General features: G+C 46.7%; 2 protein-coding genes, 1 long non-coding RNA gene and 1 pseudogene across 8 annotated transcripts; 1 reads left to right on the top strand and 3 right to left on the bottom strand.

Moving 5' to 3' along the window:
* Positions 1-36,744: 36,744 nt before the first annotated feature.
* LOC146334050 (SWI/SNF-related matrix-associated actin-dependent regulator of chromatin subfamily E member 1-related-like) lies at positions 36,745-44,025 on the bottom strand. Its single transcript, XM_084824907.1, has 4 exons — positions 43,743-44,025; positions 38,928-39,060; positions 37,007-37,063; positions 36,745-36,865 (listed from the first exon to the last, which is right to left on the bottom strand). Exons 1-4 carry the CDS (start codon positions 44,023-44,025, stop codon positions 36,745-36,747), a joined length of 594 nt encoding a protein of 197 aa, XP_084681033.1.
* A 59,439-nt stretch (positions 44,026-103,464) lies between these two features.
* Positions 103,465-161,015, bottom strand: LOC146334049 (polypyrimidine tract-binding protein 1-like). 6 transcript variants are annotated; one of them, XM_084825103.1, is made up of 16 exons: positions 160,907-161,009; positions 149,552-149,887; positions 147,636-147,666; positions 138,074-138,149; positions 135,430-135,602; positions 133,246-133,392; positions 132,581-132,751; positions 130,661-130,771; positions 128,968-129,142; positions 119,490-119,567; positions 117,405-117,553; positions 113,285-113,318; positions 112,383-112,475; positions 109,889-110,105; positions 108,230-108,307; positions 103,465-107,506 (listed from the first exon to the last, which is right to left on the bottom strand). In XM_084825103.1, exons 4-16 carry the CDS (start codon positions 138,096-138,098, stop codon positions 107,374-107,376), a joined length of 1,584 nt encoding a protein of 527 aa, XP_084681229.1. In that variant the 5' UTR covers positions 138,099-138,149; positions 147,636-147,666; positions 149,552-149,887; positions 160,907-161,009; the 3' UTR covers positions 103,465-107,373. The 6 variants fall into 6 exon arrangements, with proteins under 6 accessions (XP_084681229.1, XP_084681228.1, XP_084681230.1 ...); XM_084825102.1 differs by lacking the exon at positions 149,552-149,887 and having other exon boundaries at positions 160,907-161,015; XM_084825104.1 differs by lacking the exons at positions 147,636-147,666; positions 149,552-149,887 and having other exon boundaries at positions 160,907-161,012.
* On the top strand, positions 160,456-234,669 carry LOC146334047 (uncharacterized). The gene is made up of 4 exons (XR_014786418.1): positions 160,456-160,828; positions 230,187-230,248; positions 231,238-231,308; positions 232,118-234,669. It is a non-coding gene; the product is annotated as an uncharacterized LOC146334047 (long non-coding RNA).
* On the bottom strand, positions 199,192-222,038 carry LOC146334048 (uncharacterized; annotated as a pseudogene).
* Positions 234,670-267,709: the final 33,040 nt, after the last annotated feature.

Raw genomic sequence — 267,709 nt, 5'->3', positions numbered from 1 at the left:
AACGACTGAACAACATTATACTTGAATTATGTAACTCTCATGTCTGTGGTAGATTAGACATGTTTTCCTCATAAGCCTAATTTCTTAGCAGTGGTAGTGTGACTGCTTCTATCCAGGGATGTGAGGTTTCCAGAAAATTTGAACTGGAAGTTTTTCCAGAAAGTTTTCCAATGAAAATGAGGTTTATTTGTATAGGAAAATTTTCAGTTTGCATCGGAAAATGTTCTGATGCCCTAGAGCAGGGGTAGGCAACTTGTGGCCCTCCAGAGGTTTTGTTCTACAACTCCCATCATCCTTCACCATTGGCTGGCTAGAGTTGATGAGGGCCATAGGAGAGCCACAAGTTACCCATCCGTGCCCTAGTGAGATCTAATTTAACATGTTTATTTCACTTACATTTAGTAAACAAAGCTTAAAAACAGGTAAGATGGAGAGGCAAAAATTGCCTCTAACACTACTCCAGCCTGGCTGGCAGAGGAAGCCTCCGGGATCACAGGCATCCGTCTAGTGGGCGGCAGGCCCATAGAACTGTGCCTAATTTTAGCTACCCAAACAAATACACATAATATGCTGACAACTGCTCATCAATTTCAACAGAGTTCCACTCTCTTCCACTAAGGTTGTTGGGACACCTTCAGTTTTGCCATCACTATTAGTTCCATTTTACTCTGAGACATATATCAATTTCAGTCGGGCTTCAGGCCTGGGCATGGGACAGAAACGGTCTTGGTCGCCTTGGTGGATGATGTGAGGAGGGCTCTGGATAGGGGCGAATGCTACTTCCTTGTTCTCCTTGACCTCTCAGGGGCTTTTGATACCATTGACCACAGTATCCTCCTGGACCGCCTGGAGGGGTTGGGCATTGGAGACACCGTAATGCTTCCTCTCCGGCAGGCATCAGAGGGTAGCACTGGGAGGAGGCGGTTTCGGACCCGTGGCCACTCACTTGTGGGGTGCCACAGGGTTCCATCCTCTCCCCGATGCTATTTAACATCTATGTGAAGCTGCTGGGGGCTATCATCAGGAGGTTTGGGGTGCGGTGTCATCAATATGCGGGTGACACGCAGCTCTACCTCTCGCTCAAATCTTCACCAAGGTTGGCCGTAGAATCCCTGTCCAAATGTCTGGAGACAGTGAGTGGTTGGATGGGGAGGAATAAGCTGAAGCTGAACCCTGACAATACCGAGGTACTTTTGGTGGGAGACAAGAAGAGGTTGGGGGATGTCAACCTGGTGTTGAATGGGATACAGCTACCCTTGAAAGACCAGGTCCGCAACCTGGGGGTCATTTTAGTCTCCCAGCTGTCCATGGAGGCTCAGGTGTCAGCTGTGACCTGGACAGCACTGTACCAACTCCACCTGATACGGCGGTTGCGCCCCTTCCTTCCCATCTGCTCCCATTGGTAGTACATGCCCGAGTCTCCTCTCTTTTAGACTACTGTAATGTGCTCTACGTGGGGTTACCCTTGAAGACGGTTCGGAAGCTGCAGCTGGTACAGAACACAGCGACTCATCTGAGTAAAGGCAGCTGCCAGCGAGATCACACCACTCCAGTGCTGAAGGAGTTGCACTGGTTACCAGTTGTTTTCCGGGCCAAATTCAAGGTGTTGGTTTTGACCTTTAAAACCCTATATGGGTCCGGCCCATCCTATCTCAAGGAGCACCTCCAGCAACAACAGACAGGCCACTTAACAAGATCAGCCTTGGATGGCCTTCTCTCTGTCCCATCAGCCAGGACAGCTAGGCTGGTGAGGACGAGGGAGAGGGCCTTTTCTGTGGTGGCCCACACTCTGTGGAACTTCCTCCCTAGGGAACTCCACCATGCCCCCTCTTTAATGAGCTTCCGCCACGCATTAAAAACGTGGTTGTTCAGGCAGGCATTTGGGGTGGGTTAGGGTATTTTTAGAAAAGGATGTTTTTAATGTAGAATGTTATTGTTTTAAACTGTTTTTATTATTGTACATCGCCCAGAGTGGCTGGGTGACCAGCCAGATGGGCGATTAATAAATTTAATAAATAAATAAATGTGTGTATTTCAATGACATATATGTATTATCTCACATACATGCTAAGGATAATCACCTGAAAAGACATTAACTGCAACTTTGAAACAGCCAAGCTTGCCTAATATTGTATTTTCAATTGGCACACATTCATTGTTATGAATGAACTTATGAAATGGAACATTTTCCGCAGAAATATGAAGCACTAGAAAATGTTCTGCCCCACATCACTGACTATGGTATCATTTTTGAGATGGGCTACCAGAACAGTGGTGATTCCACCTGGCCCTTTGTAAAGCAATCATACATCCGACCCCAAGTTGCTAGTTTGCTTGCTCCCTCAGTTGTCTCTTCCTTCTGTATCATGCTCCTCTTTTAAGGTTGTAAACCATTCTAGAAGGTCAGTCTTATTTTATTCCTTGTGCAGCACTGCGTAAGATTTCAAAGGCATAACAACAACAACAACAACAACACAACAACAACAGACTTACAGAAGGCATCATGTTTTCATTCTGGATATTGATTTGGCAGAGAAGGCGTCTTTCGTAATCTTGATCCATGGCAGATACACAGGGACAAGGGGGGCTAAAGCCAAGGTGTCTTATAAGTTTCAGGACCTTCTGTTTAGAGACGAGGCCGTAACCAGTGTGCTACAACAACAAGGAAGAACCAACACATCAAGTACCAAGCGGCTACTTTTGAAAGACTAAAACCACCACAGGTAATTATTGTGCATTCTCCATCTAACTCTTCTTTAAGAGTTAGGTGACAATCTTCATAAATTGCCCAGAGAGCCTTGGCTATGGGGCGGTACAGAAATGTAATAAATAAATAACCATCCTCCTTCGCTCTAGAACAGGGGTAGGCAACCGGGTACCTCCAGATGTTTTCAACTACAACTCCCATAATTAATAATTTTATTTATTCAAAGTGTTTATATCACACTTGTCAGTCAAAAGACTCTGAGTGACTCCCAAGAATCAGTCATTCCTTCCCTACGGCTCACAATCTAAAAAAAAAAAAAGGGGAGGGATTTTTTTTTTTTAAAGCAGGATGGTGATGTTTTATTCAGTTACCCAGTTGGATAGGAATATATCAAATGACCTCAGGCTTGCACTGCAGCAACTGTCCATCTAGACTAACCTGTTCCTCTTCTTTCTTCTCTTCTGTGGTTTCTTTTGAGTTCAAGCCTAATCCGTTTCTTCTCCCACCTCCTCAGGCAAGATGTTCCTCAGAAGCCCTTTCAGGGGAACTCATAGTCTTGGTGAGGTGCTTAATAGAAACTGGTGCGTGCCTTCATAGCTCCACCTCAACTGGAGACTCTCTGACCATTGGCCATATGTGATGTCACATGTATGTTATGAATCTGTGGTTACATATGTGTATCAATGTTATGATTCTATATTTTATGGTAAGTAGATCTAGAGTGAGAGTGGGATGAGTGACAGGAGGTATGATGTATCTGCATATGTGAGAGGATTGCTGAGTGGGGTGGGGGTGTGAAATGAGGTGTGATATATAAACAGGGAGCTGTACTTATGTAGTTTAGATAGAGATAAGGAATGGATAGGGTTTAGAGAGGGTCTGTGAAGAGATTGATTGTGAAGAGATTGTGACTAGGATGTGTGTATAGGATTAAAGTGGTAATTAAGTGTGCATGTGTGGGAGAGGTTATATATAAGCTTTTAAAGTGACTTATTTACTGTTTAACATCTTAATGCTATAAATAATAAATATTCCTTTGCTTTATAGAATCCTACACCTATGGCTTTTTATTACATTACAAAAGGGTAAAGTAATAAAGAGAATATAGGACAGAATAAAAGCCAGTGCGTCCTCACATCTCACGGAGTAAAGGTGTTGAACCTGAGCTAAAGGTCATAGAATCAAAGAATAGTAGGGTTGGAAAGGGCCTACAAGACCCTCAAGTCCAACCCCCTGCTCAATGCAGGAATCCAATTTAAAGCATCCCTGACAGATGGCTGCCCAGCCTCTTCTTCTTCTTCTTGACAAATCCATGTTGGCTTTGAGTAATCACTGCATTGTTTTCAAGGTGCTTACCTTTCAAGGTACTTGATCATCTGCTCCAGAATTTTCCAAGGGATTGATGTCAGACTGACTGGTCTGTAGTTCCCAGGTTCCTCCTTTTTACCCTTTTTGAAGATAGGGACAACATTAGCCCACCGCCAGTCATCTGGCACTTCCCCCATCCTCCATGATTTCTCACAGAGAATAGACAGTGGCTCTGAGAGTTCTTCTGCCAGTTCCTTTATTAATCTAGGATGCGGTTCATCTGACCCTGTAGATTTTGAGCTCATTCAAAGTAATTCAGTGTTCCTTGACCATGTGCCTATCCATCTCAAGCTGCAATCCTGCCCCTTCAGCCTGTACTTCGCCTTTTCCAGGGGGGTCATAGACCCTCTTTTGGGAGAAGACTGAGCCAAAGGAGGAATTGAGCACCTCTGCCTTTTCTTTGTCATCTGTTGTCATTTTGCCATCCTTATTTAATAGCTGAACCACCATTTCTTTCCTCTGTCTTTTACTATGCATGTAGCTGAAGAAAGCCTTTTTGTTGCTTTTAGCCTCCCTCGCTAACCTCAGCTCGTTCTCTGCTTTAGCCTTCCTGACGCCATCCCTGCAACTCTGTGCTACCTGCCTGTACTCTTCCTTTGTTGCTTGGCCTTCTCTCTCTGCTTCATATATGTGTACTTTTGTTTTCAGGTCATCGCTAAGCTTTTTGTGAAGCCACATTGGCTTCTTCCGTTGTCTTCCACCTTTTCTTCTTGTTGGAATTGTTTGTAATTGCGCACGACTGAACGACTGAACAACAACAACAACAACCCATCTTGAACTCCTTTTCTCATTAGAGTTGTTTGCCATGGGACCTTACTTATCACTGTTCTGAGTTTATTAAAATCAGCTTTCCTAAAATCCAGGGTATGTGTTTGGCTACACTCGGCTTTTGCTTCCTTTAGAACCATGAACACAAGTATAACATGGTCGCTTTCCCCCAGAGTTCCTGTAACTGCTACTTTACCCACCAAGTCATCTCTGTTGGTTAGGATCAAGTCAAGGATAGCCGATCCTCTAGTTCCTTCCTCTGCTTTCTGTAGGCGGAAGTTATCCGCCACACAAGTCAGGAATTTCCTGGAGGGGCCATGTTTTGCAGGATTTGTCTCCCAACAAATATCAGGGAAATTGAAGTCCCCCATCACTAATACATCATGCTTCCTTAAAACACTGGCTATTTGCTTTTCAAAAGTTTCATCCTCGTCTTCTCCTTGATTGAGTGGCCGGTAGTAGACTCTGACCACCAGGTTCCTTTTATTCTTTGCTCCATTTATTTTGATCCAGATGCTCTCGATGGGGCTACCAAGTGCATCCTCCTGTATTTCTGTGCAGAGATATGTATTTTTCACATACAGGGCAACCCCACCTCCCTTTCTGTTCCTCCTGTTCTTTTTGGACAAGCTATATCCTTCAGTTGCTGTATTCCAGTCATGAGAGTCATCCCACCAAGTCTCAGTTACACCTATCAGGTCATAATTTCCCTCCTGTATTAAGAGTTCAAGTTCGTTCTGTCTGTTTCCCATACTCTGGGCATTAGTATATAGACATCGAAGACCATGTGCTTCATAGTCCGGCTTTCTTCCTACATGTGTCTGAAGACTATCACTGGGCGTTATTAGAGCTGTTCCCTCCGTTGCAGTGCGTGCGCCTTCGTCCATTGTTACCAACTTTACATCTCCCTTCCCCGTAGCATTCAGTTTAAAGCCCTCCTGATGAAGTTCTTCATGCTGTGGCCAAACATTCTTCCCAGCCTTTGTGAGGTGCAGCCCGTCCCTTGCCAACCGCCCATCTTCCAGGAAGTATAGCCCGTGGTCCCAGAATCCAAATCTCTCTCATCGGCCCCACTTTCGTAGCTAGTCATTCACCCGGAGTATTTTTCGTTCCCTTTCTAGCCTTCTTCTAGCTACTGGAAGGATGGATGAGAAGACTATCTGGGCCCCAAAGTTCTGGAATTTCCTTCCCTAAACATCAAATTCTGACGTGATTTCTTCGTAGCTCCGCTTGGCGGTATCAATTTTTCCCACATGGATGAGAAGAAAGGGATACCTGTCGGTGGGCTTTATGAGTGCAGGCAACCCTTCCGTCATGTCTCTAATCTGTCATCCCGGAAGACTGCATACCTGGCGAGTCCACTACTACTCTTCTTGTAGCTGTAGGCCTTGGTTTCATCGCCTCTGCTTGGCTGACCTTCTTGCTCGCTCTCCTGCAGGTTCCCCTGTGATTCTTCCTCTACAGGCTGTCCTCCAGTCTCATCCTCAGGTACCTGGGAACAGTTTCATAGGTCCACTGCTTCCACTGGTGCCGAGTGTCTTCTAGTTCTTCTGCTCCTAACTGTCACCCTTTTCCAAGGAGTATCCTCTACTGCATTTTTCCTCACCTCAGCATTTTCCTCTTCTGCCTCAGCTTGCTGTTACTCTTCTAGCTCCTGTACTTCGCTTTGCTGCTGTAGTTCCACCATTCTGTGCAAGAACTCTTCGTATTCTCTTATTGCCTGGAGGGTCGACACTCGCCGCTCCAGTCCTCTTACTGGTGGCAGCGCTACTTTGTGTGGTGGAAGGTGTTGCCTGCTGCTGGAAAGGCCTTATTGAAAAGGTATTCTCACTGGTAAATAGGTAGGTATGTGTGGTGGAAGGTGTTGCCTGCTGCTGGAAAGGCCTTATTGAAAAGGTATTCTCACTGGTAAATAGGCAGGTATGTGTGGTGGAAGGTGTTGCCTGCTGCTGGAAAGGCCTTATTGAAAAGGTATTCTCACTGGTAAATAGGCAGGTATGCCACACTAGCTGAGGTTATGGGAGTCTTAGTACAAAACATACCTAACCCTGCTCTGGAAGTGGATTTAGGCAATGTGCAAACTGCAGTTTTATATAAGTGCTTAGCGCTGGAGGCCTAGTTATCCTGATGTCTAGCCAACAATCTAAGAGACGACTTTATACATGGACTTCACCAGATGGTCGACACCAAAATCAGATTGACTACATCCTTTGCAGCCAAAGGTGGCGGACATCTATGCAGTCGGTAAAAACAAGACCTGGAGCTAATTGTAGTTCAGATCATGAACTTCTTATTGCACAATTTAGAATCAGACTAAAGAGAATAGGGAAGACCCACAGAGCAGTTAGATATGAGCTCACGAATATTCCTAATGAATATGCAGTGGAGGTGAAGAATAGATTTAAGGGACTAGATTTAGTAGATAGGGTCCCGGAAGAACAATGGACAGAAGTTCGCAACATTGTTCAGGAGGAAGCAACAAAAAAAGTCCCAAAGAAAAAGAAAACCAAGAAGGCAAGATGGCTGTCTGCTGAGACACTGGAAGCAGCCCAAGAAAGAAGGAAAGCAAAAGGCAACAGTGATCGGGGGAGATATGCCCAATTAAATGCAAAATTCCAGAGGTTAGCCAGAAGAGATAAGGAATTATTTTTAAACAAGCAATGCGCAGAAGCAGAAGAAGATAATAGAATAGGAAGGACAAGAGACCTCTTCCAGAAAATCAGAAACATCAGAGGTAAATTCCAGGCAAAAATGGGTATGATCAAAAACAAAGATGGCAAGGACCTAACAGAAGCAGAAGAGAGCAAGAAAAGGTGGCAAGAATATACGGAAGATCTGTATAGGAAGGATAATAATATTGGGGATAGATTTGACAGTGTGGTTAGTGAGCTAGAGCCAGACATCCTGAAGAGTGAGGTAGAATGGGCCTTAAGAAGCATTGCTAATAACAAGGCAGCAGGAGATGACGGTATCCCAGCTGAACTGCTTAAAATCTTGCAAGATGATGCTGTCAAGGTGATGCATGCCATATGCCAGCAAATTTGGAAAACACAAGAATGGCCAACAGATTGGAAAAAATCAACTTATATCCCCATACCAAAAAAGGGAAGCACCAAAGAATGTTCAAACTATCGAACAGTGGCACTTATTTCACATGCCCGTAAGGTAATGCTCAAGATCTTGCAAGGTAGACTCCAGCAATTCATGGAACAAGAATTGCCAGATGTACAAGCTGGGTTTAGAAAAGGCCTAGAGACCAAATTAGACCAAATTGCCAATATCCGCTGGATAATGGAGAAAGCCAGGGAGTTTCAGAAAAACATCTATTTCTGTTTCATTGACTATTCTAAAGCATTTGACTGTGTGGATCATAACAAATTGTGGCAAGTTCTTGGTGGTATGGGGATACCAAGTCATCTTGTCTGCCTCCTGAGGAATCTGTATAACGACCAAGTAGCAACGGTAAGAACAGACCACGGATCAACGGACTGGTTTAAGATTGGGAAAGGAGTACGGCAGGGTTGTATACTCTCACCCTACCTATTCAACCTGTACGCAGAACACATCATGCGACGTGCTGGGCTTGGTGAAGCCAAGGGTGGAGTTAAAATCGCTGGAAGAAACATTAACAATCTCCGATATGCAGATGATACCACTTTGATGGCTGAAAGCAAGGAGGAGCTGAGGAACCTCATGACAAGGGTGAAAGAAGGAAGTGCACAAGCTGGGCTGCACTTAAACCTCAAAAAAACCAAGATTATGGCAACCAGCTGGATTGAGAACTGGCAAATAGAGGGAGAAAACGTGGAGGCAGTGACAGACTTTGTCTTGCTAGGCGCAAAGATTACTGCAGACGCTGACTGCAGCCAGGAAATCAGAAGACGTTTACTTCTTGGGAGGAGAGCAATGACAAATCTTGATAAAATAGTGAAGAGCAGAGACATCACACTGACAACAAAGGTCCGCATAGTTAAAGCAATGGTATTCCCCGTAGTAACCTATGGCTGCGAGAGCTGGACCATAAGGAAGGCTGAGCGAAGGAATATAGATGCTTTTGAACTGTGGTGCTGGAGGAAAATTCTGAGAGTGCCTTGGACTGCAAGAAGATCAAACCAGTCCATACTCCAGGAAATAAAGCCAGACTGCTCACTTGAGGGAATGATATTAAAGGCAAAACTGAAGTACTTTGGCCACATAATGAGAAGACAGGACACCCTGGAGAAGGTGCTGATGCTAGGGAAGTGGAAGGCAAAAGGAAGAGGGGCTGACCAAGGGCAAGATGGATGGATGATATTCTGGAGGTGATGGACTCGACCTTGGGGGAGCTGGGGGTGGCAACGGCTGACAGAAAGCTCTGGCGTGGGCTGGTCCACGAAGTCACGAAGAGTCGGAAGCAACTGAACGAATAAACAACAACTAGGAATTGGATTTTTTTTTTTTTTTACAGGGCTGATGTGCAATCAAAATCCTTTGCGAATTAGAGCTGGATCCTGTAGCCCAGGAATGGGCAGAAAGTAGATCTCCAGACATTTTGATCTTTGACTCCCAGAAGCCCCTGCCAGCATGGCCAATGGTCAGAAATGCTGGGCACTCAAGTCCAAAACATCTGGAGATGGACTTTCTGCCCACTCTTGATGTAGCCTGTATACATGGCTTCTTAAAACAAAACTTACTTTGCATCATTTATTCCTTTTCTGCTAGATGTGGGGAGGAGCAAGGAGCTAGGACCGAAAGTCCCTGAAAATCTTCAGCAACCCCTTTCGTGTTTCTGAAAGGTCAACTTGCCACTAAGGCTATGCCTACATACATTTAATGAAGCAGTTGCATATCCACTCCACGTTTACCTGTCTCCACTTCCCTTCCTTTGTTGTTTTTCCAATGTTGAATTTTAGACTGCAAGTCCAGCAGGGCAAGGATCTGTACTTGTATTTTGTAAAGCACCATGCACATTGACGGTGCCATAACAACCAACAACATTTCAAGCATTTCCTTACAGCCACAAGAGCTACACACTTGGTGTTTCTTTTTAAAAACGAGAACTAAGATTTCTTAAGCTGAGTTCAGCACCCAAACCAGATTCTGTGGCTGTGCAGAACTGTAGCATATACACAGCCCTCAACACAATCTGCCCTTCAGCGCGCATGTACAGTCAGGGCCAGAAATATTGGAACAAGGATAACTGTTTTGGCAGTTGGCCTCTGCACACCACCACATTGAAGTTGAAAGGAAACACACCCAGATGGGAGCGAAGTCAGGACTTTCAGCTGTAATTCAAGGGGCTTGACAAAAGTGGGGCACTAACCATTCAGGAAGGACGGCCAGTGGCATACACACACACCCATCGTTGGTGGCTCATAAGTAATGCAATGAATGGCTGACAAGCAGCTGCACGGCCAGGTGTGGCCTGTTTCCTGGGTACCCCATGACCAATCAAGCAGATGAAAGGCCTGGAGGTGGTTCTGAGTGTTACATCTGCATTTGGTGGCTGTTCACTGGAACTCTCAACATGAGGTCCAAAGAGCTGTCCATGCAAGTGAAGGAGGCCATCATTAGGCTGAGGAAACAACATAAACCCATCAGAGAGATAGCAAAAACAGTGGGAGCAGTCAATGCAACAGTTCGGAACATCCTGAAAAAGGAGGAATTAACTGGCAAGCTCAGCAACAGCAACAGGCCTGGAAGACCACGGAAGACAACTAAAGTGGATGACCGCAGAATGCTGCTCATGGTGAAGAGGAGCCCTTTCACAACATCTAGCCAGGTCAAGAATGCTCTTGCGGAGGTAGGCATGTCATGGTCAACATCTACAGTCAAGAGACGGCTTTATGAATGTAAATACAGAGGCTTCACAACAAGGTACAAACCACTGGTAACTCTCAAGAACAGACAGGCCAGATTAGCCTTTGCCAGCAAACACCTAAGAAAGCCTGCCCAGTTCTGGAATAAGATTCTTTGGACTGATGAAACCAAGATCAACTTGTACCAGAATGATGGGAAGAGAAAAGTATGGAGAAGGAAAGGAACAGCTCATGATCCAAAGCATACCACAACATCTGCCAAACATGGTGGAGGCAGTGTTACAGCCTGGGCATGTATGGCTGCCAATGGAACTGGGTCACTGGTGTTTATTGATGACCTGACTGCTGATCAAAGCAGCAGGATGCATTCTGAAGTGTATAGGGCGATACTTTCTGCTCAGATTCAGCCGAATGCTGCCAAACTGATAGGATGCCGCTTCATATTGCAGATGGATAATGACCCAAAACATACAGCAAAAGCTACCGAAGCGTTTCTCAAGGCAAAGAAGTGGGATGTTCTTCAACGGCCAAATCAGTCACCTGATCTCCACCCAATACAGCATGCTTTTCACTTACTGAAGACAAGACTGAAGGCAGAAAGACCCACAAACAAGCAGCAGCTGAAGGCAGCTGCAGTAAAGGCCTGGCAAAGCATCTCAAGGGAGGAAACGCAGCATTTGGTCATGTCCATGGGTTCCAGACTTCAGGCAGTCATCGACTCCAAAGGATTTTCATCCAGGTATTAAAGGCGCCCCTTAAGTTTTGAAATGATGTTTGTTTGTTCCATTACTTATGAGCCACCAATGATGGGTGTGTGCGTATGCCACTGGCTGTACTTCCTGAATGGTCAGTGCCCCACTTTTGTTAAGCCCCTTGAATTACAGCTGAAAGTCCTGACTTCGCTCCCATCTGGGTGTGTTTCCTTTCAACTTCAATGTGGTGGTGTGCAGAGGCCAACTGCCAAAACAATTATCCTTGTTCCAATATTTCTGGCCCTGACTGTATCCATTTGTGAATTCACTAAGTTACCATAGACCAGCTTGGAAAGTGAGGGAATAAAACACGTCTTTTTCCTATTACCTCCCACCCCACACCCTGGAGGACTTTTTCATTTTTTCCAATGGAAAGTCTAGAAGTTTGGGGAAACACTCAAATACTCCTACGAATACTTCTTCTTTCAGAACGAGTAAAGCACTTTTTCTCACTCAATACATGTAGTATGAATATTTTTTTATGCAAGACAATCCACAGCATTAGAGAATAATAATTCCTTTGTATACTGTAGGCCAGCCTTCCTCAGGCATGTGCTTTCCAGATGTGCTGGACTACAACCCCCAGCATCCTCCAGTCAGCAACTGATTGAGTGTTGTATATGTCTCAAATTCAAGACACATTTCTGCACCTCGAGGGTGCTACCAACTCCACATGAGTGGCATGTGACATGAACTGATGACATCTGATCTAGTTTAGAGACGCTAAAGAAGACGATGACACACTATGCATGCTTACCTGGGAGCAGTGATGTGGGCTTTCTGGAAAATTTTGAATTGGAAAAGTCAATTCAATTCTGGAAAAAAATTCCGGAAAAATTTCTCAATGCAAATTATGTTGATTTGCTTAGGGTCATTTTCATAGAGAAATTTTCAGTTTGTATCTGAAAATTTTCCATTCCTAAGCAGGGTCCTCTGCATAGGAAAATGCCCATCTGAGATCTGCCCTAGAGAGATCTAATTCAGTATGTTGTATTTAGTAAACTCAACTCTCTTCCACTAAGGTTGTTGGGGCACCTTCAGTTTCACTGCCACTATTTTAGTTCCATTTCACTCCGAGACATATATGTATTTCAATGACATATCTGTATTCTCTCAAATGTGTGCTGAGGATAACCACCTGAAAAACATCAATTGCAACTTTGAAAGGGCCTAGCTTGCCTGATATTGTACTTGCAATTGACATCCATTCATTTTTATTAATGAACTTATGAAATGGAAAATTTTCCCTGGAAAAATCAAGCACTGAAAAAATTTCCCGGAAAATTTTCCACCCCACACCACAACCTGGAAGTAAGCTCCACTAACCAGAGTGTTTTACTTCTGAGTAAACATGCATAGAATTGCTCTTCATAAATTTGCCAAATAATACAATTTTATACAGTAAGTTATAAACGTTATTAAAGCTTTTAGGTTTGATAAGAACTTAAGTACTGCATGGGTTGGATCCAGCATCTGCCTCCTTGAGAGGAAGGGCTCTGTTCAGAGAAGGTCTCTTTGCCTGAATTTCGGGGAATCCAGCCCCCCTCACACCACAACTTACCCCATTCAGCAGGGTCTCCTGACTGTGTAGCATTTCCAGGGGGCTTTCATGGGAAGGAAGGGGTGAGGAAGTCCTACCAACACAGCTGATCCAACTTAAATCTGGATCTAACCCCATATCTTTCCATTTCCCTCAAATTCTCATTTTTTTTCTGAAAAAAGCTGGATAAGAAAAATCCCGCTCCGCCGCCATCATGGCTTCAAAATTCCCAGAAATACGACATCTCTATCCTGAGCACCCTAATCACCCATCCTTGAAATACACCGCAAGCCACAGGAATGATCTCCCCTCTTAATACTTCACATCTTCAGTTGCAGCAATGCCTCACCATCCCCTGCTCCAGCCATCCCCTTTCAAATATTGTTCACACGAAATTAGACATTTCCCAACTGTATAAAACCCCGAGAACAGAAAAATGTAATTCATAAATGGGAACTACATCCTATAATCTACCTCTGAAAACAAACACCCACAGAAGACTGCCTACCCATGAAAAGACCCCACAAAAATGCAGCATACGGTTCCCCCAAGCCACCCTAAAAAATTCCACACCCACACTCTACACTCTTCAAATGTATCAGAGATCCTACCCATTAATCAATATCCCCAAGCTTATCTTTGCCAACTCAGGTAGCCACCCCTGAAGTATCAACCTTTCCACATCTATTCAGTTGTAAATACCGCCCCCCCATAACCCACCTTTCCAGTAGTGCACTTCTTCAATTTGACTACCCCCCCTACCCCCCTACCCCCCCCAATTTGACTACCCCCTTCATGGATCACTGCCTTGTTGTGGCGAAGGGGCTTGCGTAACTCAGTGAAGCCATAAGCTATGCCGTGCAGGGCCACCCAAGACGGACAGGTCATGGCAGAGAGTTCTGACAAAATGTGGTCCACTGGAGAAGGAAATGGCAACCCACTTCAGTATTCTTGCCAAGAAAACCCCATGGAACGTATCACAAGGCTACCCCCCCTAACTACCCACTTATTCAATTGGAACACACACACCCCACATACAAATGTTCACTCTTATAACCAAGGAACTACTTTGCTCTGTATAAGCAGCCACTCCTCATAACTGGCTCTCCCCTCAAAAAAACAAACAAAAAAACCCAGAATCCATGCCTCCAAATTAAGGTCTCCCCCATGCTCCATCTATCCCAATTGCCCAGCCCTGCAAATTTAGGGTCCCATAACCTATCCCTTCCCACCTAAAGTTCCCCTTCTATAAGCTTAAGACCACACTGGCTCCCTGCCAATACCTGCCTCTGCTAATACATACCTGCCTCCTGCAATGTGCTTCTCCCTGATCCCTCATTCAGACAGCTGTTAACTTAGCTGACCCAGGGCAAAAAAAGAAAAACCACCTCCATAACGTGCCCCCAATAACTAAGATCTCAAAATGAGAAACACTGCTCCCTTTTCATTACAATGACTCACCCAACAGCAGTATAATTTCACATCCCAAAATGTCACCCCAGTAGTCCTCACTGCATTAAAGCAACGCTACATACCCCCCCTCCCCAGTTGTAAGGAATTTGATTTTCTCAAATTTATGAAAGGGTCCCCTCCTAGGCACCCCCTCCCAGAATTCCCACTTTCACCTGGACTAGGAGGAGAATAAATGGGGGCACCAACCTCTTACCCACACAAGTACTGTTTACCTGTTCTATTGCCTCCAAATATTGTCTCCTCTCCAATGAGCATGTTAATAATTCAAACACCAATTGCTTCCTCCCCACAGCATCCCTCCCTTGGAGTTTCCCCCAAAAGGGAGGATGCCCCCTCCCAGCCTCCTCTAAAGCCCAAACCCCACCTTCACCTGGATGGGGGGAGAAAGAGAGGGGGGTCATATCCTACCTCCCTCTCAACCATCCAATTCGGTCCTGCATCAGCCACCCTCCCTCCTTCCCACTGCATTAAAGCAAAGGTCTCTCTCCACAGCCCCTCTGTTACAGGAAAGGAAGGACCCCTCAACCCCACCCCCCACTTCCTCCTTCTCTCTCCTTCTCCTAATTTGGTCCCCCTCCAAATGAACACCTCCAGAGAACTCCCTCCCATTGTATTAAAGCAGGGATGGGGAATGTGCAGTCCTCCTCCAGATGTTCCTGGACTGCAACTCCCATCATGCCTCACCATTGTAGTAAAAATGTAACCTAAAAGCCATTGTATGTGTCTTAAGCAGCACATAGTACTGTAAGAGCTGCGCATGCCTGGAATGAGCAGACAGTAACCCTCAGATAAGGTTGCTAAGCAAACCGCTGGCAACCAATCAAAAGTAACACGCTGGCTGAGGAATGCAAGCTAAGTGATAAAACTGTAGCGCGGAGGTTGCCCAGGGTCGACTCTGCTTTGAGCGTGAGCTCCTTTGTCGAACTGTTTGCAAACAAAATCGAGTTGGACCCAGCCTGAAGTTGACTCTCCTCTTTGGGGCAAATTGGACTAGCCTCCAGGGGGCGAAACTAGCATTTTGTGCAACAAACTGGCGAGCAGTCAGGAGTCCCTTGGACCACCCTGGGGTCAAACGACAGAACCGGCAAAGGTGCCTGTGGGGCGCGCCGGACCGCCTTTGAGGTCTGCCACGGCACCAGAGAACGGGGGTCGGGACACCCAGGAGGTTAAAGGCGTGGACTCCATTGATTGAGTCAACCAGGCTGAATGGGTCTGAAGAGACGGCACTAGGGTGCTGGGCAGAGTAAGTACTTGATTTCCCTTCTGTCTTTCTGTTTGAGTTGCCTTCGGAGCGTCTGAGGTTTGTCAGGCTCCGTGTCAGTGTCGGAGGTTTGTCAGGCTCCGTGTTTGGTTTCAAACAGAGGTAGGCACAATGGAGGCGGGTAGCTCCCGTTTAGAAAGCTCTGCCACTCCCTTGGGATGCATGCTAAAGAACTTTAGCAAAGTCAAGCGTCTGAGGTTTGTCAGACTCCGTGTACTAAGATGTCGAAAGGCAAGCTGGTTACACTGTCAATTGGACTGGCCAGCATTTGGAATTAGTTGGCCAGACATAGGATCCTTTGGTGTAAATCTTGTAAATGCTGTATATAAAAATGTGGTGAATAATGGGCAATGGGATCAATTCGCCTATATTGATGGGTGGTTGAATTGGTGCGGAAAGAATCCCCCTTAGTTACAGAAGTGTAAATGTGTAAATGTGTTACTGGCAAAGGACCACAGGGGCAAGAGACCCCGGGTGGTGTCTGAATCAAGTAGTGAGAGATAAATTTGCCTCAGGGAAGGTGAGGTTATCAGCATTTGGATGAGTGCCAACCAAAATCCACTGAAGGCGAGAAAAGGTTGAATATAAAGTTCAATATTGTAAAGTCATGATGGTATGCTCCGAGGTGAAGCCCAAAGCCCCTGTTCCCCCCGATTCAAGCCCCACGGAAGGAGCTTGAAGACTGGGAGACCCTGCCCAAGGTGCCCTGAGCTCCCCCCGGTCTGATTCGGTCTGTTAGGTTGGGAGGAGAGGTTGTCGGGGGAGGGAGGGGGCCCGCCAGAGACAGTTTGTCTGCCACCGTATCCAAGTTTGTTAGAAGAAGCAAAAGCAGTTGAAAAAGTTGCAACTTCTGAAGAAAGAGATTTGTTTGATGACTTAAAGACTGTGGCAAAATCAAGAAACAAAGACAGAGCACGTTCTTGAAATATCAGGGTCTGTGTGAGCTTCTCTCTGTCAGCCTGCTCAGAGCAGAGCCAAGGGGGACTTGCCTAACCCCCCTTCGCCGTGGCTGGTTTAGCCTTAGCAAGCAGAGAGGCTGGAAGGTGTCTGTGAGGACCTGACAAAAGAGTGAGATTTGCAAAAAAAAAAAAAAAAACAAGAAAAGCATCACAGCTGGAAAGCTGAGCAGCACTGCTCTGTTCTTATCTGTGGAGGAATCTAGAAGAGGTGTAAGGTTACACCTTCCCCATTCGAACTGATGAAGAGACACAGAGCTTTTGTTAAAAACATCCCTTCTTTATGGCCCAAAGCCTTCTTTGTTAGAGGCACTCTGCACATGGACTGGAACTTTGGCCAGTTAAAGACTTGCCGTAAAAAGTACTGTGAGGCTTGTCATAGCCTTAAACTCCCGTTGTTGTAGATTGTGTGTTTGTTTGTGATCAGCTCAGTGTACAGTTTGATTTGTGATTTCAACACTCAGATAAAAAGCTGCATTTGACTGAAAGAACTGGGCATATTTAGCCTTGAGAAGAGAAGACTGAAGAGGAGATCTGATAGCACTCTTCAAGTACTTAAAAGGTTGTCCCAGAGAGGAAGGCCAGGATCTCTTCTCAATCATCCCAGAGTGCAGGACACGGAATAATGGGCTCAAGTGACAGGAAGCTGGATTCCAGCTGAACATCAGGAGAAACGTCCTAACTGTTAGAGCAATACGACAATGGAACCAATTACCTGGGGAGGTGGTGGGCTCTCCCACCCTGGAGGCATTCAAGATGAGGCTGGACAGCCATCTGTCAGGGATGCTCTGATTTAGATTCCTGCAGTGAGCAGGGGGTTGGACTCGATGGCCTTGTAAGCCCCTTCCAACCCTACTATTCTATGATTCTATGATTTCCAAGGCTTTGATTTCATTTACCCTAATGAAGCATACAGATACAAATTTCTAGAGATTCATAGACTACAAAGGAAACAGCCTTCAAAAAGTTCAAAGAGAAACTACGAAAGTTAGTTTCCCTTTAAAAAGGGGGCAGCAAATTCTCTTAACTTAAGAGGTGAGAGAGAGAGAGTCCCCCACTCTCCCGTGATACTTCTAAGCCCAGCTGTGTTTCTGAAGCCTAAGAAAGTTCCTGCCCCATGTGTTCCAGCTCTTTCTCAAAATCTGAACTGTTCTGACGTTCCATTTGCTCAGAGGCAAACCTGACACTCTGCCAAAACTCATGCAGTGTGGAGTTGCCGATGCAAAAATGGTGGCTTGGAACTCTTTCCACATATGAGAACGCCCTTCCCTTAATTTTGATGGGCCCTGACCATGCAGTCAGAGGAGCAGTATAATGGTTAGATCTGCTCCACCATGCCCTACTATACAAAACAAATGTTTTCCAGTCATGGTGTTAGATTTTAATGATATGAAAAAGGTATAAAAGAAGGCAGAAGAAAGTAGCAGACAAAAAGGCTTAAAAAAGAAAGAAAGCTTATCCCAAATGTGTGTCGTTGAAGATCTAAGCAAGCGAGTCTCTGTCGAAGCAATGGCAAACAGCCTAACTTGCAGAGAAAACAAAGAGTTAAAACTGGTGCATGGCACAGAGAATTTGAAACATGATTTGCAGAACAGGCAAGCCAAAAGATAAGTGTGCCTGTTACAAGAGGGAGGCTATAGTAGCCATAAAAAGGGGTGAAGCCCCCGTATGAAGCTTTAACAAAAATATTACCCACTAGAAGTGGACAATTAAAATAAAAAAGGCTTTTCTTAAATTGAAGCAAGCCTTAATATCACCGCCTGCTTTAGCCTTATCAGACCCCAGATCATGAAGTTTTTAGAGCTATGGTGCACATGAGAGCACATAAAAAAGTGCCATTCCTGGAAAAAGGAAAAGGCAATGCTGGCAGCCACCATGGGCAGAGATATAAACAGCAGCTTGAGAGCACAGAAGTGACCAGAGGAGGGGGGCAGAAAAGGAAAGGGCCAACCGGGGCTCAATAAATGTGCGTATTGCCGAGAGAAGAGACATTGGAAGAAAGATTGTCCAGAGCTGAAAGAAAAGAGAAAAGAGACTCACCCTGAAGGCTGCCAAATGTTGGCAGGGTCCTCCAGTGGGGGGGAGTCTAGCTGAAGGGCCACCACCCTACGAACAAACGCTCGGGAGAATCCCAAGGTAAAAGTAAGGGTTGGTGGCGAGGACTGTAAAGCCCTAGTAGATACTGGAGCCACATTTTCTATGATCCCTGTGAAGCCCCCCGGCAAGAGAAAGTGGAAAGCATGTAACTATAGAAGAAATTAAAGGGGAAAAAAACCAAACTAAATTGCCCCTGTGTAAGCCCCTCCTCACGAAGACTGGAAATAACATACTGGAACATGCCTTTGTAGTTTCATCTGCATACCTGGTTGCCCTCTTGGGGTGGGACTTGTTAACAAAACTGCAAGCTAAAATCTTCTTCCGTGATAATCAGATTGTAGTACAGCTGCCAGCAATGCAGGGCTCAAATTATCGAATGGCCCTTCAAGCAATCAAGATTGTGTCAGAGGCCAAAGGGACTGAGATTTTAGAGAATGTTAATCCATGTGTGTGGGCAGACAGAACCCCTGCCCGACCAAATGCATAACACAAATTAAAATCTTCTTTAAAAAGGGAGAGCCCTGTGTGCGTGAGGCAGTATCCTCTGAAAAAAGCCACCTGTGCAGGCTTGAAGCCGCTCATTGAGAAGTTCAAAAATTATGGTTAGCTAATAAAGGGATCATCCCCCTTTAGCACCCCGATTTTGAGTGCGCCCGAGGCAGATAGCACCTCCTTCAGGTTGGACCAAGACCTGAGAACAGTGGCTGACTGCCCTTTGTGCCTCAAAAATGATTCAAAGATGCTTGAGCCCCCAGCTCAAATGAGAAGTCGCCCATGCGCTTACTATCCTTTTCAGAGATTTCAAATTGACTTTTCAGAGTTGCCCCAGACTCATGGCTATCGGTACCTGCTAGTAATGATAAAAGCAATTGACTGCACCGCTCAGACAGTAGCCAAGATCCTGTTAAAAAGTAATCCCTAAGCTCTTGTTACCTAAAGAGAGTGAATCAAATCAGGGGCCCCATTTTGTTGGACAAGTGACGCAAGTAGTGGCCCAGGCATAACAAACTAACTAGAAGCTACACCCCCCTTGGAAACCTCAATCTACAAGTCAAGTTGAGAAGATGAACCGCACCTTAAAGACAATGCTCATTAGAATTTGTTTAAAGATTAAGTTGAAAGGCCACAGGCCTTGCCAATCACCTTGACTCGAGTACGGTGCACCCCCAAGGGAAGTATTAAATTGACACCTTTTAAATGTTCCATAAGCGCCCACCTCGGATATTACCTATGGCTGACAGCTTAAATGTGAATTTAAAAGTAAAAGTTTTAAGATTCAAGGTTATGTTACTGCTTTGCAGTCTGTTTTGTTTTCACAGGTTTGCGACACCGCACCAGTCCTGGCCTTTAGATGCTCCAGTGCATAATCTCAATCCCAGCGATTGGGTGCTAATCCAGTCCTAGAAAGATGAACCACCTACCAAGAAGCAGAAGGGTCTGTTTCAGATCCTACTTACCACTCCCATTGCTATGAAAGTCGCCAAAGAAAAGAAGTGGATTCATCACACTGAATAAAGGCATCACCTGCACCAGAGAGGGTCACACCGGAAGCTGACCCACCTGAAGGTCACCGTTGGAATAATGAACCCCTGAAAGGACTCAAGTAGCTCTACAGAAAGAGGGTGCTCTCGTCTCAAGGGTTCCTGATGAACGGAACAAAACTGAGTTCCAAAAGTTCAAAAAAAAAGTGTTTTTGTTGTCAACATTCTAGTAGCTAGAAGAAGGGCGTCCCAGGCCTCACTTGCTGTTTAGAGAAAACCGTCAATGCCACAGCGATAATAGTTTGCGCCTTTAAGTGCGTAGTCCACCGCTGGACCAAAGAGAGTATAAATTTGAGAAAAGCCTTTTGAGGGGGGAATTGTAGTAAAAATGTAACCTAAAAGCCATTGTATGTGTCTTAAGCAGCACGTAGTATTGTAAGAGCTGCGCATGCCTGGAATGAGCAGACAGTAACCCTCAGATAAGGTTGCTAAGCAAACCGCTGGCAACCAATCAAAAGTAACACGCTGGCTGAGGAATGCAAGCTAAGTGATAAAACTGTAGCGCGGAGGTTGCCCAGGGTCGACTCTGCTTTGAGCGTGAGCTCCTTTGTCGAACTGTTTGCAAACAATAAAATCGAGTTGGACCCAGCCTGAAGTTGACTCTCCTCTTTGGGGCAAATTGGACTAGCCTCCAGGGGGCGAAACTAGCATTTTGTGCAACACCATGGGCTATACTGACTAGGCCTGATAGGAGTTGCAGTCCAACAACATCTGGAGGAGGGCCACACGTCCCCCATCCCTGCATGAAAGCATAGATACCCCTGCCCTGTTACAGCATGGGCATGGGGCTCCTTCAACCCTCCCCTATGCCAAAAATAGGGGCCCTGCATCCTATACCCCTGTAACTGGACTATGATATTTATTTATTTATTTATTCATTCATTTCATTTCTATACCGCCCAATAGCCGAAGCTCTCTATAGATTTGATAGAGGAAATAAATTGGAAAAGGGCATTTCCTTCTTTCCCTCTCTCTTCTTCTCTCCAGTTTCCAATTATGTCCCGCATCAACTTCCCTCCAATAATATGACCCCTTCCCACTACATTTAAGCAAGCCCCCACCCCTGAAATAGCAAACAGGGTCTTCCAACCCACCCCTCCTCTGTTGCCGGGAAAGGGGGTGTTCCAAGAAGCCCCCCTCTCCCGTCCTAAAAAACAAAAAGGGCGGGGGAGAGAAGAAAAATGCTCCTTTTCTCTCACCTCCTCTGAGCCACAGCCATCCAATATGGCTACAGCCTTACAGCTCCCACCCCACATATACACACACACACCCCACCCGCGCGCAGGGCATCACGGGAGGAGCCGCCGCGGTCCCTCCCTCCTCACGTTCTGACTCCTCTCGTTCGAAACAATACAACCTGAGGGAGAGAGCGTGGGCGCTACCCCTAGCAACCACCGGAGGCCTAGCAGCGCCTGTGAAGCCTGCCACAGAAACAAAACGAATAAAAATAAACACAAACAGAAACAAGGAAAGTGGGAGGAGGATGCAGGTAATGGAGGCGAAGAGCTCCTCCTTCCAGAAGCCCAGCCTTCATAAATAGAAATAAATACATGGGGAGACGGAGATAGCTTGTAACATTGGATGTTGTTGGAAAAAGAACTGGAAAAATATTTATTTTTATCCAGCTTTTCAGACGATGATTGTCTTCAAAATCAGTAAAAAGAGAGGCCAGCTCTGACACCAAGCTTACAGATTAAAAGGAACTACATACAAGGAAAGGGGACTGAAGGAGAAACAACGAAAAATAATAAAAATTAAAATAATAGCAAGGAAGGGGTTGTTTTGCTCCTTTGTATATTGCATTTGTTTAAGTGCATGCAAAAATGCAAACTTAGCCATTGAGAAATATAATTAAATGAAATGAAAATGTTTAAATTGTTTTAGATATGTTGTTGTTGTGCATGCTATTTGTTCTGTCATTATGTAAATGGTTTTATACTTTATATAATGTATTTTAATGGTTTAAAAAAAAAACATTTGTAAACCTCCCAGAGAGCTTTGGCTATGGGGCGGTATAAAATGAAATAAATAGCAATCATAATCGATATATGTTCATGTCACATTACAAAGACGGAGAGGGTAAATCCTGGGACAGAACAGAACACAACAGAGTGAAATGGGCCCTTTATATAGACAAGAAAAGCCAAGGTCCCAAACAACTGCAAGTGATTTTATCCTCAAAATGTCAAGTAAATAGATAGCAGCAGGCTGAGGGTTCAAGCACCTCTTTTGGGCCAGTGTGCCCTTCACTGCAATAGCCCAAGGGATACATCTCAAGAGACATACAGGTGGCTCCCTCTGTGGGTGCTTTTTAGATCATAGAATCATAGAACAGTAGGGTCGGAAGGGGCCTACAAGGCCATCCAGTCCAACCCCCTGCTCAATGCAGGAATCCAAGTCAGACCATCCCTGACAGGTGGCTGTCTAGCCTCACCTTGAATGCCTCCAGTGTGGGAGAGCCCACCACCTCCCTAGGTAATGGGTTCCATTATCGTATTGCTCTGACAGTCAGGAAGTTTGTCCTGATGTTCAGCTGGAACCTGGCTTCCTGTCACTTGAGCCCATTATTCCATGTCCTGCACTCTGGGATGATCAAGAAGAGATCCTGGCCTTCCTTTCTGTGACAGCCTTTCAAGGACTTGAAGAACGCTATCCTATCTCCCCTCAGTCTTCTCTTCTCAAGGCTAAACATACCCAGTTCTTTCAGTCTCTCCTCATACGGCTTTGTTTCCAGTCCCCTGATCGTCTTGGTTGCCCTCCTCTGAACCCTCTCCAGTTTGTCTGCATCCTTCTTAAAGTGTGGAGCCCAGAACTGGACACAGTACTCCAGATGAGGCCTAACCAGTGCCGACTAGAGGGGAACTAGTACTTCCTGGGATTTGGAAGCACTGCTTCTATTAATGCAGACCAAAAGAGCATTTGCCTTTTTTGCAGCCATATCACAATGTTGGCACATATTCAGCTTGTGATCGGCAACAGTTCCAAGATCCTTCTCGCTTGTAGTGTTGTTGAGCCACGTATCCCCCATCTTGTAACTGCATTTGGTTTCTTTTTCCTAGGTGCAGAACTTGGCATTTATCCCTATTAAATGTCATTCTGTTGTTTTCCGCTCAGCGCTCCAGTCTATCAAGATCACTTTGAATTCTGTTTCTGTCTTCCAAAGTATTAGCTATCCTGCCCAATTTTGTGTCATCTGCAAATTGGATCAGCATTCCCTGCGCCTCCTCCTCCAAGTCATTAATAACAATGTGGAAGAGCACTGGGCCCAGGACTGAGCCCTGTGGTACCCTGCTTGTTCCCTCTCCCCAGTTTGAGAAGATCCCATTGATAAGCACTCTTTGAGTCCCATTCTGTAGCCAACTCTGGATCCACCTGATCATTGTTTCATCTAGCCCACTTTGAGCTAGTTTGCTCATCAGGATATCATGGGGCACTTTGTTGAAAGCTTTGCTGAAGTCGAGGTATATGATGTCCACAGCATTCCCACAGTCCACAAGGGAGGTGACTTGATCCAAAAATGAGATCAGATTCGTCTGGCAGGATTTGTTCTTGACAAATCCATGTTGGCTTCGAGTAATCACTGCATTGTTTTCAATGTGCTTACAGATGGATTGCTTTATAATCTGCTCCAGAATTTTCCCAGGGATTGATGTCAGACTGACTGGTCTATAGTTCCCAGGTTCCTCTTTTTTACCCTTTTGGAAGATAGGGACAACATTCGCCCTCCTCCAGTCATCTGGCACTTCACCCGTCCTCCATGATTTCTCAAAGAGAATAGACAGTGGCTCTGAGAGTTCTTCTGCCAGTTCCTTTATTAATCTAGGGTGCAGTTCATCTGGCCCTGGAGATTTGAACTCATTCCAAGTAATGAGGTGTTCCTTGACCATGTGCCCATCGATCTCAAGCTGCAATCCTGCCCCTTCAGCCTGTACTTCGCCTTTTCCAGGGGGGTCACAGACCCTCTTTTGGGAGAAAACTGAGCCAAAGTAGGAATTGAGCATTTCTGCCTTTTCTTTGTCATCTGTGATCATTTTGCCATCCTTATTTAATAGCTGAACCACCATTATCCTATGTACACTAACTTGGGAGTAAACCCCATTTCCCGCAGGGGAATTCGCTCCTGAGTAAACACATTAGTTTCAGTCTGCAAGAGATTTCATTTATCATACTGCCCCATAGCCAAAGCTCTCTTAAAAGTAAAGGGACTCTACACTTGCATATTTAAGTGATTGGGGGGCGGGGGGTCCTTAAAAAAACCAACAAAAAGAACAAGATCCACATAGCTGTTCCTAATTTACATGCTTGGTCTTTTAAAAATGGATGCAAATTTCAAAAAGTGTTCATTGACAGACAAATTGAGGATAAAACACCATTCTTGCAAAATGCAAAATGCACATTGCTTATTTGCATATTTATTCTGTCTTGTATAACTAGCAATCTAAATAGGACAGGGGGAAATCTGTTTCAGAGATATGGAGTTTGTCTTACAACTCCACCCTTCCAACATTACTATGCTTGTTTTGCACTATTGCCTTCATATATCTGGAAAGGACTCTGCATAAGCCCAAAGGAACATTTACTTTTCAATCTAATGATGTTTTACCATGCAATCCTATACATGTCTACTGTCCTAGCCCAACAACTGAAGACACTTTCAGGTACAACACACCTTTATTGAGAAAGAGAAAACAACTTTGCAGCAGAAGGAGTTCTCTCTCTGTAAAGTGAAATCAACTCCTCCTCGCATGCTAGATGCAGCTAGCTTTTTATTAGGAAATTGGTTACAGCAACTTGATCATGTGCAGAATGCTTGATTACTAAAAAGGAAGTCTAGTTTAACCACAAGTTCTTAAACCATTGGCTGGTCTGTCTGGGAGGGTGGCAACATATAGGCAACTCTGTCTGCATTACTCATTTAGGGCGCTATCCTATGGCTGCTAGTCAGAAGCTAGGGGGTCATAGGTGTGGAAAATAACTCAGGCAAAGCCATGTCGTCTCGGCTTCTTCATGCCTACGTGGCAGATTCTTCAAAAGCCTAAAACTGTTAGTTTCTTTGAACTGATGGACAATTTGGCTTTAGTAGATGTATGGAGAGATAAAAATGGAAACTCAAAAGAATATACATATTTTTCAGAAAGACATAAATCTTTTTCAAGGATTGATATGATTTTGACAACCAAAGAGCTTACTACGGATATTGGCAAAATAGAAGTTCTACCAAGATCATTTGGTACCAAATGATCAACTACCAAGAAGTTCTACCAAGACCATAACCCTATATCTATGTCATAGGTGAAAAGAAGCACTACTTTTAGATGGAGCTTGAATGAAATGATATTTCAAAATAAAAGTATTGTGGATGACACTAAAAAGAAATTGAGATAATTTTTTGAACTGAATCTGGACAAGGGAACAAATATCCAAACAGTATGGGATGCAAGTAAGGACTATATGAGAGGTTATTTTATACAACAAAACATACAACTGAAAAAGAAAAGAGAAGAGAAGGTACAAAATATTCTAAAACAGATAAAGGAGAAAGAAGAATTCCTAAAGAAAAAACCAGGAAAGGCAAGTGTCCTCCGACAGATTAAATTACTCCAACAACAATTGTCGATGTTAACAGTTCAGGATATGCAAAAAAAATTAAACTTTGTAAAACAAAGAAATTTTGAATTTGCTAATAAACCAGGAAGATGGTTGGCCTATAAACTTAGAAAGGAAAAAGAAAAGAAAACAATTGTGAAAATAAGGGAAAGTGGATTAGAATTAACCGATAATGTGGCAATTCAGAAAGCCTTTGATCAATATTATTCAAATTTGTATAAAGGACAGGATATCTCCCCAGAATTAATGGATAAATATATTCATAAACAAAATTTACCAAAAATTACTAAGGAACAAAAACAAATGATGAATGGCCCAATAACAGTAAATGAAATAGTGGAAGCAATAAAAAAAATTAAATTGGACCAGATGGAATATCAGGATTATATTATAAGACGTGTGAATAAGAAATTTTACAACCGTTGAAAAATATGATGAACAGTATTTTAGAAAAGGGGGAGATACCGGAAACATGGAAAACAGCATATATACTGTAACATTTATACCTAAAGAAGGACAGGATTTAACCTCGACAAAAAACTACAGACCAATCTCATTATTAAACAATGACTATAAGATATCTGCAACAATTTTGGCAGAAAGGCTCAAGCAAATATTGCAGGAGTTTGTATATGAGGACCAAAGTGGTTTCTTACCAGGGAGACAGATGAGAGATAATGTAAGAATGATCTTGAATGTGGTGGAATATTTGGAAAAACACCCAGAAAAACAAGCAGCTCTGATCTTTTTAGATGCAGAGAAAGCATTTGATAATCTCAACTGGAAATTTTTAATTAAAACTTTAGAAGGACTGGACTTCGGAGAAAACTTTATAAAATGGGTGAAATCGGTATATACCGATCAAAAGGCTCAAATAATTATAAATGGGGATCTGACTAAACCTTGTGAGATACAAAGAGGAACAAGACAAGGTTACCCATTGTCACCACTACTGTTTATATTGGTTCTAGAACTATTGAAAGGAGATATAGGACAAGATGATCAAATTACAGGAATAAAGATTAAAAAGGAGAAATATAAGCTGATGGCCATTGCAGATGACTTGGTGTTTATGTTGGAAGAACCTTTAAAGGGAATTGAAATTTTAATGAAAAATTAAAAGAATTTGGAGCAGTGGCAGGGTTCCAAGTTAATAAACAGAAAACAAAAATTGTAACAAAGAATATGAACGTTCAAGAAAAAAAAAGTTGATGGATAAGACTGGATTCCAAATTGAAAAGAAAGTAAAATATTTGGGAGTCCTTTTGACAAATATGAATTGTATGCTTTTTCAAAATAACTATGTTAAAGTGTGGAATAAAATTAAACAAGACCTATTAAAATGGGAAAAATTACAACTATCACTTTTGGGAAGAATTGCAATGATCAAAATGAATATATTACCTAGAATGTTATTTTTGTTTCAAATGATACCCATTATTACATCGGATTTACCTTTTAAGCAGTGGCAGAGAGATATAACGAAGTTTATATGGCAAGCAAAAACCCAAGAGTTAAAATAAAAATTTTACAAGTTGCAAAGGAAAGAGGTGTCTTGGGATTACCAGATTTTAAAACCTATTTTTCTGCCAGCTGCTTGATGTGGATGAAGGAATGGGTGATGTTGAAAAATAGAAGACTTTTAGAACTAGAAGGACATGAATTGAGATACGGGTGGCATGGTTATTTGCGGTACGATAAAACAAAAGTGAATGTAGATTTTAATAATCACTATATAAGAAGGGCTGTATTAAGAATTTGGAATAAATATAAATTAAGGTTCTATCAAAAAATACCACGTTGGATATCTTCACAAGAAGCAATGCATAGAAGAGAATTTGATAGCACACATAAATGGATAAGATACAACGATTTAATGGAACTGTCACAAGGGGAATCTAAGTTAAAATCGAGGGAAAGCTTATTGGAAGAAGGTCATGTCTGTCAGTGGTTTTCATATTAGCAACTTAAAGAAAGGCTTAAAATAGATGAGAAAAATGGTGGATTTGAACAAACAGAATCTGAGTTTGAAACAGCACTGTGTACAAATGATGAACACGTTATTGCTAAACTGTATACATTACTGTTAAGATATGAGACAGAGGATGAACAAGTAAAAGATTGTATGATAAAAGGGGCACAAAATGTTGGTCATAATATATCAATGGAAGAGTGGGAAAGTATGTGGGGGAAAAGATTTAAAATTTACTTTATGTCCAAGTCTTAAAGAGAATTTTTATAAGATGATGTATAGATGGTATATGTCACCATTTAAATTGTCAAAAATGTATAAAGGTGTTTCTGGAAAATGTTGGAAATGTGAAAACCAAGAGGGAACATTTTATCATTTATGGTGGACTTGTAAAAAAAGCTAAAACATTTTGGAAATGAATACAGTCTTTAGCTCAAAGAATATTAAAGACTACTATAGAATTAAAGCCAGAAACTTTTTTATTGGGACTAACAGATAAACACGTAAAAGAGAAGGGGGGAACCCTCTTTCTCTACATGACAACGGCTGCAAGGTTACTGCATGCACAAAAGTGGAAGACTGAAACCATACCAACTGTGAGCGAGTGGATCATGACAATGATGGAGCTGGCAGAGATGGCAAAACTTACTATTATAATTCAAGAAGGGTCAACAACTAAATTTATGTTAGATTGGAAACCTTTTATAGAATTTGTGCAAGAAATAGAGAAAAATGATATCTATGTATGTGGATTTTGAACTCTGAGATGTTCTCTTTTGTTGTTGTTGTTGTTAAAATTAGGAGAGAAAGGAGATAATGTCTGTGAACTCAATGTATGATATACAACTAAGATAAGAACTAGAGAATAATAATAAGCATCTGTTGTGTAAGGGGAGCCAAAGGTGGATATCTTCCAATCTGAAGATATATTTTAGTGTATGTGTGTTGTGTGTTTATGTTTATGTTGTTGTTGTGTTTTGTTTTTCTTTTTTAAAAAATAAAAATTATTAGATAAAAAAGAGAATAGTTTACAACACAGATTATAATATCTTGTGGAAAGCTTGTTTCTAACCTTCTGGGTCCTAGTGCCTGATCAGCTCTTTCAAGCTTGTCCACCTGTATTTTACATGCAGGCAATAGTTCTGTGAGCCATTTAACTATAAATTCTTTAACAGATTATTGTTCTGTAGTCTCCATAATTCCACGAATTTGTATATTTTTCCTACGATTTCTGATGGACAAATCTGAATATTTTAAACTATTCTCTTCAATTAGCTTTCTTAAAAATTTAATTTGCACCTCATGTGCATCGAGCCTGTCTGTGTTCTGTGACACTGCAGGTTCTGTTTCTTTCATTCTCTCTTGGAATTGCCCCAATTTATCTTCCAGGATTTCCTTCCAGGCGGGCAATAAATCTTGTTTGAGTGGTGTTAGTTACTCAGTCAGTTCTTCTTTTGATACAGCTATCTCTCCAGTCCCAATGATTCCAAGCGTTGGTTGGAGCCTCTGTTTCTCCATGGCTTCTTTTCCCACCTCTTTATTTAGAACCATAGAACCATAGAAAAGTTGGGTTCAAAGGGGCCTACAAGACCATCGAGTCCAACCCCCTGCTCAATGCAGGAATCCAAGTCAAAGCATCCCTGACAGGTGGCTGTCTAGCCTCACCTTGAATGCCTCCGGTGTGGGAGAGCCCACCACCTCCCTAGGTAACTGTTTCCATTGCTGTATTGCCCTGACAGTCAGGAAGTTTTTCCTGATGTTCAGCCAGAATCTGGCTTCCTGGAACTGGAGCCCATTCCTTCCATGTCCTGCACTCCGGGATGATCGAGAAGAGATCATGGAATTTGGAAGCTATGCTTCTGGATTTGGAAGCTATGCTTCTATTAATGAAGCCCAAAACAGGATTGGCCCTTTTTGCAGCCAAATCACATTGTTGGCTCATATTCAGCTTGTGATCGACAACAATTCCAAGATCCTTCTTGCCTGTAGTGTGGTTGAGCCATGTATCCCCCATCTTGTAACTGTGCATTTGGTTTCTTTTTCCTAGGTGCAGAACTTGGCATTTATCTGTATTAAATTTAATTCAGTTGTTTTCTGCCCAGTGCTCCAGTCTATCAAGATCACTTTGAATATTGTTTCTGTCTTCCAAAGTATTAGCTATCCCGCCCAATTTGGTGTCATCTGCAAATTTGATCAGCATTCCCTGCACCTCCTCCTCCAAGTCATTAATAAAAATGTGGAAGAGTACTGGGCCCAGGACTGAGCCCTGCGGTACCCCGCTCGTTCCCTCTCCCCAGTTTGAGAAGATCCCACTGATAAGCACTCCCTGAAACCGATTCTGTAGCCAACTCTGGATCCACCTGATCATTGTTTCATCTAGCCCACTTTGAGCTAGTTTGCTCATCAGGATATCATGGGGCACTTTGTCGAAGGCTTTGCTGAAGTCGAGGTATATGATGTCCACAGCATTCCCACATTCCACAAGGGAGGTGACCTGATCAAAAAATGAGATCAGATTTGTCTGGCAGGATTTGTTCTTGACAAATCAATGTTGGCTTTGAGTAATCACTGCATTGTTTTCAAGGTGCTTACAGATGGATTGCTTTATCATCAGCTTCAGAATTTTCCCAGGGATTGATGTCAGACTGACTGGTTTGTAGTTCCCAGGTTCCTCCTTTTTACCCTTTTTGAAGATAGGGACCACATTAGCCCTCCTCCAGTCATCTGGTACTTCACCCGTCCTCCATGATTTCTCACAGAGAGTAGACAGTGGCTCTGAGAGTTCTTCTGCCAGTTCCTTTATTACTCTAGGATGCGGTTCATCTGACCCTGTAGATTTTGAGCTCATTCAAAGTAATTCAGTGTTCCTTGACCATATGCCTATCCATCTCAAGCTGCAATCCTGCCCCTTCAGCCTGTACTTCACCTTTGCCAGGGGGGTCACAGACCCTCTTTTGGGAGAAGACTGAGCCAAAGGAGGAATTGAGCACCTCTGCCTTTTCTTTGTCATCTGTTGTCATTTTGCCATCCTTATTTAATAGCTGAACCACCATTTCTTTCCTCTGTCTTTTACTATGCATGTAGCTGAAGAAAGCCTTTTTGTTGCTTTTAGCCTCCCTCGCTAACCTCAGCTCGTTCTCTGCTTTAGCCTTCCTGACACCATCCCTGCAACTCTGTGCTACCTGCCTGTACTATTCCTTTGTTGCTTGGCCTTCTCTCTCTGCTTCATATATGTGTACTTTTGTTTTCAGGTCATCGCTAAGCTTTTTGTGAAGCCACATGGGCTTCTTCTGTTGTCTTCCACCTTTTCTTCTTGTTGGAATTGTTTGTAATTGCGCCTTGAGAATTTCCTTGTTTAAAAGCTCCCACCCATCTTGGACTCCTTTTCTCATTAGAGTCGCTTGCCTTGGGACCTTCCTTCTCATTGTTCTGAGTTTATTAAAATCAGCTTTCCTAAAATCCAGGGTATGTGTTTGGCTACACTCGGCTTTTGCTTCCTTTAGAAACAAGAACTCAAGTATAACATGGTCGCTTTCCCCCAGAGTTCCTGTAACTGCTACTTTATCCACTAAGTCATCTCTGTTGGTTAGGATCAAGTCAAGGATAGCCGATCCTCTAGTTCCTTCCTCTACTTTCTGTAGGAGGAAGTTATCCGCCACACAAGTCAGGAATTTCCTGGAGGGGCCATGTTTTGCAGGATTTGTCTCCCAACAAATATCGGGGAAATTGAAGTCCCCCATTACAACTACATCATGCTTCCTTAAAACATTGGCTATTGGCTTTTCAAAAGTTTCATCCTCGTCTTCTCCTTGATTGGGTGGCCGTTAGTAGACTCTGACCACCAGGTTCCTTTTATTCTTTGCCCCATTTATTTTAACCCGGATGCTCTCGATGGGGCTACCAAGCTCATCCTCCTGTACTGCCGTGCAGAGATATGTATTTTTCACATACAGTGCAACCCCACCTACCTTTCTGCTCCTCCTGTTCTTTTTGAACAAGTGATATCCTTCAATCGCTGTATTCCAGTCATGAGAGTCATCCCACCAAGTCTCAGTTATACCTATGAAGTCATAATTTCCCTCCTGTATTAAGAGTTCAAGTTCGTTCTGTTTGTTTCCCATACTCTGGGCATTAGTATATAGACATCGAAGACCATGTGCTTCATAGTCTGGCTTTCTTCCTACATGTGTCTGAAGACTATTATTGGGTGCTATCAGAGCTGTTCTCTCTGTTGCGGTGCATGAGCCTTCGTCCATTGCTACCCCCAACTTTACCTCTCCCTTCCCCGTAGGGTTCAGTTTAAAGCCCTCCTGATGAAGTTCTTCCTGCTGTGGCCAAACACATTCTTCCCAGCCCTTGTGAGGTGCAACCCATCCCTTGCCAACAGCCCATCTTCCAGGAAGTATAGGCCGTGGTCCCAGAATCCAAATCTCTCTTGTCGGCACCACCTTCGTAGCCAGTCATTCACCTGGAGTATTTTTCGTTCCCTTTCTATCCCTCTTCTGACTACTGGAAGGATGGATGAGAAAACTATCTGGCCCCCAAAGTTCTGGAGTTTCCTTCCCAAAGCTTCAAAGTCTGACGTGATGTTTTCGTAGCTCCGCTTGGCAGTATCATTTGTTCCCACATGGCTGAGAAGACAGGGATACCTGTCGGTGGGCTTTATGAGTGCAGGCAACCTTTCAGTCATGTCTCTAATCTGTCCTCCCGGGAGACAATTCAGTTGTTACTTCACCAGCACTGCTAAATTTTGGATGCTTTATCAACAAAATTTTTAGTTCATCCACAGTCTTCCCCTCAGAGGGGATTCCCAGTAACTGGCAGTGTTCCACTAAAGCCTCTTTCCTCATAGCAAGGACTTCCATCTTTATGAGGCAACTTTGTAACACCTCTACCTGGGCTACAGAACAAAATGTCAGATGTCAATCTGCTCACAACACACACTCAAAGAATTTCTCTATTGAGTTTTCTTTTATTCTTGTTTATTTTGTTTAGCTGTCTGTTACTGCAACTCCCACTGTTTCAGTCACACACCCTGCACTTTTAGGCACACCCCCCACCACTGAGGGCAGAAGCCGAAACGTTTAGCTTAAATATATTTTTGAATACTCTGTTGTTAGTCTTTCTATCTTTCTTATATGTTTTACCATAAGACTGCCCGCGTCCACTGTGGATCCAGAGCCTCCGTGTTGCTTTGCTGTTGTGCCTTTTTGCACCAACCTCTCTCTCTTGGGAGGGAGGGAATTAGCCTTAAAAGGGGTGGGCATGTAGATCAGTGCAAGGCATAGAGATTGCCTTTGCATGCAGAAGGTCCCTGCTTCAATTCTTGGCATTTCCAGTTAAAATGATGTAAAGCAGCAGTGCTGGGTCCCTCCACCTGGGACTCTGGAGAGCCACCACCTACTACTCCAACAGTTCTTGACTGAATGGACCAATGGTCTGACTCAATATAAAACAGATTCCTGCATAAAGCGGAGGGCCTATTCAGCTTTGCAAGCGGGTCCCAGATCTAACCTAGGCATCTCCAGTTAAAAAGGAAACTTCTCTGGCCTGCAGACTTGGGGCACCCACCACCAGTTCTGAGCTAGCTGGACCATCAAAATGACTTGCTGTAAAACAGCTTGCTAGGGATGCTCAAGGAATTCTTTACAGATTCTGATGCAAAATCACTTGATCCACATCTCCCAGAGTAGTGTATAGATTGGGACATAATTATCCTTTGGACTTTGCACTTCTCCCAATTTTCTGACGCAGTTTTCAGCTGAAATAACACCAAAGTGCATTTAAAAATGCATATTTTGGGGTAAAATACATTTCGATATGCGTACTTAAATAAGTTTGGGAATGCATTTTTTGTGAGAATATGCATTCAAAAATACAGATTCTAAGTGAGGTTTTTGTGCAGATTTTTTTTAAAATTGCAAGTTAATGTGGAAATGGGACAGAACAGACTTATGAATGGACACAAATGGACACACATGAAATTGATACAGACCGAAAATAAGACAAATCCAGCCATCCCTACTCCCAAAGATATTCTTGTGTGATCTGGTTGATTAAAAGACAGCACTCCATCCCTCCAGCAGTGGCTAGCCACATATGCAGTGGTAGCGCTACCCATTTGGTGGCAAAGGAATCCACTCTCTCCTCAATTAGGCTGTTGGGCTACCACAGCTAATAGCCACTGACGCCCTGTTATTTATAGGCAGCTGCTCCCCTCCCCTTGCAAACATTTTCAGTGGCAAAATTGGATCCCCCACCCCAGTTCTCCAGAATCCAGCAACCATAGAAGAAGCACATTGATTTTGTAGCGTTGTACTATCTACTGTCCTACCAGGCAACTTTGGGGTGCAGGGTAGGGAACAGAGAAGGGAAAGGAGAGAGTTGTTCCTACAAGTTGCAGGAACACAGGAGGTAAGGTTCCTTGAATAGAAGCACAGAGAGAAGATCTGGAGATGAAGGCAGCTGCGTGAGGAAGAGCATCCAGTGACACAGTAGATTGTAGTGGAGACATTTTCAAGTTATGTCAGGGGATCCACAGCTACTCACAAGCATTCACTAAATATGAGGGAGAGCGAGAGTAGAATCAACCCATTGTGTGCTTAATTGTCATGCTAAGATTTCTAATGCCCTGGGTGTGACACATTGAAAGACCTCCTCTTCCCCTAAACACCAGTGCGATCCCTCACTCTGCATTTACATACACACACACACACACACACAGCTGGCTATGCTTCGTTTCTGTTCTGTTTGCACACACACTAAGCCTTAGTGCATGTGTGTAAACAGAACAGAAGCTAAGCGTAGCCAGATAACAAGGGAATTCCCTTTTGTACCGCTCTTGCATGTGCAGGGGAATCGCCTTGTTATCTCTGATCAGAGATAACATGTTGTTGTTGTTCAGTCGTGTCCGACTCCTCGTGACCCTGTGGACCATAGCACGCCAGGCCTTCCTGTCCTCCGCTCTCTCCCGGAGCGTGCTCAAGTCCATACTCATTGCATCGGTGATGCTATCTAGCCATCTCATCCTCTGCCGCCCCCTTCTCCTTTTGCCTTCAATCTTTCTCAGCATCAGGGCCTTTTCCAGTGAGTTTTCTCTTCGCATTATTTAAAATGTTCCTTGGCCACCTTTCAGGGCACAAGCCCTCCCAAGGTGGCTTACAGCAATAAAATGCATAAAAACAGTTAAAATATTAAAAGCGATAAAATCATAAAAACAATAAAAGCCAACAATAAAACCAGCAACAATGACTACAGCAATAACAGCAACAACAGCATTCACATCAAGAGAAGGCCATGGTAAAATAATATGTTTTCAAGGCATTCTTAAAAGCCTGCAATGACGGAGAATGGCAGACCTCTGATGGCAGCTTGTTCCAAAGCCGTGGGGCCACTGCAGAGAAGGCCCTCTCACGTGTGTTCACCCACCAACTCCGGCCCAAGCCCCCAGGAGCATCCAGGCCAGGGGACAAGGTGAGGGGGTGGGGCCCGGGGAGGGAGCCCAACACTCCACAAGCTAGATTGGGAACCTCCATGGGTTAGATTAGGCCTGTGGGTCAAAGGTTTCCTGCCACTGCACCAAGGACTACACCCCATTGAACACGGTGAGATTTTCCTCCAAGTAAGCATGCATAAGATTGCCCTGCAAAAGTGCAAGCCAGGAAGCCCTAGGTTCAAATGTCTCATCTCAGCCTAGAGGTCATTGCAGGGGAGGGGTTGTAATTCAGCAGCAGAGTACCTACTTTGAATGCAGGAGGTGGTAGGTTCAATCCCTGGCATCTCCAGCTTAAACAAAGAAGTATGCGAGGTCTGCCTGAGACAACACTGGAGTGCTGCTGCCAGTCAGAGTAGACAGTACTGGGCCAGATGGAAAAATAGTCTGACCTGGTCTAAGGCAGCTTCCTAGGTCCCTTTGTTGCACAGGTTAATCTTAGGCCAGGTACTATTCTCTTAGCTCCACCTCACTCCCCATAGGTTAGAATTATCATTTTACCAATCTTATGCACAGCCGCATCACACAAATCAGTCTGACCTGGTGTATCTAGCCCGGTACTGGCAGCAGCCCTCTGGGGTCCAGGAAGAGAAAGGTCTTGTTCTTTTTAACTGGAGTTGCCAGGAACTGAACCTGGGACCTTCTGCACACAAAGCAGGTGCTCTGCCACTCAGCTATGGGCTTTACCTTACAAGACTGGGGTAAGGCTTTGATATAAGCTAGATACACTTATGTGCATATTCATTATCACCAGAAAAATGCAAATTTGTTGTAGAACATGGATGGTGTTTGTGTGCGTACACACTATATCCAGTCATGTTATGGAAGCATATCCCAGAATTCTCTAGAGCAGGAAGAACCTTCCTCTTTAACATAAGCAGGAGGAGTCTGAGAGGTTCATGTAATTCAAGGATACCTGAACTTTTTATAACTGCTCCCAGTTCACTTTCACTCCTTTCTCAAGTGGATTCACCATTATCACCACCTCTGCATCAGGGCTATCATCCGTGAGCCAGATGTGGTGGAGGTGTGGGGAGAGAAATGCTCTCTGCCAAACTAGTGCTAGTGCCAGGATTGATCCTGAGCGCAGGGAGATAGTTAGCAGCTCAGATTCAGAAGAGGAGCAGCCAGAACTAGGGGAGGCATTTTCACAGGCCAGTTCAGATATGGGTAGGTGCGCTGCTCAGGTTACCAGCTCCCAGATGGCCGGGCCTAAAGCTCCCTCCTCACCCCCCTCTGTGAGAAGCAGCAGGAGGGGGGGCTTGGGGACTGTGACCTAAGAGACGCGAGGCGGCGTCGCAGAGCTAAGAGGGAAACGTCAGGGGCGGCGCCCAGACGGCCGACCCGGTGAGCGCTGCGTGAGAAGCTACGCAGGGAAGCATCGTGCGAGGGGCGGGACCCCCCTCCCCACGTTAGCCTAGCCAGACAGCCGCCCTCTCAAACCGCGGGCAACGTTCGGTGATCCCATTTGGATACCCTGGAGGCATGCCTTTGCAGCCAGGGAGTCTTCGAGGATCCGCATCTGTAATGAACCTGCGAACAATGCATTACGGGCGTGAGACTGAAGCCTCTCCTTTTTTGTGTTTGTGAGAGCTTGAGGAAGGAGGGACCCAAGGGAAACGTCACAGCTAGTAGAAATTGCTGCTGCACAGTTTTGTATCCCTGTGCAATCACAGTGTGCAAGGCCTCAAGTGCTCATGAGTAACCAAGGTCCCTGCCTGAATCAGCTCCCTGTGACAATTAAACCAACATCAGAGAACATAGGTTATCGGGCAGATTAAAAATATAATTAATAAATAACAACCAAACCTGCAGATTTGCTGTTATCAGCAATGATCAAATTAACAAATTACATGAGAAAAGAGTAAAAAATAGGAACATTTTATTGGCACCTTTTAATGGATTTTCTAGATCCAATTCATTATTGCCTAGTCTACACTTTTGTTTTAAGATGAATTAAAGGATAATATTGTTTAGAATAATGAAATTAATAATAGTTGTTCAGTATTTTTCAAGAAATCATAGAATTTCAGAGTTGGAAGAGGTTGGGGGGGGTCATCTAGTCAGTGTAGCAATCTACAAGCATCCTTGCCAAATGGCCACCTAGCCTCTGCTTAAGTACTTCAAGGGAAAGCTCCCCAGCTCCTGAGGCAGACTGTTATTCTGCCAAACAGCTTGTAGCATTAGGAAAATTCTCCTCATGTTTATCCAAAATCAACTTCCCTGCAATTTCCACATGTTGGTTCTAGTTCTGCCCTTGGGAACAACAGAGAACAAGTCTGCTCCATCTTCTGCATGACAGCCCTTTAGGTAACTGAAGACCACTATTATGTCTGCCATTAATTTTCTCTTCTCCAGGCTCTTTCAACTGTACCTCAGAGGACTTGTTTGTTTTGAAACAAATTTATGTCATTAATGTAGATCTGTCATGTGTGTGTGTGTGTGTGTGTGTGTGCGCGGGGGGGGGGGTATTTTAAAGCATTCTTTGCTTGAACAGCTGAAACAATGGGTTTCACAATAGTATGGGGCTTAAGTTAGTTCTGACTAGCAAGCCCCATTAATTTCAATGAGTCTACTCTAAGTGGGATTAATATTGGATACTACTCAATGTACTAAGGAAAAATGATAATCTCTATGTATAAATCTTGATTATAATTAGAATCATAGAATAGTAGGGTTGGAAGGGGCCTACAAGGCCATCGAGTCCAACCCCCTGCTCAGTGCAGGATCCCAGTCAGAGCATCCCTGACAGGTGGCTGTCCAGCCTCATCTTGAAGGCCTCCAGTGTGGGGGAGCCCACCGCCTCCCTAGGGAATCAGTTCCATTGTCGTATTGCTCTAACAGTCAGGACGTTTTTCCTGATGTTCAGCCGGAATCTGGCTTCCTGTCACTGGAGCCCATGATTCCGTGTCCTGCACTCTGGGATGATCGAGAAGAGATCCTGGCCTTCCTCTCTGGGACGGCCTTCCAAGTACTTGAAGAGTGCTATCATATCTCCCCTCAGTCTTCTCTTCTCAAGGCTAAACATGCCCAGTTCTTTCAGTCTCTCCTCATACGGCTTTGTTTCCAGTCCCCTGATCATCTTTGTTGCCCTCCTCTGAACCCTCTCCAGCTTGTCTGCATCCTTCTTAAAGTGTGATGCCTGGACACAGGACTCCAGATGAGGCCTAACCAGTGCTGACTAGAGGGGAACTAGGACTTCCCAGGATTTGGAAGCGATGCTTCTATTAATGCAGCCCAAAACAGCATTTGCCTTTTTTGCAGCCACATCACATTGTTGGCTCATATTCAGCTTGTGATCGACAACAATTCCAAGATCTTTCTTGCTTGTGGTGTTGTTGAGCCACATATTCCCCATCTTGGAGGGGGATTCAACAATTATTTGTTGAACTATTATTAAAGGAATATTTAAAATGCTATTATCGCTCCACATGCTTTGCAGAAACAGTGGATCTCACCTGACCCATGGAGGAAACATGGGCACAGGGGAGCCACCACCCCTCGACACAACAGCCCTACTTTGCAAAAGTCCCACCTCCCAGGGCCACAGCAGCTCCCTCCCCTGTTTCGTCATGGGACACATGCTCACGCTCACCTAGCAATGCGGGACAGGATCTCCTTGACACAGATAACCAGCCTCTCATGTTGCACAGGTTTGCTCTCGATGGTGCTGTGTAGTTTTGCCATGTAAAAATCCAGGGTGCTCAGCATGGGAGTTTCACCTGTGCCTGCCAGAGAGATACCCATTAGCTACCCACCTGTCTCCATCATGCTCTGCAAATTTCACAGCTCTGCTGATTTTGCATGTCTTGGATTTGGTTTCGGAAGAACGGTGGGCAGTTAGGTGTGAATTTGCCCAGAGTCATATGCAGTATTTAATGCAGCATTTAATAGTACAAGTACACCTATTTACTAGCGCCGCTGGCAATTTTCATGATTTTAGAGCGGGTTCTCATAGCTGTATTCACATACAGCGAAGGGCACGCTCTTTGCCACTAACAGAAGCTAAAACAATGCATAGTAGCTGTACGGTTTGTAGCTTCTAGCTGATAAGGATGTGCTTTCTGTACTACAAGAAACTTATTTTGCTGCCAAGAGAGAAAGCCCCCCCTGCCCCTTTCTCCTTTTGGGTGAAGGGAGGGGTGAGTGTGTGTGTTTTCTGACAGTTGAACTAAGTGATGAGACCAAGCCCTATAAAATCCTGAGCAGGTTGGCCTGCTACCTGCTCTTGTCTGAGAGGGAGAAGGTGTGCCACCTGCTCAGATAACCAGCCCCTTGGGACAATGCCTGTTACTTTCAAGGGAACCGGAGTAACTGCAGCTGAGAGGGTGGTGGTGGTGTAAGCTTATATCTTATTATTTGCATCCTTTTTCCAACAATAAACTATAACATCCTTTCACACAAGTGGACTTGAGTCATATTGGTACCTTCAAATCTGGTTAGCATGTGGGTCCTGAGCATGCCAGGCCCCAGTTTAAGACGGCATAATTTATGCTACTTCCAGGAGTGACAAAGAACGAATCCTCACCCTCTGGCAGCCTGGAAATCTTCTGCCACACAGTTTCAAGCTTGTCTTAAGGGCTAGAAACTTGCTTCTTTTAAAAAAAGAAAAAGTTGAGACGCAGAATTCTGTCCCAAACAGCGAATTCTGTATTCACACAGTACAGATACAGAACATGCACAGACACACACACACACACACACACACACACACACACACTGGGTTCTGGAATATGTGGATAGATGTACGAGGCTGTTCTAAATTTTTATTTTTAGGTTTGCAATTTATAACCTGACATGGGACAATATCTAGGTTTATCTTTGCTGCTCTTCAATTAGACAAGTGTTTTAAGCATTTTTATTATGTTAGTTACTCTGAGAACAGTGTTTCTATTACAGGACAGGGCAGGGGCAGCCAGCCCGATTACCTTTTGGGATGGCTCACTTAACTCCTATTTTTAAAAGGCTATGGAAGGGCATGAATTGGCTAAAATTGAAGGGAATAAAGATGGGGCTTGGGGGCTTCATTTAAGGCCTCTTCCCTTTTTACCCCTCCTCCATAATCTGAGCACAGTCTAAGAGACCTCAGGCTGAAGAGCAAGGTAAACACAAACAAACTAATAATACTGCAAATAATACATACTCCTACTACTAGCGAGGTCAAACAGTTTTGGCCAGAACTGTCTAGTCCAACAGGCAGCAACTGCAGATTGAACCTAGGATCTTCTGCACTGGCAGCCAGTCCATTTCTGGGCCCAGTTCAAAGTGGTGGTATTAACTTCCAAAGGTCTCAGCGGCTTAGGGCCAAGTCATCTGAAGGATCACCCTTTTCCATATATACTTGCCTGCACCCTACGATCATCTTCAGAGGCCATTCTCTGGGTGGCCCCGCCAAATAAGGTGAAGTGGGTGACTACTAAGAGGGCCTTTTCAGTGATGGCACCTCAGCTGTGGAAGGCACAGAGCACCTCGCCTGGCGCCTACATTGTGGTCTTTTTTGGCAGCAGGCAAAGACCTTATTTCTAGTCCTTCAGTTTTCAAAATTGTGTCAATGCATTTTTAGATCTTTTTGCGGCTGCTGGCTTTTACTTTGGTTTTATTCTGCTTTAAACTTAGGGGTTTTAGATTATGTTTTACTATGTAATTGCGTTGTATGGTTTTTAACCTTTGTTTTGTGAACCGACTACTGGGCAGTATAAAATGTAATCTATAATGATAAAAGAGGATGTGTCTGCCTGTCCATCCATTAGCACCATAGCACCAAGACCATGGAATGTAGACACCTGAAACTTGGCATGCATATTAAGGGATCACTGCCTTGTTGTGGCGAAGGGGCTTGCATAACTCAGTGAAGCCATAAGCTATGCCGTGCAGGGCCACCCAAGACGGACAGGTCATGGCAGAGAGTTCTGACAAAATGTGGTCCACTGGAGAAGGAAATGGCAACCCACTCCAGTATTCTTGCCAAGAAAACCCCCTGGAACATATCACAAGGCTAAAAGAGATGACGCCGGAAGATGAGCCCCTCAGGTCGGAAGGTGTCCAATATACTACTGGGGAAGAGCAGAGGGAATTTCCAAGTAGCGCCAGAAAGAGTGAAGCGGCTGGGCCAAAGCCGAAAGGACACTCAGCTGTGGATGTGTCTGGTGGTGAAAAGAAAGTCCGACGCTGTAAAGAACAATATTGTTTAGGCACCTGGAATGTACAATCAATGAGTCAAGGTAGGTGGTCAAGCATGAGATGGCAAGATTGAACATCGACATCTTGGGAATCAGCGAACTAAAATGGACAGGCATGGGCGAATTTAATTCAGGTGACCCTCATATCTACTACTGTGGGCAAGAATCCCTTAGAAGAAATGGAGTAGCACTCATAGTCAACAAAAGGGTGGGAAAAGCAGTAGGAAGCATTACTAACAACAAAGCTAGTGGAGATGACAGTATTCCAGCTGAGCTATTTAAAATCCTAAAAGATGATGCTGTTAAAGTGCTGCACGCAATATGCCAACAAATTTGGAACACTCAACAGTGGCCACAAGACTGGAAAAGGTCAGTTTACATTCCAATTCCAAAGAAAGGCAATGCCAAAGAGTGCTCAAACTACCGTACAATTGCGCTCATTTCACATGCCAGCAAGGTGATGCTCAAAATCCTACAAGCTAGGCTTCAGCAGTACATGAACCGAGAACTGCCGGAAGTACAAGCTGGGTTTCGAAGACGCAGAGGAACTGGAGATCAAATCGCCAACGTTCGCTGGATCATGGAGAAAGCAAGAGAATTCCAGAAAAATGTCTATTTCTGCTTCATTGACTATGTTAAAGCATTTGATTGTGTGGATCGCAACAAACTGTGGCAAATTCTTAAAGAGATGGAGGTACCAGACCACCTTACCTGTCTCCTGAGAAGCCTGTACGAGGGTCAAGAAGCAACAGTAAGAACCAGACATGGAACAACCGATTGGTTCCAAATTGGGAAAGGAGTACGACAAGGCTGCATATTGTCACCCTGCTTATTTAATTTATATGCAGAGTACATCATGAGAAACGCCTGAATCACAGGTCGGAATTAAGATTGCCGGGAGAATTATCAACAACCTCAGATACGCAGATCATACCACCCTAATGGCAGAAAGCGAAGAGGATCTCAAGAGCCTCTTGTTGAGGGTGAAAGCGGAGAGTGCAAAAGCTGGCTTGAAACGCAACATTAAAAAAACGAAGATCATGGCATCTGGCCCCATCACTTCCTGGCATATAGAAGGGGAAGAAATATGACAGATTTTATTTTCTTGGGCTCCAAGATCACCGCAGACGGTGACTGTAGCCATGAAATTAAAAGACGCTTGCTCCTTGGGAGGAAAGCTATGGCAAATCTAGACAGCACAGTAAGAAGCAGAGACATCACCTTGCCGACAAAGGTCCGTCTAATCAAAGCTATGTTTTCCCCAGTAGCAACGTATGGCTGTGAGAACTGGACTATAAGGAAGGCTGAGCGCTGAAGAATCGATGCTTTTGAACTGTGGTGCTGGAAAAGACTCTTACGAGTCCCCTGGACTGCAAGGAGGTCAAATCAGTCCATCCTAAAGGAAATCAACCCTGACTGCTCACTGGAAGGACAGATGCTGAAGCTCAAATATTTTGGCCACCTAATGCGAAGAGAAGACTCCCTGGAAAAGACCCTGATGCTGGGAAAGACTGAAGGCAAAAGGAGAAGGGGATGGCAGAGGATGAGATGGCTAGATAGCATCACCGATGCAATGAACATGAACTTGAGCACACTCCGGGAGAGATCGCAGGACAGGAAGGCCATGGGGTCACGAAGAGTCGGACACGACTTAATGACTGAACAACAAAGGGGTGTCCACCTTGGGGTAATTTTTTTTTAAGTATTAATTTTAATGTGTCCATGTGTCTGAAGCCATCTTCAGTCACTAAGCAGGAGGCTTCCCTAACCAGCACACAGCTTTGCAGTCAATACAGTTTGAAGCCAGGAGGGAGCGTTCCGAGTTATATGGCTTCCCCCTCTCCTGTGCTGTGGGGGCAGCCCCCCCCCCAAGGAGAATGGAGTGGACAGACCCCTTGCTCTGGGAGCTATAGGGGTACACCATAGCAGGGGCTGTGCCTAGGGGTGCCAGCAGGCATGGCTTCACTCCGGTGGGGCAGGAACAGCTCTGATAGCTACATAACTTTGCTGGAAGGCTTCAGTGTGTGAAACTAATGGCTATTCCAAACTGTGCAAAGCCAGGTCAAGTCACTAGTAAATAAATGAAATAAATGTAAATTAAAAATCTCCAAGCAAAGCACACACACCCCCAGTGAGCGACAGCCCCTCTGAGATTAAAGGCCACATTGCCAAGGGTTGCTCTGCCACCACAGCTCGGCCAAGGTCCTCCACTCTCTGCCTCCTTATTGTACCTGGAATGGGGAGGCTGGCGAAACTGGCCATGAGGGCCTGGTGCATGGTCCGGAGCTGCTGCTGGAGCGCCATTGTCTGCCTCTCCTCCAGTGCAAGCTCCTGCTCCAAGCGCTCCTTGGCACAGCTCATGCTCTCCACATGCTTCTGCAAGATGGCGTTCTGCTCCTCGAACTCCATGTTCACCTTCCGCAGGCACTGTAGCTCAGTTTCCCATGCTACTCCAGGGAAAAAAGAAGAGGGCAGGATGAAAGCAAAGCGTAGGGCCGGCGGTGTGTCATCCATGCTGTCCTGCCCAGTGGTGTAGCAGAGCCACGGCTTGCAGGGTCAAAGCACCAGCACATTTCCATTAGCAGAGACGCTGCCGTCTTGTGCCCCCCGACCCTGGATTCCCTGTTCCCTCTGAGCTTAGCTATAATCCTCACAATACCTGAGGGGAAATGTATTGTCCCAGCAACAATATATCATTCCTTGTTGTAATGTAAAGTATTTTGGGGTGGCTTGGTCCCATTAGCTTTACAAGAGACCTGATTCTGGTGGAGATCCACAGTGCAGAGTTAAAAATGGAACTCACTACCACAGGACGTAGTGATGGCCACCAACTTGGATGGCTTTAGAAGGGGGCTGGACAAATTCCTGGAGGAGAAGGCTGTCCACTGCTGCTAGTCCTGATGGCTCTGTGCCACCTCCAGTACCATAGGCAGTGAGCCTCTGTACACCAGTTGCTGGGGAACATGGGCAGGAGGGTGCTCCTGCGCTCATGTCCTGCTTGTGGGTTTCCCGTGGGCAGCTGGTTGGCCGCTGCATGAACAGAATGATTGGTGTGATCCAGCAGGGCTCTTCTTATGAAATGAAAACTACTACAACTGATTTGTTGACAAGGACCAGCACACCTGCCTGCAACTTTGGACTCTCCTTGCAGGCAAGGCTATCGGGACTACTCTTCAACATTTTTATTAATGACTATTGAGGAGGTGCAGGGAATGCTGATCAAATTTGCAGATGCCACAAAATTGGGCGGGATAGCTAATACCCTGGAAGATGGACACAAAACTCAAAGTGATCTGGATAGACTGGAGCGCTGGGCAGAAAACAACAGAATGGAATTTTATAGGGATAAATGCCAAGTTCTGCACTTCGGGCTGCATTAATAGAAGCATAGCTTCCAAATCCTGGGAAGTACTAGTCCCCCTCTACTCAGCACTGGTTAGGCCTCATCTGGAGTAGTGTGTCCAGTTCTGGGCTTGCAGTTCAAAAGGCTGGTTTTGCATTTCAGAGCTCAAACCTCACCTCTGCCTTTTACCTAGGATTTGGAAGCTATGCTTCTATTAATGCAGCCCAAAAGAGCATTGGCCTTTTTTGCAGCCAATGAATTTTTTGGATTCTTTCTGGATCTCCCTCTCTTGCAGATCCGCATCTTGCCCCTGCTCTCCAGCCCTCCACTTCTCGTCCCTCCCCAATACCAGAGCAACCCATCCAGAATCCTCTCCAAAACTTTCCAGCTCTTTTTCTTTGGCTCTTTTCTTTCCTGTCTCTCTCGCCAGCAGAAGCGCCTTCCCCTTTCCCCCCTCCCAGCTGCATCATTATACTAATGATCAAGGTGTCTCCCCTGCCAAGTAAGTATACAAATATATGTATATATGATACAAAAGAAAAAAAAGGCTTGGAAGGAGAACTCTGCGAAACTGATTCAAGCAGCCAAATCTAAGGATCCAACCATGTTCTGGTGGTTGGTAAAGATCTTGCCAATTTGTGGACCACCATTGCCAGACTGCTATATTCATCTAAGGGCTTGGGAGAAGCATTTCCATCAATTATACAAGGATTCTGACGCTGCCCATGTGGCCTGGAATATTGCGCTTGAAGATGCTCCGCCTTGGCCCCCAGTCTTGGCTTCAGAAATTTATGATCTAGCTGCCCAGATGAAAACAGGCAAAGTGAAGATCTGATCCTTCCAGAGGTGGTCAAAAATAACTTAGAATGGTGGGCCCCGGCTCTAGCATCGCTATTCTCCTGCACTGACATGACTGGGCAGACACCAGAAGATTGGGGCTCTGCCATTATTGTTCCTATATTCAAGAAGGGAAAGAGAGACGACCCTGCAAATTACAGGCCCGTCAGTTTATTAAGTACTATCGGTCAATTATACGCCAGGCACTTATATAGGAAGCTGAAAGACTGGCTGGAACAGGATATGATATTGGCGGAGGAGCAGGCAGGCTTCAGGGAGGGTCGCTCTACCATAGATCAATGCTTGGTACTACAGCATCTCATCGAGAAATACAGCTCAAACAAGGTCACCTCGCTTTATGTAGCCTTTATAGACCTTAAGGCAGCTTTTGACTCTGTCTCGAGGGTCAAACTATGGAAGAATGCCTCCAACATTGATAGGTGCCTGCTCCTACTCATTCAGACTCTATATAGGGACACCTCCCTTAAGGTCAGATGTAGTGCTCACGGCCACCTTACAAAGGCTGTTCCAACAAAAAAAGGGGTCAAGCAAGGCTGCATTCTCACCCCACTTTTGTTCAACTTCTACATCAATTCAATAGTAGACCAGCTAAACCATACCAACTTTCATCCCCCCAAAATTGCGGGGAGGTATATAACTACTATATGCAGATGATGCCGCTATTATCTCAAGGACTCCAATTGGGCTTACAAGAGCATTGCGGAAGTTGACTGAATACTGCGAGGAAGAAGATCTGATGATCAACTATCAAAAAACAAAAATCATGACTTTTGCAAAAAGACCAAAAATCAGGTCATCGATGATAAACCAGCATAAGATTGAGCAGGTCTCCCAATTCAAATATTTAGGGGTAGTCTTCCAAGCAAATGGTTCCAGGAAGGCTCACGGTGAATATGTGGCATTAAACGCACAGAGAAGCTCGTCAGCAATAGCACAATTTATGAGAACGAAAGGCGACCACTATATCCCTTTAGCCCTCCAATTATACCGAGCAAAAGTACTAGCGCAATTATTGTACAGCTCTCAAATGGGGCCTTTCCCCAATACCCAAACATTAGAACGTGTACAATCAAAATTTTTGAGGGCACTATTGGGTGTTCCTAGGGATGTCTCCAATGCAAAGATAAGATTATTATCTTATAATAATAAGATATCCAGTTCTGGGCACCACACATTAAGAAGGATGCAGACAAACTGGAGAGGGTTCAGAGGAGGGCAACAAAGATGATCAGGGGACTGGAAACAAAGCCCTATGAGGAGAGACCGAAAGAACTGGGCAGGTTTAGCCTTGAGAAGAGAAGACTGAGGGGAGATAGGATAGTGCTCTTCAAGGACTTGAAAGGTCGCCCCAGAGAGGAAGGCCAGGATCTCTTCTCGATCATCCCAGAGTGCAGGACACGGAATAATGGGCTCAAGTTGCAGGAAGCCAGATTCCTGCTGAACATCAGGAAAACTTCCTGACTGTTAGAGCAATACGACAATGGAACCAATTACATAGGGAGGTGGTGGGCTCTCCCACGCTGGAGGCATTCAAGACGAGGCTGGACAGCCATCTGTCAGGGCTGCTCTGACCTGGATTCCTGCACTGAGCAGGGGGTTGGACTCGATGGCCTTGTAGGCCCCTTCCAACCCTACTATTCTATGATTCTATGATTCTATGATTAGAGACTGGCCAGATCAAAATTGAAGCTAGGGTCTGGGTGGCTATTCTTGTGTCATATTTAGACTGTCATATTTTCCTACTGGCCTTGCCCCACTAATTTTGCAAGACAATTTTAAATCCAATTGGATTCAGTCAAATGAACAGAAAATAGCTTTCTTGGGGCTTCCCTTGCGGACTTTATTAAATATGGGCTTTGAACAGGCAATGGAGACTATCAAGCTGCGCATCGCAGATATTTAGAGACAAAGTGACCTCAATAGTGCCCCAGAATTCTATCTCAGGGAGGACTATAGATACATCGTAACAGCTGCACCCTATCTTGAACAACTGGAACTGCATAAACATAGAAGGGCATTTACCTTGGCCCACCTAAATGGACTCCCCTCGGCAGTTTTGGAGGGACGGTACAAAAAGATCCCCTGGTCAGACCGCCTCTGCCCCGTGGCATGCAACATATAGAAACTACAGAGCATGTTTTACTGTGGTTTATATCTTATAGAGATATTCGTGCCGCACTCATCTCCCCACTGATGAATCGCTTTCCGGGATGTACAGGACAACAATATGCCTCCATATTGCTGTTTGACACTAATTCGACATTTACATATAGTGTTGCCAATTTTTTTGCGGCCGCGATAGGTGTTCGAAGAAGGATGCTGAGGGAGCTCGGACTTACCTAGCTGGATGAAAGAAAGTCTGGGGAGTAATGCCATCCACCCAGTATGGCTGATATGCGTTACATTGGTACTACACTGTGTTGAAGTGTCTATTAACTTGATTGGGGATATATGGCAGATAATTTTAATGTAGTTCCTTTTTTGAGCTAGTCTTTGACCATAATAAAGTTTTATTCTATTCTGCTAATGAGCTCCCTCTCTCAAGGCACTGATTGGATGAGAGCTGCCCCTGTGGGCAGCACCCCCGCCCCACCTACATCCCTACCACTGCGGGTAATGGCTCATCACAGCTCGGAAGCGTGTGGGTTGGTTGGAGGTGCGATGAATCAGCGGCAGAGGTTGAGGCTGTTGGGTTTTTTGTTTTTAATAGGGTTAATGCAAAGGGACTTGGAACAAACTTCTTGGCTGTCTCCACATGGAAGACCAGGATTGATTGTATTGTCTTAAGTACTGGCCTGTCCAGTGTCGCAAATGTGTCTGAAGAGAAATTAGTGGATTGTGTTGTGCGGAATTCAGCCGGGGACTCCAGAAGATCAATAGCAAGTGTGGAAAGGAGGGTGGGCCCTTTTTTAAGAAAAGCCTTTTGAGGGGGGAGTGTTATAGAAATGTCAGTTGTAATATGTCTGTTATCCCATGGTTTTATAAGCTAGGCTATGTCTATTCTACCTCTGTGTGAGATTGCCATGCTGACAAAGACACAGCGCCTTATCAGAGACTCAGGAATGCCGAGAACGTGTTTACGTTAGAGTACAAGACTACCTCTCTGCGCATGCCTAGATACGTGAAAGGCGCTGCCTGCTTTCTGTTTCCCTCTCAGCTAGACAAAGAGATTAGCACAACGCAGCCCCCAAAGGTCTTGCCGATATAAACGTTTGGATCACATCACTTGAGTGTGACCTTTGTTGGAGCGTTCGCCCCGAGGGTTGCCTTATTCTGCAGAATAAAAACATGCTGGACCAGATCTCTGCCTCCTCTCGTTCTTGGTAAACAAATTGGGAAGTCCACCAGGGAAAAGAACACAATTTTTGTAACACTTTCACCAATATCTTTTTTTTGCAATAAGCACATTATCTTTCTGACTTGCCTGTTCTGCAGATCACGTTTCAAACTCTTTGTGCCATGCACCAGCTTTAACGCTTTACTTGTCTTCTCTGCAAGTTAGGCTGTTTGCCATTGTCTCAACAGAAACTTACTTAAACCTTCTTATTAATCTCAAGGACGCATATTTGGGATAAGCTCTCTTTTCTTTCTAGTCACATTTTCTCATCTTAAAAAAAAACTCTTACATTATTGTGGCTACTTCACTTCGAAGTGATGGGCTCTAGGCATCAGCTGCTTCCAATTCACCCTGGAGGCAATTCATCCTGGGGGCAACTACGGCCATGTTTTTTCTCTACAAATGTTTTTTCTCTGAGTTCTAAAATCCTTCTTCAAGCCTTTATCTACCTAATCAGGGGCTTGCCCTGTGACTGCCACTGCAATCAAAGCTGCATTCTGTCTAGCCTTTTTATCTGCTTCCTTCTTCTGCCTTGTCTGCTTCACATCATTGAAATCAAACACCATGACTGGAAAACATTTCTTGCATGGTAAGGCATGATGGAGCAGATCATACTGCTCCGCCGGCTGCATGGTCAGGGCCCATCAATATCAAGGGAAGGACATTCTCATGCATGCAAAGAGTTCTAAGTCACCATTTTTGCATCGGCAACTCCACACTGCATGAGTTCTGGAAGAGTGTCAGGGTTGCCTCTGAGCATATAGTGTCAGAACAGTTCAGATTTTGAGGAAGAGCTGGAACACGTGGGGCAGGAACTTTCTCAGGCTTCAGAGGCACAGCTGGACAGAGAGGCCCTCTCTTTACACAGCTCTGTGAGTGATGGCGGACAGGGGGAGGCAAGGGAAAGACAACCTGAACTCTTTAGACGCGAGGCGCAGACGCAGGCACAAGCGAGAATTCGCAGGGGCTGAGCTTCCACGCTCTGCCCAGTTGGCTCGGTGTCAACAGCTTCGCCTAGAGGTGTCACGGGAGGGGGGGGGATCTTCCCCTCTCACCTCTTAAGTTAAGAGAATTTGCGGCCCTTTTTTTTCTAAACAGAAACCAACTTTCGTAGTTTCTCTTTGAACGTTTTGAAGGCTGTTTCCTTTGTCATCTGTGAATCTATAGCAATTTGCATCTGTATGCTTCATTAGGTTTCCCGCCTCGCAGCTGAGCAGAGCAGAGCAGACCAAGCTGCTCCAGCTGGTCCAGGGACTACAGAGGCAAGCAAGCGACCAGAGAGCGAGCGACCAGAGCGAGCGAGCAGACAGGGGGAGCAAACAGAAGTTGGCCAGGGGAGTTGCAGTGGTTGAAGAGACAAAGGAGACAAAGGAGACAGAGGCTAAGAGGTAAGTGGGCTGCAGGAAGCCCGGGGGCTGCCCTTTATCCGTCTGAGTGGCTGTGAGCTCACCAGGTGCTTCTGAGAGCTCCAACTGAATTGGGGGTGGGTGGCCTGAGTACTCCCAGCAGCTGAGTGGGCGGGAAGCTTCAGGCTGTTTCCCGCCTCCCAGCTGAGCAGAGCAGAGCACAGCAAGCTGCTCCAGCTGGTCCAGGGACTACAGAAGCAAGCAAGCTCCCAGAGAGCGAGCGAACAGAGCGAGCGCACAGGGGGAGCAAACAGGAGCTGGCCAGGGGAGTTCGGCAGGGGAGGTCAAGGGGGAGGCCCCTAACATACCTTTTTTCTTTTTTAACAAACCCTTTTTTTTCATTTATTTGTCTTGTAACACACTTCCACACCAGTAGGACTCTGCTTCTAACCTCTACCGAGTAGAGGAGCAGGCACAGGCTAGTCTAGAACACTCACAAAGCTAGACACAAAAAGGGAAAAGAGGCAATGGAAGGACAAGACTCTCCAGTGGTGGTGACCTGCAAGGTGTGTGCACGGTTTGTTTTCTTGCCTGAGAACAACATGGCCTACACCTGCAACAGGTGCAAGCTGATCACGCTGCTGGAAGAGAAAGTAAGTGGACTGGAGCGGCGACTGTCGGCCCTCCGGGGAATAAGAGAAGACGAAGAGTTCTTGGACAGAACGGGGGAACTGCAGCAGCAAAGGGAAGACCAGAAGCTTGAAGAGCAACAACAAGCTGAAGCAGAAGTGGGAAATGCTGAGGTGAGGAAAAATGGAGCAGAGGATACTCCCTGGAAAAGGGTGACAGTTAGGAGCAGAAGAACTAGACTCCACTTGGCACCCGTGGAAGCACTGGAGCTGTGGAACCGATTCCAGGTACTCGAGGATGAGACTGGAGGACAGCCTGCAGGGGTCCTCCATGAGAGTGAGCAAGAGGCTGAAGGTCAGTCAAACAGAGGCGATGAAACCCAGGCCTACAACAAGAAGAAGAGAAGAGTAGTAGTAGTGGGAGACTCCTTGCTGCGTGGGATCGAAACCCAAATATGTCACGAAGACCTGTGGACTCGCCAGGTATGTTGTCTCCCGAGAGGATGGATTAGAGACGTGACTGAAAGGTTGCCTGCACTCATAAAGCCCACTGACAGGTATCCCTTTCTTCTCATCCATGTGGGAACAAATGATACCGCCAAGCGGAGCTACGAAGAAATCACGTCAGACTCTGAAGCTTTGGGAAGGAAACTCCAGAACTTTGGGGCCCAGATAGTTTTCTCATCCATCCTTCCAGTAGTTAGAAGAGGGATAGAAAGGGAACGAAAAATACTCCGGATGAATGACTGGCTATGAAGGTGGTGCCGACGAGAGAGATTTGGATTCTGGGACCACGGGCTATACTTCCTGGAAGATGGGCTTTTGGCAAGGGATGGGTTGCACCTCACAAGGGCTGGGAAGAATGTGTTTGGCCACAGCATGAAGAACTTCATCAGGAGGGCTTTAAACTGAATGCTACAGGGAAGGGAGACGTAAAGTTGGGGGTAACAATGGACAAAGGCTCATGCACCGCAACGGAGAGAACAGCTCTGATAGCACCCAATAATAGTCTTCAGGCAAATGTAGGAAGAAAGCCAGACCATGAAGCACATGGCCTTCGATGTCCATGTACTAATGCCCAGAGTACGGGAAACAAACAGAACGAGCTTGAACTCTTAATACAGGAGGGAAATTATGACTTGATAGGTGTAACTGAGACTTGGTGGGATGACTCTCATGACTGGAATACAGCAATTGAAGGATATAACTTGTTCAAAAAGAACAGGAGGAACAGAAAGGGAGGTGGGGTTGCACACTGTATGTGAAAAATAAATATCTCTGCACAGAAATACAAGAGGATGAGCTTGGTAGCCCCATCGAGAGCATCTGGGTTGAAATAAATGGAGCAAAGAATAAAAGGAACCTGTTGGTTGGAGTCTACTACCGGCCACCCAATCAAGGAGAAGACGAGGATGAAACTTTTGAAAAGCAAATAGCCAATGTTTCAAGGAAGCATGATGTAGTAGTGATGGGGGACTTCCATTTCCCCGATATTTGTTGGGAGACAAATTCTGCAAAACATGGCCCCTCCAGGAAATTCCTGACTTGTGTGGCGGATAACTTCCTCCTACAGAAAGTAGAGGAAGGAACTAGAAGATTGGCTATCCTTGACTTGATCCTAACCAACAGAGATGACTTGGTGGATAAAGTAGAAGTCACAGGAACTCTGGGGGAAAGCGACCATGTTGTACTTGAGTTCTTGGTTCTAAGGGAAGCAAAAGCCGAGTGTAGTCAAACGCGCACCCTGGATTTTAGGAAAGCTGATTTTAATAAACTCAGAACAATGATCAGTAAGGTCCCATGGCAAGCGACTCTAACGAGAAAAGGAGTCCAAGATGGGTGGGAGCTTTTAAAAAAGGAATAGAATCATAGAATAGTAGGGTTGGAAGGGGCCTACAAGGCCATCGAGTCCAACCCCCTGCTCAATGCAGGAATCCAAGTCAGAGCATCCCTGACAGATGGCTGTCCAGCCTCGTCTTGAACACCTCCAGTGTGGGAGAGCCCACCACCTCCCCAGGTAATTGGCTCCATTGTTGTATTGCTCTGACTGTCAGGACGTTTTTCCTGATGTTCAGCCAGAATCTGACTTCCTGGAACTGGAGCCCATTGTTCCATGTCCTGCATTCTGAGATGTCTGAGAAGAGATCCGGGCCTTGCTCTCTGTGACAACCTTTCAAGTACTTGAAGAGCGCTATCCTATCTCCTCTCAGTCTTCTCAAGGCTAAACAAGCCCAGTTCTTTCAGTCTCTCCTCATAGGGCTTTGTTTCCAGTCCCCTGATCATCTTTGTTGCCCTCCTCTGAACCCTCTCCAGTTTGTCTGCATCCTTCTTCAAGTGTGGTGCCCAGAACTAGACACAGTACTCCAGATGAGGCCGAACCAGTGCTGAGTAGAGGGGAACTAGTACTTCCCGGGATTTGGAAGCTATGCTTCTATGAATGCAGCCCAAAAGAGCATTTGCCTTTTTTGCAGCCACATCACATTGTTGGCTCATATTCAGCTTGTGATCAACAACAATTCCAAGATCCTTCTCGCTTGTCGTGTTGTTGAGCCACGTATCCCCCATCTTGTAACTGTGCATTTGGTTTCTTTTTCCTAGGTGCAGAACTTGGCATTGATCCCTATTAAATGTCATTCTGTTGTTTTCTGCCCAGCGCTCCAGTCTATCCAGATCACTTTGAATTTTGTTTCTGTCTTCCAAAGTATTAGCTATCCCGTCCAATTTTGTGTCATCTGCAAATGTGATCAGCATTCCCCGTGCCTCCTCCTCCAAGTCATTAATAACAATGTGGAAGAGCACTGGGCCCAGGACTGAGCCCTGCGGTACCCCGCTCATTACTTCTCCACAGTTTGAGAAGGTCCCATTGATAAGCACTCTTTGAGTCCGATTCTGTAGCCAACTGTGGATCCACCGGATCTGGGCGCCGCCATTTACATACGCGCTTTTTTTTTTTTTCCAAAGTCACCCGTGATAGGCTATGTAACGATTTACGTAGCCTATCACGGCTGACTTTGGAAATCTAGCCGTGATAGGCTACGTTAATCGTTACGTAGCCTATCACGGGGTTTGTTTGTTTTTTTACACTGCCGCCCCCGCCCCCGACGAAAGGCCGACAAACCGCCGCCGGAACCCGCCGCCGGGAGGGACATTCGCCAAAGGTAAGTCCCATCCCGGGGGGGGGCGGGGGGGCGGAGAATTTCACTGCTGATTTCGGGGGGCCGAATACGTTGGCGCTCGGTCCCCCGAAGATTCGGGGAAAAATTCTCCACCATCCCTATCTGTGGATGGCACTGTTGTTGGTGTTGTTGATGGCGCTGACCAGTGCTTGGCAGGGGACGTTTGTTCCTGAGGTTTGGGATTGGTCCCGCAGAACGCAGAAGGCTGGAAGTGGAGAACAGAGTCAGACCCAGTCTCAGCAGGGACATCATTGATATAGAAGGGCTCATCATCATCTTCGCTGTCCGCATCACTGATGACACTAAGTCCTCCGGCCTTTTTTTCCAAATCACATGAGCCGCTGCCCACGAGGTGATTATCAGCAGGTAGCTGTGGACCTGGTTCACCTGTCCCACTTCCGCTGTCTGATGCAGGGAGGACAGTTGTGGGCATCTCTGTAAAGATTCAAAATAGATAAAGCAGAGTTTCATGAGAAATGCAACTTTTACACATGAGTAATAGCCAAGAGAATAAAACTGTGTAGTTGTAGAAATCTATGAAACATAGCTTGGAGTTGTGATCAATCAACATGACACAGATGTAAGCTACTACTGCACTAGCTAGCACTGCGAAAACACATGACACAAGGTGCAAAAAAATGTACCGTACAGACTTCGAAACTCCACGAGAGTTATCTAAACGTGTCCTCACGGGTGAAAGTCTGAAAAGCATGGGGAGGAGATATCTGGCTCCCTTGCAAGGTCCACTCCTTTGCATCAGCTCTATTATACCACTGTGTGGGACTCAGCACCCACAGGGCTGGCCCAAAGCGTTTTGCTTCCTGAGGCAAAGGATAAAATGGCAACCCTCCATCCCACATAGAGCGATAGCTGAATCTTACTTGAACAGTGACAATGGGAGAGCCTCTTCCACCACACCAGAGGAAAACAAGCTGGCTGAGGAGGTACAAGGCAGTCTGAGGAGCACCCCCAGTTCTGTGCCACAACACCTCGCTGCTACCTAATGATAGGGCTGGTCCTGAGCACATACTTGGCAAATCCCACCGCCTTTTTCCGGGGTGCATTTGTGGTCCCCTGGGAGCAGTGCCTGATTAGTCAGGCCCTCTTTTAAAAACCATCCTCAGAAATGTAATTGCTTAATCAATTCACACTGCAGCTCTAGTTAAAAGAGATCAAGGCCAAACAAGACAGCAAACTATGATGAATGGCTTTGGAAACAAAGCAAGAACAGAACACTGAAGTGTTTTCCCACCGAAAAGGTGCATCGTTTGAGAAATTATTGCAGTTCTTTTAAAGAGTTGGAGTTTTCTTTAGTACTGGAGTACCATATAACATTTTAATAATATGAAATATGTTCACAGCAATGAATATGAATGAATGTAAAACAGTTGTGTATGTTTTGTCATGTTGAAGAAGAAGATCCCGTGGGGTACGCTTCCCCAAATGGTTCCCTCCAAAGGTTTTGGACTTCAACTCCCATCAGCCCCAGCTGGCATGACCAATGGTCGAAGACGCTGGGAGTTGTAGCCCAAAACATCTGGAAGGCTGCAGGTTACAGAAGGCTAATGTAGGGACTATTCAAATATTCGAAGATATTTATTTGTATCCAGATATTTACAAGCACCTGTGATGACAGAGTCTTACCAGATTCATCCTTTGGAATGACGTAGACATCTTGACTTTCATTCCGCCGCTGTACAGTTTCCTCGGGAACATTTTCATCCACTTTGGAGACACTGCCCGCCCGCTCACCATCCATGAACTTTCTTCCTCTTCCTCTGGAGTTGTGGCCGGCTGTGCCTGTGCCACTTTCTGTAGTGGAAATTGGTGGTGTGCGCTGCTTACGGGTGCAGGGTGGACTGGGGCTGGGGCTGCTGTCGCTGCTGGTCACACCTTGGGCTTCCTCCTCTTCCATCTCATTCTTAAAATACCGCTGAAATGCAACCTCAGCGGTGTACGTTCTCGCCGGGCGTCCACACCTCTTTTGAGTGCTGGATTGACCACGGGTTCCTCTTTTCTCCATGTTCATGTCTCTGGGCAGAAGGAGACATAAATGCATGTGGCAAAGCTGAAATCATGTGAACAGCCTACAATCGCAGATATAGTACAGTGTAGAAGTAGTTCCCCACCAATCCAGCCATCCAATGCTAACTAAATAGGGGCATATTGTACAGCAGATTAGGCTGAAAAGCCCAGGATGGAGGATGTAGTCCATCCATGCGGCCTGAAAAACACAACCCTACAGTACACACAGGATGCTGGAGGATGGAGTCCTACTCGGCAGGCCTAAACAAAGGCTGCTGGCCTGGCCTGGCCGCCCAGGCAAGCCCTCCCCACAACCACTCAGAAACACTAAGTACATAGGGGCACATGGAGTTGAAAAGCACATTGATTAATCCTGGAAAGCCCAGGAGGAAGGAGGATGGAGTCCTTCTCGGCAGGCCTAAACAAAGGCTGCTGGCCTGGCCTGGTCTGGCCGCCCAGGCAAGCCCTCCCCACAACCACTCAGAAACACTAAGTACATAGGGGCACATGGACTTGAAAAGCACATTGATTAATCCTGGAAAGCCCAGGAGGATGGAGGATGGAGTCCTTCCTGGCAGGCCTAAACAAAGGCTGCTGGAGGATGCCTTCCCAGTTCCCCCTGCCCCGACCCACCCAAAAATCACTAAGCATAGGGGCACATTCAGGTAAAGTAAACATATGAAAGAACATACCTTCACTGTAATAAAGGTTGAACTGCAGTGCCGTAGAACGGGGACACACAGAAACACACTCCTTGCAGCTGCTGGAGATGGACACTCTGTCTGCAGCAGTGGTGCCTCTGGTCTCTAGTCTGGACTGGAGCAACTGAGGCTCCTGGACACTCACACATGTGTGAAGGCGGGAAAAATGGTTGATGAGTTCCCTCCCCTCAATGACGATATCTTCCTGGGGGGGTGGGGGGGTGGCCTGGAGGGATCTTGCTCACCTGACCTCACCTGAACCTGACCTCACCTTCACAGACAATTAAAAAAAAAAGATGAGCCTATGTGCACTTCGTGACTCAGCCTCAGGCAGGCTACGTGCACTTCGTGACCCCGTCCCTCCCAGCGAAAGAAAGCCGCATCGTCGCAGGAAACTGTGTATTTATTAAATAGTTCCATAAAATCCCTTTTGCCGTCTATGTCTATTTCTTTCGTCCCAATTTGCGAATTTTCCTTCATAAATACTGTCATAAAGTTTTCGGCGGAGAAAAAAAAAAGGGTCCGGGTGAACTCCAGTCCGAGTAGACTGGGGCGCCCCGTTCTGGGGAGGGTTCTGCGGACTGGATGTGTCTGAATTTGATCCCATTTAACTTTCGGACGGATTTCTCTGACATCCCTAGTCAGTGGGCTTTATGAGTGCAGGCAACCTTTCAGTCACATCTCTAATCCATCCTCCCGGGAGACAACATACCTGGCGAGTCCACAGGTCTTCGCGACATACTTGGGTCTTGATCCCACACAGCAAGGAGTCTCCCACTACTACCACTCTTCTTCTTGTTGTAGGCCTGTGTTTCATCGCCTCTGCTTGACTGACCTTCAGCCTCTTGCTCGCTCTCCTGAGGGGTCCCCTGTGATTCTTCCTCTGCAGGCTGCCCTCCAGTCTCACCCTGAAGTACATGGAGACGGTCCCCTAGTTCCACTGCCTCCACTGGTGCCGAGTGGCGTCTAGTTCGTCTGCTCCTGTCACCCTTTTCCAAGGAGTATCCTCTGCTTCATTTTTCTTCACCTCAGCATTTCCCACTGCCTCAGCTTGCTGTTGCTCTTCAAGCGTCTGATCTTCCCTTTGCTGCTGCAGTTCCCCCATTCTGTCCAAGAACTCTTCATCTTCTCTTATTCCCTGGAGGGTCAGCACTCGCCACTCCAGTCCTCTTACTTTTTCTTCCAGCATCATGATCAACTTGCATGTGTAGGCCATGTTGATCTCAGGCAAGAAAACAAACATGGCACAAATGTTGCAGGTCACCACCACTGGAGAGTCTTGTCCTTCCATTGCCTCTTTTCCCTTTTTGTGTCGAGCTTTGTGATTGTTCTAGACTAGCCTGTGCCTGCTCCTCTACTCAGCAGAGGTTAAAAGCAGAGTCCCACTGGTGTGGAAGTGTGTGTCACAAGACAAATAAATAAAAAAAAGTGTTTGTTAAAAAAGAAAAAAGAAATGTTAGGGGCCTCCCCCTCGACTTCCCCTGCCGAACTCCCCTGGCCAACTCCTGTTTGCTCCCTCTGTTCACTCGCTCTGGCCACTCGCTCTCTGGGAGCTTGCTTGCTTCTGTAGTCCCTGGACCAGCTGGAGCAGCTTGCTCTGCTCTGCTCAGCTGGGAGGTGGGAAACAAGTTCTCAAGGTACAATTCCAAACAATTCCAACATGAAGAAAAGGTGGAAGACAACAGAAGAAGCCAATGTGGCTTCACAAAAAGCTTAGAGATGACCTGAAAACAAAAAAGGACAAATATAGGAAGTGGAAGGAAGGCCAAGTAACAAAGGAAGAGTACAGGCAGGTAGCACAGAATTGCAGGGATGGTGTCAGGAAGGCTAAAGCTGAGAATGAGCTGAGGTTAGCCAGGGATGCTAAAAGCAACAAAAAGGCTTTCTTCAGCTATATGCATAGTAAAAGGCAGAGGAAAGAAATGGTGGTTCATCCTTAAATAAGGATGGCAAAATGATAACAGAGGACAAAGAAAAGGCAGAGCTGCTCAATTCCTCCTTTGGCTCAGTCTTTTCCCAAAAGAGGGTCTATGACCCCCCTGGCAAAGGTGAAGTACAGGCTGGAGGGGCAGGATTGCAGCTTGAGATCGATAGGCATACGGTCAAGGAACACCTACTTACTTTGAATGAGTTCAAATCTCCAGGGCCAGATGAACTGCATCCTAGAGTAATAAAGGAACTGGCAGAAGAACTCTCAGAACCGCTGTCTATTCTCTTTGAGAAATCATGGAGGACGGGGGAAGTGCCAGATGACTGGAGGAGGGCGAATGTGGTCCCTATCTTCAAAAGGGCAAAAAGGAGGAACCTGGGAACTACAGAGCAATCAGTCTGACATCAATCCCTGGGAAAATTCTGGAGTAGATGATAAAGCAATCCATCTGGAAGCACCTTGAAAACAATGCCGTGATTACTTGAAGCCAACATGGATTTGTCAAGAACAAGTCCTGCCAGACAAATCTGCTCTCATTTGTGGATCAAGTCACCTCCCTTGTGGACCATGGGAATGCTGTAGACATAATATACCTTGACTTCAGCAATGCTTTCGACAAAGTGCCCCATGATATCCTGATGAGCAAACTAGCTCAACGTGGGCTAGATGAAACAACGATCCGGTGGATCCACAGTTCAATGCCTAACAGTGCCTACCTTTCATGCCTGATAAGACCTATCAATAGCCACAATACCTCAGTGGAGCCTCCATGTTCAGAGGATGTCTATCTTTGAAGACCTGATGCTGGGGGAAAAGAAAATAAGACTATAAACTTCTTGCCTGCACGAGAGGTTCCCTGGGGCATCTGGCTTTAATTCAGCCAGATCAGACATTTCATCTGATCTAGGAAGGTCTACCAACAGCTATTAACCCTAATAGCTCAGTAGAACCCCCTTGTTCACAGGCAGTCTGTCTCTGAATACAAGATGCTCCTTGGGGAATGAGTTTGTGGGGAAGAGTGTTCACTGCTGTACAGTGGTACAGCTAGGTAATTTTAGACCCTGGACTTATGCTGCTGGGGCTGGGGGGGCTTTAGGCAGCCATGTGTATTAGTTCAGTTGTGACATGCTCAACTAACATTTCTCTCCCCCCTCCTCAGCTTTCCATGCTTTACAACTGCTTCTACATTCCTGATATGCCACAGGGAAAAAACCCACAAAGAGCCTGTGCAGCAATCTTGATTAAAAAACAAAACAAAACTCTGAGCATGTGCAGTTTCACATTTTAAACTCATTTAAATCATAGCGCCATCATGACTGCATGTATAAAATGGAGTTGTACATGTACATCTCCAGCCGGCAGAAAGGGTACAGACTCAGAAGTTACCTGGAGTTCCACTGGCTCTCAAAGAGACAGTGTTGGCAGTTCTGCATCCACACTCAGCATCCAACCTGGGAGGAGGAAACAGCGACAAAGTTCAGCACCAGAAATAGCAACTGAACCGTCTGCAACTGTGGCTCTGGACGTACCCGCAAAAGATGGACTCAGTCCTGGGCCCAGTGCTCTTCAATATTTTTATTAATGACTTGGAGGAGGAGGTGCAGGGAATGCTGATCAAATTTGCAGATGACACAAAATTGGGCGGAGAGCTAATACTTTGGAAGACAGAAACAAAATTCAAAGTGATCTGGATAGACTGGAGCGCTGGGCAGAAAACAACAGAATGACACTGAATAGGGATAAATGCCAAGTTCTGCACCTAGGAAAATGAAACCAACTTAAGCTGTTCTATGTAGTCAGATTTTTTGTGTGTGTTCTGCCTCCGTATGAAACTGCTATGCTAGCAAAGACACGGTGCCTTATCAGAGACTCAAGAAAGTCAAGACTGTAGTATGCAAGAGTACATGATGACTACCTCTCCGCTACCTCTCTCTGCGCATGCCTGAGTATGTGAAAGGCATTGCCTGTGTCCTGTCTCCTTCTCAGCTAGAAAAAGAGATTAATAGGACTTCCGGTCGGTGCCAATGTCACCCTCGCAGCATTCCGCGGAGCCTCCACAGGACGCTATCTCAAACTGGAGCAGATGATAAAGCAATCCATCTGTAAGTACCTTGAAAACAATGCAGTGATTACTCGAAGCCAACATGGGTTTGTCAAGAACAAGTCCTGCCAAATGAATCTGCTCTCATTTGTGGATCAAGTCACCTCCCTTGTGGACCGTGGGAATGCTGTAGACATCATATACCTCTCGTTACCTCAAACTGGGGAGAGGGAACGAGTGGGGTACCGCAGGGCTCAGTCCTGGGCCCAGTGCTCTTCAACACTTTTATTAGTGACTTGGAGGAGGTGGTGCAGGGAATGCTGATCACATTTGCAGATGACACAAAATTGCGTGGGATAGCTAATACTTTGGAAGACAGAAACAAAATTCAAAGTGATCTGGATAGACTGGAGCGCTGGGCAGAAAACAGAATGACATTGAATAGGGATAAATGCCAAGTTCTGCACCTAGGAAAAAGAAACCAAATGCACAGTTACAAGATGGGGGATACGTGGCTCAACAACACTACAAGCGAGAAAGATCTTGGAATTGTTGTCGATCACCAGCTGAAAATGAGCCAACCATGTGATGTGGCTGCAAAAAAGGCCAATGCTCTTTTGGGCTGCATTCATAGAAGCATCGCTTCCAAATCCCAGGAAGTCCTGGTTCCCCTCTAGTCAGCACTGGTCAGGCCTCATCTGGAGTACTGTGTCCAGTTCTGGGCACCACACTTTAAGAAGGATGCAGACAAACTGGAGAGGGTTCAGAGGAGGGCAACAAAGATGATCAGAGGACTGGAAACAAAGCCCTATTGTAGCAGCCATATCGGGGGTCAGACTAAGTAGCCTCTTGCAGTCTCATGCTTCATGTTCTTGCTGAGCTCTTTCTCCATTAAATATATTGTTGTAAGCTGACGAGACACAGGAATTCCTTATTCTGTCAAAGGTCATACAATTGTATATCTTGTTCTCTGCTGTTCTCTTCTGTTCTCTCCTTATCATGGCTACCCTATAACCCAGTTCTTGTATTATAAACAATAGTGCTAAGAGAAGAAATGTTGAGGATTGCAACCCCATGCGGGAGGGGAAGGAGGAGCCGTTTCATATGTGTCACAATGTCTATAAAACCAATGTGCTAATGTAAATCGGGGCTTCTGGCTCTTTGGAAATGATTCCAGCCTTAAGCCCGCACGTTAAATAAAGAATCTCTTTTTCCTTCACTCCGTGGTCTCTCTGACTCTGGGTTCTGCAACATAAATGGTGCCGTGACTCGGATGTGGCAGGCTCTGAGCCAGACAGGTGGCAGTTGCCTGCTCTTGATCGCCGCATCGGGAAGACGAGCTCGGCGCATGCCTCCCTTTCTTGGCGCCACCGACCTTTTTGTCGAGTGAATGGGAGAAAGCCTGCACCGGGATCGCCCAAACGGCAGCGAGCGGCAAGAGAACCTTGGGAAGCGGAGGAAGGAACTTGAGCCCTGCCTGTATCGCAGCTGCAATTGAGTTGAAACCCACATTGGAAGCCTTCAGGAGAAAGGCAAGTATATGGGAAAAAGAGGGCCCCGCCTTTAGGGAGAAAGGTCAGTGTTGGTGGTATACGTATACAAAAGAACCTACTCCTTGCGGGTAGAAGGGGGGCCTGATCACACCCCCGAGTGGGCGCCAGTACCCAGCACGCCAGTACTCAGTAGGAAGCTGGGGAAGCCGTTTTCCGCTCTGGTAAAAAGTGGGAAAAGTGGGTGGCAGGGACATATGGATGTAGTGGAGAGATTGATGATTGTGTGAGTGGCTACTGCGGTTTCTGAAGCATACCGTTGACCATCCGGGTGCCCAGGCCAGTAGCAAAGTGCGTAGTGTGAAAAATCCTCTTGTGTCGGCCAGTGAGACCCCTTACTCACTGACCAATCCCCATTCCCTAATTGTGTCTGTCTTCAATTTAGGAGGGAGGCTATGGGTGGTGGGGGAAGCAAACCTTGCACCCCCTTGAGATGTATGTCAAACAAAGAAAGAAAAAGGTTTTTTAAAAAAGATTCAGAATAGAGAGAGAAAACAGCAAAAAGCTCAAGGTCGAGCTGAGAGGAAAAAAAGAACAAGATCTGAGGCTGTTAATTAGAAAAATGTTGCAGGACAGTCTGGCTTTTAACAAAGCGTGGGAGCGTGAGAGTGTAAGGCCAAAGAAGTAGCCGTTAGCCTGGCGCGCCGAGAGGGGGGGCAGGAAAATTGCCCACAACGTTCTGAGTTGTGCAACATCATCACCTCGCCTAATTGAGATGAAATCCCTAAGAAATGGAAACTGAAAATGAAGACCCAGAAGATGAAGGCAAAATAGAAAATAAAGGTGAAGAATCAGCCCCCAGAGCACAGGCTAGACCCCTCTTCGAGTGAAAAGTGTGCCATAAGACTGGCCCAAAGCAGAATGAAGCGGAGAGACCACGTTGAAGATCTCTGTCAAGGTAGCCGTGTTTAGCTTTGAACTGTGTTAGAATTGCATAGAGCCTGTAGCTACTGACCATCAGCTATATGATTTCTGAAGAGCGTAACCATTAAGCTTTTGCCGTGGGATTCCCTGCAATGAAGAAATCTCACTGATTTGAGTGTCCAGTGTTACACTGCCTAAGTGTGTGTGCTGAAGAAACCAAGAAACCAGACGGCACGTTCCTGGCCAAGCCAAAATCACGCTACTGCCATGCTCCTGAAAGCTGCAATAAACTGTGTAAGCTGGGAGACCCAACCTGATTGAGAAGAAAAAAAGATATTGGAGCAACTGTCTTAAAAAAACAATGAGATCTGTGTAGCTGGCTGGCTGACGCTGTCAGTGATGTTACAACTTTAAATTAAGACTGTTTTCCTGTTTGAGACCCCAGCGAAGAAAGCTGACCCGAGTTATTTGTTGCCCGTGCCAAAGCAAGAATTTGGCTGCCCTGTACCTCATCGTGTCCTGTTTTGAGCTTGGGATTTACAAATACAAACAAACTGAGAAGCTTGCCTTTGAAGTCCTGCAAATCACCCCACCACCTCCCCGAAGATTAATGGCTGCTTGAAAAATGCAAGTATAAGGCGATGCCCATCACCCCCCAGCGTCCTGAGTTTCGGCACTCAGTGTTTCAGTGCTTTCGTGTACCAGGTTAGAAGGGAAAAAAAAAAGAGTAAGTTTTTAAAATGTCTGTGAGAGAACCTGACAGAAGTAAAATAAAATTTACAGAGGAGTTGCCCAAGTTAAAGTGTCATGGCTAGAGAGCTGAGCTGTGCCGCTCTGTTTAGACAGAGGCCTTGCTAAAAAATTAAAGGCCCTTGTCTGTCAGAAGGGGTGTAGGGCCACACTTCCCCTTTTTAAACTGATGCAAAAGTGGAGAGCCTTTGCTGGAAACATCACATCTTCATTGCCCAGAGCCTTCACTGTTTGCCTCCATCATCATCTGAGCTTTTTAGAGACACTCTGCACATGAACTAAAATTTTAAATTGTCAAAGACTTGCCATGGACAGTGCTGTGAAGCTTTTGATAAACTTGAACTCTCATCGCTGTGGACCGTGTGTCTGTGTTTGTAGTCAGCTCAGTGTACAGCAGGCTGAGTTTGATCTGTGACTTTTAGATTTCCTTTTGCCAGAACTCATGCAGCATAGAGTTGCTGATGCAAAAATGGTGACCTAGAACTCTTTGCGTGTGTGGGTATGCCCGTCCCTTGATTTTAATGAGCCCTGAGCTTTCAGCCAGAAGAGCAGTATAATTGCTGGATCTGCTCCATCATGCCTTACCATGCAAAAAGTGCTTTCCATTCATTGTGTTAAATTGCAGAAAAAGTTTGTTGTGTATATTTTATGATTTCTTAGATATCATAAAATATATGTGATATTTGCAGATTAGTGTTAGTTGCAACTCCAAATGATACTAAGTGTGGTTCCCAATAGATGACAAGGAAAGAAAGACAAAAGCAAGTAAAAAAGAAGGAATAGAGAAAGTAGCAGACAGATAGAGAAGAGGGAGGAAAAAAAGAAGAAAGAAAAGGCAAGAGGCAAAGAAAAAAAACATTTATAAAAAAGAAGCGTGGCCATAGTTGCCCCCAGGGTAAATTAAAAGCAGCTGATTGTGCCTGGAGCTTATTACCTGGGGTAAAGTAGCCACAATAATGTAATAGTTCTTTAAGATGAAGAAAATGTAACTAGAAAGAAAAGAAGAGCCTATCCCAAATGTGTGTCATTGGGACTAGTGTAAGGCAGAAAAGTTTAAGTAAGTGAGTTTAACTTGAAAAAGACAAATAAAGAGACAAGGCTGGTGCATGGAGCAGAAAGTTTTATATAAAAAGTTTGAAACATGATCTGCAATACAGGCAGATCAGCAAAGAAAAAGAAAGCAAAAGAAAGAGAAAAAAATTGTCTTCCCATACTAATAAATAAAAGTGTTATCAAGCACTTTGGGAAGCGAAGTTGTTTACAGGAAGCTGTGCCTGAGAACCAAACACTTCTAGCCTATGCTGAAAATGCTTGCTAGTGTTGTGCTGCCTCATGGGTAACATGTATGGTATAAAACCCATTTAGCCCAATAGCTCGTGGTTCAGAGAAGCTGTCTGATCCAACCATTAGGTACGCCTGTGTGCTGTAAGTTACCCAATAAAGTCTCCTTGTAAGTAACCCCCCCTCCCCCGCTGGAATCCCAAAACACAAGTGGGGCTAGAGCGCCTCACCCAGTATCAAACCCTGCTGTTAGAAGCCATGAAAGCAGGTATGAAAAAGTCAGTTAATATGACCAAAGTGTCTAAAGTGCTGCAAGGTGCCACCGAGGCCCCAGAGCGTACTTGGAGCGTCTTTCAAATGCCTATCGCCAGTACACGCCCCTCGACCCAGAGGCCCAAGAAGACGTAAACGAAAAAAGAAAAGAAGAAGACCCGGCAGAGGCAGAAGATTCTTAAAAAAGAACCAGCGTGCCCAGTGTGGACAAGATAGACATTAGTGGCATGAATGCCCAAATAAAATAAATCAAATACACAAAGAAGAAAACCAAAGAGGCCAGTATAGGCGAAGAGGGAAACAGCTTGAGAGGGGCCGTGACATTGACTGTGAGGGGCCGTGACATTGACTTCATAATTGACACTGGAGCAGCATCAAAAGCAAGCAAACGTTAGCCTTAAACAAGAAGTTCAAACACTGAGCAAAGGTCTTCAAGCCCAGCGTGGCTTTGTCTTAAAAAAATAAGGCATTCCCATCACAGAAGCTCATCCTTTCCAACCAAGAGTTAAAGTATGAGTTAAAGAGGGAAAAATAACCCTTTGACTCCCAGATGGAGAGAACTGAAAACTGTCATACTTTCCACCCCCGCAGCTATGAAAGCAGCTGGAGTTAAACCCTGGATACATTGGACACGAGTCAAGAGAGCGAGAGGGGGAGAGTAGACTGTAAACAGAAATCCTGAAAATCCTTTAAAAATCATTCTGAAAAAGCAGTAAGAAGACTCAGGCTCGACCTTACTGTGGACACACCGGGAGACTGTCCCCCTGCGTACGGTCAGACCTGCAACTGGAGAATTGAAGAAGGGGACTAGACCCTACTGCAGCTTGCCAGGTGAATAGCTGCCCAGCGTACGGTCAGATCCCAAAGAAGATCAAACATGTGTGTTGTAGTGTTAGTAGTGTTGCATTGTGTCTCCTTAATAAGGTGCAAAAAGGAGGGCCAGCCCCTGAAAGAGAAAGTTTGTCCCAGGGATTTGCTGATAATTACTGGCTTCACCTGGCTAACATCACGAAAGTAAAACATTTTTGTTTGCCAAGAGGTATACCTGCAAACAGGCTTATTAGCTCTTGCCTAATACCTGTCTGTAGACATCCTGGGAAAATTCAAAAAGATAGCATGTTAAGAGTTTATGGTGTAAGTTTAACTTATTCCCAAAATGCTAATTGGGGCATGGTTGCAAAGATCCTACCCCCTACAGAGTTCACTCTACGCACCCCCATCGTTGCTGAAACAAATGCTATGTGTGCACGAATGCTTAATTGTCAAAAATTTTTCCAGAAAATATAAAGCTATCCCTGGCCCCCTTCCACTGTAATAAAATTCAAAACATATCTTTTAATGATGCCCACATACTTTTGCCTCATAGTTTTAAACATGTAGTTCCCACACTTGGTCATTCATTCCTGCCAACTTGTCTAATAACCACCCATGTTGCCTCAGCCACCAATTGAACTGGTGCCAATTCTTCCCCTGTAGCCCGAGAAAATCCGTCGACGGCAGCCTCGAGCACTCCAACTAACTAAAAATTGTAATAGTCATGTGCAGTTATATTCTGACTCAGAAAAATTGGCCTTAGCAATGTCACTAGTTGGGGTTCCAGGTTTAGCCTTGGCTAATAGTCTGGAGATCAACCGGTTAGCTTGCAGCTTAGCCAAAAGCATAAATGCCACCTCACGAGCATTGTCATTATTAAATAAAGAGTTGCGTGATCTAAAAAGTGCAGTTCTAGAAAATAGAGCTGGTATAGATTACCTCTTCCTTCTTCATCATTTAAGTTGTGAGACACACCAAAAGCTCTGTTGTTTTAACCTAACTGATAATGGCAATGCTGTAGATGAACAGATCAACAAGCTGCACAATATAGTAGCTAACAAAACAATAAAACAAAACAATTAGCTAAATTAGTTAACCCCTTGGCTTCCAGATCTTAGCTGGCTTGAAAGCATTGTTCATCCTAATTCTACCAGTGTTGTTCATAGAGATACTGTTATGTCTCTGCGTTCCTTGTCTTATAAGCTGTTTAACCAATCTGTTTTATGTCTCAGCTAGTAAAACTGCTGCCCTCTATGCTCTAATAGCCCAACAAAAGGCTAAGTAATATGTATGTCACAAAAAGCTTTGTATGGTTATCAAAAATGCTATAATTGTAATGAAATTATGCATTTAAGGGGGGAATGTAGCAGCCATATCGGGGGTCAGACTAAGTAGCCTCTTGCAGTCTCATGCTTCATGTTCTTGCTGAGCTCTTTCTCCCTTAAATATATTGTTGTAAGCTGACGAGACACAGGAATTCCTTATCTTGTCAAAGGTCATACAATTGTATATCTTGTTCTCTGCTGTTCTCTGCTGTTCTCTCCTTATCATGGCTACCCTATAACCCAGTTCTTGTATTATAAACAATAGTGCTAAGAGAAGAAATGTTGAGGACTGCAACCCCATGCGGGAGGGGGAGGAGGAGCCGTTTCATATGTGTCACAATGTCTATAAAACCAATGTGCTAATGTAAATCGGGGCTTCTGGCTCTTTGGAAATGATTCCAGCCTTAAGCCCACGCGTTAAATAAAGAATCTCTTTTTCCTTCACTCCGTGGTCTCTCTGACTCTGGGTTCTGCAACACTATGAAGAGAGACTGAAAGAACTGGGCATGTTTAGCCTTGAGAAGAGAAGACTGAGGGGAGATATGATAGCGCTCTTCAAATACTTGAAAGGTTGTCACAGAGAGGAAGGCCAGGATCTCTTCTCGATCATCCCAGAGTGTAGGACACGGAATAATGGGCTCAAGTTGCAGGAAGCCAGATTCTGGCTGAACATCAGGAGAAACTTCCTGACTGTTAGAGCAATACGACAATGGAACCCATGACCTAGGGAGGCGGTGGGCTCTCCCACACTGGAGGCCTTCAAGACGAGGCTGGACAGCCATCTGTCGGGGGTGCTCTGACTTGGATTCCTGCATTGGGCAGCGGGTTGGACTGGATGGCCTTGTAGGCCCCTTCCAACCCTACTATTCTATGATTCTATGATACCTTCACTTCAGCAAAGCTAATTGTAATTACACCCCCAAATCTTGGAAGCCCACAGCTGGGGCATACACCTCCTTCTGTTGAAATCCAAGTGGATGGTGCAAAATGAGTTACAGGGAATAATACGATTTGTGGCTTACAGAATATAAAGTGATTAAGAACAGTGTGCCTTTGACCACATGGTCAAACTAAGCAATCACAACTGGTCCCTTACGCATCCAGGATTGTGGAGGACATGAGTTCCAGACCTTTGATTCATTTTAGAAACTGTAGTGCAATTGTTGGCTTCTCTCACTTGTAGCTATTTGGTTCTGTTTCTAGTCTCCTTTGAATGCCACGCCCAGGGTGGTCTACAGGAGGGTTTCCTGTTCATTGTGCCTCCCTTCTGTATACACATACAGACTTTTGCACATTGAGTGACAGATTTGTGTATGAGAGGTGAGAAGCAGGAATGGACCCATCCCATGTGAACAGGACTTCAGTGCCCTGTCCAGCCTGTTTTTATCTGTAAACATTTCCTCCCTTTCTTTTAAGCGACTAGCTTCATTCATTGATTTGTGAAGCGACCTAGAAATTCAGCACCTTTGGAAGCAGATCTTTATTTCCTGAGGTCTGTCTCTTACACAAAAATGTAAGCCTTGCAGTGATTCTCTTTCATGGGGGAAACAGACAGATTCAGTTTGTGCTACAGCACAAATCCAGAAACCTATGAATAGATGGAAGTGCCTCTGAGTGAGTGCAGAGTACATTTCTGTCCCTGAACATTAAGAATTCCGTGGAAAATAAGCTTAGCAGAGGGGTTTGTGTTTCCCAGACACACTTAAAGCCCTGGCGTGTCTTTCCTTAGAAAGGAAGGCTGCGATCCTATGCACACTTACCAGAGAGCAAGCCCCATTGACCTTGATCAAGCTTACTTCTGAGTAGACATGCATTGGATTGTGCTGCACATCTTGGCGAGATGCTGCAGCTTGTGAGGCATTCAGGTAGAACTATGCAAAAGAGCAGCAGGGCTTCAGCTTCATGTGGCATTCAGATATGCCTGAAACTTTTATGTAGCAGGCAGGCTGTTAAAACGTTTTTGTGCCATGCTCTGCTCTTTGTTTTAAGATACTTTTTTCCTGTTCTGCATTGAGTTGTGTGTTATGTTTTTATGTTTCTAACATATTTTAAAATGTAGGTTGCCTTGGGGGCCCTTTTGGGGTCAAAAGGTGACTCAGAATTTATTTTAGGAATACATTTTATGTATAAATGTAATTTATACATATGTATTTATGTATTATGTATGTTGGGGTTTCTTCCCCCAACCTGATGGTTCCTGGCAGCCTTACCAGTCTGCCCTCGGGTCTGGTGGTGCTGCTGCTGAATGCCAGGTCGGCCCAAAATAAGACCTCCCTCATCCATGATTTGATTGTGGATGAGGGGGCTGACCTGGCATGTATTACTGAGACCTGGGTGGGGGAACTGGGAGGGGTCACTCTCTCCCAGCTGTGCCCCCCTGGGTACTTGGTGCAGCACCAACACCGACTTGAGGGTCGGGGAGGGGGGGTTGCCGTGGTCTATAGGAATTCAATCTCCCTCTCCAGGCTTCCTGCTCATTTGAGTGCAGATCTTGAGTGTCTGTACCTTGTGTTGGGTACCCGGGACAGATTAGGGATTCTGTTGGTGTACCGCCCACCCCGCTGCCCATCGGACTCCCTGTCTGAGCTGACGGAGGTGGTCTCGGACTTGGTGTTGAGGACCCCCAGGATGATGGTCCTGGGGGATCTCAACTTCCATGCCGAGGCCGCTGTATCCGGGGCGGCTCAGGACTTCATGGCCGCCATGACAACCATGGGGCTGTCCCAACATGTCATCGGCCCAACGCATATAAAAGGACACACGCTTGATCTGGTTTTCTCGACTGGGCAGGAGGATGGTGATCTGAAAGTGGAGGAATTAACATCTGTCCCTTTGTCATGGTCAGATCACTTCCTGCTGAGGTTTAGACTCCTGGCGGCCTTTCCCCTCTGCAAGGGTGGGGGACCTATTAAAATGGTCCGCCCCTGGAGATTAATGGATTCCAGAGGGCTCTGGGGGATTTTCCTGCTGGTATGGCTGGTGCTCCTGTCGAAGCCCAGGTCGCTCTGTGGAATGCAGAGATGACTCGGGCGGTTGACACGATCGCGCCCAAGCGCCCTCTCCCTCTGAGCAGAGCCCGGCCAGCTCTTTGGTATACACTGAGCTGAGGGCAATGAAGCAAGAGGGGAGACGGCTAGAACGCAGGTGGAGGAAAACTTGTGCTGAGTCTGACCGAACACAGGTAAGAGCCCACTATCGAGCCTACTCTGTGGCGGTGAGGGTGGCAAAGAGGCAGTTCTTTTCCACCAGCATTGCATCTTCTCAGTGTCGCCCGGCGGAGCTTTTCCGAGTGGTTCGCGGCCTGTTACATTCTGGGCCAGGGAGAGAGACGGTGGAACCCTCGGTAGCACGCTGTGACGGGTTTGCGCGGCACTTTGAGGATAAAGTCACTCAGATTCGTCATGAATTGGACACCACAATTAATGCAGTTCCATTGGTAGAGGCGTTCAGAGCACCGTCTGGTCCAGTTTTATTGGATGAGTTTCAGTTACTGAGGCCTGAGGATGCTGACAAGGTGCTTGGCCAAGTCCGATCGACCACTTGTGTGCTTGACCCTTGCCCTTCATGGCTTATTAAATCAAACAAGGAGGGGTTGTCCGGCTGGGTCCAGGAGGTTGTAAATTCCTCCTTGAGAGAGGGAGTGGTGCCGGCCGCTTTAAAAGAGGCAGTAATTAGACCACTCCTGAAAAAGCCTAACCTGGACCCAGAGGATGTTAACAATTATAGGCCAGTGGCCAACATCCCCTTCCTGGGCAAGGTGCTGGAGCGGGTGGTTGTAGGACAGCTCCAGGCACTCTTGAATGAAACGGATTATCTAGATCCATTTCAATCGGGCTTCAGGCCTGGTTTTGGAACGGAAACTGCCTTGGTCGCCCTGTGGGATGACCTCTGCCGGGAGAGGGACAGGGGGAGTGCGACCCTGTTGATTCTCCTGGACCTCTCAGCGGCTTTCGATACCATCGACCATGGTATCCTTCTGGATAGGTTGTCTGGGTTGGGAGTTGGAGGCACTGCACTACAGTGGTTCCGCTCCTACTTGGATGGCCGATTCCAGAAGGTGGTGCTGGGGGATTATTGCTCTGTGCCATGGCAATTGTGCCATGGGGTTCCACAGGGCTCTATTTTATCCCCCATGCTGTTTAACATCTACATGAAACCACTGGGGGAGGTTATCCGGAGGTGTGGGCTGAGGTGCCATCAATATGCGGATGACCCCCAGCTCTACCTCTCTTTCTCATCAAAACCAGGTGAGGCAGTGGCTGTTCTGAACCAGTGCCTGGGCACGGTAATGGACTGGATGAGGGCCAATAAACTGAAACTCAATCCAGACAAGACGGAGGTACTGTTAGTGGGTGGTTCGTCTGCCCGGCTAGGTGATAATCAACCTGTTCTGGAGGGGGTTGCACTCCCCCTAAAGGATCAGGTTCGTAGTTTGGGGGTGCTCTTGGATCCAGAACTGTCACTTGAGGCACAGGTGAACTCAGTGGCACGGAGCACTTTTTATCAGCTTAGGCTGGTATACCAACTACGCCCTTATCTGGACAGAGATAGCCTAGCTACAGTTATCCATGCTCTGATAACTTCTCGTCTGGATTACTGCAATGCGTTATACGTGGGGCTGCCTTTGAAAACGGTCCGGAAACTTCAGCTGGTCCAAAATAGGGCAGCAAGATTGTTAACAGGGACTGGCCTGCGAGCTCATATTACGCCAGTACTTTTCCAGCTGCACTGGCTGCCAGTCCATTTCCGGGCCCGATTCAAAGTGCTGGTGTTAACATTCAAAGCCCTTAACGGCTTGGGGCCAGGTTACCTGAAGGATCGCCTCCTCCCATATGTGCCTGCCCGGACCTTAAGATCATCATCAGCGGCCCTTCTCCGTGAGCCCCTGCCAAAGGAAGTGAGGCGGGTGGCTACTAGGAGGAGGGCTTTTTCTGTTGTGGCACCCCGGCTCTGGAATGAGCTCCCTAGTGAGGTTCGCCTGGCGCCTACATTGTACTCCTTTCGGCGCCAGGTGAAGACCTTTTTATTTTCCCAGGCATTTTAGCTTTCTAAATTTTTATCTTTGCTGTTTTAAATCTGTATTTTACTGCTGTTTTAAATCTGTACTGCTGCTAGGTTTTATTGTGGTTGTATTGTTATATTGTGGTTTTAATGTTCTATATATTTTAAATTGTTTTATTGTGTGTTGTTTGGTTTTAGTTTTTGTGAACCGCCCAGAGAGCTTCGGCTATTGGGCGGTATAGAAATGAAATAAATAAATAAATAAATAAATATATTTATTTTTAAAAAATTATACAGACACTTGTTGAGAGAGATCCCACAGCAGTCTACAGTAAAAACAAAGTCATAGCAACTGCCAAAATAGTAAACAATCAGATGCATGTGCTCCTGCACACACACAAACATACACAAACCAAGTAAACAATGCTTTGAGCAGGAGAGAAAGCATTTAAGCATAACGTAAAAGGAACTGGGTTTTACTGATAGCTCCAGAACTTGTTTTTGGTTCCAACTGTGCTTGAACATGCACCACAGCAATAACAGTGTGCCTCTGAGCAGACACAGAGTGCATTCAGTTCTTAAACATGCAGCATTGCAATGAGACTTGCCTCTGAGCATATCCAGAGTGCATTTATTCCCTCCCCCAGCCTAAAGAGGCAAGGCTTGTGGATTAGGAGCATGAGCTCTAGTACCCATTCTCCATTAAAAGAGATGTAACAATGTGGTCCTATGCATGTCTATTCAAATGTACATTTTAATGAGTTCAGTAAGACCTGTTCTCAGGTAATTGTGCCTAAGACTGCAGTCCTGTAGCAACTCCCTTGAAAAATATCCATATTGTCATCATCCAGTCCCCCCACCCCCCTCCCACCATTTCCCTCATCCTCAGATCTGTGTTTTTCCTTCCATCCCCTTCTGTTTATCAATCTCTGATTTTGATTCATTCAAAAAAAGTAAGTTACAAAAGAAAAAAATATCCAATCAAATCCCAAGAGGGGGGGAAAGTAAAGTGCAAATTCAATCAAGATTAAGTAGATTTCATCTTTCATTTTTAAACAGAAGTTATCCATTTATTATTTCTCTTTTTCTAATCAAATCATGCTAATGTTTACATTTTGTCTTCCTTCCTATAATTAATCATCCCTTGATCCTTCTGAAACATATCTCCTTACCCTTCACTCCACATGCTTGACTTCACTCTTTCTGTTCCTGTAATTAGTTCTTTATATTTATTATTGATAAATATTGAATAAATTTATCCCATTGTTCTAAAGCGACTTTTTTATATAACCTGGCCCTCCCAAATTTTCTACTAGTTTGAAATCTTGTGCATTAATACACTGTGCCATAATGTATTATTTCCCCATTATCTTAGAGATGGCTGTTCTGATCTTGATTCTTGAAGACCATTTTCCATTTTCCCCCTCCCAGCCAAAAAATAAATCTCTCTCCATCCATACAGCTTTTGACCCTCCAAATATTTGGGAGGCCCTTAACCACTGAACATTCCTTTGAAAAAATAAAAATAAATCTCCCCACATCCATCAGCCCATTCAATTGATTTGTTTCCCACCTCCCAGCTGTTTCCCGCCTCCCAGCTGAGCAGGGCAGAGCAGAGCAGAGCAAGCTGCTCCAGCTGGTCCAGGGACTACAGAAGCAGGCAAGCTCCCAGAGAGCGAGCGAACAGAGCGAGCGCACAGGGGGAGCAAACAGGAGTTGGCCAGGGGAGTTGCAGTGGTTGAAGAGACAAAGGAGACAAAGGAGACAGAGGCTAAGAGGTAAGTGGGCTGCAGGAAGCCCGGGGGCTGCCCTTTATCCTTCTGAGTGGCTGTGAGCTCACCAGGTGCTTCTGAGAGCTCCAACTGAATTGGGTGTGTGTGCCTGAGTACTCCCAGCAGCTGAGTGGGCGGGAAGCTTCAGTCTGTTTCCCGCCTCCCAGCTGAGCAGAGCAGAGCAGAGCAAGCTACTCCAGCTGGTCCAGGGATGACAGAAGCAAGCAAGTTCCCAGAGAGAGAGCGACCAGAACAAGTGAACATGGGGAGCAAACAGGAGTTGGCCAGGAGAGTTGGCCAGGGGAGGTCAAGGGGGAGGCCCCTAACATATTCTTAAAATTATTTTTCTTGTAACACACACTTCCACACCAGTGGGACTCTGCTTTTAACCTCTAGTGAGTAGAGGAGCAGGCACAGGCTAGTCTAGAACAATCTGTAAGCACCTTGAAAACAATGCAGCGATTACTCAAAGCCAACATGGATTTGTCAAGAACAAGGACAGCCTGGACCTTTGCAGGATCCATCCTGATACCGTCAGCTGAGATAATGTAGCCAAGAGAGTCCAAAGAGGTTAGGTCAAACGCACATTTCACCAGCTTGGCATAAAGATGGTGCTCATGGAGGCGCTAGAGGATGGCGGGGACATGGTGCTGATGGGCCTGGGGGTCCTCAGAAAATATAAGTAAATCATCGAGATACATAATGAGGAAAGTGTCCAAATAGTCCCAGAAGATGGCATTCATAAAATGTGAAAACGTGGGGAGGGGGCGCAGGCGAGCCCAAACGGCATCACTAGGTATTCATACGCTCTGTACTGGGTGCCGAAACAGGTCTTCCACTCATCCCCCTCCCGGATGTGAATCAGATTGTAGGCGCCACGCAGGTCCAACTTCGTGAAAATCTTGGCTCTCCCCAGGTGCTCCAGCATCTCAGGGATCAGGGGGAGGGGGTACTTGTCAGGGATTGAGATCGAATTGAGGGCTCTGTAGTCATGCACCGGGCGGAGTTCTCCAGATTTCTTGGTCACAAAGATGGTAGGGGCGCAGGTGGGGGAGGAGGAAGGGCAAATGAAGCCACAGCTGAGGTTTGTGTCCAAAAACTCCCGCAGAGCTCCAAGTTCCGCCTCCGACATCAAATACAGCCAGCTGGCGGGGATGGTCACCCCAGGAATGAGGTTAATGGCACAGTCAAATGGGCGGTGGGGGGGAGCTGGTCGGCCTCCTTTTTGTCGAAAACATCCTGAAAAGCTGCATACTTCTCTGGGAGGATCACGGTAGCTGAAGAACTGCCAGAAGCAGACAAGGAGGGGGAGGAAAGGGTTAAGGCCTGGGCTGGGACCGGCGCCTCGGTCGGGAGGCAATGCTCCCGGCAGTAGGGAGATGCGAACTCCACTTGCCGAAGCCCCCAAGAAATCTGAGGATCATGTTTAGAGAGCCAGGAAACACCCAGCACGAGTGGGTACTGGGGAACCTTGGCCAAGTGAAACTGAATCTGCTCAACGTGGGACTGGGCGCGCAGAGTGAGCAGAGCTGTAAGCTGGGTCACTGCGCCCGAAGAAAGAGGACGCCCATCGATGGTCTCCACTGCCAAGGGGGCAGGAAGAGGCAGGGTAGGAATCTTGTGGAAGATGGCGAAGGTTTCATCCATGAAACTGGTCGTAGCCCTCAAGTCCACTAAAGCCAGGGCCTCCACCCCACCCCACTGGGAGGAGCGGAGGTGAAGATGCAATAGCAGATGGGAGGGCGGGGGGGTTGCAGAAGGCACCCTCCTGGTGTGAAACCGACCCCCACACTGGAGACCCCCAACAGGCTTGGGGGGCAGCCTAGTCAGGCCTGGGGGCGAGGAGGAGGAGGAAGGAGAGGAGGGGGAGGCAGAGGAGCTGCAGGTCTAGCGTGGCAGGTTTTGGCGAGATGTCCCAGTTTTCCACACCGAAACCATCGGCGCTCAGCACACCGCTGCTCTAGTTCCTCCGGTAGCAGTGAGGCTCGGGTAGCTCCCAGCTGCATCGGGGTCTCCTCCGCCCCCACCACAGGGGCAGGGGGTGGGGGAGGGGGCATGAAACAGGAGGGAATGGGAGGAGGGAAATCTCGGCTCCCGGTGCCTCGCCGGGTCTGCCGGCGCCCCTCCAGCCGACTATCTGGAGGCAGGTCTGGATGAGGTCCTCCAAAGTAGGTGGGCTAGGTGTGCGTGCCAATTCGTCCAAGATCTCGTTGTTCAAACCGTCCAAAAACTGAGCCACCAGCGCGGCATCATTCCACTGTAAATCCTGCATCAGCAAGCGAAAAGTTGTCGCATAGCTGGAAACTGAGTCCTTGCCCTGCCGGAGGTGACAATTCTCCCGAGAAGCCATCTGCGTGTGCAGGGGGTCATCGAAAAATCTGGCCATCGCTGTCATGAAACCTTTACAGTCCCCGAGCAGGGGGTCATTAGCAAGAAGGAGTCCCGAAGCCCATTTAGCGGCCACGCCTGAAAGTAGGTTAATGAGGAAGCCCACACAAACCTCTTCCATCAGGAAATCCTCAGGTCATAGGCGCATGTACAGCTCCAATTGGGCCTGGAAAATCTGAAAATGTCCTTTCTCCCCAGAAAACTCCTCTGGCAAAGCCACTGGGCACTTGTGGCGGGGGGGAATTGGAGGTGGTGGGGGTTGAACCGCAGCTTGCAGACTCTGTATGGCAGTCGTCAGTTGAGCCACTTGATCACGGAGAATCTGGTTATCTTGCGCCAGAGCTTGCACTGCCGGGTCCCTGGCACCCTCCATTCAGCAGTGGGAGAAGAGAGAGAGAGAGAGAGAAAAGAGGAATGGGGATCAAGCTGTCAGGAGTGCCTTAGCGGCCTCTTTCAGTAGACTCCAATAGCCAACTCAAGACACAGATGTAAGGATTATTTTCAAGGCTTTAATCCTTTTACAACTTAATGACTCTTTTAGATGCTAATCACCAGCGACTAAGCAAGGAACAGCAGAGTAGCCTATGCTCCAGGTAGGCAGTTGGTCCCTGTTTGAAGGAGAATCGCTTGCAGACCCTGAACTTATGGGCTAGGGAGAGATCCTCCCTCTTTCTCTTGGGTCCATGGGACTCAGCCATTGCTTGCGTGCCAAACGGGCGCTATGCCTCCTTTCCGCGCCCTCCATCGCTTGTCGCTCCCTGTGACTGCGTCAAGCATCTAGGAAGCCCCCCTCCTGCACTTTCTCACTTCTAGGATCACTATCTCAGGAACACCGGCAGGAAGACTCTCTGCCAGCCGCTGTGGTTGTGAGAGATGAGTGAGCTCCTCTCCCACGGATTGCTGATCCTCCTCAGAATCAGAACTGCTCTGGGGCTCTATGGGCTCAGTCTCCACCCTGACAGCTGCATTAATAGAAGCATAGCTTCCAAATCCCGGGAAATACTAGTCCCCCTCTACTCAGCACTGGTTAGGCCTCATCTGGAGTACTGTGTGCAGTTCTGGGCACCACACTTTAAGAAGGATGCAGGTAAGCTGGTGAGGGTTCAGAGGAGAGCAGCAAAGATGATCGGGGGACTGGAAACAAAGCCCTGTGAAGAGAGACTGAAAGAACTGGGCATGTTCAGCCTTCAGAAGAGACGACTGAGGGGAGATATGATAGTGCTCTTCAAGTACTTGAAAGGTTGTCCCAGAGAGGAAGGCCAGGCTCTCTTCTTGCCCATCCCAGAGTGCAGGACACGGAGTAATGGGCTCCAGTGACAGGAAGCCAGATTCCGGCTGAACATCAGGAAAAACCTCCTGACTGTCAGAGCAATACGACAATGGAACCCATTGCCCAGGGAGGTGGCGGGCTCTCCCACACTGGAGGCATTCAAGACGAGCCATCTGTCAGTGATGCCATCTGTCAGGGATGCTCTGACTTGGATTCCTGCATTGAGCAGGGGGTTGGACTTGATGGCCTTGTAGGCCCCTTCCAACCGTACTATTCTATGATTCTATGATTCTATGATTCTATGATTTATTTAAAGCATTTTTATCCTGTTCCTCAGGCAAAAAGGACTCCCAGAGCAGTTTACATTGAGTAAAATGGTAAAACAAGACAGTCCCTGCCCGCAGGCCTGAAATCTAAAATGGCATGACATACAAGGAAGAAGGAATGGGAAAGGAAGAGGGGAGAAAACCAAGCTTTTCAGCAGAACTGGCAGAATGGCCCTGCTTCCCACTCTAAATTTTTTGGGCATTTTGTCAGGATTGATTCTGAGCATATGGCGATAGTTGGCAGTTCAGATTCAGAAGGGGAACAGCCAGAACTGGGGGAGGCATCTTCCCGAGTGAGTTCAGATATGGATAGGCGTGCTTCTCAGGATGCTAACACCCAGATGGCTGGGCCTGAAGCCCCCCCCCCTGCTCCGTAAGAACCCAGGAGGAGGAGGAGGAGGAGGAGGAGGAGGAGGAGAGTGCGGGGTGTGACCTGAGGGATGCTAGACTGCGGCACAGAGGGAAGCGGGGAAAAGTCAGAGCTGGAGCTCAGGAGGTCAACCTGGTTGACGATGTGTGAGGGTCGATGTAGGGAAGCGTCACTGGGAGGGAGGGGCTTCCCTCCTTAAGTTAGTCTAGCCAGCAAGTTCTTGTTTCAAACTGCTGGCTACTGTTGTAGGACTTGTAGCTCCCATTTGGATCCCCTGTAGCCATTCGTAAATGCATGAAGCAGCTGTATTCCTTTGTAGCCTGAGAGTCTTTGAGGATTTACATCTGTAATGAGTGATTGGTAGAGAATTAAAGGCGTGAGACAGAAGCCTCTCTTCTTGTGTGTGCGCATGAGGAAGGAGAGGGCCAAGGGAACATGACAGCGAGCCTATGTACACCAGTTGCTGGGGAACACAGGTGGGAGGGTGTCCTGCTTGTGGGTTCCTTGTCATCAGCTGGTTGGCCACTGTGTGAACAGAATGCTGGACTAGATGGACCCTGGGTCTGACCCAGCCATAGGGCTCCTCTTATGTTCTTATGTAATGCTCTTGCTTTTATTGTTGCAAGGTTTTATTGTTTTAAATTGTTGTATACCATGTTGATGGCTTTTTAGCAGATAAGGCAGTATATAAATGTTAATAATAAATAAGAAATTTATGTGATTTAAATGTTATATTATGTCAAAAGTTTTATTAGAATACTTGTAAAAATTGAAAAACATGAGCACGTACTTCCCTTACATAGTTTATATTTAAGGAAAAAACAAATCCAGAGGTACTGAAAACTGTTGATACGCTAATACATTTTTCAACCCAAAAGACTGTGCATGATATGCTGACAACCACTCATCTACAACTTTGGAACTTTAATTTGTAGTTTAGGGGTGCTCCTGGACCCAGAACTGTCACTTGGGGCACAGGTGAACTTGGTGGCACGAAGCACTTATTATCAGCTTAGGCTGGTATACCAACTGTGCCCTTCTCTGGACAGAGAGAGCCTAGCTCTAAGGATGTCAGAGAATTTTGCCACGAATCTTGGGGAGGCCGAATGCCAGCGCATTCGGCCCCCCGAAATCGGTGGCGAAATGGTCTCCCCCCCCCGCCCCCCCCAGGACGGGACTTACCTTGGGCGAATCTTCCTGGCGGCGGCGGCGGCAGCTCCGGCAGCGGTTCGGCGGCGGTGGCTGCGGCGGCCGGTCTTCAGACTGGCTGCCACCGCCGCCATTTCCAGTAAAAACAAACAAACAACGTGATAGGCTACGTAAATGTTTACGTAGCCTATCACGGCAGATTTAAAAGAAAAAAAAACGCGCGTACGCAAATGGCGGCTCCCATGGGCGCCGCCATTTGCATTCCTTATTTTGACACGTCTTAGTCTACGTAAACGTTTACGTAGACTAAGACGGCGAAAATAAGGGGAACGCAAATAGCGTAGCGTCTACGCTATTTGCGTTCCCCTTATTTTCGCCGTCTTAGTCTACGTAAATGTTTACGTAGACTAAGACGTGTCAAAATAAGGAATGCAAATGGCGGCGCCCATGGGAGCCGCCATTTGCGTACGCGCGTTTTTTTTTCTTTTAAATCTGCCGTGATAGGCTACATAAACATTTACGTAGCCTATCACGGCTGACCACAGGGACGCAAATGGCGGCAGCTACGGCCGCCGCCATTTGCGGAGCCAGCTGGCCAGGATCCGGGGGGGGGGAGGGACGGAGCGCCTCCCCCCCCACCTCGAATCAATTTTGCTAAAAGGTAAGTGACTTTTGTACATCCCTACCTAGCTCCAGTTATCCACGCTCTGATAACTTCTCGTCTGGATTATTGCAATGCGTTATACGTGGGGCTGCCTTTGAAAATGGTCCGGCAACTTCAGCTGGTCCAGAATAGGGCAGCAAGACTGTTAACAGGGACTGGCCAGCGAGATCATATTACACCGGTATTTTTCCAGCTGCACTGGCTGCCAGTCCATTTCCAGACCCGATTCAAAGTGCTGGTATTAACATTTAAAGCCCTTAACAGCTTGGGGCCAGGTTCTCTGAAGGATGGCCTCCTCCCATATGTGCCTGCCTGGACCTTAAGATCATCCTCAGCGGCCCTCCTCCATGAGCCCCTGCCAAAGGAAGTGAGGTGGGTGGCTACCAGGAGGAGGGCCTTTTCTGCTGTGGCCCCCGACTGTGGAATGAGCTCCCTAGAGGTTCGCCTGGCACGTATGTTGTACTCCTTCAGGTGCCAGGTGAAGACCTTTTTATTCTCCCAAGCATTTTAGCATTCCAGGTTTTTTTTTTAGCTCTGCTGTCTTAAATCTGCTCTTGAATTTCAAATACCTGTGCTGCTGCTAGGTTTTACTCTGGTTGCATTTTTATTCTGCATTTTTGTGGTTTTCGTTTTGTGAACTGCCCAGAGAGCTTTGGTTACTAGGCAGTATAAAAATGAAATGCATAAATAATGACAACTGCTGAGCTTGCTTACTATCATATTTCCAATTGGCATCCATTCGTTTTTATGAATGAACTTATGAAATAGAAAGATTTTGGTGTAAAAATGAAGTCCTGGAAACATTTCCAGAAAAGTTTCCATTTTGGAAAAATTTCCCCTACCCGCCCCCACCCCCCAGGGGGGCACTGCACTTGCTCACTGTCAGGTCCCAGCTTCGGCGCTGTGGTGGGCCTTGTAGGTGGTAGCCATGGTCTGATTGGAAGTAGCCTGGAAGGGCGGGGGCCTATTCAGCCTTTGGGATGTGGGAGTCTGCGCGAGCGTCTCGCTGCCAGTGTTCCCAGAGCAGAGCCAGGGGGAGTCACCCGACTCCCTGTCCGCCCGCTGGTCTGGCCGTGGCAGGCAGGGAGGCTGGAGGCTGTCCGTGAGCACCAGACACAGGTGGGGCGGGCTTGGCAGAAGGGCCGCCCAGGTTGAGGCGTCAATGCTGGGGGGCTGAGCAGCGCCGCCCTGTTTCCACAGGGGCCTTGCCGGAAGGCTGAAGGCCCTTGTCCATCCAGGGATGCGGAGGGGGTGTCCTGCAGTCACGCCTCCCCTCTTAAGCTGGCGCCAGAGCGACGAGCCCCTGCTAGGAACACCGTGTCCTCATTGCCCGAAGCCTTCCCTGCTTGGATCCGTCATTGTCTGGGCATTTGGAGGCACTCTGCACATGGACTGGAACTTTGGACTGTTGAGGCCTTGCCGTGAAAAGCGCTGCGAGGCTTTTCGGAGACTTGAACTCTCATTGCTGTGGATCATGTGTCCGTGTTTGTGGTCAGCTCAGTATACGGCAGGATGGGTTTGATCTATGACTTTTGGACTTCCCCCTGCCAGAACTCGTGCAGCGTGGAGTTGACAATGCAAAACCGGTGGCCAGGAGCTCCTTGCATGTGTGGATATGCCCTTCCCTTGATCTTGATGGGCCTCGACCATGTAGCCTGGAGTTACCAAGAAAAGATTCAAAGTACTCTGTATGGGTGTGGGTTGTTTAGGCCCTTCAAGAAGTTATCCCCCGATTGCCTGATGGGTTCATTCCAGGAATCGTTCCCTTTCCATGTCTTGTGTTGGTGCCCCGTGAAAGGATTGCCTGGGTCAGGTACCCAGGAATCCAGAGGCCCTTCCCTTGTGTTCAGAACCGTGGAGATGGCAACGGGGAAACCACGCTGATGAGGCTCTCAGTCCCGGTAGTAGCGTTTAGCTTTGGACTGTTCTGGAATTATACGGAGCCTACAGCTACTGACCCTCAGCTATATGATCTCTGAAGAGTGTAACCATGAAGCTTTTGCCGTGGGATTCCCTGCAATAAAGAAATCTCACCATTTGGGTGTCCGGTGTCAGATTGCCTGAACCTGTGTGCTGGGGGGATCACGAAACCTGACAGCAGGTGCCCAACCATGATAACCCTCGACACCAGCCATGGCATTAAAGCCCTGGGACAAAGGACAGGGTGTTGATTCTTACCGTGACAAGTCATATTCAAAAGTTGCAAGTTGAAGCTGCATTCCTGTGCTGCTTGTTGGACCTCCATGTTGTTTTTTTGTAGTTCAATCAACTTCACCTGGAGGAAGACTGGGTGTCGGTTAGGATTGCCCAATGGCTGATGTGGGGCAGGGTGGGTGGGTATCGGGCAGAGCTGCCACTGTCCTGCCACTTCTAAATGAGTTTCAAGGAAAAATTAGAAAACAAACAGATTACTGAAATTTCTCTAGACATTTCTTGTATGTTTCTAGAGATGCTGGGACGAAGAACGCTCCCCAAAAGGTTGGGCACATAAGATAACCAAACAACCATCTTCCCAAATAGTTTCTTTACGGAAGTGTCCAAGATTAACATGGAATGGAACATGACTGAGAGGTTTCACCCTTCTGTTCTGAATCCATCCATGTGCCTGGCACATTACAGACTACAAGAGTCACTTGACTACAAGGGTGTCTCTACATGAGTGATTTATTGCACGCTTGTGATTGGTCATTCATGGAATTTTGCAGGTCCTTTACATGATGTCATCAACCTTCCCTTTTATCACACTTTCAAAAAGATCAGAGATAAACTAGTAATAAAAGTTAATGGTGCCATATTGGCAGTGCGTAATGCCGGCATAGTGGCATGAACTTGCTGAGGAAGGACTTTCCTCAATTCAGACCACATGTCTCTCTATCGCAGGCCAATCAGAGGGAGAAGAGGGTGAAATACCTGCCTGTAATGAAGGCAGACAGATCTGATCAGTCTGTTTCCCACCTCCCAGCTGAGCAGAGCAGAGGAAGCTGCTCCAGCTGGTCTAGGGACTACAGAAGCAAGCAAGCTCCCAGAGAGTGAGCGAACAGGGGGAGCAAACAGGAGTTGGCCGGTGGCAGAAGAGACAAAGGAGACAAAGGCAAAGAGTGCGTAGAGGACCAGGCACAGGCTACTCTAGAACAACCAGGAAGCTAGACACAAAAAGGGAAAAGAGACTATGGAAGGACAAGACTCTCCAGTGGTGGTGACCTGCAACATCTGTGCCATGTTTGTTTTCTTGCCTGAGATCAACATGGTCTACACCTGCAACAACTGCAAGTTGATAATGCTGCTGGAAGAGAAAGTAAAAGGACTGGAGCGGCGACTGTCGGCCCTCCGGGGAATAGAACACGAAGAGCTCTTGGACAGAACGGGGGAACTGCAGCAGCAAAGCGAAGAACAGAAGCTAGAAGAGCAATAGCAAGCTAAGGCAGAAGAGGAAACTGCTGAGGTGAGGAAAAATGGAGTAGAGGATACTCCGTGGAAAAGGGTGACAGTTAGGAGCAGAAAAACTAGAAGCCACTCGGCACCAGTGGAGGCAGTGGAGCTAGGGGACCGTTTCCAGGTACTTGACTGGAGGGCAGCCTGCAGAGGAAGAAGTACAGGGGAACCTGCATGAGAGCGAGCAAGAGGCTGAAGGTCAGCCAAGCAGAGGCGATGAAACCAAGGCCTACAACAAGAAGAAGAGTGGTAGTAGTGGGAGACTCCTTGCTGCGTGGGATCGAGACCCACGTATGTCACAAAGACCCGTGGACTCTCCAGATATGCTGTCTCCCGGGAGGACAGACTAGAGACATGACTGAAGGGTTGCCTGCACTCATAAAGCCCACTGACTAGGGATGTACGAAAGTTCCGCCATGGATCTCAGGGAGGCCAAATGCCAGCGCATTCGGCCCCCCGAAATCGGTGGCGGAACGGCCCCTCGCCCTCCCCCCCCTGGGACGGGACTTATCTGGGGCGGATCTTCCTGGTGGTGGCGGCGGCTCCGGTGGCGGTTCAGTGGCTGTGGCGGCCAGTCTTCCGACTGGCTGCCGCCGCCACCGCCGCCATTTCCAAGTTTAAAAACAAACAAACAACGTAATAGGCTACGTAAAGATTTACGTAGCCTATCACGGCTAAATTTTAAAAAACACCGTGATAGGCTACATAAATGTTTACACAGCCTATCACGGCTGAGTAAAAAAACACACAAACGCGCGCCATTTGCGTCCCTGCCGCCGCCATTTGCGTCCCTGCTAGCCAGCGGCTGGATGTCCGGCCGCTGGCGGAGCCGGCCAGCCAGGATTTGGGGGGGGAGGGACAGAGCGCCTCCCCCCCGGCCAGAATTTCGGGGGGAGGGACAGAGCGCCTCCCCCCCAGCATCAGCATAATCCGCAAACAGGTAAGTGACATTCGTACATCCCTACCACTGACAGGGTACAGTTGAGAAATATGCATTGTGTGTGTCTACATTTATATATAATTTCAGACAAAGATAAGATCAATCTTATTTTAGGACTCCCTTAAGGATATCTAAGCTGACCAGTTGTATGAGTTTTAATAGATCAGTTAAATCCACATAAGTCTGCATTTAATAAAACTATAGTTGTGAATCAAGAATAATAGTAACCTTGCATCTGGATGATGCAATCAACAAGTTCTTATTTGATGTATTTACTCAAAGTTGCAGCTTACGTGGTGAAATATGCATTTCAACTTTTGCCAAATGAGGGAAGTGGAAAAACCCCTTCATGACCACTCCGCCTTGTCCACGGACACTAAGGCCTCCATCCCATTCTGACTCCCCCCCCCTCACCCCACTACCCTCACCCTGGGGGTCTGAACCTGCCAAAAGATGCCATTCTGGATTTTAGTCCTATCTTGTGAGAAATTGGAAACCTAAGTGTCCTCATGGGCCCAGGGGTCCCCAGCCTTTTTGGGTTGGTGGGCACATTTGGAATTTTGAGAGAGTGTCCTGGGTGCTCTCACAAAATGGCTGCCATGTGGGCAGAGCTTGTCCATTCATAAAACAACTGCCATGGTGGTCACAGCTGGCCACAAAATACCTATTTCCCAGAAGGCAAACTGGTGAGATCAAAAGAAAAGTAACTTGGCCAAGAACTGAAGTATGAGGCAGAGGTGGGGTCTGAGCGCCAAAACACAAAAACTACTCTTTTGAACCCAAATAAATATGGTCCTGGGGGGCAGCACTTCTCTTTGCAGCCTCCCAGCCTCCCAGTTAAAAAGTAGTAATTAAAACAAATCTTAAGAAATACAATAAAAGCCAGGAAAGGCAGGGAGCCTGGTGGGTGCTAAGAGAGACATTGGAGACCTTCCTGCCTGGGGCTAACCCTGTGAATCTTTCCAAGTGCCATCATTCTTGTGGGTCCTTTTCAGTTTGCCTGAAACGGTGGGATGACTGGGACAGGGTTTTCCTCAATCCTTGTGTGTGGGGAATGAGACAGAAAGTGCAGAAAGGATTTTCATAGCTCCCTGGCAGAGAAGTTGCTTTGCATGCAGCACGTCAATTCTGTCATCTCCAGCTAAAATGACCTAGCCCAGCATCCTGTTTCCAGCAGTGGCCAGCAGCCAGATGCTGTTTGTCCCCAAACAGCTCTTACTCAGAAGTAGGCTGCCTTGGAACCTGGAGGTTCCATTTCACCATCATGCCTAATAGCCATTGAGAGACCTCTCTCTCTCTTTAGAAATGCAGCTCATCCCCTTTTAACGACTTTGGCTTTAAATCAAACCATTACTTTGGCCATTACTATAAATGATGGCGAAAGCAAATTCCATGAACAAATGAGGTTATGATATAGAGAATTTATTATTATCATTATCATCTTATTTACAGGCCGCCTTTTAGGACATGCTTCTCTATTTTCTCCACACCATGTCTAATTCTATAATCTAGATGTGAAGGTTTGAGGCCTACAGAGGCAAAGGGAAAAGAGGTCAGGCTTAGAGGCCGGGAGTTTTTGTTGGGAGGGGGTATCCCTGAGAAGAGTAGTTTCATTTCCCTGGTTAAGTTTCATTTTCCTTTCTCTGGTTGGTTTCATTTTCCTGGGTTAGGTTTCATTTCTCCAGGCCTGAAGCAATATTTTCGGTTTTGAGGAAGGAGGGTATATAAAGAGCAGCGTCGGGGAGCTCAGAAACTGAAGAGGGAGCAGGAAGAAGCAGCCTGGAGAAGTCTAAGGACAGCTAGGGTAAAGGAACTTGCGTTTTTGCAACCTTTATTTTCTTTTAAAGCCTTTTGTATCACTCAGCTCTTTTGTGCAAATACCTTTAGTTGTGATTTGCTTGCTTTAATTTACCAGTAAACTGTTGTGGCTAAGCCCTGTGTCTAGAGTGTCAGTCACCCCATGTCTACAGCCTAAACCCCACGCTATTGGAAAGGGGAAGGTAAAAGAAGGCAGGTGGGACTTTTAAGGAGGCAAGAGATCCTTAAGGAGTTGCTCAGAGGGTCCAGGTCATAAGGGGAACCCTGACACCATTATATTAATAAAAAATAATAATAACAATAATAATAACAATAACAATAATAATAATAATTAACAACAACCCCCAGGTTTCTACAAGGTACTCAGTATCATGCCCTCCTAAAGGAATAAGCAAATATTGAAGGACCAGTCTCCCTTGCAATCCACTCATTGTCAGCTTATGCATCTTCTACCCCAACCATTCACGCTAACCATTAGTAACACAGACATGCCATTCAGAACATGGGACAAAACATGGGACATCTCATTATTGCAGAACCTCAAGCTACTGATGTACAATCTCACTTCCTGAGGGGCCTGATGGTTCTCCACTTGGATGGCCCTGAACTGGTGTTTGAGGCTGCCGATCTCCTTGCCAAAGGCACTGACCCAGCCCATGCATTCCTGCAGCTGCTCAGCTGCTTCTGGGTGCTGGCTAGGCCATTATTGTAGGCTGTGGAGAGCAACAAGCCCTCTTCAGTCCCATCTTGGGCATGGCTGTAGGCCATGCAGAGCACCAGCTCCAAAAATAGGACCTGGATGAGTGGACTGCCCTTGGCCGCCTTCTACATCCTTTTGCCAACTGCCTTGGTCATCTCTCATGGCTCAGCATACAGGCCTGTTGGGGTGGGAGGGAAGCATTTGCTGAAGCATTTATATTGGGCTAGCTAATTAATGTTTCTTCTAGCCTGGCTCCTTCCAGCCTCGCTGCATTAGCCTCAGAGAGCTGCTATTGCGGAGGAGTTACACAGTTATCAGGGAATTGGAGAGTTGCTTGCCCATTTTCAGTTTGTTTTTCTCAATGTCTTTCTCTCACCACAGCCAGTCTGGGGTTAAGAGGGCCCAGAGAAAGATGTCAATGTCAACCAGGACAGATTGCCATGGTCTTCCTGGCAAGAGGAAGGAGTTGACCTGGGTCATGTCATGCTCAGACTTCAATGTGGAGGGTTTAGATTGTTTTTTCCTATTGGAAAAAATCTTTCTCGAAAGGCTTTCACTTTTTAGAGAAAAATGTGAGAGAGAAATGTTTTCCATAAACAAATAGAAGTGTTGATCCTGCATCATGCCCCTGGCTCCACCCCCAGAAACATTGGAGTCTGCTTGTTAATTTCTTATTTATTTGACAGATTTAACAAATCAAGAACAAATATGTCTCCAGTGCTGGCTCCAGGTTTTGGAGGGCCCTTGGGCAAGGCCCCCTCCATGGGCCCCCTCCCTCAGTTAGTCCCCCTTCTCACCGCCATTGTCACCAGGTCCTGTTGCTGCTCCTCCTCTCTCTCCTCATGGTTACCACTTGCTTGCTTGACAGGCAGAGAGCCAGGGAGCCAGGAGGCCACGGCATCTGCTTCTCATCCTTCTCACTATATTCACTGTGTGGGCCAGAGTGAGAGCAGGTGAAAACCAGGTGCACCTCAGATAGCTCCTTTAGAGTTCTGACTGAAACCCAGAGCAGATTCAGTGCCACCAGCCTCCATTGCCTGGGTGCACTGCTTCTGAGGAGGGGGGATATCATTGGGTGGAATGGAAAAGGCCAATGATGGCACTGCAGCCTGTTTCAGGACTGGAGGGTGACCAGAATGGTTGTCAACTGCAAAAAAATAATGTTAAACACTAAATAAAAGTCAAAAGATGATTCCACATCCCAGGATCTGCAGGAGAAGCCACCACCTGGGGAAGATGGCATTCCTGCTGCTTGCTGCTGCTGCTGTTGCCACCACTGCTCTCCCTGTGGACTCCTGCCTGGCAGCATTTGTGAGAGGATGTTTTGTTTTGATTTTTGTTTAACTGTTGGTGGGGGGTGGGTTTTGGGGGGAGCGTTGTTGTGTTTTTAGGGGTGGGTAGCCCGCCTGATGGGCAGGAGCGAGGGGGCATGTGTCTACCTGACGGAGGCAGCAGGGGGAGTGTTGGGGGCCAAACTATACAGAGGGTGGGCGGCAGGTGCTGGCCGAGCACGAGGGGCAGGCCATGGGGAAATAGGGAGAGATGCGTAATACCTGTCCCCTGTTCCGGGCCTGCCCAGAGACAAAGGATGGCTGGGGAGGCGTGACTCCACCTTCTGGCCTTCATCTGCTGCTCTGCAATGCCAGGTCTGTTACCCAGAAAACATCCCTCATCCATGACATGATCCGGGATGAGGGTGCGGACCTGGCATGCATTATGGAGACCTGGCTGGCCGAGGCCGCTGCTCCAACTCTGGCGGCTATGTGCCCAACCGGGTTTTCGTGCGCACAGCAGCCGAGGGCTGGGGATCGGGGAGGGGGAGTGGCTGTTATCTACCAGGAGTCCTTGGTCTTCACCAGACCCCCTCTCCGGGAGACTGAGGTTGCTGAGTACATGTACTGGAGGTTGGGCCCGAAGGGCACTCTGGGGATTCTGCTCGTGCATCGCCCACCCCGCTGCGCGACTGACTCCCTGGCCGAGGCGCTTGAGGTGGTCTCTGATGTGCGTGTGCAGTCCCCTAACTTACTGGTGTTGGGGGGCTTCAACGTACATTCAGAGGCCGTCCTCACGGGGGCACCTCGGGACTTCATGGAGACCATGGCTTTCCAGGAGCTGCACCCTATTCCCACTGGGCCCACCCATGTAGCCGGTCATGTGCTAGGCCTTGTGTTTGTTTCTGGAGAAGCAGGGAGTGATCTGGAAATCAGGGGTACATCCCCCCGCCTTGTCATGGTCAGATCACTATCTGGTGACGTTGGACTTCTTGGTTCCACAACCCCTCCGCAGGGGTGGAGGACCCATTAAAATGGTCCGCCCCAGGCATCTTATGGATCCAAATGGATTCCTGAACATGCTTGGGGATTCTCTGGGGTACGCCAACGGCCACTTGGTCGAGACCCTGGTGGGTGGCTGGAATGCCACAATCACTGGGGCATTAGATCGGGTGGCTCCGAAATGCCCTCTCCGCTGAACAGGGCTCGGACTGCACCATGGTTCAATCTGCCGTTATGTAGGGTTGGCGGAGAATTTCTCCCCGAAACTTCGGGGGGCCGAGCACCAACGTGTTCGGCCCCCTGAACAAGTTTCAGGGAGAAATTCTCCGCCCCCCCGCCCCCCTGGGACGGGACTTACCTTTGGCGAATGTCCCTCCCGGCGGCGGGTCCAGCCGGCGGTTCGTCAGGTCTTCGCCAGGGGTGGAGGCAGCAGCCGATCTTTCGACCGGCTGCCGCCGCCGCCGCCATTCCAATAAAAGAAAAAAAAAAAAAAACGCCCCCCGTGATAGGCTACGTGACGATTAACGTAGCCTATCACGGCTAGATTTGCAAAGTCAGCCATGATAGGCTACGTAAATCGTCACTTTAAAAAAAGAAAAAAGCGCGTACGGATAATGTCGGCCCCCATAGGGAGCCGTCATTCCCGTTCCTTATTTGGTCGCTGTAGTCTACGTAAAGGTTTACGTAGACTATGGCGAAAATAAGGGCAACGCAAATGGCAACCATCTGCTCCCATCAGTAGTACATGCCCTGGTCTCCTCTCGCCTAGACTACTGTAATGTGCTCTTCGTGGGGTTACCCTTGGAGATGGTTCGGAAGCTGCAGCTGGTGCAGAACGTGGCAGCTCGCCTGATAAAAGGCAGCCACCGGCATGATCACATCACTCTGGTGCTGAAGGAGTTGCACTGGCTACCAGCTGTTTTCTGGGCCAAATTCAAGGTGTTGGTTTTGACCTTTAAAACCCTATATGGGTCCGGCCCAGCTTATCTTAAGGAGCGCCTCCAGCAACACCAGACAGGTCACTTAACAAGATCAGCCTCAGATGGTCTTCTCCCTGTACCATCAGCCAGGACAGCTAGGCTGGTGAAGACAAGGGAGAGGGCCTTCTCTGTGTGTATTAGCCCCATGAGCGTAGCCAAGTCATTTATAGTGTTGGAGGGGCCTAGAGATCCATAATGCTTGCTTAAGTTCATTATTGGTGCAATTCCCTGGCTAGTAAGCCTCTGAGTATGTGCAGATGAGTCAAAAGGCTGATAACAGCCTTCTCAGAACATTCCTTGCTAATGAGGAGAATGTCTTATCACTGATGTGCCTGAGAAGCAGAGTTTGTTTACCTTAAAGCTACAGGTGGCTTTGCTGAGAACCTAGTGCTGTTAGTGCATGCTGGGAATGAATGCTAGGGGTGCTCGCTAGAGTTGTGCTGCCTCATTGCTAACATGTATGGTATAAAACCCATTGTACCCCATGGCTCTGGGTTCAGAGAAGCTGTCTGATCCAACCATTGGGTATGCCTGTGTGCTGTAAGTTACCCAATAAAGTCTCCTTGTAAGTAAACCTTTGAGTCTGTTTTATCACTATCTTGGCACCTCTAACCTAAGAGTTCAATGCCCACTGCAGGGGCAATACACTGTGGTGGCCCCCACTCTGTGGAACTCCCTCCCTAGGGAACTCCACCATGCCCCCTCTTTAATGAGCTTCCGCCATGCATTAAAAATGTGGTTGTTCAGGCAGGCGTTTGGGGTGGGTTAGGGTATTTTTAGAAATATGTGTTAATGTAGAATTTTATTGTTTTAAAACTGTTGTATTGTTGTACATCGTCCAGAGTGGCCGGGTGACCGGCCAGATGGGCGATTAAGAAATTCAATAAATAAAATAAAAATAAATCCCGTATTTTGTTCCAGTGGGGGTATTTTTCCCACCACTCATTTTATGACTGGGATTATGCATGCCTGGAGAGAGCTCCCCATCTGGGCTTTTTATTTTATGCCACTGTAAAACATGGATGCATGAAAGGAAGCAAATCAATTGTTCTTTGCACAATCCCTGTTAGCTCCCACTGTGTAACTCACAGGAGGAGTGTGCAGGAAAAGATGCTCTTGCAATGTGGGGCTGCATGGCAGAACGCCACACTAAAGCTTGCTTGGAATCACAGGACAGCAGCCTGCCACTGTGAGGCTGGAAGAACTGCCTGAGGCCACCTAGCGTCCATCTCTGGCCAGTACTGAAGTCACCACTTAATTTTTTTAACTTTTACTTAACTCATAAAAGTCAGACTTAGTACCTATGTTTTACTGCACTTGAACCAGCAATGCCTTCCCATGTGGAGTGGTACAATGGCCTGAAATCTTTAGTGGCTCAGAGAACTTAAACACAATTTGTCAGTCTACCTTCTGTGAGGGAAGGGAAAGTTGTCATTTTGGATGGGACCCAAAGCCTCACACAGGGACAGGGAGCCTAGAAGCAAGGAAGGGTTTAGGGTTTAGGGATGAGCCAGTTACATCCATTCTGTTCTTGTTTTAGGGTGTCACTCTCTGCTGTGTCCCACTCATGTTTAAATTCCAGTTTCACAAGGATATTGTTGAAAATAAACTCCAGACTTGCAGCACGCACAGCTTGCTGTAGCTTTCAGGTAACTTGCGTCTCTGGGGAGAAATTTGGATGGCAACTTTGGTTTGGAAGCATTTATGTGAAGAGGCAATGGCAAAGAAAGAGGTGACCAAGGTGAGCAGAGAATGGGCTTGAGGGAAAAGGCAGAAGTGACAAGGCGTAGAAGTGAGAAGGCTTCTGAAGAAATGTCACAGGGCTGAAGATCAGGAGGAGCTATGATCATGGTGGCGATATGTTACCGGCAGGGTCAGAGGCAGCATGCCTCTGAATACCCATTGCTAGGAAACAGCAGCAGGAGACAGCTCTTGCCCTCATATCCTGCTTTCGGATCTCCTGTGGGCAGACAGGATGCTGTTCGAGGTCAGCCTTTATTTATTACATTTATAACCCACCTTTCTTCCATCGTGAAGGTTGGGGGGGTAGGAGTAGTTAATAAGGGAATATACAGTCAGGGCCAGAAATATTGGAACAAGGATAATTGTTTTGGCAGTTGGCCTCTGCACACCACCTCATTGAAGTTGAAAAGAAACACAGCAAGATGGGAGCGAGGTCAAGGACTTTCAGCTGTAATTCAAGGGGCTTGACAAAAGTGGGGCACTAACCATTCAGGAAGGACAGCCAGTGGCATACACACACCCATCGTTGGTGGCTCATAACTAATGGAACGAATGGCTGACAAGCAGCTGCATGGCCAGGTGTGGCCTGTTTCCTGGGTGCCCCATGACCAATCCAGCAGATGAAAGGCCTGGGGTTCTGAGTGTTACATCTGCATTTGGTGGCTGTTCACTGGAACTCCCAACATGAGGTCCAAAGAGGTGTCCATGCGAGTGAAGGAGGCCATCATTAGGCCGAGGAAACAACATAAACCCATCAGAGAGATAGCAGAAACAGTGGGAGTGGCCAACACAACAGTGTGGAACATCCTGAAAAAGAAGGGATTAATTGGCAAGCTCAGCAACAGCAACAGGCCTGGAAGACCACGGAAGACAACTAAAGCGGATGACCGTGGAATGCTGCTCATGGTGAAGAGGAGCCCTTTCACAACATCCAGCCAGGTCAAGAACGCTCTTGCGGAGGCAGGCATGTCACTGTCAACATCTACAGTCAAGAGACGGCTTTATGAATGTAAATACAGAGGCTTCACAACAAGGTGCAAACCACTGGTGACGCTCAAGAACCGAAAGGCCAGATTAGCCTTTGCCAGCAAACGCCTAAAAAGTCCTGCCCAGTTCTGGAATAAGATTCTTTGGACTGATGAAACCAAGATTACCTTGTTCCAGAATGATGGGAAGAGAAAAGTATAGAGAAGGAAAGGAACAGCTCATGATCCAAAGCATACTAAATCATCTGCCAAACATGGTGGAGGCAGTGTTACGGCCTGGGCACGTATGGCTGCCAATGGAGCCGGGTCACTGGTGTTTATTGATGACCTGACTGCTGATCAAAGCAGCAGGACGAATTCTGAAGTGTATAGGGCTATACTTTCTGCTCAGATTCAGCCGAATGCTGCCACACTGATAGGACGCCGCTTCATATTGCAGATGGATAATGACCCAAAACATACAGCAGAAGCTACCCCAGATTTTCTCCAGGCAAAGAAGTGGGATGTTTTTCCATGGCCAAGTCAGTCACCTGATCTCCACCCAATAGAGCAGGCTTCTCACTTACTGAAGACAAGACTGAGGGCAGAAAGACCCACAAACAGGCAGCAGCTGAAGGCAGCTGCAGTGAAGGCCTGGCAAAGCATCTCAAGGGAGGAGACTCAACATTTGGTCATGTCCATGGGTTCCAGACTTCAGGCAGCCATTTACTGCAAAGGATTTTCATCCAGGTATTAAAGGCGACCCTTAAGTTTGAAATGATGTTTGTTTGTTCCATTACTTATGAGCCCCCAACAACGGGTGTGTGCGTGCCACTGGCTGTACTTCCTGAATGGTTGGTGCCCCACTTTTGTCAAGCCCCTTGAATTACAGCTGGAAGTCCTGACTTCGCTCCCATCTGGGTGTGTTTCCTTTAAACTTCAATGTGGTGGTGTGCAGAGGCCAACTGCCAAAACAGCTATCCTTGTTCCAATATTTCTGGCCCTGATTGTATGTTAAAGGCCTAAAGAGAGAGATGCACACCCACTCCCTCTCTCTTCCCCCCACGATAGCAGGAAAATGCCAACTGCTGCAGTTTCCTCCCCAACATTGCTGTGACAATGGTAGAGCACAGCAGTAGTGCACTTCCAGCGTGTGTAGCTCTGCCATTGGTCATTGGGGGCTTTTGGGGGGGGGAGAGAAAGAGGGTCGGGGAGGAGATCTGGTTCTTTGTTTCTTTTTAGACAGCCTCAGCATATTTTAATTGAAAACATGATTTTGCAAGAAGGAAAAAAATCACAATCCCCTTTGCACCAGAGTCCCAAGCATATGAAAGCTACTTCCACACAGTACAATGGGAGCCCTCCATCTTTTTTTTTTAATTAAAAAAACCCAGGAAACCCTTGGGGGTGCTGAGGGTTGGGGGAGAACATAAGGAGAGCCATGCCAGATCAGACCAAGGGTCCATCCAGTCCAGCATTCCATTCACACAGTGGCCTATAAGACCATTGGTTGGACTCGATGGTCTTATAGGCTCCTTCCAACCATATTATTCTATGAACCAGCTTTCACCAGGAACCCATGAGCAGGACAGCACCCTCTCACCCATGTTCCCATGCAACTGGTGTACATAGGCTCACTGCCTCTGGAGATAGCACATAGCCAACCAGACTAGCAGCCATGGACAGCCTTCTCCTCCAGGAGTTTGTCCAACCTCCTTTTAAAGCCATCCAAATTGGTGGCCATCACTATGTCCTGTGGTAGTGAATTCCACAGTTTTAACTATGAGCCCTGTGAAGAAGTCCCTCCTTTTGTCTGTCCTGAATCTCCCACCAGTCAGCTTCATGGGAGGGCCCCTCTGGGTTCTGGTATTTTGAGAGAGAAAAAAATGTCTCCCTCTCCACGTTCTCCACACCGTGCATCATTTTGTGCACCAATCTCGTGTCTCCCCCGACCCTCCTTTTTTCCAAGCTGAACAATCCTGGCTGTTGCAGCCTTCCCTCACAGGGGAGATCCTCCGGCCCCTTGATCATTTGAGTTGCCCTGTTCTGCGCTTTTCCCAGCTCTACAATATCTCTTTTCAGGTGTGGTGACCAGGACTGGACATATTGGCAGTTTTATTCTCAATTCCTTTCCTTATTATGTCTAACATGGAGTTTGCCTTTTGTACAGGGGCTGTACACTGGGTTGACATCTTAATCGAGCTGTCCACCACAAGCCATGAAATTACTTGGAGCATGAACAGTAGTGTACTGCAGTGGAACCTGGTGGCTCCAATGTCAGTGGGGTGGTGGATCCGCTCAGGGTTTCAGTCACAACCAGTCAGTGTTCTGGAGCTAAAGGAGCTATCCAAGGTGTGGATAGAATTCTGACTGAAACCTGGAGTGGATTCCCCACCCCACTGACATTGGAGCCACCAGCCTCCACTAGTGTAGTGGTACATTCTGATATGCAGGCACTCACTGTGATAGTCCTGAGAGTCATTGGCCAGGCTGGCTGGGAATCATGGGAGTTGTAGTCCCACACGTCTGGAGGGGGCCAGTTTTGGGAAGGCTGACATGGCACAAAGCACACAAGGATGGATCCCTGCTGGAAGGGGCTCCCAGCATGGGGGTTATTTCAGTGTGGGTTACACATACACCTCACACTCTCAGTGGGTCCCATATGCTGAATTCAGAGCAGTCCCAGAAACCTCTGCAGCACATGAAGAATCAGCCACCATCAAATTAACATGAAAAGGGTTCACTGCATATATAAGCAGCTCTTTCAGCCTTAGGGCCAAATTCTGTTTCAGAGGAGCTCTCAGGGGCCGCATTCCAGTGGCGAGTGGGGTCGAAGGCAAAAATGGCAGGGCCAGAAATACCTGCATATTGTAGCTTCAAGCTCACTGCCAGTAGCGAAGCCTCAGGAGGGGCATTCTAACCTTCTGGAATGGGGAGAATAGTGCACAAAAGCCAGAAAATTACCAAAAGATCAGAGGTCAGGGGAAAGTGGGCAAGGGCCAGGGGAAGGGAGCAGGGCCATGTGGGGAAGGTCCAATTTGGCCTCAGGCCTGAGGTTCAACATCGTAACTGCATAAACGAATGTTCATGCTAGTGCAGTGAAAGGCTATGGAAGTATGAGAGATGCAGACAGGTCACTTTTCATTGTGAAGGAACCCAAAGCTCAATCATTAAGCTTCCTCTGAAAGTGGAATGAAGGGCACTTTTCAGTGAAATTCCACCACCATCCTGAGGGGAAAACCTCCACATGTGCTGTAAAAGGAACTTCCGTCTCCCTCAAAGCATTTAAAGTTCTACAAAGCTGTAGTTGCTCGGTTTATCCAACAGGAGCCAATTCAGTGTGCAGCAGAGGGGCGCCGAATGTGTGCTCAGCTAGAAGACATGCAGGGGGTGGTGGTGGGGTCACACAGCTGTGAAGTGTGGGGGCTCAGAGATGGTGGGTGGAAGAACCAGGTTGCCATGGCAAAGCAAGAACGGGGGGGGGGGTGTTAAGAGAGAGGAACCTTAGAGCGGAGGTGGGTGGAATGTGTTTGGCTTGAGAAGGAGCCATGCTTGAGGAAGAAGTTATGACTTGCTAGGTGCACATTCTTCTTTCTCTTGCACTGTGGTCCACACCACCTGCTGAAGCCTCTTAATGGAGTAGATGTTTGAAAGGCACCTCTGGCCTCTTGGAGTCTCCAGGGGTTGCTACACCCCCCCTTCCACATTTAGCACTGTTCCAACAGCTCATTAAGATGGTTTATGGTTGCCCTCACACTGTGGCTGACCTCGCCGTCATCATAGCAACAGCCATCCCTGTTTTGAGCATCCCTCCCTGCCACTGTTACTAGAAATAGCCAGGCATGCTTCAGACTTCCCCAAGGGAGCAGCTGCGTGGCCCCTTTTAGCAGCAGCGGTGGCACAGTGCATTGTGGAGAGGCCAGTGCTGTTGAATCAGAGCGTTTCTAAATCGCCAAGAAAAGAGGACATCTACTTGCATACAATTTGCATATGCTCATTCATATGTACGGATGCAAATTTAGAAAGTGGTTTTAATTTAAATGGAAACAGAGAACATCTCACCACAGTGTGTGGAAGACTGTAACCAGGGTGTGTGTGCACTTGCCTGTTCAGTCTGCTCTTCAGGTAGTACCTGTTGATGGGCAGAAGTTTTGATGGTTCTTTATCTTTAAACTGGACTTGGACAGGACAAATACAGGATGGTCCTCTGGCAGCCCTTCAAATAGAAGACTGTCCTCTGTAAAAGAGGACACACAACCACCTTAAGTGGCATACCTTTTAAGGCAGTGAGCTGCTTCAAACTCTTGGGAAAAGTGGCCTAGAAATACAGTGGGGTGGTGCAAGTGTCTCTGTCATTCTATGCATCCAGTGTACACACAGGTATCCACAGCAGAGGGGGCTGATGCTCCTTTAACAGCACCCTCCAATGGATTTTCCTCTCAGGAGAGGTACCCTGTCAGATCCATAGGCTCCCTGAAAAAGCTCCCCTCCATGAGCAAGATGAGGTGGCGTGCAAAGAAGTGTTAAGACATTTGAGGAGGGACCTGCTTGTGAACAGTACTCTGAACCTATGCAGAGTGCATTCTTTTCAGGAGACAAGAAAGGAAGTTGCAATGATAGAGATGTTGAATCAGACTTGTAATCTTTTGTGCCTGATAGTGGCGGCCTTTCTGTAGGTAGTGGTAGACCAGCCTGCTCAGTAACCTGGTCCCATGGACACTGTGGTGTTCCAGCAAGTGAAGGTAGTACAGTCAAGACTGGAAGCAGTGCATGCTGCCAGGATGGCAGGCAAGGCAGTGGCATTTCAGGAGCCAACAGGCTGCACAGCTCTCCGGTAACTGGGGGAGGGGCAACAAATGTCTTCTGGGGTTCAGGAGGACTTGAAACGGTAGCCGATGGCTGAGTCCGGTATCAAAGAGGCGCCCAATCCAATGGTCCCTCCAGAGGAAAATATCAGTGCCAATCATAAAGATAATCTCTCCAATAACCCCAGTCTCTTGGTCTTCTGTATGGAAAGTCATAGTGTCTGCCCCACTCGGAAAATGGGGATCTGGACTGCTCTTGCAATTGCTTCTAAAATTGATCCTGAAGCCTTGCAGGAGCATCAGCTACAATTGTTGGCCATTCCCTGTGGTGGGGAATGCAGCCTGGTTCGGTCCCAAGGGGAACCTGTTCGCCTCTTGGAAACCACTTCATTATTACTGAAGACTGTATCGCCTGTTTCAGCACCTTGGCTTTTTTAGTCAGCTTTTTGGCCAATTAAAGTGTCAGCACCCTACCTGGGGTAGGGGGGTTATTTGCACTAGGAGATATTTGTGAGTGACACAGAGGGGAAGAAACCCCTGACACTGTACAGGCTGTGGTGAGGCAGGAATATCCCCAGCTGAGGGAGTTCGGAACTTGAGCCATTGGTGGGTCTGCAAGAGCCTCAAGTGCTTTCTTTCAAAGCACAGCTTTCAGCTGATCAGCACAATTTTACCATGCTTGTTTTGAAAACCCCTTCAAAACAAGCCCCAATAACGGGGCCTTCTCCAAGAAAGGGCACAGCAAGTGACCGTCAGGAGGTGGTAGTTTGCTCCCACAATGGCCACACTTTCCAAATGGTGCTTTGAGAGCCATATGCCTGTAAGGGTGATCGCAGGATCATGATAACATAAAATAACACAAAGATAAAGATAGCAGTATTAAGAATTAAGAATAAAACTTCAGCTTTTCGTATTAAAGTAGCTTTCAGATGAACTGAACTCAGGAGTTCCCAGATGAGGCTACCACAACAGTGGTTGAAAAAGAACTGAGGGAATAAGCGGGAACCCGCTAGGGACATGTGCACTGGGGCAGTGGGGGAGGGGTTCCCACTAAAACTCCTCCGCTATATAAGTTTCCCAAATTGAGGCTCTGCATAGGTGCCAAGCCCCATGTGTGATGCACAAAGACGACGAAGAGACACCTTTATCACATAGCTCCCTCCCCATACTCACCTTTTCCTAAGGGAAAAAGCCCCAGTGTTGTAACCTTTCCTCATAGGGGACTTACTCCAGCCCCTTGATCATTTCAGTTGCCCTTTTCTGCAGTTTCTGGCTCTACGGTATCCTTGAAGTGCAGCAACCAGAAGTGTACACAGCATTCCAAGAGTGGTCACACAATCAGTTTGTATATGAAAGCATTATGATATTGGCAGTTTTATTTTCAGTTCTCTAATTATTCCCCCATACGGGAGTTTGCCTTTTCCACAGCAGCTGTACAGTGGGTCAACATTTTCATCAAGCTATCCACAACTCCAAGATCTCTTTCTTGGTCAGTCACTGCTAGCTCAGAGCCCATCAGCATATATGAGAAATTAGGATTTTTTGCCCCAGTGTGCATCACTTTACACTTGCTTACACTGAACTGCATTTGCCATTTTAATGCCCATTCCCCCAGCTTGGAGAAATCCTTTTGGAACTCTTCACTATCCCTTTTTAGCCACCCTAAATAAGTTGGCGTGGTCAGCAAACTTGGCCACCTCACTACTCACCCCAAGTCCGGATAATTTATGAAGCCCTCTATTACAAGTGCTCATCATTTATTCCTACACTCTTTCTGGTCTTTAGCCATTTACTAATCCAGAAAATACCTTTTTCTCTTATCCTATAACTAAGTTTGCTCAAGAGCCTTTGGTGAGGGACTAACAAAAGCCTTCTGGAAGTCCAAACAGCACTTACCTAAGCACATGCTTGACATTCTCAGAGAACTCTAAAAGGTTAGTGAAATAGGACTTACCTTAGTAGAAGTCATGTTGTCTTTTCTTCAGCAAGACTTGTCCTTCTATGTTTGATAATTGCACCTGAATTGTACCTTCAATAGTTTTTTTCCACCACTTTACCCAGAACAGATGTTAAGGTAACTTGCCTGTAATTTCTTGGGTCCCCCCTTGATCCATCCTTTAAAAATGGGGCTACATTGGCAATTTTCCAGTTCTCTGGTAGGGAGGTTGAACTTGGGGGCATGTGTATAAATAAATTTAAAAGATCAGCAATTTCACATTTGAATTTACTCTCGGATGGGTACTGTCTCAGCCAAATGATTTGTTTTCAATTTATTGATAAGACCTTTAAATTAAAAGGCACAAACACCTGCTTCTGGTTCTTAAGCCAGTGGAAGATAGGCAATTGCAGAGTAGACTAATACAACACATAAAGATGTGAAGAGCCTAGAGAAGTGGGTATAAAAACAGGGGTGAGGCTCTGGCACAGGATGAAAATTGAAAGTGTACAAACACGTTTCGCCACCTGGTGTGCAAAAGCAGGTAAAAGTGAAAATCGACACCCCCCCTCCCCCGCAGTAACACTTCTTCACTGAGGCGTGCTTATAGTGGCCCTTCCCCCCAAACACTTAATGGACTTTGTGGCAACACAACGTTTAGAACTGTATGCATGAGTTGTTTAGGGGAGAGAGAGGGAGAGAGAGCATGAGTGTGTGTCTATCTAGAGAGAAATACAACAACCAGCCATCCCATTTGTACTTTTCCATTACTGTTGCTATAGCGATGCGACTCCCCTGCAATGTGTATTTGTTCAGTTGCTTCAGACTCTTCGTGACTTCATGGACCAGCCCACACCAGAGCTTCCTGTCGGCCGTCGCCACCCCCAGCTCCCCCAAGGTCGAGTCCGTCACCTGCAGAATGTCATCCATCCACCTTGCCCTTGGTCGGCCCCTCTTCCTTTTGCCTTCCACTTCCCTAGCATCAGCATCTTCCCCAGGGTGTCCTGTCTTCTCATGATGTGGCCAAAGTACTTCAGTTTTGCCTTCAATATCATTCCCTCAAGTGAGCAGTCTGGCTTTGTTTCCTGGAATACGGACTGGTTTGATCTTCTTGGAAGTCCAAGGCACTCTCAGAATTTTCCTCCAGCACCACAGTTCAAACGCATCTATCTTCCTTCGCCCAGCCTTCCTTATGGTCCAGCTCTCGCAGCCGTAGGTTACTGCGGGGAAGACCATTGCCTTCACTATGCGGACCTTTGTTGTCAGTGTGATGTCTCTGCTCTTTACTATTTTATCAAGATTCGTCATTGCTCTCCTCCCAAGAAGTAAACGTCTTCTGATTTCCTGGCTGCAGTCAGCGTCTGCAGTAATCTTTGCGCCTAGCAAGACAAAGTCTGTCACTGCCTCCACGTTTTCTCCCTCGATTTGCCAGTTCTCAATCAAGCTGGTTGCCATAATCTTGGTTTTTCGAGGTTTAACTGCAACCCAGCTTTCTTCTTTCACCCTCGTCATGAGGTTCCTCAGCTCCTCCTCACTTTCAGCCATCAAAGTGGTATCATCTGCATATCTGAGATTGTTAATGTTTCTTCCAGCGATTTTAACTCCACCCTTGGCTTCATCAAGCCCAGCACGTCACATGATGTGTTCTGCGTACAGGTTGAATAGGTAGGGTGAGAGTGTACAACCCTGCCGTACTCCTTTCCCAATCTTAAACCAGTCCATTGTTCCATGGTCTGTTCTTACCGCTGCTACTTGGTCGTTATACAGATTCCAGCTGAAGGCATTACTTCAGACAGCTGATAATTACGAATTCATTGCCATGCAAAGCTAGTTTTTTAAAAAAGCAGGACAATCAATGATACACCCACTTGTTCATAATAGCTTTTTGTTGGTGTTAAAGGAGCCTCTTGCCTAAAGGTTAGCAAGAATGCACATTTGCATGTGGCATAAAAAAGGCAAGAGTATATTTGAAAACCAGAGTCCTCAAGGTGCTAACCACAATATGCAATTTATGGAATGCACTGCTGTAAGAGGCAGTGCATTTCTTTAAAAATGGATTAAAGGAAATCAGTGGAGGTTTTATTAGCAGCTGCCAGCTGTTATAGCCAAGTCAAATCTTGACGTGCAAGGGCAGTCTACTACCAAGGGCATTATGTTTGGGATAAACAGGGGAAGGGCTGTTTGCCTATTTCAAACATTGGTCAGCTACAGTCATGTGAAAAAGAAAGTACACCCTCTTTGCGTTCTTTGGTTTTACGTATCAGGGCATAATAAAAATCATCTGGTCCTTACCAGATCTTAAAATTAGGTAAACACAACCTCAGATGAACAACAACACATGTTACACCGTGTCATTGTTTGTTTTACAGAAATAAAGCCAACATGGAGAAGCCATGTGTGAAAAACTAAGTACACCTTATGATTCAATAGCTTGCAGAACCACCTTTAGCAGCAATAACTTGAAGTAATCATAGAATAGTAGGGTTGGAAGGGGCCTACAAGGCCATCAAGTCCAACCCCCTGCTCAATGCAGGAATCCAAGTCAGAGCATCCCCGACAGATGGCTGTCCAGCCTCGTCTTGTGTGGGAGAGCCCACCACCTCCAGTGTGGGAGAGCCCACCACCTCCCTAGGGAATTGGTTCCATTGTTGTATTGCTCTAACAGTCAGGAAGTTTGTCCTGATGTTCAGCTGGAATCTGGCTTCCTGTCACTGGAGCCCAGTATTCCGTCTCTGGCACTCTGGGGTGATCGAGAAGAGATCCTGGCCTTCCTCTCTGTGACAACCTTTTAAGGACTTGAAGAGCGCCATCCTATCTCCCCTCAGTCTTCTCTTCTCAAGGCTGAACATGCCCAGTTCTTTCAGTTTCTCTTCACAGGGCTTTGTTTCCAGTCCCCTGATCATCTTTGTTGCCCTCCTCTGAACCCTCTCCAGCTTGTCTGCATCCCTCTTCAAGTGTGGTGCCCAGAACTGGACACAGTACTCCAGATGAGGCCTAACCAGTGCTGAGTAGAGGGGGACTAGTACTTCTGGGGATTTGGAAGCGATGCTTCTATGAATGCAGCCCAAAACAGCATTGGCCTTTTTTGCAGCCACATCACACTGTGGGCTCATATTCAGCTGGTGATCGACAACAATTCCAAGATCCTTCTTGCTTGTACTGTGGTTGAGCCACGTATCCCCCATCTTGTAACTGTGCTTTTGGTTTTTTTTTTCTGAGGTGCAGAACTTGGCATTTATCCCTATTCAATGTCATTCTGTTGTTTTCTGCCCAGCGCTCCAGTCTATCAACATCACTTTGAATTTTGTTTCTGTCTTCCAGGGTATTAGCTATCCCGCCCAATTTTGTGTCATCTGCAAATGTGATCAGCATTCCCCACACCACCTCCTCCATGTCATTAATAAAAACGTTGAAGAGCACTGGGCCCAGGGCTGAACCCTGCGGTACCCCGCTCGTTACCTCTCTCCAGTTTGAGAAGATCCTTCCCCTGACTGCAAAATCAAACAGTATTTTTTAAAAAAATATTTCTGTCCCCTTTTTGCCTTTGGCCCTTGCCCACCAATGAAATAGCTTCTTTGAAACTCAGCACCCCTGGGCTACAGTGTACAAGCAATACTCACGAGTCCCAGGGAAGTATGGGAGAAAAAGTTACATAAAATGGGAGGCAGCTGGAATCACATTAGGGGGAAGGGGAGTTAAGCAGAAACAAAAACAGCACAATAAGAGGTAGGAAAAAAACAGAAGCAAAGATTACAGAAGACATTTATTGAAAGACAAAATAAGAAGTACAGACAGGCCATCAACTGCTTTCTACAATCCAAACAAGTAAATAACTAAATGCTACAGAAAAAGGTGATATGCTTCATTATAAAATAGTTTTAATTTCAATTTTTTTTTTTGCATTACACTTTTTTTAGCCAGGCAATGGAATTTCTGGCACGTTTGGTAACCCTCCCACTCCCAACCCCAATACTGAACCTGTAATAGCTGGTTATCAAAATATACATCTGTTTTGCCATAAAAACTTGGATTCTGCCACCCCCTCATGTCTTACAACAGGTATAAAAAATTATAAATATTTACACCTTTTTTTCTCATTACTCACATTTACATGCAAGAAAACCCACAGGATCAAAAGGAAAGAAGATGAAAACCTTCTCCCCCATTAACTGCAATATGTATGAGCGCATCTTGGAGAAAACACACCAAAATACACAGAAATAACAGGAGTCTTAATGGGTTGCTGACAGATTCCAGGTATTAAAAAGGCCAGCAAGGAGAGGGTGTGTTTGAAGGAGCCCCTAAGAGAGGCCTGTCAAACATTTAAAAGTTAAAACTTAAGACCATTCTAACCAAGGTTCTGTTAGGATTTAAAGTGTTGCTGCTGGGTGCCGCAGGTGGTGGTGCCCACCCCCCTCAAATCCAGAAAGGACTTCAGCACCTGTTTTCTTGTGAGGAAAGCACAACGGACTGTAAGGCATAGGCTATGAGCTAGCAGTTCTGTAGGAACTCCTGCCTCCCTTCAAATGCCCCTTGCCATCGCCTTGGGGCAATTCAGAGAGCAGAACTAGGTATCCATGGACAAGGGGGCTGAACTTCCCAATCCTCCAAAGCATGTAAGCTTCTCTAAACCTCACCCTCTGAAGTTGTTTAAAGCCCAGCTGGGGGAAGGGAGCAGTAGCTGATCTTACTTCCTATCAGGCCACTGTAGGAATACGAGTTTTTCTTCGTCTCCTGCCCTGTGCTAAGTGACTCAACAGCAATGGCAACTGCTGATCTAGGAGGCAAGCAAGCAAATGTAAGCTCACAGGGCTAAAGGACACTTCAATCAAGCAGCCTGAATTTTCTCCAAGGGAGCTGCATAGGTGACTGCATGAATGCACTTGAATAGCAGGCCACTTGCATGGGGCCAGCTGCTGTTTGTTTCTACCTCTGATTGCAGAGGCTTGCAAGAGAGGCAGCACCAGCTGGCCCTGCGCAAGTGACTGGATCACTCTGGTTCTGCCACACCGTCCTGTACCTGAAAGTTAGAACCAACCGATTGTGTGAAGCTGTCTTTGTGACAAGTGTCCTCAAAATGTTTTCACACTAAGGTGAGATCCTTTGCAGGTACTGCCGTTTTGCTGTCTGGGGAGGCATTATTTGGGCCAAGGAGAACAGGGGTTAGGTAGCTCCACTTTGTCTTGCACTGGCAACCCAAGCAGAACCCTCACTCGAGACGTTACACACTCCTCCAGCATAGATTGCATCCCCATAATATTGGGGAGAAATTTGAAGGAAAAAAAAGACTTTTCTGAACCCCTCAGTGACAAAAGCAAGTCAACAGCTCCTTGAAACAGCAGGGAACACAGTGACTTAAGAGACAACATCACATACATTGAAAAAATAACTTTGGTCCACAATTTGAAGTAGTAACCCTGATATTAAGTACAAAACGCTGGTTATCTTAAAGTCTCACATGAGTTAGAGGGAAATGTAAAGCAACACTGTAATATAAAGAAGGCAGACCAGTCAGGAAAAGCTGGAGGCCACAAAGGAATGGCATTTCAGGTACTGTTCAGAAAAAAATGGTAACTTGTAATTAAATAATATAGATAAGTTTGGATTATTAAAGTTTGATGACCATTTAAATTGGGTCCCTTCCTCCTTTTGAAGCAACTCATGTTTGCTACTTTAAGTACTTTTTCAAAGTATAACATTAAATTTCAGCCAAGACCTCATCTTGTTAAAACTAAATTCCTGCGCTAGTTTTCCAGCTTTCAAACAAGAATACAAGAGTACAAGATACAAGGGTAATAGAAGAGCAGGTTTAGATATATTTATATAATCTCATCTATAAAAAAGGTATGCTATTGCCTTTTGCACACACACACACACACACACACACACGTATATATGTGAACCCATTAGAATATTGGGTCAACTGGAAATACTGCTAGGCAGAATGCACGTAAAAAAATGTAATAAAAAGGGATTGAAACAAGAAGCTGAAGCTACTAGTATGAGAGAAGCTGGTGTTAAGGATGAAATCGGGAGGGGAGGTATAAAGGCGTCTTAAAGCCAATCCTTAAAGTGTAAGCCCCAAATCGGTAATTTGAACATAGATTCACTAACATTTGACACTTCTGTACACATTTACACTTGGGCTTCAATTTCCACAGTTTGGGACCACTTATTCAAAATGTACTGCTGACAGCAAAATGTTGATTGACGGGATGAGCATCCTCCCCCCGCCCCTCCCCCAATCATCCAGATGAGCTCAAATGCACTATTGGCCAAATATTTTTTAATTAACCCCCAAGGGGGGCGGGGAATATTGTTGACTGGGGAAGCTAAGATGATGATTGGCATGTTTTATGCAGAGATGTTGAGACTGCTTATTGAGACAAAGTTATCCCCCTGCCCTGTGCAATGTGAACACTGGCAACTCCTGGTCCAACTTTCCCAATGACTACTATTCCTCCCACCCTTAGTAAAAAAAAAAAAAAAAAAGAACTTCTAAGGCACCAGAGGATATTAGATGCAAGGCTTCGGGAAAAGGAACCCCTCCCCAAAAGCCATCTGTGTTTGTGAGAATTCATTAAAAAGGATCATGATGCTGAAGTCTGCACAGTCTGGAGGGTCTCTTCCAAAGCTTGAAGATAAAGTCATCACTGTGAAACTGGTAAGTTTTCTGGGATGGGTGGAGGGCTGTTTTTATAAAGGGAGTTAAGGGAGACTCCCAGTGAGGCTTCCAACCAAGAATGTAGATTTTTAAGCTTAAGGTTATTTTTTCCCTGGTCAAAGATTGTTATACCATTCACTGCAAGAAAATATTATAGCAATGTGAATTAAGATTCAATATTTTTTTAAACCCAGTAAACTTGTTTTCCTCCTTAAAAAAATAAAATCCGTTGTCTTTTAAGGTCACTTCAGCTGCATTCTCTCTCTTTAAAGTGACTTCTTTTTGTTTCTGGAATGATGGAAGTTGTCCCACCCCACATCGGTGGTCCAGCCCTTGAAAAAGATGCAAGGCTGAGCCTGTTAAGAAGGGTGGTGGTGGTTTGTTTTTCAGTCAGGTCCATTCTGCTGTGTGCAGTTAAAAGCACTTAAATGGTGGACTTTGAAAAGGACACGCGCAAGTGGTGATTCTCACCGAGGTCATGGTTATGGAGGTCGATGAGCGACTGAATGGCTTCTTCCACAGACCCCATCTGGATGAGAGCCATCTTGCGGTCTCTCCTGCCAAAGATAACAACCACTTAGATCAGCGAAGAGGAGGATCACACAAACTATGTGATGGGCATTAACTGAGTTTATTAACTGAGCCAGAGACCAGAACTATCAGAGACAGAAGGCTTTTAAAAGTCTCATTTTAATGTGTAACATGTAATCAGACTGACAGTTCATTCAGCCCCATTCCATGTATTCCAGTGCAAACTAACTCTCCAGGGGGATCTCTTTATGAAACAAGCAATTCCAGCCCCAATTCTTAAGACCCCTGTAACCAGAGGGATGCCACAGACCACATCTAGGAACCTGTTAAATAAGTTCTGTAGGTCAATGAGCTGTGATTCCTTCCCTCTTAGGTTGAGATGGCCATAACTAGGGACTGGAGACAACTGACTGCACTAGATTTATAAAGAGAACAAAACAAGGGGTTTTAAATTTGTCCTCAAAGAGGTAACAATTGCCTGGGGTTCTAGAAATCTGAATGAAGTTGTCATTTCACACAGCCCTGCCTGAAATTGGCATCTAGAAACTGGATGCCAACCCCAAATATTGAGGCTGGTACAAGTTCCAAACACAGCAAGGAGTAATCTAAAAAAATAAGGCTCCCCGACACAAGGAACAGCTGAGCCTCCTTCAAGGAATCCATCCCCATCATCTATCATTACAGGACAGGTAGCTCCTTAATAGTCCTTCTCTACCAAGCAGCTGAAGGGCAACTGAAACCAGACTTACTGGAAGAATTTGAAGCCTTTCACCATCCCACCATTACTCGAGAACAGCAGCTTGAGGTCATCTTCTATTATTGAAGGCCTGGAGGAGAAGGAATTGTGGTTAAGCTTTACCAACAGGAGAGGAGTATGGCATTCAGGAGACCTTTCTATACACTGCAACAAGGAGGCTTCACAGGCAGTACGTGGGCACCTCCTGCGTCGGTGCACATGAAACAGGAACTGCCTCAATACAATTTCACAGTCTCCTCCACGGCTACCCTACCTCAATTGTTTTCTGGTGCTTGCAACTGGATCCTATGGCCACAGGAACTTCAGCCACCACAGTGTGGATTGTTTGTGCTGGTGAACAGTTTACATCCGCAGCACTTCAGGTGGGAGCTTCTGACAAGAGAGCCCATAATCTCTCTCTGCACAATTCACTGCCTGTCGCAGGACACACAGAGGGGAGAGGCAGGGCTGCTCCAATGGCCTTTTGGTACAGGCTTGAAGGAAGGGGGGAAGGGAACCTCTTCTCTGCTGAGGGACGCATTTCCTTTGGGATAATCTGCTGAGGGCCACATGCTGGTGGAGGACAAGATCAACGCCAATGATGTGTGGAGCCAGAGGCAAAAGTGGGCAGGGCCACCCCATCTGTCCCCCACTGCTGCCAGGGGAGGGACATATCACTCGTGCCAGAGGTCTGAACTGATAGCTTCCAGAGGGCTTCTGAAATTAGGTCAAAGACCACATGTGCCCACTCCTGGCCCGAAGGGGAAGGTGGGGTAAACTGAAGCCCCCAGCTTCCTGCTCAAAAAAGCTCCATGTAGCTCAGCTGAGTGGAACAGAGCCTAGGGACTGCGACTGCACCATTGCCAGGTCAGGGTTGAGTCCAAGCTACACTGACGTGAGTTCACTTTTGGGCTCTGGGACTCACTGGCTGTTCCTGCCCCAAACACGGAGGAACAAAGGGCTGTGCTTTTCAACCGCCACCTATTTGGGCAGGGAATCTAAGCTGCTATACCCAAAACATGCTGAAGTCAATGAGAGTATGAACAGCCAATGTCCCCCCTCCTGCAGAAAAGACCATAGGGCTTTTAAGGCTCAGCCCACTAGGGCATGTTGTACTGACACTGGAGCAGTGCCTTTGAAGCCTAGCCATAAAACGTTACATAGGAAGCTGCCAGTGCTCCATCTTAGCTCAATGTTGTCTGCATCAGCCTCCCCCAACCTGGTGCCCTCCAGGTGCTTTGGACTACAACTCCCGGCATTCTTGGCCATAGGCCATGCTGGGGGGCATTAGGTTAGGGAAAGATGGTTTACAGACGGGCAGTGGCTTTCCAGAGGCGGGTCTTTCCCAGCTGTATGTGGAAATGCCAGGGATTACACGTGGGACCTTTTGCATGCAAAGCGTGCTAGAAAAACAAGAGGAAGCAAGTGAGTAATCAGACGGTGTGTTAGGATCTTCTGTTCTGGCTCAAATTATGTGCTATGTTTACAGGGTTGGCAGCACACAGACAAAATGTATTCTACAAGGGTCACAACAAAACTGCTACAGCATTTTGGTTGGCTTCAAGACTTGAGAAAGACTGGGATGGAGAGCAAGTCGTTGAATTCCTGAGAGCCACCCTTGTACTCCTTGCCTAGATGCTCACACACAGGCTGTCTGACTCAGACCACTTACGGAATATTGGAGAGGTGAAGGGTGGCAGAAGGGGGGAAAATGTTTTGGAAGTTCTTGGAGCCTGGCTTCTTGAAGCGATGGAGGGGAGAGTTGCCATAATCCTTGGTCAGTCCTTGGTCTTCCTGCCCTTCACGGGGCAACTGTACTGTCTGGTGTTTCGACAGAGTGATACGGATGGGCTTCCCATGCAGCTTCTGACCATTTAGGTGGCTCATGGCTGCCGAGAGTTGAAAGGAAAACATACATTGGTTCAGGTTGCACACCACGCACAGGCACGCCATGCAAACGTTTTCTATGCACAGACATCTACCATCACCACTAGGCGCAAGCATCCCACATGTTGCTTCAAACACCAGCCCTTTCAGAACATGAGCTTTGCTGGCACATTTGTTAGGTGGGCACAAAGCTGCATTGCTTTAAGCTCTACTGCACAAAACCTTACTTCAGAGAATACCTTTACTCAAACCAGCTCAGATTGAAGCTGATGGGGTCCCTTGACCTTGGGATCCCCATGGAATTGCAAGGGCATCCTGGGATCAGGCTTGAGGATTGCCTATGGGGTGGGAGGAGGTTACAACACTATCTACTCCTCTCCCCCACACATTCCTTAGAGACCCAAGTGCTAGAAAGTAAGACACAGCAGTGGACGGCAACTACCATCTTTGCCATCTCCACTTCCACCACCTGGACTGGGCCCCTCAGCCACACTTACAGAGGCTGCAATTGCCCTGTGAGAAAGAGAAGGCAGAGATGCAAGGCTACACCTCGGGGGTCTGCCAAGGTCTGTTGCGGACTGTGAGCAGTCCATGGCAGAAGATCCATCTGCTCTAGGGGTGGTAGTGGTGACATCTTGTAATGAAGAACTAATGCCAGTTTGCTCCCCACCCCCACCCCTTTTCCTTTTGTGTTGTCTCTTTCAAGAATGCAAACAGGGGGCCTGGACTGTATTTATTTATTTACAATATTTATATACTGTTCCACATCCAAGATTTTGGAGCAACCGACAACAAGATAAAAGAATAAAACACCATATTAAAACAATTGACCGATGATTGTAAGTTGCAGAGACGTTTGGCTGAAGAGTGGGGCAGAAATGCTTTTAAGCAAGAATGAAGAAAAATCAAGAACTCTCAGGAATGAGAAATAGCAAAAAAGATTCAGATCTAGGAGGGCAACAGAAAACTGTCCGGTTTGCCTTCAAGGCAAGTGAGCAGACTGCAAAGGGAAGAACCCAACCTAAGATGCAGCACTGGCCACAGCACTTGTGCCCTTTGCTGTCTGAATCTTGATGCATGAAGTGGAATAATTTGGAGCACGCTCTTCATAGCGCTAAGTTGGGTCATCAGGCAGGGTGGGAGGAGCAGATGGGAGAACTCCCTCAACCCCCTCCCACTGCCCAGACTAAGAATGCCGTCTCCCCAAAAAAGCCGAATCCAAAGGCCTGCCAACAATGCTGGTTCTTGACCAGCACTAGTAGCAGCTATTCATTTCATACTGATAGTAAACCATAACAAAAAAAATGCACATTACACCAGAGTTGAATAAAACATTGTGAATAAAAACAATCTATATGAATAAAAACTGACATCTGCTTATTGCCACAGATCAAGTCTACAGTCAATCACATAAAGGTAAGACATTTTCCTGCCTTTTAGCTGCAGCTAATGAAGAGACTCATTTGGTGATGCATTTTGAATTTGCCAGTGAGCAAAACTTTGAAGCTTGACCAATACAGCTGTTCTGTGTCAAGACAGCCCCCTCCATGGTTTGGACTCTGGGGAAGGGACACAGCTCAGCAGCACAGCACATGCTTTGTATCCAAAAGGTCTTCAGTCCCTGGCATCTCCAGGTGGGGCTGGGAAAGGCCCTTCTCTGCTGGAAAGCTGGAGAGCCAGTGCTGCCTGTCAATAGACAAGATTGAGCTGGATGGGCCAGTGGGCCTGACTTGATGAAAAGTAGCTCCCCAGGTTAATCCTATGCTGTACAGCATTCTCCCTCTAAGGGTGCAATCCTATGGCCGCTAGACAGCGGCTAGATGGCCATAGGATTTTTCATTTTCTGGGAACCGAGCTCAGAGCCAGTGCTCCAAGGTTGGTTCCCAGAAAACCACCTCCTTGCTCCCTCCCTGCCTCATAGGCAGCGCGGACCGTTTGTTCCCAGCTCCGCACTTGGAAGAGCAGCGCGGAGAGGAGGAAAAGGGGGCATTCCTCGGGATGCGGAGGGTGGAAGCATCATTACAATGCTTCCTATGCACCATCTGGCCTCCCCCGCCCCCAAGGCACCCCAGCTAGACAGCCAAAAACAGCTGTCTAGCTATAAATCCAGGGCAGCTGGACTGTGGAGAAGATCCCCTCTGTGCTCCGCCCACCCTGCACTGGATAGTCGCCCGCCTCAGAGTTTGAAGGCGGTACACTATCCCATAGGATTGCGCCCTAACTCTCACAGCCACTCCTTGGAGTTTTCAAAAAGAACAGGAAGGAAAGCACCTGCTTACCCAGCTGGGCTTGATTGCCATCCGCCATTTGAACCAAGGCATTCTCCTTCTTATTGAACAAGATTTTCACTCTTTGCACGTCACCATATACCCCTTGTGGGAAGCAAGAGAAGGGGAAACAAAAGCAAGTCTTCAGGAAGAAACCCTGTTATCTCTGTCTCAAATTCAACATTCAAGCCCCAGATTGCTCTCACTCCACTTAAGCTGGTTTATTCTGCTCAGGATAAAATTTTGATCGGCAACAGAATAAGTGGAGCAATCCTTAAAAAAAGGTAAAGGTGTCCCCAACCAGTCGTGTCCGACTCTAGGGTGCGGTGCTCATCCCCGTTTCTAAGCCGAAGACCCAGCGCTGTCTGAAGATGCTTCCGTGGTCATGTGGCCGGCATGACTGAACACCAAGGTGCACGGAACGCTGTTACCTTTCCCGCCAAAGCGGTACCTATTTATCTACTTGCAATTTCTTGCTCTCGAACTGCTAGGTTGGCAGGAGCTGGGACTGAAGACGGGAGCTCGCTCCGTCACATGGGTCTCGAACTGCTGTCCTGATGACCTTCCGGTCTGCAGTTCAGCGTCTTAACCACTAAGCCACCGCGGCCCCCTTGGAACAATCCTTAGGTGTTAAAAACCACTGGGGCTCACCCAACGAAAATGCCATCTGCCGCCAGTGGAACAGAGGTGGATAATTTCACATGCTATCTGACCTACCCAACAGACATGCAAAGCAACCAAACCATGCATAATGATGTATAACAAAACAAAGCACAAAACTTAAAACAGCAAATTATGTAAATAAAGCATTCAACCAAACCACGAATTCCCCATGCCCACAGCCACACTTGTTTTCCCCAAAGTAAAATTTCAAAATGAAAAATGGTAATAAAAAAGTGTGAATGATAACATACCGAAAAGAATAAAGAGGCACTGGGGTGTAACTCTCTTTAGAGAACAGCAGAGCAAGGCAGTGGAGGGACAGGGAAGAGGTAAGGAATCGGAGGGGAGAGCGAAGGTTGCACAAATCGTCGACAACGAAGGAAAGGTAGAGTCCCCGCAGGAAATGGCGAAATTGGTTGATGGATGAAGTTTTCAAGACGGTTAATATTGAAGGGCAAGTTGGTTTCCGAAGATCAGGAAGGTTTGTTTTGAGGGGGCGTTTTTTTATATATATATATATATATATATTTGTTTCAAGCAACAACAGGAAGCAGAAGTACCGTGCAGTCAGTTGGCAAAGAAATTCCGGATCAGGGAGAAGGGGAGAAAAAAATATATCGAGGGATGGGGTGGAGAGAAAAGAAAAGTAGCAAAAAACATAGGTCAGTAAATACATAAGAAATATGTAGTGTTCCATCAGTAAAGATTTATAGATTTCTAAAACATACACCACTTTGTTTTACAGAAGAACTAGTTAATAGGTTTTTTAACCTAGTGGAACACAACAATAGAAGAGGAGCACTTTACTTAAGTAAGGTATGTCTAAGAGAGAGAGGCAGTATTGCAACAGAGTGACTTAAGGGCAGGATAGCAAGCTCCCAATTCTAACCATGACATGTTAAGAGATCAGGCAGAGGCCCATCCAAAGCGACAAGAGGAAACTTGTGAAGGGCTTAAGTTAGCCTCAAGTACAGAAACTTCTCACCCTGCTCCACCTTCAGGCAACTGCGAAGAGCTCTTCAAACAAATGATTAATTGGAAGAAGTGGCTGGTTGAGAAACCCTTTCAATGTCCAAGTTCTCAAGCTGCATTCCAGACCCTCTCCCCAAAATCCGAGGACAGTATTTGAGTTTCTCCAGTTGGGACTAGCTATCTGACAACTTTAAGCTAGCTTTAAACTGGTTTCTGTGGAACTATAATAGCTCCATATAAGGAAAGAGATGTGGTAAGGGGTGGCTATCCTCAAGGTACCCAACATTTGCAGAAGCCAGGACAAGCTGGTTTCAAACCAGTTCAATCTGCAGTGTCTATTAGGGATGGCCCGCTTTCACCTGGAGAAGGTAGGCCAAGCCGCTTGGAGGCTGGACCCCCAGCCATGCCATCACTCCTGCCGGGGTGGAAAGTTGGGCCCACGTGGAGTGCCTGCTGTGTCGGAAGCAGTGTTTCAAGCGCTAAGCAAGGCACTCCTTCCGACTCAGCAAGCCCTACATGAAGGAACAGGATGCCACAAAGGCCACAGTGGTAGCGGGCTGCTCGAGGTATTTCCAGAGATCCTCCAAATTTGAAACAACATCATGTCCACTATGAGCACTAAGTGAGGTCCTGCTTCTGACTCAGTGGGTGCCTGTATGCATGGGGAAGGGGAACTTGTGGCCCTCCAGTTGGACTGCAACTCCCATCATCCCTGACCATTGGCCATGCTGGCTAGGGGATGCTCGGAGCTGGAGTCAAACACCAGGTTGGGGAAAGCTGCCCTAGGGACTCAAGGACACCCATTAAGAAGTTGCCTCACTGACCTTTTTTGCATTGTGGGTTGCTGGTCCCCTCTTATTTGTACTGACTGAGAAGGAATGGGCTCAGTACAGAAACAATGGGATGAGGCGTTGCTAGGTGGGGCTTGCACATCCCATAGTCAGGACTCCAGTCCACCTCACACTTTTTGAGAGCCAGGGAATTTGGAAATAGTTGCTAAAGGGGCTATCGTGGCAATCGGAGTAGCTAGGATTCCATGCAGTCAGTTTGTTCAGTATGGCCCCAGAGCCAAGGCTAGGAAGACACCTGACTGGACACTTTTCTCCTTTGTTTGCAGAAAGTTCTGTCTAGACACTACCTCACTAAGCAGAGAAGCTCCAACACAACCACCAAGATGTGAAAAAGCAACGCTACTATGCACCTCAGCCACGGCTGTTCACTCATCACCTGCCATTTTACAGAGTTTTCAATGTTGTTGGTTCCTGGGAGGGGAGGAGAGGAGTCCCTCTGGAGAATACTGCCTCTTCAACTGTATGCATAGATTAAGTTTATATAACACTGATTCTATGAGCAATAGAAAAATAGAAGTTGGGAGTCATTAGTTCAGCTTCACTACAGATATCACAGGTTTTAGCCCCAAAAAGAAGCTGGATGGATGAGTGAGTAAAACAACCACACACACACACACACACACACACACACACACGGCATGAAATCAGTTGCTCAGCAATCCTCACTGGACAAAACTTTAGAATTTCGGCAGGTACATCTCTCAGTCAAAGGCGTTTGTAGGCGACTTAAAAACACTGTTGATTTTGCATCTTTCAATCATGCACAAATTTGAGACTGGGGGTGCTGAATTTAACAGGCAACAGTAGAGCCAACCTCCTTCATATTAATTGCTTTTTCTTTCTCCAAGCAGATGTAGGAGTATGTGCTTCAATATGCATGAGCTACACAAACATTCCTTTTCTCCTCCTGCTGCCACCTCTTTTCAGGGGACTTCAGTTTCAACTGCTGTTCTTTATGCAAGAGGTATTTGAGGGAGCAAAGAGCATGTGTTCCCCACAATATGCAGGGCAGAGTTTATATCCCTACTGTCCCATAGCACCCAAGCCCAGAGTGATTTCTCTAGTTATGAAGTGGAGCAGAGAGGAACAATATCCTTCCATGACTTTGCTGATCAGGGAAAAAGTGGAGAATCTATATTTAGTGCGCATGGTACTGAATGTATATTCTGTAGAGTAACCCAATCAACTGTTTGCTTTGAAAAGCCATAATGCTGCTTAGGAGGCACTAGAACACTGACCCTTGCTGAGGTCTTTATTTGGGAAGAGGCTCAACAATAAAATGTATTGGGGCATTGTATATTGCAATCCCTGAACCACTGGAGCTATCCGTCCCCCTCTATCAAGTCAGGAGAGCTGCTCCAAAATTGACCACTTCACGCCTGTTTTCTCCTGGTGAAGAGGGAAGAGGGGTTCCTGGTTGTCAGGGTCCTAATAATCCACTAGATTCAAGACCACACTGGGAGCAAGTGAGCATTGCTGACAAAACCTCATGTCCTAGAGAGAACAGTTATAGTGGACAGAAAACGGAGTTATAGTGGACAGAAAAAGGAACAGTGAAACATTAAAACTGGTTCATTTCCTATCAAGTTTAAAACTGATAGCGGTTCTCTCATCCATGCCTCTGCTTTGGAGCTTCTGACACAATTAAAGTAAGTAGAAATTTAGCTTCTGGGCAGAGCTTGTCAGTTTTAGGTACCAGGGCTCAAGCAATGTACACAATCCATTGCAGAGAGAAGCCTAAATGCAATTTAGGCTTTGCATTAATGACATGGGCTTCCACAGAAACCCACATCAAAGATAAAATGGGTCTGCTGAATTGCATTCTTTATGCAGAAGATACCAGACCTCAATTTTAAAATGCCTGGAGTCTATGCTAAGGCAGCCAAATGTTTCAACTCAAAAAGTGGAGAACAAGGGTAAATGGGACTGAAAATGTAAAATTATTTAGAAGCCAAAGAGCAGAAATAAGGCACACAACAACTTCAAAGAATTTGCATGGCAAAGGAAATATATACTTGCAAAAGGTAAAATGAAGCTAAGCTGGCAGGGGAGGGGAGGGGAGGACTGAGACACCCATGAAGAGGACAGAACTGACACTGTCAACTGCAACTGAAGTGCTTAAAAGGTACAACATGCCAAAGGACAAACTATGGGAATTTTTGCTATGGTGAGGAAGACCCAAGTAGAGACAAAACCGTAGGGGTGAAAGTGAGGTGGGTGATTTCACAATGAAGACATTTTGGAATTTCACTTTTGGGAGTGAGAGCAGACTAGTAACACCTTTGGCTTACAACCAAGGAAGGAGCAACAGTTTAAGACTTTCACCCACAGCCCTTATATTAACCACTTAGAATTATGTTAGGCTGCTGGACTCTCTCATTTTAGACATTTCCTTTCAGAAAGAGGAAAGGTTCGGCACTGTGATACTTCAGCACAAGATCCTTTTGAAAGGTAATTCAGAGAGAAGCGAGACTGGAAAGTAATTAGAAGGAAGCAAAAAACCCGAGCTAAGTTGGACAGAAGAGATTACAACAAGGCTTCCACTAACCTCAGGGTTCAAATTGCTAACCAGCAGAACGGAGTTCCCTGCCCCGGTAAGGCCAGGAATACCCATCCGTCCTGCGGCAGCTGCGGCTGCTGCGGCTGATGGGATAGCCAAAGGAGCAAGCGCTCCATGTACATTTGGAACTGAGAGGCCTGGAAAAATTAAAGAACATTAACCAGTGAAGAAGACTGCAGCACATTCTCTGCTATGATGTGTGGTGGAGGTGAGCAACTCTGGCCTGTGTGTTTCTTAAAGGGAGTACTTCTGCGCCCCATCCTCCCTCACACAAGTGCTCAGAAACCAGATAGCTGGATCATTAATGGGCTGAAGTCTCTCCACGTTTGGTATTGCTCATGACTCTGCTCTCAGTTTCTGATAGACACAACAGACGTAGGGGGGATGCATTCTGCTCTCCTTGGGTGCTGGGCAAATCAGACATCTGGTTTTTAATGAGTTCTGCAAACTTTTACAGGTTTATCGAAGCAAATCCACCATGGGAGAAGCAGGAAAGGGGATGACACACAAAGCAGTACATTCATAAGGTATTTCTACCAATGCATGCCAGAAGTGCCTCATTCTTTGATCATGCACAAGATACCAAACCACAATTGTGCACATTCCAGTCATTTGCAAGGGATACCATCCCAATGCAGGCGTTTAGACACAGGCTTATTGTAATGCCCTTTTGGTGCAATCAGGCGTTGCATACCCACTAGAAACACAAACATTTGAGGAGCACACAAACAACTTCCTCCTCCTGTAAACCACAGCACACACATCAGGGGATACTGTGTGGGAGGCACAACTGTTTTTGCAGTGTTTCTATGGTATACACAGAAGGAAGAAACATGTATATGCTTCAAGCATGATCAGGACATGGGCCTGTCAGATGAACCTTTTGATTGTTGTGTGCAGCAAGCTCTAAAAATAAAGAATTCCATCCAAAGTCACTATAAGGCAGCCTCCCCCAACCTGGTACCTTCCAGCTGTGTGGGCCCATCATCCCCAGCCAGGAGTCCAACAAGGCTGAAGGCTACCAGGTTGGTAAAAGCTGATACTGGGAGGCAAGGCCATTCTGCACTGCTGACATTCTCACCAAATGTTGCAGCTCTACTAGAATTCCTGAAGTAGCAGCAATTGTGGGGCTATCAAATTCCAGGACCTCTTATTCCCCTCTCCCCAACAAATATATTCATGTAACACTTTAGCCAAAGTGTAGTTTTCCTTTAGCCAGAATTAGATGTTGCTACAACCTAGCCATGAAGCTGAGCTCTTTTAAGAAGTGGTTTATGATCTTAAATAGATGACAGGGGGAAAGCCTTACAGCCAAACCCAAGCCCAGCTCTTTAAGAAGTGCTCTTAGTAGCTAAAGCACCAAACATATTTCGGGGGGGGGGGGGGGGAGAACAGCCCAATGAGGACTGAGCATGCCCAGTGACTTGCTCAGTATCTGTTGAGGGGGGAGAGAAAAGAAGGGGAACAGCACGGAGAGGGAATGGCATTTGTTTCCAGGCTGTTCCTGCCTGCCCTCCTCAGATTATGTTCCCAAGAACGGAGTCCCACCCTAGCAACTAAATCCAAATACATTCACAAGTACTGGGTTTAGAAAAGAAATTGAGTATTTAAGAAGGGCACCGTATGAGACACTGCCAATTCCTGGCATCTCAGTATTCTGGCCCTAATTTATTTGAGACATGGAGGATAAAATGAGGCCAAGTAATGCAACCAGCTCTGAGGAGAGGGGAACTATACTAAGGCACTGCACTCAAGTGGCTTTGGGCACATGGAAAGCCCACTTTTGAAACTAAGAAGAGTTTCTAGAGCAACTTGACACATGGTGGGGGCAGGATCTTCACAGGACACGTTGAAGCCCTTGGGCCCGCCCAGAGTAGCTTTTGGAATTATGCTCCAGGGCTTCTTAAATTGTCTCCTTTCCTAGGTTTTCCAGATCGTTGTCCCTCATCCATTGCTTACAATTTGGAGCCAAATCAACCAAAGGGCAAGGGGGAGGGGGAAGCTGGCTAACATTTGTACAGCAAAACTGCAAGCAACATTTGGACAGGTAACTGGAGTTCAAAGGAACAGTACCTGCAGCTTGGGGAATTGCAAAAGCAGGAGAGAAGCCAGCCCCTGCATAAGGAGAGGCAGAAATGATTCCTGGAGCACCTATGAAAAGAAGAAAGAGACTGGTTATTCAGTTCATGGGGACAAGAGATGCTCCATCATCTGTAGAAAGGTAAATCATTCATCACCATTTATTTATTAGGCAACCCAGTAGAGGTTATAGCTAGAGACCAACAACAGACACCTATCAATACAATACAGGGTATTAACAATAAAAATTCTATCACCAGGTTAAAATTCAATATACAGTATACAAATACTCAGTGCCTTACAAGAATATGCGATTGCAGAAACCACTTTTCTTAAGAAAAACTTTTATCTTCTTGGACTGTTCTGAGCTGGGCTTTTACCACAAATCTAGCTTGTTAAGCATAACAAACTTGGATGTACTTAACAAATATTTAATTTTATCCATATCATTAACGTTAGCTACAGGTGCGAAACACCTCATTAAATATTTATCTCTTGGAATTTTATATAACTTGCAGTGTAGCATGCATTGTATTGTATCCTCAATCACGTCACTGCCACAAATGCAGAAACGCTGATCCCTGGGGATGTTCTTTTGTCTTCCCTCCCTAAAATTAGTTTTCATTGTCTGGAAGCACAAGGCTATAAAGGCCTTGCGAAGGGAGATGTGATCTCAGACAGGTATTTCTCTTCCCCATGGTAAATTTTTAGGGTGGGGTAACAAGAGGAAAATCTGGATGCCCTAATTGCTTCAGTGTCCAACCTAACATAATATGCCTGCATCTGTTCTGTAATAGATTTGCGGCTGTTCTGTGTATCACTAGATGCTACTGCTTTAGGGTCCAGCCCAAATTTCGTTAAACTTGCTTCACATCTTATTAGCCAATTGTTTTTAACAGTGGAGCTTCTCTGCTCTGCTACACAATGAGTTGTTAGTTCATCAGCCAAGCTTTTCATTTTGAGGAAGCAGAAGAACACAGTACGCCAAACAGAGTATATTATTGGCATTACTCTGACTTCTGCCTGTATATATAACTGGCAGGTGTGTCTGGTGGGAGACCCAGTATTGCTCTTAAGAACTTATTCTGTAAAGACTCTCATCTCACAGAGAAGCCCCATATATAATCTGTGGAATGACCTTTGCAATGAAAACTCTAACAGCCAGAACCACTAAATTACCTCCCTTGGCTTTGGCAAATTTTAATACTGTCAGCATAGATTTTTGAGCTTTCAGCTTAGTAGCTGACAAGCGGCCAGTTCAGGATCCATTCTGAGTGAAACAGACTCCCAAATAATTAAACTGATAAGTCTGTTCCAGCTGATGCTCATTCAGTATCCATTTATGTTTGGGTGAGCGGGTACCAAAAACCATAACTTTAGTCTTTGAGTAATTTACATAGTTGTTCCTTCTTACAAACTTCCCCCAAAACTTTCAGCAGTCTTCTCATGCCTATTAAATTCTGAGATAAAAGAACCATGTCATCAGCATATAATAATATATTCAATTTCCAAGCCCCAACAGACACCGGGAAATTTGAGTCACTGGCTAGCTGTGCCAACTATATCATTTACATAAATGTTAAACAAAAATGTTTTAACATTTACGTATATGAATGTTAACGCCTTTTGTTGTTTTAATCTCCTTTGACAGTTGTCCTTCTTTACCAGCTCTTACTTGAATCTCTGTATCAGAACACAAGTTCTTGATCAAAATCAAAAGGCACCTATTCATCCCAAGCCTCCATAATTTATGCCACAGCCTCTGTTTATTGTATCGAAGGCTGAGGTCAAACAAACCAAAGCATCAAATAAATGCTACTTCAGGGGACATGCTTATTTCTTTCTCAAAGAAATAACACAAAACACTGACCTATGCTTGATCTACTGTGAGGGAAGCCTGCTTGTTGCTCTCCAATAAAATTATTTTGATCTGCCCAAGCCTCCGCTTTAGTGAGCATAGAATCATAGAATAGTAGGGTTGGAGGGGGCCTACAAGGCCATCAAATCCAACCCTCTGATCAATGAAGGAATCCAAGTCAGAGCATCCCTGACAGGGGGCTGTCCAACCTCATCTTGAATTCCTCCAGGGTGGGAGAGCCCACCACCTCCCTAGGGCATTGGCTCCATTGTCGTATTGCTCTAACAGTCAGGAAGTTTTTTATGATGTTCAGCCGGAATCTGGCTTCCTGTCACTTGAGCCCATTATTCCGTGTCCTGCTCTCTGGGATGATCGAGAAGAGATCCTGGCCTTCCTCTCTGTGACAAGCTTTCAAGTCCTTGAAGAGCGCTATCTCCCCTCAGTCTTCTCTTCTCAAGGATAAACATGCCCAGTACTTTCCATCTCTCCTCACAGGGCTTTGTTTCCAGACCCCTGATCATCTTCGTTGCCCTCCTCTAAACCCTCTCCAGTTTGTCTGCATCTTTCTTAAAATGTGGTGCTCTGAACTGGACACAGTACTCCAGATGAGGCCTAACCAGTGCTGAGTAGAGGAGAACTAGTACTATCCGGGATTTGGATTTGCAATCACTGCATTGTTTTCAAGGTGCTTACAGATGGATTACTTTATAATCTACTCAAGGAATTTCCCAGGGATTGATGTCAGACTGACTCATCTGTAGTTCCCAGGTTCCTCCTTTTTGCCCTTTTTGAAGATAGGGACAACATTCGCCCTCCTCCAGTCATCCGGCACTTCCCCCGTCCTCCATGATTTCTCAAAGAGAATAGACAGTGGTTCTGAGAGCTCTTCTGCCAGTTCCTCTATTACTCTAGGATGCAGTTCACCTGGCCCTGGAGATTTGAACTCATTCCAAGTAATTGGGTGTTCCTTGACCATATGCCTATTGATCTCAAGCTGCAATCCTGCCCCTTCAGCCTGGACTTCGCCTTTGCCAGGGGGGTCATAGACCTTCTTTTGGGAGAAGACTGAGCCAAAGTAGGAATTGAGCACCTCCGCCTTTTCTTTGTCATCCGTGATCATTTTGCCATCCTTATTTAATAGCTGAGCTACATTTCTTTCCTCTGTCTTTTACTATGCACGTAGCTGAAGGAAGCCTTTTTGTTGATTTTAGCCTCCCTCGCTAACCTCAGCTCATTCTCAGCTTTAGCCTTCCTGACGCCATCCCTGCAATTCTGTGCTACCTGCCTGTACTCTTCCTTTGTTGCTTGGCCTTCCTTCCACTTCCTATGTGTGTCCTTTTTTGTTTTCAGGTCATCTCTAAGCTTTTTGTGAAGCCACACTGGCTTCTTCCGTTGTGTTCCACCTTTTCTTCTTGTTGGAATTGTTTGTAACTGTGCCTTGAGAATTTCCTTTTTTAAAAGCTCCCACCCATCTTGGACTCCTTTTCTCGTTAGCGTCGCTTGCCATGGGACCTTACTGATCATTGTTCTGAGTTTATGAAAATCAGCTTTCCTATACTCCAGGGTATGCATTTGACTACTCGGCTTTTGCTTCCCTTAGAACCAAGAACTCAAGTATAACATGGTCGCTTTCCCCCAGAGTTCCTGTAACTGCTACTTTACCCACTAAGTCATCTCTGTTGGTTAGGATCAAGTCAAGGATAGCCGATCCTCTAGTTCCTACCTCTGCTTTCTGTAGGAGGAAGTTATCCGCCACACAACTCAGGAATTTCCTTGAGGGACCACGTTTTGCAGAATTTGTCTCCCAACAAATATAGGGGAAATGGAAGTCACTCATTGCTACTACATCATGCTTCCTTGAAACACTGGCTAAATATCATGTATACAATTTGGAGGATGCTTCCAACAGGCTAATAGGGGATAGGTGGCTGGTGAGGATTTGTCCCCCTTCTTGAAAATTGGGACAATACTTTGATTCCAACCACTGGGGGATCTGCCAATTGAGTTGATATAAGTGAAAAGCTTGGCCAATACAGGGGCCCACCAATGTAAATTATCTAAAAAAAAAAATCTGGAGGAAGCATATTTTCCCCAGGTGCCTTCCGCCTACCTAAGCTTGAAATTAATTGCTTCACCTCAGTGGCAGTCACAGCTGGCCACTTATCAGTTTCTATGATGTTAGAGAGCTGAAGTGGCGACAAATAATTTGTGTCCAGGTCTAATGCCAGCCTCAAAATATGTTTCTCATGTCTCAGGCCTAATATGTGCCTCCAGACCATATTTAGTTTCCTTTAATTTGCAGGATACCAGCTGTGAGAATTTCACTGAGTCCCGAGTGATTGCCACCTGTTCGATATCTGTCCATAACTGAGTGTAATAAGAGGCTTATCATAGAATAGTAGGGTTGGAAGGGAACTATAAGACCATCACGTCCAATTGCTTTTGCTTCAGCAATTTCCTATATAAGCAACGCTTCACCGTCAAATCCCTCAGCAAGGAGCTGAGGGCTCCAGCATGAGACTGTCTGCTCAGGGAGCAGAGATCACATCTTGCTTGCCTACACTCCCAATCAAACCAACCCTCCGGATGATGTCTTGGCTTAAGCAGAGTGGGTTAAGCAAATAGTGCCGAAATGCTTCACCATGATATGATACATAGGCAGGTGATCTTGTGTATCTGCCCCAAGAAATCTAGCCCTTGGCGTCAGCCTATATTCACTTAATAGGACAACTGGTATCTTTAACTGTAAATTAGAGTTCCATCTCAATCTACACTTCCGGTAGCATACATAGGGGGGGATCTTGCCACATTCCCTTCTTAATCTCTTGAAACCCTACTAACTCCAAAAGCAGTGGCTGATGATCACTTGTTGGCTGTTCTCCAATCAAAAATTTCTTTACGTAGGCAGCACTAAAACGAGTTTAACAAAAAACAATCTATGACACTCCCCCTTTCAAGGAACAATACGCAAAGTTGCCTGTGGAGTCATCTGGGCCAGTACCATTATATAGAAGCATTGTAAGCTTACACAGTAACTAAATAAATGAATGCCGGCATTGTTTATAACCTTGTCCCTAGATTTCCTATCTGGCAAATATGCTATATCCTCCATACTTATGGCAAGAGTTTGTGTTGCTATTATATATTCATCACCCATTCTTGCGTTAAAGTCTCCCATTACTATAATTGGACATAGGTGATATTGTTGATTGGCAATTTCCAAAAGGGACTCAAGAGCATCCCAAGTATCAGAGGCATAATCTTTAGAACCATTTTTTATTTATTTTTTTTTTGGGGGGGGGAGATGTACACATTTATGTACACCAATCTTTCTCCCTTTGAGCTGGTCAAATGAATGACCTGCAAGCATGGTGAACTAGTTTCCAGAGCCTGGACTTCAACATCCAAACTGGCAGACACCCCAAAGGCAAGACCACCCCTGCTTCTCCCTTTCCTTTGATCCTTTCTAGCACGCACTGAAAATACCTGAAAGGCTTGTAGCTCAATCTTTTGAGTCCAGGTTTCTTGAAGTCTAAATATATGAAAACCGCAACAGATACTGTAGAAAGCCCTGTTCTTTCAACTTTTCCCCACCCAGAAATATTTCAAGACAATAATTTTAGTGATTCTATTGGTGATTCTAATTGTGCCCTTTGGGTTGAATAACTTTGGGAACTTCCGAAGAGGTAACTTCTCCAGATGGCTCAAAGACAACTCCCCTTCAAAAACAGCAGGATTCATAATCAATTTGCCATCCTTACTCATTTATGCCCTACCTTCTTTGAGTGACTGTCCATCGTTCCCTCTCTAAGCCCGTAAGAGATATAAATTCGCACTTATGTGTCACTGGATGACCCTCTAAGGACCTTTATCTGGATATAATGTGTCTGTTTTGTGTGTTATCCCCCTTAAAGCAAAACAATCTGCAGTGGAGCCGGTTAAGCCTACACTATAGCCCTGCACGCCAGAGTTTAAAGACACAATATTATGGCAAAGTTTAGATGGTTGTAATGTCAATGACTCAGAACTTAATGCCAACCCTCCCTTATTGCTGGAGGGTTGTGAATTGCGTGTCAAAGGCATGCTTTTGTAAGTGTCACACTCTTCCTCAGCCAGTCTGGCTACAGCTTCATTATGGGGGTCACAGCCAACTGTGAAGATATTAATCAATAGGGCCCCAAGGTTCTGGTGGCCCTTATTCCTCAATAATTCCAATAAGGAATATAATCACGATAGACTCTCCCATTGATCTTGCATTGGTAGGGCATCAAAACTTTCCATTAACTTTAATTCTTCTGGGAAGAAATATCCAGGGGTAGCATAAAATCCCCCTAACTGGGGTTCTTCTGTACCTCTGAGGTTATTAGAAATTCCCAAGGTTAGAGTAGCTTTCAGTGGTTGGTAAAGGATATTAAGTGGGGGATCATTAGAGACACTCATATCAATCAAGTCCCTGATTGGAGGATCCTTAAAGGGAGAAGTGGGAAGACACCCCATACTTCTTCTCAGAACTACCAAAGAGATAGCAGGGGAAACAACTTTAAGATGTCTGCTTACACTTATGCCTAACTTATAAACGTCCTTTTTAGTACGATAGATTCTGGCTCCTACATTTGGTGAGGCAAAGGTAATAACCGCTTGTGCCGTGTTACAGTTGTAAAAAAAGGTATTCTATCTTTTGGACCGATTCTAAATCTAACAATGTCTCAAGGAAGAGCTAACATAAGCTGCAAGAAATGCGCTTTACGCTCCTGTTGCATCAGCCTACCCTTTGGCTTTGAGTAGTTAATCAAAACCAAATTCTGCTTCACTAACTGTAGATGCCAAGAATTATTAGCTTAAGTATGATTCAGGGTAGATCCTTGCTTTGGGGGTTCTAGAGCAGGAGTTGCTACTTTACTTCGGAGGTGTAAAATTGACCAGGAGTCCTGTGCTACACTTAAGTTTTCAATAATAACCTGTTGGCCAGAGATGTTTGGCTTCGGTGCCAAAACTACGCTTTCGTCCATGTCCTTAACCACTTTTTTGTCAGGATTCATGGGACGTGCCTCCTGGCTCTTATTTTCTTCCAAAATCTTAAATAATCTATCAAATTTCATTTTGGAAGAACTTTTAGCCCTAGCTGTACTTCTTGTATTTTTAGTTTTCTTTTCAATACCAATTGGGGCATTAGTGTTTTTATACTTAGATTTCCTACTGGCCAAACATGTTATGTTTTTATCACTCTTTTACTGCAAATTTTACCCTCCTTCTCAATTTATTATACTTGTTCAGTGGGTTCTGTAGCTATTATAGCATGGTTTTTTTAGCTTACAGTTTTGTTTACTATTCTTTATTTCAGTTTCTCCTGAGATAGCTGTGACTCCCCCACTTAGTTTGGTTAGTACAATGTCCGTGAGAAGCTCCTTGCACTCAGACAGGAACTTCTTTATCTGGAATATATCATCTGACAAACCATTAAACAGGGATCTAATCAACTCATGTTGATTACTAAGCAAGTTGGTAACAGTATGAATCAAAGTTCCCATCATCATCATATGAGTTTGAGTAAATGGCAGGTTGAAAAGGAGGTGAATCACAATTCTTCACCCTAGAACCATTTGAGGAAGACAAAATAATGGAACCTTTTGAGTATTTTTGAGGGGGTGCAAGCCGTTATCTAAACACTGACAGGCCCTCTTCCACAGAGACCAATTCCGCTGCTAGGCTACACCTGCCTTCATCCTGAGTTTCCAAATCCAAGGACTTCATTATACACTGAGGGCCCAACGACCAGTCCAAAATCTCCACATGGGCTAGCCTAGTCTCAACTGCCTGGTGACTCAGTAACTGGTAATTTTCTTTTCTCAGAGTTAGGACAGAAAACTGAGTGATTTTAGGTTGATTATAGGCCTTAACAAAGGATGCCACATCTTTTGTCACTGGCTCCAGTCCCAATTGTTTATACCCTCCTCTGGTAAGAACCATTATGTTAAAAAAAGAGAAAAGAATAAAGTAAAACATTATAGCAACCCACCAGTGAAGCCCAACATGTACTCTATCAGGGTCCAGCCACAGTAATGTTGTCAATAATTGTTAATACAGGTGTTTATACCTTAAAAGCGTTACCAAAACAGGCAATAAAAACCTCTGACCAATAACAATAATATAGTTGAGCAGTTACTTGAGCACACTCCGGGAGAGAGCGGAGGACAGGAAGGCCTGGCGTGCTATGGTCCATGGGGTCACGAAGAGTCGGACACGACTGAACAACAACAAAAGTTGAGCAGTTAAAAGGGAAACTGTCAGCAAGAAAAGAGAACCTTAAAATATTTAAAAATGACAATTCATCTGCTGAGATAAAAAATACTTACAAAATTACTTTAAAATAAAATTCTTTTAAAACAACCAAGCAAACTAAAAAGATGAGTCAGCAAACTTTCTGCTTTAAAATTGTTTCTGTATAAAAACACAAAAATATAATTCTAGCTAAAAAAAGTTAAATATATTAAGAACGTACGTTAAGATAGGTTTGAGATAAGCCCTGTACAGTGAGTGGTTCCACCAGTCCTAAATAAAGTATCACAGAGTAACTATAACACCCAGTTTACTAAAACAGAACACTGGTGAGACCCAATCCCATAGAATGTTCTTCAGATGTTTCAAGATGAGTCATCACGCCACAGTATGTTCCAATGCAGTGTAGGGACTGCCTGGATTGGCGAAGCCTCTTCACGTGGATAGCCTCCTGTGTGATGCCAAGTGCGATGCCAAGTGTGGACTTAGCTTCACACTTGGTGCATTGCCAAGGCGCTGCCTCTGGCAGCCCCACCTTAAATACCTGGTTGGCAGGGCCAGAGACAACACAGGCTCAGGATTTACAGGTGCAGCTAGACTCTTCCCAAGCTCCTCCCCCACAGACTCTTCCCAAGCTCCTTCCCCCCAAAAGGTAATCCATACTTCAGAAGTAACACTTCCCAGCTAGGGCTCAAATTTCTAATGGAACATGCTCCACTGAATGCCTGGCTGACTTGTATCACTTCCCTCTCCTGCCTATATGCCTCTGAAGGCATCTCCTGCTTTAAAGGTGGTGTAGTCCCATCCAAGTGACTCATGTCTCCAAGATGCTCCACTGAGGCCCTACTCCCAAGTGCCTTCCTTATCAGAAGGGCGCCATGCAATTACGAAGGAGAGGACTTTCTCTGTGGTGGTCTACCAGGCTTTGGAACCCCCTCCCCTAAGAGGTGTGCCTGGGAAAGGGACTGCTAATGTTAACTTGCATTGTTCTGATCAGCTGTCTGGTCTCAGAATTTGTATTTTGCCTACAACAGCACAGCTACCATCAGAAGCACACAGTGCTGGCAGTTAGTGCTGCTGGAGTAACATGACACCATCCTCAAACACACAGCCTCACAAAGCAAGGAGAACATGGAAAGGAGGCTTGCAGCAATACAAGCACTTCACTTATGTTGGTTTGACAAGTCCTTATAACCACTCTGTAAGGTAGGCCAATATTCCAGGCAGAGAGTGGCTTGCCCAAGGCCAGCCAGTGAACTCACAGGTAAGGGAAGATTTGAAACAGACTCCTGCTGACTGATAGCATGTGCTCCTGAGCCCCCTCACTCAGCCCCTTACCAAAAGCAGCTGCCATGGTCTGGTCGAGGGAGGGCTGACTGTCTCCAGAAGGCAGGTCTGGTTGAGTATAATCTCTGCTCTTATCGTTGTTGTATTTCACGTTGAGACTTGTCAGCTTGGAGAAGTCAATGCGGAGCGTGCAGCAGGCGTTGTAGATGTTCTGCCCATCAAGGGACTGCAGGGGAGCCAAAGCAGAGGATTCATCACATCCAAGTCGACAAGGGCACTTCATGGAAAGATGTCTAGACACTCTAAATGTGTCCAGGGTGCATGCTTGAGAAAACAATTTTAAACAACTGCCCAAGGAGTGGCCTGCAAGGACTTGAGTGCTCTATCAAGACCAGCTGAATATTATGTTCTTGCATCTTTGTCAGTTACACATGTGCGCCAATATATATTTGTACAAGTGGAGCCTGCAAAACAGTGTTTCAGTATATCCCCATCCCCTACAGGGAGTGCTCCTCTTCAGGCATCTCTGGAGGCACTGGGGCAGTTTCAGGAGCGAGAATGGGATAAAATGACCTTTTTTTCCTCTCCACTTCAAGGTCTTTCCCTGTTGTGTTATATGGAGCTGGAGGGCTGCCAGGCCAAACCTGAGAATTTAAGAACTACATTGCCGGGGGGGGGGGGGGGGGGAGATTTGTAGAGTGGGAAAAACAAAAATATGCCCTTCCTTTCTTCCCTCCTTCATGAAGTATGCCTGCATAGTGAAAGGGAGTTTAACCTCATGAAATGCATCCCCTCCCCAATAATTACTAGGAGCTGCCAGGAGCTTGAGCTGGCCATTTTCCTCTTTTGTTTTGTTTTCAACTGGCATCTTAATATTCCACATCTCAACCACAGACATAAGATAAGAAGAGACCTGCTCGATCAGACCAAGGGTCCATCTAGTCCAGCATTCAGTTCATGCAGAGGCCAACCAGCTGTCGACTGGGAACCCACAAGCAGGACATGAGCACAACAGCACCCTTCCACCCATGTGCCCCAGCAACTGGCTCACTGCCTTCGGTACTGGAGGTAGCACATGGCCATCAAGGCTAGTAGCCATGGATAGCCTTCTCCTCCAGGAATTTGTCTAACGCCCTTTTAAAGCCATCCAAATTGGTGGCCATCACTACATCTTGAGGTAGCGAATTCCACAGTTTAACTCTGCGCTGTGTGAAGAAGTCCTTCCTTTTATCTGTCCTGAATCTCCCACCAATTAGCTTCATGGGATGACCTCAGGTTCTAGTATTTTGAGACACAGAGAAAAATGTCTCCCTCTCTACACTGTGCATAATTTTGTAGACCTCTCTCATGTCTCCCCTGTCCCTCCTTTTTTCCTCAAGCTAAACAATCCCAGCTGTTTTAACTTTCCCTCATAGGGGAGATGCTCCAGCCCCTTGATCATTTTAGCTGCCTTTTTCTGCACTTTTTCTAGCTCAACAATATCCTTTTTAGGCGTGATGACCAGACCTACATTAAGACTTGCACAGTCTTCCCTGACATTTGGTTTCTAAAGCTCACAGATTACCTCTCCGAGGAGACCAAATGGTGTCCAAGATGATGCTTGCTACATCTATGTTAACACTTGCCCCCCCCCCCACCCCCAACTCTCATGTCTCCATCTGCAACTTTGCTTCTTGCAATACACTTCCACTGTGCTCTGAAGGCAATTCAGAAGGAAAGGGACAACGGCACAAAGGGAACTCACCAACTTGGCATGCTGCGCACTCATAGGGTCTGCATATTGCAAGAGTGCCTGGAACTGGTTGTTCTTGGTGAAGGTGATTATTTTCAGCACTGTGCCGAACTTGGAGAAAATCTGTGCACACACAAAACAACTTGAGAAAGTCATACAAAGCCATTTTGGAAGCAATGCTCCACCTGTGCATTTTCTGCCACTGACAGAGGCAGAGGAAGGAGTCACATCCACACCGCACAGGAAAAAAGTCTCAACCCAGAACTGCACCACTGCAATTCCTGTCACAAAGGTGACAATCTGAAAGTGCCACTAGATACTGCGGCTAATGATGAATCTGTCTGTTAGAAGGAAGAATTCTACACAATGAAACTTCTCCCAAGACAACACCTGGCAGATTGCTTTCCCTGCAATTCCACAAGGCACTATCCTATATTGAGTCTGGCAACTCTAGATGGTGCCAGACACAAGATGAAAAGGACCTACAGATATTCCTGTGTGGGAACTCCTCCTTCCCACCATTTCCTTCAGTGCTGATCTTGCCTGCACTGAACTGCTGAAGCCTGAGCCCTGCTGTTTGGAGTTCCCCTCTTGAAGCCAGAGCAGGAAGAGCCAGGCACTTAACTGCAGAGGCTTTTATGAATTTAGGTTTCTGTAGTTGCCTGCTGGCAAGCAGGGCTACAGAATCAAAGGAGCAGGCTCCTCCTGCCTAGCCTTTTGCCATTCTTTGGGAAGGGCCGAAGGAGAACTTCTGCACGTAAGCAAGGCCAAGTATATGCGGCTGATATGAGAGCAGTCTCTGGCATATCCTGTCTTCATGACTGGCCTGCTAAGTGACAAAGTCCGCCTTTATACAAGGAGCTAATGTGTCTAAAAGAGCTTAAAGCAGAGCTAGAATAGAGCCCTTAATCATGTGTTTGGACTCTTGCTCTCACTGCAAGCGATAGTGATCTGTATTGAAGAACACCCTGCACCCTCTACTCTGGATTCCCCTCCACCCCACCCTGCACAGGCATTACCAGAGAATGCTCACTCCGCTCCTTCTTCTGATAAGGACTACACCGATCTGAAAGCAGAGCATGACTTTACACAGGTACCATACCTATGGGCCAAGGAACAACTCTCACAAGGGCCCCCAAACCATGTTTAAAGTGGGCAAACAGAGTATCCAAACAGGCACGGTTCTCTCATCCCTGGCCTGAAACCACACTTCACCAACAAGAGCTGGTTTGGTGTAGTGCTGGGGTGCAGAATCTTTCAGCCCAAGGGCCAAATTCTATTTCGGAGAAGCTGCTGGGGCTGCATTCCAGTGAGGAGTGGGATTAAAGGCAAAAGGGTCAGGCCAGAAGAGGTGTGGCTAATACATCAATAATACCAGCATATTGTAGCTTAAAGCACTGACTGTCAGTAACTAACCCTTAGGAGAGGCATTTCAATCTTTCAGAATGGGCGGGGTGCAGGGAGAAGAATTGCAGAAAAACTGAGAAACCAACAAAGGGTTGGTGGCTGGGGGAAAGGGGTGTGGCCTTCTGGAGAACTTGCGGTCCAGTTTTGGCCCCCACGTTATCCACCCCTGGTGGCTAGAGCACTGGCCCTGACTGGGAAGACCCAAATCCAAAATACAGAAGTTCAGCAGATGAGCTGGGGCCACTAGCAGTCCAACCTACTTCACAGGGTTGTGAAGATAAAAAACATGTCACCGCCTTGAGCACCTTTGAGGAAGGGAAGGACACTTTGAAATATAGATGGTATAGATGCAAGAATAAGTTTGCTTCTGATCCGAGTCAATTTTAGCTAAAGAGAAAGCACTGAGGGGGTCAATCAAAGAGGCGACTAGATAACACCCCCCCCCGTTACTTGCTACACAACTTGCTATGGCCAGGCCTGCCACATGCTGGCCACTAAAATAAGTCTGGGGGGCTTATCTCTCACCTGATGCAGGACATCTAGTGTAACAGGATAGAAGAGGTTTTCCACAATAATCCTCAGGACTGGACTTTGACCAGCCATGGCCATGCCAGCATCCACAGCTGCAGCAGAGGCAGAAAGTGCCAGATTCCCGGACTGAACTGAGTTTACCGCTTGCAGGGCTGCCTGAGCACGCTGTGGAGCCAAACGTTTCAGCACATAATACATCAAACACGACACAGACACACATAGCATCCTACATTTAACTTCGGCACCAGTATGCATGTTACCATATTGTGAGCTAGTTTTACATCCACCATGAACTCACAGTACTAGACAAGCTACTCTCAGTCTTTCTACCTGCAGTATGGGAGTAAATTACTAACCTAATTTACACGAGTGTATAAGGATAACACAGTGTTTGAACAGTTTGCAGCACTATATAAAAAGTGAAGTAGCTTCACGGTATGCTGGATTAAAAGCTTTGATCTGACCCAGCATGGCAAGTTAGGATGTTCTTCCCCTGACCCTCTTTACTTGATTGTGTCATAGACAGCCCCTTAGAAGCTGCACACCTGTTTCTATCATAAGCCCCAAAGTTCACATGGACTTGCTGAGGAAGAAACAGGCAAAGTCATGGGACGTGGCTGAGAACACACAGCCTGGTAATGCTGTAAAGCTTGACTCACCGCCTGGTTTGGAGAGTTACCGGTCTTCAACTCTTTATGGTTGGAGAACTGGATGTAGATGGGCTGGCTCCGGAGGACAGGAGTGATTGTGGTATAGTAGCTCACCATGGTGTTAGCGGCTTCCTCCGTGTTCATTTCTATGAAAGCCTGGTACGGAACGACAAAGACAGGTAACATGTACTTTGCATTAGCACAAGTATTCCTAACCCAAATGCTGCTGCTGAATTTATGAATAAACTGTTTCGATGCACAGGGTCCTTAAATACCAAATGATAAAGACCACGCTTTGGTCCTTCTGAAGAGACTTTTTTTAGGCACTTGCACCACAGCACTTATAGTGCCATGGGAAGTCAAGTCATAAAGCTGCCCTCTGGTTTTATGAGGGTTCAAAGAGGAGGGATGCTGCTGTGCATGTAGGCGGTGCTTCGAGGGGCTGGCTGAGTCTGCCTTGCTCCTCTCCCCTATGGTCCCCATGTGGGGAACATGCGAGGAGCGAAGCCAGCACCTCCGTAGGCTTCGCTCCACCTGGGCATTCCTTACCTGAGCAAAGCTCAGGTGTAGCTAAGCTGGCTCCTTGACCAAGGCACTGACAGGAGGAGTGCTCCTCCAGCAGGCGCCTCAGTCGGAGAGCCAGCTTCGCTTAACCCAGGCTTTCCTCAGCTAGGGAAGGCCTGCATGGAGCAAAGCATACTCCCAACTGAGGCGCCAGCTGGAGGAGCTCCAGGTGGCACTTCATCCAGGGACGTTATCACATCAGGGAGCAGCTCCCCTTGACATTAGGCCTGCAAGAAGACCCCCCCCCAACCCAATATGGTTCCCCACCCCTTGTCTACACAGACTGACAGAGACTCACTGGGGTTTCATACCAGGGTTTCATACTGGGGTCTCTCTCAGCCCACCCTGGGATAAAACTTGGAACCTTCTGCATGCAAAAAGGGAGCTCTACCAATTCAGCATCTTCAGTTACACCTGACCCATATGCTGCAGACGGTTATTGCTAAATATGGCTTGCCTCTGAACCAGAATCAGAAGCCATGCCATGAGGGAAGCACACGACCAGGCCATGTGTACCTGATGGCCAACCCTGGTGTCTGGTTGTGCGGTCTCAATTAAGCCTGTGTGAAAACAGTTGCTACCCCTCCCAAGACTAGGCCTCCTCAGTGCATTCACAGGTCTCATCCTTGCATAGCTGCTGCCCTCAAGCCAACATCCATCCACATCAGCTCTTTCTTTCCTGAATCGCCCTCTTCTACCACAGCAATTTTTAAAAAATCATTTACACCTTTGCCTTTTTTGATGTTTCAAGTTCCTGGGTGTTTTGCAGGATTAACCAAGGTGGCCAAGCACAGCTGCTTATGCATGGGCAATATCATATTGCAGCTTCAAACTGTTACCTAAGCCTTAGGAGAGGCATTTCACCCTTTTAGAATGGGGGAAAAATTGCACAGAAGTGAGGAAACCACCAACTGATTGGTGATTGGGGGAAAGGGTACGTGGCCATTTGGGGAACCCTGGAGGACCAGACTGGAATCCCAGGAGGGGTGGATTGGGCCCCCAGGCCTGAGGCTGCCCATTCCTGGACTAAATCACAGACTTTTGACATGCAGGTGTATGCTCTGACTACAGCCCAACTACAGAATGAAGTAATCAATATAGTTTCCATTGCAAATTACCAGGCTATTGCTTCATTCCATCTTCCATTTCACAACTACTCTGAGACTAACAGCTCCTGGCTGCTTGCATTCAAAACTGGCTTTTTATGTCAACCAGCTGATCTATTTGGAAGAGTTACCTTATTTCAAGATTGATATAAACCCATTATCAGGCTTGCTTACGAGAGAGAAAACAGCACCGATGTAAAACATTTTATTTGTCCTTCACAAGTAGCTGAAATCATGGTTTTAAGTTGCCTATAAGTGTATAAATAAATGCTATCTGATTTGAAGGCTAAAGTTGAAGCTTCTATAGCTAAAGTTACTTCTATAGTTACATTGCTGACATCTTTCCCCAACCTGGTGCCCTCCAGATGTGTTGGTGTCTAATGCCCATCATCCCCAGCAATCTGACTACAGATTATGGGAGTTTTAGTCTAACACATTTGGAGGGCACCAGATTGGGGAAGTCTGTGCTATGGTAGATCAACAGCTTTTATGTTAAAGACTCATACGTAGATCAGCTACATACCTGATTCTTTCCTTTTAACATGAGTAAGTTTGTGACCTTGCCAAATGGCAGCCCCAAGGAAATGACTTCGGCTTCTGTAACGTCACCGGGGAGTTTACGAATGTGGATTACTCGTGATGGAACTCCTGCGCTTCTGCTGTCACCTTTGAATTTTTTGCTGTCATTTCCATTGGCTGAGAAGAGATGAGAAAGGAAGCGGTTATGTCTCTGGCGCAGCCTAGCCAGACATAGCACTTTTCATACATTTATATTAGAATTCAAGCTGAGTAAATTAAGTTGTGTTCTTGCTTCACAGCTTCTGGTCCAAGCATGTGAACAGCAATTGGCATTAGATCTTCTACTTTATGATCCAATTTTATACCTCCTTCAGTCACCATTTAGATCTGTCGGTATTAGAAATAGACCACCTCTGATAGCAGCCTAATATGGTGAATTACTTCAACAAGGCCAGACAGATAAACGTAAGAGTTTAACACACACAACAACAATCCAAGAAGGATCAGTATGTATTGTGTATTGTATTCCTTACATAATGCTACAGGTAGCAACTGTAAAGGGCAGAGGAGCCATCCTCCAATACCTGTACCAACTATGCAGATGCCAAGTGTATATAAAACTGCCCCATTCGCCCACAATTTAAATACAGGCTTCCTAGTCCTCCATAGAGCTCCACCTCCTACATGGGTCTAACTCCATGTCTGTTTTGCTCCACTGAAACTTGTGGTTGGCAGAAGCAACGTAGCTGGTGCAGCCTGTTGTGCCTTAAGATGGCTATGCAGTAACATGCACATCAGCTGGTTAAAAGGTAAAGGTGTCCCCAACCAGTCGCGTCCGACTCTAGGGTGTGGTGCTCATCTCCATTTCTAAGCCGAAGAGCCAGCGCTGTCCGAAGATGCTTCCGTGGTCATGTGACTGGCATGACTGAACACCAAGGTGCACGAAACGCCGTTACCTTTCCCGCCAAAGCGGTACCTATTTATCTACTTGCAATTTCTTGCTTTCGAACTGCTAGGTTGGCAGGAGCTGGGACTGAAGACAGGAGCTCACTCTGTCACGCGGCACTCGGGTCTCGAACTACTGTCCCGCCGACCTTCCCGTCTGCAGTTCAGCGTCTTAACCACTAAGCCACCTTAATATCAACGACTTTGTAATGCTTTCATATTGACTTTTAAAGACACACAGCTATACAACACTTTGACCCTTTCCCCCTCTAAATGCAGCTGGGGAGGGGGGCACTTCATCAGCAGGACATGCTGTATCCCAGAGATATTACAATCTGGAGGGTTGTGGCTATTTTACATTTCAGTTGCCTGCAATGCAGTTTATAGTTTTTCACAAGCTTTACAAATGTCACATTAGAGTTTGTAGACAAGCAGCATTCTTAGGACTGGCCTACAAGCTACAACTACATGGTGCCTGCTTGAAACGGCACCCTTGGAGCATGCTTGAAACAGCATCCTCATGCCACTGTTGTGATGCACAGCATGGCACCATGATGTGTTTCCTCTAAATGTGATGGAGCGTTTACTACACCAGCCCAAGCCAGTGCCAGGAACAAACCACATGAGTTGTGCTACACATCACAGCAATGGCATGGGAAAGGAGACCACAGAGATGCCATTTTAAGCTGGCTCTGTTTGGTCCACAACGTGTGGCTCATATTCTGAAGCTGCCACCCCTCCAATGCAATTCAGTCACTTTTGAGATCCTGAGAGTTGGAAAGAGGAACTTAGACTTCTAATAAAAGCCCCTGGAATGCTAAGTAGGGCTTCTGAGCTGCATTCTGTCCTCACTTGACAGTTTACTAACCAATATCTAACCACAAACTTACAATACTTCATTAAGCTTTCAGATTCACAGATCACCCAGGCCTGAGGGCTAAGGCCACAAAGATGGAAGGTGCAAGATAATAAAGGAAAGCAAACTTTTAAAAAAACAACTCCCCTGTGGATTACCACCTAATTAGCAAATGCTAGACCAACAGGTCTTAACTGGTGCTGCAAAATGCTTGGGCCGGTATTCACCAGAAAGTCATTCTGTAGCAGTGGGCCACTGAATGGTCCTCTACATGCACCTGACATTCAAATACTGCAGACATTACTGTTAAGAGGGAGCTCTGAGTCAATCATGACTGTAGGCACAACAGTGAGAGTCAGGAAGAAAATAAAGGCCAGTATCAAAAGCCAGCCCACCCCCAAACAAAAAGGCATCATTCAGTTCCCAGGAGTCAAGAAGCACCCTGTTTCAGAGATCCTAGCAGCATGCCAAAAGATCCAGGAGACATACCACTGAAGTTAAATTCCAAGTATCAGGGTGCTGGAATTTATGCCCGCAACCTCCTCTTCTGCTAGTATTGGCCCTTACCTGCTGTTTTAAAGCTGTGCAGGATACTTCATTAGCATGAACACTATATGATGCTCTAGGTAGATAGGTCAGGGTATTAGCTCTGGAGGATGCTGTCTGCTGAAACCCATCAACACAGAACAGCAGCAGTAGCAGCAGCTCCTCTTGGGTATGCTACTGCAGTCTAATCTTGCAAAGCTGACTGGAATAAGCACTCAGACAGGTCTAAGGGAAGATGGCTAGCCTCCACTAGGACCCAGGCCCTTAGGAAGTGCTAAACACTTTGGGCTAGCAATGTTACCTGCAGAAGCAGAGTTGCTGCTCATGATAAAGGGTCCGTTAGTGACACAAGTAGAGAAAAGTTCGTCAGATCCCCGCTGAAAGAGAAACAAGAAAGGAAAAAAAGGTAAGTTGACAGCACTTTGCTAAATTCTACTCAGGTACTGTGAAAACAGGAGGACAATCCAGAATCGAAGTAATAGAGAAACTGAGCAGTAGGGTGGGGAAATTAAGGGGAAGCTCGATTTTCCAACCCACCCCTTCATTCACTCACATGAAATGGACATGTTCAAAAGTGACATGTTAAGACCAAACAAGCAAGGGAGCATAGCTACTCCAACAGTGCCCATAATCAAGGGTAAAGTTTACTTTCTGAAAGAGGGGCTTACTATGCTAGATACCTTCTTGGACACAGTCAAGACAAGGGCTTTTAGGATACACTGAAAGCCTATCAGCACAACTTTAATGCAATTGCTAAACACATCCCCTTAAAGTTAAGGTGACTTCAGCATTGTAAGCATTTGTTTAGAGCCCTTGTATTTAGCTTGCCCTTGATACTTTTCTTGCTGGTACTTCTTAAGTTTCTCAAAACCTTCAGCTAGCCACCTTCACACAATGACTAAGCATACACCTGAGAACAGAAAGCATGAATGCCACTGATATGCACGGTAGGAACATTAGCGAGACCGGATTGGCTGCAGCACAATGCAAATGCACACAAGGCAGCAGAACCAGACTTACTTCTGCACAACTGTGAAATGATCCTAAGGAGGCTTTAATTTTGCCACAGATGTGGCCTCACAGTCAGAGGGTTAACTTCTGACTGCAGCAGCTCAGGCTCAAGATCCAGCATTAACAATTTTGCTTTAAGGCAAATGCAAGGCATATATGGAGAGCCACAGAATGAGGGCAGACATTAAGAACAGCAGCAGTTCAATTCACTCTGAAGTTGCCATGCTTCAGAGCAGTGAAGTACTACTGCTGATGTTAAGGTAGGAGGATGCTACTGCCATTCAGAAAGCTGATGTGCAGCCCAATTAAGCCACATGAAATTGAACTTCATTTCTGTGAACACATTTCTGAGAGGCAGAGTTCTTCCAAAGATTATTTGTCTTGGCAGTTATAGGTGATCACTCATGGGAAAAACAATTTTTCTTCAGGAGTAGCAGCTTGTAAGATCAATGGATCAAGCTGCACTGTAATAAAGTACCAGCCCATATCTACTTGCTGTGCGGACCTAGAGGCTGCAGAAAAAACTTTCAACTGCAAACGAGTTTGACAATGAACATTTCTGAGCTCGTCTGAGGCAGGCATCAGTTCAACAAAGACTTTATTACCAGAGTGCTAAGCCAGAGGAAGATATCTTAACCACAACTTTGAAGGCAGTATACCAAGTCGGCAATTGCAATGCTGTCAATGCGGCTTTTAGAATGACCTACTAACAAAGCACTTACAAGGTCGCCCAAACCTACTTAAGTCAGCTATGACAAACCCATTGCAACTCAACAGTTCTGTGTGGGATGGCCTAACTTAGCCCCATTTTCCACTCAAGAAGCTTAATTAATCTCCATCTTTGGTTTGCTCTTGGAGACCAGAAGTGCAACATTTTTGTGAACCAACAGAACTGGGAAACTGGGAACTGGGAAAGGTTGTGATATCCAAAATCAAACAGACATGCAATTTGAGAAAACCAGAAATATAAGCAGGGTTCCACAAGCATTACTTCTGCCCATCAGAAGACAGATGTTTGAGCACCAAAAGTAATCCAGAAGAAAGTTTGTTGCCATTTTCAGGAACACAATAAGTATATCAAAAAATTATATTACCCAGATTTCAAGAATGGCTAGTTTACATTACAATTTACCATTCAGCTGAAGATCTGTACATAATGTTGGGTAGAAGTTTTTTGAGAGGAAGTGTGATTGCATAAATTCACTAAATATTCTTGTCAGTCCAAGACAAGACACTTTAGGCAGGCTTGATGAACAGGTTGGAAACACCTATGTACACAGCTACTGTTCGACTTCCCTGACTTATCAGTCTATGGTGCCCTTCAAGGTGGCAGAGGGAGGAAGCCTATGCTCTGCGAACAGGCATTGTGGAATCTCAAAAGCATCACCATTGATCCTAAAGCATTGGATATGGGGATGATAGAACAGCAGGAGACATTTGCAGTTGCAAGTAGGATGCTTGCCCATTATTCTGGGAGCTGAGAACATAGGTTTAAATGTAAACTGTTTACAAAACACTGTGAAACAGGAAACCATGGACTACCTCATAGTCTTATCATGGCACTAAAACCCAATGAGTCCAGAAAGAATGGGCAGGTGAGAAAGCCAGCCAGAGAAAACAACCCACCCAGATTTTCGTATGAACCAGGGGTAGGGAACCTGATGCCCTCCAGATGTTTTGGGCTACAACTCCCACCAGCCCTGCCAACATGACCAACATGTTCAACAGGGCCAGATGAACATGACCAACAGTTCATCTGGCCCTGGAGATTTGAACTCATTCAAAGTAATGAGGTGTTCCTTGACCACATGCCTATCGATCTCAAGCTGCAATCCTGCCCCTTCAGCCTGTACTTTGCCTTTGTCAGGGGAGTCAAAGACCCTCCTTCTGGAGAAGACTTTTGCCTTTTGCTTATAATGCTGAAATGTTGAAGATAAGGTTCTAGATTTGATACCTGGTATTAAAGTAATTTCCAACAGCACAAGAGGCGACTCTACACATGGACGTCACCAGATGGTCAATATCGAAATCAGATTGATTATGTCCTTTGCAGCCAAAGATGGAGAAGCTCCATACAGTCAGTAAAAACAAGACCTGGAGCTGACTGTGGCTCAGATCATGAGCTGCTTCTTGCAAAATTTCGGCTTAAATTGAAGAACGTCGGGAAAACCACTAAACCGTTCAGGTATGACCTAAATCATATCCCTGATGAATATACAGTGGAGGTGAGGAATAGATTTCAGGGATTAGACCTGATAAACAGAGTGCCTGAGGAACTATGGACGGAGGTCCGTAACATTGTTCAGGAGGCAGCAACGAAATCCATCCCAAAGAAAAAGAAATGCAAGAAAGCAAAGTGGCTGTCTGATGCGGCTTTACAAGTAGCTGAGGAAAGAAGGGAAGCGAAAAGCAAGGGAGAAAGGGGAAGATGTACCCAACTGAATGCAGAGTTCCAGAGAATAGCAAGGAGAGACAAGAAGGCCTTCTTAAATGAACAATGCAAAGAAATCGAGGAAAACAACAGAATGGGAAAGGCTAGAGATCTCTTCAAGAAAATTGGAGATCTCAAGGGAACGTTTTGTGCAAAGACGGGCATGATAAAGGACAAAGAAGGCAGGGACCTAACAGAAGCAGATGAGATTAAGAAGAGGTGGCAAGAATACACAGAAGAACTATACAGGAAAGATCTGAATGTCCCTGATAGCCATGATAGTGCGGTCACTGAACTTGAGCCGGACATCCTAGAGAGTGAAGTCAAGTGGGCCTTAGGAAGCATTAGTAACAACAAAGCTAGTGGAGATGACAGTATTCCAGCCGAGCTATTTAAAATCCTAAAAGATGATGCTGTTAAAGTGCTGCATTCAATATGCCAACAAATCTGGAACACTCAACAGTGGCCACAAGACTGGAAAAGGTCAGTTTACATTCCAATTCCAAAGAAGGGCAACGCCAAAGAGTGTTCAAACTACCGCACCATTGCACTCATTTCACATGCCAGCAAGGTGATGCTCAAAATCCTACAAGCTAGGCTTCAGCAGTATGCGAACCGAGAACTACCGGAAGTACAAGCTGGGTTTCGAAGAGGCAGAGGAACTAGAGATCAAATCGCCAACATTCGCTGGATCATGGAGAAAGCAAGAGAATTCCAGAAAAACGTCTATTTCTGCTTCATTGACTACGCTAAAGCCTTTGATTGTGTGGATCACAACAAACTGTGGCAAATTCTTAAAGTGATGGGAGTACCAGACCACCTTACCTGTCTCCTGAGAAACCTGTACGAGGGTCAAGAAGCAACAGTAAGAACCAGACATGGAACAACCGAGTGGTTCAAAATTGGGAAAGGAGTACGACAAGGCTGCATATTGTCACCCTGCTTATTTAACTTATATGCAGAGTACATCATGAGAAATGCCAGGTTGGATGAATCAGAGGTCGGAATTAAGATTGAATTATCAACAACCTCCGATTGTTGATAATTATCAATTATAATTATCAACAAGAATTATCAATTAATTCTTGAATTATCAACAACCTCCGATATGCAGACGATACCACCCTAATGGCAGAAAGCGAAGAGGATCTCAAGAGCCTCTTGTTGAGGGTGAAAGAGGAGAGTGCAAAAGCTGGTTTGAAACTCAACATTAACAAAACGAAGATCATGGCATCTGGCCCCATCACTTCCTGGCATATAGAAGGGGAAGAAATGGAAGCAGTGACAGATTTTACTTTCTTGGGCTCCAAGATCACCGCAGACGGTGACTGTAGCCATGAAATTAAAAGACGCTTGCTCCTTGGGAGGAAAGCTATGGCAAACCTAGACAGCATAGTAAGAAGCAGAGACATCACCTTGCCGACAAAGGTCCGTCTAATCAAAGCTATGGTTTTCCCAGTAGTAATGTATGGCTGTGAGAGCTGGACTATAAGGAAGGCTGAGCGCCGAAGAATCGATGCTTTCGAACTGTGGTGCTGGAGAAGACTCTTACGAGTCCCCTGGACTGCAAGGAGGTCAAATCAGTCCATCCTAAAGGAAATCAACCCTGACTGCTCCTTGGAAGGACAGATAATGAAGCTGAAGCTCCAATATTTTGGCCACCTAATGCGAAGAGAAAACTCCCTGGAAAAGACCCTGATGCTGGGAAAGACTGAAGGCAAAAGGAGAAGGGGACGGCAGAGGATGAGATGGCTAGATAGCATCATGGATGCAATGAATATGAACTTGAGCACGCTCCGGGAGAGAGCGCAGGACAGGAAGGCCTGGCGTGCTATGGTCCATGCGGTCACGAAGGGTCGGACACGACTGAACGACTGAACAACAACAACAACAATTAAAGTAATTAAAAGTAATTCCCCACCAGCATAGAATGATCTTGAATAAATATGCAAGAGATACGGGACAGCTATGGCTTTAATACACATCTGAAGACAGCTTGAAAGCACAACATTCACCAGCTGCTACAGAAGAGCTGATTTTAATCTCAGAAGAGGCTGCGATAGCTAATGAAGTGCTAGCATACTGGCAACCACAACCGGTACTATAAATCTAAACTGGCTTAAGCCCTGTTCAACTGGCTTTAACAGGAATCCTGGAAACTAGTTCTGTTGGGGACTTCTGGGAGCATCCCAAGGAGGTCCCCTATGTGGAACTCCTATGTGGAGTTCATGAGCTGTGAGATCTACTGCTCAGTTCTATAATTATCCAGATGTCCCAGTGGCCACCCAACAGGCCCTTGTTAACCAAGCTTGGTTGCTCCTCTCAGACTCATCAAGCCAATTAGGTGTCCCCTTTCCCATGCAACATGATAAAAATCTTTGTTAGCACTCTCCAGTTAGTTGAAATACTACCCCTGAGGATTTTTAAACCAGTTGACAATCCCCAGTTACTGCTATATAAAGTGGCATTCCCTCCCTCCCTCCCCAACATTACTAAGGGCGCAATCCTATGTGGAGAGGCGACCACCTCTCCAATGAACAGCAGAGGATCATCTCTTCTGCGCTCCAGCCGCCCCTGCATTCGCGGCTAGACAGCTGATTTTGGCTGTCTAGCTGCAAGGTGTCGGAGCATGGGGTGGGTAGGCCAAATGATACATAGGAAGCACCTTACCAGCACTTACGCTCTCCCCACCTCCAGGACTGCCCCCTTTTGCCCCGCTCTGTGCTGCTTGTACGAGCGCAGAGCCTGGGGACGATCCACGCTGCCTACAATGCATAGTGGGAGGGGGTGGGGAGGTGGTTCTCCAGGAACTGACCAATCTATGGCCCTCTAGCCATTGACTAGTGGCCATAAGATTGTGCCCTAAATGTCTCAAACAGGTTAAGTCGGCCAAGCAAGCTTACGAAGGTCCTTTGCTTTAATTTTGTTTGCCCAAAGCAAACATCGGGGAGCTAGCCAGCATCCCCATTTCAATTTTGAGGAAAATAAGGAAATATTTCCTCCTTCATATTAATGAAGAGCTGCACACACCTTCTTTAAGGGCACATTGAGTAGGGATGTACGAAAGCCACTTACCTTTTCGTGGATTCTGTTCATGGGGGGGAAGGCGTTCCGTCCCTCCCCCCGGAATCCTCGACGGGGGGAGAGGCCATCAGATCCTCCCCCCCGGAATCCTCAACGGCCGGCTGTGCTCCGCAGCAGCTCCGTGGAGCAGCTGGCCAGGGCCGTCTGCAGCCGGATTTCCGGCCACAGAGGACTCTGGGTAAAAAACAAAAACAAAAAAAATGCGTACGCAAATGGCAGCAGCTACAGCTGCCACCAATTGCGTTCCTTATTTTTCGCCTTCTTAGTCTATATAAATATTTACGTAGACTAAGACGAAGAAAAGAAAGGGGAACACAAATAGCGTACTGGGTGCTATTTGCGTTCCCCTTTCTTGTCTTAGTCGTTTTTTTGGTTTTTTTACCCAGACGTGATAGGCTACGCAAGTCTTTACGTAGCCTATCACGTCTATGGGGAAAAAAACACAGACTGCAAATGGCGGCGGTGGCAGCCGGTCGGAAGACCAGCCGCCGCAGTCCGAAACATCCGCCCCAGGTAAGTCTCGTCCCGGGGGGGATCTGCGGGGGGTGGGGTGGCAGGCCATTCCGCGATGGATTTCGGGGGGCCAAATGCACTGGCATTCGGCCTCACCAAGATCCATCATGGAATTCTCTGACATCCTTACATCGATGCTGGCCATTTGTCCATAACGTTACAGACTGTACTCTACTAGGGATAAGTTGGTGATAGGTAGTAGTAGTTCTGGTATTTCCCTTGGATGCTTATAAAATGTCAGCTCAAATCAGACATCACCATGGTTTGCCCTAGCAGTGAAGCCAAGCCATAGTTTGAGCTTCTAAATGTACAAACAAACCATGATCTAGAGCTGCTTCTCTGCTTGTTTCCCACATGCTTAGAAAACCATGATTCAGAGCTGCACATCTACTTTCCTTTTCCATTTGCACACCACTCCTGTAACTATACTGCAGCTGCCTGTGGAGGCAAAGCTGTAGCAGCCACTCCAGTTCGGCAATGGAGACATCACAGCGAACTATATTTATTTATTTATTTATTTCATTTCTATACCGCCCAATAGCCGAAGCTCTCTGGGCGGTTCACAAAAATTAAAACCAAACAACACACAATAAAACAATTTAAAATATATAGAACATTAAAACCACAATATAACAATACAACCACAATAAAACCTAGCACCAGTGCAGGAGTTTAAAATACAGATTTAAAACAGCAAAGATAAAAATTTAGAAAGCTAAAAAGCCTGGGAAGATAAAAAGGTCTTCACCTGGCGCCGAAAGGAGTACAATGTAGGCACCAGGCGAACCTCACTAGGGAGCTCATTCCAGAGCCGGGGTGCCACAGCAGAAAAAGCCCTCCTCCTAGTAGCCACCCGCCTCACTTCCTCTGGCAGGGGCTCACGGAGAAGGGCCGCTGGGGATGATCTTAAGGTCCGGGCAGGCACATATGGGAGGAGGCCATCCTTCAGAGAACCTGGCCCCAAGCCGTTAAGGGCTTTGAATGTTAACACCAGCACTTTGAATCGGGCCCGGAAATGGACTGGCAGCCAGTGCAGCTGGAAAAGTACTGGCGTAATATGAGCTCGCAGGCCAGTCCCTGTTAACAATCTTGCTGCCCTATTTTGGACCAGCTGAAGTTTCCGGACCGTTTTCAAAGGCAGCCCCACGTATAACGCATTGCAGTAATCCAGACGAGAAGTTATCAGAGCATGGATAACTGTAGCTAGGCTATCTCTGTCCAGATAAGGGCGTAGTTGGTATACCAGCCTAAGCTGATAAAAAGCTGTACTATAGCTTTTTAGTTATAGTTTAGGAACTATAGTTGAGCTTCCTTTACCACAGGTTTAGCTTGATGTCTGAACTGAGACCATGTGCGTGCTTCTGGAGCAAAGCACAGTTCCTTTGCAAAACTCTTTGTGTCTGGGATAGGCAAAGTGTCCTTTTGACATCCTCTGGACTGCCTTAAATTCCATGGGATAACAACAACTTTCCTCCTCTTGTGTGGAGAATTGCAACAGATTAATCCCCACAAACAAGGCCGTGTCATCTGTACAAATTTAAAGCACCATACTGAGGAAGTTAACACAGGAGTACAGCTAGATAGCATCACCGATGCAATGAATATGAACTTGAGCACACTCCGGGAGAGAGCGCAGGACAGGAAGGCCTGGTGTGCTATGGTCCATGGGGTCACGAAGAGTTCATGACTGAACAACTGAACAACAACAACAACAACAGTATTTGCTGGTTGAAAACGTACAGAGGTCTAGGTGTTTCACTTGGCAGGGAACCTTTTATTTTACATCAGGGAAGCAGCTGAAAACACCCCATTTGCAATTTGAGGAGATATGGTTTTGCCTATCACCTCATTACTGCTGCAAGTGCAGATCCAGACTCAAATATTACAGAACCAAATTAGGAAAGTTTCTCTTCAGTTTCTAGACAGCAATCTGCTCCCAACAAGGATTTCAGAGTTTAGCTGCTGCAGATGCATTCAAAACCCAATGGGGAGTTTTGCAGAAAACAGATGTCTCCTCATATGTAGGGGAACGTCAGCTGCATACCCTACCTGTTTCCCATATTTTCAGACTGCAAAGGGGCTAGTCAACACCCCTCTGTGTCAGCACATGTGGCTCACAGATGTGGCCAAGCCTGCTACAGCAAGCCCACCAAGAGCATGCTTTCATGCAGCCTTTGAACTGAAGCTGCAAGCTGAGAGTTGGAATTCTTTGACTCGCATTCTTGACCTGCAGCCTGAAGCCATAATTGCTGTTCCCATGGCAAAAATCCTGACCTCCTTACAAAACCAGGTCTATCCAGCCAGGCAAAGTGAATTGCTCTCTACCAGGGCTCGCAACCAGAGTACAATGAAGCACATTGCAGAGCCTGTGCCATTTCTATAGTAGTATGCAGATATTTCAATCTCTTTGCTTACTACAGTAGAGGGAGCTCAGGCACAAATTTCAGGTTGGGCTAGTTTTTCAAAGGCCAACGTTTGCCATGAAGCACAATTCTTCCTGGATTGCTGACAAAGTTAAAAGAAATCTAATTCCTAGGTTAGGCACTAGCAAATATTTTAACAGCGTGAATGTTGTTTTCTTAGTATTGGGCCAGAATGGAGAAAATGGAGGCACCATCCTAAAATATTTGCACACCTGGGAAGCATGGTACCTTGGATTTTTCCAGGACTAAGCAGCCCCTCCTTGTAATCAATCTATCCACAAAATCAACAGTGCTTTTTCCTCTCTAGTCAGATGTTGGCCCCATCTCCTTGTTGTCTTAAGAATGTAACGGCTTATAGTACATATTTGGTGAAGCAATAAAAGCAAGAAAGAAATGCCTACCTTTGTACCAACTGTTATATCTTGGACAATGCTGTAAGGGAAGGAGAAGGGTTACAAAATTAGATTGGTTTGCACATATACCCAGGACAGTTGATTAAAAGAAAGGTAACATACAATTACTGAGGTAAGGAAGAAAACTTTTGTGCTTAAAAGAATGGTGGAGACAAAGAGCCAGAGGTATTCAGAAATTTAGTGCATAAGAAGGTGCATTTCTTCCACCAACAAAGCACATCATAAATAAGGAAAGAAGCCTGCTCTTCCTAATAATGCAACACAACCAGACTTCAGAGTACTTCCAAGTCAGAGGACAGTTGTGCTACATGCAGCCACATCTCAGTCTGTAAAAGCTACATAGTGCCATTTATCCCCTCAGTAACTTAATCACTGTGAAAACAAGAGACTTTGTTGCATACCCTAAAGACTAACAAATTATTCTGAAATAAGCTTTCATAGACTATAGCCCACTTCATCAGATGAATGGACTATTATGGAGAGTTTCAGGTTCAGAAGGAAAGTAAACACATTAAGTACTGACAATGACAATCACATTATTAACAGTGGTCATTCACAGTGCAGTTGTTGCTTGATAACACAAATATCCTGGCACTCGGTAAGCCAATTAACACATGTAGTGTGATAAAAATCCTTTCAAGCCTTCCTCAACCTGCCCCCCCCAAGGTTTTTGACTACAGCTCCCAGCATTCTTGACCACTGGCCACACTGCCTGGGGCTGATGGGACATGGCATCCAATACATCTGGAGGGCACCAGGTTGGAGAAGGCTGCTTTAAAGTGCCACAAGACACAGTTTTTACTGCAATAGATTAACAAAGCTACCCTATAGAAATTCATCATTGCAAAAGTATAATAGGACCCATTCCAAACAGCACTCCAACCTCTACCTAGCTCTATCAAGTTCAGAAGAGTAGGCTCTTGTATTTGATTGTTTATCCCATAACAAATTAGTTTTTAAAGATGCTATAAGGTCTGTTAATTGCTGCAGACATACAAAACTACTCTTCTAGAATCTGGCCCTGAAGTCCAATTAATGGGGTTGGGCCTATCTCCTATCCCATGCATCAAGGAAAATATCCTTTTGATTCAAGCACCTTTCCAGCCCTTACTGTTAAGCCTGCATTCCCCAACTCATGGGGCTTACAACTGTCCCAACAGATTCTACCCTCCCTTCTCTAGTCAAACATTCTCAAGTCCACAGTGCTGCTAGAGGGCAGGGAGAGTCCATACCCGCCTAGGGAGGCCCACCTCAACTATGCCACCAAGAGCCAAACGCCACCATCCTCCCCGCAACTGCCCTGTTCCTTTGACTTAATCAGCTTGGTTCACTACAGTCTGACTTCCTACTATAAGGATGTTGTTGGAGGGACTCGGGCCATGAGTCACTCAACCTTAACTTGAAGGGTTAATATGTACCGAGTCAGGTGGGAGGGGATCTCTGGGAAACCTAGAAGGGAACTTTGCTCTCAGTAAGAAAGCTTACTGCAGATGGATTTGTCCTACTTTTCTAAAGGGACGAATGCCAAATCTCCAGAGAAGGAAGGTTGTGGGACAATGCCAGGGTGAGGAACTTTATGTATGAGATTGCTGGCAGCAGAAAAGAGGCCAAGAGAGAAGACCACACACTCCATGACAATTGCATCCACCTCTTGCACAGACGCATAAAGCACAGAAGCATGGAGGCAGTGAAGGAGTTGGTCACCAAGGCACTCACAGCAGACTTACAGATCCCAGCGTGCAAGTCAAGGATGAGCTGTGTGCGCTGCATCAAGACCAAGTCCATGTGAGCCCCACTGCCCCAGGCAAGCGAGAGCAGAGCTAAAGAACCACTGGACCGCATCCACTGCGACCTCTGTGGACAGATGGAGGCGATAACCCCTGGAGGGGTCAGTAATTCCTCACCTTCGTTGATGATTATTCCAGGTTCACAACAGTGTACATCATCCAGCGTAAGGACCAAGTACCGAGCAAGCGAAAAGAGTTTGTTGCAGCAACAAAGAACGAATTCTGCAAGACGCTGGGCGCCATTCGTACCGACAGTAGAAGATAGAAGTGTATCTCTGGGCCCAAGGCATCACGTACCAAAAGACGGTCAGCTACTCGCCGGAGCATTTATCCCAGCAAGTCATTGGTTTCCCTTGTACCAACTGCCTACGTGTTTCTTCCTTAAGCCAACTTTTGCCATGTCATCATAAGCCCAGCAGTTCACAGCTGGCACTACATCTGATTCAAGAATGGCTGTAAGAAGAGCTAAAAGTTAGCAGCATTCATTGTTACAGACCATTAAAAAGAAAAAAGAAAAAAAGCACAGGTAAGGAATGCAGGATTTTATTATGTTTTAATAAATATCCCACTGGTGTTTGGAATTGCCTGCAGAGACAGATGGGTTTTCTTGATATCTTGAATGCAAACTCAAGTGGAGTAATTAAGCCCATCTGTGTAGTAGCAGCAAAGCCCAACCAAGGAGTTGTTTTACATCACCCCTTCAACATCCAAATTATATAAGGACTAAAAAATATGCTCCTTCCTCCATTCAGGAAACTAAAAGCTGTTTTGCTCCTGTTAATCAGCAGAAGGAAACTCCCAAGGAAGCCAACCAAGCAGGCACTCTCAAAAGTTACCTCTGTGAGCAAGGACTCTTATTTCCTGTTTCAGGAAATATAAGGAAAACTTTACATGAAGAGGTTTTACTTGGGACAACAGGGTTAACGTGATTCTAACCAAAAAATTGTTAGTTTCTGGAAAGCCTCAGCAACTACTAAGACACTGACAGCCATTTAGAAAGTATTTTCAGTTTATGACTTCCCTGCTATCAGCTCAATGAAGACTCCCAGTTTTTATGTAGTTTCACCTGCTCTAAGGCACATAAGCAAGTTCCATCAAAACACACAGACTTATTTCCTGTGGATGGGCTAGGCCTGAGACAAAAAACCATGTAATATGCAAACTGTGCCAGCCACAGGAACTTTGCATGTATCAGAAGCCAAGGTTCAGCATCTTGGCAGGAATATAAAATGCAAGCTAGCTAGAAACTGAGTTCCAACAGGAGATTCCACATTTCCCCTCTCAACAGGGGAGCAAGTATCACTTACACTTTGAAAGAAGGGTGACCCAGATACAAAAGCAGATCTGTCAACAGTAATAACTTAAACCTACAACTCTTTCAATATATTAGTTTGCATGAGGCTGGATGCACAGGACAATAAAAGAATACCTCTACAACTCTTTCACATTACAACTATTATTCGATTTCTCCCCGCTCCTTCTACTTCCACTTCGCATCTCCAGCATTCAAATGGCAATACTATCATACCTGAATTAGTTTTTGTCACTAAAATCTCTCAGATAGTGGTGGGTTGCTATGTTTTCAAATACCATCTACTAATACACAAGAGCTAAAATCATCTGTTGAGTGTTCAAAACTGGATGCTATTTTAGTAATCTAGTGATGTCTTAAAGAGCTCTCAAGATTGACAGTACTGAGATGGTTGGAAACAGGTACTTCTAAATGGAGAAGCAGATAGAGCTATTTATTATGTAGGATGGATAACCTCTATCCATAACCTACTGGTCATGTTCTAGCAAGCATGATCCCGGTCACATTTACTTGGAGATATTTTATTATTAAGTGAATATTACTTCCATGTGTGATTAGGATTGCTACATAAAGCAGTATTAGCCAAATAAGAGCCATTATTTAAAAAAAACTTTAAATTTTTTTAAATTTAAAAAAATTTAAATTTTGCAGCAGTGGCAGGGGGAGAACAGAACATCTAGGAAAAAACCCATCAATAGAGAAGACTAGAGGTTAGAAGCATCTGACTGATAAGAGAAAACTTGATTGCAGCATCCTGTTGTGGCATCAGGGCTGAAATAGTCTCATACATCCAGTCAGCCTGACATTTAACAGGGGCACTAACACAAAGGAATTGATCTTTTCTGCTCTGTCGACAGCTGGGCAGCTTGGTCATGGTAACAGTAGACCCACTGAAGTCATTGAGATGTTAGTCATGGCTAACTTCAGTCTCACGGATTTTAATAGGTCTAGTCTGAGCATGACCAAGTCTGGGTCTAACCCCATGATGTCTAAGAAGCTAGACCCAGGAATACAACGAAAAGTTGTTTGAACCACACACTCATGCAGTTTTGCAGGATGACAAAGCAACACTTACTTCAGAAGCCTAGCCTTGCAGCTAGGCTTCTGAAGAGACTGCCTGGGTTATTGCAGCATAAACCCTTATGTGGGCCAATAAGGTATACTTCCATCAGATGCAAAAATACTGACCTACCTCACAGGGTTGTGGTAAGGGTTACTAAGATTCCATGAGGAACACTTAGCTGTTGTGCAATGCCAAGTACCTGGCACTGAACACAAACACAAGCTCCTGCCATCCCCCTTTGCCTTCTACAATGTTTGTCCTCAAGGTCACTTTTAAGTGACTTAATACATAAAAGCAAAGCCACCTCCCTGGACACACACTGCTCTCCACACCCAGGTAACAAGCCTCCACCCATCTAAGCCTGCAGGACAAGTCTAGATTTCTCATGCAAAATGTAGGAGGAAGCGTCTCCTGCCCCAGATGTACGGAAGGAAGCGGTGGGGGCAGAACAAAGCCCCCCACGAAGCATTTTTGCAATGTGCAGGAAAGCAGATGAGAACTTTTCCTAGCACCCACAAAATTCCATGACAATGGTATTAAGGAAACATCCAAGGCAGGTTAGGTTGAACAGTCAGAAATTAAAGCACATCACGGCTGTGGGAGAGACAGACAAAACTGTGGCTCTCCCCCCAAAAGAAAAAAGGATGCATTTATACAGACTGAAAGTTGGAGAACAAAGAAAATACACTAAGCATGCTCAGAAACCAATTAGATGAGATGGCTAGATGGCCTTACTGATGCAATGAATATGAACTTGAGCACGCTCCAGGAGAGAGCGGAGGACAGGAAGGCCTGGCATGCTATGGTCCATGGGGTCATGAAGAGTCGAACACGACTGAATGACTGAACAACAACAACGCATCAACAGTCTTATCAGCACAGAGGCCTTATTATCTTTAGGGATGAGTTACTTTGCTGGATAGGAATTTCTTGCTTATGCGCAAGTTACGATGACCTTCTCATGGTCAGACACACACTCTCAATCCCATCAGTCACCCTGCCTGAACCTAGAGATGTCAGAGAATTCTGCCACGGAAGCCGTGGCGGAACAGCTCCCCCCCCCCCCACCCATGGAATCCCCACAGGGCCGGAGCTTACGGGGCAGGAGGTCCGGCTGGTCTCCCAGCCGGCCGCTGCTGGGCTGCTGCAGCTGCAAATGGCAGCCATTGTAGCCGCTGCCATTTGCAGCTGCTGCAGCTGCAAATGGCAGCCATTGTAGCCGCTGCCATTTGCATCCTTGCAGCCAGCCGTGAGAGGCTACATAAGTATTTACGTAGCCTATCACAGTAATGGCAGTCATGCAAATGGCGTAGCAGCCACCATTTGCATCCCTGCTCTTTGCCGTGATAGGCCATGTAAATACTTACGTAGCCTACCACGGCTGACTGCAAAGCATGCAAATGGCAGCTGCTACGACAGCCACCATTCGCAACCACAGCAGACTGGCTGCGGCAGGCCCCAGCCAGTGGCTCTGTGGAGCCAGCAGGGGAAGATTCCGGGAGGAGGAACAGAGCGCCTCCCCTCCACCGTGGATTGCCTGGAGCGGAGCCAGGTAAAACTTTCATATATCCCTACCTGAAATAAGCTACTTACAAGGCCTAGTCAGGCCTACCTTCACAAGGGTTAATGGGGAAGGTACTCCATAGCAGCACATCAAGGGCGCAATCCTATGCAGACAGATGTCAGCCTCTAAACTCGGAGACTGGCGACTATATTATTTATTTGTTTATTAAATTTCTTAAATGCCGATCTGGCCAGTCACCCGGCCAATCTGGGCGATGTGTTGTTGTTCAGTCGTTCAGTCGTGTCCGACTCTTTGTGACCCCACGGACCATGGCACGCCAGGCTTTCCTGTCCTCCGCTCTCTCCCGGAGTGTGCTCAAATTCATATTCATTGCATGGGTGATGCTATCTAGCCATCTAGGAAAAGAGCTTCGGCTATTAGGCAGTATAGAAACGAAATAAATAAATAAAAATAAATAAATAGATCTCATCCTCTGCTGTCCCCTTCTCCTTTTGCCTTCAGTCTTTCCCAGCATCAGGGTCTTTTCCAGGGAGTTTTCTGTTCACATTAGGTGGCCAAAATATTGGAGCTTCAGCTTCAGTATCTGTCCTCCCAATGAGCAGTCAGGGTTGATTTCCTTTAGGATGGACTGATTTGACCTCCTTGCAGTCCAGGGGACTCTTAAGAGTCTTCTCCAGCACCACAGTTCGAACGCACCAATTCTTCGGCGCTCAGCCTTCCTTATAGTCCAGCTCTCTCACACCAAACATTGCTACTTGGGAAAACCATAGCTTTGATTATATGAACCTTTGTTGGCAAGGTGATGTCTCTGCTTCTCACTATGCTGTCTAGGTTTGCCATAGCTTTCCTCCCAAGGAGCAAGCGTCTTTTAACTTCATGGCTACAGTCACCATGTGCGGTGATCTTGGAGCCCAAGAAAATAAAATCTGTCACTGCTTCCATTTCTTCCCCTTCTATATGCCAGGAAGTGATGGGGCCAGATGCCATGATCTTAGTTTTTTTAATGATGAGTTTCAAACCAGCTTTTGCACTCTCCTCTTTCACCCTCAACAAGAGGCTCTTGAGATCCCCTTCGCTTTCTGCCATTAGGGTGGTATCGTCTGCGTATCTGAGGTTGTTGATAATTCTCCCAGCAATCTTAATTCCGACCTGTGATTCATCCAGCCCAGCGTTTCTCATGATGTACTCTGCATATAAGTTATGTTGCAGAACCCAGAGTCAGAGAGACCACGGAGTGAAGGAAAAAGAGTTTATTTAACACGCGGGCTTAAGGCTGGAATCATTTCCAAAGAGCCAAAAGCCCCGAGGGACATCAATACATTGCTTTTATAGATATGGTGATACACAGACGACTTCCCCCCCACCCCTTCTCTTGCAGTTGGCTCAGTTGTTTATGGTATAGGAAATGGGTCATAGGGTACGATAAGTGAAGAACAGGAGCATAGTATGCAATAAGCAAAGAACAGGGACATGATATACAATTTGACTTAACCTCAGCCTGGCAGCTAAGTCAGGAAGTTTCCACATTGCTATTTTCTTGCTAAACTATGGTAGCTCAGCAAGAACATGAGACCACTTAGTCTGACCCCCCCGATATGGCTGCTACAGTTAAATAAACAGAGCAACAATATGCAGCCTTGTCGTACTCCTTTCCCAATTTGGAACCAATCGATTGTTCCATGTCTGGTTCTAACTGTTGCTTCTTGTCCCTCGTACAGGTTTCCCAGGAGACAGGTAAGGTGGTCGTACTCCCATCTCTTTCAGAATTTGCCACAGTTTGTTGTGATCCACACAATCAAAGGCTTTAGCATAGTCAATGAAGCAGAAATAGACTTTTTTCTGGAATTCTCTTGCTTTCTCCATGATCCAGCGAAAGTTGGCGATTTGATCTCTAGTTCCTCTGCCTCTTCGAAACCCTGCTTGTACTTCCGGTAGTTCTCGGTTCACATGCTGCTGAAGCCAAGCTTGCAGGATTTTGAGCATAACCTTGCTAGCATGTGAAATGAGCGCAATTGTGCGGTAGTTTAAACACTCTTTGGCATTGCCCTTCTTTGGAACTGGAATGTAAACTGACCTTTTCCAGTCTTGTGGCCACTGTTGAGTGTTCCAAATTTGTTGGCATATTGAGTGCAGCACTTTCACAGCATCATCTTTTAGGATTTTAAATAGCTCAGCTGGAATATGGTCATCTCCGCTAGCTTTGTTGATGTCAGGGTGGACACTGAGCCCATAGAATCCCAGAGTAGTTCTGATTCTGAGGTGGAGCAGCCGCTCCTGGGAGAGGAGCGCGCTCATCCTTCTCAGGGCCAACAGCTAGAAGAGATTCCACCCACCGGCATTCCTGACATAGATAGCGGTCCTGGGAGTGAGACAGCACTGGAAGAAGACTTGCTGGATGCGCGACGCCAACGCAGGGAGCGGCTCCAAATGGAGGGCGAGGAAAGGAGGCGTAGTGCCCGGTTGGCACGTGGGCAACCGTTGCGCCCAGAGGATCCAAGAGAAAAGGGGAGGGACTCTCCCTAGCACATACGTTCAGGGTCTGCCAGTGATTCTCCTTCCAACGGGGACCAACTGTTCCAACTTAGGGCATAGGTACTCTGCTGCTCATAACTAGATGGTAATAGTAGAGTTGTTAAACTGTAAAAAAGGAATAAAGCTTTGAAAAGAATCCCTTTGTCTGTGTCTGGACTTGGCTACTGGATTAGATTGAAAGAGGCCGCCAAGGATCCCTTGACAGTTGTTAGCAATGCTTCCTAAGGCCCACTTGACTTCACTCTCTAGGATGTCTGGCTCAAGTTCAGTGACTGCACTATCATGGCTATCAGGGACATTCAGATCTTTCCTGGATAGTTCTTCTGTGTATTCTTGCCACCTCTTCCTAATCTCATCTGCTTCTCTTAGGTCCCTGCCTTCTTTGTCCTTTATCATGCCCGTCTTTGCATAAAACGTTCCCTTGAGATCTCCAATTTTCTTGAGGAGATCGCTAGTCTTTCCCATTCTGTTTCCTCCATTTCTTTGCATTGTTCATTTAAGAAGGCCTTCTTGTCTCTCCTTGCTATTTTCTGGAGCTCTGCATTCAGTTGGATGTATCTTCCCCTTTCTCCCTTGCTTTTCGCTTCCCTTCTTTCCTCAGCTACTTGTAAAGCCTCCTCAGACGGCCACTTGGCTTTCTTGCATTTCTTTTTCTTTGGGATGGATTGAGTTGCTGCCTCCTGAACAGTGTTACGGACCTCCATCCAGAGTTCCTCAGGCACTCTGTCTATCAGGTCTAATCCCTGAAATCTATTCCTCACCTCCACTGTATATTCATAAGGGATATGATTTAGGTCATACCTGAATGGTTTAGTGGTTTTCCCTACGTTCTTCCATTTAAGCCGAAATTTTGCAACAAGAAGCTCATGATCCGAGCCACAGTCAGCTCCAGGGCTTGTTTTTACTGACTGTATAGAGCTTCTCCATCTTTGGCTGCAAAGGACATCATCAATCTGATTTCGATAGTGACTATCTGGTGATGTCCATGTGTAGAGTTGCCTCTTGTGCTGTTGGAAAAGAGTGTTTGCTATGATCAGCCTGTTCTCTTGGCAAAACTCTATTAGCCTTTGTCCTGCTTCATTTTGTACACCAAGGCCATGCCTGCCTGTTATCCCGGTGATTTCTTGACTTCCTACTTTAGCATTCCAATCCCCTATGATGAAGAGGACACCTTTTTTGGTGTTAGTTCTAGAAGGTGTTGTAGGTCTTCATAGAACCGATCAACCTCAGCTTCTTCGGCATCAGTGCTTGGGGCATAGACTTGAATTACTGTGATGTTGAATGGTTTGCCTTGGATTCGTACTGAGATCATTCTATCGTTTTTGAGATTGTACCCCAGGACTGCTTTTCCCACCCTTTTGTTGACTATGAGTGCTACTCCATTTCTTCTAAGGGATTCTTGCCCACAGAAGTAGATAGGATGGTCACCTGAATTAAATTCGCCCATGCTTGTCCATTTTAGTTCGCTGATTCCCAAGATGTCAATGTTCAATCTAGCCATCTCATGCTTGACCACCTCCAGCTTACCTTGATTCATTGACCTTACATTCCAGGTTCCTAAACAATATTGTTCTTTACAGCATCAGACTTTCTTTTCACCACCAGACACATCCACAGCTGAGTGTCCTTTCGGCTTTGGCCCAGCCGCTTCACCCTTTCTGGCGCTACTTGGAAATTCCCTCTGCTCTTCCCCAGTAGTATACTGGGCACCTTCCGACCTGCGGGGCTCATCTTCCGGCGTCATCTCTTTTAGCCCTGTGATACGTTCCATGGGGTTTTCTTGGCAAAAATACTGGAGTAGGTTGCCATTTCCTTCTCCAGTGGACCACATTTTGTCCGAACTCTCTGCCATGACCTGTCCGTCTTGGGTGGCCCTGCATGGCATAGCTTATGGCTTCACTGAGTTACACAAGCCCCTTCGCCACAACAAGGCAACAGTACAATTTAAACAGTAAAATTATATATTAAAACATTATTTAAAAATACCCTAGCACACCTAAAAATACCCTAGTTTTCAGTACATGCACTCAGCAACCTTGGTCTCCCGGAGAGGGGGTCTGGTAAAGACCAAGGACTCCCAGTAGACAACAGCCACTCCCCCTCCCCAATCTCCAGCCCTCAGCTGCTGTGCATACAAAAACCCAGCTGGGCACATGGCCCCCAGAGTTGGAGTAGCAGCCTCAGCCAGCCCGGTCTCCATAATGCATGCCAGGTCCGCACCCTCATCCAGGATTATGTCATAGATGAGGGATGTTTTCTGGGTAACAGACCTGGCATTGCAGAGCAGCAAGCCAAGGCCAGAAGATGGAGTCATGCCTCCCCCAGCCATCCTTTGGCTCTGGGCAGGCCCAGAACAGGGAACAGATATTGCACATCTCTCCCTTGTTCCCCTTACCTGGCATGGCCTGCCCTCAACGCTCCGCCAGCACCTGCCACCCAGCCTCTGTATAGTCTGGCCCCCAACACCCCCCACTGCCTCCATCAGGTGGACACATGGCCCCCTTGCTTCCACCTATCAGGCAGGCTACCCACCCCTAAAAACACAACAACGCTCCCCCCAAAACCCACGCCCTACTAACAGTTAAACAAAAGTCAAAACAAAACATCCCCTTTACCAATACTGGCTCTACCAAGCCACCTCAGCCAGCCAGCTTATATGGTCCCTCCAGGAGGAACAGGTGGCGGCAGTCAGCAGCAGCTGGCTCAGTACCTGGGGTACTGACTACGCTATGCAGGGAGGCTGGAGCACAGAGATGATCGTCTCTGTACTCTGTGGCCATCCTACATCTTCAGCTAGATGCGTGATTTTGTGCATCTAGCTGGGTATTTCAGAGTAGGGGAGGGCAGTGCATAGGAAGCCTTGTAAAGAGGCTTTCACTGTCTCCTTCACTCCCCTCCCCTGGGACCACCCCCTTTTTGCCCTCTCTGCGCTGTTCCCAAGCGCAGAGCTAAGGAACCACACCAGCTACAAGGGGGCAGAGAGCACAGTTTCTGGGAACTGAACTTGGAGCTAGGGCTTTGACCTTGGTTCCCAGAAACTTGAAAAATCCTATGGCCCTCTAGACAGTGTCTAGTAGCCATAGGATCGCTCCTTCCACCACCTTTCATAACCTGGCAGACAAGTAAATAAGTAGTCGAATACCTAAAAACATTTTCAGCCAAGTACAGAGGTGTGGGGTTTAAGAGGACTATTCCCACATTCTACAGGAATATACTTTTTACCAAAGGAAATGTACCACAGAATTATTTCTTCCTCTCAGGCATCCTCCTAGGTCTCTACAAGAGCAAGTCAATTCACATGCCCCAGATGCTTGTGATATGCAAGATGCTCAGATAGGAATAAAAAGGCTATATGACAGGTGCACCTGCAAGGAAGTGATGGGGGAAATCCTTCTCCAGGTACGAGGAGCAAAGATACTAGAGGCTAACAAGGAAGATCATAGAATAGTAGGGTTGGAAGGGACCTATAAGACCATGTAGTCCAACACCCTATGTTGTAAGATGCTTCTTACAACACAGCTTTGCAAATGAGTCCACAAGTTATTTGCAGGTAAATGAGTCCAGCTATTTAGATATACTTATGCCAGTCATTTGTGGCCTGAAAGAACAGATTTTGTCAACTATTGCAGCACGTTATCTGGACACACTATATACTTGTGACCACACAAGTGATGAGATGAAGGCATATTACAAACCTGACAAGGCCAATAAATGGTCTTCAGGAAAGCATGGAGATCAAGAATCTCAAATTATGGGCACACAGGAGAAAAGGCCCTTGTTTCTAAACAAGGACAGAAGGAGGGAGAAGAACACCACAAGTGACTAGGGGGGAAAAGTTAGAAGAACGATGCAGCACACCTTGGAGCGCAAGCCAATAGGAAAGGGGTGCTTAGAAGCATGGCAACTGAAGTAAAGGCATTCTCCCCCAAAGCTGTAGTGCAGAGAAGGGGAGAGATTCACTCTGCACCAGGCTAATTGGAATGCTACTCTATTATGAGTGAGCATTAAAGGAGGGGGGAGCGTAAAGCCTCAGCAGACTTTATCCTTCCACCCAGTTTGTACACATTTGGCCCTTTCTGCCTTCAACTAGAGAGAGAAGAATTCTCCTGGGAGGGGGGGATATATTTGCAGCTGTTAAAAATTAACATTTATTCCTGCAAACCACCCAGATACCTTTTGTTATAGAGCAGCACAGAAACCGTATATAAAAGAGCAAACCTCCCCCTCCCTCGTGGCTCACGTGTTTGTCGACCTTTTGTCACTTCCTCATCTTCTCCACCGCCAGCCACAGCTTCCCTTTTGTCTTAACCTCGCCAAGAAGGAAAAAAACAGCGAAACAGTGGGGGCAAAAGATACACAGAAAGAGAAGCCCTTGGGCTAATATCGGGGCGTCGGGAAAAAAGGGGAACAAGGCAAAGAAATGGAGGGGGCGTGGCCAGAAGGAGAGCACGAGGAGAAGCGATGGCCGCACCAAACACCACGAGAGAAAGTTCCCCCCAAAAATGGGGGGAGAAAAGAAGCGACAGAAGGAGGAACAAGAGCCTTTCTTTTTTTCCCAGGCAAGCCGCGCGGGGGAGGGGGGATGCAGCCTCCTCCAACCTGGCTGGGGATGATGAGAGGTGTAGTCCATCACACCAGGTCGGAGAAGGCTGGCTTAGAACGTTGCTGGGCGAGATTGGGAAAAAGCGCGCACGCGCAGAGCGTAGAACCTAGGAATTAACGCAGGCGCGCGCTTCCGAACTTTTCGAGGTGACGGCGCACGCGCCCTAGGGGGAAGTGGGGGATTTTGAGGGGGTGCGCGCACACCCGTCCGTCACGGGACCAAGCCCGAACTTTTCGACGTCCGAGAGAGGGTGAAGGAGCACAACGAGGCCCAGCGCCGTCCCCGCACTCCCCCTCATAGAATCCGGTAACTCGCGAGGCGGCCTCCCGTCCCATGCCTCCCGCACGCGACGCAGCCAGGTAAGCCCCCCTCACCGCCCTGAGGTAATTTCTCCCCCATCCCGTCCCTCAGCCCGCCATCGCCCCTTCTCCGCTCACCCGTCCATGGCACACAGAGGCGACACGAAAGGAAGCGGAGTGCAGGCCCTGGAATAGCAGGAGCAGCCGCAACGGCTACGTGTTATATAGACTCACAAAATGGCGGCGCGGGCAGGACCCGCCCTCCGCCCCATCTCGGCGCTGAAGCCCCGTTGGCTGCCTGGGCTGTCGCTTTGATGAGGCGGGCAAAGGAGCCTCGCGGCATCGCTAAAGCGCGCCCAATGGGAAGTTTTCATTGGCTGAAACGAACTGACAGGGCGGGCTCCGCCTCGATTGTCCGCCGTGGGACGCGCGGGGGCCATGTCGAGCGCGGGACGTGAAGGCTGGGGGGCGGCCATTTTAGAAGAGGGGAGTTTTTAAGCCCTCGGCCGTTTTGAACATAGGCTTCCTCGATCACCTTTGTCTCCGGGGGTGGGTAGGGAGCAGCCACCATGTTGGGTATGGGTAAATGAATCCCAGAGACATCTAGTGTTGAAGCCCGGGGTGAAGCCCTCGCGGTCGTTTTGAAAGTTGGCACTACTTTGTCCATAAAGGGTTCAAAAAGCAAATTTTATGTGGTGACAATTAAAAATAAATAAAAAGGGGGTGAGTGTTATGTGACTCAGATAACTTTTGACTTTGTTATCTGAATCCTAACAAAGCTTTCCTGGGTATTTTAACAACTCCTTCACTTGTTTATTTTCTGGATCTTATTTGCTAAATACATTATTTGATTATGTATATGTGAAATCAACACATATTCGTCCTCTGTTTAGCCCATCTCCCTCTGTCGCTTCTCATACGTACAATTTTAGGCTGCCTTGGGGCAGATACCTCTTTTTTTTTTTGCTTTGCAAATCCCTTTGTGCACATAGATGGTGCATTGCTGTTATGTCCAGCATTTAACCCCCACTTTTAAAACAAATATTCAAGGCAGCTTGCAATTAAAATAAAACAACACAAAATAATAAAAGCAACAAATATTATGTGCTCTGCACTTGCCTCAGTGGTGCAACGTTTCCAAAGATGATCTCTATATATCTGTTACAGATATCTGAGCTCTATATACAGCCTGGAGCTGACATGGCACCACGCACTCCAAGACCTTGTTCAAAAATGGTGCATTTGAAACTGGGCAATAGCTTTCCGTAGCCAAGGTTGGCTTTTTCAGCAGTGGTATACAGCCAGGGCCAGAAATATTGGAACAAGGATAACTGTTTTGGCAGTTGGTCTCTGCACACCACCACACTGAAGTTGAAAGGAAACACACCCAGGTGGGAGCAAAGTCAGAACTTTCAGCTGTAATGCAAGGGGCTTGACAAAAGTGGGGCACTAACCATTCAGTGCAGTGGCATACACACACACCCGTTGTTGGGGGCTCATAAGTAATGGAATGAATGGCTGACAAGCAGCTGCATGGCCAGGTGTGGCCTGTTTCCTGGGTACCCCATGACCAATCCAGCAGATGAAAGCCTGGAGGTGGTTCTGAGTGTTACATTTGCATTTGGTAGCTGTTCACTGGAACTCTCAACATGAGGTCCAAAGAGGTGTCCATGCGAGTGAAGGAGGCCATCATTAGGCTGAGGAAACAACATAAACCCATCAGAGAGATAGTAGAAACAGTGGGAGTGGCCAACACAACAGTGTGGAACATCTTGAAAAAGAAGGGATTAACTGGCAAGCTCAGCAACAGCAAAAGGCCTGTCAGACCACAGAAGACAACTAAAGCGGATGACCGCGGAATGCTGCTCATGGTGAAGAGGAACCCTTTCACAACATCTAGCCAGGTCAAGAACACTCTTGCGGAGGCAGGCATGTCACTGTCAACATCTACAGTCAAGAGACAGCTTTATGAATGTAAATACAGAGGCTTCACAACAAGGTGCAAACCACTGGTGACGCTCAAGAACAGACAGGCCAGATTAGCCTTTGCCAGCAAAACTTAAAGAAGCCTGCCCAGTTCTGGAATAAGATTCTTTGGACTGATGAAACCAAGATCAACTTGTACCAGAATGATGGGAAGGGAAAAGTATGGAGAAGGAAAGGAACAGCTCATGATCCAAAGCATACCACATCATCTGTCAAACAAGGTGGAGGCAGTGTTATGGCATGGGCATGTATGGCTGCCAATGGAGTGGGGTCACTGGTGTTTGTTGATGACCTGACTGCTGATAAAAGCTGCAGGACAAATTCTGAAGTGTATAGGGCTATACTTTCTGCTCAAATTCAGCCGAATGTTGCCAAACTGACAGGACACCGCTTCATATTGCAAATGACCCCAAAACGTACAGCAAAAGCTACCCAAGAGTTTCTCCAGGCAAAGAAGTGGGATGTTCTTCAATGGCCAAGTCCGCCACCTGATCTCCACCCAATACAGCATGCTTTTCACTTACTGAAGACAAGCCTGAAGGCAGAAAGACCCACAAACAAGCAGCAGCTGAAGGCAGCTGCAGTGAAGGCCTGGCAAAGCATCTCGAAGGAGGAGACTCAGCATTTGGTCATGTCCATGGGTTCCAGACTTCAGGCAGCCATTGACTGCAAAGGATTTTCATCCAGGTATGAAAGGTGATCCTTAAGTTTGAAATGATGTTGGTTTGTTCCATTACTTATGAGCCACCAACGATGGGTGTGTGTGTATGCCACTGGCTGTACTTCCTGAATGGTCAGTGCCCCACTTTTGTCAAGCCCCTTGAATTACAGCTGGAAGTCCTGACTTCGCTCCCATCTGGGTGTGTTTCTTTTCAACTTTAATGCAGTGGTGTGCAGAGGCCAACTGCCAAAACAGTTATCCTTGTTCCAATATTTCTGGCCCTGACTGTATACCACTGCTGAAGAAGCCAACCTTGGCTACGGAAAGCTATTGCCCAGTTTCAAATGCACCATTTTTGAACAAGGTCTTGGAGTGCGTGGTGCCATGTCAGCTCCAGGCAGTTAAATAAATATATATATATATATATATATACACACACACACACACACACACACATTAATATTAATTCAAAATTCCTCCCTAATCCCTCCCCCAGCTCATACAGTTTCAGGGGTCTTCTCCCCTCCTTTATTTTGTATTCCAGGGAAATATATTAAGGGCGCAATCCTAAGTAGATAGGCGGCCGCCTCCGACCTTGGAGGTGACCACCTATCCAAACCAAGGCAGGAGAGGCACAAGGAGATCGTTCCCTCCACCTCTCCTGCCTTGCTCTTTTTCACTAGACAGCCGTTTTCGGCTTCTAGCAGTGGGGGAGCTGGCTGGGAGAGGAAGCTCCGCTCTCCCTGCCCCGGAACGCCCCCAACCCTGCCCCTTTTCAGTCGCTCCGCATTTGTCTTCCTTGGAGGCAGCGCGGAGGAGTGGGGAGGTAGGATTTCCAGGAACCGACCTCAGAGCGCGGGCTCCAAGATCTGTTCCCGGAATAGTTCATATCCTGTGATCATATGATTGCTCTCAAATTCATCCTGTTTCATTCCTTTATTGTCTTCTTTTCATGAGTCCCACAGATGTCTATAAGCTTCTAATAAGGCTGTTCCATTCGACTCTTTTTGTCATAAAGTCTATATATTTTTGCCAATTCTTCCTGAAGGTGTCTCTTATTCATTCATTCATTCATTCATTCATTCATTCATTCATATGTCCCAGATTTTCTTTTCCACTAAGATATTGTCAGCATCCGGGCTGTCTTCCATTTGCTTGCAATTAATTGCCTTGCAGCTATCATCAAGAAACCAATTAATGTTTTTTTCTCTAATCTCTCTATTTTATTTCATAAACGTATTCAATAAAGCTAATTCTGGTGTTTTACAAATCTCTTGATCAGTAATTCTTTTTCTTCAAATATCTTGTCCCAGAATTTTCTAACCCTCCTACATTCCCACCACATATGTATTTGAGTACCATTAATTCCACATCCTCTCCAACACAAAGGTGATAGATTCTTACACATTTTTACTAACTTCACTGTTGTCAAATACCACTTCTGAACCAACTTTAATCCACCTTCTTTTATTTTGGTGGATATTGCTTGAAAGGGAAATCTATCTAAAAGCTGTTTCCAGTCTTCTTCCTTTATCTCTTCATCAGTATCTCTTTCCCATATCTGCTTTCATAGAATCATACAATAGTAGGGTTGGAAGGGGCCTACAAGGCCATCAAGTCCAACCCCCTGTTCAATGCAGGAATCCAAGTCAGAGCATCCCTGACAGATGGCTGTCCAGCCTCATCTTGAACGCCTCCAGTGTGGGAGACCCCACCACCTCCCTAGGTAACTGGTTCCATGGTCGTATTGCTCTAACAGTCAGGAAGTTTTTCCTGATGTTCAGCCGGAATCTGGCTTCCTGTAACTTGAGCCCATTATTCCATGTCCTCCACTCTGGGATGATCGAGAAGAGATCCTGGCCTTCCTCCCTGTGACAACCTTGAAGAGCACTATCCTATCTCCCCTCACTCTTCTCTTCTCAAGGCTAAACATGCCCAGTTCTTTCCATCTCTCTTCATAGGGCTTTGTTTCCAGTCCTCTGATCATCTTTGTTGCCCTCCTCTGAACCCTCTCCAGTTTGTCTGCATCCTTCTTCAAGTGTGGTGCCCAGAACTGGACACAGTACTCCAGATGAGGCCTAACCAGTGCTTAGTAGAGGGGAACTAGTACTTCCTGGGATTTGGAAGAGATGCTTCCATGAATGCAGCCCAGAAGAGCATTGGCCTTTTTTGCAGCCACATCACATTGTTGGCTCATATTCAGCTTGTAATCGACAAAAATTCCAAGATCTTTCTCGCTTGTAGTGTTGTTGAGCCACGTATCCCCCATCTTGTAACTGTGCATTTGGTTTCTTTTTCCTAGGTGCAGAACTTTGCATTTATCCCTATTCAGTGTCATTCTGTTGTTTTCTGCCCAGTGCTCCAGTCTATCCAGGTCACTTTGAATTTTGTTTCTGTCTTCCAAAGTATTAGCTATCCCGCCCAATTTCATGTCATCTGCAAATGTGATCAGCATTCCCTGCACCTCCTCCTCCAAGTCATTCATAAAAATGTTGAAGAGCACTGGGCCCAGGACTGAGCCCTGCTGTACCCTGCCGGTTCCCTCTCCCCAGTTTGAGAAGATCTCATTGATAAGCACTCCTTGAGTCCGATTCTGTAGCCAACTGTGGATCCACCAGATCGTTGCTTCATTTAGCCCACTTTGAGCTAGTTTGCTCATCAGGTTATCATGGGGCATTTTGTTGAAAGCTTTGCTGAAGTCGAGGTATATGAAGTCTACAGCATTCCCATGGTCCACAAGGGAGGTGACTTGATCCAAAAATGAGATCAGATTTGTCTGGCAGGATTTGTTCTTGACAAATCCATGTTGGCTTCGAGTAATCACTGCATTGTTTTCAAGGTGCTTCCAGATGGATTGCTTTATCATCTGCTCCAGAATTTTCCCAGGGATTGATGTCAGACTGACTGGTCTGTAGTTCCCAGGTTCCTCCTTTTTACCCTTTTTGAAGCTAGGGACAACATTAGCCCTCTTCCAGTCATCCGGCACTTCCCCCGTCCTCCATGATTTCTCAAAGAGAATAGACAGCAGTTCTGAGAGTTCTTCTGCCAGTTCCTTTATTACTCTAGGATGCAGTTCATCTGACCCTGGAGATTTGAACTCATTCTGTAGCAGCCATATCGGGGGTCAGACTAAGTAGCCTCATGCTTCATGTTCTTGCTGAGCTCTTGCTCTCTGAAATATATGTTTGTAAGATGACGAGACACAGGAATTTCTTATCTTGTCAACAAAGGCTAAGGTCATAGAATTGTATATCTTGTTCTCTGCTGTTCTCTTCTGTTCTCTGCTTATCATGGCTACCCTATAACCCATTTCTTGTATTATAAACAATGGTGCTAGGAGAAGAAATGTTGAGGACTGCAACCCCACGCGGGAGGGAGAGGAGGAGCCGTTTCCTATGTGTCACAATATCTATAAAAACAATGTGCTGATGTAAATCGGGGCTTCTGGCTCTTTGGAAGTGATTCCAGCCTTAAGCCCGCGCGTTAAATAAAGAAACTCTTTTTCCTTCACTCCGTGGTCTCTCTGACTCTGAGTTCTGCAACATAAATGGTGCCGTGACTCGGATGTGGCAGGCTCTGAGACAGAGAGGTGGCAGTTGCCTGCTCTTAATCGCCGCACCGGGAGGGAGGGCTCGGCGCATGCCTCCCTTTCTTGGCGCCACCGACCTTTTTGTCGGGTGAACGGGAGAAGGCCTGCGCCGGGACCGCCCAAACAGCAGCGAGCGGCAAGAGAACCTTGGGAAGCGGAGGAAGGAACTTGAGCCCTGCCCATACTGCAGCTGCAATTGAGTTGAAACCCACATTGGAAGCCTTCAGGAGAAAGGCAAGTATATGGAGAAAAAAGAGGGCCCCGCCTTCGGGAGAAAGGCCACTGGGCAGAAAAAAAGAGGGCCCGCCTTATGAAGAAGGCCAGTGTTCGTATATGTATACAAAAGGTGACCCACCCGATTGGGGGTGGAGGGGGGACTTGATCACTCCCCCGAGCAGGCACTAATACTCAGCAAGGCGCTGAGGAAACTGCTTCGCTCTAGTGGAAAAGTGGGAAAGTGGGTGGCAGGGACATATGAATGAAGTGATGAAATTGATGATTGTGTGAGTGGCTACTGCGGTTTCTGTTGCATACCGTCAACCGTCCGGGTGCCCAGGCCAGGAGCAAAGTGCGTGGTGTGAAATTCCTCTTGTGCCGGTCAGTGAGAGCCCTTACTCACTGACCAATCCCCTTCCCTCTTTGTGTCCGTCTTCATCTTAGGAGGGAGGCTATGGGAGGTGGGGGAAGCAAGACTTGCACCCCCTTGAGATGTATGTTAAAAAAAAAGGAAAAATATTTTTTTAAAAAGGATTCAGAATAGAGAGAGGAAACAGCAAAAAGCTCAAGGTCGAGCTGAGAGAAAAAAAAAAGAACAAGATCTGAGGCTGTTAATTAGAGAAATGTTGCAGGACAGCCTGGCTTTTAACGAGGCGTGGGAGTGTGAGGCCGAAGAAGTAGCCGTTAGCCTGGCGCGCCGAGAGGGGGGGCAGGAGAATTGCCCACAACTTTCTGAGTTGTGCAACATCATCACCTCGCCTAATTGAGATGAAATCCCTAAGAAATGGAAACTGAAAATGAAGACCCAGAAGATGAAGGCGCAAAATGGAGAATAAAGGTGAAGAATCAGCCCCCAGGGCACAGGCTAGACCCCTCTTCGAGTGAAAAGTGTGCCATAAGACTGTCCCAAGGCAGAATGAAGCGGAAAGACCACGATGAAGATCTCTGTCAAGGTAGCCGTGTTTAGCTTTGAACTGTCCTAGAATTTCATAGAGCCTGTAGACCATCAGCTATATGATTTCTGAAGAGCGTAACCGTTAAGCTTTTGCCGTGGCATTCCCTGCAATGAAGAAACCTCACTGATTCCAGTGTCCAGTGTTAGACTGCCTGAGTGTGTGTGCTAAGAGACCGAGAAACCAGACAGCATGTTCCTGGCCAAGCCAAAATCACGCTACTACCATGCTCCTGGAAGCGGCAATAAACTGTGTAAGCTGGGAGACCCAACCTGATTGAGAAGAAAGGAAGATATTGGAGTAACTGTCTTAAAAAAACAGTGAGATCTGTGTAGCTGGCTGGCTGACGCTGTCAGTAATGTTACAACTTTAAATTAAGACTGTTTTCCTGTTTGAGACCCCAGCGAAGAAAGCTGACCTGAGTTATTTGCCAAAGCAAAGATTTGGCTGCCCTGTACCTCATCCTGTCCTGTTTTGAGCTTGGGATTTACAAATACAAACAAACTGGAAAGCTTGCCTTTGAAGTCCTGCAAATCACCCCACCGCCTCCCCGAAGAAGATTAATGGCTGCCTGAAAAATGCAAGTATAGATGCCCATCACCCCCCAGCGTCCTGAGTTTCGGCACTTTGCTTTCATGTACCAAGTTGAAGGGGAAGAGAAGAAAAGGGGGGGGGGGTGATATTGTAAATCCCTGGCTAGCTTGTCTAGTGATAGATAGCCCCGAGAGCTCCCCCCCCCCAATTGCTGGATCTGCTCCATCATGCCTTACCATGCAAGAAGTGTTTTCCATTCATTGTGTTAAATTGCAGAAAAGGTTTGTTGTGTATATTTTATGATTTCTTAAGTATCATAAAATATATGTGATGTTTGCAGATTAGTGTTAGTTGCAACTCCAAATGATACTGAGTGTGGTTCCCAATGGATGACAAGAGAAAAGACAAAGACAAGTAGAGAAAGACAGAGAAATAGAGAAAGTGGCAGACAGATAGAGAAGGGGGGAGAAGAAAGAGAAGGCAAGAGGCAAAGAGAAAGAACATTTGTAGAGAAGAAGCGTGGCCATAGTTGCCCCCAGGGTGAATTAGAAGCAGCTGATTGTGCCTGGAGCTTATTACCTGGGGTAAAGTAGCCACAATAATGTAATAGTTCTTTAAGATGAGAAAATGTAACTAGAAGGAGAAGAAGAGCCTATCCCAAATGTGTGTCATTGGGACTAGTGTAGGGCAGAAAGGTTTAAGTAAGTGAGTTTAACTTGAAAAAGACAAATAAAGAGACAAGGCTGGTGCATGGAGCAGAAAGTTTTATGTAAAAAGTTTGAAACATGATCTGCAATACAGGCAGATCAGCAAGAAAAAAAAAGCAAAAGAAAGAGAGAGAAATTTCTCTTCCCATATTAATGAATGAAAGTGCTTCCCAAGCACTTTGGGAAGCGAAGTTTGTTTACAGGAAGCTGTGCCTGAGAACCAAACACTTCTAGCCTATGCTGAAAATGCTTGCTAGTGTTGTGCTGCCTCATGGGTAACATGTATGGTATAAAACCCATTTAGCCCAATAGCTCGTGGTTCAGAGAAGCTGTCTGATCCAACCATTAGGTATGCCTGTGTGCTGTAAGTTACCCAATAAAGTCTCCTTGTAAGTAAACACCCCCCCCCCCCGCTGGAATCCCAAAACACAAGCGGGGCTAGAGCGCCTCACCCAGTATCAAGCCCTGCTGTTAGAAGCCATGAAGGCAGGTATGAAGAAGTCAGTTAATATGACCAAAGTGTCTAAAGTGCTGCAAGGTGCCACCGAGGCCCCAGAGCTTACTTGGAGCGTCTTTTAGATGCCTATCGCCAGTATACCCCTCTCGACCCAGAGGCCCAAGAAGACATGGACGAAAAAATAGAAGAAGACCCAGCAGAGGCAGAGGATTCTTAAGAAAGAACTAGTGTGCCCAATGTGAACAAGATAGACATTGGTGGCGTGAATGCCCAAATAAAATGAATCAAATACACAAAGGAGAAAACCAAAGGAGCCAGAACGGGCGAGAGAGAAGACAGCTTGAGAGGGGCTGTGACATTGACTGTGAGGGGCCGTGACATTGACTTCATGATTGACACTGGGGCGGCATCAAGAGCAAGCAAACGCTAGCCTTAAACAAGAAGTCCAAACACTGGGCAAAGTTCTTCAAGCCCAGCATCGCTTTGTCTTAGAAAATAAGCCCAATTCCCATCACAAAAGTTCATCCTTTCCAACCAGGAAATGAAGTATGAGTTAAAGAGGGAAAAAATAACCCTTTAACTCCCATGTGGAGAAGACCAAAAACTGTCATACTTTCCACCCCCGCAGCTATGAAAGTAGCTGGAGTTAAACCCTGGATACATTGGACACGAGTCAAGAGAGCGAGGGGGGCGGGAGTAGACTGTAAACAAAAATCCTTTGAAAGGATTTCTTTCCTTTTCAAAAATCCTTTAAAAATCATTCTGAAAAAGCAGTAAGAAGACTCAGGCTAGACCTTACTGTGGGCACACTGGGAGACTGTCCGCCCTGCATACGGTCAGACCTGCAACTGGGGAGAATTGAAGAAGCGGACTAGACCCTACTGCAGCTTGCCAGGTGAATAGCTGCCCAGCGTACGGTCAGATCCCAAAGAAGATCAAACATGCGTGTTGTAGTGTTAGTAGTGTTGCATTGTGTTTCCTTAATAAGGTGCGAAAAACGGGGGTCTGCCCTAGAGAGGGAAATCTGTCCCAGCGATTCGCTGATAATTACTGGCTTCACCTGGCTAACATCACTGGAGTAAAACATTTTTGTTTGCCAAGAGATATACCTGCAAACAGGCTTTTTTTTAATCTTTTTCTCCTCCATCATTTAATTTGACTAATAATAGTAATGCTGTAGATTTCAAATCAATAATCTGCATGCATAATATAGTGGCTGACATAACAATAAGAAAACAATTGGCTAAATTGGTTAACCCCTTGGCTTCCAGATCTTAGCTGGCTTAAAGCATTGTTCATCCTAATTCTACCAGTGTTGTTCATAGAGATACTGTTATGCCTTTGCATTCCTTGTCTTATGCGCTGTTTAACCAATCTGTTTTATGTTTCGGCTAGTAAAACTGCCGCCCTCTACGCTCTAATAGCTCAACAAGATATTAAGTAAGAGGGTTGCTATAAGAGTCCTGTGTTATGCTTCGCAAACCAGAATGTCTATTTGCGTAATGAAATGCTATAATTGTAATAAAATTATGCATTTAAGGGGGGAATGTAGCAGCCATATCGGGGGTCAGACTAAGTAGCCTCATGCCTCATGTTCTTGCTGAGCTTTTGCTCTCTGAAATATATGTTTGTAAGATGACGAGACACAGGAATTTCTTATCTTGTCAACAAAGGCTAAGGTCATAGAATTGTGTATCTTGTTCTCTGCTGTTCTCTTCTGTTCTCTGCTTATCATGGCTACCCTATAACCCATTTCTTGTATTATAAACAATGGTGCTAGGAGAAGAAATGTTGAGGACTGCAACCCCACATGGGAGGGAGAGGAGGAGCCGTTTCCTATGTGTCACAATATCTATAAAAACAATGTGCTGATATAAATCGGGGCTTCTGGCTCTTTGGAAGTGATTCCAGCCTTAAGCCCGCGCGTTAAATAAAGAAACTCTTTTTCCTTCACTCCGTGGTCTCTCTGACTCTGAGTTCTGCAACAATTCAAAGTAATTCGGTGTTCCTTGACCATATGCCCATCGATCTCAAGCTGCAATCCTGCCCCTTCAGCCTGTACTTCACCTTTGCCAGGGGGGTAATTTGGGAGAAGACTGAGCCAAAGGAGGAATTGAGCACCTCTGCCTTTTCTTTGTCCTCTGTGATCATTTTGCCATCCTTATTTAATAGCTGAACCACCATTTCTTTCCTCTGCCTTTTACTATGTACGTAGCTGAAGGAAGCCTTTTTGTTTTTAGCATCCCTTGCTAACCTCAGCTTGTTCTCAGCTTTAGCCTTCCTGACGCCATCTCTGCAATTCTGTGCGACCTGCCTGTACTCTTCCTTTGCTGCTTGGCCTAATTTCCACTTCTTATGTGTGTCCTTTTTTGTTTTCAGGTCATCTCTAAGCTTTTTGTGAAGCCACATTGGCTTCTTCTGTTGTCTTCCACCTTTTCTTCTTGTTGGAATTGTTTGTAATTGTGCCTTGAGAATTTCCTTTTTTAGAAGCTCCCACCCATCTTGGACTCCCTTTCTTATTAGAGTCGTTTGCCATGGGACCTTACTGGTCGTTGTTCTGAGTTTATTAAAATCAGCTTTCCTAAAATCCAGGGTACATATTTGACTACGCTCGGCTTTTGCTTCCCTTAGAACCAAGAACTCAAGTATAATATGGTCACTTTCCCCCAGAGTTCCTGTAACTGCTACTTTACCCACTAAGTCATCTCTGTTGGTTAGGATCAAGTCAAGGATAGCCAATCCTCTAGTTCCTTCCTCTACTTTCTGTAGGAGGAAGTTATCCGCCACACAAGTCAGGAATTTCCTGGAGGGGCCATGTTTTGCAGAATTTGTCTCCCAACAAATATCGGGGAAATGGAAGTCCCCCATTACTGCTGTATCCTGCTTCCTTGAAACATTGGCTATTTGCGTTTCAAAAGTTTCATCCTCGTCTTCTCCTTGATTGGGTGGCCGGTAGTAGACTCCGACCACCAGGTTCCTTTTATTCTTTGCTGCATTTATTTTGATCCAGATGCTCTCGATGGGGCTACCAAGCTCATCCTCCTGTATTTCTGTGGAGAGATAAGTATTTTTCACATACAGTGCAACCCCTCCTCCCTTTCTGTTCCTCCTATTCTTTTTGAACAAGTTATATCCTTCAATTGCTGTATTCCAGTCACGAGAGTCATCCCACCAAGTCTCAGTTATACCTATCAGGTCATAATTTCCCTCTTGTATTAAGAGTTCAAGTTCGTTCTGTCTGTTTCCCATACTCTGGGCATTAGTATATAGACATCGAAGACCATGTGCTTCATAGTCTGGCTTTCTTCCTACATGTGTCTGAAGACTATTATTGGGCGCTATCAGAGCTGTTCTCTCCATTGCAGTGCATGAGCCTTTGCCCATTGTTACCCCCAACTTTACATCTCCCTTCCCCGTAGGATTCAGTTTAAAGCCCTCCTGCTGAATTTCTTCATGTTGTGGCCAAACACGTTCTTCCCATCCTTCGTGAGGTGCAACCCGCAGGGATGTCAGAGAATTCCGCCACGGATCTCGGTGAGGCCGAATGCCAGTGCATTCGGCCCCCTGAACTCCGTGGCAGAATGGCCTGCCACCCCCCTGCGGATCCCCCTGGGATGAGACTTACCTGGGGCGGATGTTCCAGGCGGTGGCAGCTTCGGCGGCAGCAGCAGCAGCTGGTCTTACGACTGGCCGCCGCCGCCATTTGCAGTCTGGTCGTTTTTTCTTTTCTTTTTTTTTTCTACAAGACGTGATAGGCTACGTAAAGATTTACGTAGCCTATCATGCCTGAGTAAAAAAACAAACAAAACCGCGTATGCAAATGGTGGCAGCTATGGCTGCCGCCATTTGCGTTCCTTATTTTTGGCCATCTTAGTCTACGTAAATATTTATGTAGACTATGACAGCGAAAATAAAGGGAAACACAAATAGTGTAGCGGGCGTTATTTGCGTCCCTTTTTGATTTGCCGTTTTAGCCTACGTAAATATTTACCTAGGCCTAAACGGCCAAAAATAAGGAATGCAAATGGCGGCAGCCGTAGCCGCCACCATTTGCGTACGCAGTTTGTTTTTGTGTGTTTGTTTTTTACCCAGAGCCTTCCATGGCCAGAAATCTGGCTGCAAACGGCTCTGGCCTGGGCCTGGCCGGCTGCTCCGCAGAGCTTCCATGGAGCACAGCCGGCCATGGAGGATTCCGGGGGGAGGAACGGATCGCCTCCCCGCCCGTCGAGGATTCTGGGGGGATGGACGGAACGCCTCCCCACCCACCATCAACATAATCCGCGGAAAGGTGAGTGACTTTCGTACATCCCTAGCAACCCGCCCCTTACCAACAGCCCATCTTCCAGGAAGTATAGCCCGTGGTCCCAGAATCCAAATCTCTCTCGTCGGCACCACCTTCGTAGCCAGTCATTCACCCAGAGTATATTTGTTCCCTTTCTATCTCTCTTCTAACTACTGGAAGTATGAATGAGAAAACTATCTGGGCCCCAAAGTTCTGGAGTTTCCTTTCCAAAGCTTCTGTCAGGAGCGCCCTAGCGGCCTCTTTCAGTACACTCCAATAGCCAACTCACGACACAGACAAAAGGATTCTTTTCAAGGCTTTAATCCTTTTACAACTTAATGACAACTTTCAGATGCTAATCACCAGCGACTAAGCAATGAACAGCAGAGTAGCCTATGCTGCAGGTAGGCAGTTGGTCCCCGTTTGAAGGAGTATCACTTGAAGACCCTGAACTTACGGGCTAGGGAGAGATCTTCCCTCTTTCCTTTGGGTCCACGGGACGCGGCCGTTGCTTGTGTGCCAAACAGGCGCTACACCTACTTTCCGCGCCCTCCATCACTCGTCGCTCCCTGCATCTGTGTCGCGCGTCTAGCAAGCCCCCCTCCCGCACTCTTTCACTGCTAGGGTCACTATCTATCTCAGGAATGCCAGCAGGAGGAATCTCTGCCAGCTGCTGTGCCTGTGAGGGATGAGCTAGCTCCTCTCCAATGGATTGCGGATCCTCCTCAGAATCAGAACTGCTCTGGGGTTCTATCGGCTCAGTTTCCACCCTGACATCTTCAAAGTCTGACGTGATTTCTTCGTAGCTCCGCTTGGCAGTATCGTTTGTTCCCACATGGATGAGAAGAAAGGGATACCTGTCAGTGGGCTTTATAAGTGCAGGCAACCTTTCAGTCACATCTCTAATCCGTCCTCCCGGGAGACAACATACCTGGCGAGTCCATGGGTCTTCGCAACATACTTGGGTCTTGATCCCACGCAGCAAGGGCTCTCCCGCTACTACCACTCTTCTTCTTGTTGTATGCCTGGGTTTCATCGCCTCTGTTTGACTGACCTTCAGCTTCTTGCTCACTCTCATGTAAGTTCCCCTGTGATTCTTCCTCTGCAGGCTGTCCTCCAGTCTCATCCGCAAGTACCTGGAATCGGTTCCCTAGTTCCACTGCCTCCACTGGTGCCGAGTGGCGTCTAGTTCGTCTGCTCCTGTCACCCTTTTCCAAGGCGTATCCTCTACTCCATTTTTCCTCACCTCAGCATTTCCCACTTCTGCCTCAGCTTGCTGTTGCTCTTCAAGCTTCTGGTCTTCCCTTTGCTGCTGTAGTTCCCCCGTTCTGTCCAAGAACTCTTTGTGTTCTCTTATTCCCCGGAGGGTCGACAGTCGCCGCTCCAGTCCACTTACTTTCTCTTCCAGCAGCGTGATCAACTTGCACTTGTTGCAGGTGTAGGCCATGTTGTTCTCAGGCAAGAGAACAAACCTTGCACATACCTTGCAGGTCACCACCACTGGAGAGTCCTGTCCTTCCGTAGCCTCTTTCCCTTTTTGTGTCTAGCTTTGTGATTGTTCTAGACTAGCCTGTGCCTGCTCCTCTACTCAGTAGAGGTTAAAAGCAGAGTCCCACTGGTGTGGAAGTGTGTGTTACAAGACAAATAAATGAAAAAAAAAGTTGGTTAAAAATGCCCACTTACCTCTTAGCCTCTGTCTTCTTTGTCTCTTCTACCACTGCAACTCCCCTGGCCAACCCCTGTTTGCTCCCCCTGTCCGCTTGTTCTGGTCGCTCGCTCTCTGGGAGCTTGCTTGCTTCTGTAGTCCCTGGAGCAGCTGGAGCAGCTTGCTCTGCTCTGCTCAGCTGGGAGGCGGGAAACAGGATTTTGTCATTACATTGTTACATTCCCCCTTATCTCCTGCTTTATAAGAATTTTATATATTTGGGTTATTATACCTTTATCTCCTAGCTGATAATTATCTACAAATTTTTCCCATTCTGTTAAATCTCTTGTACTTTGCTTTCTTATCCTTCTAATTCTTATAAATTTACTGATTTGCATCCATACTAACCATGACATTCCCATACTTTGTACACGATTATTCCATATTTCTTGTGTTACAGGATTCTGCTGTTCATAAAAATTCCTCATTTGGGTCAATCTTATTTCTTTCAAATTATTTTTCCCCGCTGCTTTCCCTTTTATATCAAACTCTGGGTATGCCCAAATTGGTATTAATGGAGAAACCCTTGGCATGTGTTTCTCTTTCCTGAGGTTTCATGCTTTTAATAATCCTTTCATTGTACTTCCGTTATTTTTTATTTGGTGTTTTATATACTTTTTAATATAAAACATATTCTGTAATTCCTCTTCCTTTAATCCCATCAATTCCCTTTCTATTTCTATCCAATTTACCCTCGCCCCTTCTTTCATTATTGTTAACGTATGTCTTAATTGGTGCACATCATACGTTTTTAAATCTGATATACCCCATTCTCCTTCTTGCATAGATCTGTATCTGAAAACCTTTGCTGTTTGTGGCCTTTTAGTCTTAAAAATATTTTTTCTATGCTGTTTTGCCATGTTTTAAACCTTTTAAATGGAATTTCTTTTGGAAGCACATTAAACAGATAAGTAAATTTTGGTAATACCATCATTTTTATAGTCATAATCTGATCAGAATGTGTTAAATTTATCTTTTCCCATCTGGCTGTGTCATTCTTTATTTCCTTCCATAGCTTCTCATAATTTAGTTTCAGCACATTCTTCTGTCTTTTAGGGACTTGAACTCCTAAATATCTAAGGACGCAATCCTATCGGGATAGGTGGCCGCTTCCCAACTCAGAGGCAACCGCCTATCCAATGCAGGGCAGGAGCGGCGCAGAGGGGATCTTCCCCTCCTTGCTTCAGCCACCCTGCATTCCCGGCTAGACAGCCAATTTTGGCTTGTCTAGCCGCAGGAAGTTGGAGCGGGGGGGGCGGACGCTGGACAAAACATAAGAAGCATCGGAAAGGCATGTCTGCCCGCCCTGCCCCGCCTCCAGGAACGTCTCTTTTTCACTGCTCCACGCTCCTCTACAAGCGTGGAGTGTGGGGCCGATCCGCGCTGCCTATGAGGCAACGCGGGAGGGGGTGGAAGTTGGTTCTCAGGGAACCGATGACAGGCTCTGAGGTCGGTTCCCGGGAACCGACCTATCCTGTGGCCATCTAGCTGCTGACTAGCGACCATTGGATTGTGCCCTAAATGCTTTTGTTACTAAGGGAATACCTGTCATTTTTGAAATTTCTATTTGCTCTTGTGGTCCTATATTTAGACACATCAAATCAAATTTATTTGTATTTACCTTTAGTCCTGCCACCTGTTGAAATTCTGTTAATTTCCTTATCAGTTCCTTTATTCCCTTTTCTGAATTTCCTAACGTAAATAAAATGTTGTCTGCATATACATTCAGTTTAAATTCTCTCTTGCCTATGAGTATCCCTTTAATATCCTTATTACCTCTGATTCTGTCAGCTGGAAACCCAATTACCACTGTAACCAGAAGTGGTGAAAGGGGGCACCCCTGCCTGGTCCTGAATTAAGCCTTATTTCTTCTGTCTCTAATCCATTGTACCTTATTTTTCCTGTTATTTGTACATACTGTATATCACCTTTATTATATGTTTAAACTTATTCCCCAAATTATACTTATTTAGGGAGCAATCCTACGGCCGCTAGACAGTGGCTAGACAGCCATAGGATATGCTGTTTTCCGGGAACTGACCTCAGAGCCCGCAAGAGGAGTGCGGAGGGGCCAGAAAGGGGCATGGCTGGGGGCATTCCAGGGTGGGGAGATCATAGCTGCCTGTACGACACATCCAGTGTGTCGTACAGCAGCCTCTTTCCCCACTCTGTGCTCCTGCGGCTAGACAGCCACAATCGGCTGCCTAGCAGAAAAAGCAGGGCAGGAGAAGCGCGGCAGGAATGATCCCCTCCATGTTTCTCCTGCCCTGGTTTGGATAGGCGGTCGCCTCCGAGTTCGGAGGCGGCCGCCTATCTAGATAGGATTTCGCCCTTAGCAGACTTAATATAAATTTTGGATTAACTGTATCGAATGCTTTGTAAAGATCAAGTGTCATTATTACAACCGGGATCTTTCTTGCCTTACAAATATTAATCATACTAAATACTTTCCTAATTGGATCTGCAATAAACCTTTTTTTTTTTTTAACCATATTGATCTGAACCTATACAGTCATTAATAACTTCTTTCAGGCGCTTTGCCTATATTTTAGTAAATGTCTTATAATCCACATTCAGTAGAGATATTGGTCTGTAGGACTCCAGGTTACATTTATCTTCGTTTAATTTGGGTATCGATGTTATTATAGCTTGTGTCCATGTTTTTGGGAGTGGGGACCCCTCTTGTATTTCCCAATATAATTTCTTCAGTTGTGGCACCAACACATCCACAAATCCTCTATAAAATTCTCCCATAAACCTATCTCGGCCTGACGATTTATTATTTTTTAATTCTTTTATAGCTTCTTTAATTTCCTCTTCTCCTATCTCAGCTTCTAAAAATGGTTTTTGTTCTCCTTTTAGTGGGGGTATTTTTGTTTTGTCTTGGTATTCCTGAATCTTCTTGATTTCTATCTGTTTCCCTTCGTAAAGATCTTCATAATAATTTTGTAATAATTTTCCCATTTCCTTTTGATCATATGTTTCAATACCTTCTTTTGTATTCAAAGCTAAAATACTGTTTTTAGTTCTCTTTTTCTGGACTCTGTTCACCAGCAATTTTGAGCTTTTTCCCATAAACTCATAATACCTTTGCTTGACATATAACATGTCTATCATTGTTATGCCTCTCTTTCTTTCCTCAATTTTCCCATTTCTTTTCTAATTCTAGATTGACCAGTGTACTTGTACTGCTCCATTAATTTGCTAATTTCTTGATCCAGTGTCTCCTCCTTCTCCTTTTTCTTTATTAAACTTAGCTCTTTTATACATACCCCTCTTATTGTTGCCTTGCCCGCTTCCCATGTAATAGTTTCTGTTGTTTCCCCTGTTTTATTTTCTTCAAAGTATCTTTCTATATCCCTTTTTATCCTAGCTTTAATATCTTCCTTAGTTAATAATATGGGGTTCAATCTCCATATATAATCCCTTTTCATTTCTTGGTCCATCTCTACACACCGTTTGATTGGGGCATGGTATGTTACTTTTATTTGTCCAATTTCCATTTTTTAAGCCTTTGTAAAAAAAGTTTCTGTCGTTATAATTGTATCCAACCTACTAAAACTTTTATATACTTCTGAAAAATAATTATGACTATAGTCATTAGGGTTTATTTCGATCCAAGCATCATAAATATCATATTTTTTCAAAATTTCCATATACCGGGATACTCTTCTGTCCTGCCTAACATTGTTCTTCATTTCATATCGCCCATTGACGTTGTCCCCTGCAGATTCTGATTTAAATCTCCTGCAATGATTTTTTCTGTTTTTGAGAATCTGTTAACTTTATCTAAGATCTTCTGTAGAAAATTTAATTGATTCATGTTAGGGCTATATACTGATGCCAATGTTATTAACTCTTTATTATTATATATCCCCTCTACAAATATATATCTCCCCTTTTAATCTTTCATCATTCTTTTTAATTGAAAATTTATCTCCTTATTAATTAATATCCCCTTCATGGATCACTGCCTTGTTATGGCGAAGGGGCTTGCGTAACTCAGTGAAGCCATAAGCTGTGCCATGCAGGGCCACCCAAGACGGACAGGTCATGGCAGAGAGTTCTGACAAAATGTGGTCCACTGGAGAAGGAAATGGCAACCCACTCCAGTATTCTTGCCAAGAAAACCCCATGGAACTTATCACAAGGCTAAAAGAGATGACGTCGGAAGGTGTCCACTATACTACTGGGGAAGAGCAGATGGTATTTCCAAGTAGCGCCAGAAAGGGTGAAGCGGCTGGGCCAAAGCCGAAAGGACACTCAGCTGTGGATGTATCTGGTGGTGAAAAGAAAGTCCGATGCTGTAAAGAACAATATTGTTTAGGAACCTGGAATGTACGATCAAAGAATCAAGGTAAGCTGGAGGTGGTCAAGCATGAGATGGCAAGATTGAACATCGACATCTTGGGAATCAGCGAACTAAAATGGACAAGCATGGGCAAATTTAATTCAGGTGACCATCCTATCTACTACTGTGGGCAAGAATCCCTTAGAAGAAATGGAGTAGCACTCATAGTCAACAAAAGGGTGGGAAAAGCAGTACTCGAGTACAATCTAAAAAATGATAGAATGATCTCAGTATGAATCCAAGGCAAACCATTCAACATCACAGTAATTCAAGTCTATGCCCCAACCACTGATGCCGAAGAAGCTGAGGTTGATCAGTTCTATGAAGACCTACAACACCTTCTAGAACTAACACCAAAAAAAAGATGTCCTCTTCATCATAGGGGATTGGAATGCTGAAGTAGGAAGTCAAGAAATAACCAGGATAACAGGCAAGCATGGCCTTGGTGTACACAATGAAGCAGGACAAAGGCTAATAGAGTTTTGCCAAGAGAACACACTGATCATAGCAAACACTCTTTTCCAACAGCACAAGAGGCGACTCTACACATGGACATCACCAGATGGTCAATATCGAAATCAGATTGATGATGTCCTTTGCAGCCAAAGATGGAGAAGCTCTATACAGTCAGTCAAAACAAGACCTGGAGCTGACTGGCTCAGATCATGAGCTTCTTGTTGCAAAATTTCGGCTTAAACTGAAGAACGTAGGGAAAACCACTAAACCATTCAGGTATGACCTAAATCATATCCCTTCTGAATATACAGTGGAGGTGAGGAATAGATTTCAGGGATTAGACCTGATAGACAGAGTGCCTGAGGAACTATGGACAGAGGTCCATAACATTGTTCAGGAGGCAGCAACTCAATCCATCCCAAAGAAAAAGAAATGCAAGAAAGCCAAGTGGCTGTTTGAGGAGGCTTTACAAGTAGCTGAGGAAAGAAGGGAAGCGAAAAGCAAGGGAGAAAGGAATAGCACTGGTTCAGAATGTGGCAGCTAGAATGCTTGTGGGAGCTAGGCATTCAGATCATATTACTATTCGGTATCATTTACATTGGCTGCCTGTTATTTTCCCAGCCCAATTTGAGGTGCTTGTTTTGGTATCTCCCAACCATCCTATTATGTAAATACTAATAGAAAACTCACTCTTTGTATGTCTTATGTAGCCAAAACAGCAACATCCCGCACATGAGGGAGATATCATCCCAATGGGGATAGAGCATTCTCAGAGGCTGGGTTTTGGCTGGCAGGGGTGGAGGGAATGGAGCCCTGGAGAAGGAAATAGAATGCAGTATCCTGGAAAAAGTCACGGCTTGTTGGCTCGCCCCTGACCAGGAGCACTCCACGCTTTGTTGTAAATCCCACTTGTTAGCGCCTGTTAAGGCAAGGGTGGGGAATGTGTAGCCCTCCAGATGTTAGTGGATTGGAACTCCCATCAGCCCCAGCCAGCATAGCCAATTGTGAAGAATAATGGGAGTTGCAGGTTTCCCATCCCTGGCTTACGGAAACGTCTACTAGTTATTCTAGGCTACTGACATGCAATTTGCCTGATAAAAGATATTTTATTTTTATTTATTTCATTTCTATACTGCCTAATAGCCAAAGCTCTCTGGGCGGTTCACAAAAATTAAAACCACAAAGTGCAGTATCAAACAATATAAAATATGAAAGCTTAAAACCACAATATAACTGTACAGCCAGAATAAAACCTAGCAGCAATGCAGAGATTTAAAATACAGATTTAAAACTCCAGAGCTAAAAGTCTAGGAAGCTAAAGTGCTAAAATACTGGGAGAATAAAAAGGTCTTCACCTGGTGCCAGAAGGAGTACAACATAGGCACCACATGAACTTCTTTTTTTTCGTGATTATTTTTTTATTTAAAAAAACAAAAAAAGCACAACAACAACATAAACACACAATACACATACACTAAAATATCTCTTAAGATTGGAATATATCTACCTTTGGCTCCCCTTACACAACAAATGCTTATTATTATTCTCTAGTTCTTATCTTAGTTGTATATCGTACATTGAGTTCATAGACATCATCTCATTTCTCTCCTGATTTTAACAACAACAACAACAACAGCAACAACAACAAAAAGAGAACATCTCAAAGTTCAAAATCCACATACATAGATATCATTTTTCTCTATTTCTTGCACAGATTCTATAAAAGGTTTCCAATCTAACATAAATTTAGTTGTTGACTCTTCTTGAATTATAATAGTAAGTTTTGCCATCTCTGCCAGCTCCATCATTGTCATGATCCACTTGCTCACAGTTGGTATGGTTTCATTCTTCCACTTTTGTGCATACAGTAACCTTGCAGCCGTTGTCATGTAGAGAAAGAGGGTTCCCCCCTTCTCTTTTACGTGTTTATCTGTTAGTCCCAATAAAAAAGTTTCTGGCTTTAGTTCTATGTTGTTTATTCGTTCAGTCGCTTCCAACTCTTCGTGACTTCATGGACCAGCCCACGCCAGAGCTTCCTGTCGGCCGTTGCCACCCCCAGCTCCCCCAAGATCGAGTCCGTCACCTCCAGAATATCATCCATCCATCTTGCCCTTGGTCAGCCCCTCTTCCTTTTGCCTTCCACTTTCCCTAGCATCAGCACCTTCTCCAGGGTATCCTGTCTTCTCATTATGTGGCCAAAGTACTTCAGTTTTGCCTTTAATATCCTTCCCTCAAGTGAGCAGTCTGGCTTTACTTCCTGGAGTATGGACTGGTTTGATCTTCTTGAAGTCCAAGGCACTCTCAGAATTTCCTCCTGCACCACAGTTCAAAAGCATCTATATTCCTTCCCTCAGCATTCCCTATGGTCCAGCTCTCGCAGCCATAGGTTACTATGGAAAATACCATTGCTTTCACTATGCAGACCTTTGTTGTCAGTGTGATGTCTCTGCTCTTCACTATTTTATCAAGATTTGTCATTGCTGTCCTCCCATTGCTGTCCGTCTTCTGATTTCCTGACTGCACTCAGCGTCTGCAGTAATCTTTGCACCTAGAAAGACAAAATCTGTCACTGCCTCCACGTTTTCTCCCTCTATTTGCCAGTTATCAATCAGGCTGGTTGCCATAATCTTGGTTTTTTTGAGGTTTAACTGCAACCCAGCTTTTGCACTTTCTTCTTTCACCTTCGTCATGAGGTTCCTCAGCTCCTCCTCGTTTTCACCCATGAAAGTGGTATCATTATGTCGCGAAGACCCATGGACTCGCCAGGTATGTTGTCTCCCGGGAGGACAAATTAGAGACGTGACTGAAAGGTTGCCTGCACTCATAAAGCCCACTGACAGGTATCCCTTTCTTCTCAGCCATGTGGGAACAAATGATACCGCCAAGCAGAGCTACGAAGAAATCACGTCAGACTTTGAAGCTTTGGGAAGGAAACTCAGGAACTCTGGGGCCCAGATAGTATTCTCATCCTTCCAGTAGTTACAAGAGTACAGTAGTTAGAAGAGAGAAAGGGAACGAAAAATACTCCGGGTGAATGACTGGCTACGAAGGTGGTGCCGATGAGAGAGATTTGGATTCTGGGACCACGGGCTATACTTCCTGGAAGATGGGCGGTTGGCAAGGGACGGGTTGCACCTCGCAAAGGCTGGGAAGAATGTGTTTGGTCACAGCATGAAGAACTTCATCAGGAGGGCTTTAAACTGAATGCTACAGGGAAGGGAGACGTAAAGTTGGGGGTAACAATGGACGTAGGCACATGCACTGCAACGGAGAGAACAGTTCTGATAGCGCCCAATAATAGTCTTCAGACACATGTAGGAAGAAAGCCAGACTATGAAGCACATGGTCTTCGATGTCTATATATTAATGCCCAGAGTATGGGAAACAAACAGAACGAACTTGAACTCTTAATACAAGAGGGAAATTATGACTTGATAGGTATAACTGAGACTTGGTGGGATGACTCTCATGACTGGAATACAGCAATTGAAGGATATCACTTGTTCAAAAAGAACAGGAGGAACAGAAAGGGAGGTGGGGTTGCACTGTATGTGAAGAATACTTATCTCTCCACAGAAATACAGGAGGACGAGCTTGGTAGCCCCATCGAGAGCATCTGGATCAAAATAAATGCAGCAAAGAATAAAAAGAACCTGGTGGTCGGAGTCTACTACCGGCCACCCAATCAAGGAGAAGACGAGGATGAAACTTTTGAAAAGCAAATAGCCAATGTTTCAAGGAAGCATGATGTAGTAGTAATGGGGGACTTCAATTTCCCTGATATTTGTTGGGAGACAAATTCTGCAAAACATGGCCCCTCCAGGAAATTCCTGACTTGTGCGGCAGATAACTTCCTCCTACAGAAAGCAGAGGTAGGAACTAGAGGATTGGCTATCCTTGACTTGATCCTCACCAACAGAGATGACTTAGTGGATAAAGTAGCAGTTACAGGAACTCTGGGGAAAGCGGCCATGTTGCACTTGAGTTCTTGGTTCTAAGGGAAGCAAAAGCCGAGTGTAGTCAAGCGATTACCCTGGATTTTAGGAAAGCTGATTTTAATAAACTCAGAACAATGATCAGTAAGGTCCCATGGCAAACGACGCTAAGGAGAAAAGGAGTCCAAGATGGGTGGGAGCTTTTAAAAAAGGAAATTCTCAAGGCACAATCACAAACAATTCCAACAAGAAGAAAAGGTGGAAGACAACAGAAGAAGCCAATGTGGCTTCACAAAAAGCTTAGAGATGACCTGAAAACAAAAAAGGACACATATAGGAAGTGGAAAGAAGGCCAAATAACAAAGGAAGAGTACAGGCAGGTAACACAGAATTGCAGGGATGGTGTCAGGAAGGCTAAAGCTGAGAATGAGCTGAGGTTAGCGAGGGATGCTAAAAACAACAAAAAGGCTTTCTTCAGCTACGTGTATAGTAAAAGGCAGAGGAAAGAAATGGTTGTTCAGCTATTAAATAAGGATGGCAAAATGATAACAGATGACAAAGAAAAGGCAGAAGTGCTCAATTCCTACTTTGGCTCAGTCTTCTCCCAAAAGAGGGTCTATGACCCCCCTGGCAAAGGCGAAGTACAGGCTGAAGGGGCAGGATTGCAGCTTGAGATCGATAGGCATATGGTCAAGGAACACCTCATTACTTTGAATGAGTTCAAATCTCCAGGGCCAGATGAACTGCATCCTAGAGTAAGAAAGGAACTGGCAGAAGAACTCTCAGAACCGCTGTCTATTCTCTTTGAGAAATCATGGAGGACGGGGGAAGTGCCGGATGACTGGAGGAGGGCTAATGTTGTCCCTATCTTCAGAAAGGGTAAAAAGGAGGAACCTGGGAACTACAGACCAGTCAGTCTGACATCAATCCCAGGGAAAATTCTGGAGCAGTTGATAAAGCAATCCATCTGGAAGCACCTTGACAACAATGCAGTGATTACTCGAAGCCAACATGGATTTGTCAAAAACAAGTCCTGCCAGACAAATCTGATCTCATTTTTTGATCAAGTCACCTCCCTTGTAGACCGTGGGAATGCTGTAGACATCATATACCTCGACTTCAGCAAAGCTTTCGACAAAGTGCCCCATGATCTCCTGATGAGCAAACTAGCTCAAAGTGGGCTAGATGAAGCAACGATCCAGTGGATCCACAGTTGGCTACAGAATCGGACTCAAAATGTGCTTATCAATGGGACCTTCTCAAACTGGGGAGAGGTAACGAGTGGGGTACCGCAGGGCTCAGTCCTGGGCCCAGTGCTCTTCAACATTTTTATTAATGACTTGGAGGAGGAGGTGCAGGGAATGCTGATCAGATTTGCAGATGACACCAAATTGGGTGGGATAGCTAATACTTTGGAAGACAGAAACAAAATTCAAAGTGATCTTGATAGACTGGAGAGCTGGGCAGAAAACAACAGAATGACACTGAATAGGGATAAATGCCAAGTTCTGCACCTAGGAAAATGAAACCAAATGCACAGTTACAAGATTTGGGATACGTGGCTCAACAACACTACAAGCAAGAAGGATCTTGGAATTGTGGTCGATCACCAGCTGAATATGAGCCAACAATGTGATGTGGCTGCAAAAAAGGCAAATGCTATTTTGGGCTGCATTCATAGAAGCATCGCTTCCAAATCCCGGGAAGTACTAGTTCCCCTCTACTCAGCACTGGTTAGGCCTCATCTGGAGTACTGTGTCCAGCTCTGGGCGCCACACTTTAAGAAGGATGCAGACAAACTGGAGAGGGTTCAGAGGATGGCAACAAAGATGATCAGAGGACTGGAAACAAAGCCCTATGAAGAGAGACTGAAAGAACTGGGCATGTTTAGCCTTGAGAAGAGAAGACTGAGGGGAGATATGATAGCACTCTTCAAGTACTTGAAAGGTTGTCACAGAGAAGAAGGCCAGGATCTCTTCTTGATCATGCCAGAGTGCAGGACACGGAATAATGGGCTCAAGTTACAGGAAGCCAGATTCCGGCTGAACATCAGGAAAAACTTCCTGACTGTTAGAGCAATACGATAATGGAACCAATTACCTAGGGAGGTGGTGGGCTCTCCCACACTGGAGGCGTTCAAGACGAGGCTGGACAGCCATCTGTCGGGGATGCTCTGACTTGGATTCCTGCATTGAGCAGGGAGTTGGACTCGATGGCCTTGTGGTCCCCTTCCATCCCTACTATTCTATGATTCTATGATCTGCATATCGGAGAATGTTAATATTTCTTCCAGCGATTTGAACTCCAGCCTCGGCTTCATCAAGCCCAGCTCGTCGCATGATGTGTTCTGCGTACAGGTTGAATAGGTAGGGTGAGAGTATACAACCCTGCCGTACTCCTTTCCCAATCTTAAACCAGTCCGTTGATCCGTGGTCTGTTCTTACCTTTGCTACTTGGTCGTTATACAGATTCCTCAGGAGGCAGACAAGATGACTTGGTATCCCCATACCACCAAGAACTTGCCAGAATTTGTTATGATCCACACAGTCAAAGGCTTTAGAATAGTCAATAAAACAGAAATAGATGTTTTTCTGAAACTCCCTGGCTTTCTCCATTATCCAGCGGATATTGGCAATTTGGTCTAATTTGGTCTCTAGGCCTTTTCTAAACCCAGCTTGTACATCTGGCAATTCTCGTTCCATGAATTGCTGGAGTCTACCTTGCAAGATCTTGAGCATTACCTTACTGGCATGTGAAATAAGAGCCACTGTTCGATAGTTTGAACATTCTTTGGTGCTTCCCTTTTTTGGTATGGGGATATAAGTTGATTTTTTCCAATCTGTTGGCCATTCTTGTGTTTTCCAAATTTGCCGGCATATGGCATGCATCACCTTGACAGCATCATCTAGCAAGATTTTAAACAGTTCAGCTGGGATACCGTCATCTCCTGCTGCCTTGTTATTAGCAATGCTTCTTAAGGCCCATTCAACCTCACTCTTCAGGATGTCTGGCTCTAGCTCACTAACCACACTGTCAAATCTATCCCCAATATTATTATCCTTCCTATACAGATCTTCCGTATATTCTTGCCACCTTTTCTTGCTCTCTTCTGCTTCTGTTAGGTCCTTGCCATCTTTGTTTTTGATCATACCCATTTTTGCCTGGAATTTACCTCCGATGTTTCTAATTTTCTGGAAGAGGTCTCTTGTCCTTCCTATTCTATTATCTTCTTCCGCTTCCGTGCATTGCTTGTTTAAAAATAATTCCTTATCTCTTCTGGCTAACCCCTGCAATTTTGCATTTAATTGGGCATATCTCCCCCGATCACTGTTGCCTTTTGCTTTCCTTCTTTCTTGGGCTGCTTCCAGTGTCTCAGCAGACAGCCATCTTGCCTTCTTGGTTTTCTTTTTCTTTGGGATGTTTTTGGTTGCCGCCTCCTGAACAATGTTGCGAACTTCTGTCCATAGTTCTTCCGGGACCCTATCTACTAAATCTAGTCCCTTAAATCTATTCTTCACCTCCACTGCATATTCATGAGGGATATTCGTGAGCTCATATCTAACTGCTCTGTGGGTCTTCCCTATTCTCTTTAGTCTGATTCTAAATTGTGCAATAAGAAGTTCATGATCTGAACTACAATTAGCTCCAGGTCTTGTTTTTACCGACTGCATAGATGTCTGCCACCTTTGGCTACAAAGGATGTAGTCAATCTGATTTTGGTGTCGACCGTCTGGTGAAGTCCATGTATAAAGTCGTCTCTTAGGTTGTTGGAAGAGAGTGTTTGTTATGCACAGTGAGTTGTCTTGGCAAAATTCTATCAGCCTATGTCCTGCTTCATTTTGTTCTCCCAGACCATGCTTGCCTGTATTTCCAGGTGTCATTTGACTACCCACCTTAGCATTCCAGTCTCCTGTAATGAAAATAACATCTCTTTTTGGTGTATTGTCCAGTAGGTGCTGCAGATCCTCATAGAACTGATCTACTTCTGCTTTTTCAGAATCTCTGGTTGGAGCATATATTTGGATCACTGTGATGTTAAATGGCTTACCCTGAATTCCAATTGAGATCATTCTATCGTTTTTTGGATTGTATCCAAGCACTGCTTTAGCCACTTTATTATTAATTATGAAGGCTACTCCATTTCTTCTGTGGTCCTCTTGTCCACTGTAGTAGATCTGGTGGTCATTTGATGTGAAATGGCCCATTCCAGTCCATTTCAGTTCACTGACACCCAAAATGTCTATATTTAATCTCGACATCTCCCCAATAACCACATCCAATTTGCCCTGGCTCATAGATCTTAACATTCCAGGTTCCTATGGTGTGTTGATCTTTAGAACATCGGATTCGTCGTTCACCACCAGCACCGTCGGCTGTTAGCCGTCCTTTCAGCTTTGAGCTAGCTGCGTCATCACATCTGGGGCTAGTTGAACTTATCCTCTGTTCCTCCCCAGTAACATTTTGACCATCTTCCGACCTGGGAGTCCCATCTTCCGATGGTACCGACATATCTCTGGTTGTACTGATCCATTTAGTGTTCATGGCAAGAATACTGGGGTGGGTTGCTGTTTCCTTCCCCAGGGATCGTATTTAGTCTGACCTCTCTGCCATGATTCCCGTCTTGGGTGTCACTTCACAGTTTAGCTCATGATGTCATTGAGGTGCTCAAGCTCCAGCACCATGACAAGGTAACGTTCTCCTTTGCTGAAGTTCTATATATAGTTCTATAGTAGTCTTTAATATTCTTTGAGCTAAAGACTGTACTAGTTTCCAAAACGTTTTAGCTTTTTTACAAGTCCACCATAAATGATAAAACGTTCCCTCTTCGTCTTCACCACATGAACTTCTCTAGGGAGCTCATTCCACAGCCAGGGTGCCATAGCAGAAAAGGCCCTCTTTCTGGTAGCCACCCACCTCACTTTATTTGGTGGGGGCTCATGGAGAAGGACCCCCTGAGGGGGATGATATATGGGAGGAGGCGATCCTTCAAATAACCTGGCCCCAAGCTGTTTAGGGCTTTGAATGTTAACAGCAGCACTTTGAATTGGGCCCAGAAAGGGACCAGCAGCCAGTGCAGCTGGAATAGTACTGGCGTATTGCCTGCCAGTAGAGATAACAACGATGAAACCCAGTGTCACTCTTTAGGAGAAAGCCCCTTTGAACTCAGTGGTGCTTGCTTCTGAGTATAGGGTTGCACTGTCAGATTGATAATCTGTTACAATTGTTGCTAATATTATTAACATATATAAAGTTTTGATAAATTTGGGCTGTAACCCTAAATACATTTGCTATGTTGTAAGCCCCATTGGACACAGTGGGACTTACTTCTAAGTAAACATGCATAGTAGTGTTGCACTGTGGATAAAATAAACCTAATTTCTTTATAAGAAAATGTGTGTCCCACCTTTATAAACAATCCAAATTAAAACACTCCAAAACCAAACAATGTAAACAAAAATAAATAGGATAGCAGATAAAAAGTCTATGGAAGTACAGGAAAGAAACACCGTCGGTAATATAGGCTCACATTTCACTCCCATAGCTGGGCTCTCTTCTGTACACTATTTAACACAATTTTTAATCCTGCCTAGCTGCCCTCCCTATCTATAATAATGTTTTAACACCCCATTCATTGACATCTAGAGTGTCCTGGCCCAACAATCAAAGACACTTTCAGGTACAACGCACCTTAATTGAAAAAGAGAAAATGCTGCAGTGGAAGAGCTCACCCTCCGCGGGGTGCAAGAACTCTTTCCCACATGCTAGACACCACTAGCTTTTTATTAGGAAATTGATTACACAGCCACCTGATCATGTGCAAAATGATGACTCAATGTTGACTCAAAAGGAAGTCTAGTTTAACCACAAGTTCTTAACCCGTTGGCTGGCCTGTCTGGAGAATGGTGACATACAGGCAGTTCCCTATTTGGCTTGTTCATATATAGAAACTATTGCTGGTTAGGCAAACTGCTTTTCAGAACTTTGTAGATCTTGCATTTTTCGGAGAGAGAGGGTGCGGGTGGTCATGTACACATTCAAAAATTCCACAGTGAAGGTACCTAGGCCCAACCTTCACTGGGCCTCAATATGGCTTCACTCTTACAGCTGCCCATAACATGAAGAATGTGTAATCTTTTAATCTACAAATTAAACACTTTAACCTCCCTGGACATACCTGTCAGGAGCGCCCTGATGGCCTCTTTCAGTCTACTCCAATAGCCAACTCAAGACACAGACGAAAGGATTCTTTTCAAGGCTTTAATCCTTTTACAACTTAATGACTCTTTCAGATGCTAATCATCACCAGCAACTAAGCAAGGAACAGCAGAGTGGCCTATGCTCCGAATAGGCAGTTGATCCCCGTTTGAAGGGGAGTCACTTGAGGACCCTGAACTTATGGGCTAGGGAGAGATCCTCCCTCTTTCCCTTGGGTCCACGGGAGGCGGCCGTTGCTTGCGCGCCAAACGGGCACTACGCCTCCTTTCCGCGCCCTCCATCGCTCGTTGCTCCCTGCGTCTGCGTCGAGCGTCTAGCAAGCCCCGTTCCCGCACTTTCTCACTGCTAGGATCACTGTCTCAGGAATGCCGGCAGGAGGAATCTCTGCCAACCGCTGTGCCTGTGAGGGATGAGCTGGCTCCTCTCCCACGGATTGCTGATCCTCCTCAGAATCAGAACTGCTCTGGGGTTCTATCGGCTCAGTTTCCACCCTGACATCACCATCAAGGACCTCAGGGTGGTGGTTCTAAAGAAACTAACCCACAAAAGCTCATGCTAATTTATTAAACTATCTGAACAACTAAAACAGTCTGTATTTGTGCTACACTCAACCCTTGAATTTGTAAACAGAAGGCTAACACAGTTATACTATAACATTTATTCTGGCATAATCCTTTTTTTAATCATTACTTACTATTTTCCAGATGTTGTTAGTTCGTTTACTTTTGTTAGTTGTTAGTTTGTTGTTAGTTCACTTGTGGGGGAAGCGCACACACATCATTCCCTAAGTTATGAATTTTGTGTATTTTCCAAGGGGTCAGATGCTACTGGACTGCCATTTAAAAACCGTATTCTTGGTGTGTCAAAGAGATTGAATATTGCAAAAATGGCCAACAAAAAATGGCCAAATGGCTTCAGAGATGGGTTGTGTTTGTCGGGAGGTCACCCCTGCTGCCTTCTGAAATCCTCAGGTAGCAAGAGAATCAACACACAGACAATAGGGCTCTTTTCCAAGGCTTTATTTCCATTCAACCTAATGACGCTTACAGATGCTAACTGCCTGATCCTACGAGTGAGACTTAAGAGAGCTGCCTACTCGGGGGTTCTAACCTTAGGAATCAGTTGATCTCTGTTTGGAGGGGAAGGAGGGAAACCGCTGAACTTATGGACTAGGAGGAGAGAGTCCACCCCTTTCCCGTGGGGCATCGGGGTGCCACTGTTGCCGTCGTGCCAAGCAGGCTGAGCGCCTCCTCTCAGCGCCCTCCATTTCCCTCTTGACGCTGCGCCGGCGCCTAGCGTCCAGAAACTTCCGTTGCTCCTCCCTCTCCCTGCCAGGGTCACTCTCACTCTCAGGCTCTCCCCCTGGCTGCGCCTCTGAACAGCGCGTGGGTTCCTCTCCCATGGTTTCTATCTCTTCCTCAGAATCAGAACTGCTTTGGGGCTCTCTGGGCTCCGATCCAACCCTGACAGTGTTAGTCCATTTTCTGATGAAGGGCACCATCTCAGTTGGAATGCCCATGTTAAAAGCAACCTTATAAATACCCCCCATATTATTAGCCAACAACAAAGAGCACTAGCCCTCCTTGACATAGTGTCCTAAAGAAGATAAACCCCCTTCTGTTCCATTTTAGTTTCACTGTCTAGTCACCCAAAGGTGATTATATTTTGCCATAAGTGACTAGCTCTTAAAAAGCCTTCATTAAGTAAATGCTAGATTTTACAGTGAACAAATGAATAATTGAAAGACTGTGCTGTATGATTTCCTAGTCCTTCTGACTTGTGTTTCCAAATATTCATATGTATGTAAAACAACAACAAGCCAAATAACTAGAGCTAATCAAAATTCCCAAATATGATAATAGAAGGCATAATTAATAGTGGATTTTCTTCCCTGCCTGTTTAATCTTTTGCATACTGGCAGCTTCATGTTGTTTTGGCGTTATCTTTCTATGGTATTTCAACACTTTCCTGTTTTTGGCTGCTCCTTTAGGCTTTTCTAATTACTCATTTCCTTGTGTGCACTGTGAAAAAGAAACCATTTCCTGCCTACTGTGTTAAGGAATTTTGCTGAAACCACAATGGCTAGTTTTCCAAAAGATGTTTGTGTGAGTTTGATGTCCTGTTTGGTCAGTCTCCCTCCGACATAGCTGAAATCTGGACTCCCAACTTCTTTTCTATGCAAAAAGCTGGCTGTACACATACAACAAAGCCATTTGCAAATAATCCACTTGTCCTCACCCAAAAGCTTCTTTCTCCAAACAGCTGTGCACTTCCTAGGAAAGCAAGCCCCATTTATTTACTTATTTATTGCATTTATATCCTGCCTTCTTTCCTCCAAGGAACCCAAGGCGTCGTACATAATCTTCGTCCTCTCCATTTTATCTCACAACAACCCTGTGAGGTAGATTAGGCTGAGAGTCTGTGACTGACCCAAAGTCTCCCAGTGAGCTTCCATGGCCGAGTGGGGACTAGAACCTGGATCTCCTAGCTCCCAGTCCAACACTGTAACCACTACACCCCACTGACTCTCAGTGTGGTAGGACTGAATTCAGTGGGGCTTTCCTCTGAGTGAAAATGCTTAGGATTGCACAGTCAGGTTTGTTTCTTCATTGCTAGCTGCACTCTTTCTCCAAAAATGTTTTCCCTTTGCCATATACACGCACACACACACACACACACACTCTTTAAAGAATATTAGCTTCCGCCCTGCCTGCTGGCCACATCTAGGGGAGTGGTTGCCACTACCATTAATGGGCCATTGAAGAAACACCTTTCCACTATTAGCACCTGTTAAGAAAACACTGGCAGCTCTTCTGGGCTGCCATACACCCAGGATGTGACAGAGACGACAGAAATGCCAAGGCCTTTGCTGGATGAGGGGACATTGCTTCTTGCACTTCAAAATCTACTGCTAAATAATTCAGGCCTGGGATGACTTATTCATGCGCAAGAACTCAGGTGCCTTTCTTTCATCCCATCTGAGCATCATGGAAAGTTCCTGTCAAAGCAGAAGTTGCCTAGAGCAGGATTCGTCCACATTTCAGCCCCCCTCAAACCTGGAGCAAGCAGGGACTGTCCTTGGTTAATACAGCAGCTGGACTTGTGGCAGAACAACAGGGGCATTTTTGTTAGGGGGAAAAATGACAAACCTTCCACCAGCCTTGAGGAAACCCTTTATTTAACCCTTTAAAGTCATGTGTGTGTGTGAAACTTGATCAAACGCAAATGCCTGGAGGACCTCTCCCTGTCCCCTCCATCCCCCATAGGTAGCAGTGTGCACAAACCTCTTCTTCACAACACCCTCCTTCCTAAAACATTTCCCCCACCTTCCTCTGGCCTCCGCTTCACGAAATGGGTTGTCTCCAGCCGCCACATTCTTTGCATTCCGCCCCATCAAGAATGAATATTTTGTTTATACAAACAGCCCCATTCCTTTGCATGCACACAAACACAGAAAAGCACATTTCTCCCCCCTAGGTTCTTTGGAAGGCCTCTCTGAGAAATGCAAACTGGTTTTGTTTTTCTATGTTCTCCCCGCCACCCCCTGCCCTTTGTGCTGCTGCACTGTGTAGTGTCAAAGTGGGCAAGGAGTCGTTGTTAACATGTTTCTGCTGCACACTCGCTCAGATTTTGGTACTTTATTATCATTTTATCATTATTTTGTTAATTTTTTTGTTACATTTTTAAAAATTGTGTTTATTTATTAAATTTCTTAATTGCCCATCTGGCTGGTCACCCAGTTTTAAAACAATAAAATTCTACATTAAAACATCCTTTTCTAAAAATACCCTAACCCACCCCAAATGCCTGCCTGAACAACCACGTTTTCAATGCGTGGTGGAAGCTCATTAGAGAGGGGGCATGGCGAAGTTCCCTAGGGAGGGAGTTCCACAGGGTGGGGGCCACCAGAGAGAAGGCCCTCTCCCTCGTCCCCACCAACCTAGCTGTCCTGGCTGATGGGACAGGGAGAAGGCCATCCGAGGCTGATCTTGTTAAGTGACCTATCTGGTGTTGCTGGAGGCGCTCCTTGAGATAGGCTGGGCCAGAACCGTATAGGGTTTTAAAGGTCAAAACCAACACCTTGAATTCGGCCCGGAAAACAGCTGGTAACCAGTGCAACTCCTTCAGCACCAGAGTGATATGATCACACCAGCGGCTGCCTTTAATCAAGCGAGCCGCCGCGTTCTGTTCAAGCTGCAGCTTCCGAACCGTCTTCAAGGGTAACCCCACGTAGAGCGCATTACAGTAGTCTAAAAGAGAGGAGACCAGTGCATGTACTACCAATGGGAGCAGATGGTCGGGAAGGTAGGGGTGCCGCCGCCGTATCAGATGGAGTTGGTACAGCGCTGTCCGGCTCACAGCTGACACCTGAGCCCCCATGGACAGCTGGGAGTCTAAAATGACCCCCAGGCTGCAGACTTGGTCTTCCAAGGGTAGGTGTACCCCATTCAACACCAGGTCAACATCCCCCAGCCTCCTCTTGTCTCCCACCAAGGGTTCAGCTTCAGCTTATTCCTCCCCATCCAGCCACTCACTGTCTCCAGACATTTGGACAGGGATTCCACGGCCAACCTTGGTGAAGATTTGAATGAGAGGTAGAGCTGCGTGTCATCCGCATATTGATGACACCGCACCCCAAACCTCCTGATGTTCGCCCCCAGCAGCTTCACATAGATGTTAAATAGCATCAGGGAGAGGATGGACCCCTGTGGCACCCCACAAGTGAGTGGCCATGGGTCCAAGACCTCCTCTCCCAGTGCTACCCTCTGGTACCTGCCGGAGAGGAAGGACCAGAACCACCGTAATACAGAGTCTCCAGTGCCCAACCCCTCCAGGCGGTCCAGGAGGATACCGTGGTCAACAGTATCAGAAGCCTCTGAGAGGTCGAGGCAAACAAGGAAGGAGTATTCGACCCTATCCAAAGCACTCCTCATATCTTCCACCAAGGTGACCAAGGCCGTTTCTGTCCCATGCCCAGGCCTGAAGCCCGACTGAAATGGATCTAGATCATCAGCTTCTTCCAAGTGTGCCCTCAACTGCATCGCCACCACCCGCTCAATCACCTTGCCCCAAAATGGCAGATTCAAAATTGGGCGAGAGTTGTTCAAGACGTGGGGATTCAAGGAGGGCTTCTTCAAGAGCGGTCTTATCACAGCCTCCTTGAGGGCTGATGGCATCACTCCCTCCTCAAGGGAGGCATTCACCACCGCCCTGATCCCCCCACCCAGTCTCTCTCTGCAGCCCATAATGAGCCAAGAGGGCGAAGGATCAAGTAAGCAGGTGGTCGGCCTTACAGATGAAAGCACCTTGTCCACTTCATCAGAAGGAAGAAGCTGGAACCAATCCCACAAAACCAGTTTGCCACAGGCCGCCTCTCGCTCGCTAACTGTATCCACAGCGCATGGAATAACACTCCTGATCCAATAAATCTTATCCACAAAGTGCCTTGCCAAGGCCTCACAGGAGGCCTTAGAATGCTCCAGTGGTTCTGGAGCAACTGGACCGACTAAGCTCCGGACCACTAGGAACAGCCTCCTGGGACAGCACTCTGCAGACGCGATAGAGGCAGCATAATATTCCTTTTTTGCTGCCTTCACCGCCACGTGATAGGGTGAAGATACAGCTCTAGCCCGTGTCCGATCGTCTTTGGAGCGAGACCTCCGCCACCGGCGCTCTAGCCATCTCACCTCCTGTTTCAGAGCTCGTAACCGCGGATTGAACCATGGTGTAGTCCGAGCCCTGTTCAGGGGAGAGGGCATTTCGGAGCCACCCGATCTAATGCCCCAGTGATTGCAGCATTCTACCCACCCACCAGGGTCTCGACTGAGTGGCCGTTTGCGTGCTCCAGAGAATCCCCAAGCGCAGTCAGGAATCCATTTGGATCTATAAGATGCCTAAAAAGGTAAAGGTGTCCCCAACCAGTTGTGTCCGACTCTAGGGTGTGGTGCTGATCTCCATTTCTAAGCCGAAGAGCCAGCGCTGTCCGAAGACGCTTCCATGGTCATGTGGCCGGCATGACTGAACACCGAGGTGCACGGAACGCTGTTACCTTTCCCGCTGAAGCGGTACCTATTTATCTACTTGCAATTTCTTGCTTTCGAACTGCTAGGTTGGCAGAAGCTGGGACTGAAGACGGGAGCTCACTCCGTCCCGCAGCACTCGGGTCTTGAACTGCTGTCCTGCTTACCTTCCGGTCTGCAGTTCAGCGTCTTAACCACTAAGCCACCGCGGCCCCTATAAGATGCCTAGGGCGGACCATTTTAATGGGGTTGTGGAACCGAGAAGTCCAATGTCACCAGATAGTGATCTGACCATGACAAGGGGGTGGTGGATATACACCCGACTTCCAGATCACTCCCCGCTTCTCCAGAAACAAACACAAGGTCTAGCGCATGACCGGCTACGTGGGTGAGCCCAGTTGGAATACGGTTCAGCTTCCAGGAAGCCATGGTCTCCATGAAGTCCCAAGGTGCCCCCATGAGGACAGCCTCCCAAGGTGCCCCCGTGAGGACAGTACATTGAAGTCCCCCAACACCAGTAAGTTAGGGGACTGCACACGCACATCAGAGACCACCTCAAGCACCTTGGCCAGGGAGTCAGTCGTGCAGCGGGGTGGGCAGTGCACGAGCAGAATCCCCAGACTGCCCTTCAGGCCCAACCTCCAGTACATGCACTCGGCAACCTTGGTCTCCTGGAGAGGGGGTCTGGTGAAGACCATGGATCTTCTCAAACTGGGGAGAGGAAATGAGCGGGGCACCGCAGGGCTCGGTCCTGGGCCCAGTGCTCTTCCACATTTTTATTAATGACTTGGAGGAGGAGGTGCAGGGAATGCTGATCAAATTTGCAAATGACACAAAATTGGGCAGGATAGCTAATACCCTGGAAGACAGAAACAAAACTCAAAGTGATCTCGATAGACTGGAGTGCTGGGCAGAAAACAACAGAATGAAATTTAATAGGAATAAATGCCAAGTTCTTTCCTAGGAAAAAGAAATCACATGCACAGTTACAAGATGGGGGATACATGGCTCAACAACACTACAAGCAAGAAGGATCTTGGAATTGTTGTCGATCACAAGCTGAATATGAGCCAACAATGTGATGTGGCTGCAAAAAAGGCAAATGCTCTTTTGGGCTGCATGAATAGATGCATAGCTTCCAAATCCCGGGAAGTACTAGTTCTCCTCTAGGCCTCATCTGGAGTACTGTGTCCAGTTCTGGGCACAACATTTTAAGAAGGATGCAGACAAACTGGAGAGGGTTCAGAGGAGGGCAACAAAGATGACTGGAAACAAAGCCCTGTGAAGAGAGACTGAAAGAACTGGGCATGTTTAGCCTTGAGAAGAGAAGACTGAGGGGAGATATGATAGCACTCTTCAAGGACTTGAAAGGTTGTCCCAGAGAGGAAGGCCAGGATCTCTTCTCCATCATCCCAGAGTGCAGGACACAGAATAATGGGCTCCAGTTCCAGGAAGCCAGATTCCGGCTGAACATCTGGACAAACTTCCTGACTGTTAGAGCAATACGACGATGGAACCAGTGACCTAGGGAGGCAGTGGGCTCTCCCACACTGGAGGCGTTCAAGACGAGGCTGGACAGCCACCTGTCAGGGATGCTCTGACTTGGATTCCTGCATTGAGCAGGGGGTTGGACTCGATGGCCTTGTAGGCCCCTTCCAACCCTACTATTCTATTATTCTATGACTCCCGGTAGATAACAGCCACTCCCACTCCCCAATCCCCAGCCCTCGGCTGCTGTGCATACGAAAACCCAGCTGGGCACATGGCCGCCAGAGTTGGAGCAGCGGCCTCAGCCAGCCAGGTCTCTGTAATGCATGCCAGGTCCGCACCCTCATCCCGGATCATGTCATGGATGAGGGATGTTTTCTGGGTAACAGACCTAGCATTGCAGAGCAGCAGACGAAGGCCAGAAGGTGGAGTCACTCCTCCCCCAGCCATCCTTTGGCTCTGGGCAGGCCCAGAAGAGGGGACAGGTATTACACATCTTTCCCTATTTCCCCATGGCCTGCCCCTCGTGCTCCGCCAGCACCTGCCGCCCAGCCTCTGTATAGTTTGGCCCCCAACACTCCCCCCACTGCCTCCATCAGGTGGACACATGCTCCCGCCTATCGGGTGGGCTACCCAACCCTAAAAACACAACAACGCTCCCCCCAAAACCCACCCCCCACCAACAATTAAAAATCAAAACAATGCATCCCCTTTACAGATCCTGGCTCTTCCAGGCCACCTCAGCCAGCCAGCTTATATGGTCCCTGCAGGAGGAACAGGTGGCGACAGTCAGCAGCAGCTGGCTCAGTTCCTGCGGGCCTGCAGGACCTGGTTCCTTTGAAGGACTGAAGGACGGCAGCGTTATGGTCAGTCACTGTCGTCGTCTATTTTGTGGATTTGTCCGGTCTCCCAAAGCTGATCAAGGACACCCCTATGGCAAATCACTTTGGTGGAGTTCACAACCTGCAAACAAATCTGTGGTTTGATCAGATAGTTGTTGCATCGGAAGAACGGCCCCTGTTCCTGTTACAAAAAATGCAGCTTTGTTATCGCTTCTCATCTGAAATCACACATACACCTTGATCTCAGTAATAGCAACTAAGGGCCCAATCCTATGCATGTTTAGACAGAAAAAAGTCCTACAACTCCCAGCATTCTCCAGCCAGCTATGCTATGCTGGCTGGAGAATGCTGGGAGTTGTAGGACTGTTTTCTGTCTAAACATGCATAGGTGGCTGCCTCCGAACTTGGAAGCAACCACCTATCCAATGCAGGGCGGACGGAGCACAGAGGGGATCTTCTCCTCTCTGCTCCGGCCACCCTGCATTACCGGCTAGATGGCCAATTTTGGTTGTCTAACTGGAGCGGTTTGGAGTGGGGGTGGTGGCCGGAAGATGCATAGGAAGCATCATAACGATGCTTCCACTGTTTCCACCCCTGGGAACACCCCCTTTCCTCCTCCTCTGCGCTGTTCTTCTGAATGCGGAGCCCGGGATGATCTGCACCGCCTACTAGGCAGCGGGGAGGCAGTTTTCTGGGAACTGACCTCGGAGCATGGGCTATGATGTTGGTTCCCAAAAACTGAAAAATCTTATGGCCATCTAGCCGCTGTCTAGCGGCCATAGGATTGCACCCTAAGAGTCTTGTGGTACATAATAAATTTGTTAGTCTTTACAATCCACAGTTGGGCACTACCTCTATTAGGATCAACCAAGGGACCACAAGACTCTTTGTTCCTTTTGCAGCAAGAGACTAACTTGGCTAACTCTCTGGAACTTGATCTGGTGGTACTTTGTGACGGAGCAATGGGTCCTCCCTTAAAGTCCTTGTGGAGAAGGGAGACTCATGTGTATGCTGGAGTCCCTTACAAAGAATTATGGGATTGGGGCGACATGGTTTCCTCAACCCACCAAAACCGAAACAAACAGTGGCTTCCTCTTTATATCATTTATATTACTGGTCCCCAACCTTTTGGGGTTGTGCGTGCCTTTGGAATTTTGAGGGGGCATTGTGGGTGCACTCACAAGATGGTTGCCTTGGGGAGGGGACTTGCCAATTCACAAAATGGCTGCCACGGTGGGCATGGCTGGTAACAAAACACTCACTTCCCAGAAAGTAACTTGCCCAAGAATCTAAGTGCAAGGCAGAGGTGGAGTCTGAACTCCAAAACGCAAAACCACTCTTTTGAACCCAAATAAAGATGGCACTGGAGAGCAGCCGTTTGCTTTGCAGCATGTCAGCCTCCCAGTTAAAAAGAAACTTTTTAAATTAAAGTCTTTATTTATTAAATTTATTTTATTTATTAAATTTATTAATTGCCCATCTGGCTGGTCACCCAGCCACTCTGGGTGATGTACAACATATAATAAAACAGTTTAAAACAATAAAATTCTACAATTAAAACATTTTCTATGAAACCCTAACCCACCCCAAATGCCTGCCTGAACAACCACGTTTTTAATGCACGGCGGAAGCTCATTAAAGAGGGAGCATGACGGAGTTCCTTAGGGAGGGAGTTCCACAGAGTGGGGGCCACCACAGAAAAGGCCCTCTCCCTTGTCCCCACCAGTCTAGCTGTCCTGGCTGATGGGACGGAGAGAAGGCCATCCGAGGCTGATCTTGTTAAGCAGCCTGTCTGGTGTTGCTGGAGGCGCTCCTTAAGATAGGCTGGGCCAGAACCATATAGGGTTTTAAAGGTCAAAACCAACACCTTGAATTTGGCCCGGAAAACAACTGGTAGCCAGTGCAGCTCCTTCAGCACTGGAATGATGTGATCTCATCGGCGGCTGCCTTTAATCAGGCAAGCCGCTGCGTTCTGCACCAGCTGCAGCTTCCGAACCGTCTTCAAGGGTAACCCCATGTAAAGCGCATTGCAGTAGTCTAAACGAGAGGAGACCAGGGCATGTACTACCGATGGGAGCAGATGGTCGGGAAGGAAGGGGCACAGCCGCCGTACCAGATGGAGTTGGTACAGCACTGTCCGGCTCACAGCTGAAGTCTTAAGAAACAAAATAAAAATCAGGAGGGGCAGAGGGAGCCTGGCTGATGCCAAGAGAGGTGTCTGCAGGCAACCTGTTGGAGACCCCAGAATTAAATGTTCCACTCTGCTTTTTGAGGAAACCCATCCACTGAACATTCTTATCAGTGTGCAAGTCCAGGTGAGCCAGCATCCTCTTCTGGTGGATCCTGATGCCCCAGAACAAAGGTGGCAAGACCCCCAGATGGTAAATGACAAACAGTCCAAGAAATGGAATGGGATTTTGAGTAAAACTAAACGTGGGCCCAATTTTGTTTTGTTCAAAACCAGATTTTGAACTTTTTTTGAATTCTGCTATTTTGAAAAGTCAACCTTGAGGGAGCAATTTTACTACTTCTAAGAACTGCTGGTATCTTTTAAGCCAGGAGTGGGCAGACTTCAGGTTTGCCACATGCAATTTTTTTTTGACCAGAACCTCAAGTTCCCCCACCTGGGGCATGATGCAAAAGACACACACTTTCTGAATGCAACCAATGAGGCAGCAAGGTGTGGAACCTTGGCTGGATCATGTCTTCCAATCTTAATACCCTCCAATGGCCATGCTGGTGGGGATTATGGGAGTTGTAGTCCAACACATCTGAGGGTCACCAGGTTTAGGGAAGGATACTTTGGGATGCATTTTATAGCAATATGAACCACTCAGAGAGCTTTGGCTAATGGGGCAGTATAGAAATGTAATAAATAAATAAACAGAAACTTTACAAATTCCATCCCACAAAGATTCCCCCACCCTTGCAGTGCAATCCTATGCATGTTTGCTCCCAAGTAAGTCTCACTGAGTTCTATAGGAATTACTCCCAAGTAAGGGTACAAGGGACTGCAGACTTAAATCCATTAAAACTGAGAAAGTTTATTGTTGTTATAGGATTGCTATCTGATGCCTGGGGGGAGGGGGGCTTTTGTGATGGCTTTGCCTTAATGCAGTCTTCCTCGGCCTGGACTACAACTCCCATTATCTCTGACCATTGGCCATGCTGGCTGGGGCTGAGGGAAGTTACAGTCCCACAGATCTGGAGGGCACCAGATACTGGGTCTTGACAGAGGAATGTGACTGGATCAGCTTGCTGCTTTCTTGCTGAGAGAGATACAGAGACTTCTCTGGGGGTGACACGTCTGCCCACTCTCCCCACACCAAACTGGTATTGTGTAAGCGCAACCTGTGCACGAAAAGAACAATACACATTCTGGGCAGTGGAGGCTGGTGGCTCTGATGTCAGTGGGGTGGTGAATCCATTCTGGGTTTCAGTCAGAACATTAAAGGAGCTATCCAAGGTGTGGAGCTATCTAAGCTGTGGAGCGTCACTCTGGGTTTAAGTCAGAACCAGTCAGAACTCTTTCTTCCCATCCTTTGTGAGGTGCAACCATTAGCCAAAGCTCTCTGGGTGGTTCATATTGCTATAAAATGTATCCCAAAGATCAGTCCATCTTCCAGGAAGTATAGCCCGTGGTCCCAGAATCCAAATCTCTCGCGCCAGCACCACCTTCATAGCCAGTCATTCACCCGGAGTATTTCCCTTTCCCTTTCCATCCCGCTTCTAACTACTGGAAGGATGGATGAGAAAACTATCTGGGCCCCAAAGTTCTTGAGTGTCCTTCCCAGAGCTTCAAAGTCTGTCGTGATTTCTTGGTAGCTCCGCTTGGCGGTATCATTTGTTCCCACATGAATGAAAAAAAGGAATACCAATCAGTGGGCTTTATGAGTGTAGGCGACCCTTCCATCACGTCTCTAATCTGTCCTTCTGGGAGACAGCATACCTGGAGTGTCCATGGGTCTTTCACGGCTGTAATGGACATCCAGCTTTGCCCAACGAGACTCCATTTGAAGTTATCAGCCATAATAAGATTAAAGCAAGGATGCAAAGCAAGGACACTTATTGAAGGCTTAGCTTCATGCAAAGGTATACGCTTGTTAGAGAAGTCTCCTCCTAGTGGCTGAAGTTGTTATCGCAGGCTTCAACCTCACGGACAAATTTTAAATAAATGAAAATGAATGTGGTTTTAAAACAAAATAATCCTGAGGTGCACATTCCAAGGGTCCCCTTAGTATGCATGCCAGGTTTCCGGTGTTTTGGTTTCTTGGTCCTATGGCCCAGACAGACAAACTTCCTGTTTTATTATTATAGATATACTATGGGCATGTACTATGGACAGCCTTTTCCTGCAGCCTGTGTCCCATACACTTAGAATCTAGGAGCAGGACTTCCTTTAAAGACAGGGGGCAGGGATCCTTAGTATGGCGCTTCTTTTTGCAGAAATTAAATTATTATTATATATATATATATTATTATTAGTTATTGTTACATTTCTATCTTCCTTTTTTCCTCTTGCAAGGAACCCAAGGTGGTTTACATAGTCCTCTTTCTCTCCATTTAAACTCACAACGACCCTGCAAGGTAGGTTAGGCTGCGAGTAATGACTGGCCCAAAGTCACCCAGTGAGCTTCCGGGCCAAGTGGGGACTAGATTCCAGATCTCCCAAGTCCAAGTCTAACACTCAAACCACTGTACCACATGGGCTGTTCAAAACAAAACATTTTCCCAAGGTGGCTCACAGTAAACCAAACCTCAGACAAAGAATAATGCATTAATAAGATCAATATCAAAAATGTTAAAACTAAGCTTTTAAAAGCTTAAAAACTAAAGGTGGAATCCTATGCATGTTTAGACAAAGAAAAGTCCTACAACTCCCAGCATTCCCCAGCCAGCATGGCTGACTCGGGCATGTTGGGAATTGTAGGCCTGTTTTCTGTCTAAACATGCATAGGGTTGTGCCCACAAAGGCTATAAGTGCAACATAAAACAGAAAAAGCAAGAAAAAAATGCACAAGCAACAATATCACACTATCAAAAAACAAACAAAAAAGAGCAGCCCATCTTCTTTATCAAAGGTGGATTTAAATTTTTTAAAATTCTTTGGGGCCCAAGTAAAAGAAAATAGGGAGAGAGCCAAACTCATTTATTGAGGGAGGGCATTCCAGAGATATAGATCCAGCACTGAAAAGGCCCTGTCTCACGTTCCTGCCAGCCTGATTGTACTTAACTGCTGTCTTGGGTAGCATCCATTCCTGACAAAATACTCCCCCAATTAATACATTAAAAGCCAGTAACTTATGGTGGTCTCCATGCCACTGCTAAGCCATGTGCCGGCACCCAGCTCCCTTTTACTGCTCCTCTTACCTGAGCTTTGTGATGACAACCAAGAGCTTGGGACTGTCTCAGGGACCAGCCTGGCTCTCCTCTGCTGCTCCTGAAGCTCCAGCTCCCTTTGCAAAGCATCCTGGATCTCCTGATCAATCAGTGCCAAGGTCCGGGGCCTCCGTGACTTCAGAGTGTACAGCTCCTCCTGGGGAGATGCCCACTCAGGCCTCTGTTCTTGCCTTTGGGTGTTGGACGGTCCCTGGTTGTCAGAAACAGAGAACCAGAGCTTCCGAAGTGGAACAGCAAAATGTTCCTTCTGTAGCACAAATTCTTCTCCTGGAACTTTCAATCCCTGGGTGTCAGAAAGTCTCAGACTAGGAGAATTCATCTGCCAGTCAGAAGTGGTGGAGTTTGGACTTAAGAAGGAGGATTCATTCCCTAGTTTTCTTTTGCCAGCTTCTGGAATGGAAGAAGGCCGGGACACCTGAGAGCTCCAGTTCATGTTCTGCTTAGCGATTCTTTCTCCATCATGTGTGTCTGTGCCAAAGTTGTGACGGGCTGATATGGATTCACCATTCAGGAGCTCCTGTAGCTCTGGGGTTTGCACAGAGTTTCTTGGGTTTCCTCCTCCCTCTTGAAGACTTTCTGGCGATCTGCCAGCTGCTGACAATCCCCCCTGTTGTACATTCCAAGCAGCCTCCCTTCCCTTTTGGAGGTTCTCCTCATGCTTTGTTTCCTGCTCAATCACCCTCTGGACATAAGAGAATACATGCAGCTTCACCTTCCCTTTCCTGGAGGAAGTTGGAGAAGAGACAGGGGACAAGAGGAGAGGCTTGGCTCGGATCTAGGAGTAGTAGTAGTGGGAGACTCCTTGCTGCGTGGGATCGAGACCCAAGTATGTCGTGAAGACCCGTGGACTCGTCAGGTATGTTGTCTCCCAGGAGGATGGATTAGAGACGTGACTGAAAGGTTGCCTGCATTCATAAAGCCCACTGACAGGTATCCCTTCCTTCTCATCCATGTGGGAACAAAAGATACTGCCAAGCGGAGCTACAAAGAAATCACATCAGACTTTGACGCTTTGGGAAGGAAACTCAAGAACTTTGGGGCCCAGATAGTTTTCTCATCCATCCTTCCAGTAGTTAGAAGAGGGATAGAAAGGGAAAGAAAAATACTGCGGATGAATGACTGGCTACGAAGGTGGTGCCGGCGTGAGAGATTTGGATTCTGGGACCACGGGCTGTACTTCTTGGAAGATGGGCTGTTGGCAAGGGTGGAGCTCACAAACGTTGCACCTCACAAAGGCTGGGAATAATGTGTTTGGCCACAGCATGAAGAACTTCATCAGGAGGGCTTTAAACTGAATCCTTCGGGGAAGGGAGATGTAAAGTTGGGGGTAACAATGGACCACAGTGGAGAGAACAGCTCTAATAGCGCCCAATAATAGTCTTCACAAACATGTAGGAAGAAAGCCAGACCATGAAGCGCATGGTCTTCGATGCCTATATACTAATGCCCAGAGTATGGGAAACAAGCAGAACGAACTTGAACCCTTAATACAGGAGGGAAATTATGACTTGATAGGTGTAACTGAGACTTGGTGGGATGACTCTCATGACTGGAATGCAGCAATTGAAGGATATCACTCGTTCAAAAAGAACAGGAGGAATAGAAAGGGAGGTGGAGTTGCACTATATGTGAAAAATACATATATCTGCACAGAAATACAGGAGGATGAGCTTGGTAGCCCCGTCGAAAGCATCTGGATTAAAATAAATGGGGCAAAGAATAAAAGGAACCTGGTGGTCGGAGTCTACTACCGGCCACCCAATCAAGAAGACGAGGGTGAAACTTTTGAAAAGCAAATAGCCAATGTTTCAAGGAAGCATGATGTAGTAGTACTGGGGGACTTCCATTTCCCTGATATTTGTTGGGAGACAAATTCTGCAAAACATGGCCCCTCCAGTAAATTCCTAACTTGTGTGGCGAATAACTTCCTCCTACAGAAAGTAGAGGAAAGAACTAGAGGACTGGCTATCCTAGACTTGATCCTAACCAACAAAGATGACTTAGTGGAGAAAGTAGCAGTTACAGGAACTCTGGGGGAAAGTGACCATGTTATACAGTACTTGAATTCTTGGTTCTAAGGGAAGCAAAAGCCGAGTGTAGTCAAACACATCCCCTGGATTTTAGGAAAGCTGATTTTAAAAAACTCAGAACAATGAGCAGTAAGGTTTCATGGCAAGCGACGCTAACGAGAAAAGGAGTCCAAGACGGGTGGGAGTTTTTAAAAAAGGAAATTTTCAAGGGACAATTAAAAACCATTCCAACAAGAAGAAAAGGTGGAAGACAACAGAAGAAGCCCATGTGGCTTCACAAAAAGCTTAGGGATGACCTGAAAACAAAAAAGGACACGTATAGGAAGTGGAAAGAAGGCCAAGCAACAAAGGAAGAGTACAGGCAGGTCGCACAGAATTGCAGGGATGGCGTCAGGAAGGCTAAAGCTGAGAACGAGCTGAGGTTAGCAAGGGAGGCTAAAAATAACAGGAAGGCTTCCTTCAGCTACGTGCATAGTAAAAGACAGAGGGAAGAAATGGTGGTTCAGCTATTAAATAAGGATGGCAAAATGATCACAGATGACCAAGGCAGAGGTGCTCAATTCCTACTTTGGCTCAGTCTTCTCCCAAAAGAGGGTCTATGAACCCACTGGCAAAGGCGAAGTACAGGCTGAAGGGGTAGGATTGCAGCGTGAGATGGACAGGCATATGGTCAAGGCACACAGAATTACTTTGAATGAGTTCAAATCTCCAGGACCAGATGAACTGCATCCTAGAGTAAGAAAGGAACTGGCAGAAGAACTCTCAGAACCGCTGTCTATTCTCTTTGAGAAATCATGGAGGACGGGGGAAGTGCCAGACGACTGGAGGAGGGTGAATGTTGTCCCTATCTTCCAAAAGGGTCAAAAGGAGGAACCTGGGAACTACAGACCAGTCAATCTGACATCAATCCCTGGGAAAATTCCGGAGCAGATGATCAAGCAATCCATCTGGAAGCACCTTGAAAACAGTGCAGTGATTACTCGAAGCCAACACAGATTTGTCAAGAACAAATCCTGCCAGATGAATCTGATCTCATTTTTGGATCAAGTCACCCCCCTTGTGGACTGTGGGAATGCTGTGGGAAAGCTTCAGCAAAGCTTTCGACAAAGGCCTCATGATATCCTGATGAGCAAACTAGTTCAAAGTGGGCTAGATGAAACAACAATCCGGTGGATCCACAGTTGGCTACAGAATCGGACTCAAAGAGTGCTTATCAATGGGATCTTCTCGAACTGGGGAGAGGGCATGAGCGGGGTACCGCAGTGCTCAGTCCTGGGCCCAGTGCTCTTCCATATTGTTATTAATGACTTGGAGGAGGAGGTGCAGGGAATGCTGATCAAATTTGCAGATGACACAAAATTGGGTGGGATAGATAATCCTTTGGAAGACAGAAACAAAATTCAAAGTGATCTTGATAGACTGGAGTGCTGGGCAGAAAACAACAGAATGACATTGAATAGGGATCAATGCCAAGTTCTGCGCCTAGGAAAATGAAACCAAATGCACAGTTACAAGATGGGGGTGTCAGGAGCGCCCTAGCTGCCTCTTACGGTCTACTCAAATAGCCAACTCAAGACACAGACAAAAGGATTCTTTTCAAGGCTTTAATCCTTTTACAACTTAATGACTCTTTCAGATGCTAATCACCAGCGACTAAGCAAGGAACAGCATTGGGGAAAAATAGCAGAGTAGCCTATGCTCCAGGTTAGGCAGTTGGTCCCCGTTTGAAGGAGAATCACGGGAAGACCCTGAACTCATGGGCTAGGGAGAAATCCTTCCTCTTTCCCTTGGGTCCTCAGGATGCAACCGTTGCTTGCACACCAAATGAGCGCTATGCCTCCTTTCCGCGCCCTCCATCTGTCGTCGCTCCCTGCGTCGGCGTTGAGCGTCCAGCAAGCTCCCCTCCAGCACTCTCTCGCTGCCAGGGTCAATATCTATCCCAGGAATGCTGGCAGAAGGAATCTCTGCCAGCTGCTGTGCCTGTGAGAGATGAGCAAGCTCCTCTCCCACGGATTGCTGTTCCTCCTCAGAATCAGAACTACTCTGGGGTTCTATGGGCTCAGTTTCCACCCTGCCAGGGGGATACATGGCTCAACAACACTACAAGCGAGAACCATCTTGAAATTGTTGTCAATCACAAGCTGAATATGAGCCAACAATGGGATGTGGCTGCAAAAAAGGCAAATGCTCTTTTGGGCTGCATTCATAGAAGCATCGCTTCCAAATCCCGTGAGGTACTAGTCCCCCTCTACTCAGCACTGGTTAGGCCTCATCTTGAGTACTGTGTCCAGTTCTGGGTGCCACACTTTAAGAAGGATGCAGACAAACTGGAGAGGGTTCAGAGGAGGGCAACAAAGATGATCAGGGGACTGGAAACAAAGCCCTGTGAAGAGAGACTGAAAGAACTGGGCATGTTTAGCCTTGAGAAGAGGAGACTGAGGGGAGATAGGATGGCGCTCTTAAAGTCCTTGAAAGGTTGTCACAGAGAGGAAGGCCAGGATCTCTTCTCGATCATCCCAGAGTGCAGGACACGGAATAATGGGCCCAAGTGACAGAAAGCCAGATTCCAGCTGAACATCAGGAAAAACCTCCTGAGTGTTAGAGCAATATGACAATGAAACCAATGACCTAGGGAGGTGGTGGGCTCTCCCACACTGGAGGCATTCAAGACGAGGCTAGACAGCCATCTGTCAGGGATGCACTGACCTGGATTCCTGCATTGAGGAGGGGGTTGGACTCGATGGCCTGGTAGGCCCCTTCCAACCCTACTGTGCTATGATTCCACCATTTCATCTCCGCTATGCACTCGTCGGATCCCCTGCTCTTTCCAAAAGTCCTGCTCCCTCTCCATGGACAATCGGATTTCCTGCTCAGTTGGTGTCTCATCACTGGCCCCCAGTTCTCTGGCTGGATCGTGGCCACCAGCCACCAAATCCAGAGGATCTCCAGACATTGTCATGGATTCCTTTCCATCACTAGGCACATTGTTTATGTCATGGGGTGTTTCCCCCAAGTTGGAAGCCAGATTTTCTGCAGAGGATTTGGGACCCCTTGCAACTTGACCATAAGAAGTAGCTCCTCTTCTTTGGGGGATGAGAAACTCTGCCTTCCCATTAGATCCGGCCAGGCCTCTCTGGCTATAGCCACTAGAACTGCCACCTTCCTGCTTCAGAATCACTGGGCTCCAACATTCGTCTCTCCCATAAGCCTCCTTTGTCACCTGTGACCCCCTTTGAGATGCAGCTCGTTTCCTGGGTCCCCTGGCTGGTGCTCTGGGCAGAAAACAACAGAATGACATTTAATAGGGATCAATGCCAAGTTCTGCACCTAGGAAAAAGAAACCAAATGCACAGTTACAAGATGGGCGATACGTGGCTCAACCACACTACAAGTGAAAACGATCTTGGAATTGTTGTCGATCACAAGCTGAATATGAGCCAACAATGGGATGTGGCTGCAAAGAAGGCAAATGATCTTTTGGGCTGCATTAATAGAAGCATAGCTTCCAAATCCTGGGAGGTACTAGTTCCCCTCTACTCAGCACTGGTTATTTTATTTTATTTATTCATTCATTCATTCATTCTATTCCATTCCAATACCGCCCAATAGCCGAAGCTCTCTGGGCGGTTTACAAAAATTAAAACCAAACAACACACAATAAAACAATTTAAAATATATAGAACATTAAAACCACAATATAACAATACAACCACAATAAAACCTAGCAGCAGTGCAGGAGTTTAAAATACAAATTTTTAAAACAGCAAAGCTAAAAGTTTAGAAAGTTAAAATGCTAAAATGCCTGGGAAAATAAAAAGGTCTTCACCTGGTGCCGAAAGGAATACAATGTAGGTGCCAGGCGAACCTCACTAGGGTGCTCATTCCAGAGCCGGGGTGCCACAGCAGAAAAAGCCCTCCTCCTAGTAGCCACCCGCCTCGCTTCCTTTGGCAGGGGCTCACGGAGAAGGGCCGCTGATGATGATCTTAAGGTCCGGGCAGGCACATATGGGAGGAGGCCATCCTTCAGAGAACCTGGCCCCAAGCCGTTAAGGGCTTTGAATGTTAACACCAGCACTTTGAATCGGGCCTGGAAATGGACTGGCAGCCAGTGCAGCTGAAATAGTGCTGGTGTAATATGAGCTTGCAGGCCAGTCCCTGTTAACAATCTTGCTGCCCTATTTTAGGCCTGGTTAGGCCTCATCTGGAGTACTGTGTCCAGTTCTGGGCACCACACTTGAAGAAGGATGCAGACAAGCTGGAGAGGGTTCAGAGGAGGGCAACGAGGATGATCAGGGGACTGGAAACAAAGCCCTGTGAAGAGAGACTGAAAGAACTGGGCATGTTTAGCCTTGAGAAGAGAAGGCTGAGGGGAGATAGGATGGCGCTCTTCACGGACTTGAAAGGTTGTCCCAGAGAGGAAGGCCAGGATCTCTTCTCAGTCATCCCAGAGGCAGGTCACGGAATAATGGGCTCAAGTTCCAGGAAGCCAGATTCCAGCTGAACATCAGGAAAAACTTCCTGACTGTCAGAGCAATACGACAATGGAACCAATTCCCCAGGGAGGCGGTGGGCTCTCCCACCCTGGAGGCCTTCAAGACGAGGCTGGACAGCCACCTGTCAGGGATGCTCTGTCTTGGATTCCTGCCTTGAGCAGGGGGTTGGACTCAATGGCCTTGTAGGCCCCTTCCAACCCTACTATGATTCTATGCTACAAGCCCTGCCAATGGGGAGCCCTACCTGGGAGAAACTGTGGAAGTTTTCTCCTCCCCCTGGAGAAATTCGGTGAAACGGTCTCCCAAATTTCTCTGCCCAGAAAAAAGGAGAATTTTGAGAGGCTCTGTGCACAGCACTACTATATATCTACATAGTAATTATATGTATCAATTTAGTAATTATTTCCACGTTTGCATCAATATATATCAATGCAAATATTATGCAAATCTGTGTCCTCTTGGCACCTCATTTTGGGTGATGGATCTCCCCCTTTTTTGAAGATTTTTAAGTGGGTAACCTCAACCAGTTTGAGCAGCCAGGCCTTGCAAGGACCTAGTCCTCACTGTGGAAGTCAAACTGTGTGTGGACTGTACCACTTCATCCAGATCAAAATTTGTGTCATATAAAAGATTCCCAGCACACAGAAAACTGAGTACACCAAGGAGAAAGCTATACTAGATCCCAGAGAATTATGATATTCAGTCAAGGTATCCCCTGGTTGCCCTCTGAAGTAGTGCAGTCTAGACATGATGCTAGTTCTCAGTGAGAACTAGGCAAAGTTCTCAGTCAAGGAATCTACTTAATTTATTTCCTCCCTAGAGATGTAAAATTTCCAGAAATTTTGAGGCCATGGAAAAAAAGGTTTTTTCCCAGGGTTGGGGGGTTTTTTGGCGGGGGGGGGGGATTGAAAATTTAAAGTCACTTTGTTGCTTTAACACAGCCTTCCCCAATCTGGTGCCCTCCAGATATTTTGGACTTCAGCTCCCATCAGCCTCAGGCAGCATGGCCAATGGTCAGGAATGCTGGGTACTGTTGTCCAAAACATCCGGAGGGTGCCAGTTTGGGGAGGGCTGCTTTAGGAACATAAAACAGCCTTTCTGTTCCTAAAGTTAGTTTATGTATGACTTAGTTTGCTCATAAAATGATCATTATATTTTAAAACTTTTATAAGTAAACTCAGTTAATTTGTAGTTATTTTCTAAATAGATTAGAACTGCATTAAATGACTGCTACAGCATCAGAAACCCAGGACTCTTTAGAAAAAAACGCAGGCTGTCAAGCATGCACATTTACTGTGAAGATTGCGCAATGGGGACTTTATTCACATGTTGGGAAATTGAGCATAATTGTCTATCAGTAAAATATACTTTAGATCAATAATTTTTATAAGGAATGAAAGAACTAACTATGCCGGGACTCATACAGAGAGGATTAAAAAATATTTTTCCCCACAGCTTCATTATTCCCAGACATTTTACATCTCTAGTTTTTCTGTAAAAGAGTTCTTATTACATAGTTTTTAGAAATCATTTTAGGGGGAGTAAAGGCTGGGTAACAATATATAAATACTTTGTCTTAAATTCTAAAAGAAAATATTTCAAAATCCAAAGCTGTTCAATTTTTCAGGAAAAAACAGAAACGGTCCTCGGGAAAAAACGGGGAAAAAAGGTTCTTTTCTGAATTTTTCTGGTTTTTTACTGGGCCTTCACATCTCTATTCCTACCATTTAAATATGCATTTATTTTATTAATTATTAACATTTATATACTGCCTTATCTGAGAAAAAGCCATTACGGTGGTGCACAACAATTGAAAACAATAAAAATTTGCAACAAAAAAACCAAGAACATTAAAAACATCCAGGGAGCAATCTTATGGTCCCTGGGTGAGCTTCCCAGGGGCCATAGGATTGTTTGGAGTCCCGCTTCCAAGGTTGGAGACAGTGCTCCGACTTTGGAAGGGGGAGATGGAGATCCAGCCCCACTCTGCCCTCTCACAGCTGGCGCGAAGAGAACTGTGCCGGCTGCCCTCTAGGGTCAGAAAATTGACCTCAGAAAGGGGGAAAGGGGTGTTCCCATGTGTGGGGAGGAGACTGGAAAGGCCAGGATATGAGTTCTCATGCGCCTCCTCCAGAGTCCCTCCCCCTCCTCTGAAGCACCCTCGCTAGATGGGCTGAAAAGCCCATCTAGTGAAATCCACAGGGAGACGAAGATCACCTCCACCGCTGCTCCTGACCTGCAGTGGATAGAATCATGTAATAGTAGGGTTGCAAGGGGCCAACAAAGCTAACGAGTCCAACCCTCTGCTCAATGCAGGAATCCAAGCCAGAGCATCCCTGACAAGTGGCTGTCCAGCTTTACCCTGAATGCCTCCAATGTGGGAGAGCCCACCACCTCCCGAGGGAATTGGTGCCATTGTTGTATTGCTCTAACAGTCAGGAGGTTTGTCCTGATTTTCAGCCAGAATCTGGCTTCCTGTAACTTGAGCCCATGATTCCGTGTCCTGCACTCTGGGATGATGGAGAAGAGATCCTGGCCTTCCTCTCTGCGACAACCTTTCAAGGACTTTAAGAGAGCTATCATGTCTCCCCTCAGTCTTCTCTTCTCAAGGCTAAACATGCCCAGTTCTTTCAGCCTCTCCTCATAGGGCTTTGTTTCCACTCCCCTGATCATCTTTGTTGCCCTCTTCTGAACCCTCTCCAGCTTGTCGGCATCCCTCTTAAAGTGTGGTGCCCAGAACTGGACACAGTACTCCAGATGAGGCCTAACCAGTGCTGAGTAGAGGGGAACTAGTACTTCCCGGGATTTGGAAGCTATGCTTCTATGAATGCAGCCCAAAAGAGCATTTGCCTTTTTTGCAGCCACATCACATTGTTGGCTCACATTCAGCTTGTGATCAACAACAATTCCAAGATCCTTCTCGCTTGTCGTGTGGTTGAGCCACGTATCCCCCATCTTGTAACTGTGCATTTGGTCTCTTTTTCCTAGGTGCAGAACTTAGCATTTCTCCCTATTCAATGTCATTCTGTTGTTTTCTGCCCAGCGCTCCAGTCTATCAAGATCACTTTGAATTTTGTTTCTGTCTTTCAAAGTATTAGCTACCCTGCCCAATGTTGTGTCATCTGCAAATTTGATCAGCATTCCCTGCACCTCCTCCTCCAAGTCATTAATAAAAATGTGGAAGAGCACTGGGCCCAGGACTGAGCCCTGCAGTAGCCCGCTTGTTCCCTCTCCCCAGTTTGAGAAGATCCCATTGATAAACACTCCTTGAGTCCGATTCTGTAGCCAACTGTGGATCCACTGGATCGTTGTTTCATCTAGCCCACTTTGAGCTAGTTTGCTCATCAGGATATCATGGGGCACTTTGTCGAAAGCTTTGCTGAAGTCGCGGTATATTATGTCCACAGCATTCCCACAGTCCACAAGGGAGGTGACTTGATCCAAAAATGAGATCAGATTCGTCTGACAGGATTTGTTCTTGACAAATCCATGTTGGCTTCACGTAATCACTGCATTGTTTTCAAGGTGCTTACAGATGGATTGCTTTATCATCTGCTCCAGAATTTTCCTAGGGATCTGACTGGTCTGTAGTTCCCAGGTTCCTCCTTTTTACCCTTTTTGAACAAAGGAACAACATTAGCCCACCTCCAGTCATCTGGCACTTCACCCATCCTGCATGATTGCTCGAAGAGAATAGACAGCACAGCGGTTCTGAGAGTTCTTCTGCCAGTTCCTCTATTACTCTAGGATGCAGTTCATCTGGCCCTGGAGATTTGAACTCGTTCAAAGTAATTCGGTGTTCCTTGACCATATGCCTATCGATCTCAAGCTGCAATCCTGCCTCTTCAGCCTGTACTTCGCCTTTTCCAGGGGGGTCATAGACCCTCTTTTGGGAGAAGACTGAGCCAAAGTAGGAATTGAGCACTTCTGCCTTTTCTTTGTCATCTGTGATCATTTTGCCATCCTTGTTTAATAGCTGAACCACCATTTCTTTCCTCTGTCTTTTACTATGCACATAGCTGAAGGAAGCCTTTTTGTTGCTTTTAGCTCCTTCCCTCGCTAACCTCAGCTCTTTTTCAGCTTTAGCCTTCCTGACACCATCCCTGCAATTCTGTGTTACCTGCCTGTACTCTTCCTTTGTTCCTTGGCCTTCCTTCCACTTCCTATATGTGTCCTTTTTTGTTTTCAGGTCATCCCTAAGCTTTTTGTGAAGCCACATTGGCTTCTTCTGTTGTCTTCCACCTTTTCTTCTTGTTGGAATCATTTGTAATTGTGCCTTGAGAATTTCCTTTTTTAAAAGCTCCCACCCATCTTGGACTCCTTTTCTCGTTAGAGTTGTTTGCCATGGGACCTTCCTGATCATTGTTCTGAGTTAATTAAAATCAGCTTTCCTAAAATCCTAAGTTCCTAAAAGTACGTGTTTGGCTACACTCGTCTTTTGCTTCCCTTAGAACCAAGAACTCAAGTATAACATGGTCAATTTCCTCCAGAGTTCCTGTAACTGCTACTTTCTCCACTAAGTCATCTCTGTTGGTTAGAATCAAGTCAAGGATAGCCAATCCTCTAGTTCCTTCCTCTACTTTCTGTAGGGGGAAGTTATCCACCACACAAGTCAGGAATTTCCTGGAGGGGCCATGTTTTGCAGAATTTGTCTCCCAACAAATATCGGGGAAATGGAAGTCCCCCATTACTATTACATCATGCTTCCTTGAAACATTGGCAAGTTGCTTTTCAAAAGTTTCATCCTCGTCTTCTCCTTGATTGGGTGGCCGGTAGTAGACTCCGACCACCAGGTTCCTTTTATTCTTTGCTGCATTTATTTTTATCCAGATGCTCTCGATGGGGCTACCAAGCTCATCCTCCCGTATTTCTGTGCAGAGATATGTATTTTTCACATACAGTGCAACCCCTCCTCCCTTTCTGTTCCTCCTGTTCTTTTTGAACAAGTGATATCCTTCAATTGCTGTATTCTAGTCATGAGAGTCATCCCACCAAGTCATAATGTCCCTCCTGTATTGAGAGTTCAAGTTCGTTCTGTTTGTTTCCCATACTCTGGGCATTAGTATATAGACATCGAAGACGGTGTGCTTCATGGTCTGGCTTTCTTCCTACCTGTGTCTGAAGACTATTATTGTGCGGTATTAGGCGCTATTAGAGCTGTTCTCTCCGTTGTGGTGCATGAGCCTTCGTCCATTGTTACCCCCAACTTTACATCTCCCTTCCCCATAGCATTCAGTTTAAAGCCCTCCTGATGAAGTTCTTCATGCTGTGGCCAAACACATTCTTCCCAGACTTTGTGAGGTGCAAGCTGTCCCTTGCCAACAGCCCATCTTCCAGGAAGTATAGCCCACGGTCCCAGAATCCAAATCTCTTGCGCCAGCACCACCTTCGTAGCCAGTCATTCACCCTGAGTATTTTTCTTTCCCTTTCTATCCCCCTTCTAACTACTGCAAGGATGGATGAGAAAACTATCTGGGCCCCAAAGTTCTTGAGTGTCCTTCCCAAAGCTTCAAATTCTGACGTGATTTCTTTGTAGCTGTGCTTGGCGGTATCATTTGTTCCCACATGGATGAGAAGAAAGGGATACCTGTCAGTGGGCTTTATGAGTGCAGGCAACCTTTCAGTCACATGTCTAATGTGTCCTCCCGGGAGACAGCATACCTGGCGAGTCCACGGGTCTTCGCAACATACTTGGGTTTCGATCCCACGCAGCAAGGAGTCTCCCACTACTACCACTCTTCTCTTCTTCTTCTTGTAGGCCTGGGTTTCATTGCCTCTGTTTGACTGACCTTCAGCCTCTTGCTCACTTTCATGCAGGTTCCCCTGTGATTCTTCCTCTGCAGTCTCACCCTCAAGTACCTGGAAATGGTCCCCTAGCTCCACTGCCTCCACTGTTGCCAAGTGGCTTCTAGTTCTTCTGCTCCTGTCACCCGTTTCCAGGGAGTATCCTCTGCTCCATTTTTCCTCACCTCAGCATTTCCCACTTCTGCCTCAGCTTGCTGTTGCTCTTCAAGCTTCTGGTCTTCCTTTTGCTGCTGTAGTTCCCCCATTCTGTCCAAGAACTCTTCATGTTCTCTTATTCCCCGGAGGGTCGACAGTCGCCGCTCCAGTCCCCTTAATTTTTCTTCCAGCAGCGTGATCAACTTGCACTTGTTGCAGGTGTAGGCCATGTTGTTCTCAGGCAAGAGAACAAACATTGCACACACCTTGCAGGTCACCACCACTGGAGAGTCTTGTCCTTCCATTGCCTCTTTTCCCTTTTTGTGTCTAGCTTTGTGATTGTTCTAGACTAGCCTGTGCCTGCTCCTCTACTCACAGGAGGTTAAAGGCAGAGTCCCACTGGTGTGTGTGTTACAAGACAAGTAAATGAAAAAAAAGTTTGTTAAAAAAGAAAAAATGTTACGGGGCCTCCCCCTTGACCTCCCCTGCCAAACTCCCCTGGCCAACTCCTGTTTGCTCCCCCTGTCTGCTCGCTCTGTTCGCTCGCTCTCTGGGAGCTTGCTTGCATCTGTAGTCCCTGGACCAGCTGGAGCAGCTTGCTCTGCTCTGCTCAGCTGGGAGGTGGGATGATTGGATGCTTCCGAGTTTGGGAGCTCCTGATCACCGAGGGTGCCATCGATAGGTTTGCATCCTGAAACATTAAAAACAACCTATTTTAAAAGGTGAAATTGAAAAGGTGTGTCTTCATACCCTTTCTAAAGGCCAAGAGAGTAGGGGCCAATCGTAGTTCTTGAGGGAGTGCATTCCAGTTGGGAGAGACGCAGGAGAAAGCCCTTTCATGCGTGCCCGACAAATGGGCCTTTGCGGGTAGTGGTACCCTCAGAAGGGCCTCTCCTGCAGATCTTAATACCCTGGGAAGTTCATAGCGAGACAGATGGTCCTTTAGATAGCTAGATCCTAAGCCGTTTAGCGCTTTAAAGATTAAAAACAACACCTTTAATTGACCCCAGAAAGCAACTGGCAACCAGTGCAGGTCTTTCAGAACAGATGTGATATGGTCTGATACTGTTAGCAGCTGAGCTGCTGCATTTTGCACCAGTGGAAGCTTCTGTCACTCTTCAGGGGTAGCCCCATGTAGAACACATTGCAGTAGTCTAAATGTGAAAGAACCAAGGCATGGATGACTGTTGCCAAGCCAGACCGACTCAGGAAGGCCGCTGGCACACCAAGCATCACTGTGCGAACACGCTCCTTGCTGCCTGAAGATCCAAGGGCAGCACAAGATCAGAGACACTCCCAAGCGACAGACCTGATCTGTCATGGGGAGCGCAACCAGTGGAGGTTGGTGGCTCTGATGTCAGTAGGGCAGTGAATCCGTTCCGGGTTTCAGGCAGAACCAGTCAGAACTGAGCACAACCCCTTCCAAAACAGGTTGAATCCCAACCCCCATGTCAGGCCTTCTGCTGACCAAAAACCTGTCAGTCTTGTCTGGGTTTAACCTCCGCGCGTTCACCCTCATCCAGCCCATTAACAAACCCAGGCAGCGTTCAAGGGTTACAATGGCTTTTTTGGTGTTAGGTGGCAAAGCGCCAGTGGAGGCTGGTGGCTCCAATGTCAGTAGGGCTGTGAATCCGTTCCGACTGAAACCCAGATGGATTCTCCACCCCACTGACATTGGAGCCACCAGCCTCCACTGCAAAGAGCAATGGAGTTGGTTGTCATCAGCCACCCACTAACAAATGAAGATTTGCACATAGAAGATAAAACCATAAAGCCTAAATACAGCAGAGGTTTATATGGTGGCTGGGAATGATGGGAGTTGTAGTCCAACACATCTGGAGGGCACTAGGTTGGAGAAGATTGTCATAGAGATTTATAAAATTATGAATGAACTTGAGCTCATCCAGAGCAATTGATTGGCAGGAGACCCAAGACAGGCCAAAGAAAGGGCTTCTTCTCAAACCCATGGGACTCGCTCCCACAAGATGTGGTGGTGGCTTTAAAAGGAATGAGATACATTCCCAGAAGAGAAGTAGTCTCTCCCTTGCTATTACCAGCTCTTAGCCATAATAGCTAAGTCGAGCCACCAAGTTCAAGGATAGGCTACCTGGCTGCAGGAGGGGGCAACAAGGGAGTCGCCTTCATGTCAGCCTCATGGGGCTTCCCAGAAACATCTGGTTGGATGCTGAAATAGATGGAGCTTTTGCTCTGATCCTGCAAGGCCTTCCTTATGTCTGTTGTTATATGGAACCTCCCTATTCAGAGACAGTCCACCTCAGAATAGCAGTTGCTGGGAGGCAAAATCAGGAGGTGTCTGTTGCTGCTGTGCCCTGTTTGTGGGCTTCCCCGAAGCATCTGTTGCCCATGGTAGGAAACAGGATGCTTTTAAAGGAGGAAAAGGGATGCACCATTTCATCCCCCACCCCACCCCCACAAGCTGGAGGTAGAACAAGAGCTAAGGAATTTCTGCCCACGCCCATCTCCCCCAGGGCATTTCCACTTTGCCAAATTCTTTAAGGTGTACTCATTCCATCAGCAGTTTGCTCTCCTGTTTCCTTCTTGACACTTTGGCTGGCCCGGAACAAAGATAGACTTTTGTGACCTCCCAGCAGCTTATCTCACACAGAGAAGTCAAAAGTCCACCAGAAGTGGGCCATTGGGAGTGTGTGAATGCCAGCTGACTGTTTGCTTGCAGTTGGCATCACTGGCAGGTATGTCCCCCTCCCCCCTCAGACAGCAGTCCCAGGTTTGGAGAGCTCTGTTGGTGCCAGGGGGCACGGAGAATGTTTACCACCTCTGTCCCAGTCTGGAGAAAAGGACTGGACCACTTGGAATGCATCAGATATGTATCAGTGGCTTGCCAGGGCCTTCACAAACAAACAAACCCTCCCCTTTCTTCTCAGGATAACAGGAGGTCAACAAAACACCTGTATATTACTGGCTCAGTGGGTGATAAGAACCTGCCCTCCTGAACCAGGCTAAAGTGAGCCCAACTTCCCCCAATCTGTCCCCCTCCCTCTTTGTTGCAATACAACTCCCATTATCCCCAGCCAGCATGCCCTGCTGGGAATGATGGAAGCTGTAGCCAGACACATCTGGAGGTTGCTGAGGTCGGGAAGGCTGATGCAGCCTGACATCAAACAGTGGCCCACCAGGCAAGCCTGTTTTTTTGCCCCCAGCAACTGGGCTTAGGGGCTCCACCCCAGGTAATAGCTGTTGATGGATCATATCCTCCATTAAGCTACGTTCTCTCTCCCCCTTGTAGGTGTCCCCTGCATCTGAGATTTAGGGGTAGACTCCCTCTGAACCTGGAGGTTCCACTGAGCTAGCATAAGAACTATCAGGGAAGCCTTGCTGAATCAGCCTGGGGGAAATGCTTGCTTGCTTGCTTGCTTGCTTGCTTGCTTCTTTCTTTCTTTCTGCACACTGGCAGTTCTCTTATGCCACCCTGGCACACAAGTTTCCATGCATTTTCAAGCTTTCTCCTGGTGCCTTAAGCCTTAAGGACTAGCAACTTAAGTGCAAAAGGCTAAATAATTTAAACTGGATCATAAGAAATTGTTACAGTGCCAAATCTCCCAGCTGACAATCTATTCCAGGGAACACTTGGGAATGTAATTCTGGAATCTAGTGTCAGGTGTAAAATTTGGCCCTGAAAACTTTCCTTCCTTCCTGCTTAATATTGCACATGAACATACAATGTGAAATATTGTACGTCATGCTTAACTTTGGGAGACAAACACTGAGATGGACCCACCCTCAACAAATTATGCATATCTGACACCACACACTCACCAACCTACCCAGGCTCTGAGACACCCATTCCTCAACTTGCCCCAGGCTGGAACAGAAATGTATGTGTAGCGCAGGCCAGACTGAACCTGCTGCTCAGCCGCGGAGTTCACTCCTCTTCCGAGCCCAGAGCAAAGAGCATTTTTCAGCAACCTGAAGCCAGGGAGTCTCCCCCCGCCACCCACATGAGGCCTGTTAGGAAGCATCTGCTTCGGGAGGTATTTGTGAGCCATGTTGGCAGTTTTGAATTAGGTTGGGAAAGGGAAGGGCACAGACACTGTGAGTCTGCAGGCTGCGTCAACCTGGGTGTGTGTGTGTGTCTCCACCAGTGATTCACTCTGAGCTGGCTGCGTTTGGAGGTCATTAGGGATACATGACGCCGTGGCCATCCAGCAGCCGCCCCGGAGCTTATCAGGGAAAAAACGGATGTCCTGAGACGGCTTGAAGTCCGATTCTTTCCCACGAGTCGGGTTCTCCCCGGTACGGTTGCTGTGTGCCCCAGTGCCCGCATTGACCTCGGGTAGGCTAGCCCTGCCCAGGGGGGTGCCTTTCACCGTCGCCCCTGTCAAGGGGTGTGTCCTCCCCTTGTGCTGAACGAGGCTGGCCCTCTCAATGACCACAGAAATGACAGAGAAGCCCCTCAATTGACACGGCACAGCATGATCTCCAGGCTCCGATTCTCCTTTGTTTGGTTTATTGCCTTAGGAAGAAACAACTTCCACTCTTTGTTATAGAGATCCTGCAGGTTAAAATGGGGGCTGGTTTCCCATCCCTGTGTTCCCCCCTGCACAAAAACATGTCTGTCTACTCGGAAGTAACTCCCACTGCGCTCCATGAGGCTTGCTCCTGAAATGCAGGTGCATCTGGATCTTCAGGCGAAAGTGGGGGGGGAGAGCGGTGGGGGGAGCCTCTCTTATTGGTTGAGCTGCCCCTGCCAGTCAGATGACATTCACGCCAACCCCCACCAGGAAGTATGTTCCGTGAAGCAATTTTTACTGCTGCGGAGAACCTGCTCGTGGCGCCCTGCGTGGACCAAAGCGCAGCAAAGCTGATTCCTTTTTAAAAAATCCGGTACTCCTCCATTTCCTTCTCCTTCCGTTGTCGTGGAAACATGGCCTTGGTTGATGCCCCAGAACTTGTTTACCATCTTCCTCAGAGCCTGTGAAGAGTGCCTTTCCCGTCTGAGCCCTGTTCCCTTCTAGTGCTGTAGCAGCCATATCGGGGGTCAGACTAAGTAGCCTCATGCTTCATGTTCTTGCTGAGCTCTTGCTCTCTGAAATATATGTTTGTAAGCTGATGAGACACAGGAATTTCTTATCTTGTCAACAAAGGCTAAGGTCATAGAATTGTATATCTTGTTCTCTGCTGTTCTCTTCTGTTCTCTGCTTATCATGGCTACCCTATAACCCATTTCTTGTATTATAAACAATGGTGCTAAGAGAGGAAATGTTGAGGACTGCAACCCCACACAGGAGGGAGAGGAGGAGCCGTTTCCTATGTGTCACAGTATCTATAAAAACAATCTGCTGATGTAAATCGGGGCTTTTGGCTCTTTGGAAGTGATTCCAGCCTTAAGCCCGCGCGTTAAATAAAGAATCTCTTTTTCCTTCACTCCGTGGTCTCTCTGACTCTGAGTTCTGCAACATAAATGGTGCCGTGACTCGGATGTGGCAGGCTCTGAGACAGAGAGGTGGCAGTTGCCTGCTCTTAATCGCCGCACCGGGAGGGAGGGCTCGGCGCACGCCTCCCTTTCTTGGCGCCACCGACCTTTTTGTCGGGTGAACGGGAGAAGGCCTGCGCTGGGACCGCCCAAACAGCAGCGAGCGGCAAGAGAACCTTGGGAAGCGGAGGAAGGAACTTGAGCCCTGCCCATACTGCAGCTGCAATTGAGTTGAAACCCACATTGGAAGCCTTCAGGAGAAAGGCAAGTATATGGAGAAAAAAGAGGGCCCCGCCTTCGGGAGAAAGGCCACTGGGCAGAAAAAAAGAGGGCCCGCCTTATGAAGAAGGCCAGTGTTCGTATATGTATACAAAAGGTGACCCACCCGATTGGGGGTGGAGGGGGGACTTGATCACTCCCCCGAGCAGGCACTAATACTCAGCAAGGCGCTGAGGAAACTGCTTCGCTCTAGTGGAAAAGTGGGAAAGTGGGTGGCAGGGACATATGAATGAAGTGATGAAATTGATGATTGTGTGAGTGGCTACTGCGGTTTCTGTTGCATACCGTCAACCGTCCGGGTGCCCAGGCCAGGAGCAAAGTGCGTGGTGTGAAATTCCTCTTGTGCCGGTCAGTGAGAGCCCTTACTCACTGACCAATCCCCTTCCCTCTTTGTGTCCGTCTTCATCTTAGGAGGGAGGCTATGGGAGGTGGGGGAAGCAAGACTTGCACCCCCTTGAGATGTATGTTAAAAAAAAAGGAAAAATATTTTTTTAAAAAGGATTCAGAATAGAGAGAGGAAACAGCAAAAAGCTCAAGGTCGAGCTGAGAGAAAAAAAAAAGAACAAGATCTGAGGCTGTTAATTAGAGAAATGTTGCAGGACAGCCTGGCTTTTAACGAGGCGTGGGAGTGTGAGGCCGAAGAAGTAGCCGTTAGCCTGGCGCGCCGAGAGGGGGGGCAGGAGAATTGCCCACAACTTTCTGAGTTGTGCAACATCATCACCTCGCCTAATTGAGATGAAATCCCTAAGAAATGGAAACTGAAAATGAAGACCCAGAAGATGAAGGCGCAAAATGGAGAATAAAGGTGAAGAATCAGCCCCCAGGGCACAGGCTAGACCCCTCTTCGAGTGAAAAGTGTGCCATAAGACTGTCCCAAGGCAGAATGAAGCGGAAAGACCACGATGAAGATCTCTGTCAAGGTAGCCGTGTTTAGCTTTGAACTGTCCTAGAATTTCATAGAGCCTGTAGACCATCAGCTATATGATTTCTGAAGAGCGTAACCGTTAAGCTTTTGCCGTGGCATTCCCTGCAATGAAGAAACCTCACTGATTCCAGTGTCCAGTGTTAGACTGCCTGAGTGTGTGTGCTAAGAGACCGAGAAACCAGACAGCATGTTCCTGGCCAAGCCAAAATCACGCTACTACCATGCTCCTGGAAGCGGCAATAAACTGTGTAAGCTGGGAGACCCAACCTGATTGAGAAGAAAGGAAGATATTGGAGTAACTGTCTTAAAAAAACAGTGAGATCTGTGTAGCTGGCTGGCTGACGCTGTCAGTAATGTTACAACTTTAAATTAAGACTGTTTTCCTGTTTGAGACCCCAGCGAAGAAAGCTGACCTGAGTTATTTGCCAAAGCAAAGATTTGGCTGCCCTGTACCTCATCCTGTCCTGTTTTGAGCTTGGGATTTACAAATACAAACAAACTGGAAAGCTTGCCTTTGAAGTCCTGCAAATCACCCCACCGCCTCCCCGAAGAAGATTAATGGCTGCCTGAAAAATGCAAGTATAGATGCCCATCACCCCCCAGCGTCCTGAGTTTCGGCACTTTGCTTTCATGTACCAAGTTGAAGGGGAAGAGAAGAAAAGGGGGGGGGGGTGATATTGTAAATCCCTGGCTAGCTTGTCTAGTGATAGATAGCCCCGAGAGCTCCCCCCCCCAATTGCTGGATCTGCTCCATCATGCCTTACCATGCAAGAAGTGTTTTCCATTCATTGTGTTAAATTGCAGAAAAGGTTTGTTGTGTATATTTTATGATTTCTTAGATATCATAAAATATATGTGATGTTTGCAGATTAGTGTTAGTTGCAACTCCAAATGATACTGAGTGTGGTTCCCAATGGATGACAAGAGAAAAGACAAAGACAAGTAGAGAAAGACAGAGAAATAGAGAAAGTGGCAGACAGATAGAGAAGGGGGGGGAAAGAAGAAAGAGAAGGCAAGAGGCAAAGAGAAAGAACATTTGTAGAGAAGAAGCGTGGCCATAGTTGCCCCCAGGGTGAATTAGAAGCAGCTGATTGTGCCTGGAGCTTATTACCTGGGGTAAAGTAGCCACAATAATGTAATAGTTCTTTAAGATGAGAAAATGTAACTAGAAGGAGAAGAAGAGCCTATCCCAAATGTGTGTCATTGGGACTAGTGTAGGGCAGAAAGGTTTAAGTAAGTGAGTTTAACTTGAAAAAGACACATGAAGAGACAAGGCTGGTGCACGGAGCGGAAAGTTTTATGTAAAAAGTTTGAAACATGATCTGCAATACAGGCAGATCAGCAAGAAAAAGAAAGCAAAAGAAAGAGAGAGAGATTTCTCTTCCCATACTAATGAGTGAAAGTGTTATCAAGCACTTTGCTTAGGAAGCGAATTTTGTTTACAGGAAGCTGTGCCTGAGAACCAAACACTTCTAGCCTATGCTGAAAATGCTTGCTAGTGTTGTGCTGCCTCATGGGTAACATGTATGGTATAAAACCCATTTAGCCCAATAGCTCGTGGTTCAGAGAAGCTGTCTGATCCAACCATTAGGTACGCCTGTGTGCTGTAAGTTACCCAATAAAGTCTCCTTGTAAGTACCCCCCCCCCCCCGCTGGAATCCCAAAACACAAGCGGGGCTAGAGCGCCTCACCCAGTATCAAACCCTGCTGTTAGAAGCCATGAAGGCAGGTATGAAGAAGTCAGTTAATATGACCAAAGTGTCTAAAGTGCTGCAAGGTGCCACCGAGGCCCCAGAGCTTACTTGGAGCGTCTTTTAGATGCCTATCGCCAGTATATCCCCCTCGACCCAGAGGCCCAAGAAGACGTGGACGAAAAAATAAAAGAAGACTCAGCAGAGGCAGAGGCACAGTGTACCCAGTGTGGACAAGATGGACATTGGTGGCATGAATGCCCAAATAAAATGAATCAAATACACAAAGGAGAAAACCAAAGGAGCCAGAACGGGCGAGAGAGAAGACAGCTTGAGAGGGGCTGTGACATTGACTGTGAGGGGCCATGACATTGACTTCATGATTGACACTGGAGTGGCATCAAGAGCAAGCAAACGTTAGCCTTAAACAAGAAGTCCAAACACTGGGCAAAGTTCTTCAAGCCCAGCGTCGCTTTGTCTTAGAAAATAAGCCCCAATTCCCATCACAGAAGTTCATCCTTTCCAACCAGGAGATAAAGTATAAGTTAAAAAGTGGAAAAATGACCCTTTGACTCCCAGATGGAGAGGGCCAAAAACTGTTATACTTTCCACCCCCACAGCTGTGAAAGTAGCTAGAGTTAAACCCTGGATACATTGGACACGAGTCAAGAGAGCAAGGGGGGGAGGAGTGGACTGTGACCAGAAATCCTAAAAATCCTTTAAAAATTATTCTGAAAAAGCAGTAAGAAGACTCAGGCTAGACCTTACTGTGGGCGCACCGGGAGACTGTCCACCCTGCGTACGGTCAGACCTGCAACTGGGGAAAATTGAAGAAGGGGACTAGACCCTACTGCAGCTAGCCAGGTGAATAGCTGCCCAGCGTACGGTCAGATCCCAAAGAAGATCAAATATGCATGTTGTAGTGTTAGTGGTGTTGTATTATAGTTCCTCAATAAGGTGCGAAAAAGGGGGGTCTGCCCCTGGAAGAGAAAATCTGTCCCAGCGATTCGCTGATAATTACTGGCTTCACTTAGCTAACATCACTGGAGTAAAGCATTTTTGTTTGCCAAGGGATATACCTGAAAACAGGCTTATTAGCTCTTGCCTAATACCTGTCTGTAAGCATCCTGAAAAAATTCACAACGAGACTATGTTAAGCAATTTTAATATAAACTTGACTTATTCCCAAAATTCTGGCTGGGGCATAGTTGCGAAAATCTTACCCCCTACAGAGTTCACTCTACGTACTCCCATCGTAGCTGGAACAAATGCCACGTGTGCACAAATAATTAATTGTCAAAAATCTTCTGGGAAATGTAAAGCTATCCCTGGCCCCCCCTTCTGCTGTAATAAAATTCAAAACATATCTTTTAATTATGCACATATACTTCTGCCTCATAGATGGTTTTGAACCTGTGGTTCCCGTACCTGGTCATTCATTCCATTCAACTTGTCTGATAACCACCCATGTTGCCTTTGGTGCCAATTCTTCTGTTGCCTGGTGCCAATTCTTCCCCCGTGGCCAGAGAAAATCCGTCGACAGCAGCCTAGAGCACTCCAACTAACTGAAATTTGTAATAGCCACCTACAGCTATACTCTGACTCAGAAAAATTGGCACTGGCAGTATCGTTAGTTGGAGTTCCAGGTCTAGCCTTGGCTGATGGTCTAGAGATCAACCGGTTAGCTTGCAGCTTGGCCAAGAGCATAAATGCCACCTCATGAGCATTGTCATTATTAAATAAAGAGTTGCGTGATTTAAGAGGTGCTGTTCTAAAAAAAAAAAAAAATCAAGCTGGTATAGATTACCTCTTCCTTCTTCATCATCTGGGTTGTGAGACACACCAAAAGCTTTGCTGTTTTAATTTAACTGATAATAGTGATGCTGAAGATGAACAGATCAACAATCTGCACCATATAGTGGCTGACATAACAATGGGACAAAACAATTGGCTAGATTGGTTAACCTCTTGGCTCTGCTGCCCTCTGCACTCTAATAAAACTGCTGCCCTCTACACTCTAATAGCCCAACAGGAAGTTAAGTGATATGTATGTTATAAAAAGTTTTGTATGGTGCTTTGCAGACTATTATGAGCATTTGCTTATCAAAAATGCTATAATTGTAATGAAATTATGCATTTAAGGGGGGAATGTAGCAGCCATATCGGGGGTCAGACTAAGTAGCCTCATGCTTCATGTTCTTGCTGAGCTCTTGCTCTCTGAAATATATGTTTGTAAGATGATGAGACACAGGAATTTCTTATCTTGTCAACAAAGGCTAAGGTCATAGAATTGTATATCTTGTTCTCTGCTGTTCTCTGCTGTTCTCTGCTTATCATGGCTACCCTATAACCCATTTCTTGTATTATAAACAATGGTGCTAGGAGAAGAAATGTTGAGGACTGCAACCCCACATGGGAGGGCGAGGAGGAGCTGTTTCCTATGTGTCACAGTATCTATAAAAACAATCTGCTGATGTAAATCGGGGCTTTTGGCTCTTTGGAAGTGATTCCAGCCTTAAGCCCGCGTGTTAAATAAAGAAAAACTCTTTTTCCTTCACTCCGTGGTCTCTCTGACTCTGAGTTCTGCAACAGTGCAATAGATGGATGAGGTGGAAAGCCAGGCGGCCAGGAAAGATTGAGCCTCTGCACCTATTGGGAGGGTGGGGGTGGGGGTCCTTCTCCAACCTCTCAACCTCCAGATGTGGCCTCCTGGTGCTCACATGTTCTCCAATCATCCCCAGGATGATGGGAGTTGTAGTCCCACACATCTGGAGGACAGCAGGTTGGAAAAGGATCAAACTATAGCTTGTGTTCTCCTAATTGAGGGGTGTTTGGATAACCTCGTAGCAGGTGGCGAGTGGCACTTGCTGGGGACCTGACCAATCCTGCCTGCATTCTACCTTTGGCATGCTGGTAAGACCTGAAATGAATGTGCTCTGGAAAAAGTCCCCTCCCCAAACACCAGATATTACTCCCAGATAGCCTCCTAGTACTTGAAACATCTCCAGTACCCACCAGATATTTTACGTTTCTTTTCGAAGCCTGATATATTTGAATTTTAAGAGATGATACTTGCCAGGTGTGTGTTTGATAGAGGACATGCAATGGTAGTGTTTGAGAGAAGTTTCAGTCATTGACATACAATGATAGTATTTGAGAAAATTTAGTAGTTGATATACAGTGAGAGCATTTGACAGCTTATGTGATATTATATCAAGTGTGCAGCTTCAGGGTGCTCCTGGGCCTGTCGCTACCTATGTAAATGCAGGTGCCATTGATGGATAGGAGTGCTTTTTACCAGGTTAGGCTGATACGCAAGCTACAACACTGTCTAGAGTGGTCAGACCTAGCTTTAGTTACTCAGGCACCAGTTACTTCCACACTAGACTACTGTAACATGCTTTATGTGGAGCTGCCTTTGAAGACAGTTGGAAGGCAGTTGGTGCAAAATGCAGCCACCCAGCTACTGGTGGGGGTCAGGAGACTAGAACGCTATGCTGGCATTTCCAGGCCCAATACAAAGTGCTGGTGGTAACCTTTAGCACCCTAAATGGTTTGGGGCCAGTTTGTCTACAGCAGGGGTGGGCAGACATCAGGCTTGCAAGATTTACTTTGTTGTTGTTATTTTTACTAGAATCCTGAGAATCCACCAACCAGAGCCTGTGGCAAAAGACATACACTTAGAATTAAAGAATTCTGAGCCAAGGATGGAGCTCATAGTCCTATACAAATATCCACTCCTAATTAGTTACTGCAAGCTTTCGTCATTTCAGCAGTATAATGTAGAGGGCTGCCAATGTTAAACAACTGGGAGTCAGAAATCCTTGCTGACCTGAGCAAGTCATCCAGAGACCTACCAGAACATCCAGATCTTCTGCCCACCCCTGATCAATCACCAATTGATCATCAAAGCATTTATTGTGTGTTTGTCATTCCCTACTCACAGATGTTTATGGGTTCTTTAGACGATGTCATGACCCTCCAATTTCGCTTCTGCGTCTAACCAGCGCTTTTGGCAAGTTTTTTTAGAGCAGGGAAAATGCGGCATTTAATTGTGAAAGTGAAAGAAAGCACAATTGCCTCTTGTGTATTTGTGCTATTCCACTATACTGCAGTGCCCTCTAGAAGTTATGTAGTGGAAAAGCAGGAAATGAAACCCTCCTCATGGAGTGCTCAGATCTCAATTCTGTGATGAAACCAAATCTAAATGCAACCAATTAACAGTGTTGTGTAGAAAAGCTCCAAGTATTCTACAGTGGCTGCTTACACTTCCCCCAAAGAGGACAAAAGAGGACACATATTTGTATAAAACTTGCATATGCTGATTTATATGTATAGATGCCAATTTGGAAAGAATTACTGTTAGTTAAATAGAAATACATTACATCTCACCACAGTGGGGAAGACTGTGACCAGGGCAGAATCTATACTCATGGTTTATCATGTTTCCAAAGAGTTTCCTTTCCCTTTGGTGCACATGATACTCATGCTGTTTCATTTCGGAGCCGCAATTTTCCTTTGACCTGTAACCATATTCATTTCCCTGAAATACTGTAATATACAACTAGATTTCCATTCATGTGGTCCAATGTTTCGCTTTGGTTACCATATATGGGCTTGGTCTACTCCTAACCCTGTCCTTATATGGTTGATTTTATATTTCCTTACTGGCCAATCACGGCTCTCAACGCCTCCATGTGATATTCGGGCTGCTTCTAGCATTGGTAGGTAGCTCACTTCCTGGCATGTTCTCACTTAGTTCTCTCTTCTCTCCCTGCTAATTTTTTCCCCATCACTTTATTCTCTTCAGATCTTCAAAGAATCGGAGAGTGTCGAGGGAGGATCTCACTGTATCGGCAGGGAATTAGCATGGTAAGAATAATTTCTCCCCCCCCCTTTAAATAAATGTTAGGATTATATCATGAACACTATATTTCTCCATGTGTGTTTTGTAGAAATTGATTTTATTAACATTCCCACTATGTGTACAGACTTCCCACCACTCATTCTGAAGCAAAAACCCTTACATTCCAAGTCTTTCCATGTCTGTGTGCTCTCCTTGTTTTTGTGCAAGTTATGTTTTTCCTGCTCTGAATGCTGCCCGCTTCTTCTTTTATATCAAGGGGCTTGTTTTCCTCCATCATCCAAGACTTAATGTCTGTAGTTTTGGGACAGCACATGTTCCACAAGAATCTGCAGCCTCACAAATGCCCATTAGGCATTCTAATTAAATGATTCTTAATACCTCTCCGAGCTGAATTTTAATACATCTCAGCAGTATATCATATTGAATTCTGCCTCTGTCCTCTTTCCTGTTTTTGTCTCACCTTTTCTTCTGCCCACCATGTTTTCTGCTGAAATATGGCAGAGAATGTTTTCTTGGCCTTACTAAAACACAGGAATGGTTTCTCTTATGCTAGGAAATAACTATGTTGAAAGGAAGCAATGTAACACATATTTCGAATGTATATATGTCCACTATTTGGGCTGAGAATCAGAGCGTGACAGTAGGGTACAACTACCAAGGATATCGCTGTATTTTCAAGGCATGTAAAACCTTATAGAGAAATCTTTGCAGAGACCGATTTGAAATAAACCTTTCTTCGTGTTCATCACAATTGCTTCTCCAAAGTCACCCTGAGTTGGTACTGTGAAACTTTCATTCAACCAGTAGCTTCCCGCCAAACCCCCAACTGTGGCTGTAGTACAGTGTGTGTTTGTGAACTGCACAGCCTGATATGGGTGGTGTTTTGAGAGGAGAAGTATAATCTCTGGGGTTCAAGAGCATGTCTGGGCATTACTAAGCCAGAAACAGTCATGTTCGTGCATGATAATATTGCCCTCTGCTCTCTGTTTTTCAGGTGCATCCTTCCTTCTCTGTATGAACACGCCCAGCAGGCTGTTGGAGGTGCATCAGTTCATCTGCTTTTGGGTAAGTATTGCAGGAATATCTGCCTATAAAGAACCTTTTCAGCCAGGGGAGTTTAGGAGAATGTGCGCAACACACATGTAATTGAGTATAGGTAGGAATAACTACCTGACTTCCAGGACATTAATCATGCTTCCTCTGAAATAGAGGGAGGTACTCTGAATGAACTGCTCTTCTGGATGGGAATACAGAATGGATTCCCACCAACACATCAACCCTGTAATGACAGTTGTTAATGCAATTGGGAGTGCTAACTGTTGTTAGGGGACATTGTAAGGAGTATCAAAGAATACATTTCTTGCTGCAGTAAGTGCAGGTTAGGGTGCGCCATGGTTTGTTGGGGTTTTTAGAAGCTTGAGGTTTATCCAATTAACATTTCTGCAGTACTTTTTCCAAGCAATTCCAATACAGACTTTCTTCATTGCATGCAGATTGGTCAAGGGAGCCTTAGCTCACTCAGTCAAGTGTGTCTCTTTCACAGAAATCCACTATGTCATCCAGTAAGGGCAGAGGAGTGTCTTGGAGGCATAACGAGATAGAGGACTTGCTGGACATTTGGGGGGGAACAGAAAATTCAGGAACAGCTACGTAACACTCACTGGAACTTTGACTTCTTTGAGCAGCTCTCTAGAGACATGGTCACACGAGGGCACAACTGCAGTGCCATTGAGTGCCAATCTAAATCTATGTGACAGGAGTACCGCAGAGTGGTGAACCATAATGCTAAGTCCCGAAACAACACTGCTACCTGTCCCTATTACACTCAGCTTTTATTATTTATTTATTTATTTCATTTCTATACCGCCCAATAGCCGAAGCTCTCTGGAAGCTCTCTCAGCTGCACAGCATTCTTCATGGGGACACCACCATTTGACCGAAGCATATCTCTGGAAGTCTGCATATCGCTCGCACTGCATCCCAGTCACAGACAATGTCAAGCAACATTACCAAACCTACACCATGCAATCCGTCTGAGCCACTCTTTGATGATCAGGACAACATTCCTGCTGGACAGCCTCACGTTGGTGAGTACTGCAGCACAGGTAAGTATTTGCAGGACTGGATCTATATGTTTCACCGTTCCTAATATATACCATTTAAAAATGCAGTGTGTGAAAATTTAGTTTTAAATAAACTATAGCTACATCTCCATATGTGTTGAGCTATAATGGTGTATCATACTATCTGTTGCTAGCACTGTGAGTATCCACCTTGAGGTACAATGCAAGTCAAGTAGCACACCACTACCATGTCTTCCATGAGCCTTCCTGGTGACCCCAGATTAGACTTGTAATGTGGAAAACCACTGTCATGATACCCATGCTTTTCTGTAACATAGGAAATGACAGTATGACCCAAGAAGAACTGCAAGAAGGATGAGGGGATTTCCCAGATGCAGGCACAGCCTTGGGTGAAGGAAGTGGTAACAAACCCCTCTTTTCCTATGAGGACAGGACGGACCATTGTTTACATTACTGTTACTGCAAAACACTGGGGATGATCACTAACACTGTGAACTTTGGTGCTGTGTTTACAGGGGAGCATGCGTCCACCACTGGATCCAGTAGGACAGTTAGTATGCTGGACAATGGAGACAATACAGGTAGGAGAAGAATTCCCCAGTTGTCATCACACTGGGGGAATGAGGAGAACCCAAAAGTTGCCTTCCTGTACAGTGCTGCCTGTTGCAGCAGCACCACATTTACCCTCAAGCAGAAGCTAGGGATGGAAGAGTTCTTTAAATGTGACCATGCCAGGACACAGGAACAGGAGCACAGGTGGAAGTTTCCAGTGTTATGCGGAGGCCAAGTACTGGGTAAATGGAATATTTCTGGAAGATACTTCCCCATACTCACAGTACTTCCCCTTCTTCTTGTGGTTGAGCAGCTTCACATAGTGTCCCTTATGAGAACAGTCCTCTCTGGAATAATGACCAACATGACCAACATGGTGTACTGCTTCCTAATCAACTATACTCCTATGGTGATGTTTGATACAGCAATGTCAGGACTATTGCACCAGCTACCAAAACCTTAACACAGCAGTGTATGCTGAGAGTAGCAAGTCCAGATGCAGACTGCTACCTCCACAAATACATTTTAAAAAACATCATCTTACAGTTATAGACAGAGAGGATGCAGCACAGGATGCTACCAGTGGTAGCACTATATATCAGGCTGACAATTCCCTATGCAGCCCAACCTAAAATGTGAACAATCGTATGTGCATGACATTGTTGTCTGAAGTGCTGCACAAGTTGGAATTTCAAACCTTGCTTTAAACTCTCAGAATGTAGTTGTTCACTCCGTTGGGCATTGTCCAGGGCAATCTACTATCCCATATGTATGCTTTCTGTAACACCATTTCTGTTAAATTCAAATGCGAGCGATTTTATCTGCAAAGTGTCTGGGAAATTGTTCACAGCAGGCCTTTGAGAGTTCGAGTTCTTGTGTTTCAAGGCCTACGCCCAAGAGGCCTTTAACCACATGAAAGAGCTCCGCTGGACGACACTGAGCAGATGCAATGGTGGTGGAGAAGGAGGATTTCTTCACCACCATCACCACCGCAGAATAAGATCGCAAGTGGATTCTTACCTGCGTTAGATCGTATTCGTTCTGAGTCTTCTGTCATTTGCGCTGTAATCATCAACACAGTCATTTCATCACCCTCAGCTCCTCAGAATACCAAGGAGTTGACACAGTTCTACAACTAGGTCAAGGACGTTTGGGAGCGATCATCTCAGTAGCCCAGGTCATCACCTCATTCCAAGCAGTGACCAGGACCTCAGCAGTTATCCAGCCCAATCATCTCTATGCCCAAGTGTCAGGGAGCATTCCGCATTAGACCAGCACGACTGCACAAACGCCTGCATCATTTCTCTCTGTGAATCGTGCTGCTTCAGTCACGGTTCATCTAATTCCCCCTATTGGGATGTCAAACCACACGTGTTTTGGCTGGCTTTAATGCGTAGTTCATTGTTCTTTAAAGTTGTTCTGAATGTTAACCCAGCAGTGGGCAGCACTGGTAATGGTTTGTGCACAGGCCACACTTCAGTGTTAGGAATGGAATGAAAGGTGTACAAATGGAAGTTCAACCACTTAGGGCGCAATCCTAGGCATGTTTAGACAGAAAAAAGGCCTACAAATCGCAGCATGCTGCAGCCAGCATGGCTGGCTGAAGTGGTTTTTCAGTTAACAGTCCATACATACCAAACAGGGATGGAGTCCAAATGTTACACAACTGTTTATGTGAAGAAATATGACATTCATTAAAGCATGTTATTGAAGAGGTGGTTCTGTATAATTTGGAATTATCGTTCAACATTTCAGCAACTGAATCTTACACTATGACTACATCTAAGCATTATCAAGTCAAACGTTGTTCACTGTGTTAGGGCTGATTCTACACATGGCGGTTTTAGCGTTCTCATCCTGTGGTGAAAACTATTGGTGCCCAGTGCTGTGACATGCACCATTAGTGATCTCTGCAGTATGAAAACAGTAGAAGTGCTATGTGTAGATTGAGCATGATGCGCCCTTTCAAGCTTCCCCGCACACCCCATCTCCTGGCCTCCTCCCGGCATGTTTTCTTCTCCTTGAGCATGTGCTTCTCCAGCTGAGTGATGCACTTCTCCATCTTGCACACTGCAAAGAAAAATACAAGAAGATGTAGCTGTGACCAAAATACCACATTCCATTCCCAATATTTCTATTCCTAGGATTGCAAGGAAGACTTACTTCCTCTGATCACTGAGCCTTCTAGATGCAGCACTGCTCCCAGGACATCAGTTGTTCTGCTTGGAGCGGTTCCAGAGTGTCCCTGCCCATCAGGTGTGGCCTCTGCTTCCGTAACTTTTTCCTCCATTAATACAGGCTGCCCTGGGGTGACATGCATGGAGGGTATTACTATCTTTCTACGGAGTATTTCCTATTTGGTTCCTGTACAATTGTAATTAGGAATCAAATTCTCCCCTTCTGCGTTCCTCTGCTGCCAATGGCTTCCCCAGGTTTGCAATCCTGACTCCCATTTCTGGCAGTAGTTGCTTGATTTTATCTAAATTCAGCCAGTCAGCACTCAGTGAGGTAGCCATCTCTACAGGGCACATTACTAGTAGGAAAGGAAAGGTTCCTCCCGTGCAAGCACCGGGTCATTACTGACCCCTAGAGGGATGCCTGCTTACGCTGGCATTTTCATGGCAGAGTATAGCAGGGTGGTTTGCCATGGCCTTCCCCAGTCGTGACTACCTTTCCCCCAGCAAGCTGGGTACCCATTTTACCGACTTTACTAGTAACCATGTAATTTTTTTTTCTTGGGAATTTCCACGGTCACCTTTCCATTTCATATCAATGGCGTGTCAGTGGTCAGAAGTGTTTGCGGAAATTATACTGGGTTAATGTAGGAAATGTTTAAGATGCACTGAAGCTCACCTGCCACTCCCACTTCTGAACTATAGGGAGTTACATCATGAGTGGAAACCTGTGTAGCTCTGGCTGAGGTGCCCATGCCTGTTTGCTCACTTGAGGGTCCTTCACCAGCTTGCTCGGAGTCCGTGCTCCCCTGGCAATTCTCTCTCTCTCTTTGCAACTCTGGTAGAGGGACCCCCCCCCCCCTAAACAGTTTTTACCCATGATAGAAGAAGCAGACAGCATCACCAGTGGAGTTCCTGTACTTTGGTAACACAGAGGCTGTCATTGAAAGCAATTTTGTAAGATAGTGCCACAGTGCTGAGAGCACGGCATTTACTGGCATTGTTCAAGAAACAGTGTTTCCTGATAAAGTGTTCAGTTCTCACAGACCTCTGTAAACGCAAGGTTCTGCATAGAAAAGGAACCTAAATATTGACCCCATGCTGTATTTATTGCAATGGTAAGTAGGAAATCAATCTTGGACAATGGATGTGGGCATCCAACGACTAACACAGTGGAAGGAGCTCATATCAGCAGAAGAGTGGTTTCTGTTAAACATAACTTCCAGGACAGTGTCTCCACAGTGCTCCGTAGAAGCACTGCAGTACAGCACTGCTCAAAAACACTCCCGAAACCTGCAAGGGAATTCCCATGCAAAGCGATGAGTGCCCCATGCAGAAATAAAGACTGCTGTGAAGGCCTGGTGATTTTGTTGAGTTTACACTGTCCCCCCTTGGGATGTACTTCCCCACAGAACATTTTCAGTCTGGTTCTTTTAGGTGGATATAGTTCTAAGCACGGTACCCCACAGTGTCACGTAGTGTCATACTTGGGGTAGGGATATGACTGTTAAGGAAATATCCAAGGCAGGTTAGGTTGAACAGTCAGAAATTTATTAAAACACATCACGGCTGTGGGAGTGACAGATGCAACTGTGTCTCTCCAGAAAGAAAAGAAAACAGGGTACATTTATACAGACTGAAAGTTGGAGAACAAAGAAAACACACTATGCATGCTCGGAAACCAATTAGTACTCGGCACAGTCTTATCAGCACAGTGGCCTTCTCATCTTTAGGGATGAGTTACTTTGGTGGATGGGAATTCCTGCTTATGAGCAAGTTACAGTTACCGTCTCATGGTCTCACACACACACACACACACACACACACACACTCTCAATCCCATCAGGCACCTCGCCTGAACCAAACTACTTACAAGGCCTAGTCAGGCCTACCTTCACAATCCCGCCTTTGAGCCTATCAGCCTCACTGTCTATGCTGTATTCTTATCAGTTGTTCGATCTCTTTATCTCTCTCTCTTCTTTTCACATTTCTCTTTGCATTCTACTGACCATCAGGTGCAGTTCAGCTGCAATACCTGTTCAAACACATTAGCCAAGACATGACCAGGCAGACGGTCCTCAGCCAACACTCGCTCTCTACTGCTAGGGATGTTAGAGAATTCCGCCACGGATCCCAGGGGGCTGAATTCCAGTGAATTCGGCCCTCCGGAATCCGTGGCGGAACGGAGCCCCCCGCCCCACCACCCCGCGAAACGGAGCTTACCTAGCTGCGGCTCCAGCGGTGGCTCCAGCCACTGCCGGGCTGCTGCAGCTGCAAATGGCGGCCGTCGTAGCGGCCACCATTTGCGTCCCTATGCCGGCCCGTGATAGGCTACGTAAATATTTACGTAGCCTATCACAGCTAAAGCAGGGGTGCAAATGGCATCCCCTACGCCATTTGTGTTCCCGCTTTAGCTGTGATAGGCTACGTAAATATTTACGTAGCCTATCACGGGCTTGCGTAGGGACGCAAATGGCGTCCCCTATGCAGGATGCCATTTGTGTCCGCAGCAGCCCAGCAGGAGCTGGCCAGGGAGGATTCTGGGGGGGAGGAACGGATCGTTCCCCCCACCTGCGGAACCCGGCGGAGCCAGGTAAGCGGGATTTCATACACCCCTATCTACTGCCAGTCACACACAGTCATTGCCTCTTGAGTTTTACACGGGAGAAGCTGCTGCTGCTGTAGCTTTCGGGTGGCGTATAGGACAATCTGTCCAGCAGACCCGAAGGACAGGCGTTTGATGACTAACGCTTTCTTCACATACCAGATGTGCTGCACTACCACAACCCCCATCACTCCTAGCCTGCTGGCTGGGGATGATGGAGGTTGTAGTCCCAGCCATCCAAAGGGCACTAGATTGCGGCGAGGCTGCTGGAGACACTGGCACAGAAATATTGCCCATTGCAGTGCCATCCTAGGCGCTACATGCCATTCTGCACGCCCCCAACTCTTGCGTTGCAACGTGCGCAAGTTCACACTCCCCTCCTGCCCATGTCCACCGTTTCCCCCTTTTTGCGGGCTTGCAGCAGAAAGGGTTAAAGGCCTCCAGGGTTGAAGGCCGCAGCACCACCTCTTCCAGCCTGTCCTCTCCTCACCTCCCTTCTCCAGGGCTGACTCTGCTTCCTGGGGCGGTAGCAGCCGGGCAGGCAGGCAAGCAGTGCCTAGGTTGGGTCACTCCCCTTGAGCAGGTCTGCAGGGGTATCCCGAGCACAGGGATAGACTAATAGATACCCCCAATATGTATCTACAGGGAGATATGTCAGGGAGGAAGAGTGGTGGGGGTGCAATCTGGGCCAGCCATGATGGTGCTGAAGACAGGAGAGGCTGGAGATGTCGGGGGGGCCAGGAGGAACAGCAGCCAGGAGCCCCCCTGGATCAGCCCTTTGGGTGAATAGGGGAAGCGAAGGGGATATATGGGGGGGGGGTCACTTGCCACTAGATGTTTATTTCAACAGGTTGATGGGAGGAGGAGACTGTGTGTGTGTACACTTAAAGCATTACCTTGTTTAGATCAGCAGTCTGGTGCAACGTTGTGGCCAGACAGGTGCCTCTGGGAAGGCCACATGCAGTGCCTGAAAGCAGCAGGTGGTCTCTGCGGGGTGTCACCCATTAGCTGGTATCTGGCAGGAGCCTGGCTCCGAAGGTGGAGGTGCCAGTCTGCTCTTCTGCCTCCTCTTACCCCACCAAATCCTTCTTCCAAGCCAATGCTGGTGCGTTCCATGTAGGTTTGGCAGCCAGCTAGTACAATCCTATGTGTGTTTACATAAGCCCTGCTGTGTTCAATGGTGTTTACTCCCTAATAAGTGTGGGTAGGATTTAACCAACAAAAAGCTCCTGTGGACTGACAGTTGTTCCTTAGCAGGTAACCTGAACTGTTGCAGACATGGCCATGTTACTTTCCTGGGTTGACTATTTGGAGACAAAGTGTCGAGGTTTGCGTAGTAGATGGGAATTAAAGAATTCTTACCACACAGGCCAGTCCACACTTGCAAAAGCTTTGTTTATTATTCGGTTAGTAAAACAGATAGCTGCCGCGGATCTATCCTCTTACACACTGGCCCTGAACACAGCCTCCCCCAACCTAACGCCCTCCAGATATGTGGGACTATTCCCAGCATCCCCCAGACAGCTATGCTATGCTGGCTTAGGGCTGCTGGGACTTGTAGTCCAACACATCTGGAGGGCACCAGGTGGGAAAAGACTGTGGTAACATTCCCCAGGACCTTGGAGAGTTGGCAGCATGAGTTGGGGAAGGAGCCTGGGGAAGGAGGACCAGCCAGCAGCTGCACCAGGTGGATCCTGAGCCTGCTCCTGCCCCCGCCAACAGGTACTTAAGGTGGGGCTACCAGAGGCAGCGCCTCGACGTGCGCCTCGGCGTCGCGCCAAGTGCGAGGCTAAGTGCGCACTTAGTGTCGCACTTGGAGTCGCGTAGAACAGGACCTGAAGACCCACCCACCTGCCTCTCCAGAGACACCAGCAGCCACAGATACCAGCAGCAAATAGCAGCAGCAGAGGGCAGCAGCTTTGAAGTCCAGGGAGAAAGGGGCAAACGTGGACTTTATCTGCTCCTTCTTAGCTGCTGTTCTCTTTTATCTCTTTTATCTTTTATAATGTTGAACATTTTATACCCTACCATTTTAATATGTGCCTGGGAGGACTATTGGGCAACTCAGGGGGTCGGGGGGGTGCCACTATAACTGTGGTCACGGGCAGGGGGAGGTATGGCGTTGGGGGATTAACAGGCCAGCTGAGGAGAAGAGGGGCTGGACACCTTACAGCTGTCCCCTCTTCTGGTTCTTCCCCCAACCTGATGGTTCCTGGCAGCCTTACCACCCTGCCCTCGGGTCTGGTGGTGCTGCTGCTGAATGCCAGGTCGGCCCAGAATAAAATCTCCCTCATCCATGATTTGATTGTGGATGAGGGGGCTGACCTGGCATGTATTACTGAGACTTGGGTGGGGGAACTGGGAGGGGTCACTCTCTCCCAGCTGTGCCCCCCTGGGTACTTGGTGCAGCACCAACACCGACTTGAGGGTCGGGGAGGGGGGCTTGCCATGGTCTATAGGAATTCAATCTCCCTCTCCAGGCTTCCTGCTCATTCGAGTGCAGATCTTCAGTGCTTGTACCTTGTGCTGGGTACCCGGGACAGTTTAGGGATTCTGTTGGTGTACCGCCCACCCCGCTGCCCATCAGATTCCCTGCCTGAGCTGACGGAGGTGGTCTTGGGCTTGGTGTTGAGGACCCCTGGGATGATGGTCCTGGGGGACCTCAACTTCCACGCCGGGGCTGCTGTATCCAGGGCGGCTCAGGACTTCATGGCTGCCATGACAACCATGGGGCTGTCCCAACATGTCATCGGCCCAACGCATGTAAAAGGACACACGCTTGATCTGGTTTTCTCGACTGGGCAGGAGGATGGTGATCTGAAAGTGGAGGAATTAACATCTGTCCCTTTGTCGTGGTCAGATCACTTCCTGCTGAGGTTTAGACTCCTGGCAGCCTTCCCCCTCTGCAAGGGTGGGGGACCTATTAAAATGGTCCGCCCCTGGAGATTAATGGATTCCGATGGATTCCAGAGGGCTCTGGGGGATTTTCCTGCTGGTATGGCTGGTGCTCCTGTCGAAGCCCAGGTCGCTCTGTGGAATGCAGAGATGACTCGGGCGGTTGACACCATCGCGCCCAAGCGCCCTCTCCCTCTGAGCAGAGCCCGGCCACCTCCTTGGTATACACCTGAGCTGAGGGCAATGAAGCAAGAGGGGAGACAGCTGGAACACAGGTGGAGGAAAACTCGTGCAGAGTCTGACCGAGCACAGGTAAGAGCCCACTATCGAGCCTACTCTGTGGCACTGAGGGTGGCAAAGAGACAGTTCTTTTCCACCAGCATTGCATCTTCTCAGTGTCGTCCAGTGGAGATTTTCCGACTGGTTAGCGGCCTGTTACATTCTGGGCCAGGGAGAGAGATGGTGGAACCCTTGGTGGCACGCTGTGACGAGTTTGCACGGCACTTTGAAGATAAAGTCGCTCAGATTCGTCATGAATTGGACACCACCATTAATGCCGTTCCATTGGTAGAGGCGTTCAGAGCACCGTCTGGTCCAGTTTTATTGGATGAGTTTCAGTTACTGAGGCCTGAGGATGCGGACAAGGTGCTTGGCCAAGTCCGATCGACCACAAGTCCGATTGTGTGCTTGACCCTTGCCCTTCATGGCTTATTCAATCAAACAAGGAGGGGATGTCTGGCTGGGTCCAGGAGGTTGTAAATTCCTCCTTGAGAGAGGGAGTGGTGCCGGCCACTTTAAAAGAGGCGGTAATTAGACCACTCCTGAAAAAGCCTAACCTGGACCCAGAGGATGTTAACAATTATAGGCCAGTGGCCGACATCCCCTGCCTGGGCAAGGTGCTTGAGCGGGTAGTTGTAGAACAGCTCCAGGCACTGTTGAATGAAACGGATTATCTAGATCCATTTCAATCGGGCTTCAGGCCTGGTTTTGGAATGGAAACTGCCTTGGTCGCCCTGTGGGATGACTTCTGCCAGGAGAGGGACAGGGGGAGTGCGACCCTGTTGATTCTCCTGGACCTCTCAGCGGCTTTCGATACCAGCGACCATGGTATCCTTCTGGATAGGTTGTCTGGGTTGGGAGTTGGAGGCACTGCACTGCAGTGGTTCCGCTCCTCCTTGGATGGCCGATTCCAGAAGGTGGTGCTGGGGGATTATTGCTCTGTGCCATGGCAATTGTGCCATGGGGTTCCACAGGGCTCTGTTTTATCCCCCATGCTGTTTAACATCTACATGAAACCGCTGGGGGAGGTTATCCGGAGGTGTGGGCTGAGGTGCCGTCAAGATGCGGATGACCCCCAGCTCTACCTCTCTTTCTCATCAAAGCCAGGTGAGGCAGTGGCTGTTCTGAATCAGTGCCTGGGCATGGTAATGGGCTGGATGAGGGCCAATAAACTGAAACTCAATCCAGACAAGACGGAGGTACTGTTAGTGGGTGGTTCGTTTGCCCGGCTAGGTGATATTCAACCTGTTCTGGAGGGGGTTGCACTCCCCCTAAAGGATCAGGTTCGTAGTTTGGGGGTGCTCTTGGATCCAGAACTGTCACTTGAGGCACAGGTGAACTCAGTGGCACGGAGCACTTTTTATCAGCTTAGGCTGGTATACCAACTACGCCCTTCTCTGGACAGAGATAGCCTAGCTACAGTTATCCATGCTCTGATAACTTCTCGTCTGGATTACTGCAATGCGTTATACGTGGGGCTGCCTTTGAAAATGGTCCGGAAACTTCAGCTGGTCCAAAATAGGGCAGCAATATTGTTAACAGGGACTGGCCTGCGAGCTCATATTACGCCAGTACTTTTCCAGCTGCACTGGCTGCCAGTCCATTTCCGGGCCCGATTCAAAGTGCTGGTGTTAACATTCAAAGCCCTTAACGGCTTGGGGCCAGGTTCTCTGAAGGATGGCCTCCTCCCATATGTGCCTGCCCGGACCTTAAGATCATCCCCAGCGGCCCTTCTCCGTGAGCCCCTGCCAGAGGAAGTGAGGTGGGTGGCTACTAGGAGGAGGGCTTTTTCTGCTGTGGCACCCCGGCTCTGGAATGAGCTCCCTAGTGAGGTTCACCTGGCGCCTACATTGTACTCCTTTCGGCGCCAGGTGAAGACCTTTTTATCTTCCCAGGCTTTTTAGCATTTTAGCTTTCTAAATTTTTATCTTTGCTGTTTTAAATCTGTATTTTAAACTCCTGTACTGCTGCTAGGTTTTATTGTGGTTGTATTGTTATATTGTGGTTTTAATGTTCTACATATTTTAAATTGTTTTATTGTGTGTTGTTTGGTTTTAATTTTTGTGAACCGCCCAGAGAGCTTCGGCTATTGGGCCGTATAGAAATGAAATAAATAAATAAATAAGTACTCCTCAAGAGGAGGGGACTCAGGACAGGAGTAAAACTTGTAATCTACTGCAGCTGAGCCTTGGGTGGGGCTCAGGAGGCTCTGGTAATATAAGCCTGCATTCTCAGTGTAGCCTTTGTTGAAAACAATGCTATTTCTTCAGTTCCTTGTGCCTGGCATTGTGTTTCCCTGACCTTGATTCATACCTTGACCTCTGTGTTATTAACCTTTGGACTTCTGCCAGATGCTACCTTCTGGACTTTGCTTCTGCTTGACTGATAACCTGTGCATTTGACTTTGGCTACTCTTCTGACTTCTCTCTGCAAAATCCATGTTTGCCCTGTAAAACTGTGCTTGACTTTTGCTTGCTTGACTTCTCTATTGTAATCAACTCTGTCTTTTGCAGAGAAGAGAACTGAAGCTAGTTGGACCAGGATGCCCTTCCTACATTATTATTATTCATTATAGTAATGATAACATTTCTTACTGGCAGCTGAGATCGCTTCAAAGCAACAAACAACAACGTTTATTGTATCTTAGCAAATGACCAGTCTACACAGTTATGGGGGGCGGGGGGAAGACCATGATACAATCTAAAGCTTGGCTAATAGATCCTCAAAAGTTGAATAATTTTCCTTGCAGCCTTTAAACTTTGTAGCACACATCTGCAAAACATTGACAAGGAATTCAGATGTTCCAAAATATACATATTTGTCAGCATTAGACAATAAAAAGCAAAACTTTACAAGAGATGACCTTCCCTTCAGTTATTGTTAGAGGCAGCGAACAGGAGATTGACCTAATAGATGCCAGGCGCAGAGCAAAGAGAGAGAAGGCAGGGGTGGAACTTAGACCATCTACCCGATTGGCCTTGCGTGAGAAGCTGCACTTAGAGGCCTCACAGGAAGAGAGGGACCTCCCCCCCCCTTAAGTTAGGCTAGTGAGACCGCCTCCCTTTTCAAATGGTGGACAACTCTCATAAATTTCATTTGGATCCCCTGAAGGTGTTCCTTGTAGATGGAGAGTTTGTCTGAGAAGTTGCATCTGTATGTCCCTGTGAAGTAATGGATTAAAAGCTGTAGACTGAAGCCTCTTGTCTGTGTATGTTTGGGCATTAAAGAGAACTGGGGGCTAAGGGAATCATGACACTTTATGAGATGGACACTGGAGAATAGAGCTAAGGGAAGCAGAGTGTCATTGCTTTTCAGGACTGACTTTTCTTCCTTAAATTCATCTTGGAGTAAGAGAAGGAGGTGTTTCCAGACTCCAAGGAAGGGCAATTCAGACGAGGAATATGAGATGCTCCAGCAACTACCAAGGCTGTTTGCTCTCCAAGCAGTTGGAGAAGGCAGTTCACTCCATGGGACTACAGTGCCCCCTTAAATCCCTTGCAATTTTCCTTGAGTAACTGTGGTGGTTATTGGGCCCTGCTCAGGGATACAAGGGGCCTGCTGAGCTTTGAATGCTATTAGAGCAAAGTCTGCCATAATTGGGAGCTGTCCAAGGTCCTGAAGACATCTGCTGTTGGATGGTTCTTCTCCAGCCTTTGGTTAGCACCCTGGATGCTCAAGGCTTGGCCAGACCAAAACGCTGATTGCGGGCAGGCACTGTCACCCTTTAAGCACAAGGGCTTCTGGGAACAAAGTCGAGGTGCTCATGATTCAGCTAGGAAAATAAACAGGACCATGCTAAGGGGGTCTTCAATCTCTGATTTCAATGAGTCCCTCTTCTTCCTGAACAGTTCAGCCTGCACCATGAGGCTGCTGTGTGCCAATGGCTCAGAGCCCCCCCAAACCCCCACATTTGGTGGATGCCTGGCTGGTGCCACTCTTCTTTGCTATGCTGATGGTGGTGGGGCTGGTGGGCAACTTCCTGGTGATCTAAGTCATCACCAAACACAAGCAAATGAGGACCATTACCAACTTTTACATTGGTGAGATGAGCAGAGGCCAGGGGGCATTCCTTGGGTGGGGAGAGGGCAAAGGAAGAGTGAAGGAATTGAGACCAATGAGCAAAGGGGGCATCATCCCTATATCACCACCCAAACCTTATGCATGTAGTTGTGCTGATTCATTCTCCCAGTGGTTGTCTATTGTTCCGTCAAGATCAGGTGGAATGAAAGGGCCTGAAATAACAGGACAATAGGATGAATAAAAGTTAGGTGTTCTTAAAAATAATAAATTGGATATATTTTATTTATTTCTCTTTTTAAAGTCAGTTATATTAAGTATCCCCTTAAAAACAACCTGGGCTTGGGGCAAAAAAACCCTGTTCTTAATGCAAATGTGTTGAAATCTTGCACACTTCAGAACTGCTGGACCTCTGTCAACCAAATTGGGCTAATGCCTGGTTTTCTGTGTAAAAGCATGAACCAGAGGGGGAGGGTTGCTGGAGAAGAGTCTGGGTTTTGAGATCAAGCATTATAAATAAATGCAAGGCAGCTATGTAATGTGCAAATGATTGTTTGGACCAGACTTCCCCAACCTGGTGCCCTCCAGATGTCAACTCGGCCCTTGGATTGAAAGAGGTTCCCCACAGCCGATCCTGTGAGTGTCTTGAACCTGGAACCTTGCGGATGTGGGTGCAGACTTCAGCATGTGAGCTAACAGGCAGTGTGTGCACACAGACTGCAGAGCCCTCAAGGCAGAGTGGGGAGAGCAACATCCACCACCATGCTTAATGGGACAGCCCCTCCCCTCCTGCTCAATGCTAATCCATTGACCTTCCAATTAGTGGGTTGCAGCCTGAACGTGGGGAAGGAACTTGGTGCAGCGGTGTGGGGGGGCACCTGCTTTGCATGCAGAAGGTCTCAGGTTCAATCCTTAGCTTCTACAGTGGGGGAAGAATATCAAATAGCAGGTGACAGGAGAGACCTCTCTGTGGGAGACCCTGGACAGCAGCTGCCCGTCAGAGACCAGATGGACAAATAGTCTCTGACCTGGGCAATGGCAGTTCCCTATGTTCCTGCTCTCCTGCCACCTACCTGGCCCTTTCCCAGAAGCCTCTAGTTTCCGGAGCTTGGCTATTTCATCTTCGGTGATGATGGTCATGTCTCTCCAGAAATCCATGTTTTTCCCTTGCTCCAGCTCTATGTAAACCTGAAATCGGGGGGGTGGGGGCAGAAAGAGGACAATAGCTGGAGCTGCAGACATTCCACAGCCAACCTCCTTATGCAGTTTGAGCCAAGGAAAGAGGGATTTTATGACTCAAAAGACATCACACATTGGTTTGTGCGTGCGTGTGTGTGTGTGTGTGTGGGGGGGGTAATGTGAAAATTGTCTTGTTGAATCAGATCAAAGGGAAATGCAAAATGAGGGGGAAGGAAAAGAGGAGTTGGGATCCAAGCCTGATTTTGGGCGATTTGGGGCCATTCCCCCCTCCCTCCACAGTCCCCCATCCCACATTATTCTGGAGAGCCCCTTGGCCTTCCAGAGAGGCTTTCACAGGGGAGCTGGTGGCTGCAAAGGGAAGGAGAGGAGAGGAAACTTCCCTTCTGTAAACTTTCTGAGGTTAAGTTACCTTAAGAACCAAGCCATTGCTCCTGTATTGACATATTGATGATGTTGCGATATACACCTGCCTGGATTTTTAAGTCATCTTCAAAGGCCTTTTTCTGGGTCCCCCCACTAAATGCGGTGATTAAAGAGAGGAGCTTTTCAGTGCTAGCATCCCAGTTGTGGAAGGCCTTCCCCAGAGAGGATTGCCTGACGCCTACATTGTGGTCTTTTAAGTGCCAGGTGAAGACATTTTTATTTTCCCAGGCTTTTAAGATTTTTTTAAAACTATGTGTTAATGTGTTTTAAGTTCCTTGCATTGCTGCAGGCTTTTACTGTGGCTTTCTACTCTAGTGTTATGCTGTTTTTAACTTTTTAATGTTTTAATGTTTCTTATTTTATGTTTTATTACGTGATTGGTTTTGCATCTTGTTTTGTGAGCCACCCAGACAGCTTCAGCTATTGGGCAATATAGAAGTGTAATAAATAAATAAGTTATGGTTTACATCCACAGGCTGCCAGACTGCTTCCAGGTGCAATTCAAAGTGCTGGAGCTGACTTAAACAGCTTGGAACCTGATTAAACAACTTGCTCCTCTATCAACCTGCCTGTGTATTGAACCCATCTTTGGAAGCTGCCAGGGTTCCACTCTTGACCTGGACCACCTGAGCAGCTCCTTAAGGACCTCTTGACTAATTTCCCCTTTCCAATAACAGGCTGTAGACATGGGGTGATTGGCACTTCAGACACTTGGGCGTTAACCACAACAGTTTACAGGTAAATTAAAGGAAGCAAATCACAACTAAAGGTATTTACACAATAGAGCAGAGTGATACAAAGGCATTAAGAGAAAATAAAAGTTGCAAAAAAGCAAGTTCCTTTACCCTAGCTGCACTTAGACTTCTCCAGGCTGCTTCTTCCTACTCTCTTTCCAGGCTCTGGTCTTCCTGTCACTGGCTCTCTCTCCCCTTTTATATCCCCTCCTTCCCCAAAACCAAGAGTACTGTTTCAAACCTGGAGAAATGAAACTTAACTGAGGAAATGAAACGACTCCTCTCAGGGATACCCCCTCCCAACAAAAAAACCTCCAGGCCTCTAGACCTGACCTTTTTCCTTGCCTCTGTAGGCCTCAAACCTTCACAAAAGCTCTCCTTTAGGTGCCCCCTGCCAGCTGAGGTAAGGCAGATGGCAACTAAAGAGGGGCTTCTTGATGGTGGCACCCTTTTGTTTGCCTGACACCAACATTACTATCTTTTTGGCATCAGGCAAATATTCCCTCTCCCCACCTCCCACCCGCAGGCTTTTCAACATATTGTTGATTTTAACATGTTGCAAATTAGATTGTTTTTGTATTTTATTGTGTTTTTTGATGGGTGCTGGTATATAGAACTTTAATTAATTATTGGTTGTATCCAATGGTGGCTTTGCACTTAGCAGAAAACATCTCCGCTTGCACATGGCACACTACTTGTTGTGCACCAATCGCTCCCTAGCCATTTGCTCTTGAGTGTTGGGAGACCCTCAGGAACAGCGTGGGGCACAGCATGGAGGGCTGCAGCTTTGTAAGGAGCAGAGCAAGAAAATGGGTGCCTCGCCTTGGGCGAACAGAAACACCTCCCACTAGCACAATGCCACTACCAGATACAAACCTGTGTTATGTTCTGTATTACTGTGATGAGCCCAGGAAAGGGAGTGATTTGAGTTGGCTTCCTGCCCATGAAGGCTGGCTGAAATGAAGTACAGCAGAGGCAGATAAGGATGGGTCTGGGAAAGCAGAAAAGCCCAGAGAGCAGGAAAGAGAGCAGCTTTGCAAACCCCACTTGGAGGAAGGGAGAGTGAAGGAAGAGGACTGATAGAATGAAAGAAGACAGCAAGGAAGCGGCAAAGAAACTACTGGACTCCTGGTAATAATGAATTGTTTTGTAGGTGGGAGGGATTGTCAGCCCTCAATCCTCCCCTGTGATGAGCTGGGGCTCCTAGGTCCAAAAATTGAGACCTGGAGCAGTTCTGACCCCTGGCCCTGGTGCAAGGGGGCACTGAGAGCACTCTGAGGGGTAGAAATTTTGAGGGGGATTCTCAGAGTTATGGCTACTGTTGCTCAGTTAATATACTGTAAGTTGCTTTGGGCCCAACCTTGTGGAAAGGTGGCAGATAAATGGACGGATCACCGGAAAGTAGGGATGTTGCGAGTGCCCAAAAGCAGGGTGGAGTCTAACAGACACCCCCCCCTCCCCCAGCTCAGCCCCCCGGATGCACTCGCTGAACTGCAGGGTGCTTGCAGATGCACTCACTGAGTGCTGTGTGGTCCAGGAGCACCCTGTAGCCGCCTGCTCCTCAATCCGAGCCATCATTTTTACACCAGATGGCGGCTCTGTAATTTCCGTATTTTTAATGTTGTGCAAAATGGTGGCCATACAGGGCCATCTCCGCAACATTAGAGACGTAAAGGGGCCATCTTGCATAAAAATGGCAGCTTGCATTGAGGAGCGTACAGCTGTGGGGCATTCCCAGACCACTCAACAAGCCCTGGAGGCAGGCAGCAGTAGAGAGCACCCACCGGGCTCAGGTGAGTCAGTCTATCCCTAGTGGGAAGTGGCCCTTTGGTCTGCTAAATGGGCTTTTGGACTGTTCCAGCAAGGTAATTCTTAGGTTCATATCTCCAGCCCTGGGCAGTGGCAAAGCATCAGGGGAAGAGCATGCCATCCATTCCCTACACATGCAACAGGTACAAGTTGATCACGCTGCTGGAAGAGAAAAGTAAGAGGACTGGAGCCGCGAGTGTTGACCCTCCAGGGAATAAGAGAATACAAAGAGTTCTTGGACAGAACGGGGGAACTGCAGCAGCAAAGGGAAGTACAGGAGCCAGAAGAGCAACAGCAAGCTGAGGCAGAAGAGGAAAATGCTGAGGTGAGGAAAAATGGAGCAGAGGATACTCCTTGGAAAGGGGTGACAGTTAGGAGGAGGAGAACTAGACGCCAATCTGCAGCAGTGGAGGCAGTGGAGCTAGGGGACCGTTTCCAGGTACTTCAGGATGAGACTGGAGGGCAGGCTGCAGAGAAAGAAGTACAGGGGAACCTGCACGAGAGCGAGCAAGAGGCTGAAGGTCAGCCAAGCAGAGGCGATGAAACCCAGGCCGACTGTTACAAGAAGAGAAGAGTACTAGTAGTGTCAGGGTTGGAACTGAGCCCATAGAGCCCCAAAGCAGCTCTGATTCTGAGGAAGAGCTGCAACCTGTGGGAGAGGAGCTGCTTGTCTCTCAGAGGCGCAGCTGCAGGGAGAGGCCCCCCTGCTCGCATTCCTGAGAGAGATAGTGATCCTGGCAGCGAAAGAGCCGGGAGAGCGGTTGTTGCTGGACACAAGGTGCCAGCACAGAGAGAGGCGCGACGTGGAGGGCACAGAAAGGAGGCGCTCCACCTGCTTGGCGCTATGGCAACGGCTGTGTCCCGATGCCCCACGTGTAAGGGGGGGAGCCTCCCCCCCAGCCCATAAGTTCCAGAGCTTTCCCGCCTTTCTCCTCCAAACAGGGACCAACTGCGTACATGGAGCTTAGGTTACTCTGCTAAGATACCCATTGCAGTTCCTTGCTTAGTCGCTAGCAATAAGCATCTAAAGAAGTCATTAAGATGTAAAGGAATAAAGCCTTGGAAAGAATGCCTTTGGATGCGTCTTGTTTTGGCTACGGGTGGGGTCCTTAAGAGGCAGCTAGGGTGCTCCTGACAAGTAGTGGGAGACTCCTTGCTGCGTGGGATCGAAACCCAAGTATGTTGAGAAGACCCATGGACTTGCCAGGTATGCTGTCTCCAGGGAGGACAGATTAGAGACGTGACTGAAAGGTTGCCTGCACTCATAAAGCCCACTGACAGGTATCCCTTTCTTCTCATCCATGTGGGAACAAATGATACCGCCAAGCAGGGCTACAAAGAAATCACATCAGACTTTGAAGCTTTGGGAAGAAAACTCCAGAACTTTGGGGCCCAGGTAGTTTTCTCATCCATCCTTCCAGTAGTTAGAAGAGGGATGGAAAGGGAATGAAAAATACTCCGGGTGAATGACTGGCTACAAAGGTGGTGCTGGCAAGAGAGATTTGGATTCTGGGACCACGGGCTATACTTCCTGGAAGATGGGCTGTTGGCAAGGGACAGGTAGCACCTCACAAAGGCTGGGAAGAATGTGTTTGGCCACAGCATGAAGAACTTCATCAGGAGGGCTTTAAACTGAATCCTACGGGGAAGGGAGACGTAAAGTTGGGGGTAACAATGGACGAAGGCTTATGTACCGCAACGGAGAGAGCAGCTCTAATAGTGCCCAATAACAGTCTTCACAAACATGTAGGAAGAAAGCCAGACCATGAAGCACATGGACTTCGATGTCTGTATACTGAAGTGTAACTGAAACTTGGTGGGATGACTCCCATGACTGGAATACAGAAATTGAAGGATATTTATTTATTTATTTATTTATTTATTTTTTCATTTCATTTCTATACCACCCAATAGCCGAAGCTCTCTGGGCAGTTCACAAAAATTAAAACCAAAAAGCGCACAGTAAAACAATATAAAACATATAGAAGATTAAAACCACAGTATAACAATAAAAAGGTAAAGGTACAGGTGTCCCCAACCAGTCGTGTCCGACTCTAGGGTGCGGTGCTCATCTCCATTTCTAAGCCGAAGAGCCAGCGCTGTCCGAAGACGCTTCCGTGGTCATGTGGCCGGCATGGAAACTGCCTTGGTCGCCCTGTGGGATGACTTCTGCCGGGAGAGGGACAGGGGGAGTGCGACCCTGTTGATTCTCCTGGACCTCTCAGCGGCTTTCGATACCATCGACCATGGTATCCTTCTGGATAGGTTGTCTGGGTTGGGAGTTGGAGGCACTGCACTGCAGTGGTTCCGCTCCTCCTTGGATGGCCGATTCCAGAAGGTGGTGCTGGGAGATTACTGCTCTGTGCCATGGCAATTGTGCCATGGGGTTCCACAGGGCTCTGTTTTATCCCCCATGCTGTTTAACATCTACATGAAACTGCTGGGGGAGGTTATCCGGAGGTGTGGGCTGAGGTGCCATCAATATGCAGATGACACCCAGCTCTACCTCTCTTTCTCATCAAAACCAGGTGAGGCAGTGGCTGTTCTGAATCAGTGCCTGGGCACAGTAATGGACTGGATGAGGGCTAATAAACTGAAACTCAATCCAGACAAGACGGAGGTACTGTTAGTGGGTGGTTCGTCTGCCTGGCTAGGCGATATTCAACCTGTTCTGGAGGGGGTTGCACTCCCCCTAAAGGATCAGGTTCGTAGTTTGGGGGTGCTCTTGGATCCAGAACTGTCATTTGAGGCACAGGTGAACTCAGTGGCAGGGAGCACTTTTTATCAGCTTAGGCTGGTTTACCAACTACGCCCTTATCTGGACAGAGATAGCCTAGCTACAGTTATCCATGCTCTGGTAACTTCTCGTCTGGATTACTGCAATGTGTTATACATGGGGCTGCCTTTGAAAACAGTCTGGAAACTTCAGCTGGTCCAAAATAGGGCAGCAATATTGTTAACAGGGACTGGCCTGCGAGCTCATATTACGCCAGTACTTTTCCAGCTGCACTGGCTGCCAGTCCATTTCCGGGCCCGATTCAAAGTGCTGGTGTTAACATTCAAAGCCCTTAACGGCTTGGGGCCAGGTTCTCTGAAGGATGGCCTCCTCCCATATGTGCCTGCCCAGACCTTAAGCTCATCATCAGCGGCCCTTCTCCGTGAGCCCCTGCCAAAGGAAGCGAGGCGGGTGGCTACTAGGAGGAGGGCTTTTTCTGCTGTGGCACCCCAGCTCTGGAATGAGCTCCCTAGTGAGGTTCGCCCGGCGCCTACACTGTATTCCTTTCGGCGCCAGGTGAAGACCTTTTTATTTTCCCAGGCATTTTAGCATTTTAGCTTTCTAAATTTTTATCTTTGCTGTTTTAAATCGGTATTTTAAACTCTTGCACTGCTGCTAGGTTTTATTGTGGTTGTATTGTTATGCTGTGGTTTTAATGTTCTATATATTTTAAATTGTTTTATTGTGTGTTGTTTGGTTTTAATTTTTGTGAACCGCCCAGAGAGCTTCGGCTATTCGGCGGTATAGAAATGAAATAAATAAATAAATAAATAAATAAATGACTGAACACCGAGGTGCACGGAACGCTGTTACCTTTCCCGCCAAAGCGGTACCTATTTATCTACTTGCAATGTCTTGCTTTTGAACTGCTAGGTTGGCAGAAGCTGGGACTGAAGACGGGAGCTCACTCCGTCACGCAGCACTCGGGTCTCGAACTGCTGACCTGCCGACCTTCCGGTCTGCAGTTCAGCGTCTTAACCACTAAGCCACCGCGGCCCCAATACAGCCACAATACAGCCAGGCGAACCTCACTAGGGAGCTCATTCCAGAGCCGGGGGGCCACAGCAGTAAAAGGCAGAGGTAAGAAATGGTGGTTCAACTATTGAATAAGGATGGCAAAATGATAACAGATGACGAAGAAAATGCACAGTTACAAGATGGGGGATACGTGGCTCAACAACTAGGGATGTCAGAGAATTCCCCCCGAAATCCGCCGCGGAACGAAGCCCTCGCCCCCCCAACCCACGAAAGGTGCGTGGGACAAAGTCCCCGCCGCCCCCACCCCACGAAAGGCGCGCGAAACGGAGCACTTACCTGCTCCCGTCCGCACTGCTTTGCGAATGGTGGCTGTCCTGCAGCCGCCATTCGCTTCCTCCTCTTCACAGCCGTGATAGGCTATGTAAATACTTACATAGCCTATCACGGCTAATGCAGGGATGCCATTTGCATTCCTGCGGAGGCCGTGATAGGCTACGTAAGTATTTACGTAGCCGGTCAGAGCGGGGGGGGGGGGAGAAACCCCAGCATATACAAATGACAGCGGCTACTGCCATTTGCGTACGCTGGGTTTTTTTCCCCCCTGCCATGATAGGCTACATAAATATTTACGTAGCCTATCACGGCTCAATACAGGGATGCAAATGGTGGTGGCTACAACAGCTGCCATTTGTGTCCCTGCTGGGCTGCCCAGCGGCCGGATGTCCGGCTGCGGGCGGCTGGAGCTGGCCGGTGGCTCCGCAGCTTGGCCATGGAGTGGAGCCGGCCAGGCAGGATTCTGGGGGGGAGGACCAGATCGCCTCCCCCCCGTCAAAGATTCTGGGGGGAGGGACGGAGCGCCTCCCCTTCACCGTGGATTGCCCGACTCAGAGCCAGGTAGGTGTTTTGTACATCCCTATCAACAACGCTACAAGCGAGAACCATCTTGGAATTGTTGCAGATCACAAGCTGAATATGAGTCGACAATGTGATGTGGCTGCAAAAAGGGCAAATGCTCTTTTGGGCTGCATTAAAAGAAGCATAGCTTCCAAATCCCGGGAAGTACTAGTTCCCCTCTACTCAGCACTGGTCAGGCCTCATCTGGAGTACTGTGTCCAGTTCTGGCCACCACACTTTAAGAAGGGCGCAGACAAACTAGAGACGGTTCAGAGGAGGGCAATGACGATGATCAGGGGACTGGAAACAAAGCCCTATGAAGAGAGACTGAAAGAACTGGGCATGTTTAGCCCTGAGAAGAGCAGACTGAGGGGAGACAGGATAGCTCTCTTCAAGGACTTGAAAGGACTTGAAAGGCTGCCCCAGAGAAGAAGGCCAGGATCTCTTCTCACTCATCCCAGAGTGCAGGACACAGAATAATGGGCTCCAGTGACAGGAAGCCAGATTCCGGCTGAACATCAGGAGAAACTTCCTGACTGTCAGAGCAATACGACCATGGAACCAGTTACCTCGGGAGGTGGGGGGCTCTCCCACACTGGAGGCCTTCAAGACTAGGGATGTATGAACTGTGCTCCTACTGTCTGTCTTGACTTCCGCAGTTTGTGTCTTCTGCCCCGTTCCACTGTCGGCAAGCTCCCAGAATTCTCCGGGGTTTTTTCCGCTCTGGAAATTATGTAGATAAATCTGTACCGACTGCCGAAAATCCTTTGTGCCCAGCAGCTGTCCGTCTCTGCCATTCTGCGCAACTTCTGTGGAAAACACTATTTTCTGTAAATATTTACCTATTTTTTCTCAGGGTGGCAATTCCCCATGTAATTTCCATAATAATCGTGTTTTTTTGTAAATATTTATGTTTTTGCCATTGGCGGGAATTGCCACCCATGTAACTTCCACCTCACTCACCACTGCCATGATGGTCTACCTATTTTTTCTCTTGGTGGGATTTTTTCCCTGTATTTTCGTAATTATTTACATATTTTTTCCCATGGTGGGAATTTTTCTGTGTGCTCCGCCGTTGTCTTGTTTTCTCAGACAGGGACTGTGATTTTATTAATTTCTGAGTATTTCTTGTTTATGTTCCTCGTGTTTACTGGTCTTGTTAACCTCAGAAAACCCAGCGTCTCCCAAATAAAAAAAAATGAGGCTACAGCTGCGCTTCCGCAAAATCTGTTGTAAACTTCCTGCTAACTTCCTGAACGTTGTGTGCGTGGTGGTAGTTGTCTGGTCATTGTGTGTGTAGTTGTGTGCTGTTTTGATTTGTTTGTTTTGGAGTGGACTCTGCTCTGCTGATCATAAAAATGGCTGCAGGAGCAGTGCTTGGGAGGAGGTGGGGCCAGGAGGAGACCAAGGCCCTCATCATAAATATTAAGAACAGTGAGGCAGTGGCAGTGCTCTTTGGGAGCTGCTCCTGCCACAATGAGGCCTATTGGGAGCACATCAAGAGGTGCATGGAGCAGGTGGGGCATGTGCGCACCACCAGGCAATTGCACTCCAAATGGAAGGCGTTGAAGCAGTCCTTCATCAGGGAGGGGATGGCTGCTGCTGAAAGGAGGGCACTGCTGTCCAACCCCCCCGCCTACTACTGGTGCATCCACAGAGTGTGGGTCAAGGCAGGCCAGCCCCCATTTTCGCAGAGGCATATGCCTGGTAAGTTATAGTTATCCCATCCCATCATCAACCTTAACTAAATATGAAGACAAGGATGTGTACCGAAAATGAAGCTATCTCTTTGTGGTCTCATGCAGAAACAAACAAATCCTGACATTTAGCCTGCAATCCTATGCTTGTTGAACTTGGACAGAAAAAGGTCCCATCATCTTCCGGCCACTTTGGCTGGTTGAAGGGATGCTGGGATCCGCACTGCTTTTTCCTGTACAACCACATGCATAGGATTATGCGGCCCTGGCTACAACTCATATTACACGCTGACACGCTGTCCATTTCCAGGGAAATGCTGCTGCTGCCGGTCTCTGCAGTGCACACAGGGGGACTGGCACCAGCCCAGCAGCAACAGGGCCAGCCTCTCGGTGTGTGCACGTCATCCTTCTTCATGTAGTGATGGCTGAATTTCTGCACCCCACCCACCCCACCTTTCTACCAAGACATTGGCACTCAAGCCAACTCATGAGCAAGTGTTGATCTGGGAGCTTGGAGATCTGGGTATAGTCCACTCAGCCATGGAAGCTCGCTGGGTGACTTTGGCCCAGTCAGAAAGCCCCAGCCTACTACCTCACTGTTGTTGTTGTGAGCGTTAAATGGAGAGGAAGAGGCTAATGTGAGCCGCCTTGGGTTCCTTGCGCTAGGAAAAAAGGTGGCACTTATGCAATGCATCAATAGAATAAATAAATACCATGGCATTGCAAATGTAGAAATGGGGTGACTAGAAGTGCAACCCTGTGCATGTTTACAGAAGTCCAACAGTCCCCATCATGCAACCAAAACTGTCAATACTGTCTAATCTGCCTCCCTAATTATCACCTCATCATTAGACCTTGTGGTGGGAGGACAGAATCAGTGGTTCTTATGGTAGTGGGGATGGTGATAGACAGATCAATCAGTGACTGTGGTTTTGTTCACGCACCGCACATATAACTGCATTCATTCTGTTGCTGTGACATCCCACAGCTGCGCATCGTGCCTTGCTGGTGGAGGAGGCACTGAGGGCTGCGGAGAGGGAGAGGACAGAGGAGGAGGAGGAGGAAGAGGAGGAGGAGGAAGAGGAAGAGGAGGAAGAGGAGGAGGAGGAGGAGGAAGAGCCAGCAGCGAGAGGAGCAGCATCTGTGGAGGAAGGCCACCCTTCTTCCGCAGATGAAGCCCCTCCTCTTGTGATCCTGACGCGTCTGATAAGAGGCATCCGGATGCTCAGCAGGACCTGTAAGTAGTACTACAGAATGGCGCCTGAGCTAACAACTCTGCCTGCAAGATGCATATTACCACTGTTCTTTATGCTTCTCTTTCTACACACAGGTGATGACCGTCAAAGAAGGGTGGAGGCCATTGAGCGGGAACTGCACCCTCCTCCGAACTGAGGCCTGCAGCCAGCCAGCGCCCAGCCCAACGTTACAATTGTTTCTGTGTTTTGTTTCGATTTGTTCTGTTTGTATATAAAGTTCTTTCTTTAAAAAGTTAACAATTCCTTGGTTCAAGTCCAGAGATATAATTTTTTAAATCCAGATCATTTTACACAATGATCTCTGTGTTTGCTTACTGTTAACCGCAACAACAAGAATGCTTTCCCAGCCAAACAAGCCCAGCTGCTGTAAGCTTCCCTCATAGGGAGATGGTCAGTCAGCATCCCTGATGTTACCAAGCATGCTTTGTTTTACGTGGAGGTGCATATCACATACAGGTAAACTAAACACATACCAGAGGGATCTTTTCACATAGAACTCCCGGTGCTTAGGAAAACCCAAAAGCTGAGGGAGTCAGAGAGAGACCACAACAAGGTCTTTGAAAGCCATTCCTTGATTTACGAAAGAAGAATTTAAAGCGAATTAAAAGCACACGTCAGGGGAATTAGAACTATACATTAGGGGTGGACGGAAGTCCCTTACCTGTCGTCAAAGGACGTTCGCGGTGGGGGGGAGGCGCTTCGCTGCTCCCCCCGCAAAGTTCAGGCCGGGGGGGGAGGCTTCCCGCCTCGCCCGGCCGCGAACGCGAAAGTTTTTTTTAAAAAAAAAAACGCCCCCTGATAGGCTACGTGACGATTCACGTAGCCTATCACAGCTAGATTTGCAAAGTCAGCCATGATAGGCTACGTCAATCGTCACGTAGCCTGTCACGGGTGACCTAAAAAAAAAAAAAAAAAAAAAGCGCGTACGGATAATGGCGGCCCCCATAGGGAGCCGCCATTCGCGTTCCTTATTTGGTCGCTGTAGTCTACGTAAATGTTTACGTAGACTACGGCGAAAATAAGGGCAACGCTATTATAAATATACGCTGTATATACGTAAACATTTACGTAGACTACAGCGACCAAATAAGGAACGCGAATGGCGGCTCCCTATGGGGGCCGCCATTATCCGTACGCGCTTTTTTTTTTTTTAAGTCACCCGTGACAGGGTACGTGACGATTGACGTAGCCTATCATGGCTGACTTTGCAAATCTAGCTGTGATAGGCTACGTGAATCGTCACGTAGCCTATCAGGGGGCGTTTTTTTTTTTTCCTTTGATTGCAATGGCGGCGGTGGCATTGCAATCCCGCCCAGCTCGAACACCCGCCGAACCGCTGGCCGGACCCACCACCGGGAGGGACATTCGGTGAAGGTAAGTCCCGTCCCGGGGGGGGTGTGGGGTGCAGGGGGGGTTTGGAGGATTTCTCCCCGAAACTTGTTCGGGGGGCCGAACACGTTGGCGCTCGGCCCCCCGAAGTTTCGGGGAGAAATTCTCCGCCATCCCTACTATACATACATTTGGGGAATCAGTATCATACTAACATTCAGAGGGGTAAAGATACACATATAAAGTCAATAGCGAAGTACACTGGGATGCACAGAAAATTGTGTGTGGGGGGGTGTACGCTGTATAGGCCGCCAGACACAGTCGGGCAGCGCAACTGGACTCTGCATGTCGCTATGAGTTATGCAAAGCTCCGCCACATATCGCCACTGCTCTGGGCTCTGCCCAGGCCAGACAGGGACTGCTTGTTTAGACAAAACAAGAACAAGATGGCTACGTACGGTGCGGAATATGTGCGCTGCTGGTACAACCACCACTCTGTGAGTTGCCTCTTCTACATGCACATTTGGAAATGGTGTTTTCTCTACCAATTGAAAATGTGCATGTACTTGGGGTCACACTCACAATCACGTGATTCTGCCTCATTGTCCCTCAGAACCTTGGGCCACATTAGCGGCAGTGCCATCGTCAAAGGGGTCCTCCTTGTCACTTGATGGCCGCTCTGCTGTGCTGACAGTTTCAGCTGGTGGTGGTGGAGGGAGGTGCTGCTCAGGAATCCATTCCCTGTTGGAACGCATGAAGGCAAGGGTGGAGACATGTGCTGGTGTGAGTCTGCTTCGGCGGGTGGTGACAATGTTGCCAGTGGTGGAGAAAAGCCTTTCAGAGGACACACTCGAGGGAGGGCAAGATAGATGCCAAATGGCGACTTTGGTCAGATTTGGCCAAACGCCACGTTGTGTGCCCCAGTATAGGAGAGGATCACTCTCTGGGCTGCTGTGTGTTTCCGAGAAACTGTCTCCGGCATAAGCTTCCAGTTCCTGGATAGCCACATCATGAGCCGATCCTTTCCTGGCTCTTTTTGCACATTTCCCCTGCGCAGTTACACCGAGCTCCACTGCCATTGAGGAGTACAAGTAGAACTTGCCACGAGATGCCCCTGTGTCTGATGTCGTGGTGGTGCAGCTGCTGTGGCGGCGTCGCCCTTCCTGCTGGTGATGTTGTAGTAGCCATATCGGGGGTCAGACTAAGTAGCCTCATGCAGTCTCATGGTTCATGTTCTTGCTGAGCTCTTGCTCTCTGAAATATATGTTTGTAAGCTGACGAGACACAGGAATTTCTTATCTTGTCAACAAAGGCTAAGGTCATAGTGATATGTATATCATGTTCTCTGCTGTTCTCTGCTTATCATGGCTACCCTATAACCCATTTCTTGTATTATAAACAATGGTGCTAGGAGAAGAAATGTTGAGGATTGCAACCCCACACAGGAGGGAGAGGAGGAGCCGTTTCCTATATGTCACAATATCTATAAAAACAATGTGCTGATGTAAATCGGGGCTTTTGGCTCTTTGGAAGTGATTCCAGCCATAAAGCCCGCGCGTTAAATAAAGAAAAACTCTTTTTCCTTCACTCCATGGTCTCTCTGACTCTGAGTTCTGCAACAATGTCGCTGCTGCAGATATTATCTGTAGGGGAGGTAGTCCTAGTAGCCTCACTCTTCCCCGGCTCCTTCTCATCCAGAACATCTCTCTGGTAGCACTCCGTGACTTCCTCTGTCAGATAGCTTTTTAGACTTTGGAAGTCAGGGTTCTGGTTCGGCAGCACCTCCCTCCTCATGGTATTCTGGAACCGCGGTTCAAGGAATGAGGCAGCAATGCATTTCATGTCCCCCCTCATCGACGTGATGTGTTCAATGGTGCCCAGCTCCTGCAGAAGGAATTCAGCAAGCCTAACTGCAGGATTGGGGGCTTGACTGGTGATGCGCTTACAAAGCCCAGCATGGCATTTTCTTGGCGCCCCCTCTATAATCCTCAGCACGGGTAGAACATGGCCCAGTGTAGCATAGTCTGCACTCAGTAGTGTTGTGCATTCATCAAATACTTTTAATATGTCAGCCATCAAGTCCCACTGCTGCGGTGTGACTAAAAATGTGGAGTGGTGTTGTTTCTCGATAATGTAGTTGTTTATAGCAGCTCTCTGCTCACAGAGTCTCTGCAACATATGCAATGTGCTGTTCCAGCGTGTGCACACATCCAAGATGAATTTGTGTTGTGGAAGACCACGGCTACGTTGGATGGCACCGACAGACTCTGTTGCAGAGCAGGACTGCCTGAAGTGGGTGCAAATGGATTGGGCCACCTTAAGTACCTTGCCTATCTTAGGAGATGCGTCGCTCAATCCTGAACGCACCACAAGGCTCAAACAGTGCGCAACGCACTGAACGTGGTTTAGCCCCGCAATGCGGGCTGCTTTCAGGGAGTTGGAGGCATTATCTGTTGCTACACAGCCCACTGTTAGATTTAAGGGGGCGAACAACACCACTGATGTTACTTGTAATGTTTTCTGCTGTTTGTGTCCCCGAGATCATTGTGACGGCCAACGTTGCTCTTCTCCAAGTCAGTCTGCTGCTCGCATGCGCGGTGACACACAGATAAGACTTTTTTTGATCGCTTGTCCATGTGTCACTTCTTAGATGAATGCTTCCTCCAACTGCGCACTTCAAATCCTGCTGGAGCGCCCTTCTGATTACAGAAGCCAGGGCTGGAATGGCAACGCCACTAATGTAGTGACGAGAGGGGACATCCCACCGAGGGCACAATTCCTTCGCGAAGCCCCGGAAGGCCTCCTCTTCCACCATGGAGAAGGGCAGCAGGCATCGAGCAATGAGCTCTGTCAGGGCTCGATTCAACCTTGCTGCCTGGACGCTGTCAGAGGGGAATTTCTGTGTCAGCGTGAGGCATTTCTCCATTGACGCCTGCCTCTTAGCTGAGTTGCTTTCTGTGCCCTTCTCACTCAGACCACTTTGCGTTAGGTCTTTGCAAGATGAGGCAAAGAAGGCGGTAATGCTCTTTTTGGATGGTTGTGAGAGGGACTTGCCTTTACTATCTTTGGGCACAAGAAGCGCATGATGCACCTCCATGTGTCGCCTCATGGCAGACGTGCCCACTCGTCCACAGCCCCCTTCCTTCCCTAGCCGCACACGGCTCCTACAAACATCACAAACCATGACGTAACGGTCACTTTTCGCATATTTGAAGAAGCGCCACACATAGGAACTCACTCTGCCACCATCTTTTCTTTGGGGAATGGGGGTATCAGCTTCAGATGAGGCGGCATCGGGAGCTGCACGTTTCTGCTCATCTCTGCTTGTGGATGGCGTTGGTGGCATCGTTGATGGCAATGACGAGCGCTTAGCAGGGGATGTTTGTTCCTGAGGTTTGGGATTGCTCCCAAAGAACCCGGCAGGCTGGACCACAGAGTCAGACTTGGTCTCAGCAGGGACATCAGTACAGAAGGGCTCCTCCTCATCTTCGCTGTCTGGATCACTGCTGAAACTAAGTCCTCCGGCCTTTTTTTCCAAATCACCTGAGCCGCTGCCCATGAGGTGATTATCAGCAGGCAGCTCTGGACCTGGTTCATTTTCTGCCCCACTTCCCCTCTCTGTGTCAGGAGCGCTCTGGCGGCTTCTCCCAGTAGATTCCAATAGCCAACTCAAGACACAGACAAAAGGATTTCTTTTCAAAGCTATAATCCTTTTACAACTTAACGACTCTTTCAGATGCTAATCACCAGCGACTAAGCAAGGAAGAGCAGGGTAGCCTAAGTTTCAAGTAGTCAGTTGATCCCTGTTTGAAAGAGAGTCACTTGCAGACCCAGAACTTATGGGCTAGGGAGAGATCCTCCCCCTTTCCCTTGGGTACATGGGAGGCAGCCGTTGCTTGCGTGCCAAACGGGTGCTACGCCTCCTTTCCATGCCCTCCATCGCTCGTCGCTCCCTACGTTGGCGTCAAGCGTCTAAGAAGCCCCCTCCCGCATTCCCTCACTACCCGGGTCGCTCTCTATCTCAGGAATGCCGGCAGGAGGAATCTCTGCCAGGTGCTGAGCCTGTGAGGGATGAGCTGGCCCCTCTCCCACGGATAGCTGTTCCTCCTCAGAATCCGAACTGCTCTGAGGCTCTCTGGGCTCAGTTTCCACCCTGACACTCTGATGCAGGGAGGAGGGTTGTGGGCGTCTCTGTAAAGATTCCAAATAGATAGAAGCGGAGTTTCAGGAGAAATGCACCTTTTACACATGAGTAATAGCAAAGAGAAAAAACTGTGTACTTCTAGAAATCTGCGAAACATAGCTTGGAATTGCGGTCAACATTACACAAGGTGCAGATGTAAGCTACTACTGCACTAGCTAGCCCTGAGAAAACAACACACGGCACGAGGTGCAAAAAAAAATGTACAGACCTCAAAGCTCCACGAGAGTTATCTAAACCTGTCCTCACTGGTAAAAGTCTGAAAAGCATGGGGGAGGATTGACTGAGTCCTACCAGATTCATCTTTTGGAATGAGGTAGGCTTCATGACTTTCATTCTGCCACTGTAGAATCTCTTTGGGAACATTTTCATCCTCTTTGGAGACATTGCCCTCCCGCTCACCATCCATGAACATTCTTCCTGTTCCTCTGGAGATGTGGCTGGCTGTGCCTGTGCCACTTTCTGTGGCAGTATTTGGTGGTGTGTGCTGCTTACAGTTGCAGGGTGGACTGGTGCTGGGGCTATTGTAGCTGGACACACCTTGGGCTTCCTCCTGTTCCAGCTCCTCCAAATATTGTTCAACTGCAACCTCCGCGCTAAATCTCGCCTGTCCGCACATCTTTTGAGTACTGGATTGACTATGGGTTCTTCTTTTCTCCATGTTCATGTCTCTGTGGTGGGCAGGAGGAGACATAAATGCATGTGGTGGTGGTGAGAGAATGACTCAGGAACATATTTCACTATAGCAAAGCTGAAATCATGTAACCAGCCTACAATCACAGATATAGTGCAGTGTAAAAGGAGATCGTTACCTTGTCGTGGTGCTGGAGATTGAGCACCTCAATGACATCATGAGCTAAACCGTGAAGGGACACCCAAGTCAGAAAGGTCATGGCAGAGAGGTCAGACTAAATACGATCCCTGGGGTAGGAAACGGCAACCCACCCCAGTATTCTTGCCATGAAAACTAAATGGTTCAGTACAACCAGAGATATGTCAGTATACCATCGGAAGATGGGACTCCCAGGTCGGAAGATGGCCAAAATGCTACTGGGGAGGAACAGAGGATAAGTTCAACTAGCCCCAGATGTGATGATGCAGCTAGCTCAAAGCCGAAAGGATGGCTAACGGCTGACGGTGGTGGTGGTGAACGACAAATCTGATGTTCTGAAGATCAACACACCATAGGAACCTGGAATGTAAGATCTATGAGCCAGGGAAATTGGATGTGGTTATTGGGGAGATGTCAAGATTAAATATAGACATTTTGGGTGTCAGTGAACTGAAATGGACTGGAATGGGCCACTTCACATCAAATGACCACCAGATCTACTACTGTGGACAAGAGGACCACAGAAGAAATGGAGTAGGCAGCTGGAGGAGGACCTTAGATGTTGTGCATAGCGTACGGGTAGGTTCGTGTCGGGAGCAGAGCTCCGTCAAGTATTGCAGTCCCAAGCCGCGTAGGGCTTTATAGGTCAAAACCAGCACCTTGAATTGGGCTCAGAAGCATACAGGCAGCCGGTGCAAGCGGGCCAGAGTCGGCCTTATATGTTCGGACCTTCTGGTCCCTGTTAGCAATCTGGCATTTTGCACGAGCTGCAGCTTCCGACCCGTCTTCAAGGGCAGCCCCACGTAGAGCGCATTGCAGTAATCTAACCTGGAGGTCACCAGAGCATAGACAGCTGCAGCCAGGCTATCCCTGTCCAGACAGGGGCGTAGCTGGCCACCGACCGAGGTTGGTGGAAGGCACTCCGTGCCGCTGAGGCCACCTGAGCCTCAGGTGACAAAGGCGGCTCCAGGAGGACCCCAAGCTGCGGACCTGCTCCTTCGGGGGGAGTGCAACCCCATCCAGAGCAGGGTGAGCACCCTCCCTCCGGTCAGCGGAACCACCCTCCCTCCGGTCAGGGGAACCACCCACCAACAGCACCCCAGTCTTGGCTGGGTTGAGCTTCAGTTTGTTGGCCCTCACCCAGCCCGTTGTCGCAGCCAGGCACCGATTCAGCACAGCCACAGCCTCACCTGAAGAAGGAGGTGAGAAGGTGAAATAGAGCTGCGTGTCATCGGCGTACTGATGACAGCGCACTCCGGATGACCGCGCTCAGCGCTTTCATGTAGATGGTGAACAGCATGGGGGACAGAACCGCCCCCTGCGGAACCCCATACTGGAGAGTCCACGGGGCCGAGCGATATTCCCCAAGCACCGCCTTCTGGAGCCGACCCTCCAAGTAGGAGCGAAACCAGCGCAGTGCGGCGCCTCCCACCCCCAGCTCAGAGGGCCGCCCCGGAAGGACACCATGGTCGATGGTATCGGAAGCCTGGAGAGATCAAGGAGAATCAACAGGGTCGCGCTCCCCCATCTCTCCCTGACATAGGTCATCATACAGGGCGACCAGGGCTGTTTCCGTGCCAAAACCCGTCCTGAACCCCAACAGAAATGGATCCAGGTAATCGGTCTCATCCAAGAGTGTCTGGAGCTGGTTGGCAACCACCCGCTCAAGGACCTTGCCCAGGAAAGGAACACTCGCTACTGCCCTAACATTATTAAGATGTTCCGGGTCCAGGGAGGGTTTCCTTACGAGTGGTCTCACTGCCACCTCTTTGAGGCGGCCCAGGACCACTCCCTCTCGCAAGGTGGCATTTATCTCCTCCCTGGCCCAGCTGGCTCTTCCCTCCCTGCCAGTTTTTATCAGCCAAGAGGGGCAAGGATCCAGTATGGAAGTGGCTGCACGCACCTGTCCAAGCACCTTGTCCATGTCCTCGAGCTGCGCCAACTGAAGCTCATCCAAGAAAGCTAGGCAAGGCTGTGCTCTGGACACCTCACCAGATTCACCTGCTGCAATAATGGAGTCTACGACCCAGCGGATGCAGGGGATTTTATCCTGGAAGTGCCTAGCCAGTGCATTACAGCAGGCCTCAGAGGGGTCTACCGTGCCCTTAGGGCCGGCATGCAATAGCCCCCGGACGCCTTTGAAGAGCTCCGCTGGGCGGCAGATAGAAGATTCAATAGAGGCAGCAAGATGATGGGTTTTTGCCGCCCTCGCTGCTGTCAAGGGCTCCTTGGAGGCCTCTCTCAGTCTAATCCAGTAGCCAAGTCCAGACACAGACAAAGGGATTCCTTTCAAAGCTTTATTCTTCTTTTACAACTTAACAACTCCACAGGTAGCAACTAGATCTGAGCAGCACAGTACCTATGCCCTAAGTTGGAACAGTTGGTCCCCATTTGAAAGGGAATTACTGGCAGACCCCTGAACTTAAGGGCTAGGGAGAGTCCCTCCCCTTTTCCCTTGGATCCTCTGGGCGCAGTCGTTTGCGCACCAACCAGGCACTACGCCTCCTTTCCGTGCCCTCCATTTGACGCTGCTCTCTGCGTCGGCGTCGTGTGTCCACCAAGTCTACTTCCTGCGCTCGGTCACTCCCTGGACTGCTATCTAATCTAGGAATGCTGGTGGGAGGAATCTCCATCAGCTGTGGGCCCTGGGAAAGAGGAGCGCGCTCCTCTCCCAGGAGCGACTGCTCTTCCTCAGAATCAGAACTACTCTGGGATTCTATGGGCTCAGTGTCCACCCTGACATCATCCCCGCTTCCATGAGGCCCCGCCTCGTGGTCTTCCCCTGCGGCCCCGGGTTTGTGGGGGTACAGCTGGTGGAAGCGCCTCAGCAGCAACGGAGCATGCACATTTTCCGTGGGTTCCCAGGATCGCTCATCAGGCCCGTACCCCTTCCAGTCCACCAGATATTGCAAGTGGCCGCGAGAAAGGCGGGAGTCCAGAATCTCCACGACTTCAAACTCCTCCTCCCCCTCCACCAGCACTGGCGGCGGGGGGGGAGCAAGCCGAGCGATGAGGGTCGCCAGAAACCAGGGGGGACAGCAAGGACCGATGAAAAACAGGATGGATCTTCATGGCGGGAGCGAGAGCCAGGCGAAAAGCAACAGGGTTAATCTGGGCCGTAATCTGGAAAGGCCCCATGCGGCGAGGCGCAAGCTTCCTTGCGGGCAAGTGAGAGGGGAGGTAGTGGGTGGACAACCAAACCCAGTCCCCCGGTTGCAGAGACGGACCTGGCTGGTGTCGCCGGTCCGCAGAGGCCTTGTAGGCTGTCTTGGCTTGCTCGAGGGAGTCCCGTAAGAGGTGGTGTACCGCTCGCAACTCCTCTAAAAAGTCCTGGGCCACTGGCACTGAAGAGGGAGCTAGGGTGGACGGGAAGGCCTTGGGGTGGTAACCAAAATTGGCAAAAAATGGAGTCTGGTGGGTGGAAGCATGGCAGGCATTGTTATAAGCAAATTCTGCAAGAGGCAGCAAGGAAAACCAGTCATCTTGCTGGTAATTGACATAACAGCGCAGATATTGCTTCAGAGTCGCATTGGTGCGCTCGGTCTGACCGTCTGTCTGGGGATGGTGGGCGGAGGAAGGGCAGAGGAAAGACGGAGCGTCACATGGAGAAGCCCAAGTAGCTCCCTCCAGAAATGGGCAGTGAATTGGGCCCCCCTATCGGAAATGAGACCCTCGGGCCATCCATGGAGACGGAAAACATGCGCCACGAACAGCTCTGCCGTCTCCCTGGCTGTGGGCAACCCAGAGCAGGGGATGAAATGGGCCATCTTAGAAAACAAATCCACCACCACCAGAATGGTGGTCTTACCATGTGAGGGAGGCAAGTCAGTGATGAAGTCAAGGGAGAGCAGTTTCCAAGGACCTGAGGGTGTAGGCAGGGGGTGAAGCAAGCCTGTGGGCCTGCCTGAGGGGGCCTTCACCCGCTGGCAGGTTGGGCAGGAGGTGACATAGGACTTGACGTCCCGACACACACGAGGCCACCAAAAATCCCTCGTCACCCCATGCAGGGTCTTGGCGACGCCAAAATGCCCAGCGGTGGGGGAGTGGTGGCACTGATGGAGGACCTTCTCATGGAGGGGTCTAGAAGGCACATAGACCCGGCCGGAATGGTAAAGCAGGCCACCTCGCAAAGAGAAGGGGGTAGAGTGGGGGGGGGGCAGAGGCTAGCCCCAATTCCTCCACCTTTGTGCGAACAAAAGCATCCTGAACCTGTGCAGAGAGAAGGAGCTCCTCCCAAGAATGAGGCACAGCAGCCGCCGCCAGGCCTTGGGGGGGAAGCCGGTCAGTCTCCTTCTTGTCAAACACATCCTGAAAAGCTGCATACTTGTCTGGGGGGATGATGATAGCTGAGGGACTGCCAGAAGCAGAGAAGGAGGGGGGGGGAAAGGGTTAATGACTGGGCCGGGACTGCCACCCCCTCCGTGAGGCAATGCTCCCGGCAGTAGGGAGACACAAACTCCACTTGCCGAAGCCCCCAAGAAATCTGAGGGCTGTGCTTAGAGAGGCTCCCTGCCATTCCCGTTTTTTATTAAGATTTCTTAAATTGGAACCTTTTTTTTCTTAACTGAGAGGCTGACATACTGCAAGGCTAAGGGCTGCCCCCCCATCTTGATTTGGGTTCAGAAGGCTGGGGTTTTTTTGTTTTGGAGCTCAGACCCCCACCTCTGCCTCATCCTTAGGTTCTTGGGCAAGTTATCTTTATTTTAGTCTCACCAGTTTCCCTTCTGGGAA

The sequence above is a fragment of the Heloderma suspectum genome, chromosome W, assembly GCF_057233095.1.
Source record: "Heloderma suspectum isolate Gila_16-S chromosome W, 16-S_ref, whole genome shotgun sequence".
Lineage (NCBI taxonomy): Eukaryota > Metazoa > Chordata > Lepidosauria > Squamata > Helodermatidae > Heloderma > Heloderma suspectum.
The sequence above is the reverse complement of the archived record's forward strand: the minus strand, read 5'-3'. Positions and strand labels throughout refer to the sequence as shown.

Coding starts and splice junctions, on each gene's coding strand:
- LOC146334050 (XM_084824907.1), bottom strand. CDS start 44,025: ATGGATGACACACCGCCGGCCCTACGCTTTGCTTTCATCCTGCCCTCT. Junction 39,061..43,742: donor CGCCAGCCTCCCCATTCCAG/GTACAATAAGGA, acceptor TCTCTCTGGCAG/GCACAGGTGAAACTCCCATG. Junction 37,064..38,927: donor ATCCTGTCCCGCATTGCTAG/GTGAGCGTGAGC, acceptor TAATTGTCACAG/GGAGCTGATTCAGGCAGGGA.
- LOC146334049 (XM_084825102.1), bottom strand. Junction 135,603..138,073: donor CAGCAACTCTGCTTCTGCAG/GTAACATTGCTA, acceptor ATCTCTTCTCAG/CCAATGGAAATGACAGCAAA. Junction 119,568..128,967: donor GACCATGGCAGCTGCTTTTG/GTAAGGGGCTGA, acceptor TTCTTTTCATAG/GTGCTCCAGGAATCATTTCT.